At 40.9% G+C, this 263778-nt stretch overlaps 5 protein-coding genes across 8 annotated transcripts; 2 read left to right on the forward strand and 3 right to left on the reverse strand.

The window, feature by feature from the left end:
- Window positions 1–40208: 40208 nt before the first annotated feature.
- On the reverse strand, window positions 40209–47335 carry LOC146617560 (peroxisomal biogenesis factor 3-like). The gene is made up of 12 exons (XM_085372455.1): window positions 47157–47335; window positions 45648–45779; window positions 45474–45555; window positions 45208–45251; window positions 44928–45049; window positions 43947–44013; window positions 43791–43845; window positions 43460–43598; window positions 43302–43372; window positions 43086–43208; window positions 42033–42129; window positions 40209–41404 (listed from the first exon to the last, which is right to left on the reverse strand). The coding sequence occupies exons 1-12, from the start codon at window positions 47227–47229 to the stop codon at window positions 41321–41323; spliced, it is 1089 nt and encodes a 362-aa protein (XP_085228581.1). The 5' UTR covers window positions 47230–47335; the 3' UTR covers window positions 40209–41320.
- A 592-nt stretch (window positions 47336–47927) lies between these two features.
- adat2 (adenosine deaminase tRNA specific 2) lies at window positions 47928–51334 on the forward strand. The gene is made up of 6 exons (XM_085373145.1): window positions 47928–48124; window positions 49383–49487; window positions 50532–50682; window positions 50769–50875; window positions 51068–51140; window positions 51294–51334. The coding sequence occupies exons 1-6, from the start codon at window positions 48029–48031 to the stop codon at window positions 51320–51322; spliced, it is 561 nt and encodes a 186-aa protein (XP_085229271.1). The 5' UTR covers window positions 47928–48028; the 3' UTR covers window positions 51323–51334.
- A 5825-nt stretch (window positions 51335–57159) lies between these two features.
- aig1 (androgen-induced 1 (H. sapiens)) lies at window positions 57160–86385 on the reverse strand. Its single transcript, XM_085372716.1, has 6 exons — window positions 86122–86385; window positions 76814–76969; window positions 72926–73027; window positions 60779–60894; window positions 60311–60477; window positions 57160–57601 (listed from the first exon to the last, which is right to left on the reverse strand). The coding sequence occupies exons 1-6, from the start codon at window positions 86260–86262 to the stop codon at window positions 57582–57584; spliced, it is 702 nt and encodes a 233-aa protein (XP_085228842.1). The 5' UTR covers window positions 86263–86385; the 3' UTR covers window positions 57160–57581.
- Window positions 86386–115840: 29455 nt separating this feature from the next.
- Window positions 115841–234258, forward strand: hivep2a (HIVEP zinc finger 2a). Of its 4 annotated transcripts, XM_085373657.1 has the most exons (19): window positions 115841–116243; window positions 127461–127511; window positions 145947–146066; window positions 147274–147428; window positions 174826–174895; window positions 213412–213484; window positions 213595–214901; window positions 215207–217086; window positions 217203–217463; window positions 217891–218056; window positions 218260–218353; window positions 218805–220515; window positions 220653–220810; window positions 226525–226700; window positions 227583–227684; window positions 229842–230727; window positions 230974–231082; window positions 232508–232615; window positions 233457–234258. In XM_085373657.1, the coding sequence occupies exons 7-19, from the start codon at window positions 213944–213946 to the stop codon at window positions 234165–234167; spliced, it is 7320 nt and encodes a 2439-aa protein (XP_085229783.1). In that variant the 5' UTR covers window positions 115841–116243; window positions 127461–127511; window positions 145947–146066; window positions 147274–147428; window positions 174826–174895; window positions 213412–213484; window positions 213595–213943; the 3' UTR covers window positions 234168–234258. The 4 variants fall into 4 exon arrangements, with proteins under 4 accessions (XP_085229783.1, XP_085229782.1, XP_085229784.1 ...); XM_085373656.1 differs by lacking the exon at window positions 147274–147428; XM_085373658.1 differs by lacking the exons at window positions 145947–146066; window positions 147274–147428.
- On the reverse strand, window positions 134745–155070 carry LOC146617564 (uncharacterized). The gene is made up of 3 exons (XM_085373484.1): window positions 154981–155070; window positions 142457–142507; window positions 134745–135260 (listed from the first exon to the last, which is right to left on the reverse strand). The coding sequence occupies exons 1-3, from the start codon at window positions 155068–155070 to the stop codon at window positions 134745–134747; spliced, it is 657 nt and encodes a 218-aa protein (XP_085229610.1).
- Window positions 234259–263778: the final 29520 nt, after the last annotated feature.

Here is a 263778-nt window from a genome sequence, read left to right on the forward strand (position 1 = left end):
ATCTAGTTTAGTTGAATTTCTGTCAACTTGTCTTGAATCTGCCAGAGAAATACTCGACATATAAAGTCCAGTGTCGTTTGTTCCCAGCTCTGATTTTAAACCGTACCATTAGTTAACTGTGCCTTTTAGAAATGCTACCTGTGCTGATTATCACTTCACAGATCTACTGTGGCGCATGCTTGACCTCGCCTCAAAATACATCCATGTTACACTGCATCTAATTAAAAGCTGACACGCTTGGAGTTGTAGTTTTTATTTTTAGTACGCCAGACAATCGTCAAAATGCTCGAGCTGAATGGCACAAATGCTCACGCTCGCATTTCCACTCCTCTGTCTTTCTCCGCGAGCAGCCAGACGAGTGTTGAAAAGTTTATGAGGTCAGTGTGGTCATCCAGATTGATGCTGCGACATGAAGTCATTGCTGACACTGTCGCTTATTAATACCATATGATCGGAGTGCTAACCCTCCTCAGCTAAATATTGCATTCTCTATTTTTATGTTTCAAGTGTTTCATGCCAAAGAGCTACGTGTGCTCATATCCACATACAGTATGGAGGAGCAGGCTCTTTGGGCAGCTTTTAAAAAGGAAAATACAGTCTATCAGATTAACTTTCTTAATGTCAAACTTCAAAAAATTCATACCTTTTTAAAATATAAAATCCAATAATGGAAACAGGTGGACTTTAAAAAGCTAAATTAAAAGATAAACAGTGAATTTTAGCTGGTTTCTAAATAAATCTGGTGTAAACACATTACAAAAACATATGAAAACAAATATATTAATCCCAGAAAGTACATAGGGTGATGTATAATATGTAAGTGGGTCTTTGGCCAGTTAACCATAACTTTTCCTTGTGATAATAAATCATTTTGTTTCTATTCAGTTTAACCTAAAAAGAAAAACAGTTCTTCTTACAAGTTGTAAATAAGGGCACCGCAGGATTTCGCCACAAAACTCTCACTTTCACCTGCTATTCTGCTTACAGTTCACATCCTGGACTCTTACCTAATCTCCAAAACAGTTCCTGATGTGAGCTGATAAAGAAAACAGGACAGAGGACGGGTTTCACTATGACAGAAAGGAATGTGAATAAGAGCGAGTTTCTCATTCTGAGAGTTTGCTCTCAGTGGAAGAGAAAGTGAAAACCAAAGAAGAATTCGTAAGCCCATGTGCAGCAGTCTAGAGAAGCAAAGCCTACTTTTTAAACCCTCAGTTAAACACTAAACACCCTGCAATTCGTGGTTCAGGCTGCACATTAACTCACACCTCATTCATGCTTCTGTTTAGTAAAAGCTTCCCTACTGCAACTGTGTCTTATTAAAAAAGTCACCTTCTTGCCTCCAGCCAGTTCTAAATGCAGCAGCAGCTTCTTAATGGTTTTAGCACATGCTGTCACATGTCCTGGCTCTTGTCCATTGGCACCCTGTACGTTTTGGAATTGATTTTAAGATTTAGTGTTAAAGTGTGTCAGCGTCTGCGTTCAAGCTACATGACAGAAATACTGACCTCCGCGTGAGCAGGTTAACAGCCTCAGATCCTTAACTGGGGTTGTAGGGCAGTGAGTAGAACTGGGGCAATGGCTGCACAGACAAAGTAAACAAAGGGCTACATGTTGGATTAACTTAATCAAAATGTAAGAAAATGTTACAAAGAAAGGGATCAAACCCACTGCACTGGAATCAAGTTAAATAGCAGTAAAAACTCACTGCAGCCCTAATAATGATTCAACGGGGGTTCCTTTTAGGACTTTACAGGCTGGCTTTGCTTTTGCTGCTGTGTGACAGCACGCCGCATACTGAGACAATGTCCTGCATGTTCAGTGGCTCTATATTTTACCAACAAGAGTGCACGTGTCACAAGAAACTTGTGGCTGAAAATGTGATTTATGGCTATTGAAACTCAAAGGCGGTTAGCAAACAGAAAAGTAACTGACCGTTAACGGTTGTCACAGTTACTGTAACAGAAAAAAGGAATAGAAAAAGGGAATAAACCACTTTAGCTTTCCTTTTCTGAGTGTAGGAGATGGGAAAATTCAATTAAAATAAAAAGCTTCACATGCTTGATGGCATACTTTTTTTCTGAAACAGGGTTGTTTTGTTTGGGCATTTTTATTTTCATTTTAGTTTTTTTTATTTACCCCCATTTTATTTATTTATTTATTTTAGTTTTTAGTTTTTTCCTTGTTTTGTTTGTTTTTTGGTCTCATGGTCTGGATTTTTGCTTTTCCTTGTCTTGTTATTAGTATAACTTCAATAGACATGGAGAACAGATCAATAAAACAATAGTTCTGGCTCTAATCTGAACTGTATGAAGAATGAAATCTTCTTCAGATCCTATCTCGACCCTTACATGTGTAATTTTAGCTCAGACAGAAAACTCATGGACACGCCTCATATTCAGCACCATCTATATATCCATGTGGTGATACTCATTTATAAATTCTTTGTTTTTTTCCTCCGCATTCACCGGACAATGCTGCAGTTTTTTTTTTAAAAACTCTTTGAGATCAATACTTGGATTGAACAAATGGTAGCTTCATAGTCTTACAATTTGGAATTTCACAAGACCCAGTGAGGCATGGGGAAATTGTCATAATCAATAACTAATATAAGTAGCAGTGTTGCAACAATCAAAGGAAAAGATCCATGATCTACAGTTTTCAGGCCCCTCTTATGTTGAACCAGCTTCCAGTTTGGATTCAGAAGACAGACACTATCTCTACGTTTAAGATTTGGCTTAAAACTTTCCTTGTTGCTAAAGAATATAGTTAGGGCTCAATCAGTTATGTTCCCCTCACTCCCAATAGATCACAGTAGATGGCCGCCCTTCTGTGAGCCTGGTTCTGCAGGTGGTTTCGTCCTGTTAAAGGGAGTTTTTCCCAAGTGCTTGCTCAGAGGAGGTCATCTGATTGTTGGGGGGTCTTTAGCTTACAGTACAAAGCACCTTGAGGCAACTGTCGTTGTGATTTAGTGGTATATAAATAAAATTAAATGGAACTGTCTGTAACAGCAACACTAAGAGGTTATGTTAAATTCAGTTCCTTAACATTTGATTTAGATTTATAGATGATACTAGAAAAAAATAATTTAAATGATTTTGAGGTTTTGGGGAAAAGGAGCTCCCAGACTTAAATGATGCATAATGTAAACTAGAAATGAGGAAAATAAACTAATCATCTGCCCTCAAAAAGAAAGAAACTAAAGAAAAAAGAAGAAGAATGCGGGAGAGTTTCTTTATCTGGAAGGGAGAGCCTAGTTTTTCAGCCTCCTTCATACAGAGGACGATCCACCCACCAGTTATTCCAGGCTGAATTTGTTCAACTGGAACCAGAAACCCACCGGCCCACTTGCAGCTGCTGAAAGACACAGTCCACCAACAGCAAACACTGTTCTCAGAGAAAAGATGAATATGTTGTATTCAGGACCGAAATCATGGAGCCTGACATTCCTCCCAACTTCAAATGTCCAGTTGTGAAGCAATAAATAGTGAGTTCACTGCCTGGTACAGAAGACAGTTTGCGCATCATTGGAAAGTTCGATGACAACTACACAGATATTGTTTTGAACACATCAATGTGTCACTGCTTTGACAGGCAGGTGTGTTGATCAGGAAGCTGTGAGCATACCTGCAGTGGTTTACCTGTGCTGAATGGAGTCACTGAACACGCACCACTTTTAATTTAATTATCTGACAAATTTCTGTGTTAACTGATATCTTAGCACCCATTTGTCGAGATATGATTAATTCTCACTTCGAAAGGTGAAAAATTATGAAATTATTTGGTAACATCACTTGGTGACATCCATCCTTTATTTACAGGGTATTTTACAAGCACAAACCCATGATTGGCGTTTAATGATGCTGTGATATATGTGGTGGATTGTGTCTGTATAGTATGCTTGTCCACAAGAAAGTTACCAATAAACAGAAAGGTTTTGTAATTATTTTCTAAAGTTAAATGAGGTGCAAAAGCTAAAATGAGTCCATAACTTTGATATAGCGATATCACATAGAATGCTTATTACCTTTATAACAGTGGGATGAAAAAATCCCTTTGTTCCAACAACAGGCCACGTTCAGTTATTTGAACACTTTTCAGAGACACTTACAACTCACGAGAGTCCCGCACTGTTTAATTGAATCATGGAGCATGATCGGACATCGTTTTCATCTTTGCATATGTATCAGAGAAATCTACCCATATAAACCTGCAGTTTTAAAGCTCAATTTAAACAAACAAACAAACAAACAAAAAATCTATATTAAAACAGTAACATATATAGCAATTATAACGTAATATACACCTCCTCACTCAAATTTCCAGATTAGGAACAAATGATTTGTTTTTTGGGAAGATCAGCCTTCCTGTTTCCTGTTTCACCTTTAAAATGTTCCGATAATAATATAAAAGTATTTATGGTGAAAACGATAAGTGTTGGAACAGGAGGAGGCTGTTTATCCTGCCGGTGTCTCTTCCCGGTTCCCAGCTGGTTGCCTGGTAAAGCCACCGGGAGGATAAGGGGCATTATTTCCCGGAAAGGGTGACGTAATCCTGGAGGGAATAATAAAAGATGAGGAGGCGGAGGAGCTTTTGTTTACAGTTTTTACACCACAAGGGGGAAATAAATAAATAAATAAATATTCTGAAGAAAACACAAAAACAAGCACAATACATTTTATTGTATTTTTAAAGCCTTATTTAGCTGTTCTAAAAATTGTACTCTATTTATTTATTTATCTTTAAAGAAACATGAACTACTTTTTGTGTATTATTTATAATTTAACAATATTAATTTATACAAGATTTCCACTGGAGTCATTTTCATCAACTTGCTTGCGTTGTATTTATTTGCATTTATTTTTTATTTATAATCATTACTATAATTTAACGGAAAGGATACAGTAGAATCCCTAATATTTAAAGAAACGCAATAGACTTACATATGCAGCTCATAGTAGAGATTCGTACCATATACCTTTTAGCACACAACAATATATTTTATCATAATTCATGACATTTTATATTCTTAGTGAATTAAAATGAAGAACAAAAAAAAAAAAGAAAAAACAACCCAACTTTATTTTGTGTTATTAATCTGCTTAATTTAATTCTTCATCATGTCCTCATTTTGCCCTTCCCTTTCTTTCCGGGAAGCTGCAGTTCTTCCTCGCCCTCCTCCTCCCCGTCTTTTGTTTCGTGTTCTTCATTATCTTCACGGGGTATCCGGGAAATCCCCCCCGCCCTTCTGGTCTCCTCTTCCTCCTCCCACTGATGAGAATCTGGGCGTGAAACACGGCGGTTGGGTGGATGCTTAATGCGAGGCTTACAGTATATTGTTAATGTGGTAAACGGGTTTTCGAGTTTACGGCAGCCGGCCCGGATCATTTGCACTTTCGATCTGAGTGATTCAACGCATTCTGGTAAATCTGCATTTCGCTGAAATGGAACTGCGGATGCCCGAGAGCTACATCACGAACCGTGCAGATTCATGCTTATTTCTAGAAACAGGCATGGATATAACATCATCTGACATCAGCTGTCCTACTTTCCTGTTAAACGGAAGATCGTTCACTTAATTTTCTTAATAAGGGATTTCAGCCAGTTTACATTATCCTGTAATATTAGCCTGTGGCCCACATGCTAGGTAACCACGAAGGGATATACAGTGTAATATTATTTCCACAATAGTATCTCATTCTTGCTTTGAAAATACGAGCTGATACGAGCGTCTTTTTTTTGTTATGCTGATGTGATTAGTCATTAAATTAGCTGAGAGACAGAAAACTACTAACTTTGGTATTAAATCGATTGACTGCTGTTAACCTTACTAAACCTTATTTTGTAGGGAAACAGGAAATGTTTGCATGCAAACATAAAAGGAATTATATAAAGCAAAAACGGGTTATTTAAAATGTGATTTGTGTTAAATCCAAGTTTCTTCCTTTATTGTGGTGATTTTGCTCACACGTTTACTGCCCCTCCATCTGCAGGCCTCTGCACATGAACAGTTCTACATAGTTTCTATATAATTATGCAAATCTGTTTGTAGCATTTAAGTGATGGATTTAAGAGTATGTTTTGTTGCCAGAACATTGAATTTATTACTCTGCCATTACTCTGTTAGACACGCCGCACTATTTTGTGCCACCTGTTGAAGAGCGTTAATGAAAGCGTTACAAAAAACAAGACTTTCACAAAATATTCACACCTCTTTTCTATTTTTGCACACTTCCATGTCTTGTAGATTTTGTCCATCAAGCTTCACGAACATTGGAGTTAAAATACTGCAAGTTTCTTAAACATTATAAAAGAACATTTAGACCTTTAATTCGTGCCACAGCTGCACGGCAGAAGTACAGCTGTGGCAGTTGTTTCGCTGTGTTTATTCCCTTTTCTTTGGAATACATTGAGAAGTGGAACCACATGTGAACTTCTGGCTATGGTCTCTGAGCTGAACATCATTCTAGGGATTCGTGCAACAGGTTTTGAGATGTGTTTTCTCTTATCAAAGTTCTTAATCAGCATTAACTTGTATGTAAAACACCCTGATGAACATCCTGCTGAACATCCTATTTTCTCAGGGCTGACTGCAGCTCAGGGCTCTGTGAGGTTTTAACCCAGTTGATGGCATGCTGCTTGGAGGGACTGCTGGGTTGGTCACATCACTCACCAAGCCCCTTCCAAGTAAGCTAGTCAGTGTGGCCAGATGCTCGACTCTAAGTCCTGGTTGTTCCAAACTTCTTTCATGTCACATTTTTTCTTACCTTTGCCCTCACTAAATTTTATGCTGGGGTATGCAGAAAGTTTATTTATCTTCACAGCTTAGATTTTTGTCCTGACATGTAATGAGAATATTTAAAAACTTGCCCAATACCTTCACTTTCCCACAGGTTGTTCTAAACAAGTGACTCCAATTTGAATTGCAAAATGTTATTTTAGCAAATGTTTTGTAAGTAAAAGTTTTTGAAAACCCTCTCGGTGCTCTCATGTTGTCATGATGTGTGACCAAGTGTAGACTGATAGAGCACCTACCCCAAAATCTATAAACACAAGATTGCAGAACATTCTGCAGAGACTCTGGGTATAAATGAAGGACCTGCCTTGATGTTATACTATGCGGCAGACTTATTTGCAGTTATTAAAACAGATCAAAATAACCTGATTATGCAGTAAATTTGATTTTTGGAGTGATTCTGTGGCTCTAGGCCAACTGTGCATTTACTGTATGAATTGAAAAATATGCAAAGTTTCTTATTCTTACAAAAGTTGAAAAGAAACCAAAGACTTGTGTGTGTGTGTGTATATGTGTAGTCATTCACTTTTTATGGTCCTATAGTCCGACTGTTATTTGCTATCACAGTGTTTATAATTTGGTTTGAAATTCAGTAATAAAAGTACAGTGATATCATACCCTTGCGCATACGTCATTCCTTTGTCTGTGTTTCACTGAATTTTACTCTCGGTTGTTCTTAAACTATCTTTCTGTTGAGATTCAATGATCATTCTGTCGTTCAGGTTTTGAACTGATATCTGTGGAGATTTCTTTCTGTGGTGAACGGTGACATTCACCACAGAAAGCAGAGACAAAGATCAGGCCCTATGTGAAACTGTATTGTGGTTATGATTCGTCATGATTACACTGCATTAAGGCAAAAAGCAGGCTGATGATTCAGTTTTTATGGTGCTAACGTGAGCAGTTTCACGTGACAAGAGATGACAAGCAGTGTTTTGTGAACTTTAACCTTGATGTCTGACTTATTTGTAGCACTTTCTTCAAAAGGACTTTGTAGGTGTTGCATGTTTGGCATTCTTTTAGAACATGTCACAACCGTTCTGTGGATTTATTCAGCTTGACTCTCTTCTGTCTCCTGATGTAATCACAAATTGACTGTATGATGTTTAGGACTAGGTCCATGTGAGCAGTCACACAATCTGATTGGGGATTCTTTGTGTTTCTTTGTTGTTGGCATTTTCTTTTAGATCTTTATGGTCATGCTCTGACTCTCTGTGGCCATTTTTCTGCATGGTCTTTGTTCTCTTTTTAGTCATTTGTCCAGTCTTTGTAGCCATTGTTTTATTCTACATGGTCATTTTTGCCTTGTGGTCATTTTCAGTCTCTTTCTGGTAATTTCATGCTTTGTTTTGCTCGGTCAATTAGTCTGTGGATGTTTTTTTTTTTGTCTTTTATTTAAATTTTGCGCCTATGTGGGATTTTTTCTGTCTCTTTGAAGTCACTCTCAGTTTTTTGTGGTCATTTAGAGTCTCTGTCGTCACTTTTCTAAAATTGTGTGTCATTTGTCTCTTTGTGGTAATTTTATATGTGACCATTTTTTTAAGTCTTTTTGAGCCCTTCATCTCCTTCCAGACATTTTTTTTAAGTCTGTATGATCATTTATCACTTTTTGTGATCAGCCTGCGTCTTGTTTAAGTTATTTTATGTCTCTCAGTCTGTGACAGGCTGGAGACATGTCCGGGGTTTAATCAAAGCCAGCTGAGGTTTTAGCCCCTGTGGAGCCTTAGTTAAAAAGATGTTTAAGAAGCTGGATGGACGATTGGACATATTTATAATTTTGACATTATCAAGGGCGGCAGCGTTGCTTGTTCAGATTCCAGAGGTAACTGTGCAATCCCGAGCCAACGCACTCTAACGAACTGTCCTTGTACTAGTTCTTTACTTCCCTGCTTACAGCATGTGTTTGATCTATCCAATTAATTATTATTGTTTTCTATTTTATAAATACTTTTTGCTACCTTGAGGCATTCTTTCATGCAGTAAACAAACCCCAGTTGCCCGAAAACATTAGATCAGAAGTAAAGGTTTTCCTTTAGAGGTTGTTGTCCTGCTCCTGAACTTGAAGCCGTGGGTGGTTATGGTTGCGAAGGCGTCGTTTGTGGGATGAATGGAGTTGAATGGGTCAAAGGTACAGTCTGTTATCATTATAGAGCAACCACATTGCACAGACTAATGTAAGCTTAAGGTCATGGAGGACAAGCAGTGTGATTCATTGTTTGTGCATTTATCCCAGTTCAGTTCACTGCCCAGACGGGTTCAACTGTTTGAGTTTCTCTTTATCAAACCACACCTGAACAGGTCGTGTGAGGTGTGTTCCTGGTCTTCTCCCAGTGTTTCTAACACCTCTTCAAAAGTTCACTGAAACAAAAACAACAACGTCGCTGTGCTGCCGTGTGCCGTAGTTTAATCTTTCCATTCGGCAGCAAAGATAAGAAAAGTGATTTATCACACTCAGGAAGCTTGTGCGCAATTCATGTTTACTGTAATGCCCTTGCTGACTTGGACTCATGCCTGTAACTAATAAAAATTCAGCACATAGAAGTCCATAGAGGCCAACGCAAAGGAAATCTAAATGTTTTGCAAGTTAAAAGTCAGGAGTCATTTGTGTTGTTTCTGTGAAGCATAATTACTCCATGTTATATCCAATTTCCCAAATCTACTCAGACTCAGGCTCTATAAAAGTTATTTTAAGACTTTGTTTGTGGCTTATATGATTTCAATGCAAATTTAATGATTCCACCCATTAAAAAAATCTAAAATCTTAACTGATTTAAATTTGCACAAAGTCTCAAGAGGCCGAAACACCCGCTACATCCGTTCTATATACTCCACTTGTAGTACATAGAGCAACTTTTTTTGATAGACTAACAAGTTTTGTCTGGAAGGCTGCTTTTCAGACAAAAAATCTGGCCTGATATGAAGCTGCCAAATACTACTGTGTGGTCTTTATCTGGATTCAAGGTCATGAAAATTACAAGAGAGCCTTTCAGCTTGTTTCCTTCATGCCGAACACAAACATCAAACAAAAGGAAACTATTCATTTTGGCCTCTTCAGACATTCTCACTGCAAATCATGAACACTTGTCCAGTTTCTTCCTATAGGTACTATTGTGGCAGCACAGTAACACTTCAAGTATTGAAGTATTACTACATCTATGGTTCAAAATAGCAAACCTTTAGTTTCATTTCGGGGTAGAGGACAAAGTCACAAATAAGTAAGTCTGGTAGAGAGCAAAGGTTGTGTTAGCATGGCCAATGAACTAGTTTTCAAGTGTGAATGTCCCCTTTCAGACACATCAGGGTATTCTGACCCTGAGGTGATGATAAATTCATTGTGAGCATGCTGGTAAATGTGAAAAAATAAAAAAAAATGACATGCACTGCAGTCATGCTCCGAAACTGACGTGTTGAGTTTGACATTTATGTACTGTTTTATGTACTATTTACATCCTGTCACCCCCTACCGGTCACGGCAGATGACTGCCCCTACCTGAGCCTGGTTCTGCTAAAGGTTTCTTCCTCTTAAAAGAGAGTTTTTCCTTCCCACGGTCGCCAAAGTGCTTGCTCATAGGGGGTTTTCACTGTTGTTGGTGTTTTCTCACTTTTCTTGTGTTATTTTAGGGTATTTGCCTTAAAATATAATACATTTTGAGGCAACTGTTGTTGTGATTTGGCATTATATGAATTAAAGTTTGACATTTGCTCATTGCAGTTTGTACGATGTAAAGCTGCAACTGCACTTGAAGTGGATATTACCTATTACCTATTACCTATACTTATAAATACAACATTACTGAACATTACTCCTCAAACTTTCCATTATGAAATCCTTTTATGACCTTCTCTCTCTTAGTCTTAACCTTTGTTCTTGGTTTTCATCATTGTTTCCTTCTCCTTGCCAGTCTTTCCTCCTACATCTCTTTGTTGTTCCTCATTTTCTGCCTTTTTCATTATGGTGAAAACACTGTGTTTCTGTGACAGAGCTGACCGTGGATGTTAAGGTAACGTGACTGTGAGTTGGGCGTCAGCAAAGGTCAGCCGTGCTCTGATGAGTCTTAAGTTTGAATGTAAGGTCGGCATTTGATGTAAACACCACGAAGGCATGAATCCATCCGACCTTGTAATAACACTTGGTGGTGTAATGACGTCTTAATTTTTCTTGGCACACTTTGGGCCCCTTAGTACGAATTGAGCATCATTTAACCACCTTGCAGTCCACCACAGTATTGTTGCAGACCGTGTCCATCCCTTTATGACCACAGTGCGCCCATTTTCCGATGGATGCTTCCAACAGGCTAGCAGGCCATGTCACAAAACTCAAATCATCTCAAAGTGGTTTCTTGAATATGACAGTGAGTTCACTGTACTCAAATGGCCTCCAAAGTCATCAGATCTTAATCCAGTAAATCAACTTGTTTTTAATTACTTTAATACAAAGTGTTGGCAGAATCTGCTTCACAGTGAAGTGGTGCTCTTGAATTCTATACAATCAATAAAAAAGCTGCTCTTTTAGACTTTTACTGACGTGCAAATGACTAAATCAGTGTTCCCAGGTTGAGCTGTAGTGTTTTTGCCCATTTTATTTATATTTTATTGCATATTTTTTCCTTTTAGTATTCAGTCTTCAAGAACAACATGGATCTCTATTCTATCAGAGACGTGTCCTACATGATTTGTGTTAGATTTGTATTGTTGATTGTCATTTATGCTTAGAAATATTTACTTATATATGCTTAGAGTTTTGTAATTAGTTGTAGATTGGTAGAGGTTTTGATCCTTGATAGTCTGCAAACTTTGTGTGTATTAGACAGCACTTTGGGAGCATGAGAGGTCATACCGTGTCTTATTGTTTTATGGTAGGATTAACGTAGTTGCGTCTGTTCTAGTCTAAGTGCTCTTTGTTTAGATGAACTGCAGGACTTCCTCACCGTGTTATCTAGGATGAACCATCTAGGGGGAGGGGGAGGCTACCCTCTTCCTGACCAAGGATGTTTGACCCTTTGATCAGCAGTCCACACACACACACACACACACACACACACACACACACGGTACTCTTTGTGTGTATGTAGACGTCATATGTTAATGATCCTATGCATATTCATGTAACCTCAATAAAAGGATAGTGTACGGGAGAACGGACGAGAGCTACTGGGGTCAAGCGAAGGGACGGCGCTCTGTCCAGTCTCTCCCGTGCACGAGTACCATGAAGAAGTTTGCCTACTTGCGTCTTGCTTGCAGTGTAATTATATTGTCTTAACGTTCCAGCGAATAGGTTCAAGCTACAAACCTAACAATTTGTTTAGAAGTAATTTGTCTCTTCAATGTCCCAGAGAGGAAGTGAAAACCAAACCAGTTTCTGCAGCTTGAATGTGAAAGACCTCTCTTTCTTTGAGGTGCATTCTGCAATAGTGACAGTTTCCCCTGAGGGCTGATTAAAGTTTCATGTATGTTTCATCTCTCACTCTTCTCATCCCCTCTCTCTCCATGCATTACCAATCAGGCAAAAAATAAAATAAAATTCCAAACAGGAAGTTCCTGATGTTCATATTTCATGTCAGTTGATTAAACGGAAACACCACCTTCCTGCTGGAGACACTTTTGCTGCGATCGCCTCTGGGCCCGAAACTTCTCATTAGACTTGTTCCTGCATCTGCTTATTTTTTATTAAACCAACAAGTGGATTCAGTGATTTATGACAGAGCGTAGGTGAACTCACCTGCGATGTTTTAACTGATGCCAGTCACTGTTAATTGTGTTTTCCTTGCTTTTATTTCAGTGGAAGGTTATGCCAAGTTTTGACATTTCATGTTGAGCAATGTTAATGAGGAAAACAACTGACATTTTAACGATGATATACATGTGGTAACATGCCATTGCTCGTAAAAAACATTTTCAACAAACTATTTCAAGGACATTTTGATGCTGCATTTAAATCTTTCACACCTTATTTATTATTGTTGAAAATATGGCAGGAATAATCCTGGACAGATTAGATGCTGGGCACAAGAATTCAAATGTGGCTCGACTGCTGGCAACTAAGGAACCTTGAACTTTGAGGTTAATGAATACATGACATAACATGCAGTATAGCTGTTAAGCAGAATAACTTAAGGAATTTGCTAATAAAGTTTTGTTTTTGGTTATACATACATATCAAGTTAAAATAATGACTTACATGACTTATATTTACCTGTTAACAGCATACAAAAGATATATAAGATCTTTATCAAATCAATATTTTTTTACCTTCAACTTCAAGGTATGCATAAATGTCTACAATCATGCGTACACTTGCATCCTTACATATTATTATGTGTTAACGTGTACTGATTGACAAAAAACAACTTCATCCATTTAGAATTGAATATACAAGTTGATTAATGGACTGAATACTCTCTGAGTCAATATAAAATGCAAATGACCTTTGATGTGATTTGCTATGGTTTCTTTCTGTTATTGTAGAGTCTTTGCCTCACAGTGTGACAAGGTGGCTGTTGTTATGAACTGGATCTATATAAATACAACTGAACTGAGTTGGAGTGGAAGCTGGCAGTAAAATATTTCAAGTGACAAGTGCTGACTTGTAATCAGAATTGAACTCATCTGGCCTAATTCCTCAACAGTGAAAACTCCGTGCTTACAGACATGTAATTATGTCGATTGCGTAACACAGTAAAATCATGTATGTCTCTGTGTGTAAGCTTGTGTGTTTGTGGGCAGCAGCGGCAGAGACAGGAACCAGCATTGCATGGGCATGAATCTTTTTATGATCATTATGTGGTTTATGTCAGTTACATCAGTTTCGTGAGTTATGCAGCATAACTAAAGTTATTTGATGTTTCACTGCTTTTTAAAATTAAAAAAAATCCAAAGGGAAAGACAAGGAAATATTAGATTTTTAAAAACTTTTTTCCTTAGATCCTCATTTGTGTCCGTTTGTTTTGTTTTTTGTTTTGTTTTGTTTTTTAAATCCATCTGATGCCATTTTTGAAGGGATATTTGCTGAAGAGGAAACCTGCTACTACTGTGTGGGTCATTTGTGTTTCATCAGTTCTAGATGAGATAAATCTAAAGCATTTTATAAAGGGTCACAGATAATTTTTTTATTATTATTATTATTGTTTATTTTAATTAAAGTGAAAGTGAAGTTTTTCAAATCACACTCCCAACAAGCAAAATGAAAACATTGTCCGTACATAAAGAGCTCAAGAAGGACTTGGAGTAGAGCCGCTGCTCCTCCACATCAAATAGAGCCAGTTGAGGTGGTTTGGGCATCTGACTGGGATGCCTCCTGGATGCCTCCTGTGTGAGGTATTCTGAGCATGCTCTACTGGGAGGAGGTCCCAAGGAAGACTCAGAACTCGCTGGAATTATTATATTTCTCAGCTGGCGAAAGGCTCCCTCCAGTTGAGATGGATGGATAAGAACCGATTTGCAAAGGCCTAGAGACTGGCCACTGACTCCACTGACAATCCCTAGTTGCTCTGGAAATCTGTGTAGTCCCCAACCAGTCAGTGAATGGTTGCTGAAGGTTGCTGAAGGCTGTCATTGGTTGTAATCAGTCCCAAAGCAGTTGTGCTAATGCACTGAAAGTCTTCTAGTGATTTCTTTGATTGCTAGCAGCTTGCAGCTATCAGCAGTAGATTGCATGGAACTCACAAACTTGTCTGCAGGCAACTATTCTTACACTATTTTTTGTGGTTGCTAAGGAGTCTGAAGGATGATCTCTAGGCTTGTGTGGTTTGAGCCAAGTCTCTCTTTTCCACAGAGGCTGACCTTACAGCAGTGAAGCTGTGATTGACTTAATTTGGTAGGTTAATAGGTTAATTAAAAACAGCTGAGGAGTCAGAAATAACTTGGTTAAAAAAAAACAAAAAACACAGACACACACATATAGACAAAGCCACAAGCATACATCTTCAGTTATGCATAAACATCCTGAGGGCAGGAAATACCTGGATCATTCTCTCCATTTTGGCTCAATGTTTTCTGCTATCGTGACAGTATGAAGCCACAGAAGAAGAGCAAGATGTGGCAGTGACATTTACTGACTGTCCATGCAAAGTATGCAAGATTCCTAGCAGGAACTGCAAAGTCATAATTTATCCACGTGGTAACTGTTCACCAGCAAGTTGTTAAAGCTAGATTTGTCTCTCTGGCTTTATTCACTTATTTACTTAACTGGCGCAAGTATCAGAACATGAAATGAAGAAATTACATATTTTAAGAAGTAATGGTAAAACATGATGACGGGGAACAGAGGACAGGGTCTCTCAGATATGCTGTATGGTGTGTTATAAAAGATGGGAGGCGTGTTTAGTGGTATATTTTCACAGGGGAAGGAGATTGCCCCCCCCCCCCCCCCCCCCCCCCCCCCCAGACTATTAAAGATGGGGAAAAAGTATTTATATTGTAATAGTAGGGTTCATTTAATTTATCATTACCAAGGAAATATTAAACTATTCATAAATAACCACATTTTTCTGCAATTGTTTTGTTTCCTCACCATATTAACACTTCCTATTGTGTAGTCAAAGGAGCTTGCAAGGAAAAGTGTCTGGACTTCTTTAAGTTGCTTGAAGACGTTTCACCTCTCATCCGAGAAGCTTCTTCAGTTCTAAGGTCAAATGGTGGAGAGTCCCAGGTATAAACCTAGTGGGAGTAACCCCCCACAGAGGGACAAAAGGACCCCCTGATGATCCTCTAATCGCCTGAGCCAAGGTGTGAAACTGGGTGTGGGTCCCAATCAGCCAGAGTTTCGGGTGAGTTCATTGTGAAACCTGGCCCCACCTTATCATGCGAATTCCTGAGATCAGATGGCCCAGGATGTGAGTGGGCGTTAAGGCGTCTGGAAAGGGATCTCAAAACTGCATTATAGATGGCAGAGAGTTGGTGTCGTAAACCCCCGCCTCTGTTCAAAGATGGTCGCTCACAGTGGACATAGATGGCTTCTTTCACTCCTCTTTCAAACCATCTGTCCTCTCTGTCCAAAATGTGAACATTGGCATCCTCGAAAGAGTCCTTTATCCTTAAGATGCAGATGGACTGCTGAGTCTTGTCCTGTGGAGGTGGCTCTTCTGTGTTGTGCCATGCGCTTGTGAAGTGGTTGTTTGGTCTCTCCAATGTAGAGGTCTGGGCATTCCTCGCTGCACTGTACAGCATACACCACATTGTTAAGTCTGTGTTTTGGCGTTTTGTCTTTCGGGTGAACCAGTTTTTGTCTGAGCGTGTTGCTGGGTCTGAAATACACCGGGATGTCATGCTTGGAGAAAACCCTCCTGAGTTTTTCTGATACACCGGCTACATAGGGGATGACAATGTTGTTGCGTCTGTCCTTCTTATCCTCCCTCGCTGGTGACTGGTCTTCTTTTCTGTGCCTCTTTGCTGACTTTAAGAACGCCCATTTAGGATAGCCGCACGTTTTGAGTGCTTCCAGAGGGTGATGGGAGTCAAACAGGAGGTACTGGTCCGTGTGTGTGGGCTTCCGGTAAACTTCGATGTTGAGGTTGCCGTTCTCTTCAATGTGCACAGCGCAGTCCAGGAAAGGCAAACAGTTGTCCTTTGTGTCTTCCCTGGTGAACTTGATGTTTTTATCCACAGCGTTAATGTGCGCAGTGAAGGATTCCACTTCTTGTGTCTTGATTTTGAACCCAGGTGACCCATCACCCTCTGGAACACAAACTTGGAGTAATCAGGACCCTACACCACCGGGCAGAACATGTTCCCTCTAAGCCTGAAGGAAAAAAGAAGGAACACACACATGTAAAGGAAGCACTCAAAACGTGCGGCTATCCTAAATGGGCGTTCTTAAAGTCAGCAAAGAGGCACAGAAAAGAAGATCAGACACCAGCGAGGGAGGATAAGAAGGACAGATGCAACAACATTGTCATCCCCTATGTAGCCGGTGTATCAGAAAAACTCAGGAGGGTTTTCTCCAAGCATGACATCCCGGTGTATTTCAGACCCAGCAACACGCTCAGACAGAAACTGGTTCACCCGAAAGACAAAACGCCAAAACACAAACTTAACAATGTGGTGTATGCTGTACAGTGCAGCGAGGAATGCCCAGACCTCTACATTGGAGAGACCAAACAGCCACTTCACAAGCGCATGGCACAACACAGAAGAGCCACCTCCACAGGACAAGACTTTCCAGACGCCTTAACGCCCACTCACATCCTGGGCCATCTGATCTCAGGAATTCGCATGATAAGGTGGGGCCAGGTTTCACAATGAACTCACCCGAAACTCTGGCTGATTGGGACCCACACCCAGTTTCACACCTTGGCTCAGGCGATTAGAGGATCATCAGGGGGTCCTTTTGTCCCTCTGTGGGGGGATACTCCCACTAGGTTTATATCTGGGACTCTCCACCATTTGACCTTAGAACTGAAGAAGCTTCTCGGATGAGAGGTGAAACGTCTTCAAGTAACTTAAAGAAGTCCAGACGCTTTTCCTTGCAAGCTCCTTTGACTACGATGACCTGGATGACTGAGAACCTTCACGGACATATCTTCCTATTGTGTAATCACCACCTTTTATTTTCATTATTTTAAATGTATTTAACAGCACTCACTGATCAGCAGTCAGACAGGTTATACTTTGTCATTCCAATCAGTTCTTTCAAAGGCAGTCTAAATCTGAAACGCTGGACCTTAAAGTCAAGTCAAATTTATTTATAAAGCACATTTAAAAACAACCGAGGCTGACCAAAGTGCTGTACAATAAAATACAAATATAAAATACAATAAAACACAAGTACATAAAACACCTCACTGATAAAACAATAAGTTAATACAGTAAGTTAAACCTTGCTAAAAGCCAATGAGAAGAGGTGAGTTTTAAGAGCAGTTTTAAAAGTTTCTAGGCTTGTGGAGAATCTGATGTGAGGAGGTAAACTGTTCCACAGTCTGGGTGCAGCCACAGCAACAGCCCTCTCTCCCCTAGTCTTTAAAGAAAGCGTAATCATTAACAAAGCTTTAAACTGTATAATCTGAAAGTGTTTTAGCTGTTGAACTGCTGAAAAAATAATAATTTTAATCAAAACCAAGTAAAGGCTGATAAACATGGAGTAAAAACATTCTTTTCTCCTATTAGGGACATCTTTTTTTAAATTTCTGTAATAATCAGCGTACTAATTCAGTGAGAAAGTTCAGCAGTAAACCAAAAACAAGTGACTGCTGTGTCCTTCTGGCTTCTTTATGTTTGCTTATTTTTGCATGAAAGTCATTTCTTGCACATGTTGCCGTCATTATGTGTGTTTTTGAGCTCAGTCGGATAATTGTGACATTTGCACTCTGTCTTTGTGTCTTCGTATATGAAAATACAAACACTGGCACAACGATGTAAGTATAGTTTGTTGGTAATGCTGTCGGTGACTTTGTGGTTTTGAGACTCTAAACTTGGCGAGCTGACTTCATGTCAGTGCCACACAGAAAGGTTTAGAGTACTTTAACAGTACTTCCCTTTCTTCCTTCCCAGTGTGTGATTCCTCCTTTTATTCCCTTTCATTTCTTCTTCATGTTTTTCCTTTGTACTCCTAAATTTTCCTCTTTTTTTCTTCCCAGCAGTGGTGATCTGCTCCAATGATAGGAATGTATAATATATAAAAGTAAATCTAGGATTTTTATTTTTAACTATTTCGTTATTTTTATTTTATTTTATAAACTCCACCCTGCTGATGTAGGTGAAGGTAAAAGATTCTCCAAGACACCTGATTGAACTTTACTCCTTTTTTAGAAGATTACATAATACAAGGAGTCATATGACCCACTGTTGTTTTAACAGCATGTCCTGAACCTGCATGCTTGCTGGTTTACGCAGTACAGCCGGAAGCCCATCCATCCCATCCATCTTCATCCGCTTTATCCGGGGCCGGGTCGCGGGGGCAGCAGCCTAAGCAAAGAGGCCCAGACCTCCCTCTCCCCAGCCACCTCCTCCAGCTTATCCGGGGGAATACCAAGGCGTTCCCAGGCCAGCCGAGAGATATAATCTCTCCAGCGTGTCCTGGGTCTGCCCCGGGGCCTCCTCCCGGTGGGACATGCCTGGAACACCTCACCCAGGAGGCGCCCAGGGGGCATCCTTGTCAGATGCCCGAACCACCTCAGCTGGCTCCTTTCGATGTGGAGCAGCAGCTACTCTACTTTGAGCCCCTCCCGGATGGCCGAACTTCTCACCCTATCTCTAAGGGAGAGGCCAGCCACCCTTCGGAGGAAGCTCATTTCTGCCGCTTGTATCCGCGATCTCGTTCTTTCGGTCACTACCCACAGCTCGTGGCCATAGGTGAGGGTAGGGATGTAGATCGACCGGTAAATTGAGAGCTTCGCTTTTACACTCAGCTCCCTCTTCACCACGACGGACCGGTGCAGCGTCCGCATTACTGCAGCTGCAGCCCCAATCCGTCTGTCGATCTCCGGCTCCCTTCTCTCTCCGGCTCCCTTCTCTGCCGGAAGCCATTATGGAAATTACATGAAAAGTCCACAGACTTGATTTTGTTTCCTTTCCTTATATAGGCATGCAAAGTGAAAGTTAGGTGATCTACGTAAATGGAAAAAATGGAAGTTCCCTCTGAGTTTGCTCTGACGGTGCAACTTTTGTCACCTTGACGCTAACGTGAGAATGAAACATGGCAGGTATCCATTCCACGAATGCTTTGCAAGCTGCTTCTTTTGTCGGCACTTAACTTGAGCAAAACAAAAGGTGTTTGTGAGTTTAAAAAAAAGACCCGTCATGAGCTGAGAAAAGCATTGATGCCTTTGAAATCTTTGTCAAAACTCATAAAAATGATTTTTGTTTCAAGGCAATTTCCTGGCACGGCACATTTTTTAACAGTTCTTCATGATGGAAACACTTGACTGATGAATGAGTTTGGCTTTGTCTATCTTGTATTGATGTCTTATTGTTAATGTGAGTTCAAGATATGGTTAATTTATGATGCTGTGATTGTGTCTATTTGCACTGTACTGCTTTAGAAAGGGTTTTTTTAAACCAAGCTGCTCCCGTGCACTCCTCCAAAATCCCAACTGCACATTGGTCGATGTGTTCACTGCTGACTGCTCATAAAGTGGACCGGAATCGGTAAGGGAGCACCAGTGGGGCGTATTAGGAATGAAAGAAGTACAAAAAAACATTAGAAAGATTAAAAAGATTTAAAAAAAAAAACAGTTTGCAAAGTGCAGACAGTGGCTGCAGTGGATACTTGTTCATTGTTTTTAACACTCCATTTTACTTCAGCTCTTTGTGCATTTGCTCTTCTCCACAGCTGGCTGATGGAAAAACAACAGCGCAAGCAAGAGTGGCCCACAGACCGGTTGTACCACATATTTTTGACAACACCCTCATGTGACAGAAAATGATCTCTGCAGGTACACGGGCAGTCCAGAGCTGCCCATGGAGTGCCAATGCACTTCCACTGCTTGTTCCTAATTTGCCTCTTTACTCCTTCTTTCCTTTCCTTGTGCATTTGTACATTCTTGTTTCTTTTCCTCATCCCTTTACCAAATGTGTTAGTTCAGGACAGGAACCAAGGAAGAGACACAAAAAGAGAGGAGTCAAGGAAACAAGCATTTAGGAAAATAAGAAAATTATTTAATGTGTCACTTAAAAATATCACAGCTCCATTGTCTGTCTATTATTTTGTTTAGTGTACTTATGATCTCAGAGGTCACACGAGCAGTGGTTGTGACACATTTGATTTGTATGCTGACAGTCATTAAAGTTCTTTTATTTATCCAGGTGAAACTCTCACTGAGATGAAATTTTCTTTTCCAAGAGAGACTTGGCCAAGAGGGCAGCGGAGGAATACCACTATGTTCACACAGTTATCATCTTAAATGACTCCAGCATTTTATGAATATAAAGGAAAAGATCATACACCACCACAGTAAGGTGCTCGGATTAAGCCAAGGAAGACAGAGATGGTGTGGAAGCACAAAAGAGAGAGATATGAAAGGCCTTGTAGTTTCCAACATGTCCTTGAAAGCAGCAGAGGAAAACAGACTCGGTATTTACCTAGATTTGATGAACCTGTAACCAGTGACCTTGAAAATAACAGCCCAGTGTAGCACTTTACAACACTTTGCACCTCACTCTGGTCATCCAACCACATCTACACCACCATGCAGGCCCTGAACACAACAACTTTTCAAACTTTTTCAGTGACGCAGAAAAATGTCAGAGTAAAACAGCTTTGATAAAACTATAGTGAACTTCTGCTATCTCAGTTATTTGGTGTAAGGTGGTCACAAGTCTTTGTCTTATCTTGACGTGCCAATAGAATCCAACTTTTTTGCTTTTTGGAAATTTCCACATGCAAGATCATGGGAAATAATTCCAAAATAAATCTACTTGTAGTCTTGTAAATAGTGAACCTGTGAGATCCCCAGTGTGGATCAGTTCAATTCAATTTTACTTAGTGGAGATATCATCTGAATTTCAGGAGCGGGACCACTCCTCCTTCACGCCCCTTCCGACCTCAGACTATAAATGCCCCTTTCTCCAATACCCGCTGTTCTCATTTCCATGCCCCCCCTTTTTCCCTCTCTTCTCCTCTTTCTCCTCCTCCCTTCTTTCATTCACCTCTCGTTAGTACATGGGGTTCTGCCCGGCCCGGGAGCCGTCGCCAGTCCCCTTCGAGGCATTCCCCAAACCGCAGCACCAGTTCATACTCCCTCATCCCTCTCCGCTCATCGTTCAGAGGATGTGGTCCCAGCTAGTGAATACATTACCAAATTATAACAGTCACTTCAACATTTTTTATATTGTAAGGCAAAGGTCCTGAAAAATGATACAGAGAAAACCCCAACAATCAAGCACTTATTGGCAGTGGGAAGCAAAAACTCCCTGAAGAAACCTCCAGCAGAACCAGGCTCAGGGAGGGTCAGCCATCTGCCACGACTGGCTGGGAGTGAGAGGAGAAAGACAAAAGACACACTCTGGAAGAGAGCCACAGGTTAATAGTAACTCATGATTAAGTGCTGGGTGGTGTATAAACAGACAGTGAGGAAAGGAGAAAAATACTCAATCCATCAAGGGAAGCCTGCAGGAGCCTACACCTATTGCAGCTTGACTAAGGGAGGATTCAGACTCACCTCATTCAGCCCTAACTCTATGCTTTAGCAAAAATGAAAGTATTAAACTTAATCTTAAAAGTAGAGAGGATGTCTGGCTCCCAAACAAACATGATTCGGGAGACGGTTTAGATGAGTTTATGACTTACTTCAGAGGAAGACACACTTTAGATATTTGTCTTTATTTTAAAATGGTCTAGTGGATAGTAAGCATAACCAACTCTGATCACAGTTTGTAGCTCTTCATTAGCTGTTGCAGTCTTGGAGCCAGATCATGACGGTATCTACTACTTTTATTCAGATAGTTCATTAACCAGTGATGGATGAAATTTTGTCCCCCTTAATTTTTTCAGGGACTTTTGGAGTTGTTGGAGCTGAGTAGACTAATAAAATAAAAGAGGAACAAACTTTTAGATGAATAAAATGTATCCATTTTGTAACCAACTTACTGTTGCAGGTAGGAGGAGCCTGTTCAAGCTTCATGATGCAAGAGTCAGAGTGCTCCCTTGATAGGTCACCAGTCTAACAGAGAGACAGCTAACCATTCACTCTGTCACAACAAACACCTACAGCTCATATAATCACCAATGCAAGTCTTTGGACTGTGGGAGGAAGTTGGAGTAGCTGGAGCACCTCAGCCAGAATCTTCTTGCTGGGAGGCGACAGTGCTGACTGCTGCACAAATCTCAAATTATAATCTTGTAAATCAAATTTCTTTCTCTGTATACAGAAACTGAAAACTCTTCCTCGGTTGCCAAAAAAACCCCCAATCAAATGTTTGCTTGTGTTTCAGCTTTGTGTTTCTCAATAACACAAAAATAATGAGAGCCTGTTTGGGGAGAGCGTAACCCAGGTTACTTTTTATGGTGAGACTATAATTTACAGATGCTCCCCTGCAGGCAATTACTGAAGTGTTTTGGAGTGGGAACATATAAGGATACACTCACTGAGTGTGTGTGTGTGTGTGTGTGTGTGTGTGTGTGTGTGTGTGTGTGTGTGTGTGTGTGTGTGTGTGTGTGTGTGTGCATTAAATGGTGTTTGTTCAAAACTTGTCTGAGCAGACTGCGGGTTTCGGCTTTCTTGAGAACCACACCTTAATCATTTGTCAGGAATCCAAGAAGGATTCAAATATATTAATTTATAATTAGAAAAATGTTGTGTGTACTTGCCCAGATGTGAGGCAAGTTTTAGACTGTTAGTGATGAAATTTTGTACTCTTTTGAACTCTTTGGCTGGGTCTCATTTTTTGTACATCCCTGTTTAAGAGATTTAGTTCTAGGGTTAAAGTTTGGTTAAGGTAAACCTGGCACAGGAAATACATGAATGTCAGTAAATATCCTCACAAAGAGCAAAAAGTATAAGAACAGAACATAATTTTTTTTTTAAATCCTGCACTGAGTTCAACCTAGACACGTTACAAATCCTTGTAAAGGAAGGACAGGGTTTATAAATAACACAAGGAGAAACTGTTTTCTCACTCATTTCCCAGTAAATCTGCTGCCTGACGACCCCAATCATTATTCGCTGTACGCTCTGTAAGTGGATCCCTGACTGAGGCTTCAGGCTGCTCTACTAACCCCTCTGTTTATGTTTACATGGCTGCCACCATGGAGACAACACAACCTTGGCTCACAAACCCAGGCGATCAAGTGAGGTAGTCGCACAAAGGCAGTGACGGAGAGAGAGCGAGAGAGAGAGAGAGAAGGGAATCCTCTGTCAGAGTCTCGATACATCCTGTAAAATTCACACCTTTGTTTAGTTTTTATTTTGCATAGTGACAAAAACTGTCACAGTTTTCAATCATGATATTTAGTTTCTAGATCTAAAGCTCTGTTTTGGTTCTTGAAAAATAATAAATGAGATTCATTAATGTCAATTTTTTAAAAGGTTTTTATTTTCATTTTTCCTTCTGGTGTTTATTTAGATGTATTATTTATTTACAGAGTTCTCAATTTTTTTTCTGCAAAGGCATGAACATTTATTATACTGTATTTTTATATGAATCACATCTAATGTCACACAACTGATCGATTTCCAAGTCCTTGTTTAATGTTTGTGTTTAAAAAACCTTAAAAGGGGGTAACTGTAACACAAAATGTTGACAACAGGAAACTGACAAAATAACATTTTAATTTTTTCCATCCTCTGAGAAAATCCAGTGTGGTTGACAGCTGCAGAAAAACATTCGCATTATGAGGTTGTTATGACGATAACAATGAAAAATAACTCTTTTCAGGTGTGAATGAAGTTTCTTTCTTTCTTTTTATTAAACTGCTGACCTACAAAGACCAGAAAGAAAGCACAAACAAAGACACACAGAGGCGAGCACTGTTTTGGAAACTGTTTTGGAACGGTACGGGTATCTCAGGATTCCCAAGTCATCGTCCTTCATCTCTTTCGGCTTGTGGTGACACCGCCTCCTCGATGGCTCAGTGTTGCTATTTTAAGATCAAGTGTAAAAGGCCTTGGCAGCTGCAACTCACAAACATACAATACTCAGACACATCCCGATTTAAGCCAGAGTGACGTCAAGACACTACAGATCTTTATTTGTCTCACACGACACAGTGTAAAGCGGTGATTTAAAAAGAGATCACGTCACTGTTTCAGTATTAAAGACGGAGATATGTTACTATGTTACTATTGCTATGTGACTCCTGGGCTCTGAAGACATTTCTGCACTTGTGCCATCTGTATTTTTAATATTTAAACTTTTTCCTTTAATCCAGAATCACAGAAGAATAGTAGTTATAATAAAGTTGATATTTAGATTGTTAGCCTTGAAAGCGTGTCGTCAGTTCACATACCCTAGGGATGTGAAATGGAGGCGGTTCTAAAAATAAACTCAAATAGGAATCCCCTTTCTTTTGTGTGACGCCGCTGTTCCATCGTTAAAGTAAAAGTTTAACTCCACTGAAGTCAAACTGCTTCCTGATTCCTCTTTTACCAGATCCTTCCAATGCGCACACACACCAAACACAAACACACAGGAGTTGCAGTTGTTTCACTCCAATGATCATGACTCAGTGTGTTTGTTCTGTGGATTTTTTCCCTATCAGTCTTTTTTTTTTTTTAGTTTCCAGTTTCCTGCTTCTCTGTCAGGCTGCATAACACAGCAGATCTCAGCCTGCAGAGCAAGGTAGCATGTGACCTGGTTTACATCGTGTCTGACTCGGTTTCATCATATAATCGGCTCTCATGTAAGCGTGAGTCATTTCTTTGAATCCCAGCTCGTTTTTGAAAAGTCATGATGTTTCACCTGTATTTACTGCCTCATTGTGAAACCTCATGTAAGATCACTTAGTCAGTGCAAGAATTATTACTTGAGGGTCCATTTTTTTAATAGTAGTTCAGTTTAGTTCAGGCTTTGATGCCAAGTGTATCATATGTGTGTTTTTATTAGGTTTTTTTCTGAAAGAACTAAATAAATCACACAATAAACCTCGAATGTGTTATAAGGTTCAATACTTGAAAAGTAAAAAAAAAATTATGGCAATTATTTTATGACTCTGTCTTTAAAGGGTTAAAGACACAACCCATGGTGAGTATGTACACACATATTGTGTATGCAATACACATGTAATAATATGTCGTATATACAAATATTTATTCTTGGGTTTTTTTTCAGAATCATAATTAATAAAAGCCTTGTGGGTTTGTGAAAGATGTATTTAGTAGCTACAGTAAATATGTTATGTAATGATAACAAAGAGCAGATTAAATGTACCTAAGTAAGTGAGCTATAGTATTTACTCATAGAGAGAAAAGTCAGTCCTTACAGAGATCATAACACAGAATATGATTTTAAATTGGGGTCACAGCACACATTTCTAGATGATATTCATTGTGTAATACTACTTTACACATAAGAAGTGCCACAATAAGCATTGAAGTGAAACCAAAGCTCCTTTCGTTTCCACACAGCTGACCGACATGTATGTGAGCTTTCAGTGTCACATCTGAGACGTGGTGAAGAAAGTTTCTCATGCTCGTCAAACACCGGACAAGCTCTGTGGACACTTTTTACAGTGAATCCCTTTCATTAGTTTCGGTCCCGAAGCTTTACACAGGCACAGGCAGAAGCATCTCATTCAGTCAGGGGGTTAAAATCCAGAACCGAGTGGCTGTGAGCCTTCACATATAATCACATCTGGCTTGGCAAACTGAGCTGCTGCAGTGAGATATTAGTCATTCAGTTCAACTCAGTTGTATTTTCTTCACTATAGCACCACAGAGAAAAACCCAAAAATCAGAAGTGAGAAGAAGCTCTGGCAAGACCAGGCTCAGGGAGGAATTACAGTATACAAGGTGAAAATAAAGTCTGTCCAGTTCTAACCAGTTTCAAAGTAAATATTTGGTATGATCACCTTTATTCTTCAATATAACTCAAACTATCTGAAGCAGCTTATCTTGTAATTACTCCCCCAGTGGACTTCAGGAATAATCTTCAAGGCTTCTTGAAGATATTTAAAGCTCTTCTGCCTTTTTTCTGTCCATTGTGTTTTTCTTTCCAGGTATCCAGGTTTTTACAGCATCGTTAGTGTGTTTGGGATCATTGTCATACCGAAAATGAAGCGAATGCCAGTGTGATGTTTTCTAGATGTGCCAAAATCTTGCTGTGCTTTCCTGATTCATAATTCCACCAGTTCTGACAGGATCTCCAACACCATGACTGAAATGCAGCCCAAATCATGACAGAGCCTTCACTGAGTTTTAGAGATGGCTGACGCTCACTGTTGTACCTCTCTGCTGACCTCCTGTGTACATATTGACAATAATTTGAACCAAAAATGTAACATTTGGATTCATCACTCCCTATGACCCGTTGACACTTATTTTCAGTCTAGTTCTTGTCTAATTGGCATAGCTCAGCCTTTTTTCATGTTTCCCTTCCTTAAGGATGGCTTCTTAACGGCTATCCTTCCACTGAGACCTTTTCTCAGTTCTCAGTTTCTTTGGCAAACTGTCATTGCTATGACAGTCAGTGCATCAGTGGAAACTAGCAAGGTTGAGGACAGTTTTAAGGAAGCCTAATGTTTATTGGACTCTAGATGTCACGGTCCACAGTAGGCTTAGGGACCAGTTTCTTTTCTCTCTCAATGGTTTTTCAGCTTTATTTTCTGTGCAGGTAGAGTTGTTGGGAAATGTTCCTCTGGGTCCACCTTCTGTTCCCAGTCTCTTCATCAGTCTGAGTATTTAGTGATTCTGGTTTCCGACTAACGTGCATTTTCAAGGAGCTCTACATTAATCCAGCCAGTCTCACTTCCCTCCCAACTCTCAGACAACAGTTTTAAATATTTCAAAGCCCCCATGTGTGCTGAGTGTGTCTGTTCAGTCCCACCCTTGTTCTGTCATGACACTAGAGTGATGTCATTCAGTTTTGAGGCATGATCTCACTCAAAAAATACAAAGAAGTATAAATGTGTGGTGGAGACTGTATCCTAAGAGTAATCCTTTTGATTTTTTTCTCTGTGCTCTTTTGATCCATTCATGCATCCATACATACATACATCCAGTTTCTCAAAGATGGCCTTAGATGGGGGCAAAAGCCTCAGCTGGTTTTGATTATGCCTTGGGGAGGGCTCCAGTCTATCACAGACTATAAGCCATGAAATGACTAAAACAAGACACAAACTGATTATAAAGATAGATTAACAAAACAAAAAAAAAACAAAGAGAGAAAAATGTCTAGAAGGACATGAAATGACCACAAATCCACTATCTATCTATCTATCTATCTATCTATCTATCTATCTATCTATCTATCTATCTATCTGTCACTGTGGGCCTATCAGAGAGCTCAGGTGAGATGACATCACCCCTCCAATCAGTAGTGTGACTTCAGCTTAGATCATCATGAATTTCTAATGACTGGTCTTTCAGCATCCAATCAGCTGTAGTCTGGATTATCAGGTAATGAGGCATGACGGCACACAGCCAATCAGAGTTGAATACAGAGATTACTGCCCGGTACTCAGAGGGAATCAATAATGTAGAAACACACTCACTCACACACAGTTGCCCTGCGCCTGCCTGTGTTACGTTAAATGACGATGCTGAGGGCAGATACTGTACTACAGAGAAAGGGAGGGACAGACTGACTTGCACAGGGGAGGAAAGACAGAAGTAAAGAGGAGAAAAGTGAGAGCAGAGCGAGAAATCAAAGACAACAAGATGATCTCAGTCTATTGCATATGATTCATTGGCAGTAGCTGAGTCACCCCTGCAGCAGCAATTTAAAACCATTGGGATTAAGTGAGATTAATACTCAGCTACTGTTCACCTGCCACTCATTGCTGATGCTCCACAGAGGAAACTGATTCCTTCAGCGTCGTATTTTCCTTTTTTCCCCCTACTCGATTTTCTACATACTTCACCAGATATGTCCTAACTTGGAGAACCATCAGACTAAACAGAACTTGATTTAGTTTTTGCAGAGAGAAATAGTTGCAGTAATACTGCAGTAATAATACAGCAATTATACAGCCAAAACTAGATGTAGAATATGGGCAAAAGATAAATTCAAGACAGTTTGTTTGTTTGTTTGTTTTGATACGTTTGGGCACCAGCCCAAAATCTCATGTAACACCTCAATGTACATAAAGAATTGACAGTGAATGAGAAATCTTACTTTTATCTCATAAAACCTGTAATTCTGATATCTTGCCAATCGTGTTGAAGGACAGTAATTGCCATGAAATATTAAATGCAAAGATGGCCAAAACAAAGTTAAAAAAAGACAATCAGCAACTGAAAAGAAGGATATAGTGCTATACACTAGGTTTTAACACCTCTTCACACACTTATGGTAAGGAATGGAGGCTTATTCCCCACAGGAAGCCAAGAATATGCCGTCTGTCCAACAGACCATAGGGCAGGTTGGTTGTTTAATGATTCCAGTGTTGGTTGCTGATAGTAGGCATGCTGCCAGCAACACCATTTGAATTGTTTGACTGAACATTTTGGAGATAGGAGTTAAATGAATACTGTGAAACTGTTGACTTTCCCACACAAACCCAACAAAAGTAGGGCCAAGCACAGGAAAAAAAGGTCTGAACAAGAGCATTTATAGCAGTGTAAAGCCTGAGCCTCTGGGCCACATTACAGACCTCAGTATTTCATCTGAGTTACAAAATAAGCAGTAGCAGTTTGATAAAAGCTGGTAATCTTTAGCAGAAACAGGAAGAGTAGCAGAAACTTTAATACTTCAGGAGGGAAGTATAACTTCTGAAAGTACCCTTAAACCTGGCTGGAGTGAAGCTGAATTCATTTGTGCACGAGCTTCAAACTTCAAATGAATTGTAACGTGGACTTGAACAAACTTGAATTTAAACCCACGTAGTCCAAACATGATGGGAATTTTTTTCTGAACAACGCCCGCACTCATCTGATATGATCGGCAGTGAACCTGAACTCTCAAAAGGAAATGTTCCAGTGACTGCGGGATTTAAATTACTGACTTCTTCTGTAGGTGACACAACAGAAGAGATGATTAAATTAATTATTGTGTCACGGGACAAGTGTCATAAGGATTGATACTGGCAGTTTGTCATGAACGGTTATTTGACGTTCTGCTAAGGAAATAGTTTGAGCTTGTACTTTCCAAATGCATGACTGACAATCTCCTTTTTTAGCCAAAGCTGCACTGGCAAGTGATTATTTGGCATTTGTAGTCAAAATAAGGGAGATGTCTCTACACGTGTTTGATATGATTTGCTTGGAAGAGATTGGAGTGTCGATTTGACCATGAAAAGTAATGTGATTCTAGGATGGATTTGAAGATAAAAGTTGGTACTGGTGTAAGGTGTTGGTTTCTTGCTTCAGGTAACATTTTGCCACCCAAAGATTGTGAGATAGAACTTATCTTGTTTTAACAATGTCTTAAAGGCTTAATAGTGCTCAGTAATCCTGAAATCAGGTATGAAATCAAGTAATCATGATTTTAGTGTTCAAGGTAACCCAATAAAATAAATAACTAACAGAAATGCAAAGTAATGTCAACTTTAGTGCACATAACATTTTGCCTTTTTTAATTCAATTAATTTCAATTCAATCCAATTTCACTTATATAGAGTAAAATCCCAGACAGTTGAGGCAACTGTCTGGGATTTTACTGAGGCAGTGCACTTTATGTTGTAAGGTAAGGAAAACCTCCTGTGAGCAAGTGCTTTAGCAACAGCATGAAGGAAAAACTCCCTTTTAGCAGGAAGAAAGCTCTGGCAGAACCAGGCTGCCGTGACCAGTTGGGAGTGAAATAAATACTCTATGTGCATCTTCATTACCAAATGAAGATGTTCATTTAGGAATATGAAGTGTCTTGTTGTGGTTTGGAATAGAAAATAGAAAAACTTCTGGATAGACGCTCTGTCCATTCAAGGCAAAATGATCAAGCCAATGACTCTGGGTAGTTATTTCTAAAAGCAATAGGAAAGAATAATAAATTCAGTGGTCACTATGTCATAAAAGCTACACTTATCACTAAATCTAAATATTTCCCCTAAAAAAGGCTTTAAAGAGCTTGTCCTCCACATGATATATTTCTACCACAAACACAGTTTCACAACATCAAGACTCATTGAGGATACAGTGATCCAGATCTCCAGTTGGATTCCAGTGGGTGTAGTTATTTTCCATTTTCTTGTCCCTACCAATGAGAGAGCACCTAATCCCTTAACTTAATGCTGTTCACATACTGCTAAGCATGAATGATGTGGATGTACGTGAAGTGATATCAACAATACAAATACATAATGCGTACTTGTACATATTGCTATGAACAACTAGACAGTAACACACTATCAGTGCAACACACCACACTAAGTTCATTTTGTTTCAGCTTTGATGTTGTAATCACACGTAGCACTACAGCTGGTCTGAATGACCTCTTTGTAAAGTGTGAACATTTTGTTCTTTGCTTGTTGCTCTGCTCATTTCAGGGACACACCTGCGTAATGATGTTTTTTACTGCTATCAGGTGTGATGTAAGTCTGTAACTTACAGCTTTACGCCAACATTTGATGTGCTCATATTTTGGGTCATGATACATTATCAATATACAGCACTTAGACAGCCATTGTTTCAGAATGAACACTGATAATTAAGTGATTTAGTTCAATCTAATGAGGTTGTATTTAAACAGCCTCAAATCACCTCCAGTTGTTTTTATACTAAAAGATAACAACACTAATGGGGAGGAAAAACCCAATAATCAGATGACAACCTATGAGCAAGTACTTGCAGTGGGAAGAAAAAAATCCCTTTTAATAGGAAGAAACTTCCAGCAGAATGAGGCTCAGGGAGGGGCGGCCATCTCCCACGACCAGCTGGAGGTGAGGGGAGGCAGACGGGACAAAGGATATGCTCTGGAAGAGAGCCAAAGATGAATAATAACCAGTGTTGGTTAAGTTAGTTAAAAAAAAAGAATTAGTTACTAATTACTGATGACTTCTCCAAGAAAGCAATCCCATTACTTTACTGATTACTTATTTTAAAAAGTAATTAGTTTATTACTTAGCTACTTTTCAAAAACATGATACACAACATGAATATGTAATAAAACAATAGACTTTTCAATTCTCTTTTTTCTGCATAATCCATCATGTTAAATTGAATCAAATTAAAATTTCTCTTTTTAAAACTTGTTTTATGAGTTTTATTCTTTTAATTGTATGCACATTGCATCAAGCAAAAATTAAATTATATGCAACATTTTTTGACTTGAAGAAATTTGTTTAACATTTAAACCTGTTTTCGCCATATATTCCAGCATATAATAATAAAACAATTCTTTGTGTTTACACTCACTCTTTCAAAAAGATGCAAGTAAACCATTCAAACTGGGTCTTGGCTTCGGCTTAAAAGCTGAAGCCAAATCTTTAGTTGATTTAAGACCATGGGAATGCCCCTCTCGCCTGCCCATGTGACTTGTAAAGCCACCACTCCTTGTGCAAAGCCAAATCTTTCCAAACTCTTTGTTTGCCATCTTGTTCTCAGAATGTCTGGCTTGTTGCATTTTAACGCCCACTTGAAGCACAGTTTCCCATCACTGAGTTGCTGAATATGTGAGAAGGTAGAGATAAAAAAAAAGGTTTGTTGTCAGAAAGAGTCAAACAGAAACTGTAGATACTTTTGCTATTGTGCTCCATATAAAGGCCCAGTTTCAGTGACGCTGAGCTCTGAAAGACTCACAGTTGAGTAAAATAGTGGTGATTTCAGATTGTAAAGCCAGTCATGTTTTTTTTTTACTTATTATTACCTTTTATGCATTTTGAAAGCAAAACAAGGAATTCATTCATTACTGTGTGAATAATCACTACACATTTATTGAGCACGTTTAATGTAACAATGTATACTTTATTAATCCCATGCAGGGAAATTACTCTCTGCATTTAACCCATTCTCTCAGTGAAGCAGTAGGCAGCCAATCCAGCGCCCGGGGAGCAGTGTGGAGGTAGTAGTCATTCAGGTGATTCGAAACCTCGACCTTCCGATTATGGGGCGACCACTTTACCTACTGAGCTATCCCTGTCCATCTCGTTTTTCCAAAGTTTATTGTATTGTCCCTAGGTTATGTTTAGTTTTGGTTTATTGGATTTCCCCTCATGTCTTTGCCCTCTATGTCTCCCTCGGTGTGTCTGTTTTGTACTTAGGTGTGTTCTTGTGCCTCATTTCCCCTCCTTGTGTTTCACTCCGTCATGTTTATCTATGTTTCCCCAGTCCGTCACGTTTGCACTCTCTCTCCCTCTAGTCTGCCACTCCTACATTCCCATTTCCTGTTTTATTGTGAAGGTCGTGCTTCCATGTTGTGCTTCCCCTGTGGCGTCTAGGTAATTTGTGTCATCTGTGTTCCACGTGTGTCCTCACTTCCCTTGTTATCCCTCGTGTGTTTAGTGTCCGTGTCTTCCTGTGCTCATTGTCGTGATCTCCCTCATTCTTTTTTCTTCTTATTCGTCTTATTTTAGTTTTGTAACATTTCCCTTGTGGCAGCAATAAAGCTGCTTTTCAAATTCATTTTTTCACCTCCGTGAAGTCTGCATTTTGGGTCCTTTTCCTGGCTGCACACAACAGCTATCATGACAGTGTTTTTTTTGTTTATGTGTAAAAAATAGAACACTATACAGAAAAGTAATCATTGTCTAAGTATCTATGAATGTTATGTAACTCACAATTATAGAGAACTGCACTCTGGCTAAACATTAATTGGACACAACGAAGAGTCATAACAACTGGAGAATGTCCAATCCTGAAAAAAGTGAAAAAAAGTAGCAGGCTAATGCTAAGCTAACGAAAACCGTTTGGTATGGGGAATGGTTTAGGTTCCCGCTCATTGTTGCGCAAATCTCAAAAGTAACTACAAGAAATGTTTCGAGCACGTTGTTACTACTACCCTCTACCAGTTTTGCAATGTAAGAGTTCATGTACCTTTTTCTGAGTATGCATTGTGCATTCATTAACATAGGAAAAACTGGGGAAGTACAAGAACTATTAATCACACTGGGTTTGTCTGTATTTGCAACTTTGCATGACTTTGCATGTTTGTCCTTTGGATAATTCTTGCATCTATGATGAAGACTTTTAAGCCTCTGCGAGTTCTTGGTTAAGAGCTCGCAGACCACCTCGGCCATCCATCAGGATTTTATATATAGAATGATGCCACTTGGCACATCGCTAAACACCATGTTTAGCAAACTCCAAATGGTGCTCAACACTTGCTAAAACAAATCCTGCAGTGAAGCATGGTAGTGGTACTATAATGCTATAGTGTTGCCCATACCCAAGAAAGATAGAAAGACTCATCAGTGAAGGGAAAATGCAAAGGTCCTCAGAGAAAACCTGTTACAGAGTAAGAGGTGTGATTTACAGTGACAGAGAACCAAATTATATATCCAAAACAATGCTGGACAAGTTTCTGACCAGCCAATGCCTGGTCCACTGAACATCTGTGCACACTTCCCATCCAGTTTGAAGGTTTTTATACAGATAAACCTGCAATGACATTCAAAGGAACTTCTGCAAAGTCCTAAATTTAGTGGCTGAACAAGAGATATTACTCTCTTTAACACATTTGGGAAAAAACTGTTTTCCTCACCTTCACCAGTTATTGAGGAGGGAAAATAGCATTTTAACTTTGAGTTAATATTAGTTGCCCAACAATGTGTAACAATCAGCAAAATGCTGTTTTTCTCTCTGCACACACACTTGTACGTGTACAGTTTGTGGGGCTGATGGTGAAGAAACAGCCACATGAGAAGAAATGCCATGTGCTTTGACACACTGTGACTATAAGGGATGAGTTTGACCCCCAGTGGTTTTCAGACTTTCAACACAGTGTCATGTCTTGTGATCTACTCTGGACAACAGATACAAAACTGGCAACACTCCTCTGACGAATGGACATATTAATTGTGCCAGTCGGCCAGTTGCGCTGACGTAATTTGCTGCGTGCTGAAATAATGACCGAGCTCAACATAAACAAGCAGAATCATGCAGCGCAAGAGAATGAAGGCTTTGTTTTATGATAAAAGGCCTTTATATGCTGAGTAACTGTGTGTGGTGAGGCACTTTTCCATGAAAGCACTGCTGGGCAGAGGCACGTTCAACACAGCAAAACAGGTTCAGCTCAATATGGCCGCTCACCACATGACTGTTTGTAACAGTTTGAACTCTTGCAGCGGCGCTGTTTGTTCCTGCTCCACACTGTGACTGTCTTTGTCCTGTTTGTGGTACAGAAATGGAAATCCCCTTGTTGTTGAGTTAAAGTCTGACCCGGTTCATGTTTCTGCATGATGATAGTCACGCCTGAACTCTCAACCCTCATTGCAACAGAGGAACAGGTAGTTCCTCTGAAAATACATGCTGCAAGGTTATGTGGAAATTATGCCACACTTAAATCGAGGAAGAGAGGAAATTGCTTCAGTCTGTGCAGTTGTCTGACTTCAAATGCTAGATAAAATTATCTCTAAAAGTCTTTATCTCTACCTTACAAAAAAAACTCTTCCGACATTTTTTTTTTTATCCTAATTTGATATTTCAAAGTACATCTTTTGAAAATTGGGGTGCCCATTCATTTATTTATATTTTCGTTTTTGAATGTGGCCTCCAAAGTGTGAGCAGTTACCCCAATGTGTAAAACCCCCGAACAAAAACACTGTTCCCTCACCTCCCTCTGTGGGGGAACAGTACTAATCTATGTTCTGAATAATTTAACTTAAACAATCAGTGAAACAGTAAAAGTTTTTTCATATTTAGATTAATTCAATCTAATTTTATGCATTTATTCATACATTAGATCCCTAAAAGAGTACAGTTACGAGGTCCAGTGGTTACTCCTACTTAGCCTAATTCCTTTGTTTCCATTTACTGTAAATTAACTGAGTTGCTCGGTTTGTTGTAATGTATCATTTTATTATTTTAACCATTTAATCCACCCACACCCAAAGGAGAAAAAGGGCTCATATTCTCTCCTCCATATAAGGGAAATGTTCAGGTCAGAGAAGATGAAGTCATGTTGACTCACACTCCACCAGGAAGAAAATGAATGTCATTATGTGTGTCAGTTACACACACACACACACACACACACGACTTTAAACAGATTTTCGATTAAAATCCCAAAAGGACACCACGGCACTGGAATATTAAAAATCAATCTGAGTGAGGTTGATGATTGATTGGTGTTTTGATTGTTCCTGCTTCCTCACAGCTGACCCTTGTACTTGTGTGCAGCCGTGCCTCTTTTGTCTTCCCTGCTGCTGATGTTTAGTCTGTTTTTTTTCCACTGTTTGCACTTTTATTTAGATAAGAAGAGTGCTCACAACATTATTCAAATCTTCTACCAGCTTCTGCTCAACACTTGTGCAACAGCTGATTCATCGATTATTTTGATAGACTGTATACAAAAATAACCCCCCACCTGGGCCTTGGGTTATCTGGAACTGTGGTGACACAGAGGCAGGTAAACATTTACGAATTTAGCTGACTCCGGAGCTTTTCTCTCCGGTTGTCTGTCAAGTCTGGAACAGAGACTGAGGTTAGATATGTGAAACTTTAATTTAAAAGCTCAAACTTGGGAAACATGTCAATCAGTTAAGATCTGTCCCTCGGTTGACCTACAGATCGAAACACTTCCTCCACCCAGAAAGGAGACAGCCTAGAGGTTACTGAGTTTCTTAGCAGGAAGTTTTCTGTTAGTGTCTGGCTTAGTTTAAGAGTAATCTTTTCTGTCTGTAGTTTGACATTTAAATTCAAAACATGATGCATAAGCGGAAATGAGTATCGGGGAAATATGTCTACATAATGTTTGTACTGTAATTACATTAACTTGCCTCACAACCTTTAGTATACGCTTCTAAGTGAATCCACATTTTGAGAGCTAACCTTTCACTTTCTTTAAATGAATCTCTTTAAACAAGCATCATCGTCATCGTGCTATGACTGGTGTCATTGCAAATACTATGGCGTTTTCAATGAGACAGTCCAACAACAGCATTCTGACTAAATAGACTGGCTATGAAGTTTTCTGAAAAAGCTGAAAATGGCACTAAAATGGGACATTTTCTGTATTTTCTGCCATACTGTTAAAAAGATGGATGCTCTTCCTGATCATGGAAAAGTTTCAAATAATGAGGTGAACTAGGGCTGCCACAAACGATTATTTTGATAGTCGACTAGTCACCGATTATTTTTGCGATTAGTCGACTAATCAGATCATCATCCATTGGATGTACAGCTTATTGCACCAGCAGCATCTGGTCTTATATAACTATCATTAGCTTACAGCTTGAAGTGTTTGTGCTAACTAAAAATAAAGACAAGATGGTAGTTTATTAATTTTTAATGAAATTTGCAGATTGTTTCGGTGAAGTTTAATAAACTCCTTGCTTTCTAAAATATAACAGGACACCGGAGTATATTCTCCAGCGTCTCACACTTCTGATAATCAGCTGTCTGCTTGACAGTTTTAGCTGTGCAAAAACTATAACTTTAATCTCAGCCAAACCGATTTACTCAGGAACAAATAAAATACTAAAGAAAGCCAAACAATAACATTTTTAAGTTATCTAAGTGACTTATATATATATGTTTAACCTGACTAGCGAAAGACGGCGGTGGGTTTGAAAACGATTTGCCGGGAGTCCGGTGTTCTCACGCTCTAGTTAGCCTTGCCCCCGCCTAGCTAACGAGCTAGTGGGTAACAGACGTCTCCGAAAACGTCGGAGCGCTTTTGAAAATATGTGGTGTCTTGATAAACTGAGCAGATGTTTGAGGTTTACACAGCTACATTCTCGCCTGAAAATATGTTAAACGTTTATTTTGTGACCAAGAAAGAATAATAAGAGTAAAGTTAAAACTAACTAGCTGCCGCCATTGTTGACAACTGCGCTGGGCTGCGCTATGAATTCTGGGACACAGCTTCTTCTTCTTCGGGGTTTAACGGCAGCTGGCATCCTTGTACATGCAGTGCTGCCATCTTCTGTTTCAGTCCGTTATTACACTCTTAAATCCTACTACTCATTCCTGCGTCCTTTGTGATCTTACAAAGCTTCAAACGATGCGTCGACTATTAGTCGTCGACGATTTTAATAGTCGACATAATCGTGACTAGTCGACTAATCGTGGCAGCCCTAGTGCTGGAGCATAGGCCTGGCTGTGTCAATCTTTTATGCTGTCTGTGCAAAACTCCAATATGGGAACAAAAAGTGGTCAGCTAGAGGAACGGCAAAAATCACTGGGTGATCAAGGTGGCAACACTTCTTATTAGACACTAGTTAGTGATGTTCCTTTCTGCTTTCTATGTGGAGTTTGCATGTTGCCCTTGTACCCGAATAGATTTACGCCAAACATGTCCATGTTAGGTTAACCAATTATTCTAAATTGACTATGGAGTAGATAACATGCTGTGTGACTCTAGATTAAAAATCGAATTCTAACCATAAAGTCACTTTGAGTGGTCGGTAAGACCAAATCAGTGCTACAAAATGTGGTCGATGAAGTCGATGGCACTGGTTCTAAATTGAGCACTAGTGGAAAAGGGTTTTAGTCTTGTGTTTTCCGTTTTGGTTGGAATAGTTGCACATTATAACCACACTGTGATTTTCCAAAACTCTAAAGCTTAACTGGAGCGTTTATGATGGGTTTGATATGTTCGAGGGCATGTGAGCTGTAATCTCTTCAACTTTCTCTGATCAGATTTAACCTTCAGGTCATAATAAACTGCATCAGATCTGCGAGTAAACTTACACTTCTATCAAACTAAATACAGACAACATTACATCAAGTCGGCAAATAGAAAAATTTAAACTCTGATGAAAAAGTTAATCCACAAACTACATCTGAATAATAATAATGACAATATTTAATCTGCTTTCTCTTTTTGTCTTAATTTTCAGTGTGACCAACTTTTTTCACATCATAATGCAAGTTCAGCCAGCCTTATCGTGGTTTGCAATGCAAGAAAGCAATGAGCTGGGCGTTTAATAGCACACACGAAGAGGCTGTCTCAATCTATCCATAAGACTACAGTGGAAACAAAATAATGTGACTGTGATTACAAAATGTTTTATTTCTATTTTAGGAAAATCTTTCCACTAAAGTAAGTAATTAAAAGATTATTTATTCCTTTCATACGTCACAAGAGTGACACAATTTTTAACAGCCACAATGATCATTTTCCAATACCAGCATTTTCCAACATGTGGGATCTTATCTGAGGATGATAAGAGCCCACAGTAGAGTGCCCCCTAGTGGCACAAAAACTCCATGACAATTTCCAGTTTGAACCTTTAAAAATACACAAAAGAAAGACAGTATATGAAATCACGTGTCATATGTATTATCTCTTTAATAAATTGATACAAACATACATTTCAGCTGTCTTTCAGGACATTATGCTTCAAAAAGGCATAACATCTGTGATTAAATACAGAGTTTTACATTCTCACCCTGCTGCGTTTATTACGCAACTCGGGAACCAGGAACTAAGTTAGTCGGACTGTCACCTGATGTTTCCTCATCTTCTGAGAAGGAAACTAAGTGAAAAATCTGCCTTGACAAACAATTAGTGGAAAGTCAGACTCGACTATAAGGGATGACTTAGAAAACTTAGTCTGACTCGACTAAGTTTTTCTCCATTACAGCTGCAGGAGCATTTCAGGTCATCAAAAGTGATCCCCAACTTTGCTTAAATTAAGACTTTTAGGAGGAGAGATTTTTATGCAGCAGATATGAGAGTGAATACACCTGGCTGGATGTTGTAAATTCTTGCAATCAAAGCCAGATGAGACATAACATATCACACATCATATGAAAACTGTGATGGAGACAGAATTCAAAACTGAAAGCTGGCACTGACTTCTCTGCGATCTCATTCCTCTCAGTGAAATAGTGACTCATAGGGGCTCAAAGTGCAGTATTTATCACAGTTCTACCTACACGATCAGCTGATCAGGTGTGACTATTTCTTTTAAACTCTTTTGCACATGCACTTCTTCCTCCCCACAACCCGATGGCATCTCAGTGTCAGCTTCACATCTAAAAGCAAACAGTGGCTGCTCCTTTGTAAAACTGCAATCATACCAGCGCCTAACTAGTATTCATTTTAACAAGACTGCATACACGCTGCCATACTAACGGAAAGGCATATACAAGTGTGCATCCTTGTGAGTTGCTTGTGAGTTCGATTTCATAAAACAATTCATCTCACAAACTCAGTTTCTGATTTACCGGATGAATTTTTACTGTTTCAAAAATACAAAAGACGTTTCTTTCTCAGAGGACAGCCCAGGGGTAGGTACACCATCCAACATTCAAAGGTTGGGTTACACTTTTCTAGAAACAATGCAAACAACACACAAAGAGTGCAAAGGTTTGTCTGCCCTTGTTGCAAATGCACACACTGCTGCTCTTTCCATCACCGTGAGAGGTATGCACAAATAAAGCAGTGATATGCACCCATGTCTCAGAAAAGGGCCTGATGTAGCATGTGTAGGCAGAGAGTGAAAATATGTAGCACAGCAGGACGACAGGAGAAAGATTGGGCTTTGAATAACAGTCCTGTTGTGTCTATACAGATGAGTCTAAAGCCAAGTGGTCAAATACATGAGCATAAGAAAAATGGGAAAGATTAGAAAGATTTTGCACCAAAAATAACATTAACTTGAAATTAATGAGAAAAATATCTGTGCCATTTAAATAAAATGATGCTGCATTTTCACAAAGACCAGAATATTATACCAATAACTTCAAAACAGGGGAAGCAACTTCATGTGAAGCTAAAGGTTGGAAATAAGCATATAAACAGTTGAAGAAGTGTGACACCTTCTGGACAACAAAGGAACTGCAGAAGTTAGAGTTAAAAGAGCCTCCAAAACAGATCTGTAGCATGAAAACAGATTAAAATTCAATGAAGTCTTTATGTAATTTATAGCTCCATATAAAAAAATAAAAATAAAAATAAAAAAAAACAGTTAACTACACTGGGTGTTTCCAGGATGAAAGACAACGCCATTGGCATGTCTCAGCTATGCACACTGTCTCTTTCCGTAGCTATATACACTGGATTACAGCATTGGTGACATACGACTGTCACTCCCAGCCTGTCATGCTTCACACATATCCTGTTGTGGAGCGCCCCATTTCAACCCAAACCACCACGTCTTTTCCTAAGACCAGCCGAATGAATTTTAGTGCCCAAACTCAACCAGTAAATAGGAGTGAAAACATGTGAAAAAAGGTCCAAAGGTGACACAAACCACTGTGCACTGACTGATCAACCTGTGACCAGAGACCTCACGCCATCAGCACCCTTCAAACCTCCCAATGTTTGTAGAGCTCTAAAAATGGGTCATTTACTCTCATTCCATCACCATGTGACACTCCCAGAATGAAAACAAACATACAGATTTAACTATCCATGACATTTTCATTAGCTTCTTCATCCAAGTTTAAGTTGAAATATTCTGAAAACACCATCTGCTTCAGCAACCCCACAATAAAAAATACTGATTAATAACAGAAATGTGTCCACACCTGACCTATCTTACAAACAGGCCACTACAGAAGTTTGAACAGAAAAAGAGAAACACACTGTAAACTCTTCTGATCTTCAAACACACAGCTGAGGTGCAGAGCAAACAAAAGCCACCTTACTGGGTTAAATGGGACTCCAGTTCCCAAGCAGCAATGGTCCTAAAGTTGACTGCAGGCTCTGCTCTGACTAAAGACTCAGTGGAGGTCTCATCTTCCTCCTCCCGTTTGGTAATTCATCACGGCGCTGAGCTTGAACACCCCTGCTGTCCTGCCGTGGCCACAAATCACGGAGTGAGAAGTTTGCGAGATGCTGAGGAGGAAAAGTGTCTCAGGAGGAGCTGACAATCCAGGACTTTAATAATCTCCACTCTTCTTCCTCTCGAATCCTCCCTCTGCTTCTCCTCCTCATCTCGTCCAATCCAGACAATTACTTCTGCAGCTCCTGCGGCGTGCTGAAGGTCTCGTAGACATTGGCTGCAAACTCCTTCACCTGGTCGTTCATCAGCAGCTCCTGCAGAGATCGCACAGATTTAAACATGTTTGATTAACATACAACCAAGTTTGTAAGAAAATAAAAGTGAAAATAAACAAATCTCTCAGTTAAACAATGCGATATGTTGTCTTTGTACAATTTTTTTATTAAGTAAAGGATATAAATGATTTGGTTTTATTTACATGTTACACAAATCCTAACTTTTTTGGAAATAAAAAAAATTTATATATACTCAGACAATCCTCTTAAATAATTTCAATCAAAATAAAGGTTTGATAAAGAGCCCAAACGTGCAGATGAATAAGAATAAAATAATCTAAGACTGTTTGAAACACATTAAAGAAAGTGAAACGGATCGTGCAAGATTAAAGATTTCATAACCAATCTGACAGTGATTCTCTAGAACTCATTAACATGTGTATTCTGAAATGAGAGCTGCACCTGTCAGCAGATTGGAACATGTTTGAACATTACGCTCCCAACAGTAAAGAAAATCAAAAAGCAAACGGTGTGGACAATGACCGATTGACAGATAACTAACAGCCACAGCAGCTGCCTGTTCCAACTGTTTCACCCTGAATCTGGCTGTTTGCCATAATGCACATCACTCTGATAGTTCACTCCACCGTCTGGTGTTCGATGTTACCTGAACAAAGTGACTGGGGGTCTCACTGCAGATGGTGTTGATCTGACCGTTGATGATGGGGATGATCTTTGCCAGCGGCAGACTGACTGCAGACAGACTGAACACACAAACACAGAAAAAGACAGCAAAGTTAAGGTAATGCCCACTTCATGCTAATGTTTGCTGGGAAATAACAAGGACAAAAAAAAAAAACCCCACCCACCTCATAACACTTAATATGTGTATAAGGAGTGTGTTTTACATTACATTACACATGGCCGGTATTTATGTTCAGACAAAACCGAGGAGTGATCACGACCTAAACAGAATCATATCTAACAACCCCAAACAACCGAAGCACATTAGATGTTAATGTAGTCCTCCTGAACAGGTAGGACTATATTAATGTCCATTTTGGAATTCCAAAAGGAAAAGCTTAAAAAGAACTACCGAAGTACACGTCTGAGACCTGACTTGAATGTTAAAATCTTCTAAATCATTTGTGCATTTTCAGTTTCAGCTTGTGAAACTGGCTCTCTGGTTACCTGTCTAAATCACTGCGTCAACCCATACTTAATATATGCCCTGGTGAGGAGCTGGTTATGCTCAGAGGTTTAGTTTAAAATCGCCAGGAGGGCCCACATTTTCTTATTCTTATACTCGCAGCACATTTTAAATGCAATATCGATTCTCTGCTGGAGGGACATTCACAGGAATGAAATTGTATAAATGTCTTAATATTTGATGGTAATCTGCTGCTTGGTCTGTTTAACACTGCTGGAACTGCAGCTGCTCGAATGCAGGACACATAGGGATTATTTTGTGTGGAAGAATATGAAGTGCCCCGTTTTATGTGAGCAGAATGAAGCAGTTGTCAAGCCAACGAAGCCAAAGAAAGCCCGGCGTTATTGAAATTTGTTCATAGTGTAACCCTCAGGTCACCAAACTCCAGTGACAGAATAATAATATCTCCAGCTGCTATCACATATGTAGGGATTTAATAAGATTTCTCCATGTTTCAAATGCAAATGATAGCAGTAAAACAAATAAATAAAACAGGTGTCTATGGCTTACCTATCAGGTGCACAGCTGGGGGCAGAGTCACTTGGAGGCGGGCGGAAGAACTCGGCCAGGTTGTCACAGAGACGGGAGAAACCTCGGTTCAGACAGACTTTGAGGACAGTGGTGAAGTCTGGACTGAAGTCAGACACAAAAAGCAGAAATTCACCTTTCACAGGAGCACAAACACAATCTTGTTAAAGCATACCTACAGACAGGTGTGTCATTTACCTATCCAGCATGTCTCTAGTCTCGTTAAGCAGCTTTATGGTCATAATGTCATTCTCTGTGAGCCCGCACGCCTACAGGAGCAGAAGAAAAGAGATCTGTAAGACTCTGTAATGGGGTTTTCCCGTGAACGGCAGTGTAAATCTGCTTTGAGCAGTCACCTGATCGGCCAGCACGTTCTCGTCATCTGCAAGCAGGTACCAGGACAGAGACCGCCTCGAGCTGGCCTCCACCTCCGCTCTGATCCAGTTCAGCTGCTGCTCCAGCTCCAGCAGAGACCAGGTCTCCTTCAGAGACACGCTGGAGATGAGAAATAAACCACGTTGATGTTTTGATGATTGATTTTTTTAATTTAAAAGATGCACAACAAAGATCAATACAAAGAATTTGTTCCACATTGTTTTTACCAGCCTAAGCTACGTTGTTAATAACTTGTTCTGTTGCTTTATAGATCACTGATGGATAATGAAGAGAATAATTGTTGCAGATCACCTTCCCAGTGAGCTCTGTACCGCCTTCTTCACTACCGTTATCAGCTCTGCCAAACCTAGTGTGAGACAGAGACAGAAGTCTGTTACTACAAGAGTCCTGCACTGACAGATGGAAACAAGGATTTTACAGGTTTATGCTTTTGTGTCAGTGCTATACCGTCTCCCAGTAGGTGCTGGATACTTGACAAGTACTGCTGCTGGACGTCTGGGGGGGCAAGAGGGGTCTGCAAGCAGACACACAACACAGACACACTCCTGAATAATATTCACCTCAGCTTTAAACAGGCAGAGATTTTTTGAGCCAATCTAAGCTTATTTTAAATCAACAGGTCATTAATTAAATCTTTAACGTATTCTCTTCTATGTTATTCAGTTCAGGCAAAAAGCACTGCTGTGCTGCTCTCTTTAATCACAGCCATGTGTTACACTGCACCGAAAAGCTTCACCAGTTTTACTGGGGAATCAAATTAACCTGTTAACATGTTCGTCAGGGAAACCTTGGGTCCTGGCATATGTGGATATCGATTCAAACATTTTCACACAAACCTTAGATAATCTTTCATTTTACAACAGGAAACAGGTTTCTGGTGCAGGAGTCAGTACACAGGATGAGTATTTCCTAGCTGTGGGTACACCAAAATATTACCCGTCTTACTCTCAGACTGACACAAATCAGCATAACTGGACACAAACTGGGAACTAGCAGGTCAGAAATGGGCATTCTCACATTCTCATATCACTGACAGATGTGGGAAATATTTTCTGACATGTACCACCCACCCAAACAATGTCCACCCTGCCAGTGGACATGTATGGAGCATGACAAAGAACCCAAGGCTTTGCCCTGGGCTCCAAACTCTCCAACAGACAAACCACCCCACAATTCATCACCTCAGTGTGGCAGAAACTGCAGGACAGCCCGAGAGGTTCACAACAGGTCAGGGCTTTTTTGGGGAAACCAGGTAATGTTTAAAAGGTGTATTTTTTATGATCATGGATAAATATTATCAGACCGATATTTAACCTGTCTAATATGTATCTCTCTTTCCAAACAGTTTCCAAAACTCCTGACACAGTGAGCTGCAGCTGATCATTTTACACACAGTCAATCAGTTCTAGGAGTCACTGTGCTCCTCACCGTTGTGCTCTTTCCCACTGAGTTATCCAGGTACAGGTATCCTCCAATGATGTTCAGCTGGACTCTCAGTAAAACCACCAGCATACAGGTGCTGTACACCGCCACAACTGTGCGTGTAAAACCTGAACGGAACGACAAGTTCTGTTATCATATTTTAAGTTTTCTTGTGTTTGTTTTTAAATCCAATAAGTCAATTATTATTTATTATTATTAGATTATTTAGAGGCATTTAGATTTTACTCAGATACACTCAGGGACATCTGAACTGAAAAACACTTACTGATGATCTTTAAATCTTCCCAGATCTCCAGTTTATTAGCCGGTCTGTAAAGTAGATGTGAATGAGGGAAATGGTTGTCAGCCACTGTACACATTTATTTCACTACATGAACTTGTGCTAATTTCAAAATTTAATGTTTTCCTCAAGAATAAAATCAACAACTGCAATAATCAGCATAAAATAACAAACAAAAGAAAAATGTAGCCTTAAACAATAAACTTGTGTACTACTACTGTTTGACCAAGTTAAAGAAGCTTTTTCCTCACTTGGACTTGAGTAGTGTTGTGAGACTTTCTGAGTTGAGTTGCGTGACGATGGCTTCTTTGAGCGCTGGGAGCATGGACAGCACTGCAACACATTTAAAACTTTCACTGTAGTGTTGGTCCTCACCTTTTTCTGTCAACTGTTAGTCATAACCAGGTCAAGTGTAAAATAATTACCAGTCATGTTGCAGGTCCTCTGGTTGCTCTCGAAGTGGAACTGTCTTCTGGCCTGAGCAATGTACTCTGTAGCCTCCCTCTCTTGGATCTCACTGAACTTCTTCTGGGCATATTTACCTAGAAGGTATACGCCTGAGGAGGGACGCAGAGAGCACAATGAGGTCACATCAAATGCAGAAAACTATCCTTGGCTTTGGTACGATGCAAAAGCTAACCAGGATTTGCCCTGCAGATATTTATGACATGGAATAATACCAGAGGGCTGTACTTTAAGTAGCAGATTTACAGACTTGTGACAAATTAAAGGTGTTGAATCACTGTGTAAAATGTAACAGCTGAAATGAGACTTGAAATGGATTCTCCAAGTTTCTCCAGTGCAAGGATAAACACTGTTTTTCAAAAGTATATTCCCTAAACCTAACCATCCAATAATTGTAACTGTGAAAACATTATGGTGCAAATTACATAGGACGAGCCATTGGGACTTCATTAAATCACCTTTAGCACCTTTATGGGGAAAGAATTTTAATTGGTGGGTCACAGGTTGACTGGCTACAGTGGCGTAAGGCAGGCATCCTCTATGTATCACATTTATTTGATCGCAGAACCAAACATTTCCTGAGCTTCGATCAGATTGTTAAGCTATATAATTTGCAGTGCAATCAATTCTGGAGATATGTCCAAATGCGCAGTTCTTTATCAAAATGGCTGGAAAGCCCCATGAGTTGTCCTGCAGGCAGCCCTGTGGAAGCACTGCTTTCAAGATCACCCTTTGGTAAAGGTATTACCTCTAAGATGTACCATTTACTGCAAGATCAGTTAGCTGACCCTCTTTCCAAAGTTAAAAGTTGTTGGGCCCAAGATCCCCCCCACCCCCATATTTACCACTCAGTTTTAAACCAGTAAAGTCAAATAGCCACCGGATCCCACTTACAAATGTGTGCATATGTTACGACTTGCTGCAGATGCTATAGCTTATCAATTAATATGGTAAGTGACACTGAATTTTCCATAATGCCACGTGAGATAAAAGGCCAGCAGTTATGTGGAGGTCAGCGTACACTTACTTAATTTTAAACACGAATAATGAACAGCTACACCAAACTTCATTCATTTGTTGGCTATTTAAAGAGCCCCAAATAAAATACACAGTAAGAACTCCAATGAATAGTATTTAACTTAGTAATCAACTACCACATAAAGCAGTGTTAATTTCGGTGAAACTAACTGGTTTCCTAAAAAGGTCTTTTCAATGCAAACACACCTTGTGGGTTGTTAAAAAAAAACAGGGTAGTTTCACTAAATATTCTGCGGCACGATGGAGAAAACAAATTCCGAATAAACCAAATACCATTCTTTCTTTATGCTTTTGAAATATGGGTTAGCGTGCATTTCTTCCGTCTTTATTTTACAGGGGGATAAAAAGCCCAGTCTAAAGGCTGTTCTGCGGAGTCTGGCGTGTTGCTGCAGTCTTGCATTAGCACGGCGGCTAACAGGAACATGACTTACCTCCAATTAGAGCTCCGGTGAAAATAAATTTCTTTTTATGGCGTTTTATAAAATTCCACGCAGACGAAAACATCCTCGGACAGAGAGAGGGCCACCAACTAAAACAACAAAAACTCTATTTCTAAATTCTTTCTTACTATTTTACGGACATGTTTCGGATAGCAGCTTGCTAACTCTCAAAAGTGCCAAAGTACTTTGGTCATGGTAACTATTGTAATGACTTCCGGTTATTTATGTCAAAATAAAACCACAAGTCGAACTACAGTAGTCATAAAGTGACTTTGTGTCTGCAACAAGGCTCCTGGAAACATTCTTATTTATTTAGGCAAGGAAAAAACACTTAATATTTTTAAATGCTTTTAAAATATACAATACAATGCAATATACCAATGCACATACAAGCTTTGCAAAACTGATACACAAATTTTAAAATAAAATATTTCAAAATTTGACGAAAACAAAAAATGAATATCTAATATATAGATAGTTTTGAGACACTAGTTTGTCACCATCGTCAGACTGGTCTCTGAAGTAAAACACAATAGATTTTTTTTAATCTTATAAACGAATCGTATCGAGCCCTAAAAATTTAGTTTCTCCCTGTATAAACTAAAAAAATTTTGTTCTTTTATTTTTGGGGGTAAAATCGATAACATCCGGTTTAGATCCCTCCACAATAGTCATCAACTTGACGTCATTAGACCAGAACGAGCGTGGAGCGCAGGTGCAGCGAGTGGTCCGTCCAATATTATCTTCCCCCCACCGGTGTGAGTTCGTTACATCGGCGTGGCTACGGGTAAAACAGGAATTAAAAATTAGCAGGTGTATTATATGCAGCTTTTTTATATTGAGTTTTGGTCACAGCAGTTGAAATGGGAACAGAGGAGGGTAGTAAAGAAGAGTCTGTGGAGCTGTTCTGTCCGAGTGAAGAGGAAATTGAGAGGTGGATGGCCAGAGCTTTTGACATGGTGAGCTCGTGTTTTTAATCACTCCGTTAACTCTTCAGCCGAGTCACGGCGACTTTGTTTGTTTTGTAAAATTTGCAGTTTTAAAGTAATTATTTAATTTTCATTTAAACTACTCGGTATGTGAACTACGAAGTTTCTATTTTTTTATTTGCCTTATTGTATTGATTGAGGTATTGGTTATTTTTCTAGATAATTTTATATAGTAATGCTACTTAGATGTCTTTATTTGTATTTCAGTTTTTCTGTTATAGCCCTCTGATGCCCTTTTTCTGCTGTTTATCCAGGCTCTGATCATGTTTAGGGATTAAGTAGTGATATTATATACAGCTGGAAAAAAGTTTCTTTATAATAGTAAATAATAAATAATGTAAACATTTGTCAGATGTGGTCACACAGGTGTCTCCGTGAACCTCGTGGATGTTTGTAGATAGCACTGTGATCTGTAGTAAACAGGTGGAAGAGAGTGTAATGAAAATCAGAGAAAATCTGTGTGTGAATGAGAACGAGATAGGTGTAATAGTCAAGGTAGACGAGTATAAATACCTGAGGTCAACCATCCCAAGCAACAGACAGTGCACAAGAGAGATGAAGAAGAGAGTACAGCCAGGATGGAGCAGGTGGAGACGAGTGTCAGGGGTGATTGTTGACAGAAGGTCAGCAGCAAGAGTAAAAGTGAAGGTGATGGTAGTGAGACCTGCTGTGATGGTTTGGAGATGTGGCACTGAGAAAAATACAGGAGGCCGAGCTGAAGATGCTCAGATTTTCAGTTGCAGTGAGCAGGATGCACAAGATTAGAAATCAGAGGGAAAGCTTAAGTATTTGGAGATAAAGAGGCAAGGCTGAGTTGGTTTGGACATGTGCAGAACATTTACTGGATAAAGGGTGTTGAATGCAGAGTTGCCAGGCAAGGCCACAGAGGAGGTTCATGGATGTAGTGAAAGAAGGGTTAGTATGGCAGAGGAGGATGATAGAGATGGCAGGAGGCAGATGATCCACTATTATAATCCCTAAATCCTTAATAATTAGTGTATAATGTTAAAAATAATTTCATGTGCCTCCTTTATGATATTAAGAAATGTCTAAAAGTTTAATCTAGAGAACCCTAAAGACACCACGCTCTCAAAGCTGTGAGCTGCAGCCAGAGATCTGTGCACAGGTGTATTGGGGATTTTTCTCTTCTGAAGTTCTTCTTAACACTAACCAATTTTCCATCTTTAGTTGCTTCCTGTTAACTGCCTTTTTAAATGTGTTGCTGCAGGCGAAAGAAGCTCTGGAGAATGGAGAGGTGCCTGTCGGATGTCTCATGGTCTACAAAGACGAAGTTGTGGGGAAGGGAAGGAATGAAGTCAATGAGACTAAAAATGTAGGCAAAGTGTACAGCACAGTTATTTGTCTCTGCAAATGGAGATGTATGTATGAGTGGTCTTCTTTCAAAACTCATAAGTCAACAACTAAGACAAAGCAAAATGAATAAATTATAGAACTGATACATTAACTATTGGTGAGGAGAAGAAGAAATAATATATTGGTATATTAAAATGTAACAAGTTCAATAGTTTGAACAATTATCTGTTCAAACTATTGAACAAACAGGTCCCAGAGGGTCTGGGTTGATGGTCTCTGTACAGTAATCCCCCACTGTGTAGTTTGCTTTGACCGACCTAATTAGTTTCTGTAATCTGCGAGTGTCAGATCAATCACTGATCAATATTTGTCCTTAAGTAAGCCGGTGACTCTGCAATAGTGAGTCCTCTGCGGCGTGTGGAGTGAGAGCCCATAACTGAGAAAATCCTTTCATGGTGTGAACAGTTTTCCTCCCAAGTAAATGTGGCTCAAACTAAGGAAAAGTCCCCGCTGTCCCTGCATCATGTCTGATGAAAGATGAGCAAAAGGGAAAACACTTTGCTCCTTTTATTTGGTTGCTTGGGTCATTTTTGTCTTAAAGTCTGAATAGCATTATTTTTAAAGTCCATACAGGTACAGGAAATCCTTTCAGCTTTACATTTGAGTGCAAAGAGAGATGGTATCAAAAAGTGTTTTTACTGCTGAAGAAATTCAGAGTTAAAGCGTCACCTTATCTGGACTGAAGTGCAAAAAGTTCCCACCTGACCTCCACAGAATCAGCTGTGCTTTTTTGTTTAATGATTTCAGCCCATCTCATTAAATTACAAAGAGTCTTTTGTAAGTTTTGAAAGTTTCAGGGCTGAACCTCTGTTTAAAAACTGCAACCAAATCAATTTAAAGCCACTCTAAGGGTCACACTCGCCATTGGCTTTTGAGCATCAGTATGATGGGATATATCAGAGTTTCAATCAGCTGTTTAATGAAGTAGAGGAACAAATACCTGAGCGTCAACACGATACCTGAGGTTTGCATACGTTTCTTTGTGCGTGGTGGTTTTTTTCAGGCCACTCGGCACGCTGAGATGGTCGCTCTGGATCAGGTCCTGGACTGGTGTTGGCAAAGCAGCTTGGATGTGAAGAGCGTGTGCGAGCGGATAACGCTGTACGTCACCGTGGAGCCATGCATAATGTGTGCTGCAGCGCTGCGCCTCCTCAGTATCCTCGCCTCACCTCTCTGCTAGTGTGTGTGTGTGTGTGTGTGTGTGTTGGGATTCAGTTGTTGTTCCTTTACCAGCTGTCAGACATCCCCGTGATTGTGTATGGCTGCAGGAACGAGCGTTTCGGAGGCTGCGGCTCAGTCCTGGATGTCTCCTCTGCAGACCTGCCTCACACTGGGACCCAGTTCAAGGTCAGTGTTTGCTCCTGATGTCTTTCTGGATTCCGCCTGCATGTTTGTGGAGTAGTTTGTGCTTCCTGCAGCTGAGTTCAGAAATCTTTAGGCAAGCAGATCAGCTCCTTTTCTGAATGGGATGTTCAAGAGTTACATGAATGTAAAGTCCTTGTGTGGTGCAGTGTGTATTATATGTGTGTGTGTGTTCAGTGTATTTCAGGTCACAGAGCAGAGGAAGCCGTAGACATGCTGAAGACTTTCTACAAACAGCAGAATCCAAATGGTGAAAAACAAAACCACTCTGCATGTCTTTTTTTTCTCCTCCTCATGCTCCATTATCAAAATGTTTTATATTTTCATACTTTACTGTTGCTTTTTTTACACTATTATTCCTTCTCTTCTTTTCTCACAGTGTTAAACTTTCTGTCTGTTTCAGCCCCCAAACCCAAAACAAGGAAGGAGTGATCTCCAAGAAACATCCTATTACAAGGATTTTTTTATAATATTATTAATTAAATTATATTTTACATACATTTTTGTCTATTGCTTTTTTTTTTTACTATTTGTCTAACCTTTTCTTTACCTATTAATATGACCTTAATAAAGGACATCTTATTTACAGTTAGAATTTAGCATTAGTGTTTCTGTTCATGCAGACTGCCACCAGAGGGCGCTATAGACCAGCGGTCTTCCTGTCACTGAACCTCCACATAGAAGAAATAAAACTATAGTCTTTGGACTAATAAATACTATATTTAAAAGAAATTTATGATATTTTCCAAAAGTAAAGGCTCAAGAATGTCAATAAGAAATAATTTTTAGGAAAGAGGAGGCAAATCTTCACTGGATGTTGTGTGGGTGAACTTTACACGCTCTTTTCTCCGTCTTTCGTATTGATTTGTATCGTTCAGAAGCACACTCTTGGCCTGCTTCAGCTCTAAATGTGATGCATACCACTTCCTGTGATATTTTTCCGAGAACGAGTCAGGCAGTGTGAGAAACTAAGGAAGTGTGCCTGAGAGCGCTTCTCAACGGGAGTGACCTTCACAGCTGCTCGTATAAGAGAAACACACATGCTGACACAATTCAGCTCGTTTCACTTCCTCTCAGACACACACACACACTCTGTGGTGTGTCAGTTGGTAGCATTAGCAGTTAGGTTGTATTGACAGTGTCTGTGTGTGCGTTGCTGGGTATGTGTGTCTGTTTCATGTGTCCTGCTGTTTTTATTCCTCCCCCTGGCTCAAAAAAGGGATTGATGGAATTTAAACTTTTTTGCACTTTCTTTTGCTCTTTGTCTTTTCAAGGTTGTCACCACTTCCTTCCTGTCTCCTTCCTTCCTTTTTGTGGCTGATAACTTCCTTCCTTCCTTCTCCATTTCCGTCCTTTTATTTGTTAATTTCCCACTCCCCTTTTTTTCCATAATTTTGGAAAAGTAGTTTTTTGTCTTAACTTTCTTCTGCTTTCCGTCCTTTTTCTGCTTTTTACTTTTTTAATTTGCCATTCTCATTTTTTGCTATCTTAAAGTAGAAAGTTCTTTTATGTCACTGCATAATAAAATAATAATAATGATGAAACAGAATAACATTGTGCTAACACGATCAAGCTGCATATAATACACCTGCTAATTAGCACTATGTAATAGACTAAGTGCTACATTTTAATCACCAAAACTGAAGCACAAACTTATTGAAGCTCAAAGCAGTTCATGTTATTTGTTACATAGTAATTCCATTAAAAATGCACCAAAAGCATAAATGTGACGTTCAGATCAGCGACTCTCTTTAGATAATAAGAGTTATAAGCTTTAGCAGTGATGCTTAGCAGACGGCTATCGCACATCAATAGTCTAATATTCCATAATGTTAGTTAGTTTGTTTTTCCCCCATATACTACACATGGCTTTCTGATGTGCTGTTTTGAAACTTTAAGATTTCTTAGACGTGACGAAGGAGGCCCTAATTGTTAAACTGGACGCTAATTGTCTAATTACTGACATCTCATTAGCCAATGAGTATATCATTTTGATACTACCGCCAATCCTTCATTTTAAAACACAAGAATCATTTTCTAAACAGCTTTAACTTTTTTAGCCTATATGACTAAAAATGAGTGACTGAGCCAATAAACTCAGCAGGAAAGTATTTACGGGGGTGAAGTCAGAAAGCTGTTTTTCCACAGACTCTTACAGGCCTGGAAGTTTTGTTTTGTTTTTATTTTTTGCATTCACAGCTATCGCCACACTTCCACATTGGCTTCATTTTTCCCTCCTACACATAATCCAGGTAGGCTACGCTGCACAAAAAAACTGTATTTATATTTATATATATTTATATGAAAGTTACACCTATGAAAGCTTTGCTGCTGACCTACAAATGAATCCTGTAGGATACACTTCTGTGATAAGATGCCTTTTATAGGGTGAATAAAATGCTTTCAGTCTTCTACAGGATCAAATCCATTAGGATTAGTTCCCATATCAGTTGGGATACTGATATGGGAACTAATCCCAATACTTTCTGTATTTCAGCTTAAAATTGACTTAAATATTACACTTTTAGAAGGAAATTGAACTAATCAAACACGGCAGTGGGATTTGAAAATACTTATGTGCCATTATCATTCCTCTTCTCACCTGTTTTTATTGCTGAGCTTGTCATTAGTTGGAATTGAACTTAACTTGAAAATTAAAGCAGTTAATGGCGAATGAAGTTTTCATCAAGAGTCACAACTAAAGTTTGTTAAATTCCAAATGGCTGTTCTATAGAATCTAATTTTGTGCAAATGTTGGTGTCGCCTCCTGCTGGTCGTTAGAAAGAGTACAGGTTTCTGGCACGTTCACGTGTTGTCTTTCATTTACAGTCTGTGATCTTAGATGGTGTGATGTTTTAAACTGCCTTCTTCCTTTTTCTTTCTTGTGTTAGCAGTTCCTCACCAGTTAATTTACTTCAGCGTTTTTCCACTTCCTTTTATGACCTTGTTCACTTTCCCCTTCATTCCCCCTTACTATCTCTTCTATCATACAGGGGTTTTTTTTTTTTTCCCACTTCCACTTTTTCGTTCCTTTTATTACAAACTTGTAAAATACATGCACACGTTCCCACAATATTTTTTGTTTACTAAAATCATCACAAGAAGCAGCTGAGAATTTAAAGCCGCGTAGGTTTTCTCATGAACCCGTTTTCCTGAGGACAGTGAGCTCACAGATACATCAGATATATCAGATACACAGTTCTTTGTATTCACGTGAAACACGTGCCTCAGTCCAGCTCCTCTCTTCTCGTTAGCATGTAAATATATGCTAATACATGCAGAGCAGAATATTCGAGAATGTTTTAATGTGTCACCTCAGAGTGGAGGAGTTGATGTGTTAATGAAGAGACAGCGCGCACACACACACACAGAGCAGTGCAGGGTTGGCTGCGAGGCGCTAATGAACAGAGTGTGTTGTGTCAAACTCTCCTTTCCAAAACGACAGCGAGAGGAGTCTCACACAACCACACTTCTACACACACACACACACACACACACACACACACACACACACACACACACACAATGGAGAACACCAAAAAAAGGAAAAAGCTGTGTAATACGAGATGTCACGTTGTGTAAAGGTGTTTTTATTATATTACTGTCACAAGAGAAGAGGTGTGTTTGTGTTCAAGGAGGAAGCAGATGCGGGGGGAGCTTAGCTGCTGACAGGAAGTGTTGCATTGATGTGTTTTTTGTGGGTTCACAATTTTAACCTTTGCAGTCTAAAGAAATCGAACTAAAAGGGTCGTGCTCCACCTTTCTGCTCAGCACAGAGGGGGAGGCATCTTAGCTTCTGCCTCTGCTTTGTTTTGCAAATTCTTTTAAGTCAAATATGTTTCAATCAGTCTGCATATATTTACTTTATGGTCCTAACTTCTCTTTCATCCTTCCTGCGTGTCTGTTTTCTTTGTCACATCTGTCCAACATTGAGAAACCCACCGCATTACTTATTTTCTGTTTGTTCCCGCTTTATTATTTTTTTCTGCTTTGGTAATTTTCTGCACACATCAGTTTTATTTTCGTCTCCTTATTTAATTAGTTCCTCTTTCATTGTGGGTCCAACTGCTTCGGTTCCTTCTTTCATTCTTGACATATTTGCTTTCAGCCTCGCACATCTGGGCGACAGATCTCGATTTATTTTGTTCTGGTTTATTCAGCAGAGGCCTTGGCAATTTACAGCTAACGGGGTGTCATGAGTGTCATTCACATTGTGTCTTATTGTTTACAGACTTTATAAATCAAAGTAGTGTGTAGACTGTTAGCATCTTGTAATGTGTGTGGGTGTAATTAGGGATGAATTTATATTTCTATTCTTGGTTTTAGAGGCCTTATGAAGGTTTTATGACTAAACCGATGTTTTTATTAGTCTGATTATCTGATTATTATTCTCTAATTGGATGACTGAATTCTACCTGGTGTGTGAGTGATTATACGAACACTTTGTACCAATTGGAGGTCAGTTCGACCAAAACCTTGTGACTCAATCAAAAAAAAAGTGTTAAGTGACACAGTAGGAGAAATGTATCATTCATTTTTGCAGAAAAGGCACATAAAGTGAAAAAGGGGGTGTGGCTTGAATCTTAAATGACAATGAATCTGATATGTTGCAGATATCAAATTCAAAATAAACCTTATTTCCTATCAAACTACCTTATTTGTTGAAGAAGATGTCGATGAATCTCACCATCATCCATGGGTTCAACTTCTTATATCAGTGTTGGTCGAGTTACTTGAAAAAAGTAATCAGTAACTAATTACTGATTACTTATTTTCAAAAGTAATTAGTTACTTAGTTACTTTTTAAAAACATGATACACAATCTGAATAAGTGATAAAGCGATGGATCTTTCAGCCCAGTTCTACTTTTTCTGCATAATCCATCATATAAAATGTAATCAAATGGAAAAGTCTCTTTTTAAAACTTGTTTTATTAGTTTTAATCTTTTAACTTTATGCATGAAGCAAACATTAAATTATATGCAACATTCTCTGACTGGAAGAAATTAGTTTATCATTTAAACCTATTTTCTGCACATTCCAGCACATAAAATAAAATCGTTTTTTGTGTTTCGGGGTTTTTTCGCTGTAAAAAGAAGTTTTCTTCCCACGCAGTGAACAGCGGACGCTAATGTTTTTGTCACTTTTACAGAATCAATCTCAAAGTAAGGTCAGTACTTCCACGCTTCAAACGCTGCACGCTCATCCTCTCTCCCGCACTCGATATATCATCCATTTTTGATCTGCACACAGCTGTTGTCACGAACGTCGCACTTGTTTATGTCATTGTCATAAAACACTCTCGCAAACGAAATCACGGTTTCGTAACGCAGCGTGCTTACGGGAAAGTAACAGTAATATAATTACCTTTTTTGCAATAGTAATCCCTTACTTTACTCGTTACTTAAAAAAGGTAATTGGATTACTGCCCATCTCTGTTGGCGACAGATGTAGTGAAGTACACACATTGGAGGACCTTTGATGAATCTGTCTTTCAGTCTCAAGTACAATATTCAGCTTTCAGACACCTTTTTTTTTTCCAGGTGTTTCTTTGATTAGATGTGTCGCCAGCTTTGCTGATGTTGTTGCAGGAAGCCTCGTCTCCCGTGACATGGTCTTGCTGTATTTCTTCAAATCAGATGGACTCTGGTCTATAGTATTCGGTAGTACTGACATAAATCTGATTGGCACACTAAAAAGGACAGAGTATGGTAAACGAGTCCAAGCATCACAGCTGAGCAGAGAGCACTAACTACTCTGTTAGATCCACTACTTCAATATAACTGCCAGGAAAAAGCTACTTTCTGTTGCCCCCTTTGTCACCATTTGACATACCTGTAAACGCCATATTACAGCTGTCCTGATTATTATCAGTGGCCTCCAACAGCATCAATCAGGCAGGTCATCATGTAAAGTGTGGCTGTATTTCCTGTCTTGTGACTTGCTATTAATATGTTTTGAACTTTGAACAGTTTGTTAAATCGACAGTCAGCCTCTGCACAGAGCTGCTGCGGTTGTAACTCGCAGCCAAGACGAACCTGTTCTCGTAAGTTTCTTTGGTTTTTTGCAGCATCGAGTGCAACTCTGGATTCACATGAAGAAAGAAAGTATTTTTAAATCAGACTTTATTGATAATTTACCGACCTCTAGTTTCTTTCACACATGTAGTGAGAGCGCAGGATGAATAGCACTAATAATAATAATAATAATCTTCAACACAGCACTGGTTTTCAATCATTATGAAGAAGCTAATAAAGAAATTTGTTCACTTGAATGTGCTCATTCCACAAAAACAAGTCCCATTAATGTGTGTTTCCTTTCCCTGCATACATGTGTTACATACACGTGTTTGCTGCATGTCAGAGTTGATGTCCTATGTTTTATGAAGATGTATGTATGTGCATATTTCGTCCATGTTTTGTCCTCGATCTGCAGGATGGATGCTTAGCTTTCGCTTCTGAGGAAACGAAAGAAAGCAAACAAAAAGATGAGCTCTCATTCATTACCTTTTTTTCTTCCTTATTTACATTTAATCGATGATGCATCTGTCTTCTTCTTTTTACTGCGTAATGTTATGGATAGAGTTCAAAAAGTACGTGTCTTTTCCACGTCCAGAGATGTCGCTTGTTTGTGTTCTGGTGCTGTCCTGTGAGTGCGGGGCAGGAGCAGTCCTCTGAAACGATTCTGAAGATCACTCACCTTTGACCTTTTCTTTGAGACAGAGACAAAAGGGGCCAGATTTAGTGAAAAAGATGGCAGGTGACCTTTATGTTACAAAAAATAGAAATCTGAGCATTTTTTGAGCAAAAACATGAGCCCGCACAGAGCCACCTTTGGTCCTTAGAGTGTAGGTGACACAGGTTAATGAGCAGGTGTGCGGCTACTCTTCAGAGCGCATTTATGATTATTTGGTCCTTTTAACTGTGCATTTTAAATAATATTATGTTTTTGTTGCATTTAAGAAGAAATGCTCATGTATAGGCACGCTGTGAACACACAGTTACTATAAAGATACATGTTTTTGTGCAAATTAATCAAACTAAGTGACCTAATTTAATAATAAATAAAATAGAATAGCTTTGAAAATACTACAAAAATAACAGTGACAAGCTTCATTTCTATAGCAAAGCACTCACAAGGTGCTCCACAATAAATAGCAGTGTTAAAACATTACAAAGTACGTAAAATGAGTAAACGTGAGGCTTGAACAAAATTATTATGAAACATCAAACAAAAGCCAGCCTCCACATTTTGTTTTGTTTATTTACTGAGGGGAACTGATTGTGCTGATCGTAAGAGGAAAATTGTTCCACAGTTTGGGCCAAAACGGCAAAAAGCAGCCAGATTCCAGCCCAGACCTGGAATCTATAACAGGAATTGATTGTCTGATCTGAGGGACTCAGGGTCGACATGTAGTGATTTTAAAGTAATCAGTGAAATTTTAAATTGGATTCTGCAGCGGATGGGAAGCCAGAGTAATTCTGCGAGGGCTGGAGTCGAGTGCTTGTGAGCGATATTTCTGCTGTGTTTTTTACTAACTATAGACAGGAAACTGCTGCATCACTGAGGCATGTTTACAATGAGTTGCAATAATCTAATCAGAAGGAAATGAGGATATGGATAAGATGTTCGATTGCATTATTTGGAAGAACTGGTTTGACCTTTGCATTTGTAATCTGCGCACAGTGAGGCCGGACAAGACTTTTGATATACTGATTGAAACAGAGACGTTGACAGAAAAAATTGCACAGGTTTCTAGGAAATTGCTTCGGGTCAGTTATCAGGACACTTTCAATATAATTTTGACTCAGGTCCACCCACAGACCAGGCATGCCGCTAAGCCAGCAGTGTTGGTGGTGAAAGCAAGAAATCTGTCCACTGTTGTTTGGATTTAGAGTCCAAAGCTAGGGGGACTCAAAACTAACCTTTTAAATACTAAACACCACAACTGAGCTTCAGATAAACTAAGAGGATAATGAACCAGGTCATAGACACAGACTGTGACTCGCATTTTAGTTGTCAAAACATGAACTTTTTTGTAAAATTCTGTGTATTTGTTGCATAGTTTTTGCACTTTCAGTGCATCTGGAAAGTATTCACAGCACTTCACTTGTTCCATATTTTGTTATGTTACAGCCTTTATATTCAACTTTAAAATTATGCACATAACACCCCATCATTTGAAAGTAAAAAAAGGTAGCTTGAAGTTTTTGCAAATGTATTAAAAACAAAAACGTAACATACACATAAGTATTCAGAGTCTTTGCTTAATACTTTGTTGAAGCATGCTCTTTTTAAGTACGAAGCTAAAAGCTTGGAACACATATTTATGGGATGTTTCTCTCATACTTCCTTGCAGAACCTCACAAGCTCCACCAGGTTGGATGGGGTGTGTAGATTCAAGTCTGGGCTCTGGCTGGGGCGCACAACGGCACTCAGAGAGGATCCTGAAGCCACTCCTTCCTTATTTTGGTCGTGTGCTTAGAGTTGTTGTTGGAAGATGAATTTTCGCCCCAGTCCAAAGTCCAGAGTGCTCAGGAGCAGGTTACCATCAAGGATGTCTTTCTTTTTGCTCTACTCACATGTCCCTCGACCCCAACTAGCCTCCCAGTTCTTCATGATGACAAACTTCCCCACAGCATCATGGAGCCTCTACCATGCTTCACCAGGTGATAAGTGGTGCCTAGTTTTGTTTGTGTTTAAATTAATTTGCAAGAATTTCAAGGTAACTCTTTACATTTTGTCATTATGGGGTACTGTGTGTAGAACTTTGAGGTAAAAAATGAATTTAACTCATTTTGGATTAGGGCTGTAACACAGTCAAATGTGGACCAAGTGAAGTGCGATGAATCCTTACAGATGCACTGTAGAGAATGGAAAGAATCACTTACAGCAATGATGAGTGAAAATGACACTTGTTTTATTGCTAAAGAGCAGCGTGCAGCTACAGAGTCGCAGGTTCTGTCTTACGGCAACAATAAAAAGGTTTCCGCTCTTAAGCGTCTGTCCTTGTGTGTTTTCAGATCTCTGCTTGGAGCCTGATTTTGACTCTGTCGTCTCTGAGAAGCTTGTATCTAGTGACCGTTATTTTACAACGTTCGATTGGTTCTGAATCACATTTTATTCAACTTGAAAATAACAAAATTATTTCTTATTATTTCTTATTACTTCAAAAGGATGTTTTACGAATTTAGCCCTCGATGTGTGACAGCTGAAGGGATTTTTGAGACTCAAAATGTGGTTTTAGTGTCAGGGTTACAATTGGGTTATGGTTATGGTAGGTTTAGGGTCAGCATTAGGCATTCATTTTTGATGCTTAGGGTTAGGGTAAGTGGCTATGGAAAGCATTATGTCAATCAGATGTCCCCACAAGATATAAATGCCCAGTGTGTGTGTGTGTGTGTGTGTGCGTGTGTATACCTGTGTGTGGTTTCTCCCAGATGTAGCTGTTGAGGATTTCTCCGAGGACATAGAAGACACCAATTACTGCCACCATTGCACTGAAGAAGGCGACTCGAGCTACGGGTGCGATGCGCTCCAGCACCGGGTACACCCACACGCCCGTCACCTGGTGCACCCAACATGTCCTGAGCAAGCAGAGATATTGATGGGCTTTATTTTACACATCAGTTACTATACTGTAGTCCTTTGGCTTAAGTTGAACTAGAGGTAGACTGGATGCTACACTGACTATTAATGTATTCTGTGGCATAATAAAACCAGTAGATTTCACCGCAAAGCTAAACATACGGAATTGTTGTTTGATTACATACTGCACCTTTAATTCTCCCATACTGCTAAATGTCAAGGCACTTCACTTGTTACTTATTTAGGACGTGTGGTGTACGCGGCATTTATTGACTGCTGAGAAGAGTAAACATTCATTACCAGAGGATATATCCCACACCGAAGCAGCACACCGCCGCCAGACCCCACAACCTGCTGGGATACCGATGGTGGGTGGTCCGCATCTCGATGATGATGAAGGGAAGGACAGTGGTGTGCTGAGCGAAAGAGAGGGGAACAGATGAAGGTAAGGATAGCTTCAAAACAGTAAACATCTTTCTGGTATTCATTGAGAGGTTTCTCTTGAACTACCCAAAACCGACAAAAGCAAAAATGGGAATTAGGGAACTAATTGCCATTTTTGGCATATTGTACCCAATATTCATCGCAGCTACATCATGGACAAGGCTCAGTGCAGACTTAAATCGAAAGATGGTAAAGTGACTGCTGAAGCTAGTTAAATCTTTGAAAAAGAAGTGCTTTCCTTTTCAAAGATTATTTTATATTACTAAACCAAAGGCTTCCAGTTTCAAAAAGTCACAGTTACACAAAACATCGGGAAAAAAAGTTCACAAATCTTACAATCCTTACAGGACAAGAAGGTTACGGCTTAGTTTTAACCTTGAGGTGCTGAAGGCCACGGAAACACTAGCATGATAATTAACATGGCTGGAGTAGAGACTGAAGATTTTTAAGACTGAGATGATATCCTAAAAGTTTCATTTTCAAGTTAATTTAATTGAAAACGACTTTATTATATTTTTTTTGTTCGTACTGTGATTTAATTTTTTTACCAGCTTGATAAGGTTGAAGTCATAATGACGTGGATAAGAAAAAACGAAAGGATTTTAAAACGCTTTTTGATTGAAGCTTAAGTTCCTTTATTTAGAAACAACCACCTAATGGCCATTTGTGGTACTGCACATGAAAGCAGCCAAGCTATAAACAGCTAACACTTTATTATTATTGTCATCACCATTATTGGAAAAATCTCGATTATGAAGACAGAGCCATGACTCTATTCTGCTCTGTATTCCTTTATCCAACCAGCAAAACAAACAAGGAAATAACACACTATCCACCAGCGTTTAATTTTCTTTAATTGATTCATTTCTGCAGTCCCAGAAGTCCAGAAAAACTGGAATAAAATAAATAAAATAAGATCCCTGTACTCTTTTTACATTACATGTAACCCCAATTGTCACTGGTTTGGTCTGTTTTTAATTATTCATTCATCTCTAAATACAGAATGTGTGTGTGTGTGTGTGTGTGTGTGTGTGTGTGTGTGTGTGTGTGTGTGTGTGTGTGTGTGTGTGTGTGTGTGTGTGTGTGTGTGTGTGTGTGTTCAGGCACCAGAGTTATCCATCTAAACACAAAAGTGCCATTTAATGGAGGTCACGACATGTGGTGCTATTTTCTCTGAAGCCATTTCTCACAAAAACACATGAGAATTGTCATTAATGTGACACACTCACAGCTGTTTGCACACGCACAAACACACACTTCCTGCATGCTTGTAACATCTGTCTTATTCATAATCCACCAAACATCACTAATTCAATCATTTCATCCCACTATTAAAGTCCACTAGTGTGCACTACTATCCAGCAGGGGGCACTCACACACATGCCTACAAACCAAAAATCAAGCATAATTGTCTCAGTAGAGTTTAAACCTCTTACTTCACTTGCTCTCAGAGGAGCACAGCTGTCGATCGGTGTGTGTGTGTGTTTGTGTGTGTGTGTGTGCGTGCCTAACCTGAGAAGTGTCAAACAGTTGAGCCTTTTAGTCTCCAGCAGTTGAGCTTGTCGGATTTGTTATGTTACAATGGGATGATGTTCCCAGACGGACAGCTGGGAGTGATGCTGTTTGTACGATGCTGTGGGCTACAGTGGATGTACACGCTGGTGCATTTCTCCTATAAGAATTCTTTATAAGGAAATTCATAAACAATAAATGCCTGCATCAATGTGAACAGCTAAAAATGGAGTACCCAGCCACAAACTGAAGAAACAGCTGTAACAGAGGCGCAAAAGACAACAAAACTGTAATTCAATCAATTAGCTACACAATTATGCAACAGTATCCACGCTTCACTCAACAAAGTAACAGATTAGCGGCTCCTGTGCGAGTGACTCAGCGTATCTCAGCAGGTTCACTGTAGGAGATGATCTCTGCTGGTGTGTGAGAAAAGTCGCTGCAGTGACAGAAACTGAACGCTTTCAAGTGCCACCTTAGTTACTCATGCATAAAGTTCAGGTAAGCAGTAAATTATGAAGGATCCATATGGTTAAAAATAAGTAGCCTTAAAATGTAAATAATTTCTGCCATTTATGGTTTCCTCTTTATATTCACATGCCGCAAGGGCCAGAAGGTACGAATGCTAATGCGCACCACGTTCACCGTTTTATCATCAACATTCGACAACATCTTTGGCTTTGTAGGTGGGATCATTTTGTGCAGAAACAATCATATGAAATGCCATTTTTATGTGAGAACCTGAAGCGGAAAGATTGGTTTAACAGAGGAAGTTGATAACTTCTGCCATTATCTCAGATGGGTTTCAGACATGTCTGTGAAGGTTCTCAGTCATCCAGGTCATCGTAGTCAAAGGAGCTTGCAAAGAAAAGCGTCTGGACTTCTTTAAGTTGCTTAAGTTGCTTCAGCTAAGACAGAATGATCGGCTGAGTTTTTTGTAGTTTAGCCCTCTGCTCTACCTTGTGAGCTGTAAATGTCTCAAATAAATCAGTATATACATTTCGACACAGGAAAACAATAAGTGACCTTCAGATTACAGCAGAATTTCAGTGTTAAGTGTTCAGTATTAAACTTCTCATTGTCTGAGAGACAGGATGTGTATGTAGCATACATGCCAGTAAGTAACAACACTGCATCATTTACAGAAAACAATCTTTATCAGATCAATAAGTGGAGTGGCCCACACTGATTAGCATCACTTTCGTTTTTCCCAGCCTGATTAGCTGATCTTGTGGCTTTACATCCAGACTGAAGAGCAGACAGAGCTAAGTGATGGCTGGTGCTGGATTTTTTTTACAGTTCATAAATACATTTCAAAACAACCACCTTACAAATAAACGAATGAATCTAAAAAGAAAAAAACAGCAAGGAAATCAGTAAGTGGTAATCTTTCCTTCAATCATCAACGGTAGCATGACTTTTGTGGCTTGCCAGGCTTTAATCAGATGCTTGCATAACACCAAATGATTATATAATAATGCAGCCAATATGCATAATTTCTAAAGTCCCTGAAAGCTACACAGGCTACAAACAAGTGACATACCCATACTCGCTGCAGCTTACAGCCTTCTGAAGAACCACAAAGTGCATTTGGACTAATGAGCTGATCACGATGATTATATATGTACACTACGGTGCAATACAAACATGTAGACTTTGTTTATCTCAGTCAATGCTTCTGAATGAAACTGGAGAAAATTGTCCAGTCTGGCCACAGTGCTATTAAGCAGTTTCAAGGTCTCTTGCTAGCTAACATGTGGTGCACGAACAATGAAACCGGATTCATTTCTAATCAAAGTCGCAAATTAAGTGGAGCGAAACGAGGGAAGCTTGCAAATAATAAAAAGAAAATTGAAAAATAACTCCTAAGTATGTCATTGCGTGTTTTCACAAGCTTACCATTAAATTAAAATATTTAAAATTTTAATCCATGTGACAGATTCTTTCATTTACTAAATATCGTGTTTAAAAGTGAATTTAAGCAGGACGCATGAGGCCCACTCACTGGCTGTGAATTCACCGGACAATGACCGCACCATTCTCTTATGTGTGCAGTTGGACATCACAAAGTCTTTGCGCTTGAGAATTAGCAGGCAAAAACAACAGATTATTCCCAATCTATCTACTGTATATATCCACAAATATCACACATGCACCTTCTTCAAAGAGGGTCAGAAAAGTTCAAGGCTGCTGTGCATGTCTTAAAATGGCTTTAGTTTCTGTGTCTGTAGGGAATCGGAAGGTTTTGACGTTCAGTTACAGTTTAGCAATTCTCAAACATTCTAAGTGGTTTTCACAGCAAATTAAAAATTTCTGAGTGTCTATTTGTGAACGCAGCACTGATCTGTACACTGACCGCGGTGTCAAAGCCTGACCTTGACTCCTTTTCAGGCTTCCCTTGAAGCACTCGGAAAGGTCAGCGTGGAGATGCCAAGAATGCACAAACTGAGTAACAATATAGCTCTGTCTCCTAGGGTCTTAAATTTTAGGTTTCTCCTCCTTCATTGTACTGTACACACAGACACACAAGCAAATGTCCTGACGCTGCATTTTTCCCCCGTGCGCCTCAGAGGAATTCCAGTCTCCCGGTCAAGTATAAGTTTAGTATCTGCTGAGAGGACGCGTAAATAATACTTCCTTTATTCCTTCTGTCCCTCTCGCTCTCTATTTTTGCTCCTGTGTCTCTTCCTTTGTTGTTCTCTCTCTCACCCTCTCTATGTCCATCTCCCCCCAGGAGGTTTGCGGTTACACTCCAGCAGCCAGCTTTCGGCCTCCGTGGAAAATCCCCCCTCGCCGGCAAACAGCAGTGGTGCGATCCTGTGGTCTGGGGCTAAAAATGGGACAAACCATCTCACACAGAAATACACAGCTGGGGGCCGGGTGGGGTCACATGACTGAGGGCAGCTTCGCGAGGTCAAACATCTTCCAGCGGCAACGAACCGCTGAAACTGACGCATCAGAAAAAAAAGCTTTACTGTGGGAAAGGATTTAAAAGGAAACCATCTGACTCGCAAGTTCGAAATTCACCAAAATCAAAAGAAAACATTTTATTCGAGAAACACTAACCATGCTATTGATTGGCTCTTGAGAAAGGTGCTACGGCTGAAATTATGACACTCAAGTGGTAGTTAGTATAACAAGTAGGCAACTTTGGTAATTTTTGCATCACTGCAATCATCAGTGGGTTTTAAATTAAACGATCAAGATGTGACTGAAGTGCAGACTTTCAGTTTTAATTCAAAGACTTAAAAAAGTATTACATTGACTGATTACAAATTACAGCCTTTTTTTTAGTCAGAGCAGTCCTCTGTTTTCAGAAGCTCAAAGGTAACTGAACAATTGATTGACAACCAGTATCATGACCAGTTGAGGCCTGTTTCCTTGTTATTCCAAGACAAATTAAGCAGACAAGAGATCTTGAGGTAAACTTGCACTTGGAAGCATTTCACAGGAACTGGAAATATTAGATCCAAAGAAGGAACGTCAGCTAAGCAACAGCAAATGCCTAGAAAATGTGGATGATTGCAGAATTCTGTCCATGGTTAAGGAAAACCCGCTTCCCAACAGCTGAACAATCCAAGAATATGGTGCACCTACCTCACTGGAGGTTTCATTCTCCAAGTCTACAATCAAGACATGCCTTCATGGATGGAAATACAGAGGTTTTACAACAAGGTGCAAACCACTGGCTACACCCAAAACAACAAGGTCAGATTAGACTTTGCCAGAAAACACTTAAAGAGCCTGCAAAGTACAGAGAAAAAAATCTTAGGATAAACCCACTAAGGGTTTATTGATGATGTGACTGCTGACAGAAGGAGCCGGATGAATTCTGAAATGAATATGTTTGGGTAACCTTGAAAAAATAAAATTCATGATTGCATTCATTGTATCCAGGGATACTGTGGTGGGTATTATTCTTTCAGAGTAACTGATGATGAAAGTATTAACTGGTTACAGCTCGTTTTACTAGCCGTGTCCACTTTGATCAGTTTAATTTTCCCATGTGTTTATTTAAATGTATGAGAAATATATGATTGGTGTATAAAATATTGAGTGAGTGCCATTCTAGACCAACACAACTTCTTAACTCTCCACAATAACATCAAATTGACTCTTTTATTAAGTTAAACTGACACTTTTCATATCTTTGCAAACTTTTGTAACCTGAAGAGAATTCAAAATAAACTTCAGTGGGTTTGGGGGGAAATATTTCCCTCCCTATAGTTACAGCTTTAGAGTTTAAGCAGTCAGAGGGAAGCAGCTGATGCAGAGCTCATTGCTTAGTCTTTTAACCCTGCACTGATAAAGGTTTTTAACTGAACTCAAGCTGAACTCTGAAAATCAAAAGATAAGTCTCCTGTTGACATTTTTCTCAGCTTTCCAACTAAAGGAGCTTATCATGTCACAGAGGGACAATCCAGTTACACTTTCTATCACTCACTGAAAACGTGTGTGAACTTGAATGATCCTGCGGCAACACTGCCAGTATTTAGCATGATGTTTTTCTTGGAATAAGTTGCATATTTAACACCAATATTAAAGTTTCTTTTAGCTATCTTCTACTTCTGAAGCCTACTCCAGAGTACTGATCTTTAATGAAGCCAAATGCCCAAAATGTTTTGATAAACTTAACTCTTTGCTTTATTGCATCAACTAAAGGTAAGTAAGACAAAAGAAGTGAAAGCCCTAAAAAATTACAGTATCTCAAGACATTTGCACAGTACTGCACCTTAAATAACTGTAATAGTAAAATTGGCAAAAACCTGCAGCCTAAGTAGCATTTTCAATTTCCCCAAATCAAAAACGATGCTTTCAGTTTGCTTGTTTTAATCAACCCACAATTCTTGCCTCCGAAATTAGTCAGTCTTGGATAATAAAACAGCAGCAGCTCACCTTCTCACTGTGGAGAAGCAATTTCTGATAATTTCCTCTCATTTGACATCACTGCAGCTCCACATGATATGTAAAAGGTAAAAATAGGTTTTCACATTGGCACAGCGAATGAGTCTGACGAGCACACACGGAGTGATAACGATGCAGGCTGAGCAGACAAGAGATGAAGGTTAAGTGTGGATGCTGAATGAGGCTTCTGTGCATGTGTGTGTTTGTGTGTGTGTGTACTGAAACTCCACAGCCAGAACCAGAAGAGCTTTAATAACAAAGCAATGACTGTGTGTGTGTGTTTGTGTGTGTGTGTGTGCGTGCGTGTGTACGTGCCATAAGTCAATGGTGTCAGACCCAGTGTGAGGCTATAATCCCCTGTTGCTAGGAGAAACCTTGTGGTGTGTGTGTGTGTGTTTGCCTTTATAAACTGCAAGATTAACAGAAAAAGAAAACACACACACTATCAATCTGCTGGTTTTGCTACACTTATGAACACACTGCTTTGGCCACCATGGAGAAGCCTGACCCTCTGTGGGGCTGGGACACTTCTGTTTTAAGTATACAAGGATATAAATATAAATAAATGATGGTCAGTGTTTTTGTTGTTATTTGTGTAGTTTTCCTAGACACCAACACTAAGCACAATGATGGAACAGGATCCCATCCTTGTACTTATATTCTCCACATTTCCTGAATTTCTTTCAGCTTCGGTGTGCGAGCCTCTGCTGTGTGCCGCTGTCATTTACAGCCATGCTCTTTGGAAGCCTTTCTCTCTTCACTCTTGACTACCATGTCTCACAGTGTGCGCTTCTTATTAGAGTTTTATATCTTTTAAGAGTTCTTAATTATCTTTATCTTATTTTATTTTCATTTAGTTTCCAAAGTTGTTTTGCTTGTTTCACTTTGTCTTCTGTTGTTAAGAAATGCACAGTAAGACAATAATAAAAACACTAGACACAGTCAAGCAGGCTGTAAAACCTATAAAAAAGACCTCTGAATTGTTACTTTCAGTGTAAAGAAATGTCTGAAATGTCTTGAGAAAAAAAAGGCAATTTTAATAATACCTCTCACTTTATCAACATTATAAAGAAACAAACCTCTCTTTTAAATTGTGAGTAAGAAGGAATTTTTCTTTTATTAAACTGAATATTAACAATAAAACAAATTAATTTTCTTGCAGTTAATGGTTCATCAGCTTCTCTGGTATATGAAGTTAATTCTTACCTCCTCTTACACATAATGCAGAACCAAGCCAGTCCACATCCAGGGCTTAAAAAATGTATCTAAGATGCTGGTTTTACATAAAATACATGAACATCCCTTTAGTAAAAGGACTGATTTATTAGAGCCCACCTAATGTAGCATACTTAAGACTGATACTGATGCTAATATTCAGTGATTCTGATATATCGGGTGATATTTTTTTACTTTCATACAACGTTGCAATGTCAACACTCTAAGCATGGCCGAAGGGTGTAAAATACAGAAATCAACAGACAGATCAACAAACAGCTAATATCAGGCGATAATATCAGTCAGCTGATAAATCTTTTTTTAAAAGCAAGAGGGCTTTTTTTTTTCTTTTTTTTTGATTTCCTCTCATGCAGTTGCTTTTATTTTCTTGCATCTTAAAAATGGAAAAATGAGAGTTTGAGCTGCACTTATAAATGGGTCAAGATTGACATTAAAATAAAATTTAAGTTGCAAAAACTGCGCCTTAACTAAATTAACGAGTGAAAGCAACAGTAAAAAGGAGGACAAGCTGCAAAACACCAAAGTCCAAAAGGGTGGCGTACCACAGTCTCAGGGCCCCGTCACGGGATGAGAACCAAGTAAAACTAAGATGAAAAGAAAATGAATCTACGAGTTAAAGAAACAAAGAGCACCACATTCGAAACAGGAAATGAACCGTGGTCTCCTGGCTGATAAACCTGTCCCTGATACTGCCACCAATTATCCACCCCACTTTGCACAGCACTGCTAAAATAGCAGAGAACATTAGTTATTCTATTACTGCAAGTTTAGCAAAAGCATCCCAAGCACGGTTAATCTGAATCAAACAACAGGGCAAAATAAGTCTCTTACTCATTTCTGTACCCCACCCATCCCCCTTGTGCAGTCAACTGAGGGGAAACATACTTAACTTTAATCCCAAACCCAAGCCTGCAAATGACAAAAGAAAGCAATCTGCAATCTGTGTGTATAAACTCATTGCATAATGAGCATTAGCAAACAGCGGATAAATCACGACAGTTCAGTTACGAGCCTGCAGGCAATCTTCTTTTTGTTAACTTCCAATTAGCTTCTAGCTGTGAGAGTCAGACACATTATTACAATATCATGTCTCCTCTTTCTCCCTCGGTCAACATCACTCAACCCTTCCCTCCTCCAATGGGAACGGCCATATGGTTGCCGTGGTAGCCCAGATAAACAAACAACAGTGATACCATGGAATACCGCAAAATATTTACAACCACACTTGGACTCACACACACACACACACACACACACACACACACATACAAAAGACTCCTCACGTTTTCTGTGTCTAAGGGACACGCATGCACGAAGGCTTTGGTAGTGCTCTGGTTGTTTTGGTCTTTGGCGATGGCACCATAGCAACAATTCTATTACATCAACTCCTGGAGTATGATACATCAAACTACACACACACACACACACACACACACCATCTTTGTCTTTTTCATTTCAGCAAGCGTTAACGGGAACGATCACCTCACACGCCTCTGTGGATCACTTTCTGGCTGCAGGAAGTTTCATGAGGTTTTGCATATCACAGACAGAGTTCTGGAAAATTTTCCGATTATCACTCACAACACACACAGCTGACAGCACTATCAGCCAGGAGGTGTGGTGTGCTGGTCGTTGTCTAAACATGAGATTAAACCTGCTTCCTCTAGATGACAAATCAAAGCGACCCGCCGCTCGCTCTATTCAAATTTAGAGGTTCACCAGCACCAGTGTTCTCCACTGATAAGATTTAACAAGGTTTATGGAGTTATGATCCACTGACATGACTAATAACCCAAGGAGGACCAGCTTTACATGTCCTGCCATACAGAAACCTAATATGGCGATTCATCAATCAATACAACTGTTTAGTGCCACTTCTTCCACAGCAGGCTGAGGAGAGGGTTTCTCAAACATCCTCCAGGTTCCCATGACAGTCCTGAGGCAAATGCATGCCAGGGGAAAGATGTATGAGTCCTGCACTTGATGTGCTCACCCAAAGTGCCTGATACTGTGCAAAAAATATAAAAACTTTTAGACATTGCCTGTCTCTGCTTTACATTTTACGTCTTTGAACATCTATTATTCTACACAGAGGTCCTCAATTTAGTTAAAAGTTCTTTAGCCCTGACTTGAGACAAATGGGATCACATTTTTAACCATTTTATTTTCTTAACTTGGGGACAAATTCTCCCTCTCAGCTTCAAATCAGATGAGTCTAGAACTTGTAATGTCTTTTTGTAAAAGTGCACAATACTAGACAGAGACACAGCCTGTCGGTGTGGAGTTTTCACACTTTCCTGAAGTCTGTGTGGGTTCTCAGGCTTCCACAGTCCCAAGACAAGCTTGTTAGGTTAATTTGTGAATGTAAATCAGCCACATGTGTGGATGTAAGCATGTAGCTGTCTCTCTGTGTTAGCCCTGTGACCACCAAACCACGTGTACACCCCACCTTTCACTCTATGAGAGCTGCCATAGGCTTCAGTGACCCCTATGAACAACATAGACCAGGGCTGCCCAATCCCGGTCCTCGAGAGCTACTATCCTGCAGCTTTTAGATGCATCCCTACTCCAACACAGCTGAATCACATGGTTTGATTACCTCTTCAGCATGCCATCGTGTTTGGCAAAGGCCTGATAACAAGCCATTCATTTGATTCGGGTGTGTGGGAACAAGGATGCATCTAAAAGCTGCAGGACGGTAGCTCTCGAGGACCGAGATTGGGCACCCCTGACATAGACTGAAAGAAATCTTAATGGTTCAAATTAAGTCCCAAAAGCTGCAGTTCCTCTAATGACCACTAGAGGCTGGCTCAAAAATGTATGTCAATCCCCACAGACACTCATGTTAAAAAAGCTAATGTAACTGCAGAAATAAACATGTTTAACGGTTTTGGTCTTTAGAGATTGGTCAGATGTTGCACCAACTCACTCATTTAAAACGTTTGGATTATTAGCGACGTGGTTCACCAGCTGCATCAGCTACTTCTAATAACTCAACTGGACCCCTTCATGAAGTTATAACTTTGATGTGCAGTTTGCGGTTAGTCTACACAGTGCATCCATACAGTTTATACACACAGCTTGCTGATCAGGCTTCTACCACTCGCTGATGCTCATGGTTAATTCTGGCTCCAGGATGCTAATGGCTAAGCTTTAGGCTATTATTTCAGCTCTAGAAAAGGGGAGGACTCTAGTTCCCAAACATGAAATGGTTTTACTGGTCTGCTCAGATATGTTCCACAATCTTTTCTGCTCAACAGATGTATCACCAGCTTGGGTGAATACTGAGTATGCATCAGTACCAAACCTTCCATTAAAGTTATATAAAGCCTATCAGCATATTGGGGATACCCTTCTCATTTCTCACTTCTCCCTCACAAGGGAAAACACCTATTTCAGAGCAGGGCGGGCAGATGGTGGTTTCAAAATATGTGCTGACAAAAGTGTAAAGAAGACAGGAAACCTTTTTTTGAATGGTAATTATCTTTCACTCGGTGCGCCGTGTCAAAATAAATCACATTCCTAAAATGCACATTTTGAGGTCTTTTATTTCATCCAACTCTAAACTCCCACTATCATCTGAAAATCCTACACCTGAAAGCCTAAAAAGGTTACATGTTACATGCTTACATGTTCCTCGCGTTCTTCTTTGATGTATTATGAGGTTAGATAAAGCCGTTACAATACAAATGGTTGAATCCCAGAAAAGCTGAATAATTGGTCCCAACATCCCAGACTCATGTTGAAAAAGTTTGTGAGGAAAAGCTGCTCTGGCTAACTGCATGTTGATGTGCTCAAGACTGAGTAAATACCCTTCATACAGAAGAAGCTACGAAGAAGAAAAAATGTGTTTCTATGGGTATGTGTCCAAATAATTTTACAGTTAATTTGAAGCACTCAACTCTAATTTGGACTACTCCAGGCCAGGAGAATGATTCTTATCATGGAAAAATATGGAAATACGTTACCTTTAATTCATGTGTGGATGAAAGGAATGGCTTCTTGTATTACACTGGTGAAACTAACTTATATCAGCAGATAGCAGCAGAATTTAAAAGCTGCCTTCAGTGACTTTTTTTAATTATTAATTTGAGCAATTCTTTGTTTCTTTAATCATTCAGTGTTCATTATTATTTATCTAAAGTTGAGAAGAAGAGGAAAATTTCCTTCTTTCCATTTCTTTCAGACCTTGATGATTGCTTTATATTAATCCAATGAATTTAAATACATTTACTGCATCTCATCACTTTCCTTCACCATCTACCTCTACAGCTCTGCCTTATGTGTTGTAATCTCAGTAAGTCGTATGATCAGTTGAACCACAACATCTGTAGAGAAAATCCAACTCACCATGCCGTGGTTGAGCCACTGAGGAATGAAGTTGTCCAGTAATTTGGGGTAGACCAGTTCTCTGTCATACAGGTAGAGGCTCCAGAAAGTAAACACCACAAACTGGAGAGAGAGAGACACGCACACAGAAAAAACCCCAAAAAGTTAGCAACTAAAGTGCAACACACTTTATGGAAAAGACATCAGTGCCAGATAAGTGGACAAAAACAGTGACTTTTAGCATGCAGCACAACGTTTCTGAACTAGTCCTGCCTACACAACGTCTGCTCTGTTGTCAGGTCAGTGATGAGAAACATTCCTCATATCCACCACTTACATTTCATTACACTCTATCAGTGGTTATTTAATATGTTGACGGTACCCCACTGGGACTATTTACCTTGGAAAATGCAGTTAAGCGTTACAGAGACAGCCAATTCAATGTTTGTGACATGCTACACGAGTAAAAAAGTCAGCAGAAAGTGAAATCTCAGTATAATTTAATAAAAACAGACAATAGAGAATCGTTCAGGAGGCAAACTCCAGCACTAACAAATGAAATCAATGTGCAAATGCAGTTCCTCTAATGGCCACTTGAGGCAACAGCAAGTCAATGACCATGAACCTCTTGGTTCAAATAGCAGTTTTTCAGTTGTTGTTTTTTTAATTAAATTATTTTAACAAATATTATTGCTTGTTGTGAGGTACAGACTATCGAAGGATTGTGTGCTGTATTTTTGGTGAGTGAAAATTTAGTACTTGCTAGCACTAACTAGCAGATATGTGTACTGCACCTGAACAGTTTATGATTCAGCTTGTAACCCTCTCAACCCAATTTGATCTTTTCTGGCTTCAAAAACTAAAATGGCAGCAGTCTGGGAGTCTGGAACTGAGTCTGGGAACCAATAGGTGACAGCATCCATCTTTTGGATACAGTCTGTTAAAATACAATATGCTTAAGATATGTATGTTGTTTATCTAATTTTTAATTTAACATGTGGATGTAATAATTTAACATGTGCATGCATGTTGACTACTTACATCTTTTAGTTCTTAGGCAGTGAAAACCTGGCCCCTGGCACATGCATTAGGCTACACTCTACTTTTTACCTACTGTTAGAGATACATATACACTGTCCTCATTTATCCATTGGGTAAAGAAGGACATTGGAGGGAGACACATGAGGGTCATCTGTGATACCTTCTGCATGCCTTCTGTAAACCAAAAACTTCCCAATGATACATGCAGCTATTGCAGCAATCAGATTTCCCACATGACCTGAACCCACCATAAGCTGACCAGCTTCCAGTCTAATGTATCTTCACGGTTTGGATCAAGGCCAGTCCAGGTTCTGTAAGACGAGGGTGGAATTACCTGACAGGCATCTGCGTTCCAGTTCGAGGCATCTGAACCAACCAACCTCTTTTTATACCGTGACTGGCATGTTCTCTGTTTCAACAGGCCAGTGGTGGCGGGAAACAATGCGTGCACTTTGTCCCCTGTGGGGCACCCACAATTTTCCACCACACCATACCGCGTGCAAATGCCTGCAATATATGCACACTCCACACTCACGCATATATGCAATGCACAAATAGAGCTATAGCAACATATGCAGGAATGCACACACTTCCTTTACCAGACGGGCAAAGTTTGAGACATTACCTGTGGTAATGTAGTAGCTGCACCTGTTGTGCTGTATGTAACCTAAACTGTGAGGCCAATTCACACGCACCAGTTAACAGCTTCTACAGGTGTGTGTGTGTGTGTGTGTGTGTGTGTGTGTGTGTGTGTGTGTGTGTGTGTGTGTGTGTGTGTGTGTGTGCCAATAGAGCCAGGAACTATTGGGTTATTTAGGTTTAGAGATCAACTGTGTTTGACACTAGTGTCTGGTAGTCTATAGCATGAATATTTATGATCTTGTGCCAGTGATCTAACAGCCAGGACACAGTAATAGTCAGGTAGCCACACAAATTCTCCAGTATGCCAGCTGTGGGGCACGTTGCCTAGTAAAATCTTGAATAAAAGTGTGTGTGTTAAGCAAAAGACTGCCAGCCTTGCAAAAAAAATGGATTAGACAGAGGTCAAAGTCTGGCTGTCTGGATGATTCGTCAGTGCTTTCTCTGTTCTGTTCATTCACAGCAGGATTGAAAAAGATGAAGCACATCATACCATTACACCCATTTTTTTAACCTCAGTAAATTTTCACATCCAGTTAATCTATGTTCTTTCTCTTTACACAAACTCTCACAAAAGGAGTTCACCCAGGTATGTGAATGTAGCCAAAGTATATCTGGTGACTCTTTTCAGCATTTTTTTCCATCTAACTGAGTGAGCAATCGCAGCTGTTGATCTTCTTTCACTTTTACTTTTAAGTTGCTGCTAACCAGCCGGGACCCTTTTCATCTCATGTTTCCCTACTAACACGCTGACCATCCATAGTTGCGGCAGAGCAAAAATTAGCTTTTTAAGAGATGATTTTATTTATTAATAGAAAAAAGCCATCTAAACCTGCCTGACTCTGAGTGAAAAAATAATTCCCATCTAAACCTAATAAGTGATCGTGCCAGCTTTGGTAGCAAGAACCGCAATCAAGCATTTGTGATAACTGAAAATGAGTCTTTCGCATTGCTGTGGACTGATATCAGCCCCCTGTTCTTTGCAGAATTCTTTTAATTCAGCCACATTGGGGAGTTTTCAATCATGCCATTTAAGATAACTTAAATTAATACTTTAACTAGGCCACTCCAAAACCTTCTTTTATCGAACCATTCACAAATGGACGTGCTGGTGTTTTTTCAGGTCATTGTTGTGCTGCACAACCCAACTGAGCTCGAGCCTCAGGCATGAACTGATGGCTGGACATTCTCCTTCAGGATTTTTCTGGTAGCAAAGCAGCCTCAGACCACAACACTATAATCACCGACTATCAGTACGATATTTTTTCTGTGAAATACGGCGTTAGTTTTATCCCAGGTGTAATTACTTTTTCTACACAGGATCAGGTGTGTTTGCACAGCTTTTTTCCCTTAATAAATAAAATCATCATTTAAAAAATGCATTTTGTATTTATTTTTTTAATGATTTGAAACATGAAAAACAAATATTAAAAATACTAAGAAATCACTCAGGGGGAAATTGGTTTTATTCTCCTATTTCCTAGTTGTTTCCTTTTAGTATGGCTTATTCTCGTTTGCCTTTTTTTTCTCTTTTTACCTTTTATTTCTTTTTAGAATGTCGATATTATATATTTTGTTTTGTTTTTAGGTTGCTTTTAAGGTCTAGCCAGGGATTATGGATGAAAAATTAGCCTACGGCATTTACAGCAATGTTTAATAATGAACATTGTCCCTGTTACAAATAAACAAATTACATAAAAAAAGTTAAAAACAATAATTGTTGGCACCAGACAGTGTTTAGATATCACATTGTAAACTGTAGACCTTTGTGCTTTGCAGTGTGATCGTTTGCAGATACCTGGTGTAATGAGATTTTATAGTTCTGATGTTTTTAAATAGTTTATTGTTGTTGTTATGTGAACCATCAAGGTCAAAGGCTCTCGGGCTAACCCAACCATGCGCCAAATCAGAAAAAAAGCTCAATTTAAAGCATCATTCCCAGACATTAATCACCCCATGAGGTGAGACTGAAAATGTCAGACAATTTTTATGCGGTTGACATTAACAATTTCCATGATTACAGGTTGGTAGGACACTGCCACCACCCTCAGGAGTGGAAGAAAAATAAGGGCAAGAGAGGCGTTAAGAAAAGGGGAGCATGGCGGAGAGTTGATTATACTAAAAATGGATTACTCCGGCCTTCAGTTCCTGCAAGGCAAGCCCATCCATTCCCGGGCTATTGTGTGTTTGCCTGTGTACGTGCTTGCCTATGTGCATTAATCCTCTCACCGCTCCGACAGGGAAGGCCAGGACGGCCATCATCCAGTCTCGCAGGCCAATCAGCTTTCTCAGCTGCCGCTCCTGCTCCCTGCTGTCGCCTCCCTTAGTCAGCAGACTGGACACATCGATCAGGACACACAATCCGAAAAACACCGCCTGGATCACCTGCAGAGAGGAACAGGGGGAGTTCAGCGAGCTCTTTGGCAGCACAAACACTTTCTCACAACAAAGAGATGAAGAGAGGAGGAGAAAAAGAGCTTAGACGGTCAAATTCAATAAAAGTGGTTGAAAGAAAAAAAACAGGCTGTGCCCAGGCACATAGTTACAAACCACTCACCTGAAACTGTCATGAACCAGAGCAACAACACAATCGTTATCTGCTATAACTACAGAGTTTCAAACCTCCTCTGGCATTAACATCAGTACAAACGCTGTATGCTGGGAGCTTCTTGGCATTGGTTTCTATGCCTGTAGGGGTAATCTGCGGGCGGGCCAGTGTTTTTGTCCTTATCATTTATGTTTCAAATTAATTCAACTTTATTTATACAAATCACAACAACAGTTGCTTCAAGGCACTTTCCATTATAAGGTAAAGACCCTGCAATAATACAGAGAACACTCCAACAGATCAGATCACCCCCTATGAGCAAGCACTTGGTAACAGTGGGAAAGAAAAACTCCCTTTTAACAGGAAGAAACCTCCACCAGAACCAGGCTCAGGAAAGGTTGGCCATCTGCCACAACTGATTGTGGATGAGGGGAAGAAGACAGGATAAAGACACGCTGTGGAAGAGAGCCAGAGATGAATAATAAGGAATGATTAAATGCAGAGAGGCGTATAAACACATAATGCTTGTTTACCAGTTCAGCTGCCGATTAGCTCTTCAGCTAAAAGGGCTACGACAGCTACCATGTTAAGTGTAACAGTTTCTCCCATAGACTTCTATTAAGAGTTATTTGAGTGCTATATCTCTATCATTTTAGTAGTTCTGGCTTAAGTTTGCTTCCAGCAACCAACAAAAGCCCACAAATATTCTCTTAGCAGTTAGGATTGGGTTTAGTAAAGAGCAGCTGTTGGTATTAGCTAGTTCAAAGAAACTGGCACCGTGTTGAAAAACTTTGTATGAAGTTCCTTTAAAAGGGGTCACCACAGTGGGCAGCATTTATCTGCCAAAAATGTGGAAATCCCTTGAGTTTGTTGGCAGATCAAAAAGTGAAATAAATTTTATTGACTGAACAGACATTCTGTGTTCTAGTAGCTGCATTTCCAGCAGCATAAAAGCAACTTAGCAGCTGATTAAAATTAGTTATACCTTATATACATTTTCTGCATCGCTAAATGAACACATGCACATTCCCCTACCAACGTGACACACAGTTTGCGCTTCATTTAGTCAGTGTGGCACAGTTTAACAGCTTGTAAGTGTAAAGCACAGAATCTGTAACGTACTGTAATGTACTTAAAAACTGAACGATTTTAAAGTGAAACTCAGAACAAGCCTAACCAGTTTGTTCAGCAGAGGTCGCCATGGTGATTTACACAGTTAAAAACACACACGAAACTCTGCCTTAAAGCTCAACAATGCTCGCAAAGCCATTCATTTTGCTTCATAGTACAACTTCAGAGGGCACTCTGGAACTTCACTGTTGGCGTTACTCGTGTTTGGAAAACCACAAACACAACAAGCAGCTGATAGAGTCGGGCTGAGCGCAAATGAAGAATCCGCGATTTGCTGTGAAAGTGAAGATTATTAAGATTAATGAAGTCTTTTTAAAAAACTGCACTGTGATATCATCCTAACAAGGACTGATATAGAAGTACATTAAAAAAAAACTGTTAAAAAATATGTTTCGATATGAGTCTGAGAAAAAAAATGTCAGGAAAGATATTGGTTTTTATTAGTACTTTAATTACTAAATATCATTGTTGTTTTTTAAAAGCCTACATTGGTCAGTCTCTATCATAGGTTCACAGCTCTGGCTGTGAGCACGGAAGCTCCATCCACCTGCTGCTCAAACCTTCTACTTGTGAGGGACAGCCAATCACAAGAGTGTTTGCAGAGAAACAGGCAAAGGGGGAGGAGCTAAAACAGCTAGGACAACTAAGGGTCATTTTTAATCAAACCTACTCTTGTGTCCAAGAATAAAAACATGGAGCTGGAATCCAACATTATAGGTCCACTTTAAATAACTTAAAGTTTCAGTGGGTTTTGCTCTTTTCTTTCTAAACTTAATTCAGAAATCCAGTGAACAAAAATAATTTGCTGCCTGCAAAAGGGAGGAGGGATATTTCCAATTCATGCCCATCACTTAGCAACAGTGCTCTCAGGCTTGAAACACTTAAATGCCAAAGACATCCTGCACAGTTCCTGTGTTAAACAGAACCTTACTTAAAAGGCATTATAGTGTAGTTACTGTATATCGAGCAAAGAAAAAGGTAAATATACATGACAATAGGCCATGCCGTAATAAGATGCAAAGACCCCGAAGAGCTTTCCTTTAAGCAGGTACAGTGAAGAAACTAGCAGCTATAACTGGCTATTATTGTCGCTGATTACCTAAAACATATAGAAAACAGTTGGAACAATCTCTAAGGGCACTGCTGCATGAATCCCTGAGAGCAAAATTGAGCTTAACAGCTCTCAAACTGACTTCTGGAGTGTTTGTCCAACATGACAGAATCATCCACCAGCAGGAAACACTGTGACCTGCGTGCAAAAACTATTCCTCACGAGATGCACAATATTTCAATAAAACCACACGTGGCTTCTTTCAACATGCACCAAAAATACTTCACACTTCAAATGCTCGATTTCAATAGAATCTCCATTAAGTGGGCTGTGGTGAAGGAGAAAACCAGCTCTGTATATTTTACCCATCTTTGCGTAAGGAAACACTTTCAACATGTTCGCAATGATGGATGTGACCTTCGCTTCCAGAGGAAGATGGAGAGGAGGCACAGACTACCTCTCCTCTCCTCAAACCTCCCTCTGAGACTATTAGGTATCGCCCGGTGTGATGATGGCTGGTCATTACAGGCATTTTGGCTTTAAAACATAGTTATGGGTGCTTCGGTATATACACGATTCTGCTGGTGAATACTGGCATTTTACAGCGGGCAGCTTAAATAAATGTGTGTGTCTACTCACTGAAATATGTGTGGACAGCAAATATAAATCTTAGACAGCTAGCATGTCTAAAGCAGCATGCCTGCTACATAAATAATAGGTTTCCATGAGAACTATGAGCAGCAACAGCACACTCACAGGCACGCACACAAGAAATTCTGAAATGGACCTAAAACTCAAGCCCTCGTTTCCGTATCAATACTGCATCAATTTTGAGGCTTTTGTGTTCCTCGTGAGAAACTGATACACACAAACGCTGGAGCCAGATGTTGCAGTGCAGTGTGTTTCCTGGCTGCTGGTGTGTACAGGTCTTTAATGGTACAGTTAACTGGGGGAAGAGGGCTAATGTGGAAAATATGACACAGCTATTTCCCATGCTCACAAAGACACAGGTATGCTCTTCAGAGATTATTTTGCCTTTAAAAGGGCCTAAACTAAAGTTTATACATGCCAAATTGATCAATCCCACAGATTTATAAATATGTAGGTATGTGTATAAATAAGGATTATTATTATTGTTATTATTACTACTACAAGTAGAAAATTAGAAATCCACTTACCGATAGGCCAGACAAACCTGTTTCAGCTGAGCGGCTATAACTGGTGACAGGCCAATCAGTCACAGACATATTCAGTTCTGAGCAAATTTAATTAGCATGTGCTGCTGCCTGACGCGCACCTTATCAAAAAACGTAGCTATAGAAACGTGGCGTGCTGATTTGTGCAAAGATATTTCTTCAGAGGAACAACATGTGATATGTAACGGGTCATGATTACATCTGGCATCTTCGTAATGCTAATGCACTAACTGGTAATCAGCGAGCGCAGCCATCTGCTGTTTTTGTTTTTATAGCTCTGCTGATCCACGTGTACACTCAGATGGTTCGGGCAAATTGTGTTGCAGCAATTTGAAGGTACACTTCTGAACTCCCCCCCCAACATGTGCCTGTATTTGAAGTACAGAAAGAGATGCCATGCATTACAGAAACCTTACCACCGACTAGTATTTTAGAGGCTAAACTGCAGAGCACTGTAGGCACGTAACATGTCTAACATGTCACATCAACTTGGATATACTGTAGCTATTATTTAATTTAAAGAAATGTTGAATATTCTGTTAGGAAACTTCCTTGAATGAGAACGACAAAAGGTCCCCTAACCTGCTGATAACTGCAACATGTTTTTTATAATGATTATTTAAAGAGAAGTTTTATATAAAACAATTATTGTAAAGTCTAATGTATTCTAATCCTGACATGTTGTAGAGCCTGCAAGGTGTCCTTATATTGGCTTTCGAGAGATAATGTGCCTATTTTAGAAACGTCCAAAGTCTGCATTAGTAGGTTGGAGGGGTGGAGGTGACATTTCCCCCCCCCCCCCGAGTTATCACCCAGGACACACCTTTGTCTTTTGCACTTTGCTTCTTTTTTTCACCTCACCTTGTACATTAATGAGCCATCGCAGCCAGGGATAAGAATATGGCTAGTGGCCAAAATCGATTACATTTGTAAAAACTGTGAAGCACAATCAGTGGAACATGAGCATTTTTATATATGATATGTGTTGTTGTTTTACTTTTCTTTAACAATGGATGTCAACCAGTGAATGAACAAACACATCGACATCCCAGCCGCATTTAGATAACGACAGCAAGAACTCAAACGGTGCACGCAAAACAAGAAATGTCAGCTAGCTTCCTCTACAAACACAAACATTGCAGAAAGAAGACAACCACTGGCTGGATATTTCTCTAAAATTGGTTAGCTTTTTATAGCGACTTCACACCAACTTTAAAGCGTGCTTGTGAATGACTGCCTAACAGAACCGGCCTCTAACAGAAGTCCCTCTTTGTGAGTGCATGTGTGAGCGCATTGTTCGGGATGAATGGGAGCTGTGTGTGTCTGCAGTTTTGTGCCTCTCGTTGCAGCATAATTTCCTTAATTTAATAACACTTGAGAATCAAGAAAACTGATTGTGAACACTAATGTTTGGCCTGTTGCTGCCTCTCAGCTGATATGTTAAGCAGCTTTTACAAGTACAGTAAAGAGCGCCGAGACAAAATGCCCGTTGTGCACATTTTATGGCCTCACAGCGACACATGTGCTGCAACTATTGAAGGAAATACGCGGTGTACTTTAGCCCAAGCACTTCATTTTGCGTTGCAGCACAAAGTAAATATTACCAGTGCAAAAACTTCAGCTTCCGTCATTGCAGCCCTCAGGTTTTAGTAATCAATTGCTTTGTTCGACTGGCAGCAACTATAATAAACTATATAAAGTATAAACTATATAAAGTATGTTATCAGTAATTAACAATATATTCAGAATAAGAAGTTTGATAACAATAAACTCATCTAACAGAGACAAAGACAATTTTAAAGCACAAGAAAACAAACACAATATCGCTCTGTCAGCAGTCACCACACAAATGAAAACTCAGCTGACACGATTTACTGATCTCTATAGGAGAACTGATTTTATTAGAGTCACTACTGTAAGTAAATAATGGCTGATGATTAACCTCTGGCAACTCTCATGACGTCTGGCTACCAACGCAATGCTGCGCTTTGTATCATAAAACTAATCAGATATCTTTCTAGATATTTAGGCACAAGGTAATCACAGGTAAATATCATATCGTATATGTGCAACGCAGTACAGCCCCGTTTAGAAAGCATAAAGGCAGCAAAAAGAAGCATGAGCGCTTCCTTGTTGATGAATCACAAAAACTTGGAAACTAAAGTGAGTGAGAAGAAAACAAAAGATTTTAATGCAAAAAAAAAAAAGAATTAGGGCTGTTATTACATCAGGCTTTCAATGCAAGAATAAACCACAGAATTCACTTCAATGACATTATTGCACCATCTAAAAAAACGTTTTAATTAGATCTTACTTTTTTTGTTTATATCTCTGTGTTTGTTAATGTGTGTTCTGCACATTTTTAGCAAATAAAATACAAATATGTTTAGCAATGTGACAAGACAACAACTGCACAAATGGATGCAAAAAGAGCACATGCACTGAATGGACAGTGAGACGTTATGATACACCATGTAAGTGTACAAGAATAAAATCTACACGGGCACAATCTTCAATGAACGCTGACCACTGATCTCACTCAGGGTTGGAGCCGCAACGTTCAAACGCTTTATTATTCAAGATTAGGGGATGCTGCGCATTTTCACTACTGCGCTCTCATTGGTCCACACCTTGTCAATCACAAGCTTCTGCTAATATCAGCTTTCAGTGTTGTTTTAACTAGAGATGGACCGATCCGATATTACGTATCGGTCCGATACTGACGTAAATTACTGGATCGGATATCGGAGAGAAATAAAAAAAATGTAATCCGATCCATTAAATATCAAAAAAGCACCTCACAAAACTTGCGACATGGCATAATTCGGCTCATAACCATAGCACGTCGGAGCAGTGTGCGTCACGTGATAGAGCGACTGTGGCTGCGAGACCTCTCGGCAGTCTGGTTCAGTATTTGGAGCCTCGCTACCAAACCGGCATTTCATCTCCGAGAAAGTTATACCAGAGAGAAGTAAAGCAAGTGTGTAAGTTCATCTCTGAATGTTTGTAAAGCATTCTCACGTTAAGCTTAACAACCGATTTATGGAGCGACTGCCTCTTCTCTCTTCCTCCCTCTCCTGCTGCTACTTCAATCATGAAACTGATCAATGATCAGCTGATCGGCTTTTCTGTAGCGAGTCTCTCTTGTTTGTTTTTGGCCCACTTTGCACCAGAAAGAGGAAACCAGCGGCTGAACAACAGCAGCACGTTTAAGCTTGATAAGCTGTTTTTAGAATTTATTTAATATTACTTTGTACACCAGGATCTTTTCCTACGCAGCTGATGGCTGGTAACTGTGCAGGGGCGGATCTAGCAAAGTTTAGCCAGGGGGGCCAATAAGGCATTAACAGGGAAAAGGGGGCACAAAGACATACTTTTCTTTCTTATTCTCATTTAAAATGTCTAGCTTTTAATAAATAATTATCCGAATCTTACACCCAAAGTTTTAATCTGATGAAAAATGTATAGAAGTCCATTACTGTATATAGTAACTGTTAAGTCTAATATACCCTAGTAAACTATAGTATTTTTTCCTTTGGGAAGGTACCATCTGTGAATTCTGCAATTCTGTTGAAGAAAGATGTTGAATCTATTTAATTATTCTTGAAAAATAATTTATTTCTGTGCATTTTGTTTCCACACTGCATCAAATTAAAGTTGATTACGTCGATTAAGCATCATGAGGTGGGGGGTGGGGGTGGGGGGGTTCCCCTATTTTTATTTTTTTTTTCTGGGAGTTTTAGAACCCTATTGGTTAGGTTGTTTACTCTTTAAAATACCAGAATAGGAAGGATGGAGTAAGTTTAACTTTATTAGATTGATCAGTATTGCTGAACTATGAAATATTTTGGGTGCAGTATATTTTTTGCATACAGGTACAACAGAATGGCTTTAGTGTTTGTTTGTTTTTTGTAACTTGAGTATGAACTTATACAAAAAGCAGCAAGATATTAAAAAACATTTTTAGTGATTAAAAACACTATATCGGATTCATATCGGTATCGGCAGATATCCAAATTTATGATATCGGTATCGGACATAAAAAAGTGGTATCGTACCATCTCTAGTTTTAACATTATGTGTCTTTAGCCCCTGAGAGGTCACTCTCAAGCACTTAAACATATTTCCTTTGCTGTTAACACAGAATTTATATCATTGGGTCAAGCTTCTTCTTGATTTTGATTGGCCACTGAGAAAACAGGGACACTGAGCACTGAAAAAATTCTGTGCATTGAGCTTTGCAGGTGATTGCAGGCACTTATCTTCTATTCAGACACTGTACAGGAGTTTTTGTGTTTTGTCTGGGCCTGATCCTGTGTGATGATCTACACCTGATGAGGGGTGGATAAAGGTATCAGTCTTTATGTTGTGGCTTTTGAGTCCGGTCACAACGATTACTACCTAAATCCAGGTTATATCATTACTGTTTACTGGGGTCACACAGAAATCTAAACGTTTTCCTGTAGCCTTCTATGCAACCAGAAGACTTTGTGCAACAACAACAGACACCTTCTGCTGGTTTAAGCCACTTTCTCCAAACTACATCTGTCTTGTATGATGTCTGTAAAGTGGAGAACTAATTTATAAGTTAAAACAAGCAAAATTTGTTCACAAGCAGGACCTACAGATAACTTATGCATATTTTCACCACCATATTTTTATTCCCTTTTGCTATTAGCGTGAGTGTGCACGATGATCAACATCATCAACCCGAAATGCCTTAACCGGCACTTTATAAAGGCCACCAGGAGTTGACCCTAGTGCTGTGCGAAACAACTCCGAGATTATGGGAAGTCTATGCGAAAGCATCCCTCGGTGTCCTTGCTCCATGACCTCGGTAAGCACTTTGGCAGATAGCTTCAAGTTTCACTGAATAAAACATCAAGTCTATTTTATAGAAATCATTTCATTCTGCAAGTCAGAAAAGAGAATTTTCCAGAACGTGTTCTTGAGAAGGTGATTAGAGTCTGATCTAGCCCAACAGTGCAAGCATCCCAGTGGCTATGTCCATCTTTTATATATATAGTCTATGGTCTAAAATGGACTTGAGTGTAAATCCCACTTTCTTAGTACAGATATGTTCTGGGCTGCAGCTTGTTTCAAACTTCTTTAAAACACATAAGAAATAACTGAGAAATTGATTGACAGTTTATTACCGATTTTTTTTTCTTGTCCAACAATCAGCGAGCACTAAAAATCCCACATCCCTGTCATTTCTGAGCCTCTCAGTCCTTCGTCATCATTTTTCTGACACTTCCCAACTGCAAGCTTTCACAAGGTTCGGTGCACCCGCGGCGCGCTCCCGAAAGGGGAAGCCTTTATGACGGGAGAGCTTTCTACCCCACAACGCACCTGTTCCGGTTCACCTCAGCACCTAACCACGTTGCGAGCTTCAAACGCGACTGCAGACAAGTGAAACTCCGTGTAATTTACCCCTCCCTCTGCCACTGCCGACGAATCATCGAGTCAAACAAAGAGCGCAAGGAGGCGGAATTTAAATGTGATCGCAGCGCCACGCGCGCACTCTCTCCAGCGCGTGCATCGCCTCGAGCTGCGCGGTAACTTCATCGGGGTGTTTAGGGTTGAGATCAGATTAGACGTGAAATCTCACCAGGTCGATGAAGGTGAGAAACTTCCAGCTGCCTCCGTAGGTCTGGTGTGCCGGCATGTCTAAGGCTTTGTAGTGGCACAGGATGGAGAAATAAGACAGCAGGATGGCGACCCGGAGAACCTGCGAGGGGATCAGCGCCATGATGCTCGCTTTGCACCTGTATCTGTTTGTCCGTCTACCTGCCTGCGCTTTTTTTCACCTCCCTAATGTCTCTATGTGTCCGTATTTTTACTTGGTTTAACCTGCCTGCCTGTCCGTGCTTTTCCTGCCCCCCTACTGTCTGTGTACTGCTTCCGTGTTATGGTGATGATGAAAGGGGGAGGAGTGTAATCTCCACAGTCCGTGCAGTTATAGCGGGACTTACAGTATGTTGCTGTTTTCTTAAGGAACACGTAGCTTGAAGAATATTAGAATAAAGCACACTAGGACAATAAAAAAACACATCAAAGCTTAGTTTAGTTTAAATCCAAAATAAAATTGTAATTAAATAAAAATCAATCTGCACTTAGAGATACAAATGACCCAAAGGTTCGGGTACTGTGCATTCATTCAGCTGGTGGTGCAGAAAATGTTGATGAAACTAGTGGGAATAAAGCCAGTAGAACAGTAAACGCATACCAAGAATACCTGTTTAATCAATAAGTGAATGAATAATTTCACTTTGATATACCAACAAACTGACACATCATCTCCTTCACAGGACTATGTCATGGTAGCCCTATGATGTGTCAGAGCTGTAATGTGCAACCAGCCAACATATTAAAAATAAGTGTCAGCAGTGAGAGCGCACTCATAAAATAACTAATAAAAAACAAATTAAAATGTTTGTTTCACCACTGTGTGTAATAAATCATCAGATTTATGGCTTTCTGCAGCATTAGTCTCTTATTTGCAACAGTATTGTATGTTGGTGTTACATTTTGGGCTTTTTTTAATAGTTTTTTTAATCGCAATTTTATCATCTAATAACAGCTGATTGAAACAGGCAGCACCCATCGATTCTATATGCACATATGAAAAATCATACGACACGTGAAACAAAAATCACACAGAGGCTGAAGTGAAAAGCTGATAGCTGCTGTAGTGATGGCCGTTATCTTAGACTGGGGTTTTAGGTTTTATAAGGGCCAGCTAACAAAAGCATGGCATTGTTTAACATACTTTTTTCTTTTTTAAAACCTGAGCCATACCACGTGTCTCTGGTGAAATTATGTTCAGCATCCCCATAATTTCGCCTTGCACTTTGTCACTGCCAAGGAAATAGTTTTGAAAGGTGTGGCCTTTTCTGGCTTCATGGTCAGACAGTATTTTCTGTTTGATTTAGAATTATTCTTTTTCATTGACATCATCTAAAGAAGCAACAACATCTGAGAAGCATCTGTTAGTCTGGAAAGGGTTATAAAGCCATTTCTAAGGATTTTGGATTCCAGTGAAACCACCATGTCCATCCATAATCGCCACCCATAAATAGAGAAAACTTGGAACAGTGGTGTGCCTTCCCAGGAGTGGCTAGCCTACCAAAAATTACTCCAAGAGCACATCAGTGACTCATCCAGGTGGTCGCAAAAGAAACCAGAAAAACATCTACAGACCTACAGGCCTCACTTCTCTCAGTTAATGTCAGAGTTCACGATTCAACAATATAAAAGCGACTGGGCAAAAATGACATCCTTGGGAGAGTTCCCAGGTGAAAACCACTGCTGACCAAAAAGAACACAAAGGCTCGTCTCACAATTGCCAAAAAAAACATTTTGAGGATTCTCAAGACATTTGGGAAAATATTCTGTGAGAGACCTTTTAGAAGGTTTGAGTCCCTGTTACGTCTGGCATAAAATTATTTATACAAAGAACGTCAAGCCAGCAGTTAAATTTGGCAGTGATACAAATCTTAAGATTGGACCAAATATCTTCAACAGTGATGTGAAAGAGTCATTACCAGTTACACTGTAACAGCTCCTTCTGGTTTTCAAGAGTGTCCACCAGCCTGATGGTGGACTTGGTTCATTTGTTTGTCATGCACTTCAAATATTGTTTTTTTTTTTCTAAACTATACTTAAGCTTTAATGAAAATAATGAATGTAAATGTGTGTCACCTAATTTTATGATGGAGGGTAAACCTGTGTGTTTTTAATAAATCAGTTGCTGAAATAAAAATCGACTGATTTAAGCTATGTAGAGTATCTAAGGAAGCTCTGCAGGCGAGCAGAGAGGTGATGTTGTTGCTATGGTGACGCTGAGCAGCTACTCAGGCAGAAGTGCTGTGCCATCTCTGCACTTACAGCTTTATGGATGGATGGGCACACGAACAGATAGACCTTACACAAGTCTCTTGTGATTGTCATGTAATGTGTTTCAGTGTGTTTAGTGCAACATAAGTCACGCCTGTGACTGAGCAGCCTGTTCCACCTGCCAAAATACTGTAAAGACCACACACTTGTGCCTAAAAAGGCTCCCTTTTTGGGTTCCTTTGCCAGGCCAAATGTTGTGGTGAAGCTCTGTTTACAGAGCCATCTGTTTATCTGTTCATTTTTTTGTCTGCCAGCAAGACAACACAAAAACTACCAAACTGAATTGTAAAGGAACTTAGTGGCTTGGTGACACATCTGCAAAGGGTCCATCATTTTATAATTTTAGTGTTAATAGTCATCCTTTTGAGTAAAAATAACATGCTTTGGATGAAGATCCACTTTTCATGTCTAATTACAATGTGAAGAACTCAGTGCTAATGATGAACCTACAGAGATTTGTCAACAGGATGTGCAGCTCCATTCTAGTATTTTAGCTCATATATTTCATATATTGAAAATTTCTATTCATTTGGATAACATAAGTAGGCACAGTACAGAGGTTATTACTGACACCTCACAGCAAGAAGATAAATTAATGATGGAATAGGAAACTTCAGTCAGCCTGACTAGCCAAGGGGTGACCACAAGAGGTGACTGTACATCTATCCCACCATAGCTGCCCATCTGGTTACACCACACAGCCAGTGGTTGTGGTGGTTAAGTGACTAAGCTACATGTCATAGACCTAGAGTTACTTTCTATTTAGTTTTATTTGCAAAGCCCCAGTTCACAACAGCACTTGTGACAAAGTACCTTCAAGAGTAAAGATCTAGAGAGAATACAGAGAGAGCCTCAGTGATCATGTGATCTAAATAACACTTGGTGATGGTAGGAAGGAAGAACTCCCCCAATTCCCTTTCAGAAACAGGCTCATAGAAGGATGGTCATCAGCCGTGATTGGCTGGGAGCTGGAGCTGTACCAATGCATGAGGAAAAAGACCAAAAACAAAAAAACAGGTTATGGGGGTTTGTTCTCAGTGTTACAGGTACCGGGTGGCAGCACCTGTAGACAGCTATATATGTGTCCTGTAAACAGGAAAGAAATGATCAGACAGGGAGACGTGGCTTGCCGTTTCCTGAATACTCCGCCATTATTTATTCAAATTCACAATTATGCACTCCTTTCATTACTTTTACAGTATTACAACTGTGTATTTACTTATTCTTAACATAGCTCACACACACATTCTCCATAACACATTCCAATGTTATAAACATGACCAATTTTCTTGTAAGACTTGGTTCAAAATGAATTCCAACAAGACAAATCTATAAATCTCAAATAGCTTGAAAGAATGGTATAATCAGCACCATCTTGACATGTGCACTGAATTCACGGAAACAGTTTATGGCAGAAACAAGATACTAAAACAATACAGGATAACGGTGGAGCCGATCACTAACATCACAGAGCATAGGAGGTGTGCGACCCAAACTAACATGCTAACCTTAGCATGCTGCTAAAGCCGTAAACAAATACTTACAAAAGTGTAATTTACTGTACTACACAATGTTGTACGCTTTCACTTTCCAACCGTAATGGTTAGTCTATGCTATATAATGGATGTGATTGCTATTATATTCTATTTCGGGCACGATACGAACCTGTAAACAGGAAAGAAATGATCAGACAGGGAGACGTGGCTTGCCGTTTCCTGAATACTCCGCCATTATGAGAAAACAGCGCGGAGCATGCGCTTCAGGCTGCTAACAACAGGCCAAACCATGGTCTCACACTGCCACCTATTGGTATAAAAATGAAGCGTCCACTACAAATATCCCAGGGTAGTTACCAAGTTTCCTGTTACAATTACTGTAGTTATTTAGGGCATTTCCAAATGGAAATATCACTTACATTGAAAGTGAAATTACTTAAATTAATTCACATAAATGTGATCACACATTAGTGGGTATCACACACTCCCTGACAAAAATAAAATGGCTCCCAACATTCACAAAATCATGACATTTTGAACTTTTGCTTCTCAAATTCTTATTAACTCTTATCAGTCCAAGAACTAGTTATGAAACAAGCAGTGGGGGTGGTGTGTATACAGATGGGGTCAGTGATGCGTGATACTGGTATGGTGAGTATGGTATTGGGGTGCAGTACATTGGTGACTGTGACATACACATGGGCGGCACAATTGCCAATGGTGGGTATGGAAATACAGTGTATGATGGTATGGTTGTGGCAGGTAACTGTGGTGCTGTGCGTTCCCCAACTAGATTAACTGCCGCATGTGACTGCACTGAGGGTTTACCCAGTGATTCATAAGTCAGAAACTGTCGTGGCTTCCTGTGACGGGTAGATCTTCTAATGTCCGTACAAGTATGTCCCGGTGGTTGAACCTGTACGTTAGACTGCGAATGAGTTTCACACTCCTCACCAGACCCTCTGGGTTCAGATAGGTTGTCACTACCCACTTCCATTTCTTCCATCTCCTCTCTCAGAGAACATGGCAGGTGTGAGCATTCTCTCCCAGTTTCCTCTTCGAATTGTTCAATGCTGACGGATGGTGAATGCTCAGGCATAGTCAGTATGTCTTCCATCGTCTGCACAGGTGAATGTCCATTTTTTGTGTTTGTTGTCACTCTAATAGGTTCTTTGGTCTGGTATGACTGAGATGCAGGGTGTTGCTCATGGTCCAGGTTCCTTCTCACGGTCCTTTCAACAGGTGCTCTTAGCCAGTACCCCGAGCAATCACTCTCAGAACCGCTGTCAGAGTTATCCCACATGTCTGTTTGTCTTTGTGCATCTGCAGATCTTTCCATCCTTCGTCTGTTGCGTGTTGTCTTTCCAATCGCAGGCTTTGCCAGGGGGGGAGTGACTTGAACAGGTAAGTCATTTACAAGTAACAGCAGATTGCGATGCAATGTTCGGGTTCTTTTTGGGTCTCCAGCTTCAGGATGGACTACGTAAACTGGGCTATCTGCTAGCTGCTCTTTTACTATATAAATAGTCCTCTCCCAATATGATCTCAACTTGCCAGGTCCTCCCCGCTCACTGAGGTTTCTGACCAGAACTCTGTCTCCTGGCTTAAGCATGACTCCTTTTGCCTTTTTATCATATGTTATTTTGCCTCTTGCACTAGACTTCTTGCTATTTTCACTAGCAATCCGATAAGCTTCCGACATTCGTTCGGCCCATTTCTTGGCATATCCTGTAGGTGAGTATGTTTCATTCTCCCCCTTCAATCCAAACAGCAGATCAACTGGTAGATGCGGGTGTCGTCCATAGAGGAGATAGAATGGTGAGTAGCCGGTGGACTCATGTCGAGTACAGTTGTACGCATGTACAAGATGTGGGAGGTGGTCTTTCCACTGTACTTTTTCCTTTTCGGTTAATGTTCTCAACATCTGGAGTATTGTCCTGTTGAGACGTTCTGAAGGGTTACTTTGAGGATGGTAAGGTGATGTTCTAGAATGTCCGACACCAGATAATTTCTGTAGTGTCCTGAACAGTTCATTCTCAAATTCACGACCCTGGTCGTGATGTAGTTTGGATGGGTATCCAAATCTGGGTATGAAATCCTGGAAAATCCGTTCAGCAGCTGTTTTCCCACTCTTGTTCCTTGTGGGGTATGCTTGAGCAAATCTAGTGAAATGGTCAATTACCACGAGAATATACTCATACCCTCCACGGCTGGCTTCCAAATGCAAAAAGTCAATACACACCAGTTCTAAAGGGTAGTCCGATCTTATACTACCCATGGGAGCCCTGATGTGTGTTACTGGTTTCTTGGACATGATACAGGGACACTTCTGGGTCACATAGGCTTCAATGTCCTTAGCCATAAAGGGCCAATAGAATCTGTCCCTTGCGAGATGTAGCACTCGGTCTGTCCCAACATGACCCATCGTGTCATGTAAATGTCTTAATGCTAAAGTCCTGTACTTGGCAGGAAGCACTAATTGTCTTCTGTCACTGGTACATCTATACAAGAGGTCATTTTCAAGATGTAATTTACCCCACTCGTGGAGGAGTTTATGGGCAGTTCCTCTTACCATCTTGCGTATTTCATCTGTCAGTTTTGCTCCATCTAGTTTCAGCTTGAGGATTTGGCCAATGGCTGGATCCTCTCTTTGAGCTTTAACTAGATCATCATGGCTGATGCTCAGCGAGTTGATATGAGGCTGCTGATGGGGGTCCAGAGAAGAGATATTGAGCATGGCTACCCAAGCAACATCTTTCTGTCTGGCCACCTGGCTTCCATCCCAGACTGCCTTCACTGCCTCATCTGGAAATCCCTCTGTACAAGCAGTTTCATATTTCTCTATATCCAAGGGGAGACGAGAAAGAGTGTCTGCGTCTACATTTGACTTTCCTGGCCTGTATCTGATGTCGAACCGGAAATCTGAGAGCTCTCCAACCCACCTATGTCCCACTGCGTTTAACTTTGCGGTACTCATTACATAGGTTAGGGGGTTGTTATCTGTATAAACTGTGAAGTGTGGGGCATAGTACAGGTAGTCACGGAATTTTTCACATACAGCCCATTTCAACGCAAGGAACTCTAATTTTCCACTATGCAGGTGGTAATTGCGTTCTGCTTGTGTCAGAGTCCTAGATCCATAGCCAATTACTCTCAATTTCCCATGTTGACGCTGATACAGGACAGCTCCTAAGCCCTGGTCAGATGCATCTGTATGCAATGTGAAAGGCAGGCTAAAATCAGGATATGTCAGAACAGGGGGGTTGGTGAGGAGGGTTACCAACTGTTCTAACGCTCTCTGGTGTTTTAGAGTCCACTCAACGTGCTCTCGAGAGGACAGCTGTGAGTGTTTGCTGTTTCTCACAGATTTTGGACACTGAGTTTTGCCTGGCTTGGTCTGAAGGAGTTCATAGATTGGTTTAGCTATCCGGGAAAAATCCTGGATATACGAGCGGTAGTAGCTTAGAAAGCCTGCCAGCTTCCTCACATCACCAACTGTTTGAGGTGTCTTAGATGTCAGGGTTTTGACAGCCTCCAGGTCTGCCGGGTCTATTCTGACTCCTTCAGCGGACACAAGCCGACCCACATATCTGACTTCTTGTTTGAAGAGGTCACATTTCTCCGGCCTCAATTTTACTCCATGTTCTTGGAGTGCCTGGAGAACCTTGCGGAGGGTCTCAACATGGTCGTCAAATGTTTTTGCATAGCAAAGTACATCGTCGAGGTATGGGATGCAACATTCATCTCTAAGAGAGCCAAGCATCTCTTCCATGCTCCGCTGAAAAGCAGCTGGGGCATTTGTGAGACCAAATGGGATGCGAACCCATTCATAAAGACCCCATGGTGTTATGAAGGCAGTGAGTTGGCGAGAGCCCTCAGCTACAAAACCCTGGTGGTAAGCTTTTCCTTGGTCTAAGATGCTAAACCACGAGTACCCACCCAGAGTATCAATCAGATCCTGTATCCTGGGCAGTGGGTGTCGATCAGGAACAGTCTTTTTGTTCAGAAGGCGATAGTCTATGCATAAGCGTAAACTGCCATCTTTCTTTCTGACACAGACGACTGGGGCGGCGTACGGGGACTGAGACTTTACTATCCAGCCTTTTACCAAAAGTTCTTGTATGTACTCTTTAACCTCTTTAAAAAGTGGCTTAGGGATGGATGAGTAGGTTTTCTGAACAGGGATATCATCTTTCAAGTTGATTGCCATTTGCAAACTGGGTATGCATCCTATATCACTACTGTCACGAGCAAAAGCCCCAGCTTCCTCGCAAAGCATTTTGTTAACTTTTGCCTGTTGTTCCTCATTAAGATGGCTGATGTCGACAGGAGGCTGCCATAGGGGTAAGTTGGTATGAGTAGATGTAGAGGTGGCACTATTGGCTGTCACTGTGGGCTTAGATTCTCCTAGTGAGTCCATTGTAATCACCTTCTCAACAGAATGAATACTGCCAAGGGCTGTTTTCCTTGGTAGTGTGATGTTATGTTTTGTGTTGTTGCCCACAGGTACCTCTACAAAGGGCCTCTTGGTGCTTTGCACTTCAAGCAGTCCTTCACAGACATCTAGCTCAGCAAGCTGTGTGTTGTTATCATCAGGCTCAAAGAGGAAAACAGATTCGGACAGGTTCATGGCAGGTGAGACTGGACACTTAACCCAAATCACCTGACCCGCTGGAATAAGGGTGTCATACCTGCCAGTCCGCAGGCGTCCACATTGTGCAGGGGCTTCATCAGCCTTGATGAGGTTTACCAGGAGCTCTGCCTTTTCTGTTGGTATTGACATGGCATTGCAAAGCAGGGTGACGAGAGTTGGCATGAACCGTCCTGGTTGTTCCTGCACAAGTTCCTCCATCACATTGAAACCCAGCAGCGGTCTCTCCAAAACAAAACTGCTTACAAGAAAAGGCACAGTTATTGACAAATTAGGGTCTTCATTCCCTCTCAAATTAACTGTGATTGGCACCCAGCCATCAAATGGGAGAGTGTCACCATTCACAGCACGGACTTTTAACTCTTCTTCATTATCAATGACTTCATCAAGTGACCTTACAGGTGTATCTGGTAGATACTTATTTTTCCACTCTCTGTCAATCATGCTCACTTGAGCTCCCGTGTCCAACAAAGCACTAACTGCTAAACCATTTAGATGGCACTGGGTGAGCGCTTTTTTTCCAATTAGTTTGGCTAATTTTTCACTTTTACTGTTGGGTGAACTGCCAAGAAGTATAGCAGATTTATTTTCTTGGTTATTCTGTCTCTGGGTTGGCACTACATTATGTTTGGTGTCAGCGTCACACTTTGCCAAACTTACAGCAACAGTCTCACTAGTACTACATAGGTCAGATTGGGACGGAGAGTGGGACACGGTCACTGTTTGTCCCGTGACAGGGACCGGCTCCCGTTTCCCTGACGTATTGTTTTCTTCATGCAGCCAACTGCGCGGTGGCCTTCCTCACCACAGTGAAAACAGTGGGGACAGTCGGGGCGGTCTTGTTCTATGCACTTTTCACAGCCATACTTTCTTTCTCTGTGGTGATCGGTTTTGATTTTCTTGTACTGGCTGCTCTGTTCAGCTGTTATTTGTAGTGACTGTGTCATTTGTTCAACAATGCTTGCAAGTTTTTCGACTTTCTCTGACAGCTGCTGGATCATATCCACCTTAGGTCTTTTTCCTGCATTTTCCTCTTTCAATACAGGACACTGCATACCGTTAATCTCGACTTGTGTGCTGTGCACATTGGTGTTTCTCTGACGGGTGACTGATCCTAGACGACGCTGTCTTTCACTTTCATCACTCATTACTTTCTTCATTTGTTTAAGGATAGTCTCATCTGTGACATTGGCATCTGCAAGGAGTGGCTTTAACTCTCTACGAATGTCACTATGTTTGTGGCCCAGTCCTTGATACACAGTATGAAGAAATACATCCTGAACTGTACTGGCTGAGTACTTTACATCTGAGTTGGTATGCTTCGAGGTGAGCAAGATCTTTTGTTTGAGACCTATGACTCGATACAGAAACTGTTGTGGTGTCTCACTGTCACTTTGTTTGGTGCACATGAGTTCCTGGAAGAGTTCTGTGTTGTTTTGCTCACCAAGGTGAGAATGGAGGAAGTCTTTAAGCTCCTCTACTGTCAGTTCATCCTTGTTCATTAGCATGTCTTTGAAATTACCGGGTTTGATAACTCTCATGACAGCCCTCACAATTTCGGCATCATTAAACTGTTCTTTGAGACCCTCTTCAATCTGGCGGCAGATGCTGTTATAACTGATGTCTGATCCCTGGTCTCCAATCTGGCCCCCGTGAATCTTAAACTCCCTGCGATGGAGGTAAGACAAGTCTCTTAGGGACACCACCTTGTCATGTCTCATGGGTGCTTGAGTTTCAACTAAGCTGTCATTGTGTGGTGTGCTTCTACAATGAGCCTGTGATGGTGTCTGAGAGGTGAGTTGAGAACCTGATGTGGGCATGTACTGCTTAATTTTCTTAGAGAGCTCTTCGTAACTGAAGAGTATTTTTTGTAGTTCTATATCACGTTGGGAAACAGCAGTAGAGCTGGTATTCTGGGTCACACTGTCAGTTACTTCTGTACCACTATTATGACCATCTTCTAAAAACATTGCATTAGTTGGACTCATTTCAACACTGACATCATGAGGCTGAGCATTTGGACATAGATCACATGAATCATTACCAGTGGCAGCCTGTATCTGCAAATCAGAAACATGACCCTGGGTAACAGCATCAACAACATCTTTCAGTGACAATAAGTGTGACATGCCCTGATCTTCTGACTCTAATAAAGCCTTACTGCACATGAAACCACTGATGTACTCAAAGCAGCTGTCTTCATCCCCTGACTTAAGGCAAGACTGATCCACTCCTGGCACTGGACCCAGAGACTTGGCAATCTGGAACAGTTCATCAGCAGAGAGGGTGAGAAGGTCTTTCTTGATGGCCCACACCAAGCTCCTCCTCTCACCTTCCGCCATGGTTGCTTCCCTATCCCTTGCAGTGGGTCACACAATGTCAGCTTTCGTACAGTTTTTGCCTTGATGGGCGATGGTCCGAGCACCAAGCAGCACCAAGCAGTCCTTATTTATCTTTTTTTTCCTTACTACTTGTCCATTGCGCTAGTTGTGACACATGGCCAATGCATTTCCTGCACAATCAGTAGCATCTATTCTCCATCAGGCAGCAGCAGGTGTAGGTAACAACCAGCAGACTGGACTTGTCGGTGTTTTCTTGCCACTCTTGGCCCAAAGTACCGGTATTACTGGATCAGCTCCCAGCCTCAAAGGCAGGACTGATCCCGGACGAGCCCCCAGAAAACTGTTACAGGTACCGGGTGGCAGCACCTGTAGACAGCTATATATGTGTCCTGTAAACAGGAAAGAAATGATCAGACAGGGAGACGTGGCTTGCCGTTTCCTGAATACTCCGCCATTATTTATTCAAATTCACAATTATGCACTCCTTTCATTACTTTTACAGTATTACAACTGTGTATTTACTTATTCTTAACATAGCTCACACACACATTCTCCATAACACATTCCAATGTTATAAACATGACCAATTTTCTTGTAAGACTTGGTTCAAAATGAATTCCAACAAGACAAATCTATAAATCTCAAATAGCTTGAAAGAATGGTATAATCAGCACCATCTTGACATGTGCACTGAATTCACGGAAACAGTTTATGGCAGAAACAAGATACTAAAACAATACAGGATAACGGTGGAGCCGATCACTAACATCACAGAGCATAGGAGGTGTGCGACCCAAACTAACATGCTAACCTTAGCATGCTGCTAAAGCCGTAAACAAATACTTACAAAAGTGTAATTTACTGTACTACACAATGTTGTACGCTTTCACTTTCCAACCGTAATGGTTAGTCTATGCTATATAATGGATGTGATTGCTATTATATTCTATTTCGGGCACGATACGAACCTGTAAACAGGAAAGAAATGATCAGACAGGGAGACGTGGCTTGCCGTTTCCTGAATACTCCGCCATTATGAGAAAACAGCGCGGAGCATGCGCTTCAGGCTGCTAACAACAGGCCAAACCATGGTCTCACACTGCCACCTATTGGTATAAAAATGAAGCGTCCACTACAAATATCCCAGGGTAGTTACCAAGTTTCCTGTTACAATTACTGTAGTTATTTAGGGCATTTCCAAATGGAAATATCACTTACATTGAAAGTGAAATTACTTAAATTAATTCACATAAATGTGATCACACATTAGTGGGTATCACATCAGTTTGGTCCACCTAATAAAAACTTCAGCTGAAACCCAATTTTGTCACCAAATGTTTTCACCTTTTCAGAAATACGTACTTCTCCACCACAGTGTGGTTAGGAGGGGAAAAAAACAGGGGTAGATGCTATACATGGAAATAATACCTGTCAATGACTGGTTCTTATACAGTAAAGCACTTTTCTACTCTACCTTAGTACTCAAAGAACTCGCTTTGTACAACTTTACCTCATTCACCCATTCATGCAAGCACTTCATTATATGCTTAAGTGCTTTCTAGTTAACATTCACACACATCTAAACTTCGATGGGTGGATCTGAGAGCAATTTGGGGTTAGTTTTTTGCCTAAGGATATTTGGCAGGCAGACTGCAGCAGCCGGGGTTTAAACTATGAACCTTCCAGTTAGCAAATGATCTGCTCTACCTCCAGAGCTACAGCCACCCACGAGGTTGTGTTTTCCATGAAGGAACACCAAAACTCAGGAAGTGGATCTAAGTCCACTTCCTGTTCCAGAACATTCAGCATTCCTCCTTGTTCAGAATAGACATTGAGATGATGGTTAGCTTTCCCCTCTTACCTTGTTTGGACTGTCTGCCTGCACTGACGGTTTTGTAAAATCCAGTCCCTTTTAGCTGCTAGATACTTTCCGTGGAACCAGCAAGAGTAATGAATTGATTTGTGACATCTTTGTTTATAAGAGTAGTGACGAGTGATTTAATTTTGTGTATCTATCAAGTTTGGGAACTCATAAGAAACAGGTCAAAATCAATACATCCATACTTATAGGTCGAGCCCAAAGCAATTAGTTCCTTTTCCATAAAAAAGTATGACTCAACACAATAGTTTATACTGTAAAACCATTCACACTTGGTAAAACTGTCGATCTCTGCACCCCCAGTTTACGTTGCAAGCTTCTTGTTATAAATTGGAGGGGTCTGAGCTTGAAGTCAAACTGGTAAAGCCCCCTCTTAAAATACTGAGTCATTTATTTAGTCGTGCCAGAGACATTATGACTTCATCCAGCTGCCTGCCTCCAAGGCTTGGAACAAGGAATACTGAATATGTTTTGGTGATGATCCAGATTTGGGAAGATTTGGGATTTCCGCTGTTAAATTACCATAACATAGTGATAGACGTGTCCAAATCCAAGTAGTCAGTTCCATTTAAAATGCAAGTAATATGTGTGAATGCAACTTTGAGATTCAGTAACAAAGTGTGAACAAATCTGTTGTCAACTGCCATTGTTGCTTTCCTAGTATCTTTTGTAAACACAAAAGATTCCCAACAACAGAGCTAACAGAACAACTCCACTCGAGATATTTAAAGATTGAGTGTCTTGCTAAAGGGCACCTCAGTCGTCGTTGCTGAGTGACTGAAAACAGTGTCTTATTCCGACTGGCAACTCAAAGCAGTAACCATGGCTGCCATGGGAGAAAGCTCTTAGTACCGCTTGTTTTGGGGTTTGGAAGAGTTTTGTGGAAAATGCCAGAATGATTGGATGGAATACTTTGACCCTCACAGATCCCTGAGAATCCTGGAAAAAGCTGGTGCTTCTGAGTGTGTGAGAGAGTGTGTGTGCATGTGTGTCAGTGTGTGGCTGTGTGTATAAGGCTTGTGAATGAACTGCTGGGCTGTATCTGTGCCCAGTAAAAGGTAAGTAAGGATTATTTTGAATAGCAAATCATAAAAAGCTAAAAAAGTATAACATTTTGGAATAATAGGTCCCACTGTTGAAGGGTTCAGGTTTGAGTTTAGGTCAGATTAATGGGGTAGCTGCTTGGGTAGACTGTGGCATTTAGTTGCACTGATTAAGGTAAAGTAAGATTCTAGGAAACTATGTTAGTATATGACCTCACAAAGATAGCTCTGTTTCTGTCAGTGTGTTAGGGGCATGTGAGTTTCCCATTGTGGAAATAAGTCAGTTGTACCAGGATGCCAGTTTCCAGCCTTGTGGAGACACACTTTTAATTCTATGGAGGGTCTGCATAGAGCTGGCAGAAACTTGCTTCCTCTTTCCCCTTTTCTCGTTCTTGTTGTCTTCCTCTTTTCCTCTCCAAAATATTCCAGTGTGGAAACATTATTGTGACTGTTGGGGAATAAGAGGGAGAAAGTAAGAACAAGTCAACATATTCCAGAGTTTAAAAACTAACCACACTTCCTGAAATAACTTGTAGAACAGCAGTAAGATCTGAATGACTTTATCCAGCTCGCATTTGTTTTGGTGTTTTGCTCTGAGGCTCTTTGTGATGTCTATCTAGAAAGGTGCTATACATATAAAAGATTACTTTACTTAAATTGTTGTGGAGGAATATTGGTCCTCTCTATGTTCATTGAGGTTTGAGGGGATTCATTTACCCACATCTCTCTTAAGGTCCTGCTACAGCACTTCAGTTAGGTTCAGGGCTGGACTTTGGTTGGTCCATTGCAACACCTTGACTGCTGTCTTCTTTCTATTTGCTCGTGTGCTAGGCATTATTATCCTTTTGAATGAACCAATCTGAGCTAAGCTTTAGATGTCACACAGGTGACCTCACATTTGACTCCAGAATACTTTGGTATACAGAGGAGTTCACGGTCAACTCGTCGACTGCAGGGTGCCCAGGTCCCGTGGCTGCAGAACAAGCCTACATAATCACCCCTACATCACCGTGCTGACAGTTGGCATGAGGTGTTTGTTCTGATATGCTGTGTTGGGTTTTCACCAAACACAGACACACTGCTGTGGTTTTGTCTGTCCAAAGGACATTCTTACAGAAGGTTGTTTTTGTTGTTGTTAAGAAGTCATGCATTCAAATAAGTCATACTTGTTAAGTCTTTTTATGGTTATACAGCCATGAACTTTAACTTTTAACATGCTGACGCCTGATTCCTGTAGGGTCTGAGATGTATCTCCTGGGGGTTTTTTTTTTAAAAGTTTCTCTCAGAATTGCACAGTCTGTGGTGAAGTAGTAACTGAGACATCCACTCATGTGAAGATATGTGAATGTCTTGACTGTTTCCACTTGTACCTTTTCATTGTAGAATGATGAACTTGAAATTGTAATAACTCTTATAACTCTTCCCATCTTGATAGGCAATTTCTCTAAGCTTACAGTTGATATCTTTCCTCTGACATTTTGTTCATCTGGACCAGCACAAAATCTCCTTTTTTTTTATATAGGTGCTCACACTTACTGGTGATCAGTTATGGAAGTGCATTTGATCAGCAGCACCTAGCTATTTCCTAAAAATGTCATTTTATGTAGGTTTGTTTACTTTATGTTATCTTTAAAGCTCGATGAAACCAGTAGGTGTGATGAGTTATTAAAAAGAAAATAAAGTTATTTAATTCCAAATATTTTGTAAATTAAATAATACATTATTATTCAATTAATCAAGTCAAAGTATATAGCATTTTGACCAAACAAGGTCTATCTGCAGAAGAATAAACACAGGTCCAGGTGATTTCGCAGATACTCTCTGTCTTGCTTTCTTTTATTTTGAAATAGTAGTTATGATCCACCACAAGAGAGTAAATGAAAACAAAATTCTGGGATAGAAAAAAAATAAAGTGGGGAACGATTAGACATTTTCTGATTGGCTTAAAAAGTGGAAGCAATAGGTGAACAATGTCATGTTATAATGACAGCAACAGTAAAGAATATAAATAGATGTCAACAGAATGCTAGTTGAGAACATTATCCACATCATGAACATAATTATTAATAATCACACTGATTTTTAACTCCTTGTTTTTCCAAGTTCACAATGAAGACACTGGTTGAGTGTGTCTGTGTATCACAGACCAGCAAGGGGCACTGTTTAGCCCTAAAATCTCTGGTATGGTGCTATTACTGTTGGAAGTATCACACCACCTATGAAGATGCCCCTTTGAACGATATTTTCATGTGGTTTGACCTTTGCCCTCCCAAGCTTTAATGTAACCCTTAGGCCACGCCTTAGTAAAATGTGAGCATGTGCAAGTGTCTGTGTCCACCAGCAAGGAACAGAAGATGGTAAGATAAAGAGTACAGTACGTATGTGTGTGTGTGTGTGTGTGTGTGTGTGTGTGTGTGTGTGTGTGTGTGTGTGTGTGTGTGTGTGTGTGTGTGTGTGTTGAATATGCGTATCCTTGTATGAGTAAGCATTAGTAATCACTCAGCTGTCATAGAAGTGCTTTGTCTTGCAAAGCGTTACAGTTCAACTCAAGCACAAAGCTGAAGGCAACTACTTGACTGTCTGCATGTGTGTGTGTGTGTGTGTGTGTGTGTGTGTGTGTGTGTGTGTGTGTGTGTGTGTGTGTGTATTCACTTCTCTTATGTAATGGATTATTCACAACTTCCCATAAATACTCAGCAGGTTCCTTGTTCACGGTTGTTTTTCTTTACACTGAGCAGAGCATACAGACCATGAATAGAGAGGATTAAGAGTTCCAGTCTGGGACTACAACCAGTACATTAAAGCTTGATAAATGACTCGCTTGATGGGATTGTGGCCATGCTTATTATTTTAGCCGATACTCAATGTGATGAGAGAATTGGCACCAAAACCATCTCTGTGTCATAGAAGGTTCTGTGAATACTAATGCTAAGTAGTTGTAAATGGCTGATTTAATTTGAGTCATGTGCCATGATCTCATTTTTCATGAATTGCCACTCAGTACTTCTTATATCAGCTTTAATCAGAAGAACCAAATAACCTGTGTGTGAGGCGAATCTTGAAATCCACAGAGAATTATGACCAAGCAGCAACTTCAGGGGCCGAAAAATAAAGTCAGTGTGTAAGTGCCAACACACGTTTGGACGTTCGGTGTGTTTTGCAGCATATTGATGTAATTATCTGACAAAGAAGATGGCTTACTGTGTGAGACAGGCTGTCAAAAAGTGTGTGCATGAGTTTTAGTGAGTAAAATTGTCTTTTTGTGCATGATTTGGTTCTTCGGGCTTCATCAGGCTGTGGTCTCCACCTGGGTCTGGGGTGGTTTGCGGCTGAGTGTGAAGCTGCATAAGAATTGTCACCTCCAAAGCACTGGTTCTCATTTGGAAAAAGGAGGAATGATCAGTTCATGTCTAGAAAGACTTGCTGCCCCAAGTATCTCAGATTCTTGTTCGTGATTGGGGAAGATAGATTGGGGGGAGCTGGAGATAGACAGGCAGACAAGTGTCGATCTATTGTGGTGAAGAGAGAGCTGAGCATGAAAGCAAAGTAGTTGACATCTGACCAGGACACCTCCTAAATGCCTCGTAGGTAAGGTGCTTTGTGGTGTCTGTAGCTCAGGAGCTAGAGCCGGTCATCTCCTAATCCAAAGTGGTTTGATCTCTGGCTGCTCCAGCCTGCATGCCAAATGTCTTTGGGTATGAGACTAACCCCACGTTGCTCTCTGACGCATCCATTGGAATGTGAATGTGTGTGAATGTTAGATAGAAGGCACTTCAGTGGGACAAATCATAGCGATAAGTGCTTGTGTGAATGGGTGTAAATGGGTGAATGAGTCATGTTGTATAAAGCGCTGTTTAAGAATCAGTCCAATTATCATTTCCTATTGGAAGGAAGCCCTGGCAGAAACCCAGAAGATACTTGAGAGATTGTATATCTTTGCTGGCTTGGGGGCAACTCCATGTTCCCCTTGATGAGCTGGAGGAGAGCTTCTGAGCTTCTCAGTGACCACAGATATCATTTAGATTAAGTCAGATACACCATGGAAAGGTGGAGCCAAAAATGAGGTGGGTTGTAAAGTGGCTTGCAGAGCCAAGCAAACACAACTTCTTTACAGTAACAGTGGGCTGAAATTGACTTTGTGCTTTTGTACCTGAACTGATGTCATGCTTGACACTAAATAGTCTCTAAAAGTTAACCTGTAATCATCAGAAGGTCATTTAAAATAATGTGTAGCTGTTGTGAAAGACTTTTGCTAGAATCCTCTGAGACTTGTTTAGAGGATCACAAAACGTTCTGTCTGATGAATGAGTCGCAGCTCTATTTCCTCTCCTCAAATCTTTGAGGGCTACAGTCTTTGTTTTGGTTTTGAAACAGAAATTAGATTACGCAAATGTACACTAATGCAAAACTGGTAATACAAAAACATGATATTTTTCTCAGGAACTGATGGAAACCAAAACAAAGATAAAGTAAAACTGGAACTTCTCCGTTGACTGTACTCAGAATCTCATAATAAAACGTCAGCTGTGTCAGTTTGCTGTGAAATGTTAGTGGAAAGATTTTTGTTACTTTTTAATAAAACACTTAAATGATTTTCATGATAGAAAAGAAGCGTCTACTGTGTACTACAGACATTTCACTCTGTGTTACTCTAACTCTTTGGTAAGTATTTTTATATTCAGCAGGATGTGGAAGCAAGTTGAAGCTAAAATGATGATGATGATAATTAAAAATAATACTGACCCAGACTGCTCCACCAATAACATACATGAAAAGCAGTTTTTTCTTTAACATCTCACATAATTTAAGAAAAAAGTATGAGCCATGTGTGATAAATGCTTTTGTATTATTGTATATGGAGACCTTCCAATTTTAATCCATTCGATTACCCTAAATTTACATTTTTGAAAGAGCAAAAAAATAAATAAATTAATAATAATAATAATACTAAAATCCACATCTAAAAAGCTCTAGGGTTGGTAAATGTTATTCCTTTTTATATCGCAGGTGATGCCTGTTTTTTCCCCTCTTATTTTTAAATTATCTTTCAAAGCAGAGGCGTACTGCATGGCAGAAGAACAGTGTATAATCAAAAGATGTTGATGTGTTTCATTAAAGTAGAATGACATATCCACCACATGAAAACGGCAGCTGGCTTGAAAGAAAAACAAATTATTAAAGCTGTGAGTCATACGAAGGCATTTGCTAGAGATCGACTAATGGCATTCAAGTGTTTTCCACGTGTTTTTGTTCATGTATGGCACTGGGGCCTGAAATCCTGCAAACATTTCTGTACGTATACAATATTTGTACAGTATACATTGAAAAACACTGCATGGTCTCCAAGACTGCATTCACCTTCCCGCTGGGCTTCGTATGAAAAGCAGATGCAAATTGTCACATCAGAAAATGCTCCAGCTCCCTGTCGCCATGGTGCTGTGTTACCACGGTGTCGCCATGGGGACACCGGGGCCAGTGGTGATGAGGTCATATCCCGATGAGCCTCTTATGGGAGATGGCAGACATTAATCCACTTATCTGTAACCGGCACAAACACACCCACAGATACAAATACACATGAACAGGAACACAAAGCAACAATAAGCATGTATACAGGCCAAGAGAGAAATCTGTCTGTCTGTCTGTCTAGTGTGGCAGTAAACAATTCATTGTTCCCCTGTGACATCACATCATTATCACGTTAGGAACGCCCACATGGAGAACAAGACGAGGCAAGCCAGCTATTATGACAGGGTACATGATGTTCAGCCAAATGCTGGATAGTTCTTAAATCAGACGCAATAACGAGTAACCCTTGCGAAGTGTAGCTTAGAGCATGTGTAGCACGTATGAACATACTTCTCCCGGCCCAAATCCCTTCTTTTACTCAGGTTTTTCAATGCTGGGTCATTGAATCTAACATTGGAAGTCAGTGTTGATCAGATCAGATGAGGTACTGTGTGAAAGTGCTTAGCCACCCATCGCTTCTTTACATTGTTGCTTGGAAAATGGGAAGTACATGCGGCAATTTTTGAAACATGTGTAAACAGATATGGAAATTTAGTATATAAAGCAATAACAACAATATTCGGTCTGACCACCTTCTTCAATACAGCCAGAACTCTTTTAGCAGCTTTCTTGTAATTTCTTGACGTAGTCTTCAGGAACGGTTCTCCAGGATTGTTGAAGGACATTCAAAGCTGTTTTGGGCTGTTTCTGCCTTTTGATGATCCCACTCTGCTACAATGAAGTTAGACTCTAGGCTGTGGGGAGGCCAGTCCATGAATTGAATTTCAGTTTTCTTCAATCTGGGTATGTTTTTACTGCATTGGGAGTGTTTTTGGGATCATTGTCATGCTGAAAAGTGAAGCTATTCTGATGGTGCTTTTGTATGTGTTCAAATGTAATCAATTTTGACAAAATGTCCAACAACACTGGGTAAAATGCAGTCCCAAACCATGACAGAGCCTCCACCATGTTTTACACATGGATGTAGACATTTACTTTTGTATGTCTCTCCTGATGTCCTCTATACTGACAACAATTTGAACCAAAAATGTTTAATTCTCTCCACTGGACCTGATTTTCAAGTTACAAGAACTGGGCTGATTTTCCTTCCAGTAATTTAACATACCTCAGCCACTTCTTCCTTCCCCCCTTCAATTAGAATGGCTTTTTGACAGACATCCTTTCACTGAGACCATTTTTGATGAAGCATTAGATGAATCAGCTGAAGAGCCAAATGCATCTCTCATGTCCAGCTCGTGGATTTTTTCCCCCCAGTTTCATAATGGTATGACTTTCAGATACTGTTCCTCTGCTGTGGATATGTAGGCCTACAACTTTTCTCTTCCACTTGTCCAGTTTTCTCAAAATCTTTAAGACCACACTGCACACCATGCTGAGATATATATGTTTTTTTTTTTGTGATCAACATTTTATTGATTTAAAACGGGGTTGGGGGGGGGGGGGGGGGGGGGTACAGACATATACAGCACAACTGTAAACTGCAGTAGCAAAGCAAACATTAGCAAACAAGGCATAGGGACAGCAAAGAAAAGACACAAAAACACAAAGTTAAAACCAATTATTGCCTCTTCCAGGAGATAACTCTGGATGAGAAGATTTTCCAAGCGTCAACAGTCGTGGGTCGAGCTTTATTTAATTTTGCTGTGGTATGTTCAAAACCAATAACATGGATAAGACATCGTCTCCAGAATGATTCCATACAAATGTCAGGACAGAACCATTGCTTTGTAATAGTCTTCTTTGCGGATGTAAATCCAGCGAACAACATTTTGCATTGCATTTGTTTTAAGGAGATTTCAGAGGTATCATTAAGGAGACAAGGACCAGGATTGGGAACATAAAAAACTTCCAGTACCTCAGATAACACAGAGTTCACAAAGACCCAAAAATCGGATACCACAGGACAGTCCCAAAACATGTGCAAAAACGTGCCAGGTGATGAATCATTGCAGATGTGACAGTAATATGTAGCCTGTAGTTTCATCTGGAACCTCCTATAGGGCGTAATGTATGTTCTGTGTATGGTTTTGAAATGAATTAATTGATGCGCCAGGTTCTTAGAAGTCAAACTCAGATTAGACCACACTGTATCCCAGTCTATATTAACCTGTAGTTCTCCCAGTTCCCTGACCCAAATAGATTCAATGGGCAGGGACTTCATACCATGTTCAGCTAATTTGTTGTAGATTTTGGAAACAGAGGGTCTGCCAGATTTAGGCAGGATCCAGTCCAACATGGGATGAGAGGGAAGAGGAGAGTCCCAGGGGACACCGTATGCTTTTAAAGCGGATCTGAGCTGCAGATATACAAAGTAAGAAGATGCAGGAAGAGAAAAACGTGTCCTTAAGTCCTGAAATGAGCAAAGGCCTTGGGCGTTGAATAGATCATCAAAAAGGTTTATCCCGAGTGAGAACCAAGAGGGTTGAACAAATGGTCGGCTGCCACATAGTAACTTTAAATTATGCCAGAGTGGTGAGCTTTTACAAAATTTAACTGGAGCACCCAGCCGCCGTTCTATCTTCCTCCATACCTGTATAGAGTTGGCAATAATAGGTCCAAATTCGTTGTTGTTGTAGAGCGTATTGGCGGGAACATTAGCAAACAGAAGATCTTGTAGTCTATGCGGTGCTGCCTTGGCGGATTCGATCATTTTCCACGCAGTAGTAGTCTCTGGGTTGACCCACGTACTAAGCGCCCTGATTTGGAATGACCAGTAATAAAACTCAAAGTTTGGTACTGCCAGGCCACCAAACAATTTGGGCCGCTGCAATGTTGACAAACGTATCCTAGGCCTTTTGCCATTCCAAATAAATTTAGACACCGCAGAGTGTATGTCTTTAAAATAAGTTAGAGGAGGAGAGAGTGGCAACATAAAAAAAAGGAAATTAAGCCGTGGCAGTATGTTCATCTTTACTGTGTTGATTCTACCCTGAAGCGAAGTTTTTAAATTGTCCCACCTTTGAAAGTCGGATTTGATCTTATTTAGCATAGTAGTAAAATTCTCCTTGATTATCTTTGGAATACTATTATGAATTGAAATGCCCAGATAAGTAAAAGTGCTTTTGATCTGAACACAACCGGGTAAGGAAACTTTCGTAGCTTTATCGTTCAAAGGCATCAAAGCAGATTTCGACCAGTTTATTTTGTAGCCAGATAGAGAGCTGAAATGGTCAAAGTTTTTAATCAATGGATGGATGGACGTCTCATAGTTGTCCAAAAACAGAATAATATCATCCGCATATAGAGATATGATATGATTATGACCACCAATTCTTATGGGAGAAATCGTGGACTGTCTAATGGCTTGTGCTAAGGGCTCTAGAGAGAGGCAGAACAGGAGAGGAGAGAGAGGGCAACCCTGCCTCGTTCCACGCTGCAGCGTGAAAGGGGGAGAGACCAGGTCCCCTGTTAAGACACTAGCAAGAGGTGAGTGATATAGTGTTTGAATCATAGCAACAAATTTCTGCTTAAACCCAAAGTGTTTTAATACCATCCACATATAGTCCCACTCTAGCCTATCAAAGGCTTTTTCTGCATCAAGTGAAAATACTGCACATGGATTTTGATAGCTGTTAGCGGCATCTATGATGTGCAACAGCCGTCTTATGTTATCAGATGCAAGCCGCCCTCGGATAAATCCTGTCTGGTCTGCATTGACCAAAACATGGATAACTCTTTCCAGGCGCAATGCGAGAGCTTTTGCAAGATATATATGTTTTCAGCTAATAGCTCTTTGGTACTTTGTTAGGATAAACATACTGTGTTAGGTTCCTTTATAATGCTTGAATGATTGAAATGTCAGTGAAAATAGATGAAAAATGTTCAAAGAAAAACTTCATCATACCATCAGAAAACCTGACAAATCACTAAAAAATGACGAGAAAGGCCTGGACATTTACACATCACTGCATGTCATGACACCTAACCATGATATTACTGCCTTGTCACTATACTGCCTTAGAGCACTGACCACAGGACCCATTGAAACTAACAATCAAAACACTGAAGCGCTCACCTTTGCTTTAAAACACGACAAATCTCCGTTAACGAGCTACCGCGGATCGCCCCGTGTGTGGGGCTGGACAGCGTCAACACGTTAACGAGCAAACTGCGCTAACGCAGTAGTTCCCACCCATGTAATTGAGCATTGCGTGTCACATCCAACATACTGTTTTACTTTTGTCCATGACGCGCTTACCTTCAGGGTCATACTTCACATGAAAACCAAAATAGTTCGAAAGGCCAGATCTGAAGGCGGGTAGGGGAGGTTCAATTTGCCATGTTGCAACGAACTTAGCTTCTGTCTTGCTAGCTTGCGCTGCGCTCAGTGGATCTGTGCTCGACAGTGCAGCCTAAGCGGAGTAGTCGAACGCAGATCCACTGAGCTGTCAACACAGACAGCATCGTCAGAAGAAAAGTTGAAAAATTTTGCATTGTTCGATACATATGCGTACCGAACCGAAAGCACTGTATCAAATGGTTCAATATCGATAAAGTATTGTTGCACCCCGAGTATTTATATATTTATCAATGTAGTTTGTTTTTTTTGGGGGGTTTTGCAGCCTCATCAGAGAACAGATTTTTCACGATTGGTTGCAACTGCCCAAACCTTGAAGCTTTTTCAGATCTGATTTATTTATATTTTCCTTTTGTGAAGAGGTGTCATAAATGTTTATAGTTTTATACAGATGGAAAATCGACCAGCTTTTGAAGTAGCTCCACCGACTGTCCTATGTAGCAATGTTTTTCCCCCTTCCAGGTCTCTACACCAGTAGCATGACTAAAAAAATGATGAAACAAATCAAATGAAAAATTGAATAATTCATGATAGCAGAACCTTCTGCTATACTTTTTCTTATTTTCTGTTTTAAATATATGTTGGAAAGGTCAATGATGACATTAAACAAGTTTTAAAATGAGGTCAGCGTATGTAAACTAAAAGCTCAGGTGTTTCATTGCTCTGTCATATGGTCGTCATAGAAACACAGCTCTACTGGTGAGCACAGAAGCCCCACCCATTACTCAAAATGTTTTGCTTGTGAGGGGCTGCCAATCAGAAGGGAGTTAGCTTAAAAGGAAGGCGGCCTTAAAGGGAGCAGAAGTGAATTAAGCAAAGCTGTTTTAGTAGAGCGCATGAAAAAAATATATGAAGTTAAAAAATTTGTGGATATCTATTCATCCAGGAGCCTATCCCAGCTGCCATAGGGAGAAAGGCGGGGTACACCATGGACTTCTCACCAGTCTGATGCAGATAAATGGAATATGTTCCCTTTAAATCATCTTTGGGTTCAATTTACTAAACCGTTTTGCTAGTTTTAGCTTATAAATGATCAGTCATATTATTAACTTTATATAAAAGATGATCATAGCTACTGGGCCTAAAAAGCAAAGACAATTCAGGAGTTCCTCAAACCAGTTCTTCCAGTTTCAAAAGGATTTCTTTGCAAAGTCTATGAGAAAACAATCCTTGTCTCTTTTTACTTCTGACCTTTGTAAACACATTCCTTATGAGGTCTCAGGTGTTTATATCAAGTCTTACTGAATGCAGTATTACGTTATATTCCCCATAAGCGTCAAAGTGGATGATAAAGCAAGCCAAATTTGAGTAACTGATTTTTTAGTCAGTACCAAATCAGTCTCTGATGACTTCTCGGCATCTCAGACTGCCGATTGTTTGTTTAGAACTCAAGTGTTCTTTGAATAGCTGGAATTGCAGGGGAGCAACTGGCATCACAACTGTGAGCGGAAGGTGGGATTCACACTCTGCAAAATTCACACCACTCCAGACAAACACTATGTCCTGGAACACTGGAAAACAAATTAGAAATAAATCACTTGCTTCTTCTGGTGGCTCTATTACCACAGGAAAAGTGCTTGAAATGTGACTCAGGACAGTCATATGTTGGTTTCTTTACTGTAGGCCTTGAAATAATAATGCCACAAATACAACCCTTTGAGATAAAACTTTCACGGTGTTATCGGCTGTGGGCACCAGCGAAGCCTTGACCAGAAAAAAAACAAAAAACCCCCACAGTGTTTCTAGTCCCTTCACTGATGGCTCCATCTTTGCCGAACAAGATCTTTTCCTCTTTCTCTTTCACTCTCACCTTGGGTAACTTCTCTAAAAGGACGGATGCCATCGAGACAATTATCAGACCATTATGTGTCATTATGTGTTCCTGGGTAAAATGGGAGCCATTTGAAGATGTCTGAGGGCTGTGCAAAAGGCCTGACCTGTTTATTGTCAGAGTGAATGGTTACGTCAGAGCCCGTGTCTTTGGCTAATGCTGTACCTGTCAGAGGCATCAAACCTGTGAAGCTGCAGGTACAAGGTCCAGTCATTTATAAAATCTGCCACCTGCTACTGAAAGGCACTTGCACAGCCTAATGTAACTTAATAGCACAAAGAGATAGCCACATTCAAAAAAAGAGGCTTTAACAAGCCTAATTCATTAGCAGGAGGGCTGCCTAAATGAGCTCTGCTGTATTTCCAAATGTGTTTTACACATGAAAGGAGCCAGAGTAGGTATTGTGTGAATACTAAGGGCCCACCTAAAAATATAGTGCAACCCACCAGATTGATGCACAATTGTTGCACTCACTTTCTTGGATTTTCAGTGGTAAGAAACATGATTATAACCATTAGCACACGGTCATCTTCTGGCATCATTATGGTTATTTTTCAAACTGTTCAACACCGGCAGAGTGTTCTGAACTAAAACTAGAATATAGTAGCTACAGTTTTAGTTTCATGTGATGTTGGCTCTTGGCAATATGTAACTCTGAACTTCAAAAGCAACTGACATAGTCAAACCCTAAAACAGTTCAACATTATTAGGAATACGTGAAGATTAATGTCACTTCATATGGCGCTTTAGCCAAGATCCAGTCAGCTTAGCTGAGCATAAGTATTGTGCAGCAGGATTGGCTGGCTTCCCTCAGTCCTGAAGTACATAAAGTCAAACAACCAACACTTTTGCTGTTCACACACAAAAATCCTAAACACGTCATAGTGACATATTATTCTATCAGAGCACTTTGCTCTCAGACTGCAGGCTTGCTTGTGGTTCCTGCAGTTTCCAAAAGAAGAATGGGAGGCAGAGTCTTCAGCCTTCTGGTCCCTTTCCTGTGGAAGCATCAAGCTCCTTGTGTGGCTTAAGGAGACACACGCTCTTGATCTTTAAGGTTAGAATTCAATTTTTCCTTTTCCTTATGTAGTCTGCAGTGAATCAGATGAGCCTAAACCATGCCTTTGTCATGCTACACTAGGCTAAAGTGGCTGGGAAACTTGCTGCTGCTATTGTCTACTGTCTCCTGTGACCTGTCCATAGTGTAGACACAGATTTCACTGTATTATGGCACATCCCAGATAGGAATGAATGCAGCTCTCTTGTGGGCCACATTTGGCCTCGACTGAGGACACTAGCTCTAAGTAAGTACGGGTTACTCTTGCTTCTACTGTTGTTGGTCCATCAGTCAGCTGTGGAGAAGAGTGACATTATAAACACAAAGAGCTGAATCGAAACCGAGCATTTAAAACAATGAAAAGTGCCCACTGCAGCCACTGCCTCCACTTCTCACACTGTATTTTTTTTTTAACTTAAACTAACGTTTTTTGCACTTCTCCCATTCCCAGTGAATTCTGCTGTCACTTCCTTCCCTGCTCTGGTCAGCTCATCAACCAATCAGGATTCAACCTACTGCTACGGCTGAAACTCCTTTCTGCAGTCTCTCTGTAAGCAAACCTACACAAACGGACAGAACTATCACCATAAGACAAGCATTTTATAGTGCCAGATACTGATCTGGCACTAGAGAGTGAGTTAGAGTGTAGTCAAAAATGACAGTGAGGAAAAATCTTTTATTTTTATTGTTTAGACAATAAGTTTTCTTCCTGCCAGTCACGTTTAGACTTGTGCCTTCTGTGACGTCTGTGGGAAATCGAACCAGAAACCCCTTTTAATCTTCCACATGCACCTCACCAGAAATGTAATAACTTAGTTATGCTATAGGTTTAAAATGGGTTTCCACTTACATCAGATTTCCAATGTGGATTTCCCTCCGAAGTCTTAACTTTTTAGCGCTACCAGTTTGACTGGTGCAGCTTCAGATTTTTCCTTCCTTAACTCTTTTACTGCCACGCCCTGCTGTAGAGACTACTGTGAAGCAGAAAGGACTGCTGCTAACATGTATACGCTGAGCACATAATTTTGGTAAAACGGATGCAGCATAATTAAAAGTCATGAACAATTCTGATGAAGATTTTCTTTTCCACACAGGTGGGAAGGTCACGCACCCTCTGCTTCCTCAATCAAATACAAGCACAGTAAAACAATACAAACTCACATAAGAATGAAAAAAACACAACACTCATTCACGAACAATTAAAGCTAGAGTATAAAGTGATAGAGAGAACACTGCGTACATAAAATAGGTCACGTAGGTCAAAACAGACTCCGTTGTAATTCAACCCATGTTGCAATTTAGAGTCTGCATAACTCCTGGCCCACCTAGTTTTTTGCTGTATAGTCAGCACTGATGCATGCCTGAGTCAAATGTTTAAGAGCTTAATGGTCAGTATGAAGGTAACACCAAATGCCCAGATGAGAAAGCCGATGCTGAAGGAAAACGATGTGAAAAGAGTGCAGGACTGAGAGCCTCTTTACCAAGAGTTGGCTGTGCATCCATCTGTCTTCAAGATGATACAAGAGACATCGACAGCAAACAGAGACCACAGAAAATTACTGAAAGAAGCACGTGACCACACCCAAATATGTTCCTGCCAGCTAAATCTCAAAATGATGGAGCACAGCAGCACAGGAAATGGACCAGTCAGATATAAAGTTTATTTTCTGTGCAGTCAATGCCATGGCAGACGGCTACTTTTCTTCATGTAAACCACACAACCAAAGAGTTTCTCCTGTTATTTTTTTAACACGTCTCACATAGCCTTGACCAGTGGCTTTAGAACAGGCTTTGTGAGACCTGTAGAAATGTGTGCATCAAGAAATGTTTAAAAAATATCATTACTTTGACATTAGCATATATTTTGTTTAATCACATGCCCCGGTCTGCCTTTAGCTTTCATACTGAAGCCTGTGTGGAAGCTTGCTTTTACAATTGCTTTTTACAATTGTAACCATTATTTTGCTTGGATAAAAACTATTTTCTCTGAAAGACTAAGATTTTAAGTCCCCTGTCTTAAAATCAAACATTCTAATTTCGCAGACGTGGTGAAGGCAATACTCAGTCAAAGTGTGTGATTTAGGGATCAATTACTCATGATGTAGGTCTTGTAGAAGAAGAAGAATGCACTTTATAAACCATGCTAACCAGTAACAGCTAAAATAACAAAAAACAGTAGCATCTGTGCCATTAAGCAGAAAGAAAATAATTTTTCAGGCTTTGTGCTCATGCTACCAAAAGCAAACAAGGCTGAGCAATAATGAGATGTTCTGTTTATCTCTCCAATGCTCTATTTAGTGGTGGAGCCAGCATCTAGCAGCTCCAAATGTTTCTGTAGTGGGAAAAGAGATTGAATGAGAAAACAAGCTTCATGTTCTGCAGGTGAAAACTTCAAACTAAGGGTTTCAATCCTGTTCCTCAACCAGAAGGTACATGCATAATAATGAAAGTAGAGGAGTGGCAAAACATGCAGCCCCTCATTCATACTCTTGGTTCTGGGTCCAGCCAAGTGTCAAGTCAGGTGAGACATTTGGGCCACATCTGGTCCATGCTAATCCCATGCCCTGCGTCAAAAACAGCCCATGGTAGGCCCATATGTGTCTGCTACCAGCGATAATTCTCAATTAATCCGTTTAATCAAATCAATACACTGCACATGCGGGAGCCTAAACATTCCAGCAGTGACTGCATGCACACACTGTATTAGAGAAAGAGGGAAATGAGGTGAACGGGTTAATTTTCTGCCATGGGGAATTAAGACATGTTCCCTGCATCCAGCTGTGTAGTAAACCCATAAGAAAAGGTAAGAAGATGAAATAAAACAAACACATATATAATATTAATAATATCTGTGGACATCTATAATTCAATAAGGTCGTGCCATCTGTAAACAATAGAAATATTTGATTTTTTTTAATACGACGACATGTGCTAGATTTTGAAGTACAATTTGCAAATAATGCTTTTGAATGTGTTCCGTTTTACTATATATCTATGGATGTGCAAGCAAAAAGAAGGCACGGAGACAGGCAGGCAGTCAGACAGACAGGTCGCTCCAGAGGTGACCGGGGAATCCTGCTCTCTCTCTGCCGGCAGACAGAGCCTCCTCCTCGGCCACTGCTCCTCCTCCCCTCCCCTCCCTCTGCCCTGGTTGCGCGTTGGGGGATCCGACGACGTCACAGCGGCACACACATTTGCACGGACGCGCGCCTGCAAGCGGACACACACACACTCACACACACACACGCCCTCTCTCCTCGCTCTCTGCCGCTCCGTCTCTCTCACTCTCACTCTCCTCTATGCTGCTATTCTGGGAAGTGGCGCTTGGAATAACCCCCGTGTGCGTATGAGTGTGTGTGTGCGTGTGTATGTGTCTCCTGATTTCACCCTGACACACGCACACATACACACTCACAACACAGTCAGACGCACACATTTACTGTCTGTCTGACTGCAGGAGTGGAGCTCTGGCAGCAGAAATCCGCTCGCAGAGGATTCCTTCCAATTTTACGCGCAACTTTTCCTCGCCGGCTTCTTCTCTGCGGCGTTTCCAGCGCTCCCCCCTCGATTGTTGTGGATTTCTAACAACCACCCCCTGGCTGTTTGTAGCGGAGCGACGAGCGAAGCTCGCCCGGAATCGGATCTGCTGTCACCGGGCTGCTTGTTGTCATTTTCGCACGGAGACGCGCAGCCGGAGCGCAGACAGAAGGTAAGAGCGGAGAGGGGAAAACGAAAGCTTACGGATCATATTCTCACACACATCACAGTGACAGTGGGATTTTATGCGCCATGGTGGACATTTATGGCATCTTTTCAAGGCACTTGAGCTTTTGCTTAGCTTATAAAGGCAAGGCTATGCTGGGGGAATACCCCGGGCACGCATTGCATTGCATGCAGATTACCCAGGTTGCGTAATATCCTGAGGAATTTGCAGTAGCCTGCCCGGCCAGGCTGGTTGCAAGGCCGGGGAAGAGATAGACAGTGAGGAAGAGAGGGAGGGTACGTGTTGGTGGATAGGAAGCGATGAAAGTGGAAGTTCGGATGGTGTGTGATTGGTGTGATTTTTGCGTCCGAAGGTTGATTTGTTTTTAGCACAAACCCACGGCAGGTTGGTTTGATTAATAGACCTTCACCTGCAGTTCTCTCTGACGTTCATGTGAGACTTCTTTAATCACTCTATAGCGCGCGTGGAATGTTCAAAAGTGAGTTGAAGCAGTGACCTCCGCGCACTCTTTGGTATTTCCTTGTTGCTGCTACAGTATGATCAGTGTGACACTCCTCAGAGAGTCACAAACGACTCTTGTTGCTACAGTACCTAAGCGTTGGTTTACACTGTGCTTGCCGAAAACGAATAGGGGAACACTGGCCATTTCTTTTTCGGATGGGGGTGACTTTATCTCATATGCTCATCGTTTGTTTCCTCTGTGTATGTGTCTGTGTATGAGAGGGAGAGAGAGATGGTGGGTGGTGCGCTGGCTGGTTCCGGGAATGTTCCATGACGTGTTGCCGTATAGAGAGGGGCCCCAGCCGGGGAGACTGCGACTAACGGCTCGGCCCTGCCGCTCTTCCTGCTCTCACTCCCTCTCTCCCTCTCCCTCTGTACTCTCCTGGAAAATATGTTAGCCTGTCTCCATTTCCAAAGAAGATTTACATTATCATCTCGTAGTGGTCATCTCTGCAGGCTGGGTTCCATTAGGTCAGAGGTCAAAGATCAGGGTCAAACGCAACTGCATGCAACAGGTGGTAAGATCCTGCTCAAGGACACTCACAGCAGTGCACATGATTGGCAGGGTGAGGTCTGAAGTGCAGGTTTGAAACAGCTGAAGGGCAGCATGCAGCCAAGCCGCAGCCAATATGACTTTGTGGATCTCAGAGCATTTGTTTGATGTTTAATGTGTGACAGAAAGTTCAAACAAAGAGCTTCTCTACAAAAGCATGCAGTTATCAAATAAGTAATATTTTATGATAAATTGTAAGAAAGATTAAAAAAAAAGTATAAAACAAAAGTGAAAGAAATTATAGATTCATAATTAATGAAAAGTAAAAGTCAAATTGCAAAAGTGGAATCAATAACAATTTTATATAAATAATGCATTTGTGTGTTTTTATTATCTTTTTGTTCAGGGATGGTGGCTAATTTTAGACTACAATTGACACCATGCGCATGCTATTTATAGAAACAGTAAAAAGCTTTGGAGACTGTGAAATAATGAGAAATATGGCAAGAATAACTGCAGATGAATGCCTCTTTTCCGCCAGTCAAAGCTGCAGAAGGAAAAAGCAGCCACAGAAGTGAGTCCTGAATGTGCTCATGGTGTTGGTGGCATTTGTAGCCTGCAGCTGAAGAGATGATTACAGTATGTATTCTGCTGTCAGGGAACATGCTGCTGACTCTGTGCGTGCACGTGTCAGTGATGGATGGATGTTTGAGAGCGTGCACGGGGGAAGGCCGACCTACGTACCATCTGTCCTACTGCCACCTCAGATGGCCATCGCGGTGTAGCTACTGCGTAGGAGCAAGCATCCAGGCACGCACACACACAAGTACACTGTTACCAGGGAGGACAGGCGTATGGAGAACATGCATGAGGTGTGAGAAGACTTTCAGCACTAAACATTCAATTAATTTATTACTTAGGCCTTGTGGGAACTCTTATGTCTTCCCAACATACAGCAAGCTACCCTTGTACAAGCAGCACGCAGCGGAGTTGAAAAGGTTCATAAAGTGCTAACAGTCCTTGGCTTAATGTCTTGGAGATTTTTTTTGACATATATCATGCTTGTGCCAGGGCTGGCACAGTTTCAGGAGCATTTTAATTTAGAAGTTGCTGTGTTAGCATTTGGGACACACCATTCTTAAGCCTATGGATAGCCCGGTGGCTTGGCCGTAACAGCGGTGTTGGCTCAAGGGCAGCTGCCTGCATGGATCAGTATGCCAGATTTAAGCAGCAGCTGTCTGGAAAGTCATTTATGTCGGTGAAGCAGTGTGAGCTTATGTAACAACAAGCTACATATGTAACAACCTACAATAACAGCGGGTAGCACAGTCACCTCACTCCAAGAAAGTTGCTAGTTCGAACCCCATCTGGGTGGGGCCTTCAGAGTGTTATTCTCCCTGTGACTGCATGGGCTCCCTCTGGGTACTCTGGTTCCTTCCTGAAGAGATGTACATTATGCTATAGTCACCCTAGGGCAACCAGTGGTTGGTGACACTAACAAAAATTATGGCAACTGTGTGCAATGAACGTGTAATCTCATTGCCTTTGAAACGGTTGCTCTGAAGAACGGGACTGGGCATGTGACCACTTGTAGTCAGTTGCCTTCTTCAACGCAATTTTAATGTGTTAACATGGAAATAAGACAGAGTTCATCTGCTATCAGTTTGCAATTAACTGGGGTCAAGTTGTCAATTACATGCAGTCTGGTTGTGTTGATACCGCAATTCACTGTTGGTGTTGACATACACAGAAATACACATTGAACAGAAATTGACGATAACTACTTCCAGGATCTCAAAGATTAGAAAATGAAACTATGAAATTCCTCCATAAATCCCAAAATAGAGTCCTGGAATTACAACCCAAGAATTTAAAAAAATCATTTAGCTTCAATAAAGATTTTAAATAACAGTTTTTGAAGTTATCTGTGCAATATGTGTTCGTTGCCTTTAAGTTGAGTGGTTTGTGTTTGTGATTATAAATAGACTACTTTCCTTTATTTGTCGATTCATTTATTTATTTATTTATTTTAATGTTTATTGACTCTTTGCTAAGATGTTTCCTGGGAAGCAGTTAAGTCCGCAGCGAATTTCCCAAAGGAGATTATAAAACATATCATATCATAAATAGTGATGCAAATGCTGCAGGATGGTGGTGACAACCAGCTGCCTAAGAGTGATCACAGTCTGTCTGAATCAGACCGCGAATGTTTGGCGACAAGTTGCTTTCCACCAGGCGACCTGCGCGATTGCCTTCAGATTGAAAGTTGCCTCCCAACTTGAGTTTGAGGTTGTTGCTTGTTCAACTTCAGGTCGACCAGTTTGTTATGATCGTGAGCGATTCACAATCAGTCACCAAAAACGAAAAAATTCAGTGCAACTTTCTTTAGTTGTAACAAGGTTGTTACAAGCGACCCGGATGTTGGTCAAAGATGATGATGAATAAGATCAAGTGCTTTAAGTGTGTAGAATAAAGTGCTGTATGAATGTACGGCTAAAAATGTAATTGTTTAAAGTGCTTTGAGTGGTCAGTAAGACTAGGAAAGCACTGTATAAATTCAAGGACATTAAAATTACGTCTGGTGATGTACTGTTCTGACCTTCTCAGGCCTGATACTGATATTGAGTCTTCTTTGACTCTAACTTCAAGAAAAAGGGACGGAAATATATATTTTTCTTGTTTAACATAAAGTTTGACTAAAACAGAGAAGGAATTGTAACGAAGAAATCAATACATTTATTAATGAAATAACACGTAACAGAAACAAGATAAGAAAACTTAAAACTGTGTAATGTATTTATTCTTCACTCCTTTAATTTTAGCAGACAAGTGAAAGTAAAGTGAAGATAACAGTAGTGTAAGTGCCATCAAATGTTCCCACCAAGTAATGAAAGAGAGAGGAAAGGTTGCAGACAGCGCCGTGGATACCGTTCTTCACTTGTTGCTTGTTTGATGTTAAATCACAATTAAGTCACAAACTAGCAAAAAGACACAAATGGAACTTGTTGCTGTGTGACTGGGAAGTGCCTTTAAACTGCTGACCGTTTGTTGTTAGAATCAGCACAGGACTACTATCAAAGATGCCGTTTCTCACGTGCAGCACACAGCAGGAAGTAGTCCACTTCAGACACTCTTTCACTACAGCAGTGGGGTGCCTGGTTAGAAGGTCCGGGAGGTTGGACAAATGACACGCGCTCACTGTGAATTCTCTGGAGATTTACCCATGCCATCCTCACACGCTGACAATCAGCATCGTGCACGCTCGACACTTTCACTGGATAATGAACAGAAGAGTTAAGAGCTGTGAAAGCAGCTCGGAGTAGAGCTGCACCGAACGGGCTCAACCGCTCGGCTGTTGTCTCCAGTGCCTGATGTGGGAATTTGAGTCAGACTCAGTGAAGCAGTTGATTGTGCTACTTTTCGTCATGCCGTGGTTCCTGGATGACTGGTGTTCTGTGAGGTGTTGTGGGATTTTGTGAAATCCATACATTATTGTTGAAGTATAACTGCGAAAAACATTATGAATGACTTGCAAATTCACTGCGTCTCTCCTTTGTTTTAACTCATTTCCCCTAAAAAGCCTCTGTCACAGAAAAAACCCAGGCTGCTTGTGCAGTTTCCAGGTGATGGCATGGCTCATCAAAGGCCTTTGCAAACACGGTAAACAGCTTGTTTCTTTTGTGGGGCAAATTACAACTAACCACAAGTGTGACCCACCACCTAAAGGAGAAATTACCCATAGACAGTATTGCAAAAGCTATTGTGGAGGCTCTTGAATGATAACATATGGCATATAGCTCAAAAGGCACTTGTGAAACTAAACATCTCTTCAACTGCTTCAAAAGAGCACTGGATATGAACCAGAAGAACAATGTGTGGAAGTGTCTGATAAGAAGATATAGGTCCAGATTCCACTGAAGGGCTGTCAAAAGTGGCTGCGAATGACAATACAATCAAAGAAGACCAGATCAGATAAGCGAGGGGCTACTTTATTATTCACATAGGCTTTTCTCTTGTTCTGCCTGGAGAACAAAAAAGTCTGAAAACCAAATGTTTAGCAGACAGAAGTCACAGTCCTCTGAAAAACCTCCACACCTCAAAAGTTTGGGCTTATACTGAGTTTAAAAATACAGCGTTTAGACTGTTAATCTTACACAACAGCTTCTTTACAGCTTTAAATTTAAATAGTGGGAGAATTATGCCAAATAATAAAGGATCTCTTAACCATTATTTCAAAATTCAAATTGAAAAACTCAATGTCCAGTTTTCTTCAAGGCTTTCAAACATGTCTCCTTGTTGGATTTGCCATAGATGTAATAAATATTTCTTATCTGTCATGTGGCCACACATATATTCATGCTGTGACCAGAATCCTCATCTGATTACATTACATTTATCTGCAAGATGCCACTGTCCAGAAAGTCTTATGCATGCAGCAGGAACTTTGGACTCACGGTGTCCGGTTTGGCTCAAAAAACAATAGCAAGGCTTAAATTACTTTGAATAGTTGGAATTCAACACAAGAATTCAGAGAATTCAATTCCAAATGTCTGTTTGACAACCTCCATTTTTCTTTTCACATACTTCTTATTGCAGCGCTCTGCCTCTCCTCCTGTCTCTTCGTCTGTCTCACCGCTGACTGTGCTGCAGCCGGTTCGCTGCAGACGTGTTAGGTTAGCATTTGCTGTCAATTATCACAGTGCACACATCATAGCTGGAGAATTTGAAATGACTGCAGATGTATGGCATGGTGTGAAGACATAACCCCTTCACACATACAGATGCACACAGCTTTCATTGTAGCTGGGACTCACTGGTGTGCAGGGTGTTCATTCGGAACTGATTCGCTGGTAAAAGCATGCACGTGCACATGAACCTATAGACCCTAATATAAAGAGTAAATATTGTATTTTTGACTGATAAACAGTTTGAAAAGTTGAAAGAGAACCAAATAGGGTTACATCTAGTAGTTCGTTCTCATATTTCATATTTTACTGCCAAAAAATACATTCCACATGTCATAGTTCAGTGAAAAAATAGCCGCTGATATTCAGATTATATCATTTAACCTTGCTGGATTTCACTCCATGAGAAAAGATTTGACAATAGGAACTTTGTTCCACTCTGTATATTGTTGTCCTTTGCCTCACTCACTCTGTTGTTGTACTACCATTGTATGAGACACCTCAGAGTGGATTATTACTAACAAAGAAGTGCACAATTTGCTTTGCAACATAATGCACCCACAGCACGCTAACACTGCGCTCAGCGAACGGCACACTGAACTCGTATAAAGTTTATCTCATTGCATTGTGCTGCTTTTGAATGCAATTGCACAATTTTTCCCTGTGTGTGTGTGAGTGTGTGCGATCACCTGAGAGCTGTAAAGGAACCTGTGAGCGCTCTGGTGACCGAGGTCCTGACAGCGACGGGTGAATTATTAAGACACATCCACACATATGCACACACAAAGCCTAATGAGGTGGTTGACTGGGTGTACCAGATAAATCGTTCCACAGTGGTTTAGTTTCATACCGTTATACACGTGGAGGAGTGGAGGACTGGAGGAGGTGAAGAAAGAAGGGAAAAAGGAGAACAGTGTGCGAGCATGTCATGTGCTGGGACATTAGTTGTCCCTCAGCCAATCAGCGATGAACTCTTTATTGTCCATTGGTCCATATCAGCCAGTTATATTGCAGGTTTTTAAACAAAAAGGTAGAGGTAGGGGGAAAAGAGGCTGATATTGAAATCTAATCTCTTTTTACGCAAAGTCAGGCGCTGAACATGCTGTGGGCTGTGCGTGTTTTTGTGTGTGTGTTTGCGGCTTTTCAAATGGACATAGCGATGCTACAGAAATAAATGGAGAGAAGGAGAAAGAGAGACCTTTACTCAAACTGGCCTACTTTCTCAGCAGCTTGTAATTAGTCTCACTTCATGCATTTATGCATCAGACAGTGGAGCTAAATCAGTGTTTTGTAATCAGGAAATCCCAGATGACACCACCGTCATCCTGTTCTCCTTTACTGTACTCTACACTGCCAATTTGACAACTTAAACTATAGTTGAATAATTTTGAATATCATTGTAAAAGCTGCTGTTTTCTGTCATGACACTGTATGCTATAAGGGCCTGAAATCAAATACAACACCTTCTCTGCCAACATGTCTTCTATAATTGTACACTGGATGCCTTTGGACTTGTGATCAGACAGAATTTGATCACCTTACACTTATATGCAGTTTTACTGGCATATTTTCTCAGTTTTTGGAGACATTTGGAAAGATTTAAAGGTGATCTATATGCTGCTCTTTCTTCTTATTCTTGGACTGTTTATACCGAGTCTTGCTGCAGCCCTGTACTTCATCCCAACCAGTTTCAGCTCCTTTCTGAGGCCATCTCCCTTTTCAATGTACTTAGGCATGTAGACATGGTCCAGACAACCTGCAAGCTGAAGTTCAATCTAAGCATCAGAATAAGGAAGAAAGGTGATTTAAGTGACTTTTTGTTACTATCAAACTGCAGATTTACAGGGATTTTCCCACACAACTATCTCCAGTGAACAGCAGTCGTAAATGCCTCGTAGATGTCAGAGGTCAGACAAGAAGGCCACAATAACCACTTGTTATAACCAAGAGCATCTCTGAATGCATTACAAATTGAAGCTTGAAGTACTGTAGATGGGCTACAGCAGCAGAAGACCACACTGTCTGCCACTCTTGTTAGCTAAGAACAGGAAATTGAGGTTACAGTTCACACCAGCTCACCAAAAAAGGGAAAAGCACGAGGGGGCAAGAGGGGTGTGTAATCCAGTACTAGCAACGTGTACCTAATAAAGTGGTCAGTGAACAGTAAATAGTAAATACAAGTCTTTCATATCATGAGTGTAGTAGGAATTATTTCTTACTTCACAAGTAAGATGACACAGTCAAACTCCTGCTTTCATTAACACCCAGACGCTCGCTTGTATTGATTTTTTTTTTAATCTTAGATGTCTAAGTATGATAATATGATTTAAAATGATTAAAAATCTGTGATCTCAAACACCAACATACATCCCTTTCTGATGTTAGTCACTCAGAATTTACTGCCGCTATTTTGTGCCGACGCTCTGCAGTCATACCGGGAGTATTTAAATATCTGCACCCACAGAAACGAAACCCGAACCAGAATACGTTGCAATGAGTGTTTGCACAATTAAAAACTTCTCACTTTCTCTCACTGGGAAACTCTCACTTTCATACTTCACTGATGAGTCCAAGTGTAGGTAAAACCCTGCTGAACCCTGGCATTTTCTCTGGGGGGTGTCCAGAGGCATTTTGGGAAATGTAGTCAATCCAAGTGACGAAGGTTGGACAGATTTAGGGCAAGCAGATAAACTTTAAATGGTAAATTATGATGAAAATGATTAAAAAATGATTACTCGAATGAGAAAAACATTGCAAACTGATTATGTGTAATCCATATGAGGGTTTTTCCCCCTTAAAGCTCATTACAAAAGATCTACCACAAATGTCTGGGTTTTTAAAAATCATAATAATTGAACTATGCATTGATATTTACTTTTACAGCTTAATCTAACCTGTGTTTTTCATCAAAAGTTAATGCAAATCTGTAAGAACAAACTTCGTTAAACACTCTAGCTGGTATCGGTGTGCCGTTCCCAGGCTTTGTTTGCCCAGTCTGATATTATCACAGTGAAAACACAGAGACAGCTGCTACTGTAGGTTTAGGGTGAGTGATTTGCATATCCATACAAAAGATAAAAACACTTCAGAAAATATCTGGGGATGAAAAAAAAATCCAATCTCAGCAGGTGAGACTAAACAGAAACCCCAGTGGGCTTAAAAAAAATAAAACAATGGAAAAACATCACATCCAAAGAAAAAAGTGACAAAAGAAAAGCGAAAATCAAGATGACAAACAGATGACATGAGTGATCTGAAGCTCTAAGACAGAATGTCGTGTGTTTTTATTTGCTTATTGCTGGATTCATTGTGGGGTTTGATATGGCAGTGTCAAATGTTCCCAATCCTCTAAGATGGCAGCAGAGACTTCAGCTACTGAAGACGTGTTTTTAGGAATTTATGATTACAAACCACAGGATCAGCATGTCACCTCTGCTGTTCTGAAGATATTACAGAAGCATTGCTGCTGTGTGTTTTTAGCTGACACCCATTTCAATTCTACGCTGATATTCATGCGCCGAGAGTGTCTTATAACTTTCTCACCTTCAAAAACGACTGAAAATGTGAGACGTCCTCAAACCTGAACAGTTTTCAATTGTCAGTAACTGCTGAAATAACACAAATGCACTTTTGTTTCCCACGCACTCACCTGGCAGGCTTGCCAATTATAGTAAACGACACCTTAGTATATTTAATGACTTATTTCTCATTTTTATTAATTTATAAGTGCGCAGACCCTTTGCTCTCTTTGCTCAGTGATATTAAGAAATATAGGACAGAAACCTCCTTAGAACTAGGAAAAAATCAGTCATTGCCGATTCCCTTAAATCTTTGGATTGCATATAGATCGCAAGGCAGTTGCACAGGGTGCCTTGTGTAACTCAGATGGACTGCAGTCAGTCTTGTGGGCAAGAGTTTTTGAAAATAACTGCTGTCTAGTTTCTAAATGCAGAAGAACTGTTAACACGCTGGAGTCAGACTGAGTCAGTCTGTGCCGATGAGTCTGGTCTGTGATGGCTCTCTTTGGAATTGGACACTTGACTCAGTTGGTTGCCAACTAGTTGTATTTTGGTTATGATCCTATACCAAAGCAAGGCTGCTGAGTGTTTTGAGGGTGAGACGGCCAGAAAGTAATAATTCCCTGCAACACTGAACTTTCATCAAGGAGAGTGGGGCTTGTGATTCATGTGGGGCCACTGTTTCTGAAGATTAATTGTCCTTCTAGATGGCTGAGAAATTTCTGTTTTGAGTTTGCATGTGCCTGCCTGGGTTTCCTCTGGGTGCTCCAGTTTCCTGTTACAGTCCAAAGACATGCTTGTTAGGTTAACTGGTGTTTCTAAATTGGCGGTAGGTGTGGTGTCGGTCTCCTGGGATAAACTTCTCCCCACCTCAGTCGGGGATTTAATCTGGTTCAGTACAACGCTGCTGCTGGATGAAAGACCTGGTTGACAACACGCATTCCAGTTCATCCCAAAAGTGTTTTATGGCCTTGATGTCAGCCAAGTGTTTTCACACCAAACTTGAAAACCATTTCCTCTTGAACCTGGCTTCATGTCTGGAGCCATTGTAATGCTGAAACAGAAAAGGGCCTTCCCCAAACTGTTGCCACAAAGTTAATCTATCTAAACTAAAAATCTTATTTGCTGTAGGGAAATAATTTTCATTGGATGTTTGTTAGGCGACCAACTGAAGGTTACCAAGTACTCTTCAGCAATACTCCAATTAAAACAGTAATTTATCATTTTTACACATCAGTTTAAAAGGCATGAAATAGACTCAGTGTAACTGCTTTAATTGGTGAGCTGTAGATTAGTGAGCTGTAAGGGAAATATTATTATTTCTACTCTTTTTTTCTCACCACTTGGCAGTCATCTTTGAAAAAACCCCAGGGCAGTTTTTTGTGGACCAAGAAGCCGTTCAGAAAGGAAAAGCTGCATATATAAAATTGCCAAATCTAATGAAAAAAAAAGAGAGTAATATTGCTTTAACTGCTCAAACGCAGATGACCGGCCTTTTAGGACAAGTGTGATACAAATGCCGTTTTTAGTATTTCTAAGGCCCCCCATAGATTTTGATTATTTATAACATGTCTGGTTTTGCTGGGTGTAGCCTAATCGACAAAGATGAACAAAAATATTGATTGTCATGTTTAACTCTCTGCCAAAAAGGAAATTTGCATGCTTTTTGAAGATTCTCCTGTTTTGAACTACAGGACAAGCAGCACTAAGCCAAAACTATGCAAATACTGCGGGTCACATCTTGGTGATAATGTGGCTTTGGGCAGTGGGTGGGTTAAACATCCCCCAGCCATGTTCATATTGTCGGTCCAGTGGGGGGCTTTTTTCACAACCGTACTGCGATACACACTGCATGGGCATTTGGCAATATGTCAGAAATCAGCATGACTCCAGTGCAGGAGGCAGCCATTTGTATGCATGTAGCACACAGAGTGTGTTTAAAACTGGCAGTTTTGCATAAGAGTGCCATCATGCTCTAATTCTGTCATCTGTCTTTCTCCTCTAGGGGCAATTTGTGGACTTGATAAACGGACCAGAAAGCAAACGGTTGCACCAGGTAGGATCCACAAACCTAATAACCACTGTGTACTTGTATATCGCGACTACCCGGTCGCAAAGTCTGACGTCACTAGCCGTGTCTGGGCCTAAACTCCGCTGCAGGTCCATATATCAAACGATCACTATGGCATTACTGAGAGTTGAAAAACTGTCTAAAGTCTTTCATCTTTAATAAAATGATCAGTGTCTGCTCTACCAGGTGTAACAACTGAGTTTAACATCCAGGCATCCATGAAAACGGAATTTATGACATTTAACGGAGTTAGAAGTTAGCAGGGAGTTAGCTCGCTAGCTTCTATCGAAATACAATATAGCATGTCCTGACTGCGGGGTTTTGGAAACAAATTAAAACGCACAGCTCTGTTCTCACTTCCAACATAAATGAAGACAGGAAACTAAACAGCAGTGACGTTTGTAGGGTTACTGGAGTTTGGCTAGCTGGTATATAATGATGTGCTACGTGACCGCTAGCGACACAGCTATGTTAGCATAATATAAACAAGCTAACCTTTTTCCACTCGATAAAAGTTAAAGTGAGTGTTCTCGGTGGTCAGGAACAAATGTAATCGCATGGCAGCATGCTGTAAAAGGACCAAACTTCAGCCAGGAGAACAACTGAGATAATCCATCCAAAATACGAGGTTAGTCATTCATATACTGCTGCATGCGCTGGGCTGTAGTTACATCCTAAGGTTTTAAAAACTGAGCTTAAATAAATGATTAGCGGTAATAAAAGCCGAGGGAGGTCAACGGTGATCACTGACTGTTTTAGGAGCTTTTTGAGATTAAATAGAAGAAAATACAAAACATTAAACATGTTAACAACACAAAAGCCATATTAAACGCAGACTACTTTAGGCCCGGAAGTAGGATTCGTCACGTCATCACTTAACGACCGGATAGTGTAAAATAATATATGACATCCAGTCATTGCGCACAAAATAGAGTAATTTATGAGCTAGTTTAGGTAAAACATTTCGGGTGCAATGAATAGAGGTCAATTTTGACAAGTCAGTGATTATCTATGAAGATATTTAAAACTCAGTAATATAAATAAATTTATAGCTCAGGTGACATTTTGCCCTTTAAGCCAGCTTCTAGTGACTGGTTGCCTATTGCAATATCAAAAGTAGTAGCAGTCACCACAGCATGCTTTATATTCTACGGCAAGAACCCTATAATAATACAGAGAAAACCCAACAATTACACAACCTCTTATGAGCAAAGACGTGGCAACAGCGGAAAGGAAAAACTCCCCAATAAGAAGATAGTCAGAGATGTCCATATAAGGACATCCTCTCTTTGTCGTCAAATCACTCAGCATAAAAGGAGCATTTCGACCAGTCTGAAGCCAAAACTTCTGCCACATGGATTATTTGAACTTACACTGACCTCATTATTTGAAACTTTGGCCATGTTTAATATGAGCATCCACAACTTTAACAGACTCTATATGGCAGATAATAAGGAAAAGTACAGTAGGTCACTTTAATTTAAAAAAAAAAGTCAAGAAAACTGTTTAAAAATGCAGTTTGTGTAGAAAAAATGTTGAAAATAGTTGAAAATATTTCAACTATCTGTGCAAGAGTAGAGTTTTCATTTAAGAAGTCGTGCTTCTCTGCAATAATAACCGTCTTTTAAAATGGCTGATTCTTCTGTGATGAGCGAGAGAGGGAGGCTCATAAAGAAAAAACAGACGGTAAGACAAGGAGCCATTTGAGCTGTTTTCATTTAACCAGAATTACTCTCAACTGTTTCCTCCCGGCTGGTTGCCGGGGAAACTGGCCAGCTTCGTTATTGGAGGTGCGACCTCAGCTGGGAGTGCAAATGATAGAGCTCACTTTAACGTTCCCGCTGCCTGCAGTCACATTTCTGTGACTCTCTTTCATTAACATGCTTTGTACTGTTTGGTAAATGATCTAATTTTCCTCCTCGCACGCACAATAATCAGGTCGAGCTTTTGTTTGCCAAGACCAAAGTTTTGCGAGCTGAGCTGATTATGGTGAGTAAAGGCAGAAGCAGACGCTGTGTTAGGATCCAAATCCAACGGAAATCCAACGGAAATGTATACCCATCTCTTCTAACTCTGCTTTCACAATGATGGCCAATCTGCCTGAAAAATGAAATAAAATAATATTTGGTGTAATAAAAGCAAACATATACCCCAGGCTGGCAGCAGTGGTTTGTATCATAGCAAGAAGTGCAGAATTGCCAGACATCATATGCATGTCACTGATTCTCAGATTTTGTCATCTCAAACTGGAATTACTGCCCTGAGGTTTTATACCTTTACCAAACAAGTCAAGTTACAGCTTATCTTCATGTCTCTGTTTGAGCTTCTGAGTTCATGATGACATCACCTCATCGCATTTTACTGGAACTGTCATTAACAGACATCAACTGACAGAAGGCGTGGCTTTTTCTGTTGATATACAAAAAAAAATCCAAAAAAACAAATGAGGCTTATGTAAAAAAAAAGAAAAAAACAAACAAACTTACATCATATATATATATATATATATATATATATATATATATATATATATATATATATATATATATATATATATATGGATATATATATATATATCTATATATATATGTGTGTGTGTGTGTGTGTGTGTGTGTGTGTGTGTGTGTGTGTACCAGAAAATTGTTCATGCCAGTTGTTGAGGACAAATATACTTTTTCTAAGACTAAACACAAGAAAATAACAAATGTCTTTTGCATGGCTTCTTATACAGTTTAATACCGAAACGTTTTGCAAGGATCTTGAGAATTAATTGTTGTACAGAATTAAACAAATCATTACTACTCAATAAATATAATCACAAATTTTGAATGCAAGAAAAAAAAACTTTGGCATTAATTTTATCCTTCTTGTTTAATTTTGAAAATGTCATATTTGCAAAGCCAAACAATTCTCAATATTACACAATTTTTCAATAGTTTTCAGCTGACAGTAATTATCACTTTAAGTCTCCTAAATTCAAAGTAAAGAAAAAAAATAAGTCAGCACACGTGTTGTTAAGATAATAATAATAATAATAGCAGTCTTGCCCACTCAGCAACCATCCTGGAAACTAGTTAAAGGCCCAGCTAGATTAAGAGCACAGTCGTTAAATTTTCAGGTTTTATTGACGTGGTCAATGTTTCTGGTTCATCCCACCAATGTGCTGAATAGATGGTGTTGTGAACACCAAATAAGAGGAAAATGAGGTGCTCTATAAGTTTACTATGATAAAGAGTAATTATGCTCCCCTGGCAATATATTTCCTGAAGCAGCTAAAGCAGATGACTGGCTGTTTAGGTGAAGCAGTGGGACAACAACTGTCATGCTAATGTCTCCGGTAATTCAGTGTTATTGGAAGCTGTCAGATCGTTCGTTCACGTTACTCATTTCTTTTCAATTGGGGATAATTTATCCAAAATTCAGGAGCAAGATCTCATAAACCCCTCTTCCAGTTGTATGTCTATAAATGCCTTCCCGCTTCGTGTGCCTGTTTATTGTCGTCATTGGTACCACAGGGATCTGCCTGGCTTGGGAAGCACCACTGATCCTCTGCGACGCCTTCCCCAAACCTCAGTGTAAGGCTTTAACTGAGGCCTAAAATCCATCTACCATTCCCTATCAGTAAGCATTGTATAACCCGTTTGAGGTTGTGGTCCTTGCCAATGATCTTTTATTTTATCAGGAAGTCAAACCAGAACATGCTAACAAAAGAGATTCTTAATCTGTCTTGTAAGACGCTGACGTAGGAAGCATAAACTTAGCATGTTGGGGTTTTTTAAAGAAGGGAAAGTACAAGTACTACACATAACTTCCCAATGCTGAACATGACACATTAGTTTTCTGCTAGTTGATGCCACGATCACAAAGAAACATGATGCTGAGTTTTTAAAAATCTTAAAGCGAGTGTGTAATCTTATGATTTTCTCTTAATCAAATAGAAATCTTGACATAATTTTTTATGCGATATTCTTGGCTTACCCTCTAAATAACATCCTCCACGGCCTCATATAGTGCAAGAAACTAGAAAAACACAGATGAACAATGCGTTCATTCCCTCAACGCACTACTACTGTGTGAAAAAAAAAAGATGATGTGCTTTGTAGCATCAAAAGACTGAATGCAGATCTTATTCCCGACCTTGTACAGCTGCTTTGTATTAAAATTAATATGCAAGTCAGGTCGAAAAAGATTTTTTTTGTGGGCCATTAATGTTTTAATGTAGTTGATATAAGCCCCTTTTCCAGTAATAATGGGAAGGTTAATGGTCAAGACACAGAAAACAGTCATAAGCACTAGCATCCCCTGACAATGATCACCAAGGACAAATGTTTTGCATTTGAGTTCAAAGCAGCGGAGTAGTAGAGTAAAGGAGCTGTGCAAGAATAGTGCTTGTGCTGGAAGAAAAATACTGATGCAGCAGTGACTATAAACAGATGGAGGATAATTCATGAAGGAGGACTCGTGAAGTGACTGCTGCGGTGAAGATTACACTAAAAATGATGGATGGAAGAAGTGTGTGGCTGAAGATTAGGGACTGGGCTTTTGCGTTCTTTGCTTTTCAAATGTGTGTTGGTTGCAAATATGATGGATAGCAGAAGAAACTGTGTGTGTGTGTGTGTGTGTGTGTGTGTGTGTGTGTGTGTGTGAGAGAGAGAGAGTCAGCGGTGTCACTTCCTCTTCCTGTGAAACAGGCGGCTTGGTATCAAGGATGAGATGAACTATGTAATCCAAAAATCCTCCGTCTTTCTCTTTTCTATCTCCCGCTGGCTCTCACATCATGCTTTCTTCTATAACTGTATGTGTTGTCACCCACGAGTCTTTGTTTCTGTGTGTGTGTGTGTGTGTGGTTGAGGCGGACCGTGCACAGAAATAGATCATGTAAAGCAGAGATTACTATCTGCACCTCAAAGCATAAACGTGTGGGCCTTTAAACTTCACACTGTGTCATTTCTGCACACACCAGGTTACACACTCATGCAAACAAACACAGAGCAGAAGACATGCACAGGATGTGCGTCAGTGCTTGCACAGGGTGCACTCAAAAATGCATATGATGTCTGCGTGTGCTTGTGCGTGTCAGGTGGTTTTTGAGGATATCGAAGGTGACAAATGTCAACGGCTGCACTAGACAGTTACAAGCTGTTCTGACAGCGTCTTCGTGCATGTCCGTTTTCTTGTGTGCGCGAATTTCTGTGAAAGAAACTGAATGCAAGTGGCACAAAGCACAAAAAAGTATTTCTTAGATTTTGGAGGGGTAATGTTGATGCAATTAACAACTTAACCTCTTAATATCCACCAGGCCACCTGAGCTAAGGTTCTCCTCGGTTTAAGGTCAGGGGTTGGGTTTTGTTGAAGAAGAAAAATGTAGAATGATGTTAGCTTGGCAGATTTAGTTTTAAAAGCTTTTATGTGTAGGTTTTCTAAACAGGTAAAAATTCCATAAAAAAGAGACAGTAGCTTAACCCTAAAATTCTCCCCACCTCTATGAGTCACTGGCGACTTAGTTGATATAAAGAGGTGAAAAAAGGGGATGGTACTGTGAGAACTGGAGGGCAGTTCTCTCTTTTTAGATTTCTTCCACATTGTGCAGTAACTTCATTTGGCATAAAGCTAGCTTTTCATTTCTGTGAATGTTTACACAAACCTAAAATTGTGTCGATTTTGTAGCTATATGGCTTTTACACATGGCCTTTTTTGTATGTTAGGCTGTGGGATCTATGTTGTCTCTACCTTCTTTGTTTTTTCTTCCTATTTTAATGTCCAGCATTTACAAATACACGTTTTTGGTGATAAAAACAAGAAAAACAAATGAATGAGGAAATCAGTTTTTAGTTTTTTAAAGGTCATCACTTCCATGGAAACACTTTGGACAGCTGCCCCCTTTCCCCCCTTGCACCTCAGACATTATTATTTAATTTTCTTCAGCTGGAGTTTATCCTGCAGATTGCAGACAGTGAGCACAAGCCCGTTGATTTAGGATGACTCCGATATATCAACATAAACACAGTGGCAAGAGCAAAACCGGCTGGTATGTATACGTCATAAATCTGGTGGTGATTTTATGTGCTCATTCTGTCACGGTTTGCGGGGCAAGCCGTGTGGAGTTGTAGAAAAGGACCCAAAAGGCGGCAGCTCTGGTGCAGGTGAATATTTATTTACAACGGTGGGCACAAAACAGCACTAGTGGAAAAACAAGAAACCGGAAACCTAAACTGGGTAAGCTAATAACACAAACCAGAAACGAGGATGCAGGGAGGTCCGGGGAAATACGCAAGAGACGCAGGGAGACCGAGGGGAAACAACACAGACGAACCAGCAACTACTATGACAGAAGACACAACTTAAATACACTCAGAGAACACAGGGGGATTACATACAGGTGGGGACACAGCTGGGAGTAATTAACATGGCGAGACTAGGGAGGCAAACTGAAAACACTCACATAAGACACAGACCTTCACAATAAAACAGGAACTTACACATGAAAGGACACAAACTAAGAAACGCGGACTAGATACAGGAACACACGGGCAGAACAGAGTAAACACTAACCAGAGGAAGAACAGAACCAAAATCGCGAAGAGAAAACACAAAACGCTGGGTCAAAAGGACCCAGGATCATGACAGTACCCCCCCCTCAAAGGCTGGCTCCAGACAGCCCAACAAGAAACAAAACAGCCAGAAAAAACAGAAAACAACCCGACCAGGGCGGGCGGCGGGGGCCCAGGAAGGAGGGCTCGAAGCAAAACAAAACCGGAGCACCAGAAGGCCAAAAGACAAAAACAAAAAACGAGCCCAAAACCAAAAGAAACGAAGCACACCAGAACACAGGAAAAAACAGAGTCCAAAACAGAAGAGTTCAGGGGGCCGACAGCACAGGAGTCCAAAACAGTTCAGGGGGCCGGCCAGGGGGCCGACAGCACAGGAGTCCAAAACAGTTCAGGGGGCCGGCCAGGGGGCCGACAGCACAGGAGTCCAAAACAGTTCGGGGGGCCGGCCAGGGGGCCGACAGCACAGGAGTCCAAAACAGTTCGGGGGGCCGACCGTGCGGACGGCAACGGCGGCGACGTGGATACAGTTCGGGAGGCCGGCCGTGCGGACGGCAACGGCGGCCACTCAGGCGATGGCGGTCCGGGGGCCGGCCGTGCGGAAGGCAACGGCGGCCACTCAGGCGATGGCGGTCCGGGGGCCGGCCGTGCGGAAGGCAACGGCGGCCACTCAGGCGATGGCGGTCCGGGGGCCGGCCGTGCGGAAGGCAGCGGCGGCGACGAAGGAGACCACGGAGCAGTTCAGGGGGCCGACCCCGACGGCGGTGACGTCCAGCAGGTGGCCCGGAAAATGGCCGGCGATATCGAGGTGCAGAACGAGGCTTGGGCGGCGGCATAACAGCCGCAGGACCAGGCGTGGCAGAAGCAGAGGCCGCAGGACCAGGCGTAGCAGAAGCAGAGGCCGCAGGACCAGGCGTAGCAGAAGACTCTGATGAGGCCGGACCAGACGAGGATGAAGACTCTGATGAGGCCGGACCAGACGAGGATGAAGACTCTGATGAGGCCGGACCAGGCGAAGCACAGGCTGAAGCTGGACCAGGCGAGGACGAAGACTCGAATGAAGCCGGACCAGGCGACGACGAAGACTCGGATGAAGCTGGACCAGGCGACGACGAGGCGGCCGCAGGTGGCGGCTGGACAGGCTCCTCGGGCCCTCCAGCTGACGCGGCGTGAGGCTGGTGTGGTTCTCCGGAACCACCAGCTGACGAGGAAGGCTGCTGGACGGGCTCCTCGGGCCCCCCAGCTGAAACAGGAGACAAAGGCCGGAGCGGTCCCTCGGACCCTCCAGCGGAAACAGGAAACAAAGGCCGGAGCGGTCCGTCGGACCCTCCAGCGGAGACACGAGACGAAGGCCGGAGCAGTCCCTCGGACCCTCCAGCGGAGATACGAGACGAAGGCTGGACGGGCCCCTTGGACCCTCCAGCAGAAGCCATCACAAAGCCAGCAGGCATGGAGTCCACTGGCAGACATGAAGGAAATGGGTGCTGTGCTGAGCACTGGCCCTGCTCAGACAGCACTGACACGGGGCACTTCCCAGGTGGCTGCTTAAACTCCAGGGGTCCAGAATCAGCTGAGGACTGGGACCTAGCCTCTGGGGAAGCCCTGGAGCGGCAAACAGTGCCAATGGCGGCTGAACCATGAAAAGCACCTTGAGTAGGACTTAGGCTTTCTCCCTGCACGGAGTGAACGAGTGGAACCGGTAATGCTGGAGCCAGAGCTACTGGGGCCTGCGCTACAGGCGGCACTGGAGCTACTGGGGCCTGCGCTACAGGCGGCACTGGAGCCACTGGGGCCTGCGCTACAGGCGGCACTGGAGCCACTGGGGCCTGCGCTACAGGCGGCACTGGAGCCACTGGGGCCTGCAGCCACTGGGGCCTGCGCTACAGGCGGCACTGGAGCTACTGGGGCCTGCGCTACAGGCGGCACTGGAGACTGAGCTGAGAGTGGCACTGGAGACTGAGCTGAGGGTGGCACTGGAGACTGAGCTGAGGGTGGCACTGGAGACTGAGCTGAGGGTGGCACTGGAGACGGAGCTGAGGGTGGCACTGGCTGCGGGGGAGCTAACTGGGCTGAGAGTGGCTGCGCGGGAGCTAACTGGGCTGAGAGTGGCTGCGGGGGAGCTAACTGAGCTGAGAGTGGCTGCGGGGGAGGTGATATGCTGTTCACAAAGTCATCTGCCGCACAGAACACCGCCCCTGAATGAACAGTCATACAGTCCGCAAATGGAAAACAGTCCTCACTCACCACAGCCGGCGAATTAGAAGTCCGAACGTCCAGCTGTGGGGTGGCGCGCTTGCGGCGCGATCGGCGTTTCCTCCCCGCAGACGGCTCCGACGGGCCGGGCAAGATCGCATCCGGCGAGTCGGGCAGCGAGGCAGGAGTGGCTGAGAGAAGGTGGGGTGTGTGCCGGAGAAAAGCCTGTATGGTCGGAGGAAGTGAATTTAGTAGCCATGGCAGGCCGGAAAAGAGCCGTTGTAGCCGACCTTCCACGGCGCGGCGAAGCTTGTACGGAGGATTCTCCAGCCACAGCCCGAGGAGGATCTCCACATTGTAGCCGATGTCATCCTGGAGCTCCTCGGACGGATTGACTGCCGCTGGGTCCATGGTGGCTGGTTCGTTCTGTCACGGTTTGCGGGGCAAGCCGTGTGGAGTTGTAGAAAAGGACCCAAAAGGCGGCAGCTCTGGTGCAGGTGAATATTTATTTACAACGGTGGGCACAAAACAGCACTGGTGGAAAAACAAGAAACTGGGAGGTCCGGGGAAATACGCAAGAGACGCAGGGAGACCGAGGGGAAACAACACAGACGAACCAGCAACTACTATGACAGAAAACACAACTTAAATACACTCAGAGAACACAGGGGGATTACATACAGGTGGGGACACAGCTGGGAGTAATTAACATGACGAGACTAGGGAGGCAAACTGAAAACACTCACATAAGACACAGACCTTCACAATAAAACAGGAACTTACACATGAAAGGACACAAACTAAGAAACGCGGACTAGATACAGGAACACACGGGCAGAACAGAGTAAACACTAACCAGAGGAAGAACAGAACCAAAATCGCGAAGAGAAAACACAAAACGCTGGGTCAAAAGGACCCAGGATCATGACACATTCATGTTTTGCGCAGGTTGAGAACATTTCTATGCACGTATTACTAAAAGTGGGTCATTGTTTGCTTGGCACAAGTTGATGGTAATGTACTCAAAACTGGAGCAGCAGTTTTCAAATTAAACCGCTGTTGATTCCCTGCTAGCTTTATTAATCTACAACACGAATAAACTTTTGTTCCTGACATTTCATGATACTACTTACCACTAGCCTGGACTCCAGGCCTGACAGAAGGCTGCAACCTGCTCCATTTCTCTGTGGTGGAAAGTGGCAGACAAGCCATTCAGAAAGTAAAGATTTTATGTTGTACAATGAATCAATGAACTTCTGCACAGATGTGAGGACGGTAAAATGCGAAAAATGAAGGTCGCCGATACCAGTGCTGCTAATATTAGCCACACTTTTTTACCTAGTCTGACAAGACCACATAAACAAGTTAGAAAAAGTCCACAAAAGTGAGGTGAAATAATAAAAGGAAAATTTTAATTTAAAAAAAAGAGAACCAAATGGACACCATGCTAAACGGTGAGTTGGGAAGTAAGCAGATAAACCAGTAATGAACAGCAAACCAGTGAAAGCTTCACATCTGTTGAGTCATTGGTTAAAGCAGACAAGGAAGTGAGAGAAACACACCCGTCCACTATGACAAAATACTGTGCTCTCATAAAGACTGTAAAAAAAAAAGGAGGTGAAGAGGAAGAAGTGTATGTTCTGTAACCATGGTGACCACAGCTTGGTACAGCGGATGCAAGCTGTGCCCTTGACAGCATCACATTGGAGAGTGAGTCTGATACACACACACACTTGTCGAGGGCAGACTGACGATCGTGTGTACTATGTCAGAGTGAGTGGTTGCCCTCCTGATGTGCGTGTGTGTGCATTCATCCATGTGCGTGTGTGTATGTGTGTGTATGTGCAGGGCATGAGTGAGATAACAGAGTGATGAATTTGAATAGCATTAGTGGGATATGAATATTGCCGAGACAACAGCAGTTAGTTTGGTTCCCATTTCCTCCATGTAACCAGAAGTCCACTGGCTTCTTTGTTTGTGCATTCAAATGGCATGGAAAGCAGTGTGTGTGTGTGTGTGTGTGTGTGTGTGTGTGTGTGTGTGTGTGTGTGTGTGTGTGTGTGTGTGTGTATGTGTGAGGGAGAGAGAGAGAGAAAAATAGAGACAGGGAGAGTAATAGTGGTGTGTCTGAGTAAAGTGCGGTACAATAAAGAGTCTCAGTTTCGCTTCCGCATCGTTCCTCATGCAAATGACAGCTTTGTTGCGCTTGCAGCCTGCACATTTCCTGTACATGCTCTATATATGTGTGTGTGTGTGTGTGTGTGTGTGTGTGTGTGTGTGTGCGTGCGTGCGTGTGCGTGCGTGCGTGCGTGTGTGAGTCAGAGAAAGAGAAACTATACCCATCAAATTTAGTTCATGCATATCTGCATATATTAATCTATCCATGTGGTTTTACACTATTTCACCTTCTTTCAGTCTTCACTTCATCTCCGTTGCCAGTTTGGACAGGCGGTTGCCAGCACTGCACAGGTTTTGCATTTTTCTTCATATTCATTCAGAGATGCTGGTTTCAGGCTTTCGCCTTCTTGCCACTCATCCTTTGAATGGGATGATGCCTGCTGCTCCACTTTGTATGCGTTAAAGAATTGAAAAAAGTTCTGCTTTATTGCACCCGTGCTGCCACTAACCAATCAAATCGTGTTATGAATATGTGCTAATACATATGTACAGTCACTGGCCATGTTTATAATCTGAAAGCATCTTTAAACTTCCTGTAAACACAACACAAGTCATTTGTTCATTCACAAAGGTGACCTTCAGAGTGCAGTTTAAACCCTGTCAGGGACGATTCCTTTTCTTTTGCCATCGAGTCGAAGCATCACTCGTGGCCTGCAGAGTGACGTGGCGACTGCTCCGCTCAAGAGGTGTTCAGAAAAAATAACAGGATGTTTGTGGGAGGAAGAGCTGGAGTGATGAATGGAGAGAGGACAAGGTCAAGAGAGAGGGAGGAGGGATTGTAATTAGGCGTCCCCTGCTTTCTCCACCTCGAGTCGCCTCCTGTCACTTCCAACATCCTTTCGCTCCGTCTCTGCTTCCAGTTGATTTTTTGTAATCTTTCATTTTCCCTTTTAACTCCTTTCATCCCTTTGCCTTACCATCAATCTCTCTGCTTTCTTACCTTCAGCCAGTTTCTTTTTTCTCCTACTATCCATCCAGTTTCTCTTATCCTGATGGCTCCATCTTTCCCTTGCTCTGTCCTCAGTTTCCCCTTTCGCCCCTTCTCCTTCAGTTCCTCACTATGCTGCCCTTCTATCTTCTTAACATTTTCTCTACCTTTGCCTTTCTTTACCTCTCTGCCTGGTTTCTTTTTTCCTTTTTTGTTCCTTTATTCTAAATTGTTTATAATGATCTGTAATTTGTTACTCCTCCCTTCCATCTTCCTCTGCTCTTGCACCCCTTTCCTCCATCCCTCCGCTCTTCCTTTTTGCTTCTCTACCCCCTCCTTCATCTTTTCATCCCTCCATGATCTCCTCTGCCAGGGAGGAACAGGTGGCTCGCCTCTGCTGTGCCACTTGGTGGCTTCCTGCCTGAAACACAGAGAGCAATAGAGAGATTGTGGCCCATGTCAGTGCACTGCCTCTCCGGCTTATAACATGTGACGGACGGAAGGAGGAGGAGCGGGAGGAAATGGAAGAGGAGGAGGAGGGGTCCGTCTGAAGGCTGTGATTTCAGAGACTGAGGGAGAGAAAGCGAGCAGCAGGTGCTTCAGTGTGAAGCACTTGTAGAGGCGCACACATGCACTTAAAGATAAGAGCTACTGAGATACTTCTGTGCCCACACCAGCATGACATCATTTCCTGTCCTCACACTGTAACTCGGCACACTAAAGACCCTCTGGTGTTTGTCTCAAACTGGTAATTTAGCTGCTCTTTAACCCAGAAAGATTAGCTTAGAATAGGTCGTCTCTCTCACTTCCTCATTTGTTTTCCTTTTGAGTCCTTATTTCTTTTGCATCTCCATCTTTTGTCTTTAAGCTTCCTTTGTATAAAATAATATTTATCTCTGCACTTTTGTTCAGACATAATTATTATAAATAAACCTTAGAAATGAACATGAGCAAGTGCATGCTTTCAAAATAACATGCCCAATCTTCTCTCCTACCATCTCTTGTCTTTCCTTTGCACTATTTTTATTCCCCTGCTTTAATCTTAATCTTATGCCGTAGTTGCTAAAATTGACATATTCTTTAAAAGTGAAGGGATTGAGGTTGTTCCTGTAGCCACTAGGATTAGCTGCTGCTATAGTAGCTAGCCATCTCCATATGCATGGCATTAAGACCGATTAGCTCAACGCTAGCTCACTCACTCACTCTCAGAGTATTAAAGCTTAAAAGCTAGCACAGCTGGCTAGCACCTCTCGCACCTCTCGCATGTCAAGTGATGGGGGATTAGCACATGCTAACGATGGTTAGCTCTCTGGCAGGCTAAGAATTAGTGCTTCAAAGACGAAGTAAATCTGGCACGACCTGAAAATATGCTCCAGCTGAATGTTTTTGATGTCTTCAAAGCAGACATAAGTGTTTAACTATGGAGGTATGTATGTTTCTATGTATAATTACTGGTTAAGTCTTGGTAAAACAAGTGTCCCCTTTTCACATCTTAAAATGCCTATCAGCAAGGCACCACTTGAAGTAATAACAAAGAGAAAAAACAAACCAAGAAGAGGCTCAAATAAGTTCTTTCTTCACAATTTAATTCCAGTAAACAGATTAAATGTTCCTCTTCAGGTTCACAAAAAAACTACCCCCTTTTTTTATTTTTTATTTTATCTCTTAACACCCTTTCAAACCTTCATGGGATAAACTTCCATCATTGTGAAACTAAAATAAAGAACATTAGTCTCCAGGCATTTTAAAAACTCAAACTTTCTCTGGATGTTATATAAAGACTATCCAACAACAACAACACAAGTCACTCATACAAGACTAAAGCTGAGCAGCAGTTTATAGCAACAGTTACTGTGGTTTCCTGCAGTGCCATAGAATATTATCAATATTCCTGGTACCAAGTTTAAATGTAGCATGGCTATTTATTTGCAAAGACTAAACAGGCTAGATATAATGTTAACAAAAATGCATTTGCATGCACATTCACACTAATAGTAGCAGAGCTACCACACATGGCCTGCTTATAGGGGATTTATGATTCAGCAGGAACGTTACGCCGTAGCTAAGTCATAACCACAAACCTCTCTGAAATCATACACTGAAACCTGGCGTCTGCTTCCCTAGAAATGTAACACATTGAACCTACTATTGATATTGGCCTGTTTAATACTGTTCATTTCTTTTGTGCATTTCTGACTACCTTCTTTATCTACCCCCATGAAAACAACATCTGACGACCTCCCCTCTACCCTTAATGACGAACTAGGTATATATCAATAAAGATGTAGTTTGACAACCTTCAAAACCATTTCTGGCTTTTTTGAGAGTAGCTGCATAGGGAGAGACCACCCTCATTAAAATCAGACCCAAAGCTAATCATTTTGTTCTATAAACAGGCCTGAAATATGACAGAAACTGCTGAGTTAAGAAAACAGCTTAATCCTGGTGGATTTATTTATCATTTCCACGTACAAATGAAAGCTATATGTGGATATCTATATGTCTTTACATGTGTAAAATGATAATCCGTATTGGCAACACTATCCCCACTAAAGATGAAATATTCCAGCAATCAGTGTTTGACATAATGTGAGGTCTTGACTGATTAGTAATTCATGAGTTACTGTTGAGTTTAAAACAATACTGTGGAGGCAAAAGTGTGAATTGGTCTTTATTCAGATTATATTCACATGCATAGAGTGCATGAAGAATAGCCACACATGTTAATAGATTCTAGATCATGTTTTAATAGATATATACATTTTGAGATTAGTATTAGTATTTATAACATAATGTCACAGTTAACACTGCCATGTGGAGATTTTCTCAAGTCTAGCTAACACTTCCTGTGTGTTGCTATGTTTTAGACAATCAGTAGATTATTGAGATAATACAAGATGGAATTTAGTGACTTACACACATCTTACTAATCAGACTGCGTTGGGTCTGAGTGCAGTAATAAGTCAAAATATGAAATCCAATTCCAAAATACTGTGTAAGACAATAATCTCTAATAGTGTTTTGTAATATATTGCTGTTTTTTCCCCTTTAACTATCAATATTTGCTCTTATGTGTCACTCACCTCCATGTCAGCTGCTCTCCCAGCACTCTCCACCCTCACTCTCTCTTTACCCTGAACACACCACAGCATCAGCATTAGAGTAAAATGTTGTCAGTAAACAGGTGGAGTTTGTTGCCATGATGTTCAGGGATAACTGATTAACTCTTTCTCACATGTATGGCGATGACTTTCTCAGACGCATTTCTGACAACAGCTGTGTTTCATTTCAGAGCAAAGTGCGACATTTTTTTTATCATGTCAAAGCAGACGCTGTGTTGTAACCGGGCATTTTTCTGAGCCCAGTGTTGCACTTGTGACCTGTCCAGCTGGGAGAAATCCACCCTGTCGGTCGCCTTAAGTTAGATAAGCGGTTATGGGAATGGATGGATAGATGGACATGGCACGACAGCTAAATTTAAATGTTCCCTCTTGTGTGCACGCTACTCATTACTGTTTGACGATAAATCCACATGGTCTGTGTCTAACTTTTCCTCACTAAGGTTTAAGTTCTAAAAGAAGTCGGAATATTTTGCATATGTTTATGCAAAATTGTCACATCCTATTACCGCCAATGCTGTACAGAGCCCTCCACTTTACCACAAACTCCCAGACTGTGTTTTTGTCCGCCTGCTTTTATAAACTATACTGCAAATTTCCCTTTTCCGACTAAAGTTTTGTGCACATTTTTACAGAAAATGTAACTAAAACGTGTCAGACTTCTCGAAAAAACAGAACTACTTCTTTTCTCTCTCCCTTCACATTTCAGCTTCTCCCCTCTTGTTGTCCAGCTCCTTTTCTCCTTTCATCACTCTGAGTGGTTCGCTCACTGTTTTTTCCACAACCCGTCCATCCCTCCATCCAGGCGTCTCCCTTCTTTCAACCACTCAGTCCTTTTGCCTTCTGTTTCATCCATCACTCACTCTGATCCCAGTCTATCCCCCCTCCTCCTCTGCCACCTCCTCCTCCGCCTCTTCAAAGCTCTGTCTATCTGTCTCTGGATGCAGTCCTCTCCTCCCTTTCATCACCCTTTCCTCTCCTCCCTCTCCTCTCCTCCCCACTCTCTTCTCATCTCCTCTCCTCTGTTCTTGTCCTGTCTCAACTCGTTGGTCTCCTGTTTGTCTCCCCTGTGATGTGCTCCTCTCTCTTTTCTTCCTCCTTTCCTCCTCCTCTATTTTTTCTCCTTTTCTCCCCCATCTCCTGTTTTCCCCCTTCTCTCTTTTCAACTTCTTGCTTCCAGCTCCTTTCCCTTTAATCTGCTCTCTTTCCCCTTGCTTCTCCTCTTGTTTTCCCTCATTCTCTGACTAACTTTTCCTCCCTTGTCCTTTCTTTTCCTCTTTCCCCTCAGCTCCTCTTTCATCCTAATGCACCAACAGAAACCCAAAAATCCAAAACAGATCCTCCTTTTTCTTTTCGGCTGTCAGTGGTAAGGTCTCTCTCCAGGCTCTCTTTTCAGTTTCAGGCTTTTAAGTGACGAGGCACGAGGCGAAATTAAAAGACGCTCAGATATCTCCACTGTTAGTTTTGAACGTATCTGTGTCTAATGTGTTTTCCACACTCAGACGCACAAACGGTGTCAGTGACAGGATTTGTCTGACAGCTGGGTGATATTAGACCTCTCTCTGAACTTAAACTACATAGGATGATCAGAAGCAGCTGTCAGGCATCTTGTGTGTGCATGCGTGCGATTTCGCGTTGGACTACCTTAGTGTCATCAGTAAAATTTGTCCTTCATCTCTCTAATTCCCACTGGATATTAAACACAGAGACATTCAACTGAGGGCCAGAAATATCTATGCAAATATGTTCAGATAAGTCCTGTTTTTCAAAAAAAATGTAAATATAGTGACGTTCCTACAGAAAGTGTGATTGTTGGCATGAACGTAAAGCACATTATGGGGAAGTATTAGAGTTAGGGGATATTTTCAGGTGTTTCACATTCGTGAATATAGGCGTATAAGCTAAGCTGTGTCAATTTTTAATTCAGTGAAGACGGAGAGGTGATTTATCTGCATTTAGGACCATTAAGTCAGTTTGATATCTTAATACTTCTCCTGGTTAGCTTAGTTAAAAATGTAAGTAAGAACAAGAAAATGCGACACACTTAAAATCAAAAATGAAAGAATGCAGTAAATGTGAATAAACCTCACCAAAGAGTGAACATTTAAGTCATGGATACCAGCACATCCTGCTGATCCTGTAACTCTAGAGCCTTAAACAGTATGCTGGACAAACAACAGTGAGGTAGTGTGTTGAGGAAAAACCACACAAAGCCATGAATAATTAACTAAGACTAATAATATAATCTGAAATCCTAGAATAGTGAATCTAATTTAAATGGAGGCCCACATTCACAATACACAGTACATTTTTGTGTGGCTGGTGCTCACTTAGAACATGTTAATTAGCAGCACAAGACAAGGAACCGATGTCATGTATTAATGTGGGAAGGTGCCATAATGTAAATTCACATACTGGACTACTATACTCACCTGGTTGAACCCCCTTTTGCCGTCAGATCCACCTTAATGCTTTATGACTTAATAATAAGGATTTGGTCCAAAGTGATATCATCACAGATTTCCCGTTCGTTCTCATCCCAAAGTTGCTCTATTGGATTGAGATCTAGTTACTGCGGAGGCTGTTTGAGTCTAGCGAGCTCATTCTCATGTTCAAAAACCAGTTTGAGATGATTTGAGCCTTGTGGCATCAGAAGACGGGTACGATGTGGCTATAAATGGACAGATATGGTCGGGAACAATACTCAGGCTGTGGCATTTAAAGGACGCCCAACTATATTCAAACCAAATATTCTCCACATCATTACACCACCACCACCACCACCACTCTGATTTGTTGATACAATACAGGATGGATCGATGCTTTCATGTTGTTTACACCAAATTCTGACCCTACCATCCGAATATTGTGGCAGAAATTGATTTGCCTTCCTGTCAGCACGAAGCAGCTCACTGATTATTTTCACTCTTTCGGGCCGTTCTCTGTGAACACTAGAGAAGGTTGTGCAGGGAAATTGAGTAGTTCAGCAGTTTGTGAAATACAGACCAGCAGGTTTGCCACCAACAGCCATTCCACTTCCAAAGTCACTTAAATCACCGTTTCTTCCTCATTCCGATGCTCAGTTTGGACTTCTGCAGTTCAACTTGACCGTGTCTACATGCCCAAAGGTATTGAGCTGCTGCCATTTTATTGCAGGTTAGACATTTACGTTAACAAATGGGGGAGTCTATGTACCTAACATAGTTGCCTGTGAGTGTGTCTTTATTTGGCTGCTTTATTTGTGGAGGATTTAGGGAAATAACTGAAAAAAACATGCACATTACATAAAATCAGCACATCATAAATACATGCATACACCCTGACATGCATTTGCACATGAACATGTACATATAAAGGCACATACAGGGACGAAGTTGCTGCTCATGAACCCAGTCACTGTTTCTGGCCTCCTCACCAAACCAAACACTGTAATTTATCTCCATCTCTCTCTCAGGCTGACCTCAGGCTGTTAAAGGTTTCCAGTTGAGCTTGTGGCAGGCAGAAATGTCAGAGCTGTGGATTCCAGCGGCGGGCAGAGAGGCTGCTACAGTATGTGGCGGGAGACTGCGATGCTGTAAGTGTTTCTGTCTGTGTGTGTGTGGTGATGCTTTTCTTAGGCGGTGTGAGTATGCGATGAAAGGAAGGCTGCTCGATGATCTGAGCTGAAGAATTCTAGAGAAACTGAAGGTTTCCCACCTGCCCTGTTGACTTTGGGCATATCAACACATATCAACAAGTTATTTTTGGTCTAATGACTCCACGGTTCCTGTTCTTGCCCGATAGTCAAAAACAACCAAGTGTTTACGTGTAGTTTGTCCACTTTGAGTGAGTCTCAAGGTTTGTCCTGACCTGCACTTGAGGGAAAGTGGAAACGTACAAAATAACCCCCTCTGATGACATGTGGTCACAACGAAAGAATAGACTTTGTTTGGAGAGAGTTTTGTTTAGAGAAGCAGGTTGGGTCTAGAGCAGTAGGTTGGGGAATTACTGGAAAGCAGTCAGGTGCACGTATACGAAACAATATTGAAAGATTGTTGGAAAACAGTTATTTTGTTCTGTATCTTTAAATCTTCAACTTTATGTAGAATTTGTCTTTTCTCGCCTCTTATCTCCACTGCGATCATTTTTCGTCTCTACATCTTCCCTCTGCTCCTTTCTTCCTGTTTCTCAGATGCTGCTCAGGGCCAGAAGAGTTATATTTAGCTCTGCTCTCCTCCTCCTCCTCCTCCTTTCTGCCCTCCGTTTCTGTGTTTTGCCCCTGCAAAGATGGCTTCATTAGCCATAGACCTCAGCGTGAAAACACACACACACAGACACACACACATGCTGGGGTAGAGAAGGGGATAGAGTCTGTTACATAAGAGGCTCTCTTATATAATTTGATGCATATTTGATGCTGAATGGTGCAATGGCAATGCAGAAAGCTGTGAGCGTGTGTCTTTGTGTGTCTGTGTATGTGTGAGTGGGTGTGTACATAAGGTAAGCCAGATTTGTGCAATGTGGCCTGCCCTTGCCCTCCCTGAGTTGTTACGTCACAGGGAAAGCTAAAGGTGAACGGGCAGTCACAACTAAAAGAGTGTGTGTGTCAGTCTGTGTGTGTGTGAATCTCCAAAGTATATTACAGCTCAGTATGAAAGGACTGTTTTGATACTGAGCTGCTTATATGTTTTTTTTTTTTTTTTATCAGTGTCATCTTACCAGAGTAGAGTTTGAAAGCTGGTCCTGTGACTCCTGTACTTCTCTCTCTTCTCCATTTCCTCCTCTGCTATTGATCTAAGTAGACTAAGAGGATCAATGAAGGTTAATGGCTTTCTACCTGGGTTCACCTCATCGATGCACTTCATCAGGAATGCCCCTGCTGGCTGCACACTCAGGATACAGAAAATAACGGAGGGAAGGACTGCAGACATTTCATTAGATGTCGCTGTCAAACAAGGTCAGCTTTTTTTGCTGACTTGTACTGCTTCAGGTGCTTTACTACCAAAGATTTGTCTTGAACGGTTGCTCAAGATTATTGTTCAGATTATCCTCATGAAAGGGAAACTTGAGAACTAAAACTTGACTGACTCATGAGGGACAGATCAAGAAAGGAACTGCCATAATTTAATCTAGAAGGGTCTGAGATATCTGGCCTTTTATTTTGTCCTGAAATGTCCTACATTTCCCATAATGCAGTTCAGAACTGAGGTTTACTGTCTGTGACAATTAAATGGAATCTGATGTTAAAACTGCCCCTTTCACCACATTTTTATTTGTTTCCTCAAAAGCATGAACTCACTTGCCTCATGCTGCCTTCAAGTCTTGTGGGAATTTTAATGCTTTGGAGCAGAGTTCACACGAGCAAGTTAAAAAAAGGCTACAAAATAAACAGAATGCAAAAGAAAGAAAGTCACTAATAATTGTTGATTCGGTGGGTGTAAGTTCACTTTCAGGGCTTTTGATTTCCCTTTTTTGCCTGTAATATTCATGTAGAGCTCTGCTTTTTTTCTGTGACTGCAGCATTGTAATAACTGTCAGGTTGACAAATGCATGAAAGTATGACTGCTTTTCCTCTACATTGCATCAGCGTAAAACCAATGTTGTAGGTTTATTTTTCTTGGAAGTAGTGAACGCGTGTGGTTGACATGTACAGAGTTAAGAAATGGCATTAAACAGGAAATGTGGTGCAGACTGATTTATTAAGAAAGAGCAATGTTTTCCCATTAAGATCCCAGCACTGCTGCTAACATACCACAGATCAGGCCACTTAGCTATTTCATTTGACTCTATTTTCAGTTCTGTAAAGATCAGCAGCAGCAGCCAGTCAAGCTTTACACTCTAAGGTCAAAAGCCTGCCCCGCTAGAGCTCCCAGTTGAGCAAAGCTGTGGTTATACTGGCAGCTGCCAGGTGGGAATGTGTGGCATTCCCTCTTATAGGAAAAACAACAAAATAAAAACATTCCACGCCACCTTAATTAAGCTTTCCTGACATGCTTTAAGTTTTCTGGGTTGCCAGAATCTGTACTTTGGTGGTAAACAACTTGTCTTAAATTTGTATTTGTCGGGAAGTAGCCGGTGACTCGTCAGCTGGCTATGCTGCACATTTATTTGTTTCTTTCCATTCTTTCACTTCTGGGAGGAAGTAAGTCATAGTGAGTCTGGCAAACAGAAGCAGCTAAAATGGAAAAACAAACTCATTCATAACATCTAATCTCTACACAAAGAAAATCTATCAAATTCTGAGACAACCAGGTGCCACATAGCTCACTTGGTGTAGCGCAGGACCTGTAGGCTGAACCCTTTCCTGTATGTCAGCCTCCCACTCTCTCTCCCCCCACCTTCCTGTCTTCTCTATAATTGTTGCTATTTAAAAAAGGCAAAAGCCAAAAATAAATTCAGAAAAAACTGAGACAGAAATGTTGTGTTGGGAGAATCGACATACATGACGGAAAAGGTACAAAGGAAGTCACAAAGGCAGAAAAGAAAATTGCTGTGTTGTTGTGCGCACATTTGAAAGTGTAAAAGGTAGAAAAAAAGGAGTAATAGTAAAGTGAAAATGACGCGAGACGTATTGTTTTAGCTACGAATTTAACAACAATATGAAAGTTAACCTTTGATGCCCTTGTTCTCGCAGGTTTTGGCAATCGGGGATACTGAAGTACATGAGAAACTATTTACTTTTTTATTGTCATTTTCAAGGGACTGGGATTACTCATCAATAATTCAATTGCATTAATTTGAGTTTAATTATTATTATTTTTAATATATAGCACCAAAAAGCAACAACAGTCACCTGTGGGTGCTCTATATTGTACGGTAAGGACCCACTTTTGAGGAGTGAGATTCAAAGGATGTTCAGTTTTTGTTTGATAAAGTTTCATGGTGACTAGCTTGTTCTTTAAATGATTAATACTAAGCAAAAGTCCTACACATTGCCACTCTTCCAGTGGAACACACTAATACCAACTGCCCATGTAAATGTGTGTTGGTGTGCATCCTGGCATTCAGATATCATCCGGCAGCCAGCTAGTCGTGCTACCTGACCTAATTTCCTGCCAGTAACAGGAAGTCTGCCCTTCTGCTGACATTGGTGTAACACAGGAATCCTTCCCCTCTGTGCAGTCGCTGCCAGATAATGAGGTTGCGTAACAATTAAACTCTTCACAGTGTTGTTAATATCGATTAGCACGCTCCGTCTGACGTACAACAGACACACACAGGGGCGCTCAGTTGCCAGTCCATCAGCTGGCAGATCAATCAGAGCCTAATGAGATAAACGAGCTTACTAATTAGTTAACGAACCACTGGCTGACTGAGTGACACAAGCACACACAGAGTCAGCCTGGCAGCTTCTCCTCTTGTCAGCACAGGGGAAGAGAAGGTAAGAGTCTCTTAACAAACTACTTCTCAGTAGATTTGAATCTGTAGAAGTGTAAAAAATTTAAATACCCTCAAAGCTGAAAGTGCCATAACTTTCATGTTTTAGAAGATATCAAACTGAATCGTCTCCACTTAACTTATAATACACACATAAGACTTTTCAATACTTGTTTTTAATGGAAGTTTTTTTTAGTCCACTGTTACGTATCTTTATCACAGTGACCACAACACAATTCTTTATACTGCAGACACATTAAAAACATAATATTAATTATGTTAATTGTTCAATCATAGTAAAAAGAAAGTACACCCTCTTTAAAATCAAAGGTTTTACATATCAGGATATAATAAAGATAATTTGGTCCTTAGCAGATCTGTTAAATATAACCTTAAATGAATTAAAGCACATATACTGTTTCATTATTTAACAACGATTGATCCAAAATGCAGCCAAATTGGGTCATTTAAGTCTGAAAAGCACTTCCTATGCCAGTAACTGAGCTGGAAATTTACCTTATTCAAGCTTAATGCTTTCATGGTAGCATTACCTTTGGTTGTTTTTGATTACTATGCTTTTTTTTTTTGGTTTTGTGATGCAGGAAGTCAGGAAGGTGGTGTGGCTCTAAATAAACAAGCTGAACATGTCACTTCTTTAGCTTGGACTGTTGCTGATAAGTGTGTCCCACCTCACAGGATCTTATTACAAAATGTTCCCCCCACATTTCCATGACAACTCACAGGTACACAATGGGTAAACACACACAGATGAAACCCATCTGGAAAAGGACAAGAGCTGTTTTATAATTGCTATAAAAGGCATCGGGGAATTGGCACGATGCAGAAAAAGACTTTACTCAAATTGGACTGAAATTAACTAAGAATTGGGGAACTCATTTTAAAATTCATCTTGTCTTGGAAAGACTCCTTATTTAAAACCTTGATTACATTCCTCTTAAGACCCCACATCCGAGGGCACATGCGGTCTGATTTTTTTTTGTCTTTACATGTGAAAGTGACCTGCGTATTGAAGCCTGTCAGTTATTCTGACTCAGTCAGCCGTGATGGACAGCTCTGCCCTCCTGGTCCTGTCATGCTGCTATTTATCACAGACTTTTTATGTGACTGTGCATGTGTGTGCTTTGGCATGGTTTACTTGTGTAACACTAAACTGGATACCCCTGATGTCTCAAAGAGGCTTCTGTGAAACAAGCACATATCTGGAGCGTCCACGGGGACAGCCCGAATAATTTTAGCATCGTGGGGCAAGCCTGGGCCGGATGATGCAGAGAGACAAATAGCTGAACAGACAGAAATACAAACAGACAGACAGATGGCTGTCACTAAGGTTCAGCCAAAATTGTGCAGAATATTCTGGGTGCATTTTAAAAAGAGGTTTCAGATGTTAGCCTCCTTTGACTGGTTGAAAGCCAGGTTGTCTGTGTGTTAGGGGATTCATACCAGTAGCATTTAGGCTAACTCGGGGTCATTTGTGAGAAACCATATTTGCAATTCAGGAAGCTATTCTGCAAGTGGGCAAACTCTGGCTCATTGAACTAAAGTTCCCAGACGTTAAGATGTAAAATCTTAAATCATATTGTAGATTTTTTTTTGTGTAATTACAATTCACATTATCAAAATATGTCAAAAATACACAAAGGTTACTAGCAGGAACTGGCCCGGGGGAAACTTAAACCCAGGCCATCGCAGTAGCCTTTCAGCATATCAGTGATCCCTTCATATACTATGCTATACTGCACACTATACTGGCACCTTCACACATAATTCTGGGCAGACTTTATCCAATCCTGGATTATTACAGTTACCAGATTTATGGTCCAGATTTACATGTCATTATTATTACAATTTGGGGACCTTTCAGTGAGTTGGAGCAATGGCTATTTTTTTGTAGCCAGAGCAAGATTTTCTGTTCAATCTGAAGATAAATCTCTATCACATGATGGCTGCTGGTTTCCAAATTGCATTTCTGTGAATGCTGTCCCTCCTTTGCTCACCACTGGGACCAGTTTTCCTTATTAAAATCGTATTGCTTACCTCTCTATTCTACATAGTAATGCAGATAACTGAGCGATTACTCTCACAATAATGAATACAATTAGACATTTTTTCAAGAACCTGAATTGTTACCTAAAGAATAACTGTATAAACCAGGTACAGCTCCCACGAGACTCTTAAAACATAGCAGTGGTGAGGGCTTGTTGGAAATTATGTTAAATGCCAGCAGAACTGTTAAGAATTTCAGCTATCACATTTATTGTTAGATGGGAACAGGAAACCATGTTCTTTCTAAGAAGACAGGTATTTTTTTAGAGCTACAGAAACTAATGGACGAGCTAAAGAAAGGTCTGGTCTTTTATCTGAAAATCAAGTAGTTTTACCAAATTTACTATTCTCCAACAACCGGTTGTTGACTGCATTGTAAGGACAAATTTGCTTGCGTAGTGATGAAGTCTTCCTTTTCATCTTTATATCTGTCATACTGTTTCCATCAAGGCACTGCGTCACAGGTGTGACCTCTGAAATGCGGGTATGTGGGGTGATTTGAGTTTTGTGTTGATTTTCTGTAATTAAAGTCAGGGATAACCTTTGTGTTTTGAGGTTTGGCTTTAATGAACAGAAGTTTGGGGTAAACACTGTGTTTTTTTGGAATCGGGCTGGATCTGCTGTGTTTTTCACCAAGGGAGGTTTATGGTAACCTTTAAGAGCTGACGTCAGTCGCTTTTGTCCGCTGTACCTGTGCAGCCGGCCACTGCTGTGTGTGTGTGTGTTTGAGACGCAGGCAACAGTCTCTTTAATGAGGGTGAACTCGAAGGGTTGTGCTTAGTCTTCATTTGCCCTGCTGGGAAGGTTGCTGGCAATGGGTACTTGTGTGTGTGCGTGTGTGTGTGTGTGTTATGCTTGGGAAGCCCCCTATACACACTGCAAGACTTCTAATAATGAATACCACCTTTTCGAGTAAGTCGAACCCCGTGTGTGTGTGTGTGTGTGTGTGAGTGTGCGCACATTGTGTCACCCCCACGGGGCGACAGGTGCCACAGGCAACATGAAACTCTGCAGACCGACATGGTGAGAGAGAGAAAGAGAGACAGTGTGAAGTGATGGAAGAAATGGGACTAAAGAGATGAGAGAAGTACTGAAGGGAGATGGAAAGGTTAGACAAAGGGAGTCAGAGCCAAAAGTATGCGGACACACACAAATGTTAATCCTATATCAAGTTAAATCACAATGGGAATTAACCTAAAGTGCTTTCCAGTCAAGAAAATAGACTGTATATGACAGATGGACATAGGAACTGTGACGTCACCTTTTAATCCTGGCTGCAGGAATTTTGATGTTATGGCAGGGCAGGAGAAAAAACATCCAACCAACCAAATCAAGTAGTCTAAAATCCCTCTGTATGCCGTGGCATTGAGGTTTACTAAACTAAGAGACTTGATCCAAGCTTGAAAGGGGTGTCCACGTACTTTTGGCAGTGTATTAGAGAAGGGATTGACAAATTGACCGAGAGAGATGGATGGAAAGATAGTGAGAGGAAGGGATGGAAAGACAGGGAAGCAGAGATAGACAAATAGACATAGAGATAGTTTTCACTGCTGGAATCAGGGACAGCTGGCGTGTGTGTGTGTGTGTGTGTGTGTGTGTGTGTGTGTGTGTGTGTGTGTGTGTGTGTGTGTGTGTGTGTGTGTGTGTGTTGGCATGGCTGAGTTGCATAACACTCTACTGGGTCCCCCATGGCTTAGAGGCTAAAGTGGTGCCTCTCTCGCTCCCTCTTCCTCTGTGTTGAGCTAAGAGAGGTTTTATCTGTGTGGCATTTTTATAAAAGAAAATATTATTAACAAAATCAAAGTGAAAAACAATATTGATAATTTCTCAAATATGGAAAATCTTTGTGGAAAGAACATGTCAAATGCAACATTTAAGAATCCAAATTAAAGGTAGAAAGTATGGAGAAGACGCTCGCTCATGCGGGTCTTCCAAGTGTCGGGAAGGGAAGCACCCTGTTGTTGTGACCATGCCATATTTCCCATGGTGCTTTGCTGTGGGGAAGCTCTGCTGTGGAAAGAACAGCCCTGCATTTTCTCTGCTCTACTTCCTAAGATGCTGGCTGCTCTTTGTTGTCTATACACGTATGTATGTGTGTGTGTGTACTCCGCATGTGGGCACTTGCAGGCAGTCTTAATTGTTTGCATGCCGGTATTTGTGTGTGTGGGTGTCTGTGCACATTAATGTGTGTTAAATGCTGCTTCAGGATATCTTTCGTTTTGGTCGATGTTTAAAGCTGTGGAAAGTGGAGAAGGAGGTGAGGGCGTGCGTACAGTAGACAGCTGATGGTGTGGTAAATGATCCAAGTGAGTAATTTGCGCTGCGTACACATATTATGAGCTGTTTGCACTGCAGCCCTGACCTTTTTAGACATTACCCAAAAGACACCTTTAATTCTTCCAAAAGCCAGAAGGCACAAACACACACAATGGCCAGTACAAAATTACCGAAACGATGCAGCAGTAATCTCTGTAACTGTTAAGATCCAAATCTACCAACCCTGGGTTCTCTCCTTGCTTCCACAATCCAAAGCCAAGTGTGTTACATTGGTCATAAGTGTGAATGTGAGTGATTGGTTGTTCATCTCTATGAACCTATTTGTCTCTCTAGCCCTGTGACAAATAGGTGGCCTGTCCAGGGTTTATCCCACCTCTCAGTTCACCCAGTAAATTGAATTGGATAAGCAGAGGATGATGGATGGATGGAGTAATCCACGTACGAGCCACAAAGTTGGAAAAAAACATCAGAAGCTACAATGCTAGCTACAAGTCACTTAATGCATCATTGGTCTGCTCACATTCCATTTGTAGTGCGTCATGCCCGTCATTCATCGACAAGCTGCTTCACTGAAAAAGACGTGTAGCCATTGATTCTTCATTGGAAGTGTGAAAACGACATGAAACAGCAGTAATCTATACGAGCGAGAGAGCGCCCTGAGCGCAACTTTATTGGAATATTGGAATTCATAAATGTGAGCTAGCAAATACATTATATTTGTAGTGAAACTGTTAAAGTAGTCTGCATAATAGTAGTTGTAGTAGTACGGCCCTGTTTTCGGGCCTGCTCACCTTGTCGTGTTCAAACATGGAACGATGGGCAGAGAAAGCAGCAGCGTGCCCCCCACACATTCCAGAGGAGGCATCAGGGACAACGGGCATGACAGGGACTTAGTCAGACACGGAGGAAATGAAAAGCAGTAAGAGGAGGTGGGTTGAAAAGTGGCTTGCAGGGGCACAACAACTGAAGGCAGTACTCTGTGTGAGCCAATCAGATACATAAAAGGGCATGAGCTAAGCTAGCAGCGCATGAGGGCTGACACTGAGATGAACTAATCTGGCAGGATTGTGGCTTAGCTTGACCTCGTGGCCTGTCTGCACTCATGCTTTGCTCTTTTTCATTGTGGTGTCTTTGACAGTTACCATACAGCTTCCGGTTTTCCTGCACCTGAAAAACCAACACGAATTTGCGAAAAGACAAACAAAGACACAAATATGTGATTGAATGTAAAATATATGTGTTAATAGCGTATGGATTCAACATATGTTTGTAAATGTGGTCTAAGATAGCATTATAAATCAAAGAAAGTAATAACTTGTTTGGAAATGGTGACTATTGTGGACAGACGAATAGCAACATACACGAATAATTCCACTTCAGAGCTGAGCTCTCTTTGGCTAAATCCACCCACAACTGGCTGTGGGATATCACTTGTTTGAACAACTGTTGCTGGGTTGACAACTCCCAGTTTTAGAGTTTTTGGCTGGATCCACATCATGCCTCGTCACTCATGGGAAGAAAAGGAAGTAAAGCCCTGGGATCCTGTTGGCAACAGTCAGCCTGAAACAGGCTTAAGACCGACGGATGGAGCCGAGAGGAAGAAACCTATGATAGAGAATAATTCCAAGGGAGCAAGTGAGAGATTGGAACAGAAGACATTTCAAGGGTTTATCTTGATTAACTGACCAAAGAAAACACACAGAGGAAGACACAAAGCAAAAGACAAATGCTACAATAAAACAGACAAATTAAATACTTTTTGGGAAACTGAATGCAAACCAAGACTGAGACAGAGCCTTGCTGGCAATGAGCCTGAGACGCTCCCGGCCATATTTAATCATCAAATATTAATGCAGTAAAGATGGAATACAGGAAATTAATATTCCCCATTAACAAAGAAGAAGAGTGAGCAGCGGCTTGTAATGGCCACGAAAGACAAACGGCCTCCGTCCAGAGGTTTACGTTCTGTTCTTACTTTCCCTGATTATGGGATCCAAATCAGGTCACGGTCTACATCCTATATGATAATCTGAACACTCATCTGTTCCACCTCACATTTATCATGCTCACTTCCCCTTCACTCTTTATTTTATGCTGTTTAAATGAATCATCTATTACTTCCTCAAAGTGTTTTTTCCCTTGCTGCTAAGTGCACATTGTAGCCGTGTTTCCATAACAAACTTCCCAAGATCCACCTGCCGGTCAAACGTGGACTGGACGGTCTTAAATTTAAGTTTGCGTACGTACTGGTCTTACTGGTATCTAACTGTCTTACTGACCCAGTTTCTCTTCCTTAGTTCACTCTAAAAAACACCAGTTCAAATGATAATGACGCTGATTTCAGTGACAGTTCAAGATGATGGACGGCTTAGGCAGTAAAGTCAAACGTATCCAATGGGTAGAAAATGGTCCACTTCAGCTGCTGGCTACTGAAAGTTAGAAAAAGGAACGGGCGTACTGTATTGTCACCGGGCAAGTTTTTGTTGTTTCATGTGTTTCATTTTAACCGGACTGTCTAGTTTTCAGTATCAGCCGTTTTTAACGTGTTTCCATACCTCTGAATCACCATTCACATCTTTGATGAGAGAAAAAGGTGTGGCTGTGTCGTTTTGATGACTGCTTCTACCTACTGAGTAAACAGAATATAAATCAGTACTTTTTGGGTGACGTCAAGAATGAGTAACTGGTTCCCATGCCAGAGCATGGAGTACAAGCATTCTGAAGCAGAGTCACAGAGATATATGTTGGTGTCTTGATGCAGGAAAACTAAGTGCCCAGAGGTAGTCCTGTCATAAATCCTGAGTTTCTTTCATGACTCATGTGGGAGATTTGTGTTTTATACTTTTTTTACTTGCTAATTTGTTATCTTTTAATGCCATTTTGACACAAAGACGTGGGAGAATTGAACTACTGACTTTCCAGTACTCTACCTCTTAAGCCACAGCCACCTCACTAATATAGAGGCATAAATCAACTAGCTCTCCAGAAGACAGATTTCAGCTGGTGATGGTAATCCCTATTAGATCCATCCATCCATTCATTTTCTTAACATCTTAACTAAGACTTGTAGGAGATCTATGTCAGCTCAGCCTAGCTGTCACTAGTCGAAAGGCGGAGTACATTCTGGACTGGTCACCAGTCCCTAACAGGGCTAACACAGGGAGACAGACCACCAAACACTCTAGCATCCACACCTACAGCCAACTTGGAATCACCTAACAAACATGTCTTTGGACTGGGAGGAAACCAAAGCACCCAGAGGAAACCCACACAGGTACAGGAGCGCAGGGAAAGCATCCAAACTCCACAAAGAAAGACCCAGCTGAGCAGAAAGTTTGAATTGGTGAGTTTCTTGCTGTGAGGCAGAAGGGCAAACTGTTGCACCACAGTGCTGCCCACCTGACCACCCTACCTCTAGGAAAACACAGTAAGGACCAGACCTAGCTGGTTAGCAGAATAAAATAAGACTGAGGGGATTGTCCGGTAGTAAATGATCCGAGTTACTGTCTGGAAAAAATAAAAACAAATGGCCACATATGCTTGGGTGGCTTGTGTTTTGCATCCTTTAATGACAGTAACCCTGCATACTGAAAATGAAACATTGTGCATGTGATTTTAATGATAATAGTTTAATGTTGGCACATGAAAATGAAAAATGTGCCCAAATCTGATGTTATCACTAATTTGACTGTTGAATCTAATTTAAAACGATTCACCTCTCCACTTTAATTCTTTTTGTTTTAACTTGTTACGGGGCTGCTCCAAATATACTTCAGGACAAACACGGACAACTTAGACAGCACTTCTGCGGTGTGGCTCTTGGGGGATTATATACTGGAATAATGCATGAATGTTCCAAACTCCCACAGTGCGAACATGATGTGGCATGACAATGCTGGAAAATGAGGGGTGTCAAAGCCTGCTGGGAACTGTAGTTGTTGAATGCAAAAGGTGTTTTTTGATGAATGACATGTTCAAGTGATGCGCTTTGAGCTGTGTATCCACCCCGCTCTGACAGTTGATGCTTCTTTTTTGTTTTCCTACTCTTCCCCTGCCTTTCTGCTCCTTTTCTCTTGCTCTATCTTCTTGGCGAGTGATCCTAACAAGGCGGATTATACATTTTCAGACTGAGAGCAATCCAGATATGATCAAGTATTTATGTAAGCTGCACTCTCACTGCTCAAATACATACAGAGCTCTCTCGACTCAACAGCTGTTTCATAACCAGCAGTCGCTACTCACTGTGTGTGTGTCTCTGTGTGTTACTGTATGCATGTGTGTGCACGTTAACAAGTCTGTGTGGTGTGATAGCTGATAGTCAACGATAAAGCACTGAATTATAAATGTGCAGTTAATGCTTAGGAGAGAACAGACATCTATCTGGCCTCGTTAGAGGAAGTGTGTGTGTATGTGTGCGTGGCCATATTTTTGCGCTTTCTGTTCCTTAAATATAAAAAAAAAAACACTAATTGTTTGCCGCTTAATTGAAATGTAACTGCTAATCCAGCAGACTATGTAACTGTATTAATTAAAAGAAAAACACTCAGCGACTTGTGCTGAGTTAAACCGAACAAGGACTATTTATAGAGAGCAGGCCAGGCTGCACATGTGCATAATTCATAAATCTTTATGTGTGCATATATGTGTGTGTAGCAATACATAATACATAGTGTATACATCAGTGTTAAACCAGGGGCAGGCTGCAAAGTGCTGGGATTTACAAATATACTGCACTGCGTGAGGCACATACACACATACAGCGAGCGGAGGCTAGCCCATTGTGCTTGAATAATACCAAATGCATTGAAGTTTAGTATTCCCAGTGCACACCAGCATGGATTGTGGTTCCAGTGAGACACACATATAGAGTACAGTCAGATGTTTTCTGTTTATTTACCCGTTTGTGCATGTAGATTCTTCAGTTCCTGTGTGCTTGTATCCAGTATTTGCATATGTGTTTGTGTGGGGTTTTTCAAAATCTCTTTTCACTTGTAATGTGTTCTTTTGCTTTTATGTGGATTATTATGCTTCCCGTCTTTATATTCTCACACCTCCACTTGTGCTAATTTCTAGCTCCCTATTTTTGTTCTTGGACTCCTCTGGAGTACCTTTTATACTGTGTTTTTTATGCAGGCCCTCTGTTAATTCTTTGTCTGAATCTTTGCCGTTTTAGCTCCTGTCTCTTTAAAGCCTCTCTCTCCTTAAAAGTCACATTTTTTTTCTGATTGGTTGCCCCTCACGTCTCTTCCACAAACCAAACTCAATGCTTGTGGGCTTCCTTCTCTTGCCTTTGTGGAGGTTTCAAAAACAGCCTTTATACACACTAAAAAGTGTAATAATGTATTTTCCATTGAAAGGAAGCATCCATGGCTGCTTTCTGAGTTAGACTGACTGGTTTGCGGTGTTCTGAGCTGCAACACGGGCAGCACTGGAGATGATCATATAAGGAAATTCCCTCTAGCTGACATCAACCATGCTGAAATAAAAAAAAAAACATTGTAAGCTGACTGTTTAAAGCAAAGTAGTTTATTTTCTGACTAAAACAAGCCTCTTTTTTCTTATCCCTTAAAGCTGTCTTTCTTCTGATTGGCTGCCTCTCATAAACAGATGGTTTGAACAGCACAGATCTCAGTGCTTGAAATTTGTAATATCACCTCTTTGTGGATTTATTCAGAGCCAAAAGTAGGAAAACAGAGTTTGAAACTGTGCATTAATGCTTTACAGGGATCACTTGTACATAGCCCACATTATTTGAAACTTTGTTTAATGTGAACATCTAAAGTTGTAACTGTATGTGTGTAACAGAAAATAAGGAAATGCTCAGTAAGGAAGCTGTAAAAGTTTGTGTGTGTCTTATTGTGTGTTATATCATGATACAGTGTGTGAGTAAATGTCTAAACATCTTGGTTTTGGTGAAAAAGAAAATGCATGCTTCAAGGGAATACTCAGTGGCTGTTGGTTGGATTAAAAAACCACAGAGGTGCACATCACTTTGGATTCTGGTACTCTCATAATCCTGAGTGGGAATAGTTGGGTGGAATAACAGTTCTTGACACTAAGTCAGGTGTGATCGATGATGCTACAGAGTGCACGAGTTACTTTTGTAAAGCAGTTATAATGACGGCAGTGGTAGTTTTTTCTTTCTTCTGATCAGTTTCACATTTTTGCGTTTATACATTGTGCTTACAGCGCAGTCTGCGCTGAGATTTTGCGAAGTCTGGCTTTTTGGAAATTAAAATGTGGCAATGATGAGAAAGTGGTCATTTGTGCCTTATTTTGCATCCTCAAAATAAGTCTTCTATATGTAGGGACAGGAAGTTGGATGAGCTGTTTGGTGTCAGATTTGATGCATCTGGTCTTCTGCGTGCACTACAGCCAGTTGCACTTTTTGTAGTTCCTTTGCTCAGAAACGTTATTCTACTGCTATAAAATTGATTTTCCGCACTAATGCTGTCATTGTTAAAAGTGCATATGCTGGCCACCCCTTTCAAGTCTAAATATAAGCGTGCATTTAAGTTGCCTTCATATACTGTGTATTACATATTACAACACACTCTTCATGTCCTTGCAAAAGTGCCATATGCGTTGGCCTGGCGCCTCCTACCCCCCTGCTGGGGCCCTCCATCTATTTCTGGCTCTGCGTCATGCCTGGGCTTTACTCCTGTGGCAAGAGGAGTGTTTCTCTAGGGCTCCCACTCTGCTGTACACACACACATATACACACACACACACACAGAAAACGAGCGAGCGAGCGAGAGAGAGAGAGAGAGAGAGAGAGAGAGAGAGAGAGAGACTCACATACACATACACCTCCCAACTGAGACACGCTCACATGCCTGCCTGGTGAACGAGTGAGCGCACTCAGATGTAAACACACACAGTGGCAGACGGACAGAGCAGCGGATGGAGGCATGGATGAATGGGTGGCTGCTGACAAACTGGACTTCATATTGGGGGTTTGAACTTGTGTGTGCATGTGAGAGAAAGTGTGTGTATGCGTGAGAGAGAGAAGGAGACGGTCGGCCGGTTGGTCGGTGTGTCTGTTTCCGTGGCGATGGAAGGAGGGAGAGCGAAAACAGAGGAATGCTTTCGGTGATAGAAAAGGAGAGCCGGCCAGGTTGGTTCAAAGTCTGTCTGTCCATATCCAGGCTTCTTCTTCCTTTCCCTGCTCTCGTCTGCTTTGCCTTGCTTTCTTTTTCAGTCAAGTGGGTGCTTTCCTGTGAGTGTGTGTGTGTTTGTGTGAGATTGTGTTTGTGTGTAGCAACCAAGCAGGGGGGATGTCCTCGTCCGCGGCTGTGAATGACAGTGGATGTAATATGTGTGCAAGAAGGGTGACTATGACATAAAGTAGTTCATCATAAATATCTATCTATCTATCTGCCCCCCCCCCCCCCCCCTCTCTCTCTCTCGTCCTCTCCCTCCCAGGATGCTGTTAATGGACACACACACATATAAACTAGACAGCTGACTGTCTCACACAGCGGTGTCAGTTCCCTCCATTAACCGAGGGGTGCCACCACAACACACGTACACACACCTAGTGTGCTTGTCCTCTTGAGCCTTGAGCACAGTGATTTACAAGAAAACAGGCTGAACTCTGTGTGTGTGTGTGTGTGTGTGTGTGTGTGTGTGTGTGTGTGTGTGTGTGTGTGTGTGTGTGTGCGCGTGCGCGCGCCTGTGTGTGTTTGTATTTATGTTTCATGTCTCCCTCGCTGCCGCTGGGACGTCCCTTGCATAACAAGTTACTCTAGTACACACAGCACAAACACACACTTGTATACACACACTGCCATTTGTCTGTCAGAGCAAAGAGGTGCGATTACAGTGACCTTGCTCTCCCCTGTTGGAGCTTTTTTTCTCCTTCTGGTTCTTTTCTATTAATGCCATTCTTTTTCTTTTATTTTCCTCTTTCTTCCACTAATACTTCTTGACAGTGTTCACTGTCTCATTACTTATTATTTTGCTTCTTCCCTTTTGCTACTACAAGTGGCATCACAGTATAACCTTAGAATGAGTTTTATTTTCATACATGTTATTTGACCTTCTTCTTCTCTGGTTCACATCGTCGCCCTGTCTTTCTTCTCATCATCTGATTTTTGTACTTTGGAAAATATATTAAAGTATGCCTAGTCCAATTTAGCATGCCTCTTTTCCATATTTGTGTATAGGTGTGTTAAAAGGGTGGCTGCCCAAGTTAAAGTTTTGAAAAATGAGGTCAGTACGTGCACAAGTAATCCCTGGGAGGCAAAAGCTCAGTATTCAAACTGCTCTCAATGCTCAGTTTCAAATAGTTTTTTTCTGTTCTTCGCTGTGTATGACATCATAGAGAGAGGGAGGGGGGGGGGTCCCTAATATGGTCATTTCTATGTTCTATTTATGAGGGACAGCCCGTCAGAAGAAGACTTAGGCTTAAAGGAAGAGATGCTAAAACACCTTTGTTTAAGACAGTGGAACCGAGGACTTGCAGATACATACGGATTATTTTGAAGTGTGAGTCACGTAAAGTATAGAGACAAGAAAATAAGCATAACAGCTCCCATTTATGCTTTAAAAAATAGGTTTCTATTACACCATTTACATCCTACACAGTCTGAATTTAGTGACAGACAAAGACAGTTAAAAGGATGCAGTTGTGTGTCTAACTTTTTTGTTTTTTTTTCTAGAAAGACAGCCCGGTAAATACTGTAGCTGAAAAGACAAATAAAGTGACAGACAGACATAAACATGAGACGGGCTGTCAGACAGACAGAGATTGGGAACTAAGAAAGGAGACTGGCAGACAGATAGGAAGTCACTCGAAAACAGAGGCAGTCAGACGAGCTGGCAGTCAGACGGACAAGTAAACACATTGAAAAAGACAGACGGACAGACAGACAGGTAAACAAATGTACACGAGGACACACAGACAGAACGCCTGGCAGAAGAGGTTGAAAAAGAACTGTCTTGCTAACTCAGCCAAAAACAGCCAGACACTCAGACGTGCAGGCAAATTCTGAGACAGCCGTTTAGCACAAGCGATAAGGCTCCTATACAAATATGTATTTGACAGACAGTCGGACTGACTGATGGACAGAGTGACAGACAGAGCAGGCAGGCAGACCAAGAGATGATCAGTCCCTCCGGTCCTAAAGCGTAGGAAGTCTTGCCGCTCTGCCGCCAAGTGTGTTAAACCATTTTTCCATTCACAAATTCTCAGACAGTGAAGTGTGCTGCTTCTGCCCTGGTATGTGCACGTGTGTGTTTGCAGTTCACGTGTGCGTGTGTTTACGTGCATGAGCGGTGTGATGCTCCGGAGGCGGGTGAGTGGGTGAAGGCCACATTCAATTGCTTTTCTTCAGCACTGATAACACTGTTCATTTAAATGCATTTTGTTGCGAGTTGTGACTCTGAAGAGGAGAATTTTCTAAGACCTTGCTTCCCAGAAATGTGCCGTTATACAACTCAGTTTATTCACTTTATCCACATTGTTCCCCACATGAAGAGCTCACTGGGGTTATAAACTTTTAGTCATCGTATTACTGATGATGAATGCCTGTTAGTGAGGAAAGTCATATTTGTTTAAACTCATTTCCCACTAAAAACACAAATTCATATTGGAGCTGACATTTGCCCAGAGAATAGTGCAGTGTTTAAAAATTCTGAATGTTTTTGCTCTCCTTCCAGGTAGGCCTCTACTCATTTGCGTACGGTATGAAAATCATCCCGCAGAAACAGCTCGTCCACAGAGCGAATATCGAGCCTCACACACTGTGTGCTTTTATTTTTGGCCGTGTTGTGTGGCTGTTGCTTGGTAAAGTCTGTCTGGGACCGGAACTGCTTCTCTGAAAAAGATTCTGAAAAAGATTCTCTTCTCTACAGGAAATTAGGCTTTGACTAGTTTGAATGCACATACAGTGCCGGTGATGGAATCGGTAGCATGCAAAGTTAGGAAACAGCAGTTTGCAACACAGATGTCCTTAGTAACTTATGAAATGGTAATTAAAGAAATGGCAAATAGCTGAAAAAAATGTAAAATAAATCAAATTTCCAGGGTCAAGAAACAACATTCATACTCAACAACTAAAATATATTTTTATTTTATTACAGTTTGAGTTTACTCTTCCTACTGTTGACCATTACAGCTGTTGATTGTGGCACAAAGCTGAAGAGTAACTGCTAGTGAGCAACTCTGAAACACTTTTGATTAAATATTGGGGTAGCAGATCTTTACGTATAGGCAAGTGTGTGTGTGTAAAGGGGGGGGGGGGGGGGGGTAAAGCTGCAATCTTCCAATGACCAGCGGGGGCGACTCATACTGATGTCTATGAGATGATTACAGTACTACTCACTGGATCTGTGACCGCAGTAAATACTTTCCTGATGAATACCTAATTTCGAGTCTTTTTTCATACAGCACTTTTTTTTGGGTAACTAATACTTCTAGTTGCAGTAATACAGAAGGTCAGGCAGTTGATGTGGATGATATAAGGCAGTGGTGTTAAACATAGGCAGTCCAGCCTACTGGACGGCTTTGGAAAATGCGACAAAGTTAATAGATTTCAAATTTCAATTTTATTTATACTATATTTTCATAAGATTTACAGCCTTTCCTATTGATAGAGCACTCCCAGGCCCTGCACACTGAAAAAAAGGGATTGCCCATTTCTTGGAGTTATGTAAGCATCTTGTGTGTATTTAACACAATTGCCTCATGCTTTAAAGTTAAGTGTAACTATATAGTGTAGAAACTACATGATATGCAGAGAGGGTATATTAAACTGTTCATGTCATGTTCAGTGAAGTAAGTCAATAATATAGCAATGTTAAATCCTGCGACACTGCTTGTGATTTTGGCTCGCGCACTTTGGATCATGGTTTGAGGAAGGCATCCATCTCATTCAAGTTGAGCAGCCGCCTCTACTTTTTTTCAGAATACCGAAAAAAAGGAAAATGGGTGGTTGTTACATTTACAAAAGTCTAACTTGTAATTTGAACAAAATAATTTCATGTTTCTATGGTGAACGTAATTAAATCATGTAGTATATGTATGAAATTCAACAACTTAATTTGATCTCATTGAGATGACATGATACAATCTAGTAAGAGTGGTTAGTTGAAATTCACAAGATCACACAACTAGAGGCAGACAACTACACACACCACGCGTATGCTGTCGCCATTTTTTGTGGTTGAACCTGTCAAGGACAAAAACGTAAAAATTGTGCATCAAGCCTTGATAAGCCATGTTAACCCTGGATTGGTGGCGTGGTCGTTAGTGCTGTTGCCCCACAGCAAGAAGCTCCTGGGTTCAAAGCCACAAGCTGGTTAGTTTGCACTGTGTTCTCTCCCACAGTGAAAAGCCATGCAGTTATTAGAGTAAGGTTAATTGGTGGAAATGGTTGTTTGTCTCTATGTGATACACTGGTGAGCTGTCTGGGGTGTACCCTGCCTCTTAACCTATCACTTTGGGGTTATGCCCCTGCAACCCAGATAAAGGGAGGAAGTTGTTGTAAATCCATTCCTTTGTTGAACAATATGTTAATATAAAGACAACATGTAGTATTTAAGTCACCAAGTAGTATTGAGCTAAAGGTTATTGAATAGTGTTGGAATAAAATGACAAAATTGTGAAGGATTAAAATATTCCAAGGGCTCAACTTACTTCATCTAAACATGTTTCAATCATGTTTTATCAACACAAAATGCACCAGTTTATTTAATATGAATAAGTTGTGTTGATTTAACATAGTTAAGTTTCTGCCAAAGCAAAACATCTGTGTGCAATCAATGTCCACTATTGAATCAAGTAAATCTAACATGCTCTTCATTTGCCATTCATACTAAACCAAAGTAATTAAGTAATACATAAAAAAAATTAAATGACAGAAAATTCACAAATTTTCTGTCTGTTTTGGGGTTTTTTTGTGAGTCCACAGAAGAAAAAGAACATTTTCTATGAATTAACAAAAATATATCATTTATGTGGCTCAAGATATAAGACAAGTTTGACATCCTGATGTAGGGCATGACTGCTAAGTCACTATGTCATTGTGTTAAGTTTCATAGTCGGCCCTCAGTGCCTGGTTTTATCGTCCTGAGACCTTGAGTCTTCATATAGCACTTTGTAATCCATTCTGCTCAACAGTGTTTTATACTTTGTTAAGCCGCATTAACTTTGTGGCGTTATGTCGTGAAATAAACCCACTGTCGTCACGAGGACATACTTTTTTTTATGTAACATATGCAATGAAATGTTAGAAGAGGTACCTTCATTTTTATATATTATTATCAGGTCCAACTAAGCTTGGAGAAATTAAAAATTTATCCCAAACGAGAGCTCAGGTGGTTAAAAAGCATCTCTTTGTGGCATTTTTTAAATTCATTCATTTTTTATTATAGTTTTATTTCAAAACCCAAGAAAAGAAAAGTTGACATCTTATTTTTCTTTCAGAGTAACATTGAGAGTAACTAAATGTAACAGAGTAACTAAATGTTTTGTTTAAAGGAACTGCATTTCCAGCCAATAAGACCAAATTAACCCCGTGAGGTCTGACCTACTTTGCCAGTCATTGGTTTGCTTGAATAATCTCAGCTTCATATGTACAGTGAAGTTAAATATATAATTTATATTTCAGGAAAACTTGCTATCAAAATAAGTTAAATGACTATAAAGACAAAAAGCATTAAGCCTTTCAGAGGTAAATAATAATGAACTTTGCTACTAAATCTGATGGTTAATGCTTCACATGATTAATTAAGAGTTACTACATTTATTATTCTGCCTTTTAATAAATATTGGGGCCCTACTTTTAATAGGTTAGCACATTGCTCAGACCTGTAACTGTGCTTTCCCCTTCAACCCCAAATCAACTGCAAAACTCATGTTTCCTTCTATTATCCTTAACACTCACTCTCTCACACACACACACATAGCAGGACAGGTGGCTGTATCACCTTGACGTCCAGTTTTACACCTCACTCTACAGTCATCTCTCTCTCTCTTGCTCTCTCTCTGCAGGTATAAGCCCCTTATACCTTCTGTGCTCCAAACACTGCCAGGACCACACACACACACACACACACACACACACACACACACACACACACACACACACACACACACGCACCCGCAGCAGGTAGTGGCAGCATATCATAGCCTCTGGTTGCCTGGCGAACAGAGCGTCATGATGGAGGGATGACAGGAAAGATGGTTGCACAGATGGAGGGAGGAAAAAGGGTTAGAGCGAAGGACAGATGAAACAGAAATAATACATGGAGGCTGGGAGGGGTGGAGGGATGTTGGTGGAGTGACAAAAGAAGGAAAATAACTACTGAGGGATTCCAGCTTGATGGAGGGAGAGATGGAAACATTGAAAGAGAGATGAGGGAAGAATAGAAGCAGAATGGAGGAATGAATGAGGTGGAGGAGTGTGTAACAGAGGTAAAAAAAAAGGTGATGAAGAGTTAGCAGATGATGGAAAGAGTGATTGATTAATGGGGGAAAGGAGAGATGAAAGAGAAGATGAAGTAGTATTAAAGAAGAACTGACAGAGGATAAGACGCAGGTGGGAGAAGGTGTTGATGGAGTGAAAAGGAAACATGATGAAAAGAGTGATGTGGAGCAGAGGGCAGAGAAATGAAGGATGGGGGTTAAAAGTCCACTTAAGTGAAGAAATGATAACTGAAAGAACGAAAGCTAATGGTTGATGATGGAGATGCTTTGTCATCAAATGTTTTCTGTTGCCTAACTTATCGTTTCAATGTTCAAAAATAATTTCCCCCAGGGATCAATAAAGTATTCTGATTCTGATTCTGATTCTGATTCTCAACTCCTCCATACTCCTTTTCTTTTCTCACTGTTCTTGTCACCTCCCCCTGCTCTTTTCTTCTTACTTAATCTCTCCTTTGAACTCATGTTCTTTCCTTTATCTTTCTCTCCTTTTGGATCTTCCTTCTCTTGTTTCTCCCTCATCTACATTCCATTTATTTTTTGCTTTGTCCCCCTCTTTCCTTTGTCGGTTCCTTTTCTTTCCCATGCCTAGATTGCATCTCTTCAGGACTCTGCATTGTCACCTCTTTACACTAACTGTGCTGCACATTGCAGCAACATGTTCGAAAAGGCCCTCCTGACTTCCAAGGAATGGCCTTATGTTTCTGCCTCCCCTTCCTTCTCCGTCAAAACGAAAGAAAAACGATAAAGAGGCCCAGCGAGGACGTGGAAACTTAACTGTTTTCTCCCTGCCAAACTTCCCCTCTCTACCTCTCCCTCTTTCTTTCTGCTTTTCTTCCAAGGTGTTAAAGTAAGTGTGTTTGTGTGTGAGTGTGTGATGAAGGAAAAGAGCTGTGTATGTGTGTGCGGCTGGAATGTGGAGGCTCGTAAGTCACCTCTGATTTTCCACTCCCGCTGGGACACATCCCATTATCAGTTTTATATGAAACTAGGAAATTCCTCTGTGGTCTGTGTGTGTGTGTGTGTGTGTGTGTGTGTGTGTGTGTGTGTGTGTGTGTGTGTGTGTGTGTGTGTGTGTGTGTGTGTGTGCGTGCGCGCGCCTGTGTGTGTGTGCGTTAAATCTCAAGGAGCAGAGCTGCATGTTGCATATGTGTGTTTATGTGTTTTTGTCAGATTGGAGGTTACTGTATGTGTGTATCAGTGTGTGTGTGTGTGTGTGTGTGTGTGTGCAGTGTCTGCCTTTATAATGAGCAGCTTAAGAGTGGAATAAAGAGTGTTATTTTGCTTCTCTCTATACTTCTCTGTGTACTGCAGGACCACCATAAAATCCTAAAATACAGCGCCATACAGTACATCAGTATTCAGGTTCAAAGGGGCTCGTACAGAATTTGTGGATACTTGATTGGAAAATTTGATGGTCAAAACTTCATGTTCTTAATCTGGTGGGAATTAGAAACCAAAAAATTGTTGCTTTGCTAAGATGTTTAGACATTTTTCGGAAACTTTGATTTTCTGCTCAGTCGGTTTAAATTGGAAGGATTAGAATGTTTTTGGCTGGGCAAGTAGGTATTTATCTTATTAGTGGCTCTTTGTCTGAGTGTACATAAAATACATGTGTTCTCTAGGTTAATACAAGCTATGATAGACACGTAACACCTTCTAAAAGATCAAATTGAATGTGAATATTTAAGTTTATGGAATAAATCTCCTTACAGTGATCGCTTAAGGGATCACTGTAAGGAGATTTATTGCATTTAACCTATCCTAAAGGTTGGGAGCAGTGGGCAGCTATCATACAGCGTCTGCAGCTGTAAGCTCATGCCCGGGTCAAGGGCACAGTGACAGTAGTTGCCAGGAGACACATGCAAACTCAACACAGAAGGGCTCTGGCTCAAATTCAAACCAAGGACTAGTTGCAGTAAGGCTAACTACCAAAACACTGTGCTGCCCCTATAGGAGCAGAATAGAAAAAAACTGAGTGCGGAAAAAATCTCTATAAAATAAAATATTATTTCCAATTTAATGTAAAAAAATATCATCAATGTTATTGGATCAGTCTAAGTAGAATACCAATGCGTATCTACCACTATTAGCATCACGTGTATGCATAACATGATTGTTTCCACATTTATCCACCTGGAATTCCAAAGTCAGCAAAATGAGTGCTTCAAGTCCCATAACGTCACTAATGGGGAAAATCAAACCAGAGGCCTGGTTACCTGTTCAGTGGTTTGGTTTACTTGGTGCCAAAAATCTAACTTCAAAATCACTTGTGGTGTCATTGATATGAAAAGTGGATACAACTACCAACAATGTAGCAACTTTAAGATAATCTTATGTTACTGCTAATTAATACTCTGACCGAGTGAGAGAAGCTGTGGCCGACTTGCACAATTTAAAAAAACAAAACAGAAAATAAAAATATCTGGTGAAATAGTCAGACGGGACAGCTTAAGCAGACACGAGAGGCCAAGAGCTAATTGGTTGATAGGCTGGAAAAACAAAAATTCAAACTTTTCGTTGTTGTTTCTAACAGCTTCTAATTATTATACGAAAAACTGAATGATATGTAGAAGGCATTTAGCCAGCTGACTGGACACTTGTTTTGAAGCAAACTTAATGAATTTCTTATTGCTGCCAGGCTGTTTCAGATTCCTTATTTGTGGGAGATGGATTGATTAGTGGGTGTTTTTTATGGGTGTTTTGTCACATTAATATAATAAAAGTAGGACACGTCTGGAAAGACTAGAATAATATCAGAGAAGAGGAATAAAGAGAATGGGGAAGAGATGAGAATAGAATCCAAACTGTTCCTAGCCCACAGGCCTATAACTTCCCATTCTGCACTCAGTGGAAAATCAACAAAGGAATATTCCACATCTCTTTTTTTCTCCTTGCCCTCTCCACCTTGATCTTTCCATCTTCCAGTTTGGAAGGAAGGTAGGAAAAGAAGCTGAATGAGAAGGATGTGATTAGCTGGATTTAATCTCTTGCTTTCACAAAGTCACATGGCTTTAAGGATTGTTTTTTACATCAACTTGGTTTTATTGGGCAGCATACTGAGCAGACTATCGGGAATGATGGGAAGAAAGCTGAAGATCTTTATCTGCCAGCCTAGGGCGGTTAAAAGATTCCAAAATTCACTTGCTTCTTTCCTCATTTTGGCAGCTGAATGTGCTACTTAGAGCAGAATCAAACTCCAGATGAGAGTTGGTTACCTGCCAAAACTGGCTGGTTCAGAAGCCAAGCCTACCAGACACAGGCACAAGTTGCCAGAGTTTGGCTGGTGGCTGGTGGTAGTTTCCCACCCTCCAGTCATGTATTCCAGATGTTGTGGATTTAAATCCAACTTGTGACCTTGTTTCATGTCATCCCCTCTCTCGCGCTCTCTCCTGAATTTTTTCCTTTCCCAGTCTTTCCTCATTCTTTCCACACTCAACGAGCAGTACTGTAAGTAAAATATTGAAACAATTTGAGTATGATCTCGTTTGTGGAATACAAAAAATGTATTTGGATGACCGAAAAAGAGAAGTTTGTTCACCTTAAACTGCATTGTTTTTAGTTCACACTCCTTGTATTCCTGGAAAAACCTACCAGTAGTGAGGGAAGAGCTTCTTTCCAGGTAACTCTTATTGAGATGACCTTGAAATAGACACCTGTCCCAAAGCAGCTTTGGTGTTGGCATTTCTCTCCGTGAGTTCTTATTAAAGGCTATGACTAATTACATTTTTAAAGAAACATGTATTTCGGGCTTTCCTTAGAACAAGAATCATTTTGGACCGTCCCTTTAAAAATATGATTGTTTTTTTTGAAGAATTTCACGTTGTAAGTTAGTTGATGAATAGGAAATGAGTCACAGTGTTGTGCGGGGTGACATAATCCTTAATTACAATGTAAACACACACACACACAATGTTTGTATTATGATTTCCACATCCCACTGCCTCAAATGTGAACCAGCGCATCCATGGACTCTATCCAAAAAAGATAGTTAACATCACTCGCTGGTATGTGAAGTACTTTTTTGATCCCTTAGTCGAGCAATTCAACCATTGACCTCTTAGTTTTGAAACAAGACAAGAGGTTCTGACTGAGAGACAGATTACACCACAGATGACAGAGTGGTAAGCATACCCAGTTTATCATCAGATTTAAGCTGAATGGGACCAAAATGTACAAAATGACCATCGGGTTGTAGAAAACAACACTTAAAGCTAGCAACCAAGGCCATAAACACCCCAGGAAGGTGTTTACCGAGTTCGTATATTGAGTGAGAAGTAGAGTGAAACTATTTTGACTTGCTTTTCTAATAACTCGCCCCCTGCTGGCTGTTAGAGAACATGGAGTGTGCAAGGCATTTCTGCACTGGCGTCACTGTTTTGATCCAATGGCCATTCCAATCAAGTTCATGAAACCAGTTGGGTGTCAGTCCACAACTAAACGCAACCCCTCAACAAATCCAATGTTCTCCTTTGTATGGCTAATGTGTGTTAAACGCTATGCCCACTGACCACCTTTCACACTTAAGAAAAGAGGCTCTTTGTTTGTTGAAGAACATTTGTTGGGTTTGTAAGGTCTCAGAAATACATATCTTTGTAAAAATTTGAGAAATATGGCAAACGCATTTCAAATCCTTGCTTGCTTCATTGTGTTTTTGTATCACTTAAAAATTAAATCTTGCATGCTACTTGAACTATATTTTTCTTGCTGACTCTAGAGAAATAATTCATGGGCTTTCCCTTTAAAGCCTATAGTGTCACACAACTTGCATCAGCTTCATTTGCCTCCCGTAAGTGTGTTTATAGTCATACTAATGAGGTTAACCTGATTAAGACTACGGAATTTATATCACCCCTCCTTCACCCTGTTTATACATCTGTGTTTATGTGATAAGGTGCTTAAAATCTGCTTAACTTTATCTATTTTTAACCCATTTATAGCTGATTAATGATAAACTAATTGACACTTATTTGAATGTTAGTTTGTCATTTATTGAGGATAAAATCTAAGTTATCAATTGCTATGATTTGAGAAATTAAACAGAATACGACTGATCAGGCAAGATCATTAAATGCAGATTAACCAGTTGTAATAATATTTTTGGGGGGCAAAATGGCACAAAATGATTATTTCTAGAAGTGATGCAGCTGGTTTAAATATTATTTTCTGGCATTTTTGTGAGTCTGGAAGCATAATGAATTTCCTCATCAGGTGTAGCAGTAGGCATGGTTTTACAATCAATAAGTGGAGCTGATCGGTTTCATGTTAGGCTCTCATGGAATCATTCACTGGACTCAGCCTAACAGGATTATGGCTAAAACATGCAGAGAGGCTGCGTTGTAGATTAAGTGTGATCATCTTGTTAGGAATTGTCCAATAAAAGAGACTCGATCCGGCGCAGCTGGTTGACTTTGTTTTCCTCGATGCATGCACACGGATGGAAACACACGAGTCAGCCTCGCCATGTGTGTGCGGTGTGTGTTTGCACGTGTGTTTTGACAGACATGAAACAGAAAAAACGTCGTCGTAATTTTTTCCCTGCCTCGCTCCTGGCAGACTGGAGCAAGAGGACGACTTGGAAAAATCTGATCTCCAAACACAGTGTGTGTGTGTGTGTGTGTGTGTGTGTGTGTGTGTGTGTGTGTGTGTGTGTGTGTGTGTGTGACACATATGACTGTACACTTTTCTCTCAGTGTATGTGTTTTGTTGTTTTCCATCTATTACGTTGTTGGTATGTGTTTGGATTTCTTTTGGTCTTTTCCGCTCTTGTTTGTGTGTAAATAGTATATGTGGTGTGTGTTTGCGTGCGCGCGCGTGTGTTTCCGTTCTCAGCCATATTTGAAACCATGTGGCACCGAAACGACAAATCAGATGAATAGAAGGAACTTTCCTGTCTGAGAGGTTTCTTTCTCTCCTCTCTTCCCCCTTATTACTCACTCCTTCCTCCTCTTTCTGTTCGCTACTTCCTGCTCCCCACTACCCCTCTTACCATGTCTCATTCTTTCTCTCGTCTCCCTTCTTTTCTTTCCTCTACACCCTTGTTTCTTTCTTGTTTACACATCTCTATTTTCCTCTGCCTGTCCCCTCCTCTTTCTTCTCTTTCTCCCTCTTTTTCTTTCTCCCCCACTGCCGCCTCTGTCTTTACACCATCCTCCCGTCTCCCCTCAGTATTCTCTCTTGCTTCCTCTGTCTGGCCCTCCCTTTGCCACCTGTCTCCTCCATGTTTGTGCAGCAACCTCTTTCACCTCCTCCCGTTCTCCTTCTTCAGCTCTTCCTCTCCTCCTTTCTCGTGCTCTCTCTCTGTGCAGCTTTCTTTCACTCTGTTTGCCTAACCCCGCCCATCCATCTCTGTCGTTGTTGTACTTACTCTTCTTATTATTTTTGGTACTTTTCTTTCAATCTTGTTCTCCCCCTCATCTTCTCAACCTCGACGTCTTTCCTTTTGTTTCACCTTCTTATCCCACTCCACATTTCTTTTTTTCACTATTGTCTTTCTCTCTACTCTTCCTCTTTTTCTAAGGTTTCTCCCCGCCTGTCTCCTCTCCTCCTCCTTTGTTCTCCAGCTCCTCTGCCTTTCTCCATTTTTTTCTTCCTCTCTCCCCATCTTATCTTGTCACCTTCTTACTTTTAATCTCTCTCTCACCCCGACTTTCATGGCTCTCTTTCTCTCTCTGTCCATCCAACACTATTTTTTCTTCCTCTCTTCTATTTTCTAGTGTGTCTTCCTGTTGTCTGGGTTTACAACACTAAAAAGGGTTAGGATTTCTTTTCTTCGCACCTCCTGTGACCACTTCCTCGACCGCATCCTGTTTATTTCCTGTTACTCCTGTGACTGGACTCTCTCAGAAAAATACACAGGACCCCCCCCCCCCACACACACACACACACAGCAGCCTCTAATTGAATCTACAAGAATAAACTCTATAAAAAGACAAACTTAAAAACGGCACAGCAGGCATGAGCAGTATAAAGAGCCTTGATTTCACACCTGGAAATGCAAAAAAGGCAGACAGACCTTTTGGGCCCTTTGCTGATGCTACAGGATGTTTGTACAGCATTTGATAACTGAAACTTATTACACATTTTCATGGCTAACATGTTCTATGCATCATGGAAAAATATTGTTATCTTGTCACAGCTATTTTTGTTTGTTTGTTTTATGAATGATCTCACACTAATGATCGCTGTCATGTGTGTTTTCTCACAGGATGGCCACATAAGGACACTTTCTGTCGGGACTCCCATTGAAACCAGTCTGACAGAGCGCAGACCGAAAGGTAAGCCGTGCCGGCATCTCATCCTGATTTCATGACGGCCTTTTAGACGTTCCAAGGTTTTTTTTCTGGACAGTGGACTGTGCGGTTTGTGTTGCATAATGTGGGCTTTGTAGATGCGATGATGAGTTTTTCCTTTAATAAACACCGGTGTGAATCAGAGCAGTGTGTTTGGGCCAAAAATGTTCCTTAAAGGCTTTGTTTCCATCCACTTATCAAACCGTTCGTACGCAAACACATTTGAATAGTCAGGGTAATTCAGGTTTGTGTCTCTAACCTTTGGATTTTCCACGCAGCATGTTTAACATTTAATGCTGCATTTAGAAAGAACATAAATCCGCTTTAAAGGAAATTTCTTTGAGGAAAGAATTTTCAGTTTCACTGTAAACACCTGTATACAGTCAGACTGGAGGGACATTGCAAAGACTTTCCATTGTAAAACATTATTTTGTTATTTTGGCATTTGAAGTGACGATGACTGCTTAACCCTCTGAGGTCTAGGTAATTGTTGGTGATAACTATTCCTCACCCAACCATGACCATATGTTTTGGAGCAACGTGACACTGAATTGTACAGGGAAAAAAAAATATTAATAGTTTCTGAACAACTGATGAACTTTCAGGTTTGCATTTAGCCTCAAATCTCCCCGAATTAGAAGAGAAATACATACAATTCAAACTTAGGATCTTATTTTGAGAACATTTCCAATCACATGTCATTCTCCAGAAGACTGAAAGGGACTGAATATTGGAGCTTTGAGTTGTTGTTACAGCTTATGCAGAGGTTTGACCTTCACGTGGAGCTAACTTAAGTAGAAGCTGTGTGGGCAATCAGCCTCCTCTTTGGATGCCTCATCTGTAAATGTAACCCTTTCCCTTTGGAGGCCTACTTGGGCTAACCCTTGTTTCTCTTTTCTGAACTCAGCAGTTTCTTTCATATTTCAGAATTGTTAGAGAGGTTGATCTCTGCCTATACATTTTACTAACGCTACTCTTGGAAAATTGCACAACCTATATATGCTGAGGTGTCAGATCTCGTCACTGAGGGTACTGGTGAGGTCGTTAAATGTCATCTTTAGGGGGGGAAGAGTTAAGATCATTGTTTTACTGCTGTGTTGAAAAATCCAACCACAAGTGTAGAAGCTCAACACTGTTGTGAATCTCATACTGACTGGCTCATCTCTGGCTTGAGCATGGAGTACATGCAAATCTATAAGTTGGCCAGTGAGAACTAACCGCAAGCCTTAAAATGTTGTGATTACAACCCTGGGTTTCCAAGCTGCGACACACTAATAGATACAGTTCTGCTTTCCTGTGGTCTCAGTGAAAATGCAGAATTGTATTCAGTCAGTTCAGATCAGCTTCCTGTTTGCCTTCTCTGCCTGTTGATGGCTAGTTGCCTTGTTTCTATTGGCCAAGCGAACATTCGTCACAGAGCGATCAACTTTCAACTTTCAATAGAATTTACATGAGATCTCTGAAGCTGCAGGCTGTGTTTGACGCAGCAGCAGACTACCACCGCTCATTGCAAGCCACTGGAAATACTGTGTTTCAGAGTGCAGCGGAGGTGGTTACATCCTGTCTGACTGCTTCACGATCCAGCGTCCTGCGTCTTGTGTGGACACGATGCCGATGCGGCGATTAGTTTGGGATCCGTGATTCTTCAGTTAAACAGCAATGCAGGGTGGTGCTGAACTTGTTGATGGATCTCTGTGAAAATATTAGCATGTTTTTACAGTTAATATTGCAAAACGAGTTATTCGAGTTTCTGTGCTCTTGTTGCCCTGGTTACACTGGTTTCTATGGTATTTATAGTATTTTTTGTCTTCTTTTCAAACTTTATTTCTGATTGTTACACTTTATTTTCTTTCTGATTACACATTATTTCTCTTATCTTATTGATAACCTTTGAATGTCTTTATGGATCATAATGTAGCGTTAGCTTTCTCAGGTTTTGTACCCTCCTGACCTGGTTGCACCACAGAAAATGTTGCAATGAGAAGATGTGCCATAGTTATGTCACAGCGAAGATGTGATGAAGTGTTTTCTGATAATTCAAACACAAACACACACAAACTCAGAGGCTTTCAGCAGCCTGCTGCGTGCCAAGGTTATGAAACAATTTGCATGCACGCGCCTTTCAACACAATTCTTCTTTACGTCCATTCAAGCTGAGACCCAACTCTGGAAAGATAAAAATAGAACCTCGCTGACCTCCTCTTTCTCTCCCTCTCCGTCCCTCTATCTCCTTACTCCCTCCCCGCTTTTCTGTCTCTGCTCTGATATTGTTGCAGCTGTTTTGCCCCAGTTGGGTAATGCTTGCACTGTAACAAAAGCAAAAAGAGGTGTTCGGGGTCGAGGCTTCGAGGATTTTTTTTTTTACTCTCCCCAGTGGGAAATATGGCTTTCATCAACACAGTACTCGCTCACAATAATCCAAACATACAGAAACAAGAGATCAAATGACGCAACAGACAGTGATTCACCAGCAAAATGTGAGGCGAGAGTTTGTTTGGTGCAGTTTTGTTGCAAATTTGAGGTCCAGAGTGCAAAATAAACGGCAATGACAAACAATTTGAACTGGCTCAAATTACGGGTCACCGCAGTATTTAGATAGAACTAAACAGCAGAATAATTCAGGGGTAAATTCACCCACGCTCGGTTTATTGACAGGGAGTGAGGATGCAGTTGCCCCGACAACCTCCAGAGACGGCAAGTCAGGCATCCCGCTGCGCTGATATCAACTTCAGAATAAATCCAGTTTGTTTTCGCAGCCCCCATGCACAGCAACGACCTAAATGGAAATACATGTTTGCATGCGGACAGAGAGGGGAAATGCACGCAAAGCAAACAGGTGGCAGACATCTGGGATAGTAACTTTAAACTAGCTGTGAGTATTGAAAATATTAACTCGTAAAAAGCAGCAGATTGTTGTAGATTTAGAACAAGCGAGCATCTGCTGTCAATTAAGATCTGAGCAAACTTGACAGTGATGACAACAATGTTTAAGGCTACTCAGCCGAACATGCTGAGTAGCCCTAAAGAGGAGTTTACAGAGAGCAAGGAAAACAAGCAATGCGTCCTGTTTCCTTGAAAGGTCCAGGCCTTTTTAAGGGATGTAAATATCAGCTGGTTAAATGCCAAATTGAGAGACCGGGCACGGTGACTTCAAGGACAGAGGAGATGCGTGCCACTCTCGAGGTCAAAACGGACGTAATTAGATAATTAGATCCTGCTTGGGAACCCTGCAGGGTTATAAATGTACTCTGGCCACGCCAGAATGACGAGGGGGAAAAAACGTGCAGGGCAGTATATTAAAATGATGATTGATTGACTGATTATTCCTTTGAGGTCTCATGAAGAGTAATTCTAAACCAAACTCCTGTCCATATATTTGTGAGAAAAATAAAAACGACTTCTTTGGAAAAATATAAATAGTGTCTCATGTGTTACTTGGAAAGATTTTTGAGGCCATAGGGTTCGAGTTACTTCCTACTATTGATGAGGACCTAGGCCTCGGAGACCTGAGTCATCCTCTTTGTCATGATCACTGTCGGCACATCTCCAAACACCTATCACAGATACCAGCGGTGGAAAGTATTTAAAGTGGTCCTGGGATGAATATTTTTATTGTTGGACAAATTTACAAAAGTAGTTTTGCATTATCTCGAGATCTGATTAATCAATTTTTATCTGTCCTAAACACGTTGTTTTATTTCACTTTGCTCTGATTGGCTGTGGTTGTATAACATTGTGTCTATATTTCCATCTACATATGTGTCTCTGGGAAGAAGGGAACGTTTTCCTTTCAAAGATGCCACTAATTGTCTGTTTTAAAGCTTTTCAGACTGCACCTTTCTCACCCTTTTCGGCTGACTATGGCTCGTTGTTCCTTGATTTGACTGGTTAGCCTGTTGTGGGCTTTAAAGGACAGTCCAGTCTTATCTGAGAATTATTTTTAAAGCTCCAGCCCATTTTTCTGTTTCCATGCAAGACTTTCCAGGCATGCTAGCTTACAAAATCCATGTACTTTAATATCTACCATCTTCTAATACAAAGAAAAATATTGTACTTGTAATATTGTACACTGCTACAGTTACCAGTACAGGGTAATTACTTGGTAATCTTTTGTTTCACACGTATTTGTTATATTGCACAAAATAAAAATAAAATATTTGTGCCTTTTTGAGTGAGACTCAAGAGACTGAGTCTCGGAGTGCACTGCAGACAACTGTGGGATGCTTTAATTTGACTATTTCCCACTATAGCACCTTCTTGAGTCAGCTGTAACCTTCAGCATTTTGCTGAGCGCGCAGTAGCACAGGATGAATAATGGGCGAGGGTCAGTACTGTACAGCAGCCTTGTTGTACGCTATTAAACTGTATCAGCATACAACAGAAAGGTACAGTAATGGTGGTGGCACATATGTGGTGAATAAAAATGTGTAACTAGTCAAGCAGCACAGCCACATTTCATGAAAATCAGCTGGTTTACAGCAAAGTAGACATGACATCGCACCATTTCAGTTATTGGTCAATCAGAAATGATGTCATTGAGCCACTTCCTTATTCTGCGGTGATGAGGGAGTTTTCTGAAATCCAGAAATTTGTGATAAGAAGAAGTTGCTGGATATGTAACTGGATGCTGGCGACACTGAAGTGGTTTCCACGAGGAGCGATTATCATTGCAGGTCAGAACTTTCTAAAAACGATCAGAACTTCAAGATCAGAAAAAGCTGCTAATAACTACATGTGTTAGAAATACATCTTTGAGTTTTCTTTTGACCAACTGGGGACTGGTCCAGGGTTTAGAGGGAATTGATAATTTTGCAGCTGACCCAGAAACACAGCACTGGGTGCGGGCCTAGAGGCTGGTTTGGTTTCTGTGTTAACGTGTAATGATAATAGCTTAGTGCCACTAAAATCACTTAAGCTTTGGGTTTGCACATCAGCAGAAAATTAAGTTTTTAAGTGTTTCATTTTTTCCATGAGGTAATGGATAATTTTGTAAATCTAGAAGATATTTATTCTCGTTTGCATGCAACAATGTGAGCATGTGCTCTTGCACTTCTTTCATCTTCATTTAAAACCCTGATTTGGTTTTACGTTTAAGGGTTAGAGGTCAGATGGTGAAGCTTGGGCATGTCACTGAGAGTCCTCGTGGGTATAGAAGAACACATGTGACAGGGTCTGAAAAGAAAGCTGCATCTGTTTCCTCTTCTCCACTGTTGCCCAGTTCGTGTGGTTGTATTTTGAAATGGGAAACTATAAAAAAAAAAAAACAGGTCTCTGAGTATTCAGTACCTTTGGTTATTTTTTTGAATATAATTCTGTTTGTGTTTCACTTTTTGTTTAATCTTTCTGTGTGTGTGTCTCTCCCCCTCTCCTCCCCCTCTGTTCAGTTAAATTCAAACATCCATCATTGGCACGGCTGTCACTACTATGTTGCCAAAGCAATAAAATACATAACAATCTGGGACTGTGTGTGTGTATGTGTGTTGGGTGTGTGTACATGTATTTCCCATCAGTCATGGTCATCCTTACCAAACCCTTTCCCAGAATCCACCACTGACTCATTTGAAGTAAACCTCGAGTCAGCTGTTTGACTTAAAGCTTACAGAGGAGACGTCTGTTATTCTGTCTAAATGTGCATGATGTTTGGTATGATCACGACTGGTCACACCTGTGGAGGTATTTGGATCCTGCAGAACTGGACCGGCTGGTTTTTTTAGCAGTTTTTTTTTTGGTTTTTTTTTGTTTTGTGCAGTTCATGTGTTTGTAATAAAATTGAATGAAGGAACAGCTTAGGTTTCCTTAAATGAGGGGGAAAAATGTCATGCTTTAATAAAAAATCCTGCCACATGCAAAATGTTTGTGGAAGATTTAAAAGAGGTTCTCTGGGGTGAGCATACATGTGATGACGTACAAATGGCCTTGACGACACCTGACAAGGGAAGCAGCTGGCAACGTCTCTCCGACCAGATATGATTAGTGGTTGTTGCTTAGTTCTTTCAGTGTGTTTACAGAGGGACCACATCAGTGGCACGTGTGGAAAATCCCAAATTATTCCCATGCAAATACCACACGGAAAGCTTCACATGTGATGATGCAGGGATCACAGCAGTGGCAGAGAGCGCTTGAAGCACTTTAATGAGTTTGTGATTCGGCAGAATCAGACGGAATTTGAATTAATGTGTTATTTTATGGTACCTGATAACACGTTTAAGCTGTAGGAAACATGTCTACAAGGATCCAGATTTGTGATGTAGCAGGCGATAGCTCGCTGTGATGTGTGGTGACAGGAAAAAATGGGAAAGCTGGTTGGAAATCTGATGTTTGCATCACAAAAATCACAATTACTCAAGTTTTACACAAGTACAGTTTTCCACTTCTGAATCCTAATCTACTTCATTACACATGAAAGAAAATATGATAAACTACGAAATTAGGATGTGATATTTATATGATTTGTATTCGAGCAGGCTCAAAATGCAGTTTAAAAATCACTGTCTATCACCTGAGGACACTTAAGCTTGTTTAATTTTTAATTTTTGCTTCATTTGGTACTTTCTTCTATTTCAATTCAATTTTTTGTATATAAAGTACAAAAAAACATCCGGGAGATCCAGGCTCAGGTCAGAGCACCAGGTCAAGACAAAAGGCAAGCGAGAGATTAATAACAACAAATGATTAAATGTAGAGTGGTGTATAAACAAAACCTAGGTCTTTTACAGTGTAACTAAAAGACGGTTCAGGATCCATCCCTGACTATAAGCTTCATCAAAAAGAAAGTTTTATGCCTAATTAAAAGTAGAAAATCCAAACTGGAAGCTGGTTCCACAGAAGAGGGGCCTGAAAGCTGAAGGCTCTGCCTCCAACAAATACTCTAGAAACCACAAGTAATCCTGCAGTCTGAAAGCAAAGAGCTCTAATGGAGTGATGCAGCACTGTGAGGTCTTTAAGATAAGGCTGGTTGTTCAAGCCTTTATATGTGAGGAGAAGGGTTTTTCAAGTAGAACGGTGCTCTTTCTGTCTTTGACGGAAATCAGGTGTCTCTGTACAAACTGAGCTGTCAGTAAGATCGATTTACTTTGCTTTCTTGCTAAAAAGGAGTAAATGTATTTATACATTAGTAGTGTCAGCCCTGTCATTGCCATGTGAGCATAAATCAGTAGGGCTATTGTTGTTTTCTTCACTGCTATGTGAGCTACGACAAAACGTCACCCTGCCAAGTCATGCAGGGTAAAGTGTATATTTCAGGTTAAGTTGTAATTAATGTCCATGTGAACCTTAACGTAAGCTAAAATGAAAACTAACTGAAACTAATGCTTCTGTTAATCTGCTTGTGGTAATACTTTGAATGGTCAGCTAGGCTAGAAAAGATGCAGGCAGTTTAAAATAATCAAGGAGCAGCGATAAATTTACTCTTTGCCTATTTTACTGTTAACACCACCTGGATGAAGAACAGTTGGTGCATACTGTTAGTGAGACTGGTTTCAGTGTTGGTCAGGAGTTTGTACTGTAATATGTTTCATTTCTTGGATCTTGCACCAATATGTCATCAATGTGAAAAGCTGCGGGCTTTGACATGTAAACCCAGCAGTCCCTTGCAAAGGTTGGGTATTTTATGCTAATACATTATATTATTATAAAAAGTACTAACTGCACAGGCTGTGAATGAACTGTACCTTAATTGCGATGTGTGCCCATCTTTACATACTACCTATGTGGGTGTGTGAGAGTGTGTATTGTTTAATGCGCGTACACACACGTTGGCACCGTCACCGCAGTGTGACGGCCACAGTTGTCGAGGGCTGGCTTCTCTGCACGATGGAGACAATCAGGTATTCACGCTTCAGCGGCTCTGAAAGACAATAAAACGTAGGTGTCATGCTGTTTCATCCTCACCCAGAAACACTTACACACACTGGTAACAACATGCAAAGATTAAGAAAACAAACATGCAAAGATGTATACGCCCAGTAGCGCTCCACAAAGACAAACCACGCACACATTCCCATGTGTGAGCAACAACACTGACAGGACACCTGAATTCCACAAGGTGTTCATTCAATAGCAGGTGTGAGTTAATTTCTTTTGACTGTGACGTGCAAAACTTTTCTACAGATGTTTTGTCTTTGGCACATCCAGAAATGACCTGATCCGATCTCCACAGAGTACCCTCTTTACGAAATAGGGTTATATGTTAAGGTCATGTAAACAGTTTTCCAGATATTTGGTAAATGCATTGACATTTTTAATTTATTTTTAATGTGGCTTTAAGCTAGACCACACCAGCCTACATAGCCATTTAGATTTCTCTAACTGTAATAGAGTGTTTATTATTGTGGCCTCTTCTTTGTTAGTTCACCTCTGAGACCAGAACAGCAGCTCCGAGTTTCTCAAGTTTCAATTCATAAAACATTTTTAATAATGGTAAACCAAATCGTGTCATTTCAATGTTTAATGAACTGAAAAATAAGCAGGTTTCAGCCATATGAACTATTACTGACAATTAATACTAGTTATTGTAGCCAGTAGGCTGAAAATTTTAACTGTGTAGTTTATTGATATGACGGTAATAAACTGGGGAAATAGAAGTGTTATCTCTTTACCTTTGGGTATTCAACACTGACATAAACAGTCTAAATTAATAATAGAAATAAATTAAGATCTGAGTCCTAAGTCATGTAATGTTTCTGTTATCCAGTAACATAACATGGAATGACATGATAGGTAGAGTTTTAGGTGACATCACATCATTACAGGAAAGCTCAGGAAAGGATGAGCTTTCCTCTACTCATGGGTTTATTTTTCTAGTGCTGAATAATTTTTCAACCAGGTGCAGTAAGTAGCCATTTACTTAGTTCACACCTGTTACAAAGAGAGCCCTGCACGTGAAAACGTTTCTTTTAACCTGCAGTGCAAACATCAGCACTAAATCATACCGATTTGTCCTTCTTCACAGCAGCCCCTGGCCCTTTTACCCTGCAAACCCCAAACAGTAAAACAATCTACAACTCCAGATTGAAATATATTACGCTCTTTATTTTCGTATGTGATCATCTAGACAGCAGTAACAAAGGAAAGGGTTTTCCAACATTGCTAAAATTAAGCTTTGGCAGGAATTTTGCTGATGTTAGTAATTGAAATTGCTGCAGCATGTGCCATTCAGTTTTTATTTTTACCTTTGGTTTATGTTTTAAACATTCGTAGCTTGAAACAAAAACAAAAATTGAACGTAACTGTTATTCACTACAACTCAGTCACACACACATTCATACAAGTGCTTTGTTTTCAATACCTAAGCACTTTGACACTGTCACTTTGTAACAAGTGTCCAGCAGCTCTGAACAGTGACTTCTTCCAGACAGGCCTCAGCTCCAGTCACGTGACTTAAAACTATGTGTTTTCTTTACAATTTATAGTTCAGAGCAGTTATATAGATGTATTTGAGTAGTATTTCTGGTTGGAATATGTGTTTTTATGGTATTATTTTAATAGTATTGCAATTTAGAATTTGAAAATAGGCTGGGAAGTCTTTCCTTATCTTATTCTCAGGTTGAAAGTTAGGCAATCACTGTTTTCTTACAGGTAGCTCTTATTTACCCCCTCTCCCATGTGACTTGAATGCAGCATTCTTGTGAAGTTACAGCACTGATTAAAGGGGCTTGCTGCAAAATTCTTGAGGGACTCAGATACCCAGAATTCCACAGGCTTGATAGTGATAAAGTTCAGATAGATATTTTTTCAAGAGCGAATGACAGGAGGAGAGGAAGTAAAGAGGAAGGGTGTCATTCATGTATCTGGTGTCAATAGGTCATCATCATTAGGCTCCACCCACACTCATTCTGTGTGTGCTTCACAGCATGTGTTTCCCATCTGGTTCCACCCAGTCCCTCAACACTGACTTAATGCTGACCTATTTTCCCTCATCTTTCTTCTTTCTCATGTTTTATTGTTTTGTTCTTTCTTTAGCAGCCAGAGCACATCTCTCCCTCCTCTCTCCCTCCTCTCTCTCTCTCTCTCTCTCTCTCTCCCTCCTCTCTCTCTCTCTCTCGCCGGCTATCCCTCACGTTATTTCTCTCTCTCCCCTAACTCTCATTTCCTATCCTCGTCTTCCCTTGCTCTTCATCAGTGTAACACAACACCTTGACCTCATGCTTTTTCTCCGTTGTGGATTTGTGTTGTGTGTGTGTGTGTTTGACAGTGTGATGTCATCGCTCCAACTTTCCCCAGCCAGATACCACAGAGATGCCGTCATCTCCCATCTCTCTCATTTGCTGCCTGTCATTCTGCCTCCTGTGTCGCTAAAGATAACCGTCAACCAGTCATTTAACATAATTAAGGGTCTTAAAGTCCCATTTGTTCTACACGAAGGGGGAAATCTCTGAATGAGGGTGAGGTCACTCCAATGTTGTGCCACTTGTGTCATGACCTACTTTCAATCACGTGCCAGTTTACACACATTTCGGCTCTTTAATTACATGTAGCAATCTGCCTTTGTTTTCCTCTTCTATTAAGATCCTTACACTTGCTGCCAGAAAATTCTTGAAACAAGTGAACTGAATTGGAAACAAGTGGAATTACCTCATTCCCTTGGCAGAGCTGTTTTGATTCGCCCGAAGGACGAAGCAACCATTCAGGACTCAGATCTGATCTAAATTGCAGCTCTAAATGCAGCTCTAAATCACTGAGATTTGTGTTTTTGTAAATTTCCCAACCTTTCCCCTGCCAAACAAGCGGAAAAACATCCAATGGTCCTCAGCAGATTGTTCCAGTGCTTATTGCTGTGATACTTTAGCATACTCTGTTGTGTTTTACAAGTTTTGACACTTTATATTACTGTGTTTGTCTAAAATTACAGAGGGAATGTGAGACCTTTCAGCAGCTCAGACCTTAAGGCTACATGCACACAATGTCCTGATAGGTGTGTTAGCAAAATGCTTCTGTTACACTCAGACTCCTGAAAACAATTTTTCCCATTGTAAACTTGAAACAAAGACTTTTAGAATTAAGACTAGTTCTCAGACTGAGACTGAATCTGCTATCCAAACATCGCCAGTAGAAAACTCATGGATGACATCCTCTCCTTGGCAAGCTTGCTAGTTAAAGCATGCTAGTCTGGTGAAAACTATTATATTTAAAGCGTTTTCAGGTAATGGTTTTATTAAAATAGACGGAGGGTGTTAGGGCGTTCTTATTAATTGCATGTGATGCTGGCTTCAAAAGTGAGTCAGCCCTCGCAGACTCTGATGTTAAAGTGCTGAAATTTATAGCAGAGATAAACATGTTAACAGGCTTGCATGAAAAACGTTTTTCAGTCTCTTCGTGAGTTTACTGGGGTGTATTTTTTATGGCTTATAGTTTAAACCATGTTCTCAATTACTAAGACTTAAAGTTGTGTATTATTAGGAGTGTGACTGCTTGTGGTTATTTCTACCTTTTGGAGCATTTTCAATGCAATTATCTGACCAATAATATGGCTTGCTGCATGTTTAATTGGACTAAAAGCCCATTAAATAAGTCGGCGTTCCAGTTTTGGTCAGTGAAGCTTACTAACTAGGCCAGCGTTTAACATTTGGCATTAGCTGCTAACCTAGCGCACCACTCTCTCATGGACTTTGGGGTAACTTCCAGCTCTGTCATCGCGTGAGGTTTCAAAATGGGGTTTTATGTTTTTTGATACTTTATTTTAGTTTGTGTGTGTAAAATTAAAGGGAGTGTGCTTGAGGCTTCAAGATGGGACTTCACAAACTACTGAGTGGTGTCGCATTATCCATCTTTTCCATACACTTTCTCATATAAACTGCTCCAGCAACCTCAGATAATTAAGATAATTCCTTAATTGTAATCTCCCTTGCAGGTAAGTACTGCCTGCTACCTTAATTTATCAGATTACCCTTTGGTATAACATACAAAAGGCCTTTATAAGTTTCTATTAGACATCATGGGACAACTAACTGGACACTCTGTTCACACAGTACACAGCTATGTTAACACCTTTGTGGTCAGCAGATAACTTCGTAAACACGAGTATCAGTCCAACAGAGTAAAGCATTACCCTTGTTGATTTTTTTTATTGCTGTAGCAGAATTGTGCCACGCATGTTTGCTATGTTTTATTGATATATGTGGGCAAATAACGGCCATGCAAATATATTTCTGTGAGCCAACAGTGGGGTGATGTTGGTCCTAATAACCGCCATCGTTAATTTAGAAACATTCACCAATCCAACCTGATGTCCACATTACATTTGAAGGAGGAGAGGTGTGTTGTGACCCTTCAGGCTTTTCATATCTTTACAACTTCCGAGGCCGGAAGTTGGAACTTACGTGGAGCACTTGAAGGCAGCATCAGTCTTCTCATGTACTCCCTCAGTGTCTGCTGTCTCCCTGAGCGCTATCATTCTTCCCATTCAGCTTCCTGCCCTATAAATATTTGAGTAGCCCCATTAGAGAGTGAGGTAATCTTAACACACACGCTCACGCACACACTCACGGCGGCTGCCATTAAGGCGTAGTAGTGGATAATAGTCTTGTCGGAGTGTTAGACCCCCGAGCTAACGGTCTAATTAAGAGCGAAACAGGTTTAACGAGTTTAGACTGTTCATTAAGCCAGAAACCTGATTAATTAACAGTCGAGGGGGAGAGTTTGCTAACGAGTCGTGTGATTAATTAAAACTACAGACGACAGAAAGTGTAACTTTAAATGGGGAAAAAGGTGAGGGATGATTACTACCAACGGAAGGAGGGGGAAAAGAAGAGGAATGAATAGAAACAGGAGATAGATGATGGAGGAGAGGGAGGGAGTGAAGTATGAAACAGTGATATAGAGTATGAGGAAGAAATTGAAAGAGTGGGAAAAGGAAAGATGTGAAAATGGAAAAATGAAGAAAGATTAAAAGAGAGCAGAGGAGTGAGAAAGTGAAGGATTGAGAAGGATGAAAAGCTGAGAGAAAGTCTCTCCCCATGGTTCTCTCCAACTTAAAGATAGAGAGAGAGACGCAAAAGGGAAAGATGGAAACTGTTCCTGCTTTTGTCAACCAGAAATGACTGAAAGTCGTTGAAAAAGAGAGAAAGAGGGAGGGTGGCGGAGGTCAAAAGACATCAAGACATTAAAACAAAGAAAGACTGTGGAGAGAAAAACAAAGGCTTAATACAACAGCCTCTCACGCTCTCACTCCCTCTCTTTCTCTTTCATAAATACACACAATCGCACAAATGCAGATTCCTGAATCTCTCCTCTTTGTGTTTGGCCGAGTCGAGTACGAGTCGTGTGACGGCTCCCCTTGCTGGACATCTGAGGTCGAACAATTTGACCTCGAGAGCTAAGGGATCAAAATGTTTAGCACGCTGGAAGAGAAGAAAGAAATACTTCTTTCTCCTTTCAAAATAACGCTCTGATTATTTTGTGTTTTCCTGTTCTTATTCCTCATGACCAAGAAATTGACTAACAACTCAACTTAATTTGTTTGTGGTTTTAATTCTTTTTAAATTAAGTTCCACACATGGAGGAAAAATAAACCGTATCATATCTATTGATTTTTTTCATCCTAGCATTGGAAGAACATGCACGCTCCACACAGAAAGACCTCAGTTGGCCAGTTGATTCAAGCCATCTCCACCATCCTTCCTCTAAACTGTATTATTGTATTATTTTTTTAACATTCTTCTGTGTCACTCTTTAGCAGAAAGTCTGTGCCAGTGCAAATAGATGTATAAAGAACAGAGCTTCAGATCAGTGCCAAATCCAATGAGCCAAAAGAACATGAAGCACCTGTCATGGGAAATGTGATGGGACACTAAACAGCTTCAGTACTTCTTGGCATTGCTTCTCCAAGTCTCCTTATTCTTCGGGCTACACCGCTTACAGTAAATCGCGTGCTTCCATCTCACGCTATACCTCTGTCACCTTCGTCTTATTTTCCTCCTGCTTGGCTGCTCCATATTCAGCTTCCTTTATCCAACATATCCACTGTCCTTCCTCTGCACATGTCCAAACCATCTCACTCTTGCCTCCCTAACTTTGCCTCCAAAAGACTCAACCTGAGCAATTCTTTCAATATCTGCCATCCAAGATAGTAGAGCTGGAGTTTGTTCCACAGTGTTTATTGAGACAGGTGTTCATATCAAGAACCACAAAATAACGTGGATGAAAATCTTGAAATGTATATCAAAAAATATTTCAGTTGTTATTTATACACCTGAGTAGCCCATCCAATCATAGTCTGAGTTGCGTACACTAATAGTGTACTAATGCATTTAAAATCTTCTGAGGTGTTCAAGTAGTCTGATGTGTGGTGGCTGCAAATGTTCTAGTAGTTAATTCACATAATTTTCAGTTGCCTCTTGACCCCTCTCTCTAAGTGTACAGGTCAAATGTTAATGTGTTTCCTATACTGCGTTATAAAGTAATGGCAGGGTTGCGAAACATTAATTTATGGAATCGGCACCAGTTACATAAAGGAGTTGTATGTGTGGTTGTAGTACTGTAGTGTTTTTGGTGAATTGAAGCACTGCTGATTCAAATCCTTTGCTGCCATGGTCTAATTAATATAATAATTCAAGCGCATTTGCAGTGTGAGCAGTATAACCATCTATCCCCATGCAAAGCTGTGGCTGCAGTGCAAATAAGGCTGAGCAGCGCAGCTGTCCTCACAGCCAGTGGCTGCGTAGCGTCAGGGATCCACATGTTTAACAGAGTAATGAGCAGCAAATGCTTTATGTAGCGCGTCACATCATCGGTCATGCCATTCCCTGAACTGGTGGTGTGTTGAACTGGACTAAAGTGACATATCAGCTGTTCATATGGCTTAGGGAAGAAATGCAAAGTTTTATGCAAGGCAGTGCAAAGTTTATTGCGAGGTAAACCAAAAGTATTGTAAGAGAACATAAAAGTTATTGCAAGGAAAAGCAAAAGTAGTTGTAGAATGAAAACAGCTTTTTTTCCCAATCTTTTTTTCCAGCAAATTATATGGTTCACCTCGTGTGATTTTGTTAATGTTTTGTAACCCCGCGTTGAGGTTAAAGAGGCTGCGGCAGTAAAGAAATAAGACTGTTGAGGGAGGTGGTTGGGTGAAGTGAGGAGGAAGTTGGAAAGAGAGTTGAGTGGAGACTACAAACGAAAACAGAGAAGGGAGAACAGCGATAAAGATATGAAGGAAAAAAGGGGGGAGAAACAAGAGGGATCAGGGGAGGACTGTGAGCTGTGGAGGAGGAGCAGGTGCTGCTGACAGCAGCTTCATCTGTTCCTTTGGTTTCCTCACCTTCTGTGTGTGCATGTGTGAAACAAGACAGTAGTAAAGACTGCAGGAGAAAACAAGAACTGTGTCAAGCCCATGTGTGGCTGGTATTGATCACGCATGTGGTTTTGCCTTCATGTGTTTACGTAGCATAAAATGGGCATTTACCAATGACGCTATTCGAGGTAACCAAAATCCCAGGAGACTCAAATAAAAGAGTCGTAGTGATAATGTGAGTCGTGATGTCAGATGGGGTAATGGTCTTACATGGGGAAAAAAAAGTGGATCGTTGACACAGTCACTGTTTAAAGAAAAAAAGGAAAAGACAGAAGTAAAACATGCAAAATAAAAAGTTGCTGCCAATTCAGTGTGCAGTCAATGTTTATGAGATCCATATCCCACAGCGTGGCCTACAATGACCTTATAAGCTCCTCAGTGTGAGGGTAAAAGCCAAAAGAAAATCCAAATAGTTTCTCACTTCTGGAAATGAGAGGCACTCCACCATGAGGCACTCCACCCTTTTCAGCCAGAAAAGGGTGGAGTGCCAAGTGGAGGAGTTTAAGTATCTCGGGGTCTTGTTCACGAGTGATGGGAGAAGGGACGGATTGGTGCAGCGGCTGCAGTGATGCGGACGCTGTACCGGTCTGTTGTGGTGAAGAGAGAGCTGAGCTTAAAAATGAAGCTCCTAATTTACCGGTCGATCTACGCCCCTACCCTCACCTATGGTCACGAGTTGTGGGTAGTGACCGAAAGAACGAGATCATGAATACAAGCGGCGGAAATGTGCTTCCTCCGAAGGGTGGCTGGCCTCTCCCTTAGAGTGAGAAGTTCGGCCATTCGGGAGGGGCTCAGAGTAGAGCCGCTGCTCCTCCACATCGAAAGGAGCCAGTTGAGGTGGTTCAGGCATCTGACAAGGATGCCTCCTGGGCGCCTCCTGGGTGAGGTTTTCCAGGCATGTCCCACTGGAAGGAGGCCCCGGAGCAGACCCAGGACATGCTGGAGAGATTATATCTCTCGGCTGGCCTGGGAACGCCTTGATGTTCCCCTGGATAAGCTGGAGGAGGTGGCTGGGGAGAGGGTGGTCTGGGCTTCTCTGCTTGGGCTGCTGAAAATGGATGGATGGACTTCTGGAAATATTTGATTAGGTAGAACTTCCTTGGACATAAAGTGCTTACACTAGTCTTTCTTAGTGACAGTCATCTGATTTATTTGTTACATTTTTCTCCTTAATTAATTCTTAATTTGGTTTTTATTGAGGTGAGTGAGCCTTCACCAGATACTTTTGTAATATTTTTTGCTGATAAAGCCCAGGAAAAAGCTAAGAATTGCACATTTCGCTAAGAGTTAAGCACAAATACTAATAATCAATACCATGTAAAGAGACAGAGTCTGTCTCTGCATCTGTTTTAAATTCCCCACACTTACTTGTTTATCAGCATCTCAAAACTCATCCATGTGATTGTTCCAAAAATGAGCATATGCGTGTCTCATGATCCTTCAGCACTGTGGTTAAGATGTGGTAGAGTCTAGGCACAGAAGCTACTTGGTTAAATTTAGGGAAGGGTTTAAGTCCTAGTTAAACGAAGCCATGTTTACCGATCAGTCGCTGCAGGTTTGTGCTAATTTAAAAGTGAACTACTACTTCTGTTTGTTCCAGTAGCACACATTTTCTTCTTCACATTTTGTATTTCATTTTTTAGAAAATAATTTTTAATGTGAATTGTAAATCAGAGTATATTTATACTGTGTACTATATGAGTTGGAGGTGTTAAATTAAAGACAAATCTGAATAGAAATTTACAGAAAAATAATGCACCGCCACCATGGTGGTTGTATCGTCCTGTGGGGAAGGAAACTGATTTAAAAGGATATTTTGGGAACACTTTAGAAAATTTACCAGCACTTTTCATGATGGTCAGGACTAGTTTAGTTAGCCTGCACTGACATACTGGAGTGGAGGTGTGACCAAGATGGCTACTCTGTGTTGAGCTCTGCCTCTAAGGACTCTGAGTGAATGGAAACCTCTATCTTTGCAGGCAGGAACAGTAGCAGGAAGCAGGAATCTTTAATCAGTCTGAAGTTTCTGTTTCCTGGAAGCTGAAATTCACCTGACCTCTGCACATGATTCTCTCTCTGTGTCTTTTTCATCTGCTGTAAAGCCTTTTGTTCCGGCTTTATGCGATCTCTCTCCTACATTTCCTCTCCCTGCTTCTTGTCCTCCATCCAATTAACTTAACCCTCTGCTTCTCTTTCTGTCCCTCTGGATGTCTCTTTTTCTCATTCACTTGCTGGAAAAAAAACAAAAAAGCCACAGCTGAAAGGTCCAGTGTGCTTCTATCAGGTGTGCTGTTTGGACTGTAAACATCCATCTGGTTTCCACAGAGACGGGATGTCAGCGCCCTTCATGCGGGATATTTTTACAACACTTGGGGATTTGTCTACAGTCCAGCACTGTACACATACAGTATACTCACCCAGGCATGTATAATGCAGCCGTGTAGATCTAGAAAATCTGATAAGTTTCTCACTGATGCTTTGATGTCGATTTATATGATGTGACCAAAGGTATGTAGACGACCCGGTCAGCATAGCAGACTGCATGTCAAAGTTCTGTCTTGTTGTGTCTCGATGAAAGGAAAATCCCAGCAATGGAGTTTCAAGCTCAGGTAGAAAGTAATGATTAAGTATATACAACACTAAAAGGAAGAGAGGCACATCCACGCTAAAGCAGGCAGCTGCTACACCCTAAAAAGCCAGTACTGAAATATCTCAAACAGAGTGATGTTTAGAGCACTACTCTTCCTCAGCAGACAATCACGTATTAAAAAACACCATCATCAATCATATGGTAGGAGTCATGTGATAGGGTCACAATGGTAAAATTTATGATTGGATTAAAATATTAATCCAAATGCCAACATCTCAATATTTCTCCTGCATATTTGTTGAGCTGCTCCTTATTTCTTTGTATTTTGCTTCCAAGGAGCCAGACTTTGTTTTGTTGAGCAACAGTTCTCCAGTCCTGCTTTTTCACTCGTTTTCAGTCCAGTCCTTGTACCTTACCATTTCAAAGGAATGTTTTTTTGTTTGTTTGTTAAGCCACTGACCTATGAATCATTCAACCATAGAAAAGACACCTACCTCGAGGGTTGATCCAGTGTTGTGTTTACACATAGCAGACAACTTTAAATTGTATGTTCACACTTTGTTACTAGCCGTCTGTTGCAAAAACACTGAACTGAATGTTAAAAGAAAAATCAATGAAAAATCTTAATGATAACACAGTTTGACAGGCATAAAACAATATTTTTTAACAGTATCCGGACACAGGACCTGAGCCATGCATTTGGCTCTCCTGTTGATCCACCTACTGTTCACTGAAGCTTCATCAGGAAGTCTCAGTAGATGGTTGTCAGGAAGCCATTCATAAGGAAAGGAAGCAGGATGAAAAGGGTGAGGTACGCCAAACTACAGAAGAACTGGACTGACAATCAGTGGTAACAGGTCTGATGATGTGATGAATGCAATTTAGATATTTTTGGTTAAAATATTTGTCAATATGTATGGAGGGGGTCAAGAGAGAGGTTCAACAGTGGGTTTCTACAGTTGTCTGGAAAACATGGTTGCATTTCTGGCAGTGGTGTTGGGATATGGAAAGTATTTGATTGGCAACACCATTTTTTAGCCTGACACTGATGCCAGACACACTGCCAGTGCAGTAATAGCATGCCTGAATAGACTACTATTATTATAGTATTATTAACTATTAATCATGGATTGGCCTCCCCAGAACTTGGACCTCAATATCACTGTGGCAGTGTGAGAAAAGGCAGCCAAAGAAAAGTTTTAAATGTCCTTCAAAGAGTGGTCATACCAAATGCAAACACTCACACATACTTTTACAGAATCTTTTTTTTGCCTTTTATGTGTATATTTTATATTGTCAGATGTCTCAATACATCACTGCACCTATTTAACATTTTTCAGAAAAATATAAAGAAATGGGGTTGGCTCAAGACATCATACTATCATACTATAGCGACAAGTTAAGGTGTCTTTTATGGAACAAAGTGACACCTAAAGTGAGAGACATGTTTTCATCCTATTGTGCAAAAACAATGTTGACTCTAAACTGGAAGTTCTCTTACAACACATTTTCCTTCTGGTGCGTCAGAGAGCAACATGTATAGGGTTCTGGCACAGCATCACCTACTTCCTACTTACAAGAGCATTCAGTCTGCAAATGTTAAAACTCTGAACAATTTTATTATTTCAATTTTTGACCATTGTTGAGGTGAATAGGAGTACAATTTATTACCATTTTGTGTCCACAATGTAGAGAATAAGATAATTCATCACATGTAGGGAACCCTTAAACAACCACCATGTGAAAAATATCAGGCAGACTTAAAAAGAGAAGAGCGAGAATACAGAAAAGGTCATGCTGTAATGTCAGTGTTGACCTTCTTGGGAATTACAATGTCATGTTTAGGTGTCCGCATAGTTCTGGCCATTCTCTGTCTTACATGCTGAAAAGTGTGAGGGCAAGAAGGAAGAGAGATGCAAATCAGCAGCAAAAACTGCAGCAGCAAATGTAACAGGAAGAGTTTTACATGCAGGTGTGGCGTGCACGCAAACAAACGGATGTGTCTGCTTCTGGCCTGAAAATGCGGTAACATCTAGGAAGAATTTCATGCATTAATCAGTTGAAATTAGCCAACTCTTGTCCGTCTAGTTTGCTCACCGAGCCATCTGTGCTACTGAGGGTTTTTAATTCTGTAAGATGTTAGTCATACTGGTGAACAGACACACACACACACACACACACACACACACACACACACACACACACACTCAGACCACACACCTCCTACCTACCTGCTGCTCTGCGGATGTGAAGGGACAGAGATTAGTGCGTGGGTGGACAGTCAGCACTAGAGAGTGTGTGTGTGTGTGTGTGTGTGTGTGTGTGTGTGTGTGTGTGTGTGTGTATACGTGCGCGCGTGCGTGCAAGTAACGGGTGTTGGGGACAGTAGTCATTCAACCACCCGCCCCCATTGTGTCAAGAATAAACTGCAGTGCACTCACACACACCTACAGCATGCACAGCACATACATTTTGCTGCTTATAAATAACCAGCCAGGACAGGATAAGATGCTACAAACAGACTCAGAAATTGCCGGCAGCTATCCAAATGTTGGGATACATTCTGGCAGAGTCTGGGTTTTTCTACTCTGTCGGCCAATTTTGCAGCTAATCAACCATCATTTGGTCCTTCTGGAGTTGTATTCTTCTGTAAACATCAAGTTACTGGCAGAGGGGGGAATTGGCCACTTGAGCGACAGTGATGGCTGCTGCTTTCTTGGAATACCTATCATGTTAGAAGCAGCTTTTACTCCCTTTTCGTCGCACTTACGTCTTCACAGATCCATCCCGACATGTTCATACAGTGGAATTACAGATTTAAGCTGCAGATTTGTACCCCAACTCTGCCTTTTAATAGGTTTCCTTTTAACAGTAGTTTAAAAGTAGTTTCATATGGAAACACAACAAGAAACGAAAAACTCACATCGAGCCCCGAAGCCATGATGATTCTCTCACCTTTAAGGTGAAAAGAAAGCGTTGGGAGCGGAGAGAATTTCTCATGTTGATACTGCAGCTGTGTAAAAGATTTATTTTATGCCATGATGTCATTGTGACACATTACTGAAAGTGCTGGAAGCTCGTATCAGAAACACCAGCTATGATTCAGATGATGCTGAGCAGCTCTGGCAGTCAAACAAACACAGCTCGATGTGTTCACGGTTCACTTCGCCTGAGTGTTTTTGGAGGATACAGAGATCCTTGTGACAAACACCTGAACCGTGTAAATATATAATGTTGGACTGAAGATGCGGGTTTTGCTCCATACCCAACATTTTTTTGACAGAGGTAATGTGCCGTAGCTGCACAAGCAAAGGCCTCTGAGGTGGATGAGTATTTGTCATGTTTAGCAAAACCTATAACTCGATTAAAGATCTACATCAGGCAGATGAGCTACATCCACAAGATTATGCTTAGGCACAGAGGTGATGAGAGGTTAGGGTTATGGTAGACAGAAGGCTGAAGTGTAAATGCAAAAAGCAGTGCATGGCAGAGGAAGTTAGGGTTAGAAAACCAAGTGGTTAGGATTGAGGATTAACCATTCAGATCACCACAAAGCAAAGTGGAAAAGCCATTTGAAGAACAAGGGAGTGTATTTAAGTTTGTATTGCAAGTTAAATGGTGTAAATGTGCTTATACTGAAATGTTGAAACAACTGGTATCTTTGATGTTTAGCAGATTAGATCAGTTTTCTGAGTTTCAGCCATTATCATTGGACACTCTCATCCAATGTATTGCTCAAGCCTAGAGATGTGTCCCCAAGCTAATATTGATATATTATTATCATTACTGTATTGCAATTAGAGCGGGTAGGTTAGTGTTACCTTCAAATCTGTGCCTGGAGCATATGGAATTTTCATGTTTTTGGGATACCCATAAAGGAATCTTAGTAGCTACAGAAGATCTTTTGTGTCCAAATTTGAAAGGTGACATCCTCAACTTTCTGAAAGTATGTCTGTTATAGCATTCATCAAAAATTCAGCCTAACTCAAACCTTAGCCCAAAGTGGTTCACTGTTGACCCTGATGGGTGGTAAAAGGTTAAAATGTGCTTGTTTTGTAGCTACAAGATGAACCTCCTGTAATTGGAGATTGTTAAAAGAATCTGTTGCTAAATCACTGGCAACTCGCAAGTTTAGGAAATTAACCCCATTCTTTTAAAAATTACATTCTCCAGTAGATAGTCCAAAGATGCTTTTGATGCCGCAGAGGCACTGAGATGAATGCATAAAAGGTTAAGATTTACAGTGAATGCCCGAGAAAAAGACTGTGATTATCAAAAAGCACTTACTCTAAGTCTAGGCTGCAATTCTGAGTAATACTAGTCTTCTTTTTGTAGAGTACAACAGTTCTTACAGGACTGCATGTTCCTTCATTCAAGTACAAGGTGTTGTTTCCATAATATACATATTTTATTGCCCACCACAATGGGCAACTCCCAATGCCTGGAGCCAGAAAAGTAGTTGCGCTGGAATACTCTTTGTCTGCCTTCCTGACATAAATGAGGGTAACAAAAGCCCCGAGTGCATCTCGCTTGGTTTCTGAAGTGTGTGACTGAAAGTTTTGGTAATTATCTGCCCTACATAGTAGGAGTTCTATTATTGGTGATGTTGCAAGCTTTGGATTGCAGATTCTGATGTAACACAGTGAAAAATGGCCTCCAGGATGACACTTGGTTCCTGAGAGTAAAACTAACTCAGCATTATAGGTGCTGCTAAAACCTGCCTGCAGGCTTTTTTTAACGAGAGGAGAGCAGAGGAGGGGGGTGAATGGAAAGGAAAAGAAGGCTGAAAGAGGAGAGAGATGCGTAAACAAGGCAGCAGAAAATCGAAGGAAGCGTTGAGTTGGGAGAGAAGAGGGGACTGAAAACAACAAGGGGAGGAGAGTGGAGTGGGGAAGAGGGATGCAGATGAAAGACACTTACATAAGTGTGAGCATCATGCCCATATGCGCAAACACACACCAGGAATAGTCTTGAGTCAAACATTTACAGAGTTGTTGTGGGCTGGAAGCTCCCACTCTGGAAGCAGCAGAGCATCGATGCATCTTTTCATTCAAAGACTCACGGATCTCTAAAGGCAAGTTACATAAAACACACCGACTTCTACAACGGCTGCCACTGTGCACGCTGCTAATTCAACATGAATGCATGAAGAAGGGCTCCTACAATAGCTGCTAGTGTGCGGAGGTTCTGCAGTTTGCGTCACCAACGTCTCTGCGGCCGCAGCTGCAGGCATCACGGCTAAATATACATCAACCAGGAAAGAGGAGCGATTGTTTTGGTATGGCTTCAGGTCAGCTCGGAGATGATTCAAGTATAAATGAAATTCCAGATCAAGGAGATCAGAGTGTTAGCTACTCTGACACGCTGCCCTGGTCTCCAATAGAGGTCTACAAGGGTGTGAAACTGAAACCTGTAAACAAAAACACTGACCCAAATCTGAAACTGGAATTTGAACTCAAAACCGTGAATTGAACCCATCCCTACTTGTACCTACGTTACCGAAGTGAGCCAAAAGTAAATTTGGTTAAACTGGAAAATAGTTTTAAAAATCCTATTAAACTACATCTCATGGAGAAGAACTTAGGCCAAGCTTTTGGTTAAAACAGGCTTTAGCATAGCTAATTGTTTGAATGATCCATCTCATTAAACATTTGAACTGTTTAGACTTTAAACAATTAGTCATTAATTTCAACTCTGGTTGCATTTCTTCAGATACACTAGTGCTCTTGCTCTTTGGTTACTTGGGTTACATTTTCATTTCCTGCATCTCCTGCAGTAGCTTTGGTGGTTTGTAGTTTGTGTCTTCTTTGTGCATTCTGCGACTCTTAAACCTCGAAACATGCCACAAACTCACACATGATTCAGACCGATAGCGACTGTGCAGAAGTCTTATGTTTTTTGTTTTTTTTGTACTGCTGCAACAGCAGGGTTAAGCATTGCCTCAGTGCTCCCATTTAATTGGGTATGGTGTCCTTTTATATAGAAAGTAAAGTATAGAATAAGTATAAAGTATTAAATTAAACCAAATTCCCCAAAAGTGGAGCAACGTCCCGCTGAATGGGCTGTTAGTATAAATAACTGCATAGATGTATTACTTATTATAATAATGATATTCATCAAATAATTTCCTCCATTGCCCCAAATGGCACCAACACCACAGTCACTGTCAAGAGCTCCAGTTCACAGGGTTTTAGCATAGCAGACAGCGAGCGGCCACAGCTAGTCAGTCAAAGTGGCCACATCTCTAGCCTTAAGCTGTAACAAGAACAGAACTTTTTATTCTTAACATGTTTGATACGCATTTTAACACAGGAGTGTTTCTGTGGCCAGTGTCAGCTACTTGAGGAACTGCAGTTTGGGGCACTTCCACATTGGGTTCATTTTTCAGCCCCAGATGGAGCCTCCTGACTGAGTCAGACTTTTGTCACTTGATGACCATGCAATTTTGTCTTTCAAGCAGAGGCGTTGGTTCAAAAGGAGAAAACAGGATTTGCTGTATTTAAACATCAAAACAATAGAATCAAGTATCAAGCTAATGTGACATACCTATTTTTAATGCTGCTTTGGCCAAGCTTGGACTCACCAAAATCTCACTTTCTGGACTTGTGGTTGAGCAAGAAGAGACGTGCCGTCATCCTCAACAACTTTTTGACTGTGGACTGTGCACTTAAAGCATTTCTCCAGGAGGAGATTTAAAGTGGTTCAGACAAACCGGGTAGCATTGCCCATCTGACGGTAACTCAGGGGCCAGATGACAACCCTGGATTTCCGTCATGTTCAAGAAATATGGCAGTGCTTCCACCAACCTCCAACACGGTATAATTTCTCTGTGTAACTTTACGCTCCTTATTGGCTGTTGCCGGGTTACAGAAGAACCTTTAACAGACCATGAGAAGATGTCCATCCCTGAAAAAAATCTTAACTACCTCTTCCTCTGTCCATCTCGCTTCCTAGTGCGTTTTGCAAACTGTTGTGGAAAATGTAATGAAGCTACACACATGCATGCACACGTGCACGCACATACACACATGCATGCGGCTAACTCAGTAATAGTTTCAAGGCTGGCCCAGCAGCCCTGTGGAAAATATGACTGCCTTCTCTTTTCCACTGGCAATTTACACCAACAGGACGCCTGTTTTTCCCCTCCTCACCTCTTCACCCCCCTCCCCTCTGTCTCTTTTGCCCCCCCCCCCCTCCTCTCTCTCCTCCATCTTTTTCACCATCTCTCTTTTTTGCTTTCTCTGTTAAATGGAAACATGTTGGTCAAACAGCCACAGCTGTGGAAGAACCGCTGTGTCGGAAAAGAAAACTCTGTAGGTACAGTGCATATACTGTATGTTTGAGCGTGAGCCAGGAGCCTGAACATGGAACACGGAATTCTTTAACAGCCTGAATTGGTGCTGTGTCACATTATCTTTCCCAGGGTGTGTGTGTGTGTGTGTGTGTGTGTGTGTGTGTGTGTGTGTGTGTGTGTGTGTGTGTGTGTGTGTGTGTGTGTGTGTGTGTAAACTCTTGTTACCTCTTCAGAATCACTGTGGCTCAGTAATTGTACACTGCAATATATTGAGCAGCATGAGAACAGAATAAATAAAGAAAAATACTAAACTGAAGAGCTGACAAAATTTAATCATTGCTTAGTAGCTGTTCGGGATCTTTTGATTTTATCACACAATCTAGCCTAACAGACGAAGTTTGCCAAGTTGTCATGAGTACTTCTCATGTAGCTCTGCAGATTCTTGATCCGCTAACGAACTTAATACATCTGATACCTCCAGGACAGTTACTAAATGGGCCATGTGGTTTTGGCTCCCACTGTTTCCAAATTCGAAATGAACATTATTTAACAGAGAAAGTTCCGCCCAAGAAAAAGCCTCCAGGCCTGAAAAATGAAGCCAATTCAAGAAAGAAGTTTCTTGAGGTTGGCTCCAAAAGCAAGTCAGTCCCCATAGACCCCGATGTTAAAATGTTCTGCTTTACGGCAGCAATTAACAGTTTACACCCTGGCATCCAGATATGCAGTTTTGGTCCCAATAGCTAATTTCCCCCTTCAGTTATAACTGAACATGCTAAACTGCATGTAAGGCCCCTTTTTAAATTTCATTAGGGCTCAAAGTTTGGCAGAATTAACTGATTTGACTGACACAAGCTCATATCGGTCAACTCTGCTAGTTCAAGTCACAGAACTGGATCAGTCAGTATTTGTGGTGGTGCTGGTATTTTTTGGAACATCTTTTATATACAGTCTGTTTCGACTAAAATTTATGATTTTAACAGATGGGTTCAGCTTTTGGGGGAAAAATATGGAAAACCAAAATTGCCAATTACCAAACCCCAGTTTTCGCAATGACACACATTTTCATAGCTCCCACTGTGTAAACAGTCATCTTGCAAATCAGTGTTTAATTCTAAACAAGAAGCCTGTCCTCACATCTTTATTAATGCACTTTAATAAAGTCTGATCGGTGATGCTTTCAGGCTTCTTCTCCCTTTAGTGGTCACCAAAGCAAATCATCTGCCTCCATCTCACTCTATTCCTTGCATTATTCCCTTTATGTTCTTCTTCACCGCATCCACTAATCTTCTCTGTGGTCTTCCTCTTTTCCTTCTGCGTTGTAGCTCTGTATTCAACACCTTTTGTCCACAATTCCTCCTATCCACATGTCCAAATCATTTCAGCCTCGCCTCGCTACCTTTGTCACACACTGCTCAATCTGAGCTGTCCCTCTGATGTACTCATTTCTAATTTTGTCGGTCCTCGTCACTCCCAATTAAAATCTTAACATCTTCAGCTCTGCCACCTCCAGCTCCACCTCCTGTCTTTCTGTTAGTGTTCGCCATGCTTTTGAGCATGCTTTCTTAATAAAACCCAACACTTCCTTAAGGGTTTCACAATTAAAGCTTCCCAGCAAAGGGTGGGGAGTATCCCCAGTAAGCAGCCAGAAACATTTTAATTTGAAACAGATGGTTGATGTTAAGAGCAAACAGAGGTAAACAAATGGGACTAAATTAGAAAACAATTTGAGAAGTCAAGTAGATCGGCCTTTGGTTATACAGTAGTAAAAAAATGTAATTTGTGAGAGAAAAGCCAAACTTGATGTCATTTGATTTGACACTGAAGGTTCTTTTCCAGGACTAATATGGTCGTGGTCTTTCAAAGCTGAAACCACATACACACATGTGGACATTGGACAGCGCTGCAGCAGACCAGAGAGTGACCTCACCGCTCAGGACTTTCAGACTGAAAACATATAATTTCGTGTGTACATATACAACACCATAAAGCAATCATTGATTCACATGTTTCACACTGGCAGGCTCACACACAGTTTTCACATGTATTTACTCCACCAGCAAGCCTGGAAGAAGAATCCGTGTGTAGGAAAACATACAAATACCCTCATATTGTTTTCCCCTTGGACTTTATGAGCTTGCGGTGCTTTCTTTTCATTTGAGCGCCAGAAATATTTTCTTTAAAAAAACATATTTCCTTCTTCATCATTTAATTTTTCTGTATTTTCTTAAATTTGTAAATTAAACAGCATTTCTATACTGCACTGGCTTTTTAGCTGTTCCTTAACAATTCGATGAAGACAGTTAAGCAGGCTAGAGAAAAGGACGATGACATTCAGCATACTGCAGGGATCAGATGCTCAGGGGACCCCAACCGCTCCGCCTATCATGTCGCCCAAATTTTGTGTTTCTCGTGTCTGTTTTTTAAACTCATTTGTTGGTTGAGTTTAGATTCATGAGTCATTCAGCATTTCTACACTGCTGGTACTGTAGACTTGTTACTTAAAGAAGCATAAAGCAAAGTAAGAAAATACTGCATTATGAGTAAATGTCTTGCATTCTTCAGTCTTACTGGTATCAAGACTAAAGAGTAAAGCACGCAGATTCAGCCTTGATGCATCATTATGTGCATCAAGGCTGTAATGATGCATCAATTATGTCAGCAGCGTTTTACCGATGTTACAGGTTGATGTTTTTCTCACTTAATGAGAATTCAAGTTGTCAGAGGATTTGTCCTAATTTCTGACATAAATAATAATAATGATGAGAAAAATCCTTTGTACTTTCTGTAATGTTCTTAGAGATCATGTGGGTACAGAAAGAATTATGCATCATTTTGTTCATTCCAGTCCTTATATATCTATATCTATATCTATATCTATATCTATATCTAGCATTAAAAGATAAAGTTAGATTTCTTCTCCGTCACAGAGTAGTGATAAGTTTGGAGTATTTTCCGTTGTGTAACTGAAGCTTTTATAACTGTAATTCAGCAGCAGCAAAACTATAACCTTGGCACACCAAAAACTTCCTCCTCCCACACACACACACACACGCACACGCACACGCACACGCACACACACACACATACACCCTCATCCTGTCTCTGCAAACCTGCCTGTGCTGCCACCTCCCACACATTTACTCTATTCTGGGCCCACACACACACTTGTACACACAGACACACACATATTTTCAGATTTTTTTTTCTGAGAGAAATATTCAGTAGCATAATGACTTCCTACCTGCTGTAAATCAGTGTCTACAAGCCACCTGCTCAAGTGTGTGTGTGTGCATGTGCATGCGTGCGTGTTTGTTGTGCATCACAGTTCAAATTGAGTTCATTTGATTCATCTCTCTCACACTCTTTTAGATTTAATTTCAGTCATTTCTGGAGAGCCTCTTCTCTCTGTTTTTCTCTTTCAAATCCAGCAGTGCATCTGCCGACCTGATGATTGACAGCACTAAATTAAAACCAAACACGGCTGCCTCAACATGAACGGTGGGCAACATGAGTGCTTGACTGACAAAAAAATGATGATAGTTTTGCACTCTGGAGATAAAATAATCAGTTTTCGGTGCTATTATTTTTGTGTCCAAAATGAATCTATGTCTTCATTTGCCTCTGCGGCCAATCATAATACCCCATTCTTAGTCATTTCAAGTCAGTCTTAACCCTAAAAATCTACTTTGTAATGCTAAATCTCGGTGGAAGTGCGAATTCAGACCAGGAAATGACAAAGGAAATTATGTTTTGTATCACTTTACATGAAATTACACAGAAACCTTGTTGGTACAGTGACTGTGTTCGTTGATGAGGTGACATGATAGGACAACAGTGAACATGAACAAGAGTTTATCATGCCAATTCTTTATTTAGATAAAATTGCAGCATTTTTTCACCTGTCAAAGCTCCCAAATGTGTTGTATCTGTTGTAATTTGCTGTATGGATGAAGCAACTTGAATGATTTTACGAAAAATTAAGTATCTGCCAAGTTTTTGGTATTTAAACACAGCCAGTCCATACTGAAAAGTAAGGTCAGTGCAGAAGCGCCTTAATTCAATTTATTTATGCAGCGCCAAATTACTACAACAGTCGCCTCAAGGCACTTTATATTATTGTAGACCCTACAATAATGCATACAGAGAAAAACCCAACAATCATATGACCCCTTATGAGCAAGCACTTTGGCAACAGTGGGAAGTAAAAAAAACCCTTTTAACAGGAAGAAACTTCCGGCAAAACCAAGCTCAGGGAGGGGCGGCCATCTCCCTTGACTGGTTGGGGGTAGAGAAGGAAGACAGGACAAAAGACATGCTCTTAAATCTTCAATGACCAGCAGGGGGTGACGGCTAAGGTTTCAAAAAGAAGACTGTGACGTCGGACCCCAACACACGCACACACACCGTGGGTACAGTGACACTCACTTATTTTATTATAGCCGTGGTTTCGGCTTCAGCGCACGGGACACAGACAATCCCGCTCAGTAGTCACTCCCCTCCCTTCCTCGACTGTCACTGAAACATAAGAAGAGTCACAACAAACACCTGTTCAGCCACGCCTCTGCGCCGCCCCAGGAGCTCACCGTGCCACCCCTCCTCTGCAGTGGGCCAGAGACCACACCCGCGCCACAAAGACTTACTATGCAGAAGTCTTTTGGAAAATGACCTTTCAGCTCTCTCGAGTTTTTTCAAATACATTTATGGCCTCAGTTGTTAATTTTTGGTTCATTTAATTGGTCTCCATCTAGAGTCAAAGGGGTCAGCGCCACGGCTTCCTTGTGATTGTCACTACCATAGTGATCTGTAAATCACAATATAGCCACAACCTAATTTATTTCACTCAAAATGTAACTATAATTTAAATGAACATCATGAAACCAGGGACTGGGGTCATGGGCATTTTCTCATAGGCCTTTATAGTGTCTGACTTTTCAAACAAATGCTGTCCATTAGAAGAATTGCAGGTTTATGTGGTGTATATCTTTCGTATACAGTTTATATATCTGCGGTTGATCTTATAAACTGAATCTCATTGCTGTTTATAACTTTTTTCGCGCTCAATGCGCTTGTACATTTTTATTTGCGACGATGTAAATGCTTGTTTTTTATTGCTTCTTTTATTATTCCATCTGCCTTCTTTTAGAGAATGAGGACCTGCTTTTGGCAGCTTATTGCCCACATTTTGGCGTCAGTCCCTCTGAATCGAACAGCGAGGGCTTCTTTTTCGAGTTACCTTCTTGTGGTGCCACTCAACGTTCTCAAAAGAAGAAATGTTTTGTTAAAGAGGCAGGAAGGTTGAATTTTGCACCCACAAGAGCGGAAAATAGACCAGAATTCGGTGCAGCTGCAGTAAAAGACAGGACGGGTTATGAAAAAGTCTGAGTGTATTTTACCTGGAAAAGCTCTCTGACCACCTACACGTATAACCCAGAGGTGACAGCACCAGCTCAGGCACTCTCTTTTGAGGCTGTCAAAGCTCTTTGGGAAATGTAGAAAGTGAAAAACAGAAATAGAAGTCAAGGAGACATTTTGAAGGGTAGTTGGGATGGAGAAAGTGTTACAGTTCCCTTCCTAAGACCTGGATTTTTCTGTCAGTAGGTAGAGCTGCATGTGTTCCTGTTCTGCTAAACTTCATTTCACTTATTTCATGCTGGGAACATCCTGGTGAAACCACAGACTCCTGCTGTTGGCCTTCACTGGACCAGCTTGAGCTCAAAAGCCCTGCTCAAGGGCACAGTAAGTGTGTAGAAGGAAGGTGATGTTTCTAATTTCCATTAAGACGTAAGCCTTGTGCAACCATCATAATTCACACATGGCTTTTTAATTTTCGACACGGAGTTGTGTAAAACTTTTACCTGGCCTAATTTAAGAAAGCAGGTATTGTAATATAACTGCTGAGAAAGTGAATTTTTTATTTAGAAAACTTTTGGCAGGGGGTGAAATTGGCCACAGATTTTATTTGGCCTGGCACAGAGAAGTCTTAAAGTGCTTTAAATTTAACTTTGCAGCAACCTGCAGTCAGCGTGCTGCTGTGGTTCACACATACGCCACTTTTGTTTTCACCCAGAAATATAAAAGGATGTTTTCTCTCAGACATAACTCCCTTTCTTCACATTTTGTCCAGATTATACTAATCTTTATGGACTGCACTGCTGTCTTCAATTGATAAAAAATTGATTTCAAATTTAATTTCACATTTTTTTGACTCATAATTAGCATCAAACTGTGCTTTCTTGGAAATGTCTTTGCAAAAGGAAATATTGGGGGGGCATTTTTTTAGGGTGATATACATTTAGGGAACTAAAAACCCTAAAAGTCCAAAAGAGAGAATTGGAATCGGGTGACAGGTGAGAGTTGTGGGCGATTACACCAATCTGACCTGAGCACTGTGGTCACTGGGGTGGATGGATGGGTCAGCAGGCGTTCGTTTCCTGTTCCTGCCTGGTTCAATTATTACTTGATGACTATAACACAATGACAGTGATGACTGAATCCAACCACATTATCTCTGAATCTAATTCCAAGAGAGGTATATTACAGCTCACTGGGCTTGGAGAGGGTAGAGCCCTGTGTTGTCATTCATGCTTGAAGTGTGTCTTTTTTCTTCTTCCAATGAGAATGACAGTCTTAGGATACTGGGCCAGGATTAGATAGGCACACTGCACAAATCATATTCATTCATCTTACTTTAGAATGGATTTAAGTAGTAGTAGATGTTGTGGATATTTCAGCCCTTATTGGCACAATTTACATCTACAGATGGTTGAAGGGCAGATGAAACACCTAGTTATTATGCCAGTAAATGAACCAGCTCCTGGTGCACTCTAACAGCACACACACACACACAGGCATGGGTGTACACACACTCTCTCAGCAGTCCAACTTATTGTTCCAGTAACTTCTGTGTCCCTCCAGGTAAAACAAAGGTAGAGTTTTACTGGAGGTGTGTGTGGTTTCAGTCCAGTTGGGGCCAAACAGAGCAGAGCCAAAAAACAAACACACTGCCAGCTGCCCTCAACCGGCCCTTCTCCCTCCACCCCCACCCCACCCCCCTCTCTCTCTCTTTGGCTGTATAAAGTTGTTAATCACTGAATGGAAACCATTAGTAACATGTTTAAATAATTTACTTAGCCTCTGACCACCCAAAGCACCAGAACACTTCGGCTGCTGCTCAGAAACTCGAACCCAGGCTTTGTGTGTGATCAGTCCATGCATGCATCTATTTGGTATACATATAACTGTGTGTGTGTGTGTGTGTGTGTGTGTGTGTGTGTGTGTGTGTGTGTGTGTGTGTGTGTGTGTGTGTGTGTGTGTGTTAGTAGAGTAAAGGCATCTGACACCAGCTTGCATGACCCTCTTCCTCACCAGCTACGTTCCATTTGTAAACATACCATTACCTCACCTGAATTGTCTCTGCTGTGGCCTAGTTCCCCAGTTTCTATGCTTGTTACCTTTCTGTAGTGTTTATTTCCTCACCTCTGTCCTGTTGCACTCTCCTTGATTACTCTTGTGAGTACTTATTCTCAAACTCCTAAATCTTTCAATTTAAACCTTAACCTTAAATACCTTCTCTATCCTCCTTTTTTGGCTTGTCATTGTGTGCTCTTTTACTGATGTTTTGCCTTGTCTCCTTTCTTTAGATTTGTTTCCTCACCTTTGTTCTACTTTAGACTCCTCATTTAGTCTTCTTCACTCTTAGTATTTAACTTCACCTGAGTGCTTGTCGTTTTTGTTTCCTCACCTCTCCTTCATCTTTATTCCCGCAAGCGAGTCCTTAGTCTTTCCACTTTGTCCCGTTCCCATTGCATCCTTGTTCTTTTTCTCCTTTCTTGGTTTCCACATCTCAGCAAGGTCTCGGTTTTCTTGACAAGTGCTTTCCCCCCTCCTTGATGTCCTTGAGCTTTGTCCTCGCTCTTTGTGTAACCTTCCTGTAATTTGTGCCCTTTCTCCTGCTCTTTTGGTCTTTTTTCCTCTTCTCAAACAGTTTTTCTCCCTCGTTTACTCTCTACATTATGTGCTTTTTCCGTCCATCTGTATTCTTGGGTGCGTGTTCCCTTTTCTTTGTCCTCTTTCTGTTCATTGTGTATTCTTCCCAAAATCCTCCACCTGCCTTTTACATCCTTGTTCCTTCTCTCTCTACCTCTACCTTGGATCCCTTATGATTGTTCACGTCTTTATCTTTTTTTTTCTTTATAAATTCCCCTTTCTTTTCTTAACGAGCATTAATTGTTCCATCTTTTGTGTTCCTGTTCTCTCTCCTGTAAGTTAATACCCATAAGTATCCCTTCTCCAACTGGATCCCTACTTTCTTATTTCCTTATGTATTATTGTTCCCTTATCTGAGTCCTCATCAGTGGCTTTGTTCCTTCTTTATCCTATAATCCATACCTGTTTCCTCATTTGTGTCCTGTATGATTGTTCCCTTTGTTTCCTTGCACCCTCCCTGCATCTTTGTCATGTGTTCTCCCTCTTTATCCTTTTAGTCTTAATCATAGAGTATCAAATATGGAACGGGGATCTAATTTGTATTCTGCTTGTGTCTTTTTTACAAATATATTATGCAATGAGTGACAGACAGGGCAAGACAAACACTTGCAAATATGCTTTCTCTCTGTTTTTTTGTCACAGGAATTCCAACCATTTGAGTTGGTATGCAGCACCCTAGCGGGCCAATTTAAGAATAACTAGCCACACGTACACGCGCGCAAACACACAGACACACGCGCACAGAGCTCTGTCCTCAACTGTTTCTTTCACTGAAAGTAAATGAGAGGCTTATCTACTGCATATCTGAACAAGACACTGTAGGAGAGGGATTACTGGTGAGCGTGCATGTGGGTGTGTTAGTGATGCATGCATACTCTCATAATGATTCAAGGAGGGAAGGGATTTGTACAAATGTTGATCTATTATCTTGTCGTTTTGGCAACATTATTCCCAACTGTCTTCCCAATAAGTCGGATGAAATCGAGTGAAAGAGAAAGGGAGAGAGAGAGAGTGCCTTCAGCCCTCAGGATTGAACAGCCTCCCACACACTTCACAGAGCAGCACACACACACACACACACAGCCTTTTGTTCTTACTGCATGGTTAATGCCCACACAGTGTTCATACCTCCAGGGTTTGGGCATATGTGCGTATGAGTCTACTTGTACATACCTGCAAGCACATGAATTCTCTTGAATCTCTTGTTGCTTAATTTATATCAACATGTTTATTTAATTAGTTTCCATCGAACTTCTATTTTGTAAAGCAGTCTGTCAAGAGGTCTGAGGGCATTCCCGTACAAGGAAACTGGGATATTGAGAAGTAGTTGCAATATCCTTTTGAATTCCTCAGTTTTAAAGGACAGGTGTGTTGGAAAGATCCCAGCAGGACAAAGCTAGAGGATGGATTCAACAAACTGCTGAAAAGGTGCCAAGTTTCATGTCCAAGGTAAAACTGCCAGTTCAAACAAGGTCTGGGTGAAGGCAACGGTGAGAGGAGTTTCACTTTCAGCTCCTCATACACTCTATAGACTGCTTGTCATCACTTTTAAACACACTGAGTACCTTTAAGTCTAATTCTTCAGGACGTATAGCTGACACTGAGAAAGGAGACTAATCTAATTCCAGAACCACAAGCTAACCAGGTACCTTAAATCAAGAAGAGCAAAAGTAAGAAGCAAAGTGAGACAAGGACAAACTGAACACGGACCATGATCTGAAATTGACTCTAGCCAACAACACCCCCTCATACCTCCTAATAATGACCTTCCCCCTTCATGTTTCCATGTTGCTCTTTGAAAATGTCTCTGAGGATCTGACTATGTTGTTTTAGCTGGATGCACTTATTCATGGCATTGTACAGCGTTATGCCATTTGACGCAGTTCACTTAATCCTTGTTTATTCCTTATACCGACCGGCCTCGGGTGCAGCCCTTCAGCTCATCCACTATCATGTTAGCTCCTCTCCTTTTACTATAGCTTCTGATTGGCTGCATTTCACAAACAAAAGATTTGAACAGCAGGTGGGTTGTATAGATCTTATATAACACAAGCAAAATATAACAGGTTTCATCAATACATGTGTTAACCTTCATATAGATATTTTAAAGCTCCAAATTCTTTATTATTGAGAAAACACCTGAACACGTTTTCAGTAAATTCGTGGAGGTTTCTGCATTCATACAAACAGCACATGTAGTGTGCTTAAAACTGTCTTTAAATGTTGTGTTTAATGTTGTGTGAAATGTGTTTTGGTTGGAGGATTGAGGGCACATTATCATGCTTACTGAAAAGAGGACCATTCAGTTTGCCTACACACAAACGTAAAAACTTAGATCGAGTGTGTTGTTCCAAGTAAAGCATGCCGTGGGTATAAAACACTGCCTAGATCTATTTCCATGTCTATGAAAGCAGAGCTGATCTCTGCTCCTTTATGTTAAGTAACTGTGTTTATTTGGGGCATTTTGATAGATCACTTTTTACAAGTGTTTGAGTGTGTATCACTTCTACTATTTTTACCTCTGAGTGTAGCCTCTGAATGTACTTAGTTTTGACCTACCTACAACTTGGGTGTCTCGTCATGCCCTTTGCCAGCCCACACACACACACACACACACACACACACACGCACGCACAACTGGCACGTATACTTCCCACGCTCATACACACACAAACAGCGCCAGTAGCTATGTCTCTCCTACGCACAGGAACTGGGGCAGGTTGTGTCGGTGAATGTATGAATAAAGCTTTATGTAAGCCATTCACTACAGGCTCCCACTCACACAGCAGATTGTGACCATTCAAAACTTTCATTACAAAACCAGTCACCTTGCATAAGGTTGAAGGGAAGTTAAGCCAAGTTAACCATGTAAGCTGAAAGGTCAGTTTCACCGCTGGTTTATTTGTGGGGTGTGAGTTGAATTCTGATGGATGTTGACGTGTGCGTGATAGCAGCTACTACAGCTGCAACTGGCAGGTTCATCCATATGAGACCTCCAAATGGCAACAAGAGGTACAGTAGAAGTCAAGTGATTTTTTTGTCTTTTTTTTATTAGAGATGATTTTTAAGGAAGCCATATGCGGCTTTTTAGGATAGGATTGTGAAACATTTACTGAGTCGAAGTCATCTTGGGTGCTTTTAAAAGATCTCTTCAAAAAGCCACACCAAGTAGTAGAAATTGTGTAAAGGTATATTGCTAGGTCAAAAGAATAATAAAGGACATATGGTTCCCAATGGGCTTAAGAGGGAACACAGAATCCCTTCAGTCAAAAATGGTCTATCTCCAATATTTAATGATGGTGCAGCTCTGTTCTGTGACCTCCGTGCCCTTCCTTGCTCATACGTGGAAAGCCTAAGGCAGGAAACACCACTGATAATTACAAACCACATATTTGCATATAAATATTAAACAATCTGTAGACAAGGGCAACTTTTTTGTTAAGCAAAGTGTTCTGCTTTCAGTTAAAGTCCTATTGATTAACCAAAAAGGAAAGACGTGTGGATGGGTCCAGAAACAGAGAGATCACAGTTGTTGAAAAGCTGTCTCAAAATCACCAGATATGGTCTGAGGGTGAAATTACCTCGTATTGCTCTTGAAAATGTATGTGCATTTATAAAACATGACCGCAGGATGGAACAGGAAGTCTCAAGCCAATCCAGCTCCTACAAACTATATAATAATAAAAGCTGGTCCGGGAATTTCTTGTCATGTCAGCTTTTATGAATGTTCAAGTAATCAAAGGTTTTCTGGTTACTTTGAACAGGATCTCGGACCATTATCCTCATGTGTAGAGTTATATTCTGTATGTTCAGTGACCAAGCTGTTTTGACAGCTAAATCAAACTTTTAATCTCAACTCACTCTGGACTCGTGTTTAACCCAGAACTGACGTTAATCCACTTTCCTCTTTGGCACATCCTCTGCTGCTGTGCACACTGGCACATCCGATGTGTGCTACAGGCGTCAAAGGACACATGAGCCATGACTCATTGATACTGGAGTGTTTCAACATAAGGGAATTATGCCATTCACATTACTGGATTCACACTGTGAAAGGTCTTAAAAAAAGCTGTGCCTTGCCTTGACTATTATTAGTACCATACTTCCCCTGTAGTAATCACCAAGATTGTCTGCCTTTGGCTGCATTTGTGTCAGCTGACCATAATGCTAACCAATCAGCATCACCGGATTATAATGCTAGCTAAACTCAATTGAATCCCCATTGTTGCCCAACTGGAGTTTTCTTCCACATTCTTTCACTCTTAACACCATGGAAAACACAAAGATATGACCCAAGGTTGAGATAATGTTTCTGGTATTTGTTTGTCTGTCTTTCTGAGTGGGCGTAGGGGTTTGGGGAGTACATGTGAAAAACACAAGTTAGCTTAAATTTAACTTTCTTGCTGCTAAGAATAAAACATGTTTTCCTCCGGTGCTATTTATAGGTCTCACGTTGGGCCCCCAGACACAAACGTCACTGAGCCCTGCTTACCAGCACTGAGGCCACAGTGTGGGTGTGTGTGTGTGTTTCTGTCGCAATCAGAGTGTGAGGGAGGTTGTTTAAACTCTGAGATGAGGAAATACAAAGCAAAAATGCAACTTCAGCATGCATGTTTATATGTGCTCTGTGGCTCTGTGCCCCTTCTGCTGTCAGGTGTTGGTGTGGTTAAGAAACGTTAAACAACGGAAACACACACATATACACTGTCTACTGCAGTTTTGCAGTGCAGTTACAGTGCCTGCAAGCACTCTGTCTACATCTGTGTGTGTCTTCTTTTGTTTCTGCGTATCTGTGAGCATTCTCATGATCGCTTTTGCATACCAAGTTAGATGTAACCCAGAGAGGAAGAAAAGGTGCTAGTGCTGATTGCTGCTCTTCGACTTGGCCTTTTTGGACGCCTACACATATTATGACACTCCGACGTCACTTCCACAGCGCTATTTATAAGCCTTTGTGTCTCTTTAGGAACAGTGTGGGTTTGCTTTTCATCTGTGACTCACTGAGTGGAAGGAGGAGGGAGGGCGGGAGGGAGGAGAAAGGAGTGAAAAAAGGCAACAAGCACAGATGGAATCCAGTGTGAAGAAACTAACTGAGCAATCAATGACATTTATATTCGCACATCAGGCATGTACTTGACAACTTAGTGAGTCGTCTCTGCACAACAAAGTATGTGGTAGCGTGCTGAATTTAGTAGTAAAAAATGTCACATCAACACCAGTCCGACTTATGTTATAAGGGTGATGTCAGACTAAAGGTTATTTACCATCTGTGTATCTGATTACTGTATTGTTGGATGATTTTTGTACACAACACTAATTAGCCTTTTCTCTCGTTTGCTTTGCTTTAGGTCTTTTGGTGAGAAAACTGAAGGACTTGAAGCTACAGAAAAAGGATCTACAAGCACCCTTCCCTCAAGAAAAGTTAGTAATTGAGTATGTTGTTAAACACAGTTTATTACAATTGTTGACTACAGTATTTGCCTAAAATGTTCTCCATGTGCTTCTTCTTTTCTTTTTCTGTCCCTCTGCAGGTCACTCAAGGTTTCTTCTGCTCTTAGATGAACTGGACAGAAGAACAACAGAGAGCAGCGTTCGTGTTTTTACAAAATGGCAGAAGGAGAGAAACCTCTCTGATGTTATCCACTGAAGCTCCCCTTTCTGCTCCACTTGATAATTCCTGTTTCCAGCTTGACTCTATAATCAGTCTTTCTGAGAAATGGATGGATATTTTATGTTTCTGTGAACTTGTTGGCAGCCAGCAAAGGTTCCGCTATCATGCCTGGTAGTTTTGGGACCTTGTAACCCTCAAAGACCTACCCTCCCAAATTCCCTGCATCCCCTCTTCTCTCCCTCTTCTAAACCACGGAGAGCTTCAAGAAAATGGAGGCTCGTGAATCACCTGCGACAGGGCAGAAATGTCCAAACAAGGAACTAGCAAGGGAGAAGGTACCTCTACAAAGAAAATGGGCGTCAGAGCCTTCTGCAAACACCAAACGAAGCACTTTTGCTGACCTGGAGGCTCCTGGAGGATCAGCACCCCAGCAGAAGTACCCAATCACAGGGAATTCTGGAAAGCTGCTATCTGGACCATCTGCAGTTGGGGCCATAGGAGGCCCGCCATCTCAAGACCCACAAGGCCACTTTGCTCAGGGGTTCCACAGGGGATATCCTTACCAACTTGGCCAGCCATACCCTCAACATCCTCAATCTGAACGGTTTCTCTCAGGAGCCAAACCACAGCCAGGCCTAGAGCCTCATGCCTGGCCATTTGCTGGCCAGTTGCCCTCGGATGACCTATTCCCAGGACACCCAGGACACACTCACCCACATGGGGCTGGTGCAGGAAGGTTCCCTCGGCACAAATCTCCTAGTTTACCCAGCTCCTTTGGACAGTATTCTCAGTCAGGCCCGGAGCCCGGAGAGGAGGCCTATGGCAAAAAAGAGCAAAAGCCAAAAAAGCCTGGCAAGTACATCTGCCACTACTGTGGTCGAGCGTGCGCCAAGCCCAGCGTCTTGAAGAAGCACATCCGCTCACATACTGGAGAGAGGCCATACCCTTGTGTACCCTGTGGCTTTTCTTTCAAAACCAAGAGCAACCTTTACAAGCATCGCAAGTCCCATGCTCATGCCATCAAAGCTGGACTCGTACCATTTTCAGAGCTAGCTGTGGCCCGTAGTGGGGACATGGACCAGGCATCACCAGTGGGTGAGGCTGAGGTCCATTCAGATGGAGAGCAGAGTACCGATACGGATGAGGAAGGCGTGGAGCCCACCACCATGCTAACAGACAAAGACAGTCCAACCCTGCAGATCTCCTTTGAAGCTGACAAGAATACAGGTTATTTTCTTCTATAAGACACTTTAAAAAAAAATTTTTAAGTAGAATTTTCCCAAAGAGTCAAAACAGTTTTGGTTCATAGAAACCCCTTCTTAACACATAGCTAGTTCTTTATATCTATGAACATCTTTTGATGCTTAAAATACTATTTGTTATGGGTATGTTTACAATGATCCAAAATAAAAACGTATTGGTTTACATTAATGCTGTTACACAGTTCAGCTACAGTGATATAAACTCTGCATGTATTTTGTTTACTGTGAATGGTTGTAATCTGTATCATCTTCATTTTTCCCACTATAAAGGTGGTGCCGAACCAGCATATGCAGATTCACCTGAAGAGCTACCCATTGGATCTATGAAAGTGCCTATTCTTATCGTTCCCAAGCCTGGGGGAGTCCCCTCCACAGGGATGGAGTGCCCCCCCTTTCATGACATAAAAGTGTCACACCACATGTTAGCATCAAAGGCTGGTGGAAGAGCACGTTCCCTGGATGACTCCCCAACAATCAAGCAACGTTTGGCCCTGAGGCTAAGTGACAAAAAAGGACAGGACACTGACCTTGCCATGTCCCAGTCACTTAACCTCCTCAGTCCTCACAGCAAAGGCAGCACAGACTCTGGCTACTTTTCACGCTCTGAGAGCGCAGAGCAGCAGATCAGCCCTCCAAATACCAACGTCAAGACGTACGAGGAGATTATGTTCGGTCGAACTTGGTACTACCGACCAAGCTCCAGGTCAAGACACTCTATAACAGTAGGCATGGCAGGGGCAGACCCCACTAGCTTGACTACCTTGAAGCAACCTGGTGCAATTCTGGAAATAGGGAAGATAGCTGAGGATCACATCTCTTTTAGAGAAGATGTAGGAATCTCAGAAGATCCAAAGCAGTATCCAACTGGGCCATGTCAAAGCAGTACAGGACTTCTAGAGCCTCCATCAGATTCTGGGCATCTTATTAGGAGTAACTCCATGCCAACTTCCACCCCTCCTAACCTCAGTGTTCCCCAAGGGATACGGGGTAGCCAATCCTTTGACAATGTTGTGACAGATGATGTGTTTTACCCGCCAGGCCATCGTAGGCTCACAAGACAGAGTGCATTTGAAAATTCAACCAATGAAGCCCACGTAGGAGAGGCCGAGGGCTTTGGACACTTACCTAAGAATTTAACTTCGTCTCTGGGTATGAAGATTGGTGAACGCGGCCCAGGAGTTCCAGAACATGTTGCCTTTAGTTATGGTACTAAAGTTAGTATGTCAGAAATAGCCACAAGAAAAAGGAGGAAAGAAAAGAGTGTTGGGGATGATGAGGACAGCCCTGGACACTGCGACAGTAGCTGTAGTGGTTCAGTGGAAATGATAGGGGACTATGACTTTAAACAAGGTAGTTTCGATGGGTCCAGAGCCACCCCAACAGGTAAAGGTTCCCTTCATAGTGCACACAGTCAGTCTGACAGCTTTGACACCTGTGCCAGCATGTGCTCCGAGGACATTGCACTATTTACTGACTCTGAGGGCAGAAAAACAGCTGGGAATGTCATATCAGTTATCCAGCACACCAACTCTCTCAGCCGTCCAAATTCCTTCGACAAGTCAGAGTCTTTTGAACAGCCAGCATATCAGCCTTCAGATAAAGCTCCATGTACTCAGTACTCTGAGCAGTCTGACACAGAGATCTTTGAAGATGCTCTAGGTCCTGAATCCACCCTTCTGAGGACAGAGAGCATGGAGCAGCAGCCACAAAGTGACAGTGACTTGGCCTCCCTTTCATCATCATCAGCTGCAGCCTCACCTGGACAGCCTTATCATATCCCACCCAAACTAGTCAGACAACCAAACATCCAGGTTCCTGAAATCAGGGTGACAGAGGAGCCAGACAAGCCTGATAAGGACACAGAAGCTCCAATGACCAAGGAGCTGGAGAAGCAGCAGCATGTCGAGGAGTTTCAATTGCCACAGAGAAGCGACACACTATCCCAAATGCCATCAGAAAAGCTCCCACCCAAGAAGAAGAGGCTCCGCCTAGCAGACATGGAACACTCATCTGGAGAATCAAGCTTTGAATCGACCTGCACCAGCCTTTCTCGTAGCCCCAGTCAAGAGAGTAACTTGTCCCACTCCTCTTCCCTTTCCATGTCATTTGACAGAGATGAAGGTCTCAAGTCTGTCTCACCAACAAAACAGGTACCCCATTTTTTTAGTAATTTCAAGTGCATTTACGTCTCTTTTATAGTAAGGTCTTCACTGAGGGGTTTGCATCCTGAACAAAGTGGAAACTTTGTCTCTTTGTTTCTGTAAAGGATGATTCTTCAGTATCTGGTGGTGGGCCAAAGCAATCAGAGTTCCTGACTGTGCCAGGTAGTGGTTATTCTAGCCACCACCAGCAGAGGGAAATGAGGAGGTCTTCATCAGAACAGGCACCATGCACGCTGCCTATGGAGTTGCCTGAAATGCGCAGTAAATCCTTTGACTATGGAAGCTTGTCAACCTCAAGACAGGGAGAACTGTACTCCAGTGCTTCTGCAATGAAGGAACGTCGGCGTGGATATCTTGTTAGACAGGTAGTGTATAAACGATTAACTTATATTTAGATTAATTTGGCCGTGTGCCATTTGTATTCCTCAGAAAGAGAACACAGAAGTTGTCAGTGACAATGCATGGAATAAAAGAGCTGGAGTAAAGTAAACAACCTTGCAACTTCTTCAACTGAACATTTAAAAACTCTGAGCTAGATGGAAGAAGAGGACTAGGAGCTTATTAAGGATGAAGGCACTACAAAATAATTTAGTATTTTAGCACCCCCATCAGCTTCATTCAAAGACATCCTAATGATGCCATGCTATACCGACATTATCATCTCAATACAATGCAATCACAATGTTATCATGCACTATATTAAGGTTTATATGGTATCCTTAGTCAAGCTAACCAAATATAATTTTATTAAAGCTAAACCACTTTCCCTCCACACTTCTCTGCATTTGGCAGGCTTCACTGAGTGTTTATCCAGAGGCAGTTACCCAGGAGCCAGGGGGTGCAGAAACGTCAATCAAACAGGAGAGTTTGGAGCATGGTGGATGGCCTGGTCCAGCAGGATCCCCTCACAGCAGCAGCGAAGCAGTCAGCAGAACCAAGAGAACTGGGACTGGTGCTGGTAAGCTTTACATTCATCTTAGTATGTTATCTATACATTTTTTTGTCTTATACTTTATTCATCATACTTTCCCAAACTTTTATTGAAAAATTTCTCGACTCAATAAACTACCCACATCCTTCCGTGCATGGATTGCATTCTGCTATTATAGCTTACTTTTGTAAAATGAGTATTCTTTTCAAATGTATGCATTTTATGCACAGATATAGGACCTCACCAACATCAACAGCACCACCAGCATATTCTCCAACAGAGTGTCAGCGAAGACAGCCTTCCAGAGGAACCTCTCTATAGCAGGTCAGACAAAATATACTTACAGAGAAATAACCTAAAATAATAATAGTACAGCCCTGCTTCAAAAACATCTGGGAAACTGTGTAAAATAACGCAATGAGAACAGAATGTAGTGAATTGCATAGAATTTAAAGTTGAAAGTAGTATCATGGATGCTGGCCTTTAAATTTGTGGTGATAAGAAAGCCTGAATACAGAACACCAAAGAATTCTTAAAAGAGATTTAAGATTTTGATTGTTTAGACCACAAAATGTTTTTTCTCACATTTCTGTAAAATAAATATTTGAAATGTTATTATTTTGGTTGTAACTTCTCTTAAGAGGCTTTACATTATTTGAAAATCATTGCATTACATTTTTATGGTTGTATTTAGGGTCACATTTATTACTGCAAGTACTATGTCAGAAATTGCTGTAGCCTTCAACAAAATTGATAATGTTTTTGTCCTCTATAGGTCCCAGCAGCATCGCTTGCAGGCCCAAAGCTCGTCATCAGAGGGAGAGCATCCAGGTCATGAGGTCATGAGTAAAGATATGATGCAGCAGTACCAGAGTGGCCCTCCTTTCCTTTCTTTCCCACAACCAGGCCTCTTCTGGAATCAGGAGCCTGAACAGACACCAAGACAGCAGCAGACCCAGCAGGCCCAACTGCAACTCCAAAAACTCCACATCAGGTCACCCGGTCTCCCACTTCACAAACAGCAGCCACTCCACTCCCTGCAACAAGTCCACGATCAACAGCCATATGATGGAAAATCAGAAAATCCAACCTCTCAGATTTACTCTGCTTCTTTTTCAAATCGCAGCTCTCCTCTGTCAGCCTCGCTGTCCACCACCTCCTCCATGCTTCTGCAACAGATCCAACCCATATTTGCTACCCAGAACCTGGGCTCACAGGCCTCTTTTCCTGGTTTGCTGGTTCCTGTACGGATCCAAACCCATGTGCCATCGTTTGGTAGTGTTATGTACACCAGTGTTAGCCAGCTGATAGCTTCTCATGGTAGTGGAGCACAAGGTTTGGGTTCAGCCAGGCCAGGCAGTACTGACAACAGCAACATGTCTCCCCCGGTTGGTGTTGTGAGTGTCACAAAGCCACATGGAGGAGTTGGAGGAGGTTTCAACTTAGCACATTTCCTAGGGCAGACGGATGGTGCAGTGCTGCGGCACCCACTCTGGAAGGGTCCAGATTCACTACCAGAGCAACGTCTAAACACAGGGATCCCCCTATCACTAACATCAGGCACCATATCCACCACAGATGCATCAGGGTCTGCTATCGGAGGGGGCAAGCGCATGCTCTCTCCTACCAGCTCACTTGAGCTCTTCATTGAGACTAAGCAACAGAAAAGAGTAAAGGAGGAGAGGATGTATGGACAGATTGTCAAGGAGATGAGTGCTGTGGAGCTAAGTGGAACTGAAGGTGGCAGCAAGCCTGACAAGGGACAAGGAAGAGGTCTGAAGAGCGAAGGCTCCATGGATGATTCTGAAAGGATGTCCTCTTCTCCTCCATTAAGTGACTTCCCAGTTGCTACCAAGATTGCCATTCCTGTCCGTTCCTCTGCCCCCCATCTCTCTGACGTCCCTCGGCCTCAGAGCTTCACCCCTCCGCTCCAGATTGTCACAGACCGTTCTCCAGCTTCAGGTGGCTGCGACTCCCCAGAGGAGCTTGACGTGGACGATTCAGCCCAAGAGCCGAGCTCCAGCCCAGAGTCCATGGTTTCCTCTAACGACGCAGAAGACGCTGACAGCACGAAGCAACCTACTTCAAATAAAATGCCTGTCAGCATGCTGGTTCAGCTCGATGCCAACCAAAGCCCAGGATTACCTGGAGCAGCGGGTCAGACTCTGCTGCTCACAGATGTGGCGGATGTCCAGCAGCTTTTCCCGTTCCCTAGCTTACGCACGATGAGCAGAGTCAGCTGGTGTTTCCTGAACTACACCAAACCCAACAGCACCCAGGCAGCTTTGCGTAGCTCCGTCTACAGTTCATGGTGTGTCAGCTCATACAATCCCAATCCTCTGAACCTGAGTACCAAGGCTTCACTGGCTCTGCTGCGGTCCAAACAGAAGAGGAACACTGATTTGATGTACACAACGGCAGCCATGTCTCCACCCAGCTCCGGAAAACTGGTCTCTTCTGTAGCCTGGAAGCTGCGGTTTGATCAGGTATGTGCTGCAGTCATCAGAAGGATAAAAGATTGCCAAGAGAAATATTGAATTATGCACGCATGGACACAACTACAGAGAAACACAACCGCAAGAATCTTAATCTGCCCTTTATGTTACCTTTTTTTTTTCTTTAGCTGAAGCCAGAGCTGATGCCAGTAGATGTCAGTCATTTTGGGAGGAAGATGAAAGGAGTGGTTTCATGGGATCGTTCAAAGGAGGAGCAGGTGGAGAAGGAGGTCTCAGTCAAACAGCCTGCTGCTGAACCGACACGCATCAAGATCTTCGAAGGCGGGTATGTCTAATAAAAATACACAATTAAAAGGGACAGGGACAGCCTCTAAACATGACTTGTCAAACCTCCAGAAAACTACTCTCTCTTTCTTTTGTGTACTTGAAGCCATGCCAGTTGATGTCATTCACGCAGCATCAGCTTGTTGGGAGAAATTGTGGACTAGAAAAGGACAAATCTTCATGTAGGAAGTGTCCTCTTTCTAACAGATAAAAGCATGCGGCTAACTAACGTTTAGAGCTCAGCTCAGGAAGATGCTCGAATGTTTACATCCTGTCACACTAGGAGGAGCCTCTCATTATCACAGCAATATGTTTGTCTGGTGGTAGTTGCTAGAGGTACAGAAATAAAATAATTCCTTGGTGAACCTTCTCACTTCAACATGAACAGAAATCATGTACAGGGTAGCAAACATTTAAATATTTGATGTTGGGATCAGCTGCTCCTTTAAAAGCATTTAAATGCTGTTTCTGCTGTGGCATCATAGATCACATAAAGAGATCATTCTGTAGTGTGTTTCGCACTTCCTCAGAGACTACAGGGATAAAACTTGTATGGTCAAAATCAGTTTATTTTTCTGTGAATGAAAAGAGCAGATAAAGATAAAACCCTAAAGATATGCAAAATTAAATCGTCAAAGGAAAAGGTCAGGCTTTACTTAAAATGTAAACATATACTAACTAATAACCACTTTTATGATATTATTTGTATTAATGCTTTTCCCTTAGAAACTCAGGAATAAGGTATAAAACTTGCATACAGAAAAGTGATTTGTTACAAGTACGTGATTCAAAATACTGAGCTGCCTTTTGTCTTTTTCTTAATCCTAACAGCTGAGTATTCAATAAAAATGAGCACTGGTGACCTCTGTATGGACTGTAAAGACATCTGCCTCATCATGATTAGTCAGAAAAATCTTCTTAGGTATTAAAAAAAGAAGACTTATCCCTTTACAGCCTATTCTTTGGGCTTAATTTGTGCCTGCGAGAGTCGGGCCAAGAGCCTGAGCCTGGTAAACCCATCACGGGCTAACGACTCAGGCTGCATTGCTGTAATTGGACATCAACTTTCATAATTCTTGCTCTGAGTTTTATAGACTGGTGTGAAGTGGGATTTGTCCCTCGTTAGTTGTGTTTTAAAGCCTTTTTCACGCAGTTTTTCTGACACCAACAACTTCAGTATTTATTTCTTTTGTTAGTTGCTGAGAGGAGAAATGCTTTTTTAAAAATCCTATTAGATTACTTCATGTATTCGGCGCAATGTTTTATTTTAGTTTTAAAATTTTTACGAGTTTTTTGCCTTTATTCCAAATTATTTATAGATTTTTTTTCAAAGTTTATTGTTTGTCTGTGACTTCATGTGCGATTGCAGTTCTAATAAATTACTGCAATGTGCAGCACCTTTTTGAAAGCGGTGCATTTTTTTTGCCAATTTCTGTTTTTAGAGAACATTTCCAGCATTTTAGAACTGCATAAAGTTCGTTTACTCCCACACAACTGAAAAGATTTCCACCATACAGCGATGACAAAACGCAGGACACGTTGGAAATGAAAGTTCAGATTGACCAGAGCTTTAGAAAGTTTTTTTTTTTCTGCATGAGATAAGAAAGCTCTTTTAAGCGACTTTGCATCCATCTTTGTGAACACGAGTCAGCTGATGAATAAAAGCAGAAGCCAAAAAAGAAAGAAGCAGAAAATCTTTGGCAGAAGTCATAACATTAAGAATTATCTTCTGGTTTTGACTCAAAGCAGATGAACTGCTTAATCACATTGTTACAGCAAACGTTGCCCCTCCTTTTAACATAAATATTTAACTGTTGTTAAAACCGTACTTTAGCTTTTTCATCCTTGTGTTCAGTATTTTCCCAAATAAATGTATCAGTTCCCCAAAAAATGAGCGTATGAGGTATTGTTTCAGCACAACAGATGTTGCAGGTGCAAAATTTATCACCAGCTAAACTAACTAAAGTTTATGCCTGGGGTAATCTAACCATGTCAAACTAATGTGTTTTAAAAAATTGAATAAAATATGTCTCCTTCTTAGTCTCAGAGTGTCAGATACTGTTGTTCAGTCAAAGTGGCGGCTCAAAGATACACATACTCGTTGGCAATTGTGCCGTGATGAACCGCATTTAAGGGAGTGTGTGTTCTGGCTCAAGACTGTCACGCTCCTTTTATTCTAGTAAGAACTTTGGGCTGTTTCCCCCAGAAAGACATCTGATGACCCTCCCTGTGCTCTTAATGACATGTTTTGACACCTCACTACATATCAATAAACACGCGATTTGACAAGAATTGGGGTCTGGGGTTTTCCAAGGGTAGCCCTGGTAAGCTAACCCTCACTAACTGCTGATGCACACCTTGTCATTTGGTGCAGGAAGCAGACGTGAAATACAAGAGTAAACGCTCAGTTCAGAAAGGAAGAACGAGTTAACCTGAGCAGGCGTCCAAGGGGAAAAGAATAAAAAATGGACATTTAGCATCCAGTACCACCATGGCTGCACCAACAATTAAGGATTCTTAGCTTGCGTGTGTGCATGTATGTGAGACACCTCCAGCATCTGATACTGTGAGAGGACTGCATCTTGTCGGGTGCATAAAGTTTTTAATTGTTTTATTTTATATTGTTCTCATGTTGGCGGAATATTTTCAGATAGATTCACGATAAAGCTGAGTAAAGAGACATATTAAGAATGTTTCAGTACAGCAGATATATTCTCACTATTTACAGGAACCTGGTATGGAGGTAGAATATATTTACAGAGGATGAAAAGGGGCCCACAGCACCTTGAGGCTCCTAAATAGGTTAATATGGCCACATGAAACTTTTTTGGTTAAAGAAAATGTATCTATAGCACAAAGTATGCAAAGAAACATGAAATCTTTAATCTACTCTGGCTTTATATCATAAATTGGCTTGCATGTCTGCGTCTATTTGAGAAGGCTGGCATCTTTTGCTGAGCAGTCAAAGTTTATATGTTCTATTTATATTCCTGAAAGTTACTCAAATCTAGCGACGAAGCAGAGAAAATGTTTTGTTTATTATTGTGTTGTCATTAAACTCACATCTGGCTTATTTTCCACATAGAAAACTAAGGGATTTTTTTTCAAGTGTACATTCAATGGTCAAATAAAGCCTGTACGAGGGAGTTAAAGCTAACCCCTGTAGAGAGAGACATTCCCACAGTGTCATAATGTTTTATAGCCTACAGTAGAGCCAGTAAGACCAAGGTTACTGAATGGAACAGACGGTGCAGACACACACAACATTCAAATATACCCCTTCTCTCTCTCGCTTTCACACACACACACACACACACACACACACACACACACACATATATACAGGGAGGGGAGTTATTAAATGCAGCAGACAGTGAAGTAATTCTCTGGTGTCCCCAAAGGACACTTAAGAGGAATAAGTGGATGAAAGCACACAAACAGAGTGCACAGGAAAGACAAACATATGCACACATACACTCACACAAACAGGCACACAAACAGACTATACCTTAAAAAAAAGAAAGAAACCTGAAATCTTTCTCTATGACAGAAATCCATTAAGTGCAAATTTTGGCCGAAGAACCAGATCTTTTACTGGCTTTACGTTTCGCCGTCAGTCGAACGTTTCAGAAGTTTTGAAAGTGAATCTGCTTTTATGATCTTACCGTGTGCCCTGAATAAAATAGAATAAAACGAAATAATCATCATAATTCATTTTTGGTAACTGGACACAGCTGTGCAAACGTCTCGGCTCAGACGAGCACTCAGAGGTATTTCCCAGTCCGCGGTGCAGTTGAAAGACAAATTTCCCCTCGCTGCTGCAGATGGATTGTTTGATGTACCTGATATTTGACCTCCTTTAACACATGAGGCCCTGAACTACACATTATCCACTTCTCCAGCCACTGCAGACACAACAGGAAACTATACAATCCTCCAGCAGCTTTTGCTACTCCTCCACAAGGATTTATTCGTTTTTTTCTTTAGTACAAAAAAACTGAACTAAATGCGATGCTTCTGCGGCAGAGCAAAAACAGACAGAATTTACCAGAATTTGACTGGTGGTTGGTGGTAACTTCCCTCCATGACTGACAGACTCAGGCAGACATGCACTGATCCCACTGCCAAGTGTCCACTCTTTCACTCATGTGGGATAGAAAATCACGACTGACAGCGATGCTTAAAAAAAAGAAATCTTGTAAAAGAATAAGTGGGACTGGCTGAAGGAATGTGGTTATCTTTTTTTTAGAAAAGATGATGAACAACAAAGCCAGAAGTGGAACGCTCCAGTGGTTCCCGTTTTAGCTTAAAACAAAGAAAGGTTGCATCTGTATGGAGGTTACGACCAGGTCAACAGAATTCACAGGGATAATAAAAGACAGCAGGCTTGTTTTCTGCTTACATTAATCATGGTAATCATCGTGAGACACAAAGTAATCTGTTGCAGCTTACTACAAACACACGATGATCAGCTGTGGCAATAACCCCCGTGGAATACGCCACCAGCTGCTTCACAGCGTGCTTCGAAAGCATCCCAGAAGCGGCTCTCCGCTCTCCATTTTTGACAGAAGCTGCGTCAAGATGTGCAGAGCTGATGAGCAGAGACAGGCGTGGCAATGATATTTATTTTCAAAATAAAAGACTTTGTTTATGCCAAATGTGTGATTTGGGATTGTGCAAAAGACAGATGAACATGTGTACAGGTGTATTCCTCAGAGTAAAACTGATAATGCCTGACAATATGTTGGTGCCCCTAAGCTGCCAGAACACCTCTGACCCATCAGATCTGTTAGACGTCACTGGGACCTCTGTGGATTGTGTTTTTCACTGGAATCATTCGAGCGAATGCTCAGCTTGTGGGATTGTGGTAGTGTACAGGCCAAATCAGTGCCTTGAGTCATTCCTGAGCATTTTTTTGAGGGGTGTGGGTGTATTGTCCTTCTGGTGTCCATCGTGTCACCAGGGGTTATTGGTGGCATGCAGTGGTTGGGTAATGAATGGGACTAACCTCAGCTTTGAGGCAAGCAATTGGAAATGACTGCAAATGGAAATTAAAAATTCCGCGGAGTGACATATGACAAGGTGTAAAATATAGCACTATATGAACCATCCCAGCAGGGGTGATGGGATTTAAACATGAATGAATGGTTACTGCAGCCTCTGATCCCTATGATGCATCTGAGCAGAGGAAACCTCATTTCAGTCTTATTTAACCAGAACCTCTGTGTCAGCAAGCATCTGTGTCTCTGACTTTGACCTCTGACCTCTTTGTGGTGAAGGACAAAGCTCTTCAATAACCATGAATAGAGTGTCCAATGAAGATTGGAATACATGTTTCATATATTTTTTAATATAAAACTGGATTGGTGTCTTCCTCCGTGTGTGTGTTAGCATTGTGCTGTATGTGTGTATCCGTTTACTGTTTCACCAGCCTTTAATTGTCCCGCTGGGAAAAATAAATTGTGATGAAGTGAACTGAATCACAGCCAACCGTAGAGGGCTGTCTGGCAGTTATATTATAGCAGTACATTATTTATCTTTATACTGTATACATAAGCATAAATAACAACTGTGGCAGGACAAAATTATGATATTACAAGTAAAACTCACTTTCATGGCTTCATTGTTAACAATTGTTTCTGCTATTGTGTTAACAAAGTGCCTGTTTTGCAAAAATGTAAAAAACCTAATCGCTGCACTGTTTCTTTCCTCCAGCTATAAATCCAATGAGGACTACGTCTACGTCCGTGGTCGTGGACGAGGGAAATACATCTGCGAAGAGTGTGGCATCCGCTGCAAGAAGCCCAGCATGCTGAAGAAACACATCCGAACGCACACCGACATCCGACCCTACGTCTGCAAGTTCTGCAACTTTGCATTCAAGACGAAAGGTAGGGCTTCTTTTATATTGTGTTTTGCAGCATGCTATGAGCAAGCCTGGCTACAGTCACTGTGCAACTGCAACCGTCCTTGCAACCCGCCTCCGCCCTAGGTGCTTTTTCGTATCTGTTGTCGCTGATGTCTGCTCTGATCGGGTTTTGCTTCTTTTGCATTTATAGTGTCGAATATAAGTTAGTGGAGAGGAAATGAATCTTATTTTGACTACAGCGCTACTGACTGAACTATGTTTATCTCTGTATGCAAGTAATGCAGTGACTTATTAAGGCTGGGGTTTGATTTATTTTATAACTGCAGTAACCACTGGATATTGTAGACCTCCATAAATATCTTCTAAACTTTCTCCTTGACCATCACAGTAAACCTTGTAAACATTTTTCCAGGTGTTAGCAGCTTTTTACGGCAGACTTTTAGTAGGAAAACTCTTAAGGGGCAGCACTAAGTGGTTAAATGAATGAATAAAACATGCAGAAAGGCTGTTTTTCTGTAGCTGTGGTCAGCAGGAACCTCCATCATATCAGAGGTTAAAGATGCTGACTACCCGATATGTGATCTTTAATAAAAAGCCATTATCCACGGGATAGATTTTCAAATTCATATGTAAAGTATGCGTATCTTTGGATTCTATACATTCTGCCAACTGAAGCAGAGTCCAGACAGGTTGAGTAATTTTGTTATTAAATTAAATTTGTTATAAATTATATATTATTTATAAATTGCAATCTTGCGGTCTCACTCTTTCATCCGCTTCTATTTCCATTTCATCCTTTCTTTTACAGTCTTGTGTTGATGCAGCCCAACAAGCTGTGGTTTCCAGTAAGACTAGTCGAAGGGTCATTAAATGGTGTTTGTGCTTGTGTGTGCGCATTTTGCAGGAAACCTGACGAAGCACATGAAGTCTAAGGCTCATATGAAAAAGTGTCTGGAGTTGGGAGTCTCCATGTCTTCCGTTGAGGACACTGAGGCAGACGAAGGAGGTAGGAGACAAACACACTCATGCATTTACACATACACACACAAACACACACACACATACACACACACACACTTCTTGAGCTGGACTACATCCTGCTGTCTTATTGAGTGCAGCCTGCAGAGCTCTTGGCTCGGTGTAGCTGTGCAGAGACAATTAGTGTAATGGAAAGCAGAGCTTATCCTGACAGCCAGCATCCATGTCAAACAACCACACCTGACACACAAGCTGACTAAAAAAAATATTTTAAAAACACCTCTTATGGCCTTGAAATACTCCAGGAACAATTTAAAGCTACAGCTTAGAAAAAGAAACAAATATTAGCCAGTCAACCTCGGTGACGAGGTTCATGAGGATACGCCAAGGAATACGCCGTGCTATTAATCTGCTGATGTGGAAATAATCTGAAAATTATTACTGGCGAACTTGTCGTAGGCTGATATTGACGAATGAATATGATTTTCCATGAAATATTCATCAGCTGTCTCTCGGGGCTGTGGTCTCGATTTCCCGTTAATCTCCTGATGACTTGATAATGAAGCTGGAAATTAGTGGGATTATTTTTATAATCTATGGAGTTTTCACCATTCGCAGTTATTACTTTCAGCTGATCTTTGCTACACTTTGTTCTTTAAACATCTGAATGGACAGCATCTTGGTATCTAGTTTGCTCTTGTAATGGATCCACTGATTCTCTATACCTCTCTATAGCCGTTAACTAATTATTTAAGCAACCAAATAAACAACAAATAAAAAATCAAGTATAAAGCATTTATTGTCATATCTGACTGACATACCAGCGAGAGCATCTCTCAACCAATCACTTCAGATTTCTATGAAAAAATGTTTTACGAATAAAAAGTGTAGGTTTTCTTTGCATAATTTTTGTAAAAGCGGATGAACTGAGCCCTTACCATCATATTTAACCAGAATGGGACTGGTAGCTGGTGGTAACGCCCCACCATGTAGACCACCAAATTAAATGTAACTATGTTTTGGCATGCCATTTAATTGGGATATGATCCCACATATACACAGGGGGTTTTTGGGGAAAGGGAGCACTACAGAAATCCAGTGAGTGAGTCACTGAGACATAAACACTGGTGGTTTGTGAGAAACTGTTGTATATAAGACTAACTGGAAAAGTAGTCCAATGTTAGTGCAACTGATTTCCGCTGAAATAGTTGCTTAAATACGATTTATTAACTACTTCTTCCTTGTGCTGCATATGGGGGGGAAATAAAATGCTGATGGAATTTCTTTCTTTTTCTTTTTCTTTTTTTTTTTTAGATCAATTTCATATTTTTCGATCTCTCTCTGGACAGATAAGAAGCTCTGAACAACAAAAACATGCCTCTGTTTCAACTTGGACTCTTTTGAAAGTCACAAAAAGCAAACAAACTTTTTAATTCCCAGAATTAACGTTTTTCAGCCAATCGTCTGGCTGCATTTTAAAGCGTTGGTTACCTGCCAGCAGTAACTTTGCTGCTATTATACAATAAGACCCTGCCAACATTTGGCTGTAGTCCATCCTGTGGGAAAAACCAAAGTGTTGAGGGTTTAAATAACTTTCTTTTTATTGTGTTTTATTGTTTTGAGCTGGTGGGAATGAGATTTTATTTGGTGTTTTGTTTTACACCTAAACTCTGTCACCTATTAATACAAACCATTTCTCTCTCCACTCATTCTTCTGTTCTTCATTGTCCTTTTCGTCTCCTTCTACCTTATTGTTTCCCCCTCCTGTTCCTTTTACTTTATCCTTTCTTTGTCTTCTTCCTGTTTCTCTCCTTCCTTCTTTCTACTCCTTCTGCTTTCTTTTCTTCTTCCTCTGCCTCCTCTGTATGTTTCTTCCCACTCTTTTTGTTTCTGCTTTTTCTCCCTCATCTCCTTTATACATTATCGTTGTTGTTTCTCGTCCATTTTCCCCTTTTTTCTTCCTCTTCCTGTCCTTTCGTCCTTATCCCTGTGTCTGTATTCTGTCTCTTATCTTTCCTTCCATTCTTCTTCTTCTTGCCTTACTACTTCACCTTCAATTATTTTTCCTTATCTCTTTTTCATACCTGTTTTTCACTCTTCATCTCCTGCTTATAATATTTTTTCACATCTTCTTCCACTTCCTCTTTTTCCTTCTCTCTCTTGCTGCTTTCTCCTCTTCTTCAAGATGTCGGAGATGAAGGCCAGAGGTCTTCAGAGAAGAATTCCAGAGGCGAGATGGCAGATCACCAGTTTTCAGATGCTGATGACTCAGAGGGTGGTGAAGAAGATGGTGATGAGGTGGATGATGAAGACGACGACGAAGAAGACTATGATGGTGACTCCACCCCAAAGACTCGCTCTCGCTCGACCAGCCCGCAGCCTTATGGCCTGCCCTCCCTTTCTGTCACAGCTGTGGCCGCCTCCCAACCTGTTCCTCACTTCTCTTACCATTCAGCGTCCGACCTCCTGGGAAACACCAGCAGGCCGCCTCTGTTTGGCTATTTCACCACCGTGCCGAGTATCCAGATCACACCGCAGGCTCCGCCTACCGACCTGGCCAGGCGGGAGCACAGTCAGTCAGAGTACCAGAGAGGCCAGCAGCGGTCGCAGGGTAGCAGGTTGCTGGTTCCACCCTCCTCCTCCTCCTCCATGGATGAAGACCTTCCCGTCCCCTCCCCAGATCTCTCCTCCCCCTCATCACGACTTTCCTCACCCGGTTTGGACAACTCTGGCTGCCCATCCCCCATTTCCCCATCCTCCTCACCCTCAGCCCGCCGTTACCTCTCCCCACGTCGTGACCTCTCACCCCGCGCAGGACACCTGTCACCCCGGCGGGACATTTCTCCTCTGCGTCACATCTCCCCTAAGAGAGACCTGGGAGCAGCAGGGGGATACAGGCGAGACCTTTCACCAAGAAGGGGACACCTGTCACTGCTTTCTCCCTTGTCTCGGCCCACGTCACCATCGGGAAGAGATTACAAGCGAGACCTTTCACCACGAGGCCGCCACAGGGGGATGATCCGGCCTGTGTCTCCTCGCAGAGGACTTCACCAACACCTTCACCACCAAAGGTAAGCTCAAATTCTGAATGATTTCAGCCACTTTGTTACTTAATGGTTAATGGTTTTAGCAAGTTCCAGGTCCGAAGAAGAACCTTTTCCATTTAATCCAGTACCCCTAACTGATTCACTTAAATAGCTTAACAGCAAACCTCAGTTCAACTTAAAACTACTCAGTATCATTAACAGATAAACAGATGCACATTTTACACTTGATTAAGGTATAATGTGATATTTGTCCGTATTTGTGACCACCAGCCAGCAGAGCGGGGCGCGGGGCCTGAGGCTGAGTCATCAGACTGGTGCGCTGGGTCAGGGAGAGTTCAGCGCTCTGGGACGTCACACAGCCAGCACAGAAATGGAGACGGTAAGATTTTGTTCATGATTATGCTTCAATGTTTAAATATTTTAGTTCCACACTGACGCTGATTGGTGCATGGGACAGACAATGGTTTAACTTTAAAGAATAACATGGACACATGAGGGAAATTGGCCAGGAAAGGGACATAAGCAGTCTGATAGTTAGACTGTGAGCTTGAACCTAATGCATATTTTGGAAGCAGGGTTAACAATTATATCAGATGAATTCATGAACGAGCATCTCTAGCACATATTTTGAAATTCTGGATCCTTTATTTAACTTATTTATATTACAACAAACGAGATCTCGAGAGTAATACTGTAAGTTTTGATGAAAAATTACCTCTAGGTTATGAACATTGATGTGAGATGTGAAATTCTGAAATGTTGCTGCAAGCCAATTTGCAACCCAAATCCACCTCCTTTTCCTCTCAGTTGTCAACAGTAGTTCTCTACTGTTCTTGTTGCTGCTCATGTCAGAAGATATCTTCTCTCTCTTTTTAACAATAAATGTTCATAACTAGAAGGTTAGCTTGTTTCACAGGTTCTTTGGCTCAGATTTCTCTGTAAGTTTGCTTATGAAAATTATTAGTCTGGGAGGAAAATTTTGATCAGTTTTGTTCACAGAAATGGACTTCTCCTCACTTTCAGTAAATGCATGCTTGTGGTTTTGTTAAAAACATTTGCCTCTCTAAAGTCTACCGTTGAGGTAGAGCTTTTGAGTATGCGGACTGTGGTTTCGATGTGAAAAACCCGAAGCGCAACTTAGGAATATAGAAGAAAAGGACAGAAAGAGGGAGCCAAGAAAGAAAGAACCTGACAGAGACGAAGCCGTCTGGCAGACAGAAGAAACATTCAGAGAGGATGAGGGAATAAAGAGCGAGTCAGATAGACTGAGAGGGTTGGAGAGACGGATGATTGAAGATAGGGCTGCTGGGTTTTGGTGGTAATGGGATCTTGGCTGGCTGGTGTGGTTAATAGCGCGGCTGTTTTTCTTCTTAAGAGCTCTACTTCAAACTCCAGCTCCTGCTGCTGGTCCCACTTAAACAAAGCGTGAAGCAGAGAGCGACTCTGCTTGGATAACTGACTGCTCTTCAAATAACTGATTAATGCTTTAACAACCATTTTTCATACACAAGAAATCTGAGCGAGCCTTCATTCTTTGGATTTCTTTGTTCTCGTACCAACACCTGTTGTCCAGCACCGTCGCGCATTTCATCAGGGTTCATTTGTTTATTTTGTTACATAAGATTTGGATTTCCATTGAAAAACCTCCTGTGTGTGTTTATTGTAAGAAGAATTGTCCAATAATCATGTGTGTTTATGTTGAGGGCATTTGCTGCCTGTCAAAATGTAGAAGAAATTTTCAAGTAAACTCAGCAGTTTGTGATTATATCCAGCAGCATGTTTTCATCTTCATCTTCTCTTCCAGGAGCATCCAGGTTCACCGTCATCAGTGGATCAGGGTAGCCGTGGTAACCAGTCTAGTCCACCCCACCAAGTCCTCTTCAGTCACCTTCCCCTACATTCTCAACTACAGGTATCTTTTCTATTTTTTTTCTTATAATACAGATTTTGATTGTTTCACAAAAACTGTATGTAAAAGATGGACCTAACCACCATGATGTCACCGTCCTGTTTTAAAGCTTCAGCTTGAACCTTTAGCATTTTTTGGTTTTCCAAAGCCAGCTGTCACGAGCAAGAGGTGGATAGCAAAGTAGCCACGCATTAATCGTACTATGCTTTATTGTTCATTTGATCGCTTACAAAATGAACATCATGTTCTATTAAAGACATGAAACTAGCTACTGAGGCTATAAACTCACCAGGAAAGTATTTCCTGCGGTGAGATGTATGGTAATTTTTTCTTGTTTGCAACCAGAATAATCGCCCCCTGCTGGAGATTTGAAAGAATGAAAGTTTAAGACATTTTCATGTTTTGCATGTCCTTAGTTAAGTAATATTTTATATATTTCATTTATTACTTGACTTAATTTGAGAAAAAAAAGCATATGTTGTAAAAGTGCTCTATTGTTAAATTATTATTCCCATAATTATAAAGCCATTTTATACAAAAAGTGTGTATGTAATAATGCTACTTCTGCTAATTAAGTAGAGTTTTGTTATGTGATAAATAAAGGTTAAAGAAGATGATAACAATCGATCTTATCTAAGAAAACAGGTTTTTGTCATTTACAAACAACTTTTCTTCTTCTTTTAAAGATTTTTTTCTCCAAAACTGCAAAAGAGCATAAATGTTACTCACTTCAGAGTAAACAAGGACTGTTTTCAGTGGCATAAGTGCTCCAGTGGAGTATTTAGTTCAGTATAAATGGGATCAGACATTTAACACGTGAGTGAATTAAACGTTTCTCTTTCAGGTGCGCTCGCCTTACCCAATGATCCCCATTGGTGGAATCCAGATTGTACACTCTGTTCCTGCGTCCGTTAACACCCCTCTGGCCCAGCAGGGGGCTTTGCAAGCTGCTCGGATGTCATTGCAGAAGAGCATATCGGAGGACTCCATCACCAGCGAGGCACATTTCACCTCCTTTTCAGAGAGGGGCGGGCATGGAGCAGTAGTGGGAGAAACAGTGAGGGATTCAGTATCACCTCTCCGCTCCTCACAGGAGAAGGAAGGAGAAGGAGGCGTGAGGCAGGAGCAGGAGCAGGAAGAGGGAATCCAGACGTGCACAAAGGCCATCGCCTCCCTCTACATTGACTCCAAGGAGTTTGCTGAGAGAGGAGGAGGTGGAGGCAGAGTGGATGACGGGAAAGACGGAAGCAGAGCGCCTTCCTCCTCTTCCTCTCCTTCAGCTTTGTCCCCAGACTCCCATCAACACCATTCGCCATCTCCCCACCCATCACCATCTCCTCCTCAAGGTCCTGGTATTCAGCACTTTAGCAGCCTGGAACTCAGGCCTCCCCACTCATCAGTCCCAGCCTCTCCTCACTCGCCCTCTTCCTCCTCATCCCCTTACCCTCCAAGCCCCGGATCTGACAGCCTGCAGCCTCCAATGGCATCCAAACTTCTCAAGCTGGAGAGAGACAGAGAGGCAGAAAGCACAAAGAGAAGCAAAGACGTGTCGTAGTGCTGCAGAGGAGGACCAAGGGGAGGAGGAGAAACGATGGATGTCTCCTTTTTTTTGTTTGTTTGTTTTCGGATAATAGGAAGGGATGAAGTGCAACAGGAGAGAGAAAAGCTGACTTTTGCACACTTTACACACAATTTCTTCTCCCATTTTCTCTCTCTTACACACATAAAAACAATGCATACAAAGAAAAATGAAAGACTCAAACGGACCTCTTAATGTTCGTGTACAGCATGCCCGTTTTAAACGGGGCCTGCTCTCAGAGACTTTCTTATTTAAAGACTTTAAAGAGCATACACATGTACGGTAACTCCCACCAACGTGAGCCCGACCAAAATCTGCTAAAAACAAAACAAAACAAAGGACTCTAGTTAAACGGTACGACGAAGAAAAACAAAAAACCATCGGACAGCTACGTGTGTGCCTTTTCTTTAATCTTTCTATCTCTCTCTCTTTTTGTTTTGCTTATGTTCTTATAAGCAAACAAAGCAGGAAAGTAAATGTAAATAAAGTACAATACTATCACGTATCAGCTTTGTAATAAATGCAGCCCCCTCCCTCATCCTCCTCCCCCTTTCATCCCTGTTTTTTCTTTCTCTCTCTCTCTTTTTTTTGGACACCTTAAACTTAAAAGTCTCGACAAACGATGTGAAGTTATGGATATGACTATTACGTACGGTTGCACTAAAACATATTTTTATATGAGTGAAATTTAAAAAAATTGCTTTTTTGTGTACAGCAGCAATCCTATAATACTATTTATTATTATTGTTACCATGTTTCATAAATTGTACATTTTTTCTTAAATGTCGTGGATGCCTTTTTCTATGTAAAGCATGGGTTTTTTGCTATCGCTTACATTAGGGCGAGGATATGCACACTGTAATATGGCTTTTTATGTTAGACCTATTTATATACGTCTAAGTGAGCCCCCTCTACTTGGAGGTATATACACATAGAAGATTTACCAGAATATTTACCCAGCATATTAATACATACAGTGTATAGAATCTATCAACCTGTCTGTCTATCTATCTATCTATCTATCTATCTATCTATCTATCATCTATCTATCTATCATCTATCTATCTATCTATCTATCTATCTATCTATCTGCACTTAACATGTAGAATGACATTCACATTAAGGTTATGGTAGTTTGCTTGTACATTTTCTCTGCTGCTCTTTGCCTGCCCCCTGCTTGTGATGTTTCCTCTTTTTTATCTTAACTTTTGTGGTATTATGTCTTGTTTTTCTTTTGATTTTTAGAAGGCACAGATTTGCGCTCAGCATTAAGTGAATGCCTTCTTGCACCTTGGCTTTTTTTTTCTTCTTCTTTTTTTGTGCTTAAATGTTGGTTTTAACTCTGCCCCGCCTCTCTCCAAACACCACCGCACTCCTCCCGCCCAACCGATGCATCCATCTGCAACCAAGATTAACATCAGGCAGAGGCAAAGGTAGCTCCACATTCTTGAATGAATACCAGATATGTAAACGGGAAAAACATTCCAGTCCATGTAAATACCCAGTCATCTCCCCCTAAACTCACACATACACACATTTTTTGTTATGGATGCACATTTTTTGGGCAATGGCAATCAACCCACTGAAATTCTTACTGAATGGATTTATTTCGAGGGGGACACACATGCAAACACATGCATCAAACTTTCTGACAAATGCACCTTATATTTCTTCTGTGGACGTCCCGGGATTCATCGGTTTTTCTTTCCTTTTCTTTTGCAGCGAACTTTGAAAGAAGTGGTTAGGGGGAGAACTGCTCTGCGCTCTTAACCCTAAACTGTCTGAGAATATTAAGAATACATACAACAGTTGTGATTTTAAGGCTTTCTGCACTGCTTTTTTGGCCCGCCTGTGGTCCCTCTTCATCTCCTGGATATCCCTTTTGTAGCTAAGCAATATTTAGCCAAAACTCTGCTCACCAGCAGGGATTGTATTTGTTGCAAGGCAACAACAGCATACTTAAAAATCCTAAAATCAGGAGAAGAAGGGAGCGGTTGGGACAACAACTCTTTACTCTTGTTGACAGTTTCGGGCCGAGTCGGGCAGGCTGCAATGTGAGTGTGTATCTCTGTATTCTGTACCAGTGTGTATTCGACCAGTATATCCTCTTCTTACAATGTTTTTTCTATTTCGATCCTCTGTTATGTACACTTATCCTGATGACAATGATGTCTTTAAAAACTCTTTCTCTCTTTCGAAGATATCAAAGCACAAGTCATTGTATAGAAATGACAACAATACATAAAAAGGACAAAAAAAGAGGTAAACATACATATAAAAGGGTAACTTTTGTGATGGTGTTCTGTGGAATTAATACAAATATCATGTATGACCCCAGTTGCAACAAGGAATCGCAGTAGAAGTGGAAGAAATGGATTGTTGTTTTCAAATAAATATGAATAGTATAATTTTTTTTGTGTGCGTTCAGTTTGTCTTTAACAAGAAATTTTAATAAAATATTTATAAATGTGTCTACTTTGCGAAGTGTTGCTTATAGAAAAATATAGGAGGTAATTATTGCTGGACCTCTTGGCATCTTTTGCCTCTCTTGCCTGTTTTTTTCACTTGCTCGTTTGGGACCCACTTGCCTTTCCATATGCACACATGGAAAAACCAAGGGCAGGCAGAGGAGCAGCTAAAACTCCAAAGAAAGCAGATATCAGATATGCACACAAGCTAATGAGAGTGGGTTGTAAAGCTGCAACCCACAATAGTTTACAACATGTTGTCTTGAAACTGTCATTTCAAGAGGTAGAGCAGGTCACCCACTAATCGGAAGGGTGGTAGTTGGATCCTTCACCCCAAGTTGCTATCTGATAACGACTGTAAATGTTGTTCAGTCTGACGTCACTAGCCGTGTCTGGGTCTAAACTCCGCTGCAGGTCCATATATCAAACGATCACTATGGCATTACTGAGAGTTGAAAAACTGTCTAAAGTCTTTCATCTTTAATAAAATGATCAGCGTTTTGCTCTACCAGGTGTAACAATTAAGTTTAACATCCAGGCATCCATGAAAACGGAATTTATGACATTTAACGGAGTTAGAAGTTAGCAGGAGGTTAGCTCGCTAGTTTCTATCGAAACACAATATCCGGTTGTTCAGTGATGACGCGACGAATCCTACTTCCGGGTCTAAAGTAGTCTGCGTTTAATATGGCTTTTGTGTTGTTAACATGTTTAATGTTATGTATTTTCTTCTATTTGATCTCAAAAAGCTCCTAAAACAGTCAGCGACCACTGTTGACCTCCCTCGGCTTTTATTACCGCTAATCATTTATTTAAGCTCAGTTTTTAAAACCTTAGGATGTAACTACAGCCCAGCCCATGCAGCAGTATATGAATGACTAACCTCGTATTGTGGATGGATTATCTCCGTTGTTCTCCTGGCTGAAGTTTGGTCCTTTTACAGCATCCTGCCATGCGATTACATTTGTTCCTGACCACCGAGAACACTCACGTTAACTTTTATCGAGTGGAAAAAAAGTTAGCTTGTTTAGATTATGCTAACATAGCTGTGTCGCTAGCGGTCACGTAGCAAATCATTATATACCAGCTAGCCCAACTTCAGTAACCCTACAAACGTCACTGCTGTTTAGTTTTCTGTCTTCATTTATGCTGGAAGTGATAGCAGAGCTGTACGTTTTAATTTGTTTCCAAAACCCTGCAGTCAGGACATGCTATATTGTATTTAGATAGAAGCTAGCGAGCTAACTCCCTGCTAACTTCTAACTCCGTTAAATGTCATAAATTCCGTTTTCATGGATGCCTGGATGTTGAACTCAATTGTTACACCTGGTAGAGCAGAACGCTGATCATTTTATTAAAGATGAAAGACTTTAGACAGTTTTTCAACTCTCAGTAATGCCATAGTGATCGTTTGATATATGGACCTGCAGCGGAGTTTAGACCCAGACACGGCTAGTGACGTCAGACTGAACAACCGGATAGCATGTCCTGACTGCGGGGTTTTGGAAACAAATTAAAACGCACAGCTCTGTTATCACTTCCAACATAAATGAAGACAGAAAACTAAACAGCAGTGACGTTTGTAGGGTTACTGAAGTTTGGCTAGCTGGTATATAATGATGTGCTACGTGACTGCTAGCGACACAGCTATGTTAGCATAATATAAACAAGCTAACCTTTTTCCACTCGATAAAAGTTAACGTGAGTGTTCTCGGTGGTCAGGAACAAATGTAATCGCATGGCAGGATGCTGTAAAAGAACCAAACTTCAGCCAGGAGAACAACGGAGATAATCCATCCACAATACGAGGTTAGTCATTCATATACTGCTGCATGGGCTGGGCTGTAGTTACATCCTAAGGTTTTAAAAACTGATCTTAAATAAATGATTAGCGGTAATAAAAGCCGAGGGAGGTCAACAGTGATCACTGACTATTTTAGGAGCTTTTTGAGATTAAATAGAAGAAAATACATAACATTAAACATGTTAACAACACAAAAGCCATATTAAACGCAGACTACTTTAGGCCCGGAAGTAGGATTCATCACGTCATCACTTAACGACCGGATAGGAGAATCCAGCCTCTTGAGTAGATTTTCCTGCAAGAATGTAAATCCCCTCCAGCACGAGCGTGAGCTGCCTGGTTGCTGCTTTGTGTGCTAGGTAGATTGACGAGGGAAGTAGTTGAATTTAGGCCCAGAGTGTTGTCATTTGGTGTAACAGTGAATACCTGCACATGTGAAAAATGACCTTCTCGCAGGCATGTGTCATCGTGCTTTTAACCTACAACATAATAACATCACATAATCTGTTGTCAACCATTTAAGAGATTGTTGACTTTGTATTTGAGCTAGTTTTGGTTTATGATTGTATTAGGATTCCTTATCATTTAGTTGTTGACATATTTATGTCTTTGGTGAAGTATTATGAAACACAAATATGGACATCTGTCACTAAGCTCACCAAGCTGCCATATGGAAAAATCATCATGTTCTTTTCAGGCACCCAGCAAGGGGCGCCATACTGTTTGAGAAAACCACTTACCCACAACTGCTGAGACCCATATGTAATTCCCAACAGTGGTGCTTCTGTCTTGGCTCTGCGCTCTCTCGAACACAGTTGGCAGTGTTGGCAGGTGGGGAGCCTGTGAGGGATCATGTCCTTGTCGCTGCCCTGGTGATTCCTAATGGCTGACAGCAGAGCACGAAGGGTGGATGTGTGGGAAATGCATGAACATGCTGACAATCCCCTCAGCGGCAGGTGGGGAGAAGCAGCTTGTAAATCCACATGTGTCAGAGCCTCCCCACATCAATGCCGACTGGGAGTCAGCTGTCAGTCGCATTAACTCCTCCCTGCCATTTTCCATCCATCTACCACATGCCTGCTGACTTTCTTTCCCATCCAGTTTCCCACTTTCCTTCCCTGCAGTGATGTCTGGATTTACCAAACCTACTTCCCATTCTCTCAGTATTCCTCAATATATGTACCAGGCCTTTTTTTCTCCCCGTTCATTCAACAAATGTGGTTCATCATTCATATTTAGAATATTCTTGCTATCCTGTAACCTCTACCTAAACCTTCATCATCACATATATGTTGGACTTCTAACTGTATGGTCCTCTTTCCTGTTGCCTCGTGGTGAGGAGTAACGATCATCCTCACAGTGTGTCTTTTGTCTTGTTTCCCTCTCTTCACGCCCAACCAGTCGCGGCAGATGGCCGGCCCTCCCTGAGCCTGGTTCGGCTGGATGTTTCTTCCTGTTGAAAGGAAGTTTTTCTTTCCTACTGTCACAAAGCGCTTGATCATTGGGGCTCGTCTGATTGTTGGGGTTTTCTCTCTGCTATTTTAGAGTCCCTACCTTACAATATGAAGATTTAAAAATAAAATTGAACTGCACTGTGCTCGTGTGGTCATCCTAAAACTAGAAACATTTAAAAAACAACAAAAAACAACCCACAGCAAAATACACAGTAAAAGACACACATTGTCCACAGCGTCTTGTGCATTTTCACACTTCGGAGCTGACGCTTGGCTGCTTGGCATGTCTTTGAAAATTTGTTCACATTCAGTTTTGTGCCTCCTCTGACTCAGCCGTCAATCAAACACGTCCAATGCCTTTTTCCCTCAAAAGCTTAGAAGCTGAAAATTTATTTCTGACATGTTTCAATTGTTTTTGAGCCCAACAGCAGCAAATAAAAACTTGAATGCAAGAACAATGAATGTTTACATTTTTGATGGACGCTTGTGTTGTGTTGGTGCTGCAAAAAAATAAGAGACCAAAAGAGCATGCCCAGCTGTTGTCAGGATGATGTCTTTCAGGCTCGAAAACAAACTATTGTTGAAGACGGTTTTAGCCAGCGGTGCTTTATTTCCATCTCATTTCCATTACATTTGAAGAATGCAAAAAAATAAATAAATAAGGGACACTTTCTAGGAAGTACCCCGTTCAACGTCTTGTCCATGTGTTGCAAACAAAAGAACACAAGGTGGTGATTATTAAGCACTGTGGAAGGGATTCATTCCCCCAGTGCTTATTAATAGATTATACTTGTAGTAATGCCAAAAGCAGTACTGACAAAGAATAAATAATAATAATAGGTCCGATTTTAATGTCACCAGAAGCAGGAGCACTAATTCAAACTGTCTAACATGAACACTATTGGAAAACAGTCTTTGAACAAGGTCAGCTAATAAGTCTTTGGCACATGCGACTCCAACAGTATTAATGTCTTTATTCTGCCTTCACCCTCTTTTCTGTCTCACTCATTTTTCTAATTTTAATACAGTCCCTGTTGTTAGCCATGTCCCACATATGTCTACCTGTCTACATCTCTTTTTTTGTATGTTTTTTTTTTCTTTTTTGTTGACACAACTGGGTTGGTGTCAACTTACATTTATTCTGTCAGTCTGTCCACATGTCGGTGAGTCCCGTGGCCTTTGATAGAGGATGATCAAGCGAGTTATTTTAGTCATGATTAGCGTTTGGAGGAATCACTTTCATCACTAGTTTGTAGGGTGTGAGCGCGAGTGTAGTTTTCATGGTTCAGCGCTGCGAGCATATGGAAATCTCCCCTGAGACTTCAGCGCGTCGTTGCTTTATAGCATCTGTGTGTGTGTGTGACTGCTTTTGTTTCTCTGTTTGTAAGAATGTGTTTTGTTGTTTGCATGCGTGTGAATAACAATGTTAAAGCATGAAGACTTCTTTACATTTTGAGCAAGCTAAGTCCAATTAGCCAATGACTGAGTCAGCAGTTACCCAGCTGTAGTTGAGGCTTTAGGACAAGGATGTCAAACTCGTTTCATATCACAGCCCACTTTGATCTTTGAAGTGGCTGGAGTAGTTAAACTCACCTCTCTGCCATTGTAAAGAAGTTTAACTACATACTTAATCCCTTGGATATCTTAATAGAAGAAAAAAAGAAGCATAGTTTCTACACTACATCTCAGTTTTTCTACAAGATAAAGAAATGCTGTCATAGTAAATGAAAGAAATCTGTCAGACTCTTTGGGCCTAAATTATAAGAAATCAAAGTGTAAAATTACAGAAAACATACATTCTGGTAGCTCAATGCCCAGACTCACTTGTAATTGCAAAACAAAATTACAAAAAGTTTTTTTTAATTGCAGAATTTTTTTCCACTGTTGATCCTCTTATTAAAAATTGAAATTTCTATTGTAGACAGTGAAAAAGCAGGAACCTTCCTGTCATTTAAGTATTTAGCCACTGCTTAATTACTTTGGCAAAGTATGAATGGATCAGGGGGACAATAAAGCTGTAAAACCTGCACTAAAATTTACACTCTGCATTACATTTTCCAAAGCCGTCCAGTGGGCCAGAGTGGCGTCTTTGCCAGGCCGATTCTGGCCCCTGGGCCTTATGTTTAACAAGACTGCTTTTGGATAAACACTTTTATCTCACTGGTTTCCACTGCTTTCTGATTAAATCCTAAAATCTGTTTCTGCCCACTGGAGGATGAATATGCAGTCACTTACATTTAAGTGATGTAATGGGGGTGGATACTGTTGACCCGATGTGGTTACCTTTCAGTGAATTGCTGAGTGGGCACGTGATACGATGCATTTCTTGTTATTGGTCTCCAAAATGAACCATTTGACTTTCAAAGGTGCAGCACTGGAGCAGCTCTCCTGGTTGAGCATGCTCCACATGTACTGTGCGATTAAATCCTTACTGCGGTGGCCCGAGTTTAAATCCACCCCACGCCATTTGCTCCGTGCCCCCCTGGTGTTGCCTCACAGCATGAAGCCTTTGGCTTTGGAGGCCGGCGCCTTTCTGTGTGGGTTTCCTCCCACAGTCCAAAGACATGAATGCATGGGTGAATGTGGCTTGTAGTCTAAAGTGCTTTAAGTGGTCAGTAATACCAGTGCATTATAAGTGTCAGTCCACTTCTGCTTCTGTGGAAATATATATAGACGAATATGTTGTGTTGGTGTTCGCGTTTGACGATGGAAGAGACAGGCCAAGACTCAACGAAGGGATGAAGGCACAAAATAAACAAACTTAAGATGGAAACTGTAAATTAACAAACCACAGACAGACAGTAGGCTTTGTTGCTTGTACAGTATGAGTTCAGAGTCATATAAGATCGCACAGAATCTGAAAATGGGACAATAATTGTCTTGCTTGGAGACTGATATTTGAATCGTGCTGCACTTGAATCTGTCACCTCTATGTGAAAAAATGTCAACAAGATGGTGGCAGCGGTTGTGGACTTTGTTAAAATCTATGTAGAGGGATCAAACCAAATCAATTTATTTATATAGCACATTTTACAGGATAAAAACCACAAAGTTCTTCACAGTAATATAGAAACAGAAATACATAAAATACATCAATAATCAAACACAGCACAAATCTAATTAAAAGCCAATCTAAATAAATGAGTCTTAAGCTGCTTTTTGAAAGAATAAATACAATCAAGGCAACGTAATGATGGAGGGTGAGCATTCCACCGCTCTAAAAGATCTATCTCCTCTGGTCTTAAAACGAGTTCGTGGGACTACCAACAGCCTTTGATTAGATGATCTCAGGCTGCGTTCTAAAAGATCAGAAATGTAGGCAGGGGCATCACAATTCAAAGCTTTAAAAGTCAGTACCAAGATTTTAAAATGAATTCTAAAATGTACTGGAAGCCAGTGACAGAACGTAACACTGGTGTAATGTGCGCTCTTTTCCATGTCTTAGTTAAAAGCCTTGCAGCAGCATTCTGGACTAACTGGAGACGGTCAAGACGCAACACCAAAACTAGTTTCATTATGCTGTTGTCAAATACAGGTTATTTGAAAAACATGGCAAAAAGAGAGGATTATATGCCTTGTTAATTTCCCACTATTGATATCACTGAAAATAGGTACACATGAAACTCAAAAAAGATTTTAAAAATCAATAATAATCTGTTTTAATGATTGACACCTACCAACACCTATGTCACTGAGCTGTTGCTGACAAATTTTGCAATTTCTGGACATTGAGAGACTCACTCAACATGTGGGATTCATAATGCCAACATGACGGAGAGACTACTGCGGGAGAAAATACTTGATACTTGACACATGCATACAGCTTTGCAGGGCAGCAGAGTTCTCCCAGGAGATCAACAAAGCCATCTCAGGACAGGTTCATTGCTATCCAAGGAACAGCTAGCCAGAGACAAAGCAGCACAGTGGACTGCAGGTACTGTGGGAAATCACATGAAAAAACCAAACTCAGATGTCCAGTGTATGGTGAGAAATGCAAAAAATGTGGCAGAAACAATCGCTTCACAGCTAAATGTAAAGCATGCTCAGAACATAGGAAAAAGAAACTTGTACACAAGGAGGCAGAATGAGAAAAAACATCTCTGTATCAAAGTAGTGACAGAGAATGTAAATGAAGTGGACACTAAAAGAGTGAATGATTCTCAGCTCTTTGCAAGCATGCTCATGGACAACAATATTATAAAATTCCAGACTGACTGTGGTGCCGCATGCAACATGCAACATCACTCCAATTAGTTGGCTCAACCCTGACACGAAGCTGTCATTATTTTGTCTAGAAGAGGACTAAATACAACAAAAGTGCTAACCAACACCCAAAAGTGAGGTCTCATGACTTTTCTGGCTTTCGGTGTTTTAGGCAGGAGATATCAGAAAAGTTACCAGAGGAATAACTGACTTGTGGCGAACAAGCAGTCATAGCAGCGTTGCTTCTCTGTCGCTCTTCCTCTCACAGGAAGTGAGCTGGATTTAGACCTCCATAAGAGAGGTTAGTTTTACCCTGCTGATGATCTGTTGTTGCAATAGGAATTCTGCTCAGTACGCAGAACTCCATGAGGAGCCATTGGTGCTAAGCTACCATCTATGGGATTATTTCTGAATACCTCTAAGTCCGAATCCTGCCTAGAAGTAATGATACCATATTCCTGTGGATGTTTGGTTGTCTCTGATAACCGGCACCAGTTCAGAGAGTCACTTGTGACAGGCCTGAAGGCTGGCCAAACGGTGGTCGCCCATCTCCAAAGTTGCAGTCATGTTTGTGGACAAACATATTAACATTAAACAAAGTGCAGTCATAATTCAGTGTATCTAAAATAATGAAAGCAAAGCTGCAGTTTCACATTTTTTTTTCTTCCTTGTTGTTGGCAGCAAGGAAGAAAATAAAAATAAAAATAAAAATGAAAAACCAACATTTTCCTGCTCAGGGGATCACCCGATCTTAAAAATATCTCCTCTGCTGGCTCTGCAGTCACATTTCTTGTCACAAACACTGACTATTATGATTTGTCAGAAAGTACTTAAGAGCCAATTACACCAAACAAGTTGCTGAGCATGTCATTTCCCAACTGGGAGTTATTTTGCAAAGTCACGCTATCGACGCCGCTCTGTCAGAGCCGCAAGCCAACGAACACAGGATAGATCTGTGAGCGCACCCTGGGAAAGCTCTCATTTCTGGTTGTATGTCACCCAAATCGCCTTGTTTACATGCCTTAATGGTTAGCAGCAGACAGCCTGTGGTGGGACGCCCGCGTGTGTGTGTTTGTCTGTGAAAGGGAATACCACGTTTAGCTGCAGCATTTTTCCTAGCTGTAATTAACTCTAAAGATAAAGTAGGGTTTTCTCCCGCTGCCAAATTTTAGGAGATTTCTCTGGCTCATGCTGAAAATGTCAGCTTACGGATAAAGCAACACATATAGTATTTAAAACTGAATATGTGGCTATTTTTATCAACACCGTTTTCACAGCCCAGCCATATTTAACTGTTGTTTGAGTTGGGCATCTTACAGTCCCAGTCTTACAGTCAATCACCGGGCGGTGATTATTGTAATTGTTCAGCATCTAACAAAACTACGTGAGCAATTAGGTTGCCGGAAGCCTTCTGGTTTCTGTTTGCAGCCCATCACCTATTATCAGTTATTTGTCTTTTTGTATCTTTTAAAAATATACTTATAATCTGACTGTAAACAATGACCAGTGCTTGAAGCATGAATTTGTGGCCCAGATAACCATGCTCCTGATTTCTGCTGTCAATGCTAACAAGCCTTAAAACAATTGACCGTGACCAGAATTCCCCAGTGACATTAAACAAAGAGCGAGATCATACCTGACTTCTATTAATTAGCTGCTTGTTGAATTCAGAACTGAATTTAAATCCGTCTTCCCCCGTACAGTTAGATTTCAACGAGTCAATCAGGCCTAATCGTACCTTAAAGACCTTGTAGCATCATATTACCCCAACAGAGAGCAAACATTTCAAAACCCAAACCCAGTTAGCCTTCAAACTTTCGTTTTTCATAAATCTCATAGATAAGACTGAATCAGGTGACCCTGAACCATCATTTACTTATGCCTCTGTAGGCTCAGGCTGCTGGGGGACTTTCCATGATGCACTAAGAATTTCTTCTCCCCTCACCATTACCTTTCCCTTTCCCGTAGTCACATTTTGTCCTGTTTGTTTTTAATGGTCACTCAGTACTCTTGTTTTCCACCTTGACTTTCTTCTCACCCCCTAAACCAGATGCAGGAAATGAGTGCCCTCATCTGAGACCTGAGAAAAAAAGTTGTTCCTCCCCACCATCACCAAGTGTTTGTTTATAGGGAATCATGAACCTGTAACTCTAGTAAGCAAAAGATCTTTTTTGTACCTAAGCTGAAAAAAGCTAAGAAGTTTAAACTAACACAAAATGATATAAAGTATCTTTTATTATGTAAGGTATGCTTGGTTTCAGTTTTGTCACTTCATGTTTAATTTGGAAAACACTTTTGACATAACCAAGTTATTCTACTTCCTGCCTCTATTCTGTTTCCCACCCATTTTTGTGCCACAGCTGTGTATAATCTTTGTATCACCTACCTGAGTGTAGAGATCTTGTGCTATCGTGCAGATAAACCAGTGACTTTGTGTGACTTTCCCCCGAAGCTCAACAAAACCGTTAAAGTGTACAAAGTTAGTCTCCAAAAGTTGATTCTGTTCATCTGGACGTAGCGTTTTTGTGGGAGAAACGTTTCGTCACTCATCGAAGTGACTTCTTCAGTCTCAGCTGACTGTTTCCCCAATCTTATAAACAGTACATTTGCATAATGACTGAAACCAGCCCACTGAAGGAACAATGGGCTGGGAGGTCAGTTCCTTAATCATAATTGTACAAATTCTCATGACCGTTGATCAATAACCACTGACCAAAACCCACTGATCAAAGACCACTGATTAATGGCCATGAGTACCATTCACAGAGAGTTGGGGAATGGCTGCAATCACTGCATTGTAAGATGGCGAAAGATGTACCCTTAGGCCCCCTCCTTGATTCAGAGATGGTCTTTCCCTTTTCACGTAAATGGCCTCCTTGACTCCGCGCTCAAACCAGCGTTCCTCCCTGTCCAGGATGTGCACATCCTCATCCTTCAAAGAGTGTCCACTGGCCTGTAGGTGTAAATAGACCGCAGAGTCCTGGCCTGACGAGGTAGCTCTTCTGTGTTGTGCCGTCCGCTTCGCCAGAGGTTGTTTGGTTTCCCCGATGTATAAATCCTGGCAATCCTCCTGGCACTTAACAGCGTACACTATGTTACTGTGTTTGTGTCGGGGGACCCGATCCTTGGGATGGACCAATTTTTGGCGCACCGTGTTCTGGGGTTAAAAAGCCACAGAGACCTGGTGTTTAGAAAAAATCCGTCTCAACTGCTCTGACACTCCTGACACATATGGGATCATTATAGGTTTTCGCCTGGGCACCGGTCATCCTTCTCTCCTGGATCGGCTGGAGCTTTCTTTAGGTGCCTTTCCTGCTTTGACAGAAGTCCAGCTGGGATAACCACATTTACTCAGGGCCTTCTTGATGTGCTGTTCTTCAGCTTTCCTGGCCGCTGTGTCTGTGGGGATGGTGTTCGCTCTGTGTTGTAGCGTCCTGATGACACCCAGTTTGTGCTCCAGTGGATGATGAGAGTCAAACCTTAGATACTGATCCGTATGTGTAGGTTTACGGTACACGTCAGCTTTTAGATGTCCCCCATTACTGATGGAAATCTCACAGTCTAAGAAGGCTAACCTGCCCCTTTTCATAACCTCCCTGGTGAATTTGATGTGTCGGTCCACCGAGTTAATATGATCCATGAAGTGTAGTACATCCTCAGATTTGATTTTCACCCAGGTGTCATCGACATATCTGAACCAATGGCTTGGTGGTGTTCCAGGGTAGGATAGCAAAGCCCTCTTTTCCACTTCTTCCATGTATAAATTGGCCACGATGGGTGAAACTGCGGAGCCCACGGCACACCCGTGTTTCTGCCTGTAGAACTGACCCTTGTATGTGAAGTAGGTGGAATGAAGACACAGTTCCAAAAGCAAACACACTTGGTCGATGCTGAGAGTGGTCCTGTTGCTGAGGTTGGTGTCATCCTGTAATCTCTTACGGACTACCTCCAACGCTACCGTGACCGGGATGCAAGTGAAGAGAGATGTAACGTCGTACAAGACCATGGTTTCATCTGCCTCCATAATGACATCTCTCACCTTCTCAACAAAATCCAGGGTGTTCTGGATGTGGTGTTCAGAGCTGCCCACCAGCGGGCCAAAGGGTACATCTTTCGCCATCTTACAATGCTGTGATTGCAGCCATTCCCCAATTCTCTGTGAATGGTACTCATGGCCATTGATCAGTGGTCTTTGATCAGTGGGTTTTGGTCAGTGGGTTTTGGTCAGTGGGTTTTGGTCAGTGGTTGCTGATCAATGGTCATGAGAATTTGCATAATTATGATTAAGGAACTGACCTCCCAGCCCATTGTTCCTTCAGTGGGCTGGTTTCAGTCATTATGCAAATGTACTGTTTATAAGATTGGAGAAACAGTCAGCTGAGACTGAAGAAGTCACTTGGATGAGTGACGAAACGTTTCTCCCACAAAAATGCTACGTCCAGATGAACAGAATCAACTTTTGGAGACTAACTTTCCTGAATGATTGAGAATGCATCAAGATGTACAAAGTTAGCATGACCCATAAGGTCACACTAGTAACAATAATTCGGGTTAACAGAGTGACGTGTCCTGGAATGAACCTTTAGTGTCTGCTCCTGCATTGTAAATACATTCCTATTTGTATATGCACAAAGAAGTGGACACAGATTTTTTCCCAGAGTTAAAACTTAGCTTTGACCGTCGCATATCCTCCCTCTTATTTATCACCATTAAAAAAAATCACTATGGACCATTCATGGTCCCTGTTAAGTACAAACAACTCCACATGATCCAGCTCCCAAGGTGGTGGAAATAGTTTTAGACCTTGATATGATCTTACAGGTCAACTTCACATGTGAAAACCTGCCCTTATAAAGTTTTAAAGAGTGATAATACCCCTTTTAATCCCCTGGCTTTTTCACCGTCAGACTCTGAGAGATTATCAAGTAATTCCAATTTAAATAAATCACACTGACACTTCATCATGTGAGGGTCGATTTTGATTTTGTTGAGTATAAAGTCAGCAGATTACTGACTCGTACATCTGCTATTACTCACATTTACACTGTTTATTCCTGCATAATACCAATCACAACGTGAATGATTTATGAATTCATCTCTGAGTTTTAACAGGTCGTACTTCTGGGTGTTTGAGCTTTTAAGCAGACTTTATCCTCGGGTTGGCCTTCGCCATCGCTGATGTAATATGACAAGAGTCTCTGAGGGACGGGCATTTTCTTTTTGTAATGTGTTTGTGCTGAGAGGAAATGGAATTGGAAGTTTAATTTGTCTTTATTGACAAGTGACTGAGAAGTGGCACTGAAGCTGCAGCCACACAAGGCCAAGCTGACAGTGAATAAAGAGTGTGAAGGTGCCGACAACTGTTGTGATTGCTGTGTGGCATTTGGATGAACATGTGTTATGTTTGACCCAAAGAGTTATTATCATAATTATAAATACAATATAAATATGTGTAAAAAGTGGTTATTTTGCAACCAAGTCCATCCTGAGGTAATAATTTCTAAACAAGTTTATATTACGATGTTTTGTGGCTTCAGATACAGATGTGGCTGTAATGTACCTGCAAATTACTGCTGAGTAAAAGATTAATAAAATAATTTCGCTCACCTAAACAAAAGCACAAACTTCTTGGATTGTCTGTAACACACATCAAGACATACTAGTAGGTATTACTGGTCAGGTAATTCATTAAAAATCCTCTGAGAGGCACCAACCACACAAACACAGTTGAAAAAAGTAAAGTTCAGTGACTCTAATTGGTGGACAGTGATTGACAACAGCTGCCATCAAGCATCGGAGTCAAATTGATGGAAATTATCCATAGAGTCACAAACTGCAGACATGCTTTTTAATGTCATTAAATTGGATATTTTAATATAGACATATGTTATCCATTCATCTTCCTCCATCAACTGTCATAGGGCAAAAGGTCACCAAGCTGCAGGTCAAACACATGGAGACGAACATACATTGACACCTCACCCAATTTACAATCACCAGTTCATCCAATGCGCATGTTTTTGGACTATGCAAAGACTTGGAGACTTGCAGTGCTGACCCTGCTGTTCTAAACTGCTCTAAAATATCATGTCCTGCAGGACAACTCCACCTATGACAGTGAAATTTGGTTACTTATGGTTGTATGTTTGTGAACTAATTCTGAACATTATCAGCACCCTAGATGGCGCTGATAATGAATTTTATTGGGTTTTATAGCTATTCATAATGAACAGTCATTTCATCGTCTGCTACTCTGATAGAAACCACACTGGCTGAATGAGGCTGAATAGAAATACGGGTCAATTAAATCAACAGGTGTTTTCAATGGAAACAGACTCTCTTTGGTTATTGTTTGTTCTACCGAGCAACCGTAACCAAGGAGCGCGGAGGAGAGGCGAGACTTGACAAAGGGTAAATCTGGCCCGAGTGTGGTTTTAGCCTGTCCTCGCCTGAGCGATCCAACATACCCGCCTAAAAAATCTGCTCAGATCACATTTTTCCTTCTGCGCAGGAGAAGAAGGAATGAGAATATTTGGAGTTTTATTCCCTGCGGGAGGAGGAAGCATCACATCAAACGGCAAAGTGTGATGTTTCAGCTGATCACTGCCTCGTTTAGTGGGAAACACACAACTCAGTGTGTGTCTCACACGCGCGCGCACACACACACACACACCCGGAGCCACGGGTGGTCTCTGTGTTTGAATGTGATATGTCTACTTTACAGGTCTGTGTGCATATGTGTATGTGTGTCTTTGATGGTCTGTGTGTGTGTTTGTGTGTCATAGAGGCATCTGTTCATTGGAATAAACAACTTTCCATATTTAGCTGCCAGGAAAAAGAGAGGGAATTAGCAAAAAATCCTTCCCAACTATGTGTGTGTGTGTGTGTGTGTGTGTGTGTGTGTGTGTGTGTGTGTGTGTGTGTGTGTGTGTGTGTGTCCAAATGGAAAGAAGTGATAGCTCTTTTTTTCTCTAAGGGAGATGCCAGCATGAAGAATTCTAAAATTAATTCCTTTGTCTTTTAAGTGGAGAGAAGAGGAGGTGAAATTAACCCAGAGAAATACGGGAGAGGAGCCTCGCTGTGCTTCCTGAATATACTGGACAAAGGAGACGAGAGAGTGGATAGGAGGACAAAAACAGATGCAAATTTACTTATTAGGGCAACTGCTCTTATAAACAAACATTTGTTTAAAAAAAATAGGAGAAGAAGAAAATAGCAAACATGGTCAGATGAGAGGAGAAAAATGATGAGATAAAATGGGCAACCCAACAAAAAGCTTTCTCCCATGATCTCCAAAAGCAATTAAAAAAAGATAAAATATATAGAGATGAGAAGATTAGACGAGCTGAAGTAGAAGGAGAAATAGCAAGAAGAAGGGAAGCGAGACAAAGGTTAATGGAAGATTTTAATGTGGTGAGAGAAACAGAGACGGGAGAGAGGACAAAAATGTAGAGGAGACATACATAAGGAGACACGAAAGAGGAGAATGGCACAGAGAGAAGAAGAAGGATAGGAAAGGTGTGGAAAATCCTCCCTCTTTCAACAAGAAAACAAACGTGAGAGATAAAATGTGCAGAAATGATACAACTGAAACTTTAATAACTGAAGTTATAAAAGGGAGGAGAGTCGACACTAATGGAGTTGGGAAATTTGCAAAAGGATGATCGAGAGGGGAGAGGAGAGTGTTATTCTGAACAAGCAGTAAAAGGGAGGGAAGGAAATGATAACTATGCCAGAAGATGATGGGAAAAACTAGACATTTAAACAGATGGGAGAGTTTGAGATGGATGAAAAAAAAAAACAAAAGAAGAAGAGAGAGAAATGCATGAGGGGGCCAAAGGAAGATTTAGATGAGGGGACAGAGTAAATTTCCTATAAAGAGGAGAAGAGGCGGAAAAGAGGAAAGACGATATGAGATAGGAAGGATGGAACATCTTCATATCTGAGAAGGCAAGCAGAGAAAAGAAAAAAGATAAAACAAAACAAAAACAGGACAGAAAAACAAGCGACAAGAAGAGAAAGAAAGGAGGGAAATTAAGAGTTGCTTGCAGAACCACAGTTACACACTGACCCCTTTTGGCTCACTGAGGTACTGCATGCACAGATTTAGCCATTTGGAAGAAATGACAAATGTTGTTTTTCTTCTGTTTCCTGGAAGTCAATCAAGAAACCTAGACCTCATAAAACACCCTGAGTCACAGGGATACTGGGATTTATTTAATGAAAAAAAGGGGGAGAGAGAGAGTAACATTATTCCATCAAAAGGACCAAATCTTGCTCACTTTCAAACCGAGCCAAGGACTTCCAGGTAGCAGCTGGCATCTGCCTGCCTGAAAAACTGCTGACTGTCTTGTTTTTCCCTCCCAGCTCTGAGTTGAATTACATAAAAAACAGGTGCCGTTAGTGAATCAGCGTATCTGTAATCGGTGAATCTGTTCCATTTGTGGGTGAGTATCTAACCAGTGCCAGATATGGATGCAGATAAGTTGTTTGTTGGCTGTTTACTGGAACCATCTTCTCGTTTGTGGTGCAAGTTAGAGGCCGGAGCAGAGCCGCAGAGCGACCCCCTCTGTGGACATTATGCCTGTTACTTATCTGCGTCTCTTTGATTAAAAACTGCTTTTTACGAGACCAAAGCGCTTTGGTTAAACAGCAGTTATGCATGTGGTTTAATTTTCTGACCGAAGGACCTTGTCAGCTTTGAACTATTCTGCAAGATATAGTTACTGCACACTGGAGCGTGAAGGGCAATACCACATTACTGCAGGCCATTCTCAAAATAAGGTTGCAGTCGATGACAAACTGACGCTCAGTGCTGCACTTGGAAAGTAAAACGGTGTAAAAAAAAATCGAAATAAATGCAAAGGAAATTCAGAATTTTGCCAGGAAAATAAATAAGAACAAAAATGCGGACATATTATTGCCTTTGAAATAAAACGCTTTCCTTTTTTCCTCTTCTCTTCGTTTCCCTCGGTTTTCTCCTTCCTCGTGTCTCCTGTTTGTTTAGCCCTCTCTCTGGTGTAGGTGTTTACACTGGGCATAGCAGATCATGCTAAATCACCTGGCACACTTGAAGCTCATCTTCACACTAAGCTTGGAGCGTTTAAACCACAACTCTTCTCTCCGTTCTCCACCATGCAGTCATCTCCTCATCAGTGTGCCCACAACCTTGTTAAACCCTCCAAAGCCCAACCATCAGAGCCATGTGCCAGCTCCAGCCTCCATTCCTCACCAGCTACTGTACAAATTCCCCTTGTAGAAAGCAACTCTGCAACTCAGTTTATAATAAACCTCAGGGTCCAGCTTACATAGTCTTAACAGTTAACCTACACTCTACATTTGGTGATCTTCGTGGAAGACGAGATCGCTAATCAAAGTGGAAATCTAGTCAAACAAAAACTACCTTAACTTTACTTTTCTTGTTTGTCTGGGTTGTTTTTTTTGTTGTTGTTTTTTTTTTTAATTTTATTTCAATTTTGACCACCATAAAACCAAAAATATATACCAGAATTTAGAGCATTAAGCTTGAGTAGCATCCATCCATTTATTGTTGCTTATCTGGGTTTAGATCACAGTCTAAGGAGAGATGCCCGGACCTCCTGCACCTAGATCAACTCCTGCAGCTCAACCCGAGGGAGGGACACCGAGGTTTTCTCAGGCCAGCTGAGAGGCATAATCTCTCAGCATGCCCTGAGTCTGCTCCTGGGCCTCCTCCCAGTAAGATGTACCTGAAATATCTCACCTGTGAGGTGTTCTAGTCTAATCTGCAACATTAATGAAAATACACAAAACAGATTTTAAAAACAAATCTTATCTCCATCAGCAACAGGACGGATCAGGAGCTGAAGTCAACCAAGGCAGAGAAGGAGACCTGAAGATGGAGGGTTGACAGACGGTACCAGCAGACCTGCACGTCTCATTAGTCTTCATCATGTACACCTCGGGGGTTTGTGTAGGTTTGTGCAGATGGTGCAGGAACGCTTGAATGTTTGCTTTTAGGGATTTTTGTAGTTACCACAAAAAAGTCAAAGTGAAATTCCAGATAAAGGTCCAGCTGTCTGTGTTGTGAGTTTCAGTAAGTGGAATCTAAAAACTTAAGCAATGTAATAACTTGATTGTTGAAACGATACTACAACATGATTAGGTAAAAAGTAGTATGTCTTCAGCTCCTCAATTCATATTTAGCAGGCAAAGTGAAAAAATGAATAAAATAATCAAGTTAATTAATACTGTGAAATCATTTTGACAACTTGGCTCACCGGTGCACTGAATGTGACGACCTGTAGAAATGAACATTTTAAAATAGAAAAAGAAAAAGAAAGAAGAAAGAAAGTCAGAGTAAAACTGGCTGAAAGTGCAGCTTGTAAATTTAGCACTACTTTGCAGCCAAACTGTAAATGTCAGATGTTGAAATTCAGCTTTTTTTGGTGCCACTAAAAAGGTTCCAGCACTCAGGAATAAAATATAAGGATAACAGTTTATTTATAGGATTTAAAATAAACGGCTTTCTTTACAGCCACTGAATTTTGAACTTTCACAAATATATTAACAGTTTCATTGTGATTATGATTTTCTATTGACTTCCTTTTCTAGAGTTTTTCCACCCTTTATGTTCAGATTTTTTTTAACCTTGTTTTTTTTTATTCTTTGTGAGTTTAAATTGTTTTGTTGATTTCACGTGAAATGGTTTAAACCTCTTCGAAGTCATTGAAGTGATTGAACCAAAATATCTCTGCACAGCAGTCACACACATTACCTGGATCTGAGTTTTTTGTTTACGGGACAAATGACGAAGTCTGTTTTCTGATCCAGTGAGTCTCTTGGGATCCTCTCCATCTGGGTGTCCTCCAAGTGCCCATGTTGGCAGCTTTCAGACATCCAGGCTGTTCTTCACAGCCGATGTAGATGGTTCCAGTCCCAAGTCTCTTCCAAATGCACCCTTCATCCTCTCAAAGGTCCTACTTTATTTAAAGCTGTAAGTAGCATATGGCTTCTGATCTAATCATCATATAACAGACGTTCCTATTTTTGCCTGTGCTTTTTCTTTCTTCATCGGCAGTGAAAATACAGACATATCACTCCATTTTGTTACTGCATAGTCTTATAAATGTCTCTTTTCATAAAATAGCTTGTATTTATGTATACATAACATATAAGGTTACAGTGTTATTGTGTCACTTGCTGATTTGTTACATTTACATATGAAAACTACTTGGATATACTTAGTAAAAAAAATGATTTGGGGTTTAAAGATGCACTTTTTCATAACTCTGCATGTAAAAAACTACATTCATGGTTAGCCAGTTTAAATAAGACACCAACAGTTAGTACACCTTGCATGTGCAGGATCTCACAAACACCCCGGCTTTCATAAAGTGGCAGTGATTAGCACTCTGGGAATGAGGAGAGGCTGGGCTTACTTTCACACAGGCTTCACTCCACTTTATTGTGCGTTGACCCTGAGACATCTCAGGACAGATTTGAGGGCGGGTTCTACTTTTGCATCATTTTTTTGTTTGCTTAAGTTGCATTGAGTTTGACCTCTCAGGTCCACCACATATTTGGACAGAAAAGATGATGGAAAAGTTGAGTGAAAAAAATAAGAACAGATTCTTGAAAGGGGGTCTTAGATCTTGCACGCTGTCCTGTTTTCAGCTTGAGAGATTAAGAAAACACCAGGAGCACCACTCTGATTCAGACTTTCAGGCAAAGGGATTTTCAGACGTTTACCGAGCATATCGTGATCAAACAAGTTCCTCAAACAAATTACAAGTGAAACATTCTTCAGGGCTGCTTGTCAGTCAACTTCCTCTTTCTGATGTAAAATTAGCCCCTGCAAAGTTGGATTGTTTTGGTCTCCCAACTGTCTCCCAGCTCTTCTTTTTCGTTTTAACAGAGCCCCTGGCCCTAATAGACAAACTTTATTAAATGTCTAATTGCATCTGTAGCACAAATGTGTTCGCCGCTGATCAACCTTAGGTAGGACTAATCTATCAATTCTTGATAAAGTTAGAGTTATTTACAACTTACAGTCATGGCTACTGTAAGAACAGCATCATCAATTGTGATTACATTTTAGGCTTTAAATAAGTTGCTGTCACGCATTGTGCAATAAGGAAAAGGGAATTTAAAGCAAAAACTGAATATTTAATTCAGCCGAATGTGTTTTCCAGAGTGGATGTATGTCTGTGATTTATTATCCCGACTATAACTACAGCCCTCTGATCCTCCTCTGTGCCAGACAGGCAGAGCATGTGCAGACTGCACCTTCAGGTGACATTACCCACACTGCAGGCTGTGTCAGCTCCAGCTGACTTGTGGGTAGAGCCTCAACTGCTGTAATACAGCTGTTTGTGTGTGTGCATGTATGTGTGTCTGTGTGTGTGGGGCGGTAGATCTGAAAAATTTATTATCGGAGATTCAGGGGAAAGATGGCATCAATTTCAATTACACATGTACGCATAAGTGATAAAAATAGCCTGTTTATGATTCAACAAACCCTTTTCCTTCTTAGAGACATCAGCTGAATTGATAGTTCTCCTCTGTGTGTTTGTGTGTTTGTGTGTGCGTGCCCTGCAGAAGAGTTATTGCACTCATCAATATTATGAAGGAACAAAGCCAATAAATTCACACGCACACAAGTATGGAGCACAAAACAACACACGTACGGGAACATCCTGCATCTACACACTTACCTGCACGTTTTTACCTTGAAACTGTCCGCTGTTATACCGAGAGCCAAGGCTCCCAGAGAGACTGTGACAGGAGTGATAACTCTGCCAAGACCCGATTCTGTGTGTGTGTGTGTGTGTGTGTGTGTGTGTGTGTGTGTGTGTGTGTGTGTGTGTGTGTGTGTGTGTGTGTGTGTGTGTGTGTGTGTGTGTGTGTTGGATTTTTGGGATGTTTCTTTTTTCATTTCTAAGTTTTCCCTTTTCTCTGCATCATGTTCAGTTTTCTGGTGTCTTTTCTGATTGTTGGTTCTCTCATGCTTCTTCTTTTACTTTTTGCTTCCTCCCTGTCTGATTATCTTCTCCTGTGTGCACTGGTGTCTTATCCCCAATCAGTCCACAGTGTTTGTACTCCTGTGTTCCCCTTGGTCTTTAATTGTGCTCCTTTGTTGTGCAGCCCTGTTTTTCCTTCATTTTCTTCCTGGCTCCTTGTTTGTGTGTGAATTGTTTTTCAGTCATTTTTTTCTTCCTCTTGTTGTACATTTGAGTCTCCTACGAGTCCCGTGAGTTTTTCCGGTGTGTTTCCTTAGCGAGGACAGAAAAATTGGATCATGTGATTTACATTTTGGATTTATTGTCAACAGACAGCGAAGTCAAAAAGTTTATTACTACAAAATACAACAATGTTGAATGAAAATATGTCCGTTTGAGATGAAGCCCACGGATATCAAAGAATGAATTGTTTTGCTTTAATGATTGCACTGACACTGGAATGAATATTTGGGCCATATGTGGCCCACCCCTGCAGTTTTCTGTGAGCCATATTTGGCCTTGACTACATTGATGACTTAGACGGCCCAGATGTCAGGTGTGCAGAGACCATTCTTACTGTAAGACCACATTTGGCTCACATATTTGCCGGTTCCGTAACTGAGAAAATCTGAAGGCGTTATTGTAGCTAAGAAATGGTTTTATTGAAAATAAACTTCTCTAAAATTCCAACAATCGTTTGCACCATGAGATCTTTATGCAAAATAATGTTCATCGCTGTTATTTAATAATATGTGACATTTTTTGGGTTTGTTTTGGGGAATTTTATGCTGTTGTTTTTACATGATCTTCTTCACTCTGGTATATATTTGTCATTTTACTGAAATTGGTTTCAGAGCTTACGCCAATAAAAGGATTGAGAAAACAGAGTGACGTTTGAAGCAGGCAAATTATTTGCTGTCTGCTTGTAGTGTTTGGAAAATGGAAAACATAGCAAACACACGCACAGAGTTGGGTTTCGAGAACAAAAAATAAACCATGAACTTAATAAACTGTGGCTTGAGCATAAAAAAACATGAATATAAAATGTTTTATTCCACATACAGTAATTTGAGGGATGATTGGGACGTTATCTAAGCTTAAAGATGATGGCATTTCAAAAGTTAAAAATGAAACCGGTTGGTAGTTTTATTTTGTGTGTTTTTTTTATAATTATCTTTTTACAAAATGGGAAAATATGATGATTTTGCAGCACTAACCGAACTGGAAAAAAGGAAAGACAAATGTTTGGGAGGAAAGCTGGTGGCATTTATAATCCGAGTGACGCACAAGGTGTACTCCTTTCCCTCTGTCTTTGTGTGTGTCTGTGTGTGCATGTGTGTGTTATTCATAGTCCTGATTGGCGTCATCAGCTCTGAACAACCCACTGCTGCTTCAGAAAGTCACGCTGCGATGCAACATGTCAACCAGCAGCAAGCGTCATGGCTCTCACCCAAATACACACCGAGCTGAGCCAGTGTGTATGTGTCAGCCTATCTTTGTGAGGTCCGTGTGTCACTGAGGTTCCTTATAAAGATAGAAAACTGTTTGTTTGTCCATATGTGTGTGGAAGACAACTAATTGAATTTGTGAATAAAAGTGTTGTTCTGCAAACCTGATATTTCCACCAATACAAATCTGTTGGGATAATTAAGATAACAATCTAAAACCATATGGTTAGATATGACTTTTTTAACATGCAGTCTCCTGAGATATTTAAATATGTTTCTCATATTCCCATCACCTCTTTGTCATGGTTCTGGGTTGTTAGACGCAGCGTTTTGTGTTTAATATTGGTGGCATCTTATGTTTCGGGTTAATTTTTGTTTTCTTAGTTCCTAGGGTTTTGGTTCTTGTGTTTAGTGTTTTACTATTCCTCCCTGTGCTCTCCCCTTGTGCTCTGTTCATGTCCCTGAGTTTGTGTTGTTAAACAGTCTGTGAATTTCCTGTTTTACTTTGAAGGTCTGTGTCTCGTCATGCCCATTAGTTTCAGCTGTGTCCTTCCCTGTGTATCATTTCCTGATTACCTGGTGTGTATTTATATTGTGTGTCTGCCTCTGCTATGTAACTTGGTGAATATCCGCGTCTCTCTGCTCTCCATTCTCCGCTCTTCATCCCCTGTGTCACCTCCATATGTTTTTCCCTGAGTGTTATTCCGTGAGTTATGGTTTCGGGTTTTGTTTGTTATTAGTTTCCCCAGTTTGGGTTATATGTTTCGTTCTGTCCTTGCTTTTGTTATTTTCACCTTCTACAATAAAGCTCCCTTGCATCACAGCAGGTGCCTGCATTTTGGGTCCTTCTTCTCTACACCACACAGCTGCTGCCACAGCCGTGACACTCTTAGCTTTATTCTGTTTAACATCAAACTTACCGACTTTCAAATCTCTGACTTTGAAACCTTAGCTAGGTGCCCAGGGAAACACTCAAATGGGTTTTGCTTGCTGTAGTCCCTTGTCCCATCTATCCTCTGAGATCTAACTCACCACAGAGTTGCAGTGAGTACTTGGACAATCGTGCAATTTTATCATTTTCATACAATTGTTATGATGTTTTTGTCTCATTTGTCTTTTGTAGTGTCACTTCCATTAATTTCTATTCATGCATGGCTTCCAAGCATTCCTGTTAAACACCATTGTTTTTTGCATGTAAGCACATGTACACTGGTTGCATACACTTAATGTTTCACTCTGCATAGTCAAAGACCTATACAGTGACACAAATATAGCCCAGTTAACTGTTTTACCTCCCCTTCTTTATGATTTCTATACTGACTTGCACACAACATTGTTGCTTTTGTGTTTACTTAGTAGATCTCATGTGTGGACTCTTACATATCAACATATTATTTACCTTGAGCCTGTTTGCTATGTTTGGGGGCTCGTCCAGGATTGTTCAAACCATATGTTAAGATGTTGAACTGTTAAATTGAGTTTAATGGTTTTTGTTTGTTTAACCCTTTCAGACATAGTGGTCACTACAATGGGCAGCTATTCAAAGGCTGTTTTCTTGTATACGTGTCAGTGTTGATGCTATACTTGCACATAAACCACTACATTGGACACTAATGTGTCACTCCATACCCTGCCACCCACTGGTCATTTAATGTTATTATAGTTGTATGACGTGCTTCATTGTAATCATTGTTATTTAACCCTGTCATGCATGAATTATGACAACCTCAATCAGAATTTTTATTTAGTATTTTTATTATTTTAATGCCTAAAGATGAATAAAAATACTTAAAGGGTTAAGTACAAGTGAAGTGTTTTGGTTGACGGGGGATAACAGCAGCATCAGGTCCTATTTTATCTACAAACCCAGTTATTTTACAATTTAACACACGATAATCCAAAGAGAATTTTTTTATTTTTATATAGAATCCAATACTCAGAGACTGCTGCACTATCTTATACATAGACATTATATTTTAACCAATTTAAGTTTGATTGGCATTCCTTTTATTGTTTTCTGTCATAACCTCTTTTCAGAGTTTTTAGTGGCACAAAATTATTTTCAGTATTCATGTAAACTCCTATTTGTTTGCATCTTTTACGAGAATTTGAATACTTCAAATGAATAGAAACCAATGAATTCCCTTTTCATTTATCATTATTCCTCATCATTATTATCATTTGCTTGTCATAATTTTGCTGTTGTTGGGTTTTTTTGCACTAAACAAGCAAACTTCTGTGCCAAGTCTAAAGTCTTATTCACACATTCACAACATAACATAATAACACTACATTCAAAAAGGGGGAAAACAGCACAGTAGGAAAAAAGTCATTTAAAAGTTACTAGTGTAAAAAAAACATTGGTTATATCATCTCTCCTCCCTTGTCCTAGAACAAACTCTCATAAAGGTTAAACTGGTCATGCCAAAACCAATAGGAAACCACCTGTCTCCATGTTACATGCAGATTGGCTATTTTCCCTGAACTGAGTGCCAGAAATCCCAGAGCCAAGTGTGTCTCAACATGTTTTCAGTGCGTCCTCTGATGCTTGGAAGCATGGCTGCAGGAACTCCCAGTGTCACCAACACAAATACAGAAAGAAGACACTGTAACTGCTACAAGTACATTTTTATATAGTCTGGGGATATTTAATGACTAAAAATAATAATAATTGGGAGAAAAATATTTTTGTTGGTTATTGTCCAATGCTTGATAGTGTTATTTTAACCCATTCACTGAGTGCTTTCTGTTTGGTTAGTAAAGAAGATTTACTGGAAAGATCCCAGAACAAAGTCTGTCAGTGCTGAAAGTCCAAAAACAAAATAGTCTTGATACTCTGATGTTTTAGGGCTTCAGCCCATTAGTCATATAATAAGGTCTTTCAGCAACTTGTAAAACTGTAGGATCTTTAGTCTACACTAAGCTCCTAAAATGCTGTATCCTAATTTAACTTAACTTTTTTTTGGGGACCACTGATCATAACAATTCAGGGTCACAGAGGCTAGGCTTTGTTAGCACAGTGGCATGGTGGTGCAGTGGTTAGCACACAGCCTTACAGTAAAAAGGTCCTGTGTTCTGTGCCTGTATGTTCTCCCTGTCCTCCACATTCCTCCCACAGTCCAGTCCAAAGACGTGTGGGGTTAATTCGTGATTCTAAACTGAGAAAATAGACGTGTTTCTTCTATATTTGTATAGATGAAGCTACCCGACAGTCTATAAGTGATTCAAACCATCTCCAGCTGCAACAGTTTTGCTGAACTCTGGTCTTCATTAATTAATATTTACATGTTTATTAATAATTACAAGCAAATAATACAATGTACATGATACCTACGTAACGAATAGTTTATGCTGGATCTTATCTTATACAGGTAAAATAAATGAAATAAAAAGCTATTACATGCTTACATTTGACCTCGGAACGGTTTTGTTGATCATGATGCAGTGATGACGTCTGTCCACTGGGTGGTGGTGTTGTAAAGGGATCAGATGGTTGTAAAAAAAGAAACGAGCTGGTATCATTAACTCCAGAGCAACTGTCCATATTTGAAGCCGAGTTTTCAGGGTATTCAAAATCATAACTGAGTCAGACGGTGTTCAGGGCAAACAATCATCTTACAACTGCTGCATATTTTATCAAAAACTAGATTTGCTCACAGCTTACACAGAGACATGGTGAACATGGACTTGAATGTACAGAGTAAAGCCAGCTAGGAGATTGGTCCATCAGGCCAAGCCACATACTCTGCTTATTTTAACACATTTTCTCACAGCAGATTTTAGTCTGTGCTTTCCATCATAAAATGTATAAATAATAATAAATAATAAAGCTAATTCTACTGTAAAATGTAATAGTCTATAAATAAATTCCTTATTACTGGCTGTGTGTAAGCATTATCTTATGCTGCACATACATTTCTCAGAAGCTTTTATTTTGGCATCAGTCTGTGTCGTTATCTGCCACTTGTACAGAATCGTAACACATTCTGGGTTTCGGAGCCAGTGTTTCCGTGTTTCCAGTTTTTGACTTTAAATTTCTCTTCAAAATTCTGTGTTTGATTTGAACCTGTTTTGAGTTTTGCTTAGATTATGTGTTTGTTCATATTCTGTATTCATAGTTATCATTTTTAGTCATTCAAGGTTTTCCTGTCCTATGCTCCCTGTGTCTACTCTGCGTTTCTGTTAGGTGTCCCATGTATAGTTGGTGGTTGTTTACCTTTTGTCTGTGTCTTCGTCTCAGTGTTTGTGTCCTGTCTTATTGTGATAGCCTCTGCTCCTGTGTGCATTGTGTTCAGGTTTTTGGCTCATGTGTTTTCTGTTTTGGATAACTTTTGAACCCTGTTTTCTTCAGCCACCTGGACATAAAGGTTAATTTTTGTTCATATAAACCTGCCTTGGAGTCTCCATTTTAGGACCAAATTCTCCATAAACATGGCACACTCTGAACACAGTAGGTCCAGAAGGAAGCCAAGTTTTCCTTTCCTGGTGGTGGACGTTCTTTCAGTCCTTTTGAATAGCTTAAAATAACAATATTATAATACTGGAATCATATGCATTCATAGCTTTTTTTCCACTTATTCATCACTTAATATCTGATATTTCACATCTAAACAGATGTGAAGAACAGATTTGCTGGATGAAAGAAATGTGAGCTTGGATTCAGATCAACTTTGTGTATTGTAATTTATTTCTTTGCAATAAGTAGTCAGTGCATTCTCCTCTAGATTGGTTTACCATACGAAAGAAGATCGGATGAATAAATGTGGGTGTCCCGTTGTATAAGGCAGGACTTGGAGCTGTGCAATCAAACAGAAATTTAGTTACAACACCAGGTGAGTTATATACATATATAAAGTGATAAGGGAATGAGGGCTCCAGGGATGCCAATGAGAAGAAGGTAAAGAGTAAAACCTATTTAGTATGAGAGACTATATAGAAGGATTTAATGCCAGCTTTAGGTCCACATACACTGCAATTGTTACTGCACTCCTGACCCCTATAAATCATTATCATTCAGGTCCAGCTCTCTGAGGAAAGAAGACTGGGAGCTCACAACCTTTCTCTGACAGGTTACAATCACCTAGCCTGAAGATAATGAGAATACTTTCTCATCAGTGAGAGTGTGTCTCAATATCATGTATCATAGCATCACCCTGTAGTTCAATTTGAAGTGGATGTCATAGTAATGTCTTTCTGTATGTGTGTATAAACCGGTGCTGAAAAAACACCG

Source organism: Diplotaxodon limnothrissa, linkage group LG15 (assembly GCF_057381915.1).
Source record: "Diplotaxodon limnothrissa isolate DT_005_m linkage group LG15, D_limnothrissa_male_GT1.1, whole genome shotgun sequence".
In the NCBI taxonomy this organism is placed as follows: domain Eukaryota; kingdom Metazoa; phylum Chordata; class Actinopteri; order Cichliformes; family Cichlidae; genus Diplotaxodon; species Diplotaxodon limnothrissa.

Bases quoted from the DNA above. Each gene is read 5' to 3' on its own strand.
- LOC146617560 (XM_085372455.1), bottom strand. From the start codon at position 47,229: ATGTTTTCGTCTGCGTGGAATTTTATAAAACGCCATAAAAAGAAATTT. The intron at 45,556-45,647 runs GTAATTATTTTA...AATGTGTTGCAG, and splicing joins GAGGACCTGCAACATGACTG to TGCTGTCCATGCTCCCAGCG. The intron at 45,252-45,473 runs GTGAGGAAAAAG...TCTACTTTACAG, and splicing joins ACAACACTACTCAAGTCCAA to ACCGGCTAATAAACTGGAGA.
- aig1 (XM_085372716.1), bottom strand. From the start codon at position 86,262: ATGGCGCTGATCCCCTCGCAGGTTCTCCGGGTCGCCATCCTGCTGTCT. The intron at 76,970-86,121 runs GTGAGATTTCAC...TCCTCTCTGCAG, and splicing joins TTCTCACCTTCATCGACCTG to GTGATCCAGGCGGTGTTTTT. The intron at 60,895-72,925 runs GTGAGTTGGATT...TCTTTCGCTCAG, and splicing joins AGTGGCTCAACCACGGCATG to CACACCACTGTCCTTCCCTT.
- LOC146617564 (XM_085373484.1), bottom strand. From the start codon at position 155,070: ATGCCCGTTGTCCCTGATGCCTCCTCTGGAATGTGTGGGGGGCACGCT. The intron at 142,508-154,980 runs GTGAGCAGGCCC...TGGTGTGTTCAG, and splicing joins CCATGTTTGAACACGACAAG to GGTAAAGAGAGAGTGAGGGT. The intron at 135,261-142,456 runs GTGAGTGACACA...GTGGTTCCGGAG, and splicing joins GGAGAGCAGCTGACATGGAG to AACCACACCAGCCTCACGCC.
- adat2 (XM_085373145.1), top strand. From the start codon at position 48,029: ATGGGAACAGAGGAGGGTAGTAAAGAAGAGTCTGTGGAGCTGTTCTGT. The intron at 48,125-49,382 runs GTGAGCTCGTGT...GTGTTGCTGCAG, and splicing joins TGGCCAGAGCTTTTGACATG to GCGAAAGAAGCTCTGGAGAA. The intron at 49,488-50,531 runs GTAGGCAAAGTG...GGTTTTTTTCAG, and splicing joins AAGTCAATGAGACTAAAAAT to GCCACTCGGCACGCTGAGAT.
- hivep2a (XM_085373657.1), top strand. From the start codon at position 213,944: ATGGAGGCTCGTGAATCACCTGCGACAGGGCAGAAATGTCCAAACAAG. The intron at 214,902-215,206 runs GTTATTTTCTTC...CCCACTATAAAG, and splicing joins TGAAGCTGACAAGAATACAG to GTGGTGCCGAACCAGCATAT. The intron at 220,516-220,652 runs GTATGTGCTGCA...TTTTTTCTTTAG, and splicing joins GGAAGCTGCGGTTTGATCAG to CTGAAGCCAGAGCTGATGCC.